The sequence below is a fragment of the Strix aluco genome, chromosome 3, assembly GCF_031877795.1.
Source record: "Strix aluco isolate bStrAlu1 chromosome 3, bStrAlu1.hap1, whole genome shotgun sequence".
NCBI lineage: Eukaryota > Metazoa > Chordata > Aves > Strigiformes > Strigidae > Strix > Strix aluco.
This window is the reverse complement of record NC_133933.1, coordinates 72,966,184-73,254,541: the sequence shown is the minus strand read 5'-3', so window position 1 is coordinate 73,254,541 and position 288,358 is coordinate 72,966,184. Positions and strand designations below refer to the sequence as shown.

At 42.0% G+C, this 288,358-nt stretch overlaps 4 protein-coding genes, 1 long non-coding RNA gene and 1 other non-coding gene across 19 annotated transcripts; 4 read left to right on the top strand and 2 right to left on the bottom strand.

Annotated features, from left to right (window-relative positions):
• The first annotated feature begins 84,337 nt into the window (after window positions 1–84,337).
• HEY2 (hes related family bHLH transcription factor with YRPW motif 2) lies at window positions 84,338–95,884 on the top strand. The gene is made up of 5 exons (XM_074820734.1): window positions 84,338–84,516; window positions 85,659–85,737; window positions 85,845–85,928; window positions 88,602–88,683; window positions 93,662–95,884. Exons 1-5 carry the CDS (start codon window positions 84,434–84,436, stop codon window positions 94,339–94,341), a joined length of 1,008 nt encoding a protein of 335 aa, XP_074676835.1. The 5' UTR covers window positions 84,338–84,433; the 3' UTR covers window positions 94,342–95,884.
• Window positions 95,885–108,612: 12,728 nt separating this feature from the next.
• On the bottom strand, window positions 108,613–108,684 carry TRNAE-CUC (transfer RNA glutamic acid (anticodon CUC)). The gene has a single exon. It is a non-coding gene; the product is annotated as a tRNA-Glu (tRNA).
• Window positions 108,685–111,077: 2,393 nt separating this feature from the next.
• Window positions 111,078–215,400, top strand: NCOA7 (nuclear receptor coactivator 7). Of its 9 annotated transcripts, none has more exons than XM_074819186.1 (16): window positions 111,078–111,225; window positions 139,277–139,408; window positions 160,729–160,982; window positions 186,341–186,420; window positions 187,265–187,372; window positions 188,742–188,843; window positions 189,869–189,994; window positions 192,304–192,488; window positions 193,905–194,971; window positions 196,416–196,584; window positions 205,501–205,648; window positions 210,182–210,307; window positions 210,783–210,935; window positions 211,477–211,572; window positions 212,213–212,286; window positions 213,133–215,400. In XM_074819186.1, exons 2-16 carry the CDS (start codon window positions 139,359–139,361, stop codon window positions 213,266–213,268), a joined length of 2,874 nt encoding a protein of 957 aa, XP_074675287.1. In that variant the 5' UTR covers window positions 111,078–111,225; window positions 139,277–139,358; the 3' UTR covers window positions 213,269–215,400. The 9 variants fall into 9 exon arrangements, with proteins under 9 accessions (XP_074675287.1, XP_074675289.1, XP_074675292.1 ...); XM_074819188.1 differs by lacking the exon at window positions 111,078–111,225 and adding an exon at window positions 115,547–115,695 and having other exon boundaries at window positions 193,938–194,971; XM_074819191.1 differs by lacking the exon at window positions 111,078–111,225 and adding an exon at window positions 115,547–115,695 and having other exon boundaries at window positions 193,905–194,557.
• A 2,020-nt stretch (window positions 215,401–217,420) lies between these two features.
• On the top strand, window positions 217,421–224,944 carry HINT3 (histidine triad nucleotide binding protein 3). 3 transcript variants are annotated; one of them, XR_012622555.1, is made up of 6 exons: window positions 217,421–217,600; window positions 218,374–218,491; window positions 219,790–219,859; window positions 220,695–220,821; window positions 222,791–223,041; window positions 223,474–224,944. XR_012622555.1 is itself a non-coding variant. In XM_074819184.1 (6 exons), exons 1-5 carry the CDS (start codon window positions 217,457–217,459, stop codon window positions 222,836–222,838), a joined length of 507 nt encoding a protein of 168 aa, XP_074675285.1. In that variant the 5' UTR covers window positions 217,421–217,456; the 3' UTR covers window positions 222,839–222,867; window positions 223,474–224,944. The 3 variants fall into 3 exon arrangements, 2 of the variants coding, with proteins under 2 accessions (XP_074675285.1, XP_074675283.1); XM_074819184.1 differs by having other exon boundaries at window positions 222,791–222,867; XM_074819182.1 differs by having other exon boundaries at window positions 222,791–224,944.
• Window positions 224,945–225,578: 634 nt separating this feature from the next.
• Window positions 225,579–233,658, bottom strand: LOC141921118 (uncharacterized). Of its 2 annotated transcripts, none has more exons than XR_012622557.1 (3): window positions 233,563–233,658; window positions 230,545–230,955; window positions 225,579–230,343 (listed from the first exon to the last, which is right to left on the bottom strand). It is a non-coding gene; the product is annotated as an uncharacterized LOC141921118 (long non-coding RNA). The 2 variants fall into 2 exon arrangements; XR_012622556.1 differs by lacking the exon at window positions 233,563–233,658 and adding an exon at window positions 233,066–233,210.
• Window positions 233,659–233,683: 25 nt separating this feature from the next.
• TRMT11 (tRNA methyltransferase 11) lies at window positions 233,684–263,285 on the top strand. 3 transcript variants are annotated; one of them, XM_074819179.1, is made up of 13 exons: window positions 233,684–233,778; window positions 237,259–237,324; window positions 238,057–238,130; window positions 240,878–240,959; window positions 241,054–241,146; window positions 242,343–242,477; window positions 244,151–244,307; window positions 248,396–248,476; window positions 249,158–249,322; window positions 250,710–250,782; window positions 251,493–251,624; window positions 255,017–255,137; window positions 262,691–263,285. In XM_074819179.1, exons 1-13 carry the CDS (start codon window positions 233,704–233,706, stop codon window positions 262,820–262,822), a joined length of 1,386 nt encoding a protein of 461 aa, XP_074675280.1. In that variant the 5' UTR covers window positions 233,684–233,703; the 3' UTR covers window positions 262,823–263,285. The 3 variants fall into 3 exon arrangements, with proteins under 3 accessions (XP_074675280.1, XP_074675281.1, XP_074675282.1); XM_074819180.1 differs by lacking the exons at window positions 233,684–233,778; window positions 237,259–237,324; window positions 238,057–238,130 and adding an exon at window positions 240,074–240,092; XM_074819181.1 differs by lacking the exons at window positions 233,684–233,778; window positions 237,259–237,324; window positions 238,057–238,130; window positions 240,878–240,959 and having other exon boundaries at window positions 242,343–242,481.
• Window positions 263,286–288,358: the final 25,073 nt, after the last annotated feature.

Sequence of the window (288,358 nt, the reverse complement as noted above, 5' to 3'; positions counted from 1 at the left end):
GCATAACTCAACTGCACGCCCTCAATTTATGAATAAAAATTTAGCAGAAAAATGTCCTGGGAGGAGAAACCACAGGGCTGTTATAGCTTTAACAGACCCTGAGCGCTTATCTCAAGCTGAGAGAGTGATTTCATGGCAATAATTTGTTTAAAGTGTTGCTGATTGCTTCCTATTTCTTCCTAGCAAATGACTTTTACACCTTTCTACTGTTGCTTTTATATGAGCTGCTATGGCAATTACTCTGTGGGAGGCTGTGTAAACATCACACAGACCCTTTTATCTGACTACTAAGGGCCATAGAAGACACTCCTGAGACCTGATAAAAAGTATTTTCATACGTTTTTCCCCTTCCTTGAAAAAAATATCGTTACTAAGTTGCTACCAGAGTTTTCTCCATTCATACAGAACGCATTCAAGTGTACTTCCAACAGAAGCTGTCTGATCCCTGTAAGTAGCCTCTTTGAAGGGAACTTCTATAAAGTAATAAATAAAATTACTGAGAGTTCTACGGGGCGAGGAATCATCCCTATCTGCTAGAAGAATAATTTATCTGATAAAATTATTTCAAATCAAGTTGACTCTTTCAGAAGAACCAGGGGTATGCAATGATTAGGGCTAATCAGAGGAATCTCTGGTTCACCCTTTTATTCTCCAGAGCCAGCACTAGGTGTCAGCTATCCATTTCTCCTACCCCTGCCAGGAACAGGTTGATGCAGTGATGTTCAGAATGTGACCAAGATTGGTGTGTTTGACTGGTGCTCCAGCCCAAGGATTTGGTTTGGCCCAGGAAAGTTTTCTGCTTTATCCCAGCTTCAAAGTTTCTGTATTCTCCACTCTGCAACTCTTAGAGATCCGAGCCCTGTCAGATCACCTGCGAAGTCCAACCATCGTCACACAACCACATCTCTGTCAGATTAACCAGAGCACACACTACAGAGTCTATGCCAGTTTTAGGCTTTTTTCTGCCAGTTTTATTCTGACTTTAAGAGGACTTAAAATAGCTGAACCAGCACAAAGTTAGAGCAGCACAGGAAGATAATACAAGATCTGGCATAAATCCTGCTGGTACAAAGTCAGTTGTCAATGTTTTTTAGCATATTTATGCTGATGATGTGAGTTCATTCTTGATCAGTGTTTTGTGTCATGTGTCACAGTGGGGTTTTTTTCTTATCAAGAAAATCATTATATTATTCAATGAAGAGTGAGAAAGACACTCTGATAGCAATTAGTAGAAAGAGAATGACAAAGCATTAAACGTTACAGGATTATTAACTCGATTCACTATTGTAGTTAGGATTGTGATGTAGTTCCATTTTAATCCTTGATTTTCAGTTGTTTGGGGGATTTGATAGTTTAACTCTAACTTATATAAAAAGAATGATTAAACTCCTACATGCTCACCAGCAGATTACCTACCTTTGTATGAGTTAATGCAACATAGTCTAATATAAGTAATATGATATTTCTTTCCCCAGTATTCCATATGAATGAGCTGTTTCAAATGTCTTATGGATGAAAGCACCAAAACGCGAGAGGAAAATTCGTAAGACTTGTACCTGTAGGCATAATGGGGAAAACATTCTTCAGTGATATTATTATAGATTCTTAATCATCATTTTCCATTTTGTATAAAGTTTGTATTATGATCCCATTTCGCAATTTCTGAATTCCTGTTTACTTTGAGACAAGGTAAATTTGAAAGTAAGCACATCGGTTTACTTCCAAATGCTACCATTTCCAGTCAGTCTGTCCCAGGGATAAAAAGCATACATACAATGTTGTGAAGGTAGCACTCTTAGATTCATCCAGTTGTGTTCTTTACCTTTGGTATAATCAAGGAAAATTTTCTGAATTGCAGGTCATATTAGTCTTCCAGAGCATTTACTGCCATGCTGGTCCGTCTGCTGTTCATCCACCCCTGCTGATGCACCATTAATAATACACAATGACAGCTTCTTATATTATCCCCCCCAATAAGTTGCGGGTAGGTTTCTTCAGTGTTTAATATGTGTTATCAATGCTAGCAGAGAACTGGACTCCAGTATAGACTGTATCAAACTCATATTCAGTAAAAGGAATAAAGGACATTATGCGTATCCCTACCTACACATAGGGTTCTCTCCTCATTTCTACTTGCACTTCTGGGCAGTGAAATAACTCCCTAGCTTTAAGAGAAGAGCAGGTACTCATCAATAGGCTCTACAACATCTGTTGAAAGACGTGCTGTGTGCAGCATGATGTCAAACAGAGGGAGCGTGAGCTCGTTAGGATGTTATGAAAGGAGCTTCCTTGTTCCTTGGACTGAAAGCCCATTTCTGGCTCCAGGTGGTAAAAGCATTAAAATAAGACTGATTGTGCATTATTCTCACTGCTTATTTCACACAAGCATGAACTGGTCTGGTACAAGAACTGTCTGTCAAGTGAGTGAAATGAGATAAGCAGGACTAACACAGTATTATGCACTTAGCATAACAGTAACTCCTGTAACATTATCTAGATGGCTACATAAATCGCTCTTAAGTACTCCAAGTGTCCTTACGTGCATTTTCTTTACAAACAGGCTTGGTAACATTGTTCTTCCTGGCTTTGCACACCCACTTACACGCTCCTTCAGCCCTTAGAAAGTGGGAACTGTAGCTATGAAAGAAAAGCTGGAATGATTATTCACAGCAGTACTATCGAAGTAAAAGTCTTCTGAGATCTATTTGCTATGTATGTCCATGGGTATATGAAAAGACAGTGCAATACCACCCTCTATTAAATGAACATTCATTTGCCCAACATAAGCCAGATAGTGGAAAATCCAGATTCAAGTCCCGAGATTTGTGTAAGAATACCACTTAGACCAAACAAAGAGGAAACTGTTGTACAGTATCTGATGTTCATTTGCAACCCAACACGGAGCTAATTCATCACTGTTCCTTAATGATATCAAATTCAATCCTAAAGCCTCGCTTGGTGTGAATGGTGGCACCATTCCACTACAGAAACTTGTTTCAAATTAAAAAAACCCCACACTGTGTCACTGTCTGGTCAAAGCTGCTCCCCAACTACAATCACCTTCAAACCATTTTATACAAATGAGGCTATTTCTGACCTGTTTAAGTGAAAGAGGAGTACTTAGGAAAACTCCCATCTCCCTAGGTAGCTTTAGCAATTTAACCGTCATTTGGTGTGGTTTTACAGCTCCTAGAGAGAGAGGTTCCAGGCCCCTAACTTGCCTTACCCAGCCCAGGTGCCCTTCTGTCTCTCCTTCCTGACAAGGAACCTTGGAAAGACGAAGATCCTCATGAGGGGTTCCCCTTGGTTGCCTGCCCATAGGCATAAAGAGATGCTGGAGCCCCCCAAGACACTGAAGACAGAACAGGAGGCTGGCAGGTGGGACCTGTGCTCTCTAGGCCATCAGCAGGATCACCCTGGGTGGCACTGAACATCAGTGACCATGGAGGTGGTCATCTGTTAGTCCCAGGAGCAGCCTAGGGACAGCACGGGCAAGGACAAGAGGAAATGGCTTCAAGTTGCACCAGGGGAGGTTTAGATTGGATACCAGGAAAATTTTCTTCACCAAAAGGGTTATGGAGCATTGGAACAGGCTGTCCAGGGAAGTGGTTGAGTTGCTATCCCTGGAGGTATTTAAAAGACATGTAGATGTGGTGTTTAGGGACATGGTTTAGTGGTGGACTTGGCAGTGTTAGGTTAACAGTTGGACTCGATAATCTTAAAGGTCTTTTCCAACCTAAATGATTCCATGATTCTACAGCTTTTTCCATGAGTCAATAACGAAGGGTTTGGCTGTACAGACACAAGCTATGCCATGCCACTTACTTTCAAGGGCAGAAAGCAGCCCCTGATCCATTTTATTCACTGGTGTAGGTGTAACCCTCGACTTCAATGGTGACATTTCTTGAAGAACTGCACAGTCTACCCAAATGGAGTGAAATAATAGATACCAAAATGTACCTTACTCTAACAAATTAATATTATCACAGATTACCATGAAATAAATATCCCAATGTAAATTCCCCAGCCTTCTCTAATCATATCAGAGTAATCACAAATCTCTTCGTAAAAAAGGAAAACACAACAACACACACAGAATTAAAATTTGTCTAACATTTCTGTTTATTTCTCTCACTTCTCTAAGATGTTTAGAATTTTATGTTGCTTGCTTGTCCATCTCTAGCTGTCCCTTCAGAAGCTCTGGAAATTCGTGGGACAATAACCCCTGGGAGATTATTGCCCCCAGGGATCTCCCCACCTCCGCACCCAGCCTGCCTCAGCTGCCATCTGCCTCACAGCCTAAACCAGTTCTGGTTTAACAGAGCTGGCTGGGAGCAGCCGAACAGCGGCCACACCATCTGTCCTGCCATGAAAGAAGGGAAGTCACTTCTAACCTAAGAGAGGCCACAGGGAATGCTCATTGGACTTGGGCTCTGAAATCACTGCTGTGGAAACTTGACACCAAATCTGGAGCACGCTGCATAGCCACTTGCTGCAAAGTGAGGAGACTTGGATTTCTGTGTTCATAGTGGTTTGACTTTGGTTCCTTGCTAAACAGACATTTTAACAAGTTTGTCTCTGGAAGCCTTTGAATTTAATATCCTTGTAATGTTTGTTCCTAAAATGGCATGTTACAGGAAACACTTAATATTTCACATTGGTTTTGTATCTGGTAACATATAAACTTGTGCCTATAATTCTGTTCTTTAGAGTAATTGTAAATCATTACATTTTCTTTCACACTTCCAGTTCTCTAGTACTGACCAGATAGCAATGGCTATAACCCATAACTTGCAAGGTATATGATGAAGTGTAGATGACAGACAGTAAAGCAGTCACATTGCTTCTCATGTGTCCTAATTTATGCTCCTCTTCCATCTGAAAATAAGAAGTTATTGTTGCCTTTTTTTGTTTGTTTTTTAATAGATTATTTTGTTAGGTCTGCTCAAATGATGCAATGATTGTGTAGTCTGTAAACACTTTTCACTGGGACTCAAGGAACTATATAGTCTCTAAATTAGCCATTCTAGGAGATATTTGTCTTATTTTCTACTTCTACAGAAAAGCTACAAATCTGAGAATATTAGAGGCAACAACAAATTATTTTCTTGTTTCCTGTTATATTCAGTGTAACAAATTCTCCAATCTAAAAGCAGCTGCTGTAACATTTTACACCACTTGTTACTAGGGTACTTTTCAGTTTACTAACTTCAATGTAAGACTTTGTTTTCAGTTTAATAATAGAAATTTTGCTGCATGTTACATGTAAATTTATTTCCCATCATGTAAGAATTTTTATAAGTAAAGGTTATTGTCTTAGTGTAAGCATCTTCCTCTTGGAGGGATTCATGAGACTACATATTTCTGGTCCTTGTCGGCAAAATTGTTAGCTCTCTGTCATCTTTAGTCATGTGATTTCTCACTCCATGAATGTTCAGTACAGCTGTCAAAATGGGCTCATTTTCCATATTTCTATGTTTAGCTATATTCTCTTGTCCCAGTTTTCTCAGGAATGTAAAACCATCCTGTAAATCTTTATCTCCTGAGTATTTCAAATTCATCACATGCTTTTAAACTGGACCACAGGCAAATGAGAGGTACTTGCTGCACAGAATGAGCAAGTTAGTGGCATTTCTTGGAGGAATGGCACTTCATTTTGATTTAGGAAAGGAAAATATAACAAAGTATTCAATCTGTGTATCAATCAAAATGACAACATGATCCTTACCTTTATGTAAATGAAGAAACTCTTTAATTTTATATTCAGTCTTGTTCCCCTTTGTGTATTGGAAGTGCTTATCAGTTGAGAAGAATGTTTTCTTTCAAAGGCACAAACTGTAGAGGACTCAGACAATTCAGCAGTACGTCTGGTAGCAGACAACATAATACTTATTGTTTTTAAACCTCTTTGAAATATGAATGAAATCCAGCAGAAAATTAGAAACTCAGCTGACTTCACTCATCATCAGTAGTTTCATATAACCAAGCAACAGTCAAAATCTGAATCCCACTCCTGGAAGGAAATACCACTTACCAGTATATTACCTTGAGGCAGTTCCACTCCTAGCAAAATACAAAGCTCCCCCAGTTGCAATCATGCAAGGTCACAGTGAGTGAAGTTACGGAGAACAGACAAAGAAACTAACCCCTAACTAAAAGAAATGAGGTAGGAATAAAGAAACAAAGAGCAAGTGAAGATTTCTCTGTTGTGAATACAAACTACACAGGTACCTTAGTTGCCTTTCTTCATGGGAAAGAAGAGGTGGAAGGTGAGCTGGGAGGGTTGGAAACTGCATGTTAACAGTAAATGAGGTTTTGCCTAGAGTGTAGACAGCTTTGGCCAACACTCAACCAACACAATGACCTTTATGTTATCATTCCAGTCAGCTCAGATTGACTCTTGGCCTGCTCTAAATTATATCAGAACCTGGAGGCTGTAGACTTAGAGAACAGTAAGTTTCTGCAAAGCATTCTGTCTCCATGTTTGCTTTATACCTCTTCAGCAATCCAGCTCAGTTTATAAAAGTTTTTTTGCCTGCTCCTACAATGCCTCTGACATGTTCAAGCAGGAGATGACAGCCATCACAGCAGCATGTGCCATTTTGTGATGGAATCCATGTTCACAGACCTTGGCAATTATATTATAGGCCCTCATCTGATCAGTGTTCAATTTGTGAAACATTGTTCAAATGCAGACATATTACATGACTCATACCACATGACACAGCAACTTTAGCATCCTACAGTAAGAGCTCCTCTGAGATGGTCCACGACATAGTGCCCAGAACATTTACTAAACTATTGTTAATCTGTTTTTCTCCACTACCCTGATTTCTTTTGCAGCTTTTTCCTTCTGTGTCTTATATTTTTGGTAACCTTGGCTAGTAACATATTACTGAACCTTACAGTCAGAGGAGTCTTCAGCATCCTGTCCCTAAATTCAGATAGGAGCAGAACTGAGTGGCAGTACAGTCCCAGTTACCGTGCCTTCCTGTTGTGCAGCTGGGGAAGAAAGTTAACCTCTAGCAGGATAACTCTGAGCCTTCTTTGCTGGAGTTTACCAGAGACATCAGTTTTTGAAGTGTAAGAGTCAGTCTCTCACAAAAATAGATGCTTCCTAATTATTTATATGCTAGTATAGCATTTTCAAATAGGTTAATAATAAGATACTTCTTGCAGGACCTTCACCATAAGCTTTCTCTATGTTTCTGTGCACAGCTCTGTTAATCAATTTTATGCAACTAATGTTCCTGCTCTACTAAGCAAATGTGCCCTAGAGAGTTCATATGATCTGCTGTAAGCCTGATAGTATATTTCTTAAATTAGTTTGCCTTAGAGGGGAAAAGATTAGGGCCCTGTAGACACTTGAGTACCTACTCTTAGGTCTTTGCCCGAAGATATATCTCTTTTATCTCTCTTGCAGAGAAAATTTTTCTCACTTTGTGACACTGGAGGTACTACTTCAAAGCCATCCACTATAAATTGAAGGACAGAAATTTGAATAGTACTAGTTCATGGCAGCCCTGTTATTGGCTCCAGGGAGGAGAACAAATTCTGATACGATCATCGTGCAGCTTTTCTTTGCACTAAATCTGGATCTGCCTCAGAGGATGTACTGATTTAGTTACTTCCACTGTTATTACTTTTGGCATAATGTGCAACAGGTTTTATATCCCAGAATGCCTAGTGTTTTATCTCTGTGTTGAATTTTAAGTTCGCATGGCGATACAAAATATGAACGGTCACAGATATTTTCTATGGTGAATAAGTTAGAGAGAGCTAGCCATATAATGTGGTGCTTTCTGGAACTGATTCTCTCCTGCAGGATACCCCCAGTATTTTAAAGAAACATTTCACTAAAGTTACATTAGCATAAACAGATGCAAACAGAAGTGAGCATTTGACTGTATTTTTGCATAAAGGTCCTCATTGTCTTGTTCACTTGCAGCTTAATGCCTAAATCCTCTACAGAATAGGAAATATTTGTAATGCAATTTATATATTGCTCTGCTTGTTTTTTTCCAGACTTTCTCTAAAAATCTCTGCTGCAGTCCTATTCATGTAAACTTCTATACAGGCATTTTGGAGAAAACAATGTCCCCAAAACAAAACAAAACAAAGCAAAAAACTCAGACTAAAAACTGTTTTCTCTGCCTCCATGAGTTGAAAAGAATTTATCCCAAATATAAAGCAGTCAAAACCACATCTATAGTCTTAATTAAGTAGCTATGCCGTGTTGTTTACAAATTTACCAACTGTAGAAGCAGCAAACATCCACTGTACAAATAAATAAAATGCATTTTAAACCATATTTGTAACTACCACAGAGTAAGCAAACAAATTACTTTGTGAAGTTTGATACCTAGTTCTGTACTATTCATCTTAGCTTCCTGTAGATTTCTCTTTTAAATTATTATTAAGATGGAAATTTACTGTTTGTGATTAACATCAACATTTCATCTCTTTCACCAGGATGTCCCTCACTTCTGGCAACTCTATTGGAAAGCCAACCAATCTTAATTTAAACAACTCAAGTGACAAAGAGTCTATCATGGTAATGGACAGCCTATGAGGTACCCTCATTACATGCCCTCAGATTGTCAAGTAGTGAGATGGCAGCCTTTTTTATTATTTGGAATACAATAGATATTGTCCTGCTATCAACCTGGGACCCTGAGAAACCAAGTCCAAAATTCTGTTTGAAGGTCTGGCATCCCCTTCTTTCTGCAGTTGTCTTTCTTGATATCCTATCATGAAACAATGCTCAACTTGCAAGAATTAATGGTATTAACTATTAACCCAAGCATCTAATGAAGTCTCCCAATAAACAGATGATATAGTCAAGACTTCATCTTATCTTCCTTTGAAATATCTATTATTATGAAGGAATTCTGGATTTCCTCAATATATTTATTTTTCCAAAAGGTATTTATTATTTCCCAGGAAAACACAAATTTTATTGCATAAATTTTACTGCAGAAAACACTGGTAAGTTATTGGAAAGTCTTTAGGAAATTTTTTGCTCAAAACTGTTCTGTGCCAGCCTGGATGTGAAAGCTGAAGTGAGTAGACCTTGTTCTACTACTGGTATACCACCTAAGAGTCCTGCTTCTGGCTTCTCCACAAGGGTAGCTGGGAGGGACTTCAGGAGGACAGTGCAGCCAAAATAATTTTATTCAGTGTTATTGTAGACTGAAAAAAAAAATTGTAAACTAAACCAGAACATTTTAGCTATCAAATGTGTTGTGGTTTAACCCCATCTGAAACTAGGACAATCCGTTTACATTTAAACAGTTTCTGTTCACTAGTAGCTGTGAAAAGTGGTTCTATCATTCTACTTTTGATGCTTAGATTAGATTTTAATTCCAAATTGACTCCAATGCCTATGTTTAGTATCAGGATTAAACAAAAATCAACATGTTTAAGACCACATGAGATTAGATGAGGCAAGAAAATACTCCCAGGCTTAAAACTTGCTATTTATTCTCAAATAGTACCTTGTTTCCTTCACACGTTTGTCTTATATGTATACAAAATGGCTTTACTCTTAAATTTTATACTCTTACACTTCTGTGTTGGCATAGTTTTTTATTCAGCACTATATGAGGGTTCCTGGCATGTCATTGCAAGGTACATATCCTCATATATGCAGTTTTGTCCATCGAGATCACAGACCACATGTGGAAAGTAAAGCAGTTTTAACAAGAGGAAGGTTCTCCTAGTCCTAGTCAATAATGCATCACATACTCTACATAAACTAGCCTTCCTGCATAGGAGCAGGTTTTGTTGTCTGCACCTGTATCTAAATAAATCCTTATGTTGCCAATTTACAGATGTGCTGGGGTTTTTGCCTATTAATCACATATGCTCCTTTACAATGGGTCTTATTAGCCTGATACCTACTACTGTGGTTCCCAATAGGTCAGGGCAAGGGTCAGACATGGGTCACTGGGTGGATCCTTCCCTAATCCCATCCAACACTAGATGATTTGCAGTGCTTCCTAATTTAGCTTCATACCTCTGGCATCATGCACTGCATTTTGGGTAATCCAAAAAAATAGAGGTGTCTAGTACCAAGGTTACTTTGAAGACAACAAGTTCTGGAAACCTTCACTGAAAATCTAGCCACCTGCAAACACGCTGTCTTGTTACTAGCATTCAGGCTTTTCCCTGACGCATTTTATGTACCTTCTTAAAAAAGCTCTTAAGACTTTCCATGCTTCACCCTAATGTTTTCTTGAGGCTCTCTTCAAAATGAAAAACTATAGGAACTTTAGAATTTGAGATGAAAGCCATGTCTGCTCCAGTGTGCCCAAATCTGGTTTATTTGAGAAGGCACTAGTAGGATATCCCATCTAGTGCATTGGGATGGAGAAAAACATAGAAGTGGAGCATGGTGTTTTATTTCTTTGCATGCAGGTTCTTATAGCACACTCATTACTGCAATATCTATAACTTGGAATAGTGCAGTAATGTGGTGAGTGTACATCAGTCATCCTGTGCTGCTTATTTTCTCATCTTCTTCCCAAAGGGACGTGTATATACAAGGAAGTGTCTTTTTCAATTAGCTTTGGGAAGGTGGGAAAAGCTATCTCTTTTCCTTTAACATATGTACTGTGGTGTGTGTAAGAGAGGGCAGAACAGAAATGCATTTGAGGAAAAAAAATGGTGACATTTATGATGGCCTTTAGATTTGGGGGAACTTTAATATAGACTCTCTGATTTGACCCCAAAGAAATGTATTTTTGTCTCACAAGGAATATTTTTTCTCTTTATGCAAACTGTTCTGTTGTGTCAGAGGATTTATAAGATAAAGCATTAAAATTTTCCTGGGTGAAGCTCACTTTAAACCTTAAGAAAAAGCCCCAAACCATCCATTGGCTTTGAAATGCTGTAGAAAATCAGCATAGAGACATGAGGGTGCTCACAGGTGCCGTGGCTGCTGGGGAAATGCACTCAGCACTGGCTAAGGTGCTATGCTGGAGCTTTGGGCCCAGCCAAATGGTATTCACATTGTCAAAGTCAGGCTCCTCAGAGCACAGGAATCATCTGAGTCAATGCGTAGAGCTGAGCAAGCATGACAGAAGGCCATCATGGATGAATATGGTGATCCTGACTGAGCCTGAGCACAAAAAGGAGGCACACAGAGACAGGAGTAGGAACAGGCTAATTGGGAGGATACAGAGGCATTGGCTGTGCATGTAGGGATGGAGTAAGGAAAGCCAAAGCTCAGCTGTAGTTGAAGCTAGCAAGGGGGGTAGAGGACTACAGGAAAGGTTTCCTCCATAAGTGCATTGGCAGCAAGAGGAAGGCTAAGGAGAATGTGGTCCCATTGCTCAGTGGGGTCAGGAACCTAGTGGCAAGGGAAAGGTGCATCTCTATGCCCTTTTGCATCATTTTTCACTTGTCCCCAAGCCTCACAGGTCCCTGAGTCTGCTGGCAGAGTCTGTGGGAGTGAGGCCATATTCAACAGGAGACAAGCAGAGTTAGGCCTCACTTAACCACTTGAACGTGTACAAGACCTTGGGACCAGCTAGTATGCATCTAAGGGTGCCAGAGGAGCTGGCTGAGGTCATTGAGAGGGCAGTCTACATAATTTTCAAAAAGCCATGGCACTTGGGGGAGGCTCCTCAGGACTGGAAAAAGGCAATGTCACACTGAGCCTCAAGAAGGACAAGAAGGAGGATGCAGGGAATTGCAGGCTGGTCAGCCTCACCCCAGCCTCTGGGAAGATGATGGAGAAGATTGTTCTAGAAACCATTTTCAAACATATAAAGGAAGAAGGGGGTTGGGAGCAGCAAACGTGGGTTTGCCAAGGGCAAATTGTGCCTGGTCAGTCTCACAGCTTTCAGTGATGACACCCTGTGAACAAGAGGAGGGCAGTGAATGTCATATACTTTGATTTTAGCTAGGTCTTTGACACAGTCTTCAATAGTTTCCTTATCACTGAACTGGTAAGATATGGGCTGTACAAGTGGACAATAAGGTGGGTGAAAAATTGTCAGGACTGCCAGGCTCGAAGCTGTGATCAGGGGTGCAAAGTCCAGCTGGTGGTCAGCTGGGGTCTACAGCTGAAGATATGGATGATGGGCTGACACGAACCCAACGAAGTTCAACAAAAGTAAGTGTAAAGTCTTACATCTGGGATGGTATAACCCCCTATGCCAGTGCAGGCTTGGGGATGACTGGGACAGAGTTTCACAGAAAAGCCTTTTCAGTGAAAGTTTACATACCAGGTTTTAGGTTCAGCAAAGGACTCCAAAAGCTTTTTGAACGGTAGCCTGTATCAGTGTAGGAAAGCTGGCCTGAGCTTTTGAGATTCACCAGGAGAGTGTTTTGGGGCAGTGTTTGTTATCAGGTACTTATTAGTCAAGATTTAAGCTTTCATTGGCCTACATGAACCTAACAAGTACTTAGATTAACAGGTGTAGTCTTCCTTGTGCTTCTCAAGGAGTAGAAACAACAGCCTATGTCTTCTCATTAATATCTCTATATTGCATATTTAGCAAGATAAAGGAAAGTTTGAAGGTAAATGCCCTGCCTACTTCCAAGCTTTTTTAGCGATCCCTCACAAACTTGTCTCTCTGCTCTCTTCTGCTTAGTGTTGCTAGAACCTGACCAGGACTTTCCCCTATAGAGAAATGCAAAAGCTCTATAATCTGGTCTTAAAGCTATTCAAGTTTACTCAAACCTATTTCAAACGTCAACAATATTTACAGAGCTATCAAGAAAAGGTTGGGGCTGGGGCCAGCACCATGCCATGCATGCATCCCTCCCTCTGTGGGACGAGGGTGCATCCTTTGCCAGCCAACACTAGAGCAGGGAACACTTTACTAAGCCCTTATCTCCAACTAACCTACTCAATTCCCCTTCTCACTATGAAGTAGAGAGGAAGGAGAAAAACTGTTTACTCCTTTTCTCTCTTTGTTACAGTCATGCTTAACAGTTGTTTCTGTGTCATCTAGAGTGATCTACAAGGTTTTGAGGTGTTGATGTTGCAGTAGGACAGCAGACAGACAGACAGCTGAGCGGAGAGAAGCTCTTTCTCATTTGCTGTCCTCTGTGCCTATGAAGGCAGGGGACAGAGCAGTCTATCTCCTTCCTTTCCAAAAGCTGTGCACAGGTGGGAGAAACAGGAGAGGAAGGTAAGGTGAAATGGAAAGAGAGGAAAAGAGAGATAAACGGCAAGGGGAAAAACATGGTAAGGAGAGAAAAGCCTTGCATAACCTTTGGACATGTTGCAGCCAAGTCACATTTTTTACAGTTGCAAGCTTCCACGTCTTGCTGGGCTGTTCAGAAAATGCTCCCACAAGAAAGGGATTTTAACATCTGAAAAAATCCTTCATTATTACTATCTATTGTTACATCCTGATAATTTCCAGGATTTCTGACAGCATTCCATTTTCCAGGGAGCCATAGAAATCCATATAAGAAATTAATAAAACAGTAAGTACTTACAAGAAATTAATAAAACACTTGCTGTTTTGCCTTTTGTTTCCTTTGATAAAAGAGATCTTTATCATCTTTCAGCTAAAGAGCTTTCACCCGATTCCTGCATATGAGAGCACACATCAGCAGCATCTCCGTGTGAGACTGATGTATTCATCAAAACCCCCAAAGCAGGCACAGTGCACCATGGGCTGATACTGCAGACCTCCAAGCCTGCTTAGTGAAAGTCACTTTTTACACCTTGAACAGTAAACACACATTGCAATACTGTCTGTTACATCAGTTAAAGGGAAAATTCCTGATCCTGTTTAAAAAAAAAAGAAAAAAAAAGCTTACCCCTATTTCATTTCGTGAAACAGTATGGAAAGAAAGACAAGAGTCCCAGATTAAAAATGGCACCTTTAAAATAGTTCTTCAGTACTTATGATCTGAGGACCTGTAGCCTCCATAAAGTCACTAACATACAGGAAAAATGTTTATACCTCAACACTTCTGTGACACAGCCTCTCAAAATCAAACTCTTTGCTTCTCTTATCCTTTAGTCCTGTCCTTCCTCTATAGCACCTATTTTTTTTGTATAGAAATAAAAGCAAAGCCATGCTGGGTTTTCTTTCCTCCCCCTCCTTTTTTCTTTTTGATTATGGGCTAAAAGATTGACAAAGTTTGTTTCTTGATCTAGAGCTTTAAGCTTAAGAGAGCGAAGCAGAAGGTAATGGAAAGCCTCAGTGAACACAGATTGCTTTATGTAGTCTATGTGTTCAAAGAAAAAAGCGAAGCTGGAGCGCGAGCACAGTATGGCGTGCTCTCCCTGTTTGCTCTATAATATACCAGATTTACTAACAGCACAAAGACAAAGCAGTACCGTATTATTTATAATGTCATTTCTCAAGAATGCAATGTCCCACCCTCTCCCACTCTCAGCTTTAAACTTGTTTGATGAACACCAGTTTTCCAGTAAAGACAACATGGTATTTGGCCAGAGTGGTGGAATAAGAAACATGATTCTTTTCATGTTGGACACTTGCATAATATTTCTCAACATCCAAAATTGGGTTTATGCAGGATTACAGCAATCCTTATATTATTTATGAAAAATGACAGCATGTCATGTGATAATGTTTAGGTTAGTCATCATGCAACCTATAATAGCTTACGTGGAGGGAAATATGAAATTTTAGTTAGCAAAGTGAAACCTTTAATTAATTTCGTCTGTCCAACAGTTGCTTTTTTTTTTCACCCAAACAGTAAATATCTTCCAACAGATTCACAGAGCAGAGACTTGTCTTACAGTAACAGCTAAGAAAAATGCTTATTGATGCTCTGAGCCTGCCATGTATGTCTGACACAGCCAGGTTTGTCACGCTGTTGATCTCAGATCTGCGTGAGAAAAACAGATTGCACACAACCCTTCGCAGCTTCTCCAGGCCTGCAAAGGCTTGCGTGGTCTGCACTAGAGAATGGCGTCCTTCTCTGGAAGAAGAGAGGAGAAAACTCTCAGCCCATAACCATCATCTCCTCATGTATTGCTGCTACCTTCGGCAGCGTGGGTGAGACATCCTTCCAGGGAGAGATGAGGAAACAGCAGGGAAAACCACACACAAGACCTGTTGAGATTAACATTTCCAAAAAGTCTCCAGCTGACCGTCTGGGTGCTACCAATAATGTTAATCGTAGACAATCCTCTAAAGGCAGCGATATGGGGCATAGATGGTTTTTATTGCAGTACAACCATAAATAATTAAATACAATGTAATAAATGAGCCTGTCAAAAGCAGCTGGCATAGAGTTAGATCTTCTAATCTGATCTGACTGCCAAAATCAGCATGCAAGCAAATCTCCATCTGTGAGCTGACTGCCCAAGGTGCGTAGGGGGCATGCTGTGCTTGCCCGTGTCAACTACTCAGAGCAAAGATGCTGCTGGGAGGTGCCCCATGATGGCAGATGGATGTCCCATAGGACAGAGGAATGTGAAGGTCAGTACTTAATTGCTACCGTGCGCAGGTATTTGCCATAAGTACAGCCTATCACTGGATTTTTTTTTTTTCTAGATAGGAAAAAATACTTCAGGGAAAGCTAACTCTCCAGTAAAAGCTTTTACTTGTATGTACACACACCACTTCTTACCTACATGAACTGTATTAATAAAACATCTCCAGTTGTGTGAAAATTTAATCAGAGCCAGGAAGTTAAAACTACACCCTTAACTCAGAGTCTTGAGCATTTATAAAATGTGACTTTTCCCCTCCTTCCATTGTGCTAAAAAAAAAAAAAAAAAAGGGAAATTAATCTGCAGCTGACCAAAACACACAAAAATGTTTCATAAAAAACCTGGCATTTTTAGAAGATTACTATTAGCCACACATTGGTGATGTTATTTGAGTTTTTCCTTTAAGCCCTGACATTTAATTTAAGTATTATTAACACTTAAATAATTTGCCAATTTTTCCTTACTACGCCTTCTTTTTAAGATGCTTATTGGTTTATTTCCTTTTAAATTGTATTTCAAAGGTGATTTTTTAATGACATTTCAATAAAAATATCTCTTTTAAAAGTCAAATACTTTTTTTGGGAAATGAAAAATGGCTCTGAACAGAGACCTTGCAAACTCAGATCAGCCTCAATGCTTTCTATGCTGTGTTTTCCTATTTTTGACTGACTCTCCATTTCATTAAACATAAAAAAAATAAAGATTATTTTCTGCATATGCACACATATACATGTATAAAAACACACACAAATACACACACACACACAGAGTTTGGAAAAACAAAGAACGTTGTTAATGCCTCAAAATGGGGATCTCTGATGGGAATAACTGTATAGCTAAAGTAGACATCAGTGCTACCAGGAGTTTGCTCTCTCCATCTATTTGTGCTTAATGTACAGGGGAGCTTAGAGGTGTTGTAATCATAACCTGTCAGATCGAGATGATGATTTCTTGATAGTCTCTTTCTGCTGTAAGGAGAAGCATTCACTTTTTTACTGTGCAGTTGGATGGGGTTTTGAGAGGATCCTGCAGCAAGACCAGAGCTAAAACAGCTGGCAAGCATTTCAGTGTTTAAATTTTTGTTGATGTTTACATACCCTTGTCTCCCTGTATCTCTTTTACATGAGGACAATAAAGAGAAGGGGATATTATCCTTGCATGTACTGATACAACATAAATATTTTGCACTTTATCACGTAGATAAGGAAAAGACGATCCTGTTTCCGCCTCCCGTTTTACATCAGATTTTGCCAACAGCAACTTCATTTAGTTATTGTCAAGCACACTGCATAAAAAAACTTCATGTAGTCTGAGCGTGGGTTATGCCTGAGTGATGTTAAATTCAGAGAAAAAGAGAGACAGAATGGATTTGGGCACAGTTAAGGAAGCTGTGAAACTATCTATCATAAAATGCCCTTCAAGGATCTTCACACTTGCGATCTAATCTTGGTTGCAGGACCTGCGGCTCCAGAAGGGCCTCCAGCCTTGACTTTAAAGACATCAGGAGACAGGTCTGAGCACCACAACTCTTGCTTTCCTCCCTCCCCGCTGGTGGTGGGTGCCTGCGGCAGCTGGGCTGTGGTGCGTGCCGTGGGCCAGTGCGCCTCTGCACGCTTGCCAAGCCTGGCCGTGGCCCAGTGCCGATAAATAGGCCAATAAATCTGCTGCAGGCTGGCACCCATCTCCTCCCCACCCGCGTTACGCGCTCCTAATCAGTCTTCCTGCAGAACCAACAATACCAGATCAGATGGCGGCACATTTTTGTGCTGGGTACCTGCCTTAGTGGAGGCCTTTTCTTTTGAATTGCAGCCCGCAGCCAGCTGGACAGAGTGGCAAAGGGGCTGTCGGCGCTCGGTAGGAAAGTCTGGGAGGAAGGCAGCCCCGTGCGGAGAATGGCAGGAAAGCCGCTCCACTTCCCGGTGGCTCTATCTGCCGGGAGGCAGCGCGGCGCCTGGAGCCTGCCTGCCCTTCAGGCGCTTCCCGGGATTTCCGAGTCGCAGCCACGGCTCCCGCTAACAGCCAAATATTTCACTCTGGAGGCATACTACACTTCCTGATATAGGATGCACTTGCATGTCTCCCGGTGACCTTAAACACTAATAAAGGAGTTATAATATGACCTAGACAGGCCTTGAGAGCCAGCCATCGTGCCAGTGATTGAAGGGGAGGTTGAATGGGTGGGTGCGCTTGTCTGCTCTTTGTCTGACAGCTTTCACGCCGTGTTCCTTTCCTTTTGATTATGTGGAGGAAGAGATTTTAAAATACATTCATGTTGCCCTTTTGCCAACAGCAGAAGTTAATCCACTGTGCTGGGAGAGAAAAATCTACGTGTGCTGACAGGCTGACCGGCAGCTCCCGTCACCTTGCTCTTGCTCCCCCCAACTGCATCCTACCAAGGAAAACAGCGACGCAGTGCCAACGCCAATCCTCCTGTGCAGTCACTAATTCCCACTGCCTGCGCAGGCAAGAAACTATTGTGCATGTGTATCACGCACAGTTTAAGGCCACTTTGCAGTTGCAAACTCAAACAGAGATATCCAGCTCCTGTCCAGATCACAGGCTGAAGAAATGGTGGGGTTCTTGATGCTGTTGGACCAGATTTTCATCTGCTGACAACAGACTTATCTTCATTCAAAAAAGCAGAGGACTTAGCCTCTTCATTGTAAGGAAACACAGCGGCTATCATTTGCTGCTTTCTGCCACACGTGGAGTTTTGTACTGCCTTGGCCCTACAGGCTAGGCAAGAATAAGCAGAAAGAGGCTAATTTTGGATCATGCTGGCAATCCAGCTATCAACCATAAAATGTGCTCAGACTTGCTAAGTAATAAGTGAATGATGACTTTGTTACCAGCAAAACGGTCAGTGTTACAGAGATCAAATGCAAGTGGAGGAGAAACAAGAGACCACCAGGCAAAGAGGCAGACTTTCTTGTCAGCAAAGAACTGTTTTAACTGCTTTAATAGCTCTAAAAATACTTAATTTGACAATGAACCTATGTTATTTAGATCTGTTTATTTGTAAAAGGAAGGATACCAGTCTGTCTTCAACTCTATATTACATAAGATCAGCTGACATTTGCTATGATATCATAGACCAAAAAAATTAAATAACTTGCAGAGAAAATATTTACTTTCTTTGTCTGAAATGAAGCCAGCAGACAGAAGAGAGATGAATATGAAATAAGAGAAAATATTAGAGCAGTCATACCCAGACTAAATTTAGATACAAGTGATGCATGACCTAATTCAGGAAAGATCAAGAAAAAAATCTTGGGCATTTTTATCATTAATATAAAAGCTTTAAGTTGCAGAAACCAATCCTTAGCAAATGAACAATGCAGTGAGACAATTCTCACAAGTGATGAAAACTAAAGTGCACCATGATCTCATCGTTCTCCCATACTTTCACATAACTCCCATTGATTTTGACAGGAGCTATGCACACATTTTGGAGGGAGGCCTTTAGTTGCACAGAGAAACAAGAGGCAGAACCTGTACACATGGCAATTCTTAACACTCGCTGTCACTGCACAGCCCAGCAACTCAAAACATTATAGATCTGCTCTCAGCTAAGTCCCTAATTAAATAGCCTCACATCTGACATGCCCTTGGAGTATCAGTCTGCTTTCAAGACTCTTTCCCAGGATCTGACTGACAAGGGCAATTAATCAGGGCTGGGTCCACTGTAGCCAACAATGTGGTGAGAAGTCCACACCAGACCTCTTTTTCTGCACCAACTTTATTCGTGACATAGTGCTGTTGCTCACATACTACCTCATTTTTAAAAACAAACGTACATTTTTGAAACCGTTGGTAGGATATGTTTCTCAGTTTCATTCAACCCAGTAGACTTTAACAGCAATTTCTACAAAATCCTTTCACTCATTCCGCTTCTTTACAAAGAGAACAAAGCAATGATGACTGTCTTTGAATATTTCTGAGAGGTCATGGAGACCTCTCCAAAATTTCCTCTGTACATTCAGAAGAGTCCCCTGCATAACTCTTGTAGGGTCTGATGTGTCCACTTTGTTATTTTAATTCACCATCATGGGTATGGAAAATCCTTCTCCTGACATTTTCCCAAATTCTTTGTTTTGAATCCAATACATCTAAATAACAACTCATGATGTCCTCTCAATCCTAGACTTGGAGGAGATGAAATGCTGTCGCCCATGTGCTCTAGGGTTTTAGGATGGCAGAAGTTTTGAATATTAATCTTTCTTTAATATTTATAGGAATAGATTCATTACACTACACCCTCACTACCAAGGTTACACTTGTGTTCAGAAATCATGCCAGATCAAGAACTGTGTTGAGGACCTGATCCATTCAGTGTCTGACCTGTACGTAGTAAAATCAGATTTAGAAGACTTTGGAGACCTTGCCACTTCTTAGAGAATCCTGCATTTACGTGTTATTTTTGGTTTTTATATCATCTTATTAAGCAATATGGTCTCCTGCTGCCCTTTACCAGACCTATGCAAACAGAATTGTCCAACATACCCCTCCAATTCTCCAGGAGTCTCCACCTCTTTCCTTCTCTCCCTTGGCCTTTTGTCTGATGTTTCTGTCATATATTTCTGCGCAGCATTTCAGTTTCTTTAAGTGCACTATTGGAGTCTCAGCTGATCTCAATTTGTATGTCACACAAGAAAAAAAGAAAAAAAACCAGTCTGAAATACCATTTGCTTTTTACTGTCTAAAATGTACCATAAGTTCACCTCATGTCATGTGCGTGTTTCTATTCTACTCCACATGAATTTTTCCATGGAAACTTGCACCAGCGTCATATAGGATAGTAACGCCCTGCGTCTGGGCTGCCCATGTGTGACAGGAGGAGGGGGTTGCAGGGAAGGTAAGTGTGACAGACAGACAAACGACCCGCAGCTCTTCAGCACATGTGTTTCTCAAGCTCCAGTTGTGAGTTGACATGTTTACATTTCAAACTACTCACAGATTGCAGTGGGTGCAAACAGGCATCTTCAATTATTCATGTGGCCTCTTCTCCATAAATAAAATATTAAGAAAGAAAGAAAACTGCCTTCTAGCCTGTTTACTGCTGGGATTTATCCTGTCTTGTTGTACTTGAGCAGAGTAACTGTGAGGAATTCCTTGGTTGTTACGGAAATAAGAAGTTATGACAAATAAGCCTGGACAACGGTTAGGTAGATACACTCCCTCTGGGGCCAAAAGAAAGACCCCCTGATGAAAGGATGGCTCTGAAGCAAGGGGGAGGTCAGGGCCCTCGCTGACATGCAGGCACACTTCATTACATCATCGCAGACTTGCTGTCACCCCAAACCAGGGAGCTGGTGGCCGCATCAGCCCTGCTTGCCCTCAAGATGGGGTGAGAACCAGTACAACAGCCCTTTCAGCCTCCCGGGCTGCTGCCAGCATTCCCACTGGTTTTGCGTTAGCCCAGGTGACATTTATGTCACATCCAGTTCCTATGTACCCCACTGAAACTCCAAATCAGTGTCAAGGAAGCTTCTTTTGGGTCATAACGCACATTTGTTTGTTCAGTCAGACATTTGTCCATGATGTTATCGTGGTCCAAACAAAACCACGTGCAGAGAGTATGTCCTATATGAATCTTATGTAGATTTAGAAATAGCTTCAATCTAGGTAGATTTCAAGAGGCATTTTTTAAAGCAGCTATTTGAGCTATAATCTAAATACCATTTTTCAAGGTGACTTTAGGGCCTACCTCCCTCCAGCTTTCGGTGAGGCTAATGGCTTGTCCAAGCTGGCAATTGCAGCACTTTGCATGAGGTTGGGCTTCATACTTCTTGATTGATAGATATCACCCCTGCAATGGATGTTCCTGTTCGTCATGTGGCAATGTAGACACAAACATGTGGTCACGGGCCCATGCAGGGCACAACATGACTCCTATATCTTTGCCCAGCGCACAAGTGAAAACAAGCATTTCAGTTCATGCTGGGCATATTAGCAAAGAGTGCAGGGACAGGTTTGGCCAGTTCACTTTAAATCTTGAGCTTTTATAAACTAATAAAAAAGAAATTGATAGGCAAATAAACTAGTCAGAGCAGAGAAAAGCCATACATTCGGGAAGATGAGTTTCCTGCAATAATTTGTGAACAGCATGGTTCAACAATGTTTAATTTTCTTTTTCACTATTCCCTAGGAGTTGTATTCATCCTGCCTTCAAGAACTGGTGCCCCTGCTTAATCAGATTTATAATAAGCCCAATATTTAAGTTCTCAAGAACAATTTGAGATTTCCTTCCAGTGAACATTAGAAAATGATACTGTGATTAGCCATGATATCTCTCTGACTGAGACTGCTAAACAAAACAAGCAGTTGGCACAACTATTTGATTTGGGGAAGAAAGAGAAGCAGAGTAATGACAGCTAGTTTCCAGGTTTTTATTAGAGGAAATGTTTTTGATACAGAAGTCCCATCCCAGCTGTATTTAAGTTCACATACTAAATAGCGCAAGTTGTTTTTAAAACATGGAGAAGTTCAGAGAAGCTGATTAAAACTATTTCTTACAGCCCTCTATTCACCTTTTTCTTTATGCAGCGCCCAAAAGTTAAAAGAATTATGACATAGAAGATAACCAAAGGGTCAATCCTGCACGAAGTCATGGTAGTCAGACAAGCAGAATTTTGCCCAGCTTTGCCTTTCGACCATAAGGACTTTGTTAGCATAAAAAGAGACAACCTTATTTTTCTGAGGAATATGAAGTCAGCAGAGCTCTTGAAGAATAAACAAAATCTTTTCCTGCATTGTGCCATAGAAAAATAGCAAACTGACTTTCTTCTCACATTTTTTTAACAGAAGTGATATACAAGGCAGAAAAAAATTGCTGAATAGATTCTGAAATTTTAAGCTGAATGGGCAAAATTTAGAAAAAACTTGCAGATTTAACCACTGTGACACTGGAACAAGTGACAGAACAGAACTACACAACTTTATATTTTTGTTTTCCATGGTTCAGTTTAATCCCTCTGAAGAACAGAATAGACCTAGCATTGACTAGAGGGCTGTTTCTTTTTCTTCATGTCACAGAAATTCAAATTTCAAAGTGCTTTTTACTCTGGTCTGAAAGTGGTTTAAAAGTAAACATCTGTCTTTCATCTGCTGAATCGCAATTAAAGAAAATCTATCATTAACCCCCAGGTACCTCTGCACATTCTGGGTCCCTGGAAGCAAGCGATGCTTGGGGCTCTTGGGAGTCCTTGCGTGTGGAGGAACCCGGTGCTTCTACACCTCTTTCTGTGAAGATGAGAATATAACATCAGGGATGCCTTTCTGCAGTACAGTTGGGAGATAGGAAAAAAGTCACAAAAAGGTCCTAAACCAAAACATCAACTACAATATATGTCTGTTCCTACACGTGTTCCCAATAGTGTCTTGAAGACAAACATGTATTTGTTTTTAAAAAATGAGAAAGAGTAGCATCTATTACAACCGAACAAAAATTGTACTTCATGGTATTTTTATACGTAAAAACACATTCAGTCCTTCCTATCATTTGCCTTCTTTCATGTTTAGCACTCAGGACTATCTACTGTTCTCTTCTGAAGCAGCCTTGCAAGTTCAACTTCTAGCAGATTCAAGGTGCAGGTACTTGGCATTCCTGCCAAATGACTGCATAGCCACTAGGTCAGTGCTAGTCCATTCTGGCACTTTTCAGCCAGGACAAGAAGATCCCTTTGACCAGGGAGTAAGCTAAAAAGTGATGGTGGTTAGGCCTGGGGAGACCCAGGTGCTGCAACCCGTGTGTGTTGCATCCAGCATTTAACACAACACATAAGCATTCAAGGGACGAATGCCTAAATATCTTTCAGCTTATTCTGTTTTGTTTTATGGGGATTATTGTGCCATGCACATCACCACGGCATCTGAGCGGTGCATTTCCAGTAGTACCAAAAGCAGCCTACATCTAGACATATTTTTTAAAAAAGGATTTCAGTTCACAAGTCAACTAGATGCTTTTGAAAATGTTACTCCCAGTCAGAGTAAGCTCCTCAGGCTTCTCCAGAGAAGCAGCTGGGATGCCTGGGACCTACCAGCACAGAAGCAGTTAATTTCTATGAAGACTCTGAGAAAGAAAAACAGTCTAAGAACAGCCTTGTGTTGGGAGGAGGGCTAGAAAACGAGGCTGTTGCTGTTGTTTTCATTGTGTGCACTCTAATCAGAGAGAGTAAGAACAATAATGCATGTAATGCTGATTTTGGACCGTTTCCATGTAGCTTTTCCCAGGCTAGGCAGCCTTGGGAACCACTGATAGTGTGGCACACCAGGGGCACAGCCTCAATCACCAAGCACAGGGCAGGGCAGCCTTTTCTGCGGATAAAATATGTGAGGGATGACAAGAATCTTCCCAGCATGGGAAGTGGCAATAACAAAAAAAAATATACAAGGGACTGAAGCTGAGTGAAACATCCACTGCAGAGCGTGCCTGCAGGCAACACTCAGATTTGAAAGGTAGACTGCTATTTTTCATTTCCTCCCCCATTTTGTGTTTGTTTGTTTGTTTGTTTGTTTTCCCTTCTTTCATTAGATGGCCCCCTCCCCCTCTCAGCACCACTTTGAAGCCAAGATGAAAGAAGTGCTGTGGCTGCTGGCACTGAGCACACACAGGGAGACCGACTGAAGTGTGCTTTAGTTTAAGATGCCATGGCTTCTTTTTTTCCTAAGTAGGGGAGGGACGGGGGGAGGGGAGAAGAGGAGAAGAAAGTTATTCAGCTAAAAACAATATATTACACTTCATTGAAAAGCATATTGTACAGCTTGGATTGAAACATGGTCCTAATTTTTCAAAGCTTTGCTCTTCAAGGACAGAGGGTTTGGGGTAGCTAAGATGTGGCATCCTCCCAGAGAGCAACTGCCCATATTTTATTCATAAAACCTGTCACATCAGTATATGATGAGAATTGACACAACAAGCTGTAGCTTCGTGACCTGTTTTGAATAAGTCGGTCAAATCAATGATGTTTGTCCCTTAGTAGCAGATATTTATATAGCCACTGCAGGGTGGAAAAAAGTCACTTGCCACCATTTTTGTTCCTGAAACAAAGAGATGCCTTTGAACAGTAACAATAAAAGGATCAACTTGTTTTCTTTTCTTTTCTCTAGGCAATTGATTTCTTTTGACATCCACTTTTAAAAACAAAGAAAAATCTGGCAGGGGAAGGGGTAGAATTCACACACCTCTGCCTTGACACTGTAAATACTGGAAGATGCGATTAACTTTGAGTGGCTGAAGAATTCAGATCTTTGGGGAAATCCTAGTGCCAGTGACATCAGCAAGGGATGTGTCAATGACTTCAGCATATCAGGGAGTTCAAATCCCACCAAGTTCATTATGTGCCATCCAAGTCTGCAAGAACAAGGCCCTTCCACCAACCCAGACTTGCCTCGATGCTGGGAAAGTTGTGCAAAGACTCTGTAAAATCCAGAGGAAAAGGAAGGTCACCATGGATGGTTGTAATATTTTCTCCTGCCTTCAGCTTCCAGTCCTTGCCCCTATAAAAGTGTCATTCACCACTAGAATTTCATGCTTATTTAATATCTGTTAGTCACTGTTAAACTGCCAACAGCTAGCTAAATTCACACTAATGTTCTTTTAAATATGCAGCAGTCCTACCATTTACAATCATTATGGAATTAAACTGTAGAATTAAACTCTCAGGTCAAATACCTTAACGTATATCTAAAACAGCATTAATTAGCATGTCCAAGGATTTTTTGGAAGCCCTTGAAGAGAGCAATTACAGCAATTGGTGAATATCCTTTGAAGGGTGGATTGCATGCAGCTTAGCAAGTTAGAACTTCTGACTATTAATTTATTTTGAACTAATTCTGACCCTGCTTCTGTCTGCTAACTGCAAGCCAATTTTCAAAGGCCAAGTATACTGGTGTATAGAGTAAGCCAAGTTTTCTGGAGAATAGAGAGCAGTAAGCCAGCTCTCAAAGGGATGGGGCTGGTTCAGTATCAGAGATTAATGGAGAAACAAAAGTCACAAAATAGGTGTTATCATGACCTGTTACACAGAAAAATATTTTTATAGCAATATGTTTTGCATACAGAACAATCCAGGGTCCGTGTTAAGCACAGCTATTGTAAGAATTTCTTCTCACACCAGTAACAGAGAGGATTTGTTTCAAACCAAACAGTTTCCAAACAAGTAGTAAGCAGGGGAACAGACCCATTTGCAATTGTGGCATTGCAAGAGAATCATGAGCAGACCTTTAAACAATAGACAGATTATAGGACTTGAAGAGGATTTCTGACTTGACTCCAAGGAAGGACCAGTTATATCTAAACTATTCCATCCATGTTTATGGAATCTCCTCTTTAAGATCCCAAATGGTGGAGATTCCTCAGTTTTCCCAGGTAACACAATTCAGTGCATAGTTGGCTGCACATGAAAAATAATTCCTAAGATCTTCCCCAATCTCCTTTATTACTGTTTGGTATGCATGCATCACATTATTCTGGAAGGCAAAACACATTACACGTTAGCGTTTTCATTTGGGCTGCCTTTATCTTTATCATTAATAGGTCTGGTCAGGCCCATCTTTCTTCCTAACGGTTCTGGGATGGTGCAATTAAAGCTATAATATGCTGCAACTCTTTTATTTGCTGCATTTTGTCTAGCCAAATTCTAATTGTAGAACTCCCTTTTGTGAGTACCGTGATACACTTCCTATCGCCATTGTTTTAAAAACACAGGCCCTTTCAGAAGCGTAAGTGGGAGGGGATCAGAAGAGGAAACGTCCAACATTTAAATCAATTGCAGTAACTGGGTGCCAAGACATTGGGCAATGCACTTTGCATATCAGACGACCACACGGATCTCTCTCAGTCTGAACAGACAGGTGAATAATATTCCAGAACTGAAGTAATTTTAACTGAAAGATAGAAAGAATCAAATAGAACAATTCTGCATATGATGTAATAAATATCTTGCACTACACAAAATCCAGCTACAAATCAATCCACAAAGGGTTATTTTTCAGTGTGTTGAGATTAACAGAGTTCTTCAAAATTCTCTCTTCTTAAATCAGTGGATTTGATGTTTCCTGGGGATAATTGTAAAGTAGTGACACAGGAAAGGCACAGCAAGTTGTAATTCTTACCTAGCATCCAAAAAATATTCCAGTTATTGTAACCACCAGAAAGAAGACTCAAGTACCTTCTGGAGGACCTCAGTAAAAATATCTGTTCGATGTGCCTCTGAGGCAGAAAACTCAAATTGTTAGTGCTTCTGGGAGAGTTTACATTTGAAAAAGAGATTGGACAACTATGTGAAGAATAAAAATATAGGGAATTATAAAAGACAATGCTGAAAAAATCCAAAGGTAATATTAAACCTGTTGCTTCAGGTTTTAGATGGCACTAAATATTGGTGGTAAGGAAGAAACCTGCTGGGGAGGAACACAAATCTTCCTGCCTGTGTAAGGCAGGTTTTTCTCACCAAATGTCTAGTGCTGACTGGCTTTTAAAGTAGCATATTGAACAGCATGAGCCACATACTGGTCTGATATGAGAACTACCATATTCCTAGGAAAAAAGAGATATATTAATAACTCTAGAATCAACCTCAAGGTAGCATCTTTTCCATTTTTGCCTTCATACCTGGCACAAAAATGTTTATGAGCGCTGATAGCTGTTTAACCTCATTCACTAACTTGCTCTTTTTACCAGCTGAACTCTATGTGTCAGCAGCAACACTTCAGCACTATAGTCCTGGCTTTAGCTTTTTAATTACAGCATCCTACTCCCACTACACCTGTGTGCTCACCAACCACGGGAGGCTTTTCCTGGCTGTGTGCCTGACCCCAAGAGGCTCTGTGTGCAAAGCCCCATAGAAAAAAGCAGTACTCCCTGCCTCCAGCACCTTTGATATGATTCCCTGCACTGTCATACAGATGCAGAAACAATAATTTCTATGAACCCTTGAGCTTTGCCTAGCTTATATGGCCTAAACCACCAGATAACTAAATTCTGTTGATTAAACCTATTAGTTCTGTCAGTGAACATTTAGTGTCCAGAAAATGATTTTGGGAAGTCAGCCCTTGTCTCTGCTCCATAACAAAGTCAGGGCCCAGCGGCAGCCCTCACACTTGTTCAGCAGCCCCCTCAAGCTCTGTGAGGGTCACTCACTGACGAATTCATGGTCAAGTGTCTAACAGGAAAGTATTAGTTGAAGAGATTTTTTGCATTAAATGATTAAATATTCTTCATTAAGTAACACTGAGATACTAAAATACTAAGTTGATTTTTCATGCCTTATGAATGCTTTTGACAGGCAGCAAGTCCACACGAGTTACTGACTGCCTGCAGTACAGGGCAGAAGATTTTTAAAAGGTTACAGGAGAATCCTGGTATTGGTTAACAAATTTGTCCTCTCCTATGTGTGACTGGTATAATCAAGGGGAAATATGTAATGAATTACTTGTAAGAAAGAGAGTAGGTATGTTTTAAAGCACAGATAATCTCCACCTTTGCAGTCTCTCAGCAGATCGCAGCAGACAGATAAAAGGTTTGTTTTGCTACTCATGAGCTGTTCATAACCGTCTTGAAAACTTTTCCTCATAACATTAGTCCAAAGCTAAGGCTTACTAGCCAGAGCAAAACCAGCTGTGTTGCCATGACCCACAGCTTTTAAGGGAACAAAACAATTAGTATAGTTATAAATAAGTACTTTTGAAGAGTATAAGTCATACATTTCAGTTTTTCCTTTGTGTTCCTTATAAACAAAGTACCCCTTAAAATAATTGTGTTAAGAGTAAAGACACATGAGGTATATAACTGTGACAAATAACGGCCTCTTGTAAAAATATGGGATATTGGGGTTTTTTTACATTCCTAGTGTAATAAAGAAGATCATGGGCTTTTTTAAGGAGTGTAACAACATCTGAAAGGAGGGCATGGATTGCCATTGACATTTGAATCTTTCAGTCAATTATGTGTAAGCATAATTCATAGTAACGGCTACACTGTCTTCTTCTGACCCTGCCAGGAGCAAAGAGAAGCTCAAAGAGCAGGAAAGCTCAGCCCCCAGCCCCCTGAAGCCAGGGCTTTTTCCTCCGGCACAGCCAGAATGTCAGCAAGCAGGGACAGGGAGCAACATGGCACTGACTGGACAGGAAAAAGGTGGCAATGCCGATTTGGTCAAGAGGTCAGATCCTTGCAGTCTTTCTCAACTGCTCTCACTCACTGAAACTTTTCTCTTCTTGTACTTATGTGGTTTAGTTAGACCTGCTACACTGACTGGAGTGCTTATCTAAGTAAAGGCTACTTCGCCTTCTGTCACGCTGCTCTCCTTTATCTGAAGCTCCCACCAAAATCACCATGTTATTCTGGAACAAATAGGAGGTTTAATAAAGAGAACAAATACCTGAAGGCAATAATATCATATCTGAATGGATGCTTTCAACAAAGGAATGCAGATTAAAAACTTAAATAAACTAGCAAGCAGAACTGTGACTCCCTCTCTTGCTGCCTGAATCACAACAGGGGTGTCACAGAGGTGGAAGGGTGATGCAAGAGATCAGAGCAAGCTCTTTTCCACCAGCAATAAAGGCAAGGATACTGGAAGGATTACTGAAACTGGAACCAGGGAGTTCCTGACATGTGCCACAGTGTTACTGAGAAGGGAAGTGAGTAACACCAGATCTCTGTCTGATTGAAAACTTTCTTTTGGCTCTTTGGGCTTGTTGACTGAGGGAATAAGAGAGTCCTGAGCAGGTACTAGAAGACTGCCAGTACTTTCCAATATGTCCTTGTAACAAAACTCTGAGTCTCACTTTGGCTGTATATGAAACTGCTGCTATGGAAGAGCCCCCAGCCATAATCCAAACAGGTGATCTTGATCATATTTTTATTTCTTCACTGGGCAACAGCTACAGATGCCAGCATGGTTTGAGCCAGGGATGTTTTTGTGGGTCCCAAAAGATGATGAATCCAAAGTGCAAGGCAAAATGTGTAACATTTCTGGTGCTTGGAAGCCACCAGGGCAGAGATGTTCACTTTAAAAATCTGTCACAGATGTTACAGATTGCTAAACTAGGGACTTGGCTACGAAATCCAGTTTTCAGCTCATGGAAATAATTTAACTGCCTAGTCTAGCACTAACCAGCCTACCTCTTCTCTCTTCTGGATAATAGCATACAGGGCATGTAGCCTTGAACATGGGGAGACCGGGCTTTAATTTTCATCTCTGTCAGAGTCTTCTGGTCTGAATTTGAGCATTTGAACATATATTAGAATGACAGGATGGTAACTATCTCTGCCCTCCAACCCAAGGTGGTCATGAGATCAGCATCAAAAACATTTGGGTCCAGTGCACTTTTCTTGAGGGAGGGTCTCCCACCATCAGCACATTCCCATTGCAAGGCAACTGTTAAACCTCTTGCAAATACAGCTGGCAGCCCTGGGAGGACTCAGCCAGGCTGGAGCCCTCTCTGCTAGGCTGGAGATGCATGCTGCTGCTGGAGGGGCTATTGGGACGTCTCCGGGCTGCCGCCAAACCAGTCACCCTCCCACAGCTGTCCATGGCGGGATGATCGGTTTGATGGCAGCATGGGGATGTCCCAGCAGCAGCACGATGGGCTGCTCTGCTCAGACCCTGTCTGCTGTCCCTCCTATGCTCTTCCCTGGCCTCTCACATGGAAGCAGTGATGACAGTGGGGACAGCAGCAGATCCTGCTCACCTCGCTGTCAGTCTGAGAGCAGACAATGCTTGTCTGTTTTTATTACACCCTTTGCCATAGTGGGTCTTGGTCCACAGATGTGGAGTAATTGCTGGAAAGATTCATCCCAAAAGTATAATGGCTAGTGCCTTGCATAAGAGAGCTCTGCTATTGCCTTCACCCTCAGTATAGATAGTCTCAACAGCAGGGGAGCATTCTCCTGTGCTGGCACGCTGGTGTGTTTAACTTCATCTCTCTGACATACTTTCATCTGTGCTGCGAGCAAGAGAGACAGCGTAAAAGAAACTGTGGTTCAAAGGAGAAGAGGTTTTCTGATTCATTGTCTCTGTCTCTGCCTTTGTCTGTTGCTATCACACAGTGGTTGAGTTACAGCAGTGCAAAGGAGGCTGTGGGAACGTCTCTGTCTGCTGGCCACAGAAACAGAGAGGCCCCCCTGGCCAGAGCTACAGCAGTGATATAGGGCAGTGAGGGAGCCCTCCACCTTTACATGCCCAGGTAGGCTCTGTGGTAGCTTTTCTACATGAGATGTCATTACTCCCAGCCTTCTTGCCTTCATGACACTACTGCACAACACCGAAGTTTTGCCTTTTCCTTCTAAATCTGATTTCCAGTATATCACTTTCATAAGTGACATGGCTTAAAGTGGGCCTCAGTTAGCTAGTGCCTATGTTAAAATATATTAAAGCAATGTGATTTTCAAGAAGGTTCTTGAAACTCTCTTGCAATCAGTTCTTCTCCATTTGACCCCATACAACTGAGGCACTGAAGATCCTTAGCTAATACAAGGATCCCACCTCACCCACAGTCCTTCTATGAAGCCTGTAGAGACTGTGTAAAAGCCAGTGATGTTTTGAACTTTAAAAGCATGAGCTATCTTCAACATGGAAAGAAAAGCAATTCTACGAGCTATGCCTTAATTTTTCAGGTATAACTGGCAAGCTACACTTGATGCTAAAAGCTTCTGCAAGTAGGGGCTACCATATGATCTATACAGGGCTTCCTAATAGTAGAGTAATGATCTGGAAAAAATGTCATTACCCATTTTTCAGACACAGCACAGGGAAGTAGCTGAATTCTGTAGTACTTATTTCAATACACTCTGTTTTGCTGTGTTTACTCTCACCTCTAGCCAAAATGAAGTCCTGATTTTCAATAGATCCTTTGAAAACAGCAGTATACATCTCAAATAATAAGAACAGGAAGTTGGCTGCATATAGTTTTTTCCTGGTCATCATCGCTTTAATATTTGAACACTTTACTCTCTCGATGTATTTGTCCTCACAGTTACCCCAGGAGATCTGACATTTATACAGTACCAACTAAAAGAGGAAATAAGTGTTGTATCATGTTAGCTGAACATGGTTCCCTCAAGCCTTACCTGGCACCCTAATCACCAAAACAATCTTTTTCTGTAAACTAAATACATGTGCTCTGAACAGGTGTGTTGTAGAGGTGATTGTTTCAAAGGCCGGGAAGTGATACGTTTCAGAGACACTGCTTTGTGACTCTGTATATATGCATATATGTGTGCATAAAAAACAGAGAAAATCAAGATTCAGTTTTCTAATCTAGTCTAGTCTAGTCTAGTCTAGTCTAATCTAATCTAATCTAATCTAATCTAATCTAATCTATCTCTGAATGATTTTACACTCCTTCCTCCCATCTGCTGGTGGGAACTTCTGACAGTTTCTGAGATCTTGAGCTACAGCTGAGCCAGCAAGATGAGAGGTGCCATAAAGACTTTCAAAGAGCCATCTGATGAGAAGAGATTGGTGAAAAAGTAGTTTTAAACACAAAGATGTGAAATTTGAATAGCAGAAAGATCCCAAAGCTTTTCAGAAATCTTCTACTGAGGATTTTGCAGACTAAATACATTAACTGTTTTGACATTTTTACTTGCTATGTCAGGAGTGAGTAAAAGCAAGAGTGAAGGCTAGCCTGGAAAAAGACCATAGTACAAACTCATGGTATCACTTCAGCAGAGTGTAACCACCCCAAATTCCAATATGGTCACAATACAAGAGGCACATCTTCTGGACCTATAATGGCCATGTAGCCAAAACAGATTATCTGAGTCTAAGGGATATAAATTCAGTAGCACAATGACCACCAATGCTGAATGATGCCACCTTATATCTGATGCAGCCTTGGTGCTGCCTTGTGCTAGGTGAGCAGTGCCAGAGCATGGTCAATTTATATGGGAAGACTGCAAGAATCCAAAAGTTTTGGTATCTGATATTTCTAGGATACAAATACTATTCATTCAATTGTTTTATATGGCAGTCCTATTAAAAAAAAAAAAAAACAAACTGAACAAACTAGAAGAACCAGTACTATAGAAACACAAACAACTCAAGAGACACACTGTGATTTTTTTAGTTTTCCTGTGATGCAAGGTCTGTTGATTTACACTCTAGCTGTCATAATTTGCCTCTTGTCAGCACTTATCCCTCTCCGTTAGTTGCTCTGAATTCCTCCTACTTCTCCAACATACGTGCTCTCCATCAGCTTTCTCATGGATTCTTCACCATCTGTATCGTGTCAGCCTGGCCTAAGACTTTCAGTTGCAGCACTATGGCCTTACAAACTAGAGAAAAGGCCTTTCTCTCAGCCTAAAACTTCCCTCCCCATGCTGGGATTGCTCTCTTTTGAAGATTCTCTTGGGAAAACAGGAAAAAAGAGAGGAGAGGAGAGGAGAGGAGAGGAGAGGAGAGGAGAGGAGAGGAGAGGAGAGGAGAGGAGAGGAGAGGAGAGGAGAGGAGAGGAGAGGAGAGGAGAGGAGAGGAGAGGAGAGGAGAGGAGAGGAGAGGAGAGGAGAGGAGAGGAGAGGAGAGGAGAGGAGAGGAGAGGAGAGGAGAGGAGAGGAGAGGAGAAACAAGTCCTTCAAGCACACCCCACAAAACATATTTTCTGGGATCTGCTTAACACTATCTGTACACATGTTACGAAGGGAAATTTCTCACAATGAACTTTGATGTATTGAAAAGAGGGAAAAAGAAAAGAGGAAAAGAGAAAATAAAAGAAAAAACCCATGGCATAATCCCCATGGGAAGACCATGTCCAAGAGTGACATTCTTGAGGCTAATCTTCCCATATGTCCTCTCTAACAAGCACGGTAAGAAATAATTGCAACCATTCCTGCTCAAGTCGTGTACACTGGCAAAAATTATTTCACCAAAAGAGCATTCTTTTGTGTGAGTCCCCGAGCGCCTGTGCGAGGCTGAAAGGCAGTGCTCACTCGCTCGCTCTCCAACATTCCTGCTCTCAAGAGTGTGGCATTCAAGTACAGAGCGGGTTGAGATTTCTGGTAGAGCAAGTAAAGGTGACTCTCACTGTTACTGTAAATTAACCTGTCAACACTAGCCAGAGAGCCACAGCCAATAAAAATAATGGGCCTGCTAGTGAAGAGCTGTTGACATAGCATTTCAAAAAGACAAGTTCAGCACTTGGGGCTGCAAGGGCACCAAACGTTTTTGTTTTGGTTTTTTTTCCAAGTTTGCTTGGAAAATGCAGAAAAGTGGGGAACGTTCATCATCATTTCCAGCCTGCTAGTGTGTTAAGGAGGGCATGGATAGCCTGAGGATTTTCAGCCTCGGAGGTCACCTGAGATTGCATAGTTAGTCTGCATATCTATATTGTATGAGAAAATCAATAACCAGGGGGTTATATGTGTTGCTAAATCATTTTCAGCCATGATACTCCTTAAAGTGGGTCTTTAGAACTGGTAATTGAAAACTGAGCCCCCAGTGTTCTCAACCACTGCAAAATTATCACATAAATTCATGTTCTCTCCTTTGGTTGCAGGACGTACTCATATATCTCCATATGGAAAGCGGTAACATCTTCCTTTTCTCTTAAAAATCCCCTTTGCTGCAGGATCAGAAGTACAGGTAGACTTGAAAGTGGAAGAGCATAAGCACTTCTTTGTTCAGAGTGGTTTCTGAGTAGCCATTGGTCTTCAAAGCTGTTTGTATCCCAGCAAGTTGTGTGACAACTAGTATGAAGTGATTTTACAAGTATTGTTTCCAGTACTCAGGAACAATTCCTGCTGTGCTCCTCACCATCTTCAATTATGCCAGTACATGCAGAGCTTGTCCCGCCGGCCGGATCAGGGCAGTCCCTTAACCAAAGGGAGCAACTACAAAGGACAAAGGAGCCTGTAAGCAAGCTGTGTGGTGGCATGTGGGAGGGAAAGGAGTAATCCTCTCTGCTCTGGTGGCTGGGACAGAAACTGCCTGTGGAGTGACTGGGACTCAATTCAGTCATTCTTGCTGTTCCGAGGTTCCTCTGATTCTTCGTGACACATGGCCATATGGTTAAAGCACTGATGTTCAGGTGGTTTAGGCTCAGTCCCTGCCTCAGCTAGAGACTGACTGACATGCTGGATGAGCCAAGAAATCTTATATGAATGGGATGACAGCTCTTTTGTTTCCCCACTCAGTATCTGCCTTATCTGTGTGTCATAGTTGTGGGTCCTCAGGCCAGGAGTGTCTCTCTCCCTGTGTTTATGCAGTGCCTGCCACAGGGACACCAATGTCACTGAGAGCCTGTATGGTAGCCCAAAAAATAAGCAGATAGATGGATGTCCACATACGACTTCTCTTTTTCATCCTTTAACAATACCTGGTATGAGGTAGTACTCTCCTTCCTTTTTTTGATGCCTTCTGTTTCCTCCACCAGAGTTTGGCGTATTCTCCACTACAGGCAGAAGTATTGACTGGTCCATAAGCCAGAAACACCTTTCAAAACTCCTTAAGGTTTTACAACTATCTGAGTGTAAAAGGGTTGCCTAATATTCACACAGAGCTCTATACCAGTGAGGTGGTATCTGTCACAGACAGAAATGCAGTAGCATCTCAAAGAACCTGCTGTCTAACTAGCTAATTCTTCATAAAGGGCCAGCCCTTGACTCTGTTAATTTGCAGTACAGCTTCCTAAAAAATTATTTTAAATTCAATTTATTTTAAATTTCACTCAGAACTATTTTAATTTATTTTTTTTTCTGAACCATGATTTGATTTTGGAGAACTTTAGCATTAAGAAATTTCGAAATTAAAGTTTAGATTTTCAAGTGAAAAACCTTGAGAAGCTCTTGTGCCCTGAGCCCACATCCTTAATCAGGAAAGTTCATTTCTTGCAGTATTTACTGAGGAGACACAAATTCAACACTCTTCCTTGTGTCTCTACTGCAGAGAACAACATACTTGAATTTGGGCCCTTTGGTTCTCAGGAGTTTGTCTCAACACTTAGAAAGATGGTCTAGAGTTGACCTCTCCTGATATTTCTAACTGAAGCTTCATTCCAATCTATAGAAAGTAATTGAAGCAATTAATTACCTACTCAGACAAGTGCTGTAGCCACCAACATATAAGAATGGGTTGCAGGGGAGGGACGTGCAACCATCTCTTTCTTCTCTGCATTGTGAAAGCCACTATGTCGCCTCATGAATCAAGCCTTCCAAAATTCAATGTTTCCTTCTGAAAATGTTGAAATGAACCAGTTGGGCATTTCCAGAACTTTATTTGTTTGTTAGTTTTTGCATCAGCCAAAATTAGTTGTCCTGCTTGACCCAGTGTCACAAGCCTGAACTTTTTTGGGCAAACACTTGATTTATTGGGGAAAAGAGAACAATTGTAAAGTCTTGGTCTGTGCCACTTCCTTCTAAGCCAGGTCCAACAGCTGGGGAGCAGAGCCCATGCTCTGTCCCGCCTGGGCATAATGGGCAGCCTCTGACCGGCAGCAGGAGGTTAGCTACTTGTGTGGCAGCATGTGGCATTTCTTCTTAATAAAAAAAGAAATCACCAAAGCAAAAACAGATGATAGAGAGTAGCCGTTGCTGAGATACTACAAATAAGTAAACAATCCTGGGGCTTTGTGCTGTTGTTATTTTTCTTTAATGAGGACTGTGGGTGGGAGGCCCTGGCGCCTCTTCAGTGCACCCAGCCTAGAAGAGCTCTTTCCTACCCTAATCAGCTTGACAAAGCGACAGGAGTGGTACCTCCTGAGCAACTCAGCTCACAGCTGGGGAGTATTCCTCCACTTTGAAGGTTTCTGTTGCTGACATCAGAATAAAATATGAAAACCCTGTCTCTTCTCCTGGACCAAATTCTGCAGTTCTGCTCCCACGAGAAGAAGCTGTTGTCAGGGACTTGGCAGGCTTCCCAAAGCTCAGCAGTTGAGTGACAAGGAGTAGGAAAGGGCACTGTACCAGGGCTAGTAATGATTTTTTAGCCTATTATTAGGTATTAAAAACTATAGAGAAGATGTCCTCACAGGCGCAAATCATCTCAATTGTAAACGGATGGTAGAGTGCATAAAATCTCGTTTTGAGGACAAGCCAAACTGTACCACATCAGTCACAGGCTTTTTGGGCACACTTGCAAAATATTTGCCTGCACTCTTCAAACCTCATATTTGTCCACTGTGAGACATATTCAACAAAGCATAATGATACCAGTGGGAAGGAGGTACAGAATTGTCCTTGGAAACACCTTCAGGCTACAATTTCTATATCCAAGTATCCTCCTACTTCAAGAAGCCTCATTCTAATTTTTTGCCAACTGCAATTGCACTTACACATGGGTTTAACAGTTCTGCTGTCTCTGGACCTCCATGTCTACTTCTTTGCACAAAACTGGCCCCGTTACTGGAAAAGAAAAATAAGATGGTTATTTGAGATTCCAGCTGGACACCGAATGGATTGTTCTCATGATACAAACCCAGCCTCGTGGGAGCCCACAGAAAAGAGGACAGCATTGCTTTTTCACTCCTCCTGTACGCTGGGGCACTGCTATTTCTTGTGTTTCTGCATGTACAGCCCTAATGACTTGGATTTTTTAAAAAAACTATCAATAATGCTTTTTACACTCCTGTGGTGAGGGGATAGAGTATTTTGTGCCTAGTTCAGGAGAGGAACTGCACTGGATAATGGCTGATTTCCTTGCCAAACACCAGTTTGAATGTGAAGTTCTGTAGCTGCTCCTTTGGAGTCCTGCATTGCTTGTGTAGATTGCTTCCTCTTTCTGATAGCTCAGTAAAACCTGTTGCTATTGCTGCCACTTATTCCTTTCCTTACAAATGTACAAAAAGTACTAGCTGTGAACATTAATGAATGTACCTTTATGTTCGAGGGAAAAGCAAGAACAATGTGGGCTAACCAGACCAGCCGGCTGCTCCCAGTCAGCTGCGGCCAAACAAGGTGCAAGGGGGGAAAACTGAAGTGCCCGCCAAATGCGTCACTCTGGGTGCCAGCTCAAAGGGCACGTGGTTTCCCACAGACTTGTGTTTCAAAGCTGGTGTCCAGAGAGGGGTAAAGTTTCATCTTTGGAAAGCTTTGTCTCCAGTGAATTCTCAGGTGTCTACTAGAGTTGCGCTCCCTCAACAGCGTTTCTCTCAGCTGGGGTGATACAATAGGCCTGTGTGATTTCATGAAGCTTGCGGGAATATCATTAATACTTTGGTGATCCCTACCAACTCTAGCCGGCCAATTGCCAGCCAGTTTGAAAGATACTGAGAGATCTGAATATGAGCAAACACATGCATACCACATTGAGTGGTGTGTTGGGAGCCTTATTTCCTAGAAAACCCAGCTACAGGTAAAACAAAACCACAAGTAATGTCATTGGCAGTAGTGTCAGCAGTCCCCTTACCTGTCGTGGTGCTGAGGGCACCCACAGGCCTTCTGTCCCAAACCAGCCTCCCCTGACATTACCTCTACCCTGCCCACAGCCCAGGACCCCATTTCAGCTCAGCCTGGGGCAGTCCCTGCCCCATTGACACCATAGCAATGCTGGTTTCCAGCCCTATCTTCTGAATGGACTGGACCTACGCCACAGAAAGCCTGTATCCTGGATGTACACTGCAGCTTGTCTCCAGTCCTGTCTCTGGCCCTGGATGGACTTTGGACCCATGCTGTAGGCTTGACCCATCTCCTCTTGCTTCTGACAGCAGCACCTGGATGGTCCCTGGCCCTGGTTTGCTACTTGTCATGTTAGGGTCTGTTGATGGATGCCATTACTGTCCCTGGATCTGCCCACCGTGATCAGACACTGTGGGACTGCACCCATTGGTGAGGGCATGAGCTATGCTGGGGTCCCCTTCAGCTCCCAGCTCATCCTCCTTTGGGAGCAGACTCACTGCACCCTGATGTTACCTATCAAACAACAAAGCACATGGTAGAGCTCTGAAAGTTATTGGAAGACTTGCATTGAAATAGGCACTATAAAACACGTCTAAGAGACATATATCAAGAGACTGGGGAGTACAAGACTCTTTTTCAGGTCAAATAAACTATCAAGATCATAAAATTACTGTAAATGTTTTTATTACAGATAAGGAAACCTGATCATCTCTGACCAGGAGAAAGGGCTCCATCCATCCTGTCAAAGGAGACTAAGAGCCAGATGGCACCCTGACATGTCTAATATGGAGTATCTAGCCACTTAAGGCTAGATCTGTAAATATCACCTCTTAGAAGTGTAAAACCATATGAAGCATGTTTATACAACCTTTCAGTAGATAATTTGGGGGTCACAGACTTGGGACTAATTCACAAACTTTTGGGGGAGGAGGAAGAGGGCAGAAATGAGCAATGATATTTCTGCTTGTCAAGGATTTGTCACTTCATGTGTTCAAAAAGTACAAATACTTGAAACACCCTTAGCCAACAAGATGATATTGCTTGGGACATCTTCACTGGTGAGGAACTACTGAAAAAAATTGATTTGTGTGTATGTGTGGAGACTTTAACACCGGGAATTATTTCTTATGAAAAAGGCTAAATAGTTCACATGTAAAGCCACAAATCTGTATTTATAGAAGCCTTATCAAACTAATTAATGAACATTTTTTTTTAGCAGAAAAGCTTTAAATAGTAAGTACAGCTTTGTGGCATGTGTTAGCAAGGAAAATATAATATTAAATAACTCCTACAAGGCTTAAGGCCATGTAATAGTCACTGGAAGCTGAGCAAGCTTCTCTGTAGCCGAGGCATAACAAATATGTTCCTCCTGCTGCAAACAAGATCACAAACACTGGAGTATTCCCAAGAGTTTGTTTATGGTTAGCTATCTACACAATGCTTTAGCCTGGTTGTCTCTAGCCATGGAGAAAAGGAAAAACAGCTGAAGTCCACAGTGGGTAGCAAAGAAAATGAGAGGTTAAAATCATGGAACCGGACTCCAGGGAGTTGAGGATGGAAGGTGAAAGGTGCTAAAGGGTGGCACGAGGAAGTGTCAAGCGCCAGTGAGAGAGTGTTTGGCATCTCAGCCCTGCTGTTATGGGAAAACAAGCAGAGGGACAAGTGGGAGCTCCAGCAGGGGTTTGCCTGGACCTAGAGTAGATACATAAGCTAAGGTTGCTACCACCTCGAGAAACCAACACAAGGGCTTTCACGAAGATAGCGTGGTACTCTTTGAATGATCAGAAGCCAAAAGGCGTTGGGATCCTGCAGTGCACTCATAGTCCAGTACTAAAGGTGACGCACATCATATTCCATTTTGTTGAGTCAAAATCACTGAGTTAGTGTTTGATTTTTTCAATCATTGTGCAAACATTTGGCTGAATGTCCTCTAGTGCTATTATCACTTTTTACAGTCTGTTCTTTGATGCTATATAGGCACATCCTTCAACAGCCCCTAGGTTTTGTCCTCTGTGTCAAAATCCTCTGTCAGGCCTACCAAAGTTACCTGTGGGCCAAGCCTAGAGGACAATGGCTTCCCATGACAGCTTCATTCCTGGGGACAATGGAGCTGTCAAGATCTACAAGTCCAAGCCTTGTGCCCGGCTGGCAGGGGCTCTGCAGCAGCCAGCCTTCAGCTGCAGCACGCGCTCGGCAAAGACAGCAGGAAGACTCAGATATCAACATTCACATCCTTTGAAAAGGAAATGTAGAAACAGAGTGTAGCATTAATCCTCCATCCACTTAGAGCTCAGAATTAAAAACACATGAGAAAATTTCTCTCAAAAAAGGAAGATAGAGAAAGATGCAGAAATCTCCTGTTCTTGTTTTTTTTTACAAGTTGAGGAGCTATTCAAAAAATGACATGACGAGCACAGTAGAAGAAGCCAACAAATGACTGTCAGGTTATTTTCATAAAATCACAACCAGATCCTGTCTTTCGTTTTGAAGAATTGCTGCTGTCATTACCTATAGATGATGAAGTAGATCTGCTCATTTCTGGTTTTACCTGCAAACCTAGGAAGAAAGGTTAAAAAAAGTGTCATGTTCCTTACTTGACATAATACAGAAAATAATAAAAGGCAATTAATTTTCATCATAAAGGCATGCAGCTTGCACTTACAGACATTTGCATCCAACCATCCAGATACTTTGTAGTATATATCTTGATGGATCGAGTCTTTATTCAATTTTTATTTCAGTGATCTCAAGATGTAAAAGTCCAAATACCTCCTTCATGCAAAAGGACTATAATGAAGTCCCAATACTCCAGTGAACAGATAGCTGAAACCAGTGCCTAACTTGTGAGCACACTGCTCTGCTCCTTCCTAGTGTGGTGTTGAATGGTTAGCTTAAAGCACCTAATTTTTATGCTGCAAAAACATGATTACTATTGCTCAGCCCAAATCAGTGCTTTACTGATTTTTTTTCTCCTTTTCCAGCCAGAGCAAACCAGTGATGGCTTGAACCAGGCTCTCTATCTTTGTCCTGGAGAGCCCTAGAACATGGTGTGTCCCTTCAAATCAACGTCAGAAAGATTAAATTAATTTGTGAAACCTTCAACTTCAATGCTTCTTTAGTTATGTTTTTTATGCGTGTGTTTGACTGTTTTCAGTGTAACTTATAAGTACCTTCCAGTACTGCTTTAAGCAACCCATAGCCTTGAGGCTGGGACTCTATAGGTACAACTGCAGTTCCCAGATCAGGCCTGAGACCTAGCACTGAGTGGGGAAGAATATGATGATTCCTTTCAAACGTATGTCCTCAAACAAGCACCCAGAGTAGTCCAAAAAAATGCTTCAGCTTCTGCTCTTTTGCAGGCTTGAAGACTTCTGATCAGGAAAGCATTTATAGATGCGTTTAATTAGAAACACATGCTAAAAATATGGACTTCAATTATATTAATTTCAATGCAACTTAATTGAAAATGTGCTTAAATATTTCCTGTTTCAGGCCTAAAAGAACAACACAATTCTCCAAAATATAAGACGTTTCATTGTGTGAAATCTTAAAGGACTTTATGTGCTGCATATGCTGGCATTATTTATCCCTGAAAAGCGGCTGCTTCTAAGGTGGAACATTTTGTGTGCTATGAGAACAAACAGCTACAGACAATGAGTATATCATGCCCAAATAAAACCACTGTAGGAAAACAGACAACCAGAACATAATTTCTCAGCTTGAAATTTAGAGGCGACACTAACTGTTACAAAAAGCCTTACTGGAGCTCTGACAATGAGCATGGAGGTCTGAAGCCCTTAGCTTCATGCCCGGACACTGATTCATTCCTTACTCCCAGGGAAGAATGACCTCTTCCTTAATGAACTATCAGGAGAGTGTTATTCCTTGTACAGTGTTTAGTCTTCCTGCAAGGTGTCCTATCCCAAAGCCACGTTTAGCTTGCAAGAGTGTCACAGCCTGGCTGTCGTGGCCGTAGGGAAAAGGCTGCCTAGCGGTTTAGAAAATGTCATACAAAGTTTTGTCACTGGTTTTTGCTGCTGTTGTTGCCTTCCATTTAAGACACAATCCTTTGTATTTATCTCTAAAAACCACTCTGTGCCATCACTTCTTCAGTAGTGCTTAAAAACTGATAGCACGTAACGTTTCACGACTATGTGCTTTACCTTGCACATAGCCCGTCTCATCTGCTTTCAGCAGCACATGTAGCAGCTGCACAGAAACACAACCTGATCAACGTGAGAGGTTTACAGGAAAGCAAGGAGCACTGAAAGAGCTAAGGGCATGCACTGTGCTGCCCTGCCTGCGCACACAGGCTGCAATGCTTTACCTGTTGTAAAACCTCCAAATGTAGCTCCATTAGCCAGAGAAGTATTTTTGGCAGTATAGCTCTTTCCTATGTGGCTAGGATATAATGATGTCAACCACCTTTACACTGCTTAACTATATTTACAGTAGATCCTGTACCAGAACATTCATGCTTTTTCTTTAAATTCACTTTGTTAACCACCACCATATTACAGTAAAAAAAAAAATTATGTGTCTTAGATCTTTGGTTCAAAACAACCTGCTTGCATCATTACAACAAAAATTTGTTCTGGAACACATACTCCAAACAGGGTCAGTCTAGAAATATGGGGGGGAAAAAAAAAAAAAAAAAACAACAGTTAACACCATTTAAAGTTAAGAAGAACCTCATTTCCTCTCAGTTTTGTCTCAGTTGTTTTTCTTCTTCTATTGCTAATGCCCTCTTTGAGGAGTGATATAAAAGACTTTTTAAAAGGACATTTGCAGCAGATTAGTCTGTGATGTGAATTAATCCCAGTCTGTGTTCTTACAACATTTGACAAGTCAGAATTTACAAGGCATCTATGCAGTAACCATTCAAAATAGATTACTTCATGGCTGAAATTGTAAATCTACAGCATACACATACCAATAGATATGAAAGGTACAAAGAAACGTACTCCAAATACATTAGTAGCAAGAGGATGGGAAAAGAGATGGACCACCATGTGGTGTCAGTGAAGGCAAAACACTAAACCTCTGCCTTCAATACAAAGATCATGTGCAATCACACAATTACCACAACCTGCATCAGAACTCAGTTCTCAGGCTAAGAGGAAGATAGAGAATATTTAGAAAAGTTAGTTGTTGAGTTGTGTTGTTTCCCAAATCATCTTCCTGATTAATTTTATCTTGGGGTCTTTAAAGAACCAGCTGAAACCACCTTGGAGGTTCACAGAACTCAGATGGGCAAACGCAGAACGGACATTCATGCTACCCAGTACAGATCATCTGAAAGTCAGCCATCATTAATAACCCACATTGCACAGTCGTCGGAGACAAGTGTTTTCTCCAGAAGGTAATTTTCTCATCCTAAAATGGTTCCTAAAATGACTCTCTTGAGGCACCCATCTCTCTCCCATAATTACAGAAGGAACCTTGATAACTATTTCAAACTGGACATCTAATGCTCCAACATCTCACATCATGTAAGCTGCACTGCACTTATATCTTCAGAAAAAGAAGAAGTTATGGGATTGTAAGGCAGTCATGTTATCTTTAATGTAGGAAAAATACTAGAATGAAGAACCAAATAAATTCTTTGTGAGTCACTGCAAGATAACAAGGAAAAGAGTACTGTCAACATGGATTTGTCAAAGCCTCTGTATTTCAAACCTTCCTGGAGAGCACCGTGGCTACTGGGAACAGACTGCTGTGGGGTGGGTTGTCTCAGCTATCCCAGTATTTCATATTGCATCTATAGTAAGAGGCTAAAAACTATATTCCCCATGTGGTCTAACCAAGGAGCAATTTGTGAATGGATAGTAACAGCAGCTGAATGTGCAGGGAGCCCCTTTGGCACCCAGGGACTCCCTGGTGCCTGCCTGGGCAGTGTCCCCTGTCACCGCAGTGCCACACATCAGAGGTTAGGGGCAGAGAGAGCAGTGACCAGCTGGAGGGAGGACAGTGCCAGTGTTCTAATGCCTCCTCTCAAATAGCCACACAGATTAGGCAGCCAGCTCTATTTCACACACACACCCCTCCCTGTGGGCTTTGGCTACAGAAACTTAACTCACTGTTTGGCCATCATGAGAAACAGCTCAGGCAGAGCAGTGGATGGGGCGAGGACACTGAGAGCTGATCAAGGGGTGAGAAAAGAGTGATGCTTCTGCCAGAGAAGGGCATGAGAGTGGTATTGTAGGGAAAACTTTTTTATACAGCAAGCATACTATCTATCTCTTATTCGGACCTTTCCTAAGCAACTGCTTGCAGGGAATGCCCATAATTGTTCTCCTCTTCTTAGTCCTTTGATGTGGTACATACTGAAGCCACCTTTGAGCAACTGCTCCTCTGGTCCTGACCCATCACCACATCTTCTGGCAGGTCGGGTGTGTGAGATGCAGACCACTGTGTATGTCTGCTGCAGGAAGCACCCACCAGGGCAGGCCCTGCAGCGTGTACCAGGCAGCAAGGTCACACACGGCTCTCCACACCTGGGCCATGCAGAATTGCAGGCGCTGGGGGAATTTTGCTGGTAGGAATGCAGTTTCCTTAGGAATTTAGGTACTTTTGGCCTCCAGCAGCCTCTGTATGAGAATCCTATGTAGCTGCCTTACAAGCAAATGTCTTTGCTTAGCTATCCCACACAAAATAAAAAACAGATAATGGTGCAAATGTTTCAAAGGCAATTATAAAATTACTTCTAAAGAGATGTGGTTGAAATAAAATACATATGGACAAATACCTATGTTTTAAACTACCGTCACATTGCTACTGATCTTGTTTAGAATAATGTATTACCAAAATAAATTTAAATATAGAGTCAGATGTTTGGCTGTTTGAGATTAGTTGGTTGCCTGATCCCTGATGTATTTTCAGCATAATTACTGTAATTGACATTTTCTCAGGCTGCTTGACTTTGATTTCTGTTCCTTTGTGTTCCTATGCCACAGCCCTCCCTGTGAGGACTGAGGAGCATCCCTCTGCTATGAAGCAGAGCACAACACACAAAACCCAGAGCAAGGGTGCACCTAGCATGGTGTGCTCTCAGAACAGTATGGCAATCCCATGCAGCCTCCTCTGAATAGATGTGGAAAAAGTAATTTATAGAATTGCATGGAACTGTGAAAATAATTATTTGCAAATATGTCTTACTGGTACTGAATGACCATATGGGCACTGGTTCTGGACCTGTCAATTTTCACAGGTCAAGGTCTCTGCACTCAGGGTCTCTGTAACTAAAATACTTCACACCTGGCCCTGGTTCAGCTGACACAGCTTGGGTGTTTCCATTCCCACAAGGTGGAAGTTCCCTGAGTCTCTGGATTTAGATGTAGTGATGAGTAAAGAATTGAGAGCAGAAGAATATGCTGGCTCATATGCACGCAACATTAGCACAAATAATTCTAGTTAAATAAGGCAACATCTCCTAGACTCAGCTGTTCTGCAGGCTCCCTGCATGGCAGCGATCAAGCACCAGAAGGCAATTCAGAAAACAGCATGTTCTGAAAATCTTTTTGTGCTGTACAGCACCTAGTATGTGGGGTGCTTGTCCATGTCAAGCTCAGAGGCACAAGTGCAGTGAAAACAGTGAATCAGTTATCTCGGATGGGGAGGCAATGCTGCCATTTACTGAAGCAAATGGGTCATCCTTGCTGACTCTGCCTGTCTTCCAGAGAGGCAAAACACAACTGATCAGATGCATTTTAGGTTATGCAGGGGTTTCCAGCTCCACCTCCCATACATCTTTTTCTCCCCTTCTAGCTGTCTCAGTAATAATCATGAAAGCAAAACCAAACGAATAACAGGAATGACAATGATGGCAACATGCAGAACTGTAATTTGTCCTTTAACCAACAGTTAAGCTGCATTGGGCTGAACACAGGGTTTGCCCATAGACAAGGTGTGATGGACCAGGTTACCAGGTCTTACAGTGTACCATCTGCAGAGAACAGAACAAACTTTTATTGCCTTCATAGCACTCAGATGGGGCAGAACACATGAGCGTCTCTCTAACTTTAGGTTAGGGTTTTCCTTAATCATAGTGAGGACGAAATAGAAATGACTAGTTTTACAGAGATACCTAAACACAAATATATACCAAAGTACTGTGCCACGTAGGGTCCTTGGTGCTCTCACAGAGGACACATATAATGATGACTTACACTGTCATGGCTGTGTTAAAATTGCACCGATGATAGATTAAATCAGTGTCTGGCTTTGTTTGATGCTCTTATTTCAGCACTAACTTTGGAACTTAAATTACCTTTCTGTTCCTTTTGCCTGTACTTTCCAGTTTCTCGTATTTTCAGTCATGGGGTTATATTTTGGCCAGTCATGCTGCTGTGCAGTTTGCAAGGTGCCAGATGAAAACACTCCCAAGTACAGCAGAAATGACCTGCTTCCAGGATGCTGGGTGTTTTAATTTCATTTTTTAGATTTTCTGTAAACCACATAATTTTCCCACAAGGTGATACAGATGTAATAAATTTTCAACACTTGCCCTTGTGAAGGGATTTCACTTCCATAAATTCAGTGCAGTGTCAGGTCAAACATTCCCTGGAGAAACCAAGGCATAGATTACAGTTAAAGCCATGAGCAGCACACACCGACCTATGGCTATACCTCCAGCATTCATTTTGAATGTATGACACCTTAGACTTCAAAGATAGATCATTATAATAGATACAAGAATGAACAGGGAAGAGGACAGTGAAATACAACATTCACTTCTGCAGTTCTTAGGTACAGAGCCAGCAGTGCTTTCCCACATGATTATAGAAACAAGGAAGTTTTTGTAAACTTAAAGGTGGTGGGGAAGCATTGTTACATCTCATTATACACTGAAGAATGGGAAGGATAAATTTTTCTATTAGCTGTGAGTTTTTCCTAGCAGAAACCAAGCTTTTCCTTTTTTCTTTCCCAGAAAGTGATCAAGTTGAAAAATAAGTATATGAGCAAATATAGATGTGTGTTTATAATTTTATATGCATCTTATATGTAATTTTAGAGAAGCTCTACTTTAGCACCTTGCCATCATTGGGGATGTACTCTGTACTTTTACATTCCAGACAAACCCTCACAACATCCTTTCCTGTACTTTGATGGAAAAATCAGTGCTTATAGAGATAATGCATGTTTGTATCCCACAAGCTGTGCTTCCTGCCTACTTGAATCTCCGGTGAAAGCTGCAGGTTCTTCTCTAAAATGACTAGATCTTCCCAGTTCACTAGTTTCTCCCATTCCTGAAAGTACTGCAGAAATGCATGGGTTTAAACAGAGATTAATAATAATTTTAAAATGTATTTTCCCAGTTCTGATAGGGCCACAGCAGTGCAACTGGATTGTTGGCAGAGGACTTCAGAAATAAAATGCTGTAAAAATACCCAAAAAGTGGCAAGTAAAACTGACATAATGTGATCGGCACCAGGAATACAGGACATCGCACCAGACAGACAAAAGGGCCTTTAGAAGTGTATTTTAAGCCTCTAGAGTTGATTTAACAAAGTTTACTGTGGCACGGAGAGCACTCTCGCTCCATGGTGGCAGCAGAAAGCAGTCGGTGAGTCCTGCCTGAGCTGCCGCAAGGAAGGAAGGGAGAGAAAAAAACAGAATCAGTGTATTTTCTGAAATGCTGTCTCTTTCCACTCCTGGTCTTTAGATAGTTTGTGATGTTTCACCCCAACAGAAGGCAATGATTTAGAAGGGCAAATAGGCTGCCCTGCAGCTGGTGTCACTGGTACCTGAGATAAGTCCTGGGAAGCTGTCCTGGGAGCACGCTGCACTAAACAGCCTGCAAAAGGAAGAGCTGCCTCAGCGTCCCCCAGCTGCACTGCCACCAGCCTGTGGCTGGCCACCCTCTGGGTCCCATGTCTTTTAGACATTAGCATCTGTGAGGTTGTCTTGTAATACATACCAGGATTGGTTCAAGACTGATACAGAAATATGGGGAAATTCATTGTTCCTTCCCTTGGACTATTCCCCACATTAATTTTCACATTCAAGTACACCGAGGCTGCAGAAACAAAGTGTTTAGAAAAGGATGGAAAATGCAATCATGAACTTTGGTGAAAAAAAACAAAACCAACAACAAACAGAACCAACAAACAAACCACTGAAATACTGTGGATAAGGTAAATAGAGTACTAATGCCCTTGGCAGAGGTCTCTCTCTAACTCCCTTTCCCTAGTGATGAAGACTGTCCCACAGCTCCACCACTTCTCACAGACCACAACAATGCAGAGCAGTAGCCCAGGTTTCTCTTGGCAGGTCTGTCTCTAGTTCTCGGGGGTCCATCTTGTTTAGACTACTGTGGAAGCATCATTCCCTTACTCAGTGTTCTAGCCTCCCTGAGGAGAATAAGAGGTGAGGAAGGTACTGCTGTCCTGTGTGCCACCTCCCACTGTCAGGTCCTCCCTACTACCACCCACACTAGTGTTCAGTCCATTGCAACAGAGACCCCAGAGAAGGGGACTTCCGCAGCAACCTTGAGCAGAAAGTCTTAACAGCATGGAAATAAAGTCTTTGCTACAACTTTGTTAAACTCCCAAAGCGCAAGTGAAACTATGATAAACTGCCTCTTGAATTTCTCTTTTGCAAATGAAGTTCTGCATGACAGCACTTTGTCCTTTTTATCAATAGAGGGAGTAGATAGCTTTTTCCTCCCTAAAGATCTGGCCATGGGGTGACAGGTACTTTACTGCAGTAACATTACAGCAATCCCTAACACCACAATTTAAGGACAGATGTTGAAGTCTCAATCAAACCTGAAATTATTATCTTATATTGTGCATTTTGGCAATCATTTCTTTCCTGGCTTGGTTGTAAGCCATACCATGATCACAAGGATCGCAAATCCAGAACTAAAACTTGTGGAGGGAACCCAATATTCATAAAAGCAGTCAGATTTGCTCAGCCCTTCACAACATAGCTCATGGAGTGTGACCCAATTTCTCCATTATGGCAGCAGTGATATTTAATAGCATGTGGTAGCTATGCTGTCAGCCTGTAAGTAGAAGTACACTTTAACTTCTAGAAATTCCTTATGCTCCCAGAGAAAAGAACTTCATCCTTGCCTTTATCCATTAGAATTGTGTAGCATCCTGCATTCAGTCCTCCTAAGATGGAGCACTGGAAAAGAAGAATGAGAGAAAGAATGAGACAAATGTTGCAGCTGTACAGTTAACGCTTAAGGCATCACTTGGGTGTCTCTCACCAAGAGTGATATGTAAAAATCTATGTCAATCCAATGAGTGGATCCTGAATCCAGGCAGCCACAGATCACTGACAGCCTGAAGACCATCAGGAACCCTTGTCATCAAGTTTATAATTTAAAGCATTATATGAGTGAGATAGTTCCACAGGCCAGCTCCAGACAACAAGGAGTCCACCCGTGGTTTGTAAATCAGAGGAATAAGAAAAATGTTAGCTTCCTCAGTATTCATAGCTTTTGTATTCTTTATTTCTTAATATCAGAATTTTGAAGACAGAATCTCTGTGGGGCTATCCTCATTAAACGAAACTACCAGCAAGTCTCCCCATGCAGCCAAAAGAGTGGAGTTCAGAAGAGATTCCATCCTTAATTACAGCTGAGTGTTCTGCACACACTTATCTGAGACAGAGAAACAGATCTGCATTCCTCAAAAAAAAAGTGTTTCAATGCCTTGCTGCTCACGTACAAATGCAACTATAACCTTATGCTTTTATACTTCTTATCTATCATATCTTTTTTAGATTCCTAAGCACTGAAAATACAATCCTTTGTTCACAATCCTTTGTCTTTATTGCAGCCAAATACTGTTTGAAATATGAGAGATCTGAAGCCCATCCAAACTTCTTCTGACATTGTTTTTCTGAACATGGCCCAAACTTTGCCATGACTCAAGTAAAGTTTAAGGCATAGAGGTGCTGAACAAAAATAAAGCATCATCCAACAGTCTGCATAATGTAACTGCACATGAGATAGAGAAGAAATTAGATACTGCAGGGATTGTTAAGGAAGATACATCCATAGCCAAAGTTTCAAGAAACTGACAAAGACCATCAAGATTTTGCAATAGAGAGGAGCCATGTGTTTTTCAGTGATGTTAAAGATTAAAGAGGTTATTATAATTTTCATCTGTTACTAGTGCAAGTCATTTCACAAACTCATTTCAGCCAAGAAAAGGACCCAAATATGTGCCAAACAATGCCATACAAAGCTTCCCATGTAGCCTGTACATTTATACATGTCTGTCAGAAGCACAACATCAGATTATCAGACAAATAATTGCATTTGACACAGGATATCAGACTCTGTAAATACGCTGTGTGTTTGGCTCAGACAACCAAAGTTAAGGCTTTATTCTGAAGATTTTTCCATCATAGACATTAAGCAAATGTGATGACCTGCAGCTTGGAGATGGGAATGGGAGGGGTAATTTCAAACCAAAAGAAAAGTTTGTATTAAACTTCAAACAGTAAAAAAAAAAGAAGGTTCTTCAACTACAGGAGGGGAAAATACTAAAGTTACAACATGTCAAGTCAACTATTTGCATAATAATATTGCTGATTCTTTTTAATATGTGTTAATGCCTTCTTCATCTTCATCAAATATTTCCTTGTTTTCTCCCATAAGGTCCCAGTAGCACTATTACATATTGGTGGTTGTTATGAAGTTATCTTTGTCTTGATATTCCCAGAATGACTCCATCTCTGTAGCAAGCCTCTCACTCTACATTACCCGCTGTTAATAACAGTCCAAACAACTCCTAGACTTCAAATATTTCTGAAAAATTAGAAGAGCATCCATGGCTCCATTCTGCAGTGGGAAGAACAACGACACAGAGAGATAAAATCATCTGTCCTTGGCAGGAAGCCACTTACAGAATACTTGCTTTTTGTTTGGTTGGTTTTTTTTTCCTCCCGCCTTTATATTCCAGATACTTTTCAGATATTTTTTTCTTTCTCTTTCTTGCTGGTATTCTGTTTGATTTTTTTTTTTTTTTTGTACTCTTTGCGTTGTTTATCAAGGTGCCTGTATTTTTAATTACTTCTCTCTACAGGCTATTTCATAAGAGAAAACCTCCCCATGGTTGCACAAAGTCCCTAGTGAAACATCCAGTGGGACCAAGACTAAGCATACCTTGCTCTGCTTTTGTCCCGCTTTTCTCCGTCCTTTGAATCCATTTATCTCTCGTTCTATCCATTTTGCATTACATTTCTAACCCTCCCCTCATTCCCTGCCGCCGCCTTCCTATTTTCTTTCTGTCTCTCTCTCCTCTTTTCCCACCAGCTGGACATAAAGGGACCAGGATTTGAAATACCAAACAATAGCTTTTCAGATCTTGGTATGTTTCCTAAGGACTTCACAGGACTGGAGTCTATGGGAGGGGGAGTAGCCTTTAAAAAAATAAGTAGATGTTCCTAATCATTGCCAGGAGATGCACTAAGGGGAGCCTGAAAGGACTCAGTCACAAAAAGGGCATGGTATTTTCCTTGCCATGAGCCCAGTATTGCACCAGCCAGCACTCTGAGTCACTGGGGGGAGCTTTGCTGGGAGAAGTCATGCAGGATGTTCAGTCCAAGAAATCAATCTCAGAACAGTCATTGACCTATTTTGGAGAATATCAAGTATCAACACAGAGTTTCAGGAAGGTTGTTCAAGGCTATCTTCTCATTATGGGGAAAAACCATCAGCAATGCCTAAGCAGAACAGTCCTCCTTAACAGTTTCTGCCTGGTATCCCTTATTACTCTGATGTTAACATTGTCACTGTGACCCAGGGTCATCTGCTCAGTACAGACTGGTGGCATATGTTCAAAATATCCCTACATTCCTTTAAATAGTTCAATAAATATTTCCCTGATCTCTGCATTTTGCAGATATCGAACGACAGCTTAAGCCAGTGCCTGTCCACATGCTCCTTTCCCAGCTCCCCACAAGTGTTCTTATTTGCAATATCAGCATTGTTTATCAATTTTCACAAAAATTACCTAACAAAGATCAGTAAAACTGAAACACCTCGAGGTGTCCCTCTGTGTCCTGCAGCCTGCAACACAGTTGGAAGCTCAGAAAAAACCCACCTTGTTCTCCGAATGCTCCCTTCAACAGACATACAAAAGAAGAAGAAAGAGATGATTATAGAAACTGTTGGGAGGGCTTGTAGCAAACCGGCACAAAAAGTAAGAAGTAAACGATGGGCATGCTCTTGTCTCAGATGTCTATGATGGATTTCAAATCAAGCATTAACCGTGGCGTATTTGTATTGGAATAGGTGTCCCACAGACATCTGAGACAAGTCCTTTGTTGCAAGAAAAGCAGAAAATGAGAGGTAGCTTCCCAAAGACCACTTTGATTTCTATTTGTGTATCTTGCATGGAAAACAGAATAATGTGGTACAGAGTTACTGTTTGTCATTTAAAGTGCAAGGTGCAAAGAAAGTCACAGAAGAGTGACATAACAGTGACGTGAACCAGCTTGTCATCTATTGCTTTACACACATACACTTCATCACTTGCACTGATGAAACACCACATTAGCTAATCAGTGTGATGTAACCCAGGGCATCTCTTCATATGCCTTTCTAATCATGGTAAGCCTTTCTGTTTCTGCCATGAGTGGGTTTTCATCTTGTGGTATGCAATGCATATAAATGAAGAGTCTGGAGACTATACGTTTGGGAAAAATATGGAAAAAAAATCGCAATATCACATATGATATTGACGAGTTCATTGCTTATCTGACTTTATTTCTGAGTCTGGGGATAAGGTTTTCTAAAGTCTGTCACCAGACTTGCCACAGCTTTGGGCAAAACAGGTGTTTTCTCCATGCTCCTGATGCTTCTCCCTTAAAAAGAACTTTACAAACCTAAATTACCACAAGATTAATTGATACTACTCACAGGTGAGAGCCTAGATACCACCAGGCTATGCTGTGTGACCAACTCCCCAGTCCAGGTCCACACCTGAGGCAGGATCATACTCCTTTGACTGTGGGGGAAGTCAAAACAAGACCCAGACATACAGCCTTCCTCCCACCCTCCCTCATGCCCTCAGTCCCAAGGGTAGGAAAGCTAGATGCATTGGCTGGAAGCAGCTCCAGCATTTTCTAACAGATCCCAAGTCTGATGAACTAACAGACAAGGACAGCAAGGGGAAGGAGAGGACTCTACTCAGGCTTCCCTCTCTTCAACGGTGATGTAAAAGAAACCACAAAACCAACCCTACAATCACATGCAAAAAAAGGTTCTGTGAGCTCTTGAAATTTAGGCTCACTAGGAGCAATACTTCCCAAGCAATTAATACAGATCTGCCCAGGTGTGTTTTACACTACAGGCATTAGATTAATGCGGCTTCCTCAGACTCTTAATAGGGAGACCAGAAAACAACCAAGTTGATCTGACAAAATGTAGATGTACCAGATAGTATGGCCCTGGACAGAAGAGAGGAAGGCATTTGAAAACCTTCTGTTTAGGGAGTGTTGTGTCCTTTTGAAATATCTCAAAGACAGCCTTGTGCAGGCTTTACAATTAGCAAGGGAAAGAGAGGATTGTGAAAAAAAGAAATGAAGGAAATGGAAGGAGAACATGAAGAGCATTTTAAGAGGTTGGAGGCAAACCCCCCACCATGGAGAGTGGGCAAAAAGGGAGCTAAAAATAGGCAGCATGAGACAGGGCTCTCCGAAATAGTGGGAAGGACACTGTGTTCTGGAAACTGGTGCAACCAACCACAGACGATTGTGCCAAGGCTCTTGTACATTTTGTTGGCAGTTGCTCAAGGCTGGCACGTAATCCGTACCAGGAAAGGTATCACCAAGTAGGCAGTGCCCTTCACTGGGGTATGCATTGCCAGTGCAAACTCCTGAGGGACCAGAGGCAAATGGCTCATCAGTCAGTGACAGAAAATGATAAAATGAAGATCTTCCTGGACTCTCCCTTATCGCCAGAGGAACTGATAGAAGTAAAGTTTTATGTACTTATCTAACTCCATCAAAAATATTTTTTTTCTACCTACTCACAGTCAGTTTATAGCCATTTGTTCTTGTGCTTACGTTGGCATTTACTTTCTTTCTAAATTAGCTTTACTTAGCTTATCTTCTCCCCCCATGTGTTTATAGAGAGTAATAATACCATCCCATGTGTTTATAGAGAGTAATCATACCCCCACACACACTAAGTTAACACACCAACCTCTGCAATTTTCTTTTTGTAAATTAGATCTTTGATTCCATGATCACTCTCCTTTTCCACTTCTGCGTCTACTCTGGTCCAAATTAGTTTCTCTTGAAGTGGGGTAAACAGTGAAAATGAAATTTCAAATACAAGCTTACAAGCACCTTGCAAAATAATACCTCTTTACCTCCATCTAAGATGCCAGACCTGACAAAACATCTGAGGGTAAAAAAGCGTTTTGCTCCCAAATCACACTGATGTTTCTAAATTCCTAGTACCTCTTATAGAGACCCAGTTTATAACAGATGTTCCAATCACCTCCTAAATGCAATGATTTTCTCTTTGTACTATTCAGTTCCATACCATTTCCACTGCAGTCATCTTCAAATTATCTTCAAAGTAATCTTTATGCTATACTCTGATCTTCATCTGTATTGACATGCTTCTCTTTTTATTTATCACTGCTGGTTTCCATCAGCTTATTCCTGTTTTCTATGCCAAGCTCATGAAACAAACATACTAAGTGGCACCAGTGCCAAGACAGGGTCTCAAGGCACCTCCTTGCAGCCTGACAGGTTTCTTTTCAGCACAGCATGTTGTCCCTTCCCTTTTATGTGCCACTTGGGTATCTCATATTAATCTCCATCTTCTTCATCTGACAGTTTCTCAGGTAGTACAATATCAAATACTTCACTAGAGACCAGGAATATTGGACATACTATATTTCCTTTAGCTTGAAAATAACTTATTTTTCTCAAAGAGAAATTTTATATCAATATGGAATGCTTTATGCAACCAAGGCAAGGTTTTGCCCTGTTTTCTATTTACATCCATATCCTTAATTATTCTGTATATCAGCAGTAAGCTGTGCTAAAAATCCTTCTGCTAGAACTACACTTCTCTGACTGGTCTCACAGGTGAAGATTGTCCAGTGCCCTGACTTGAGTACATGGAGAGAGCATGGAGACTCTATATTCTTCACTGTCTCTTCCAATCTAAGAAGCAGGAGACACATTCAAAGCAAACACAGGGAGGTTGTTCTTCAATCAAGCTGCAGCTAACCTCTGGAATTTCCCGTCCTGAAATGTTGTGGATGATTAACATTAAAAATAGATGAGGGGGCACATGAATGAGTCAGTGAAAGAGGAAGGAATCAGAGGATAATAACTACAACACTCCCCACACTTACTCTGGGTATGTAAGTCCCTGGGCCACAAACTACTGGAGGCTCAGAGGCTAATCCTGAATTGGGAAGCATGGCGAGATGGATTTTCAGTCTAACCCAGTGAATTGACTCATATATTTATGTAATCTACCATATCTTATTTAAGTAGCTTATCTGAGTCTTATTTCCACCACACTCATTCTAACATACCTACTCCCATTATTTCTGACTTTTTAACTCGTGGCCAACATCATCATTATTGAAAGCTGCGGCAAAGTGTTTGTTTAGCTTTTACACAATACTTAGATAATCTTTAAACCCTGTAATATCCTTATGGCACAGCAGATGCCCTACTTTTTCTTTATCCCTTTACATTTTTTGCGTTACCTGCTGTTATTTGCTGTCATTCCTTTTTCTAACTTAAGAGCTTGATTTCTGGAAATTCTTTGTCCCTACATTTTCTAAGATCCAGGAAAAGGTTTATTTCTTAATAAGTCCTTTTTCTATTCATTGTAGCCTTCAAGTTTAACTCATAAATTCTTGTTTGATGTAACAGTTCATTAGGCCACAAGTGGACCCCTTTCTGCAAGTTCTTCCTTGCCAAAGATGAAATAGATTTTACACCTTTGAGGTAGATGTTACACCTTTTACACCTAGAGGTAGATTTTACACCTTTTATTTGAGGAATTCCAGTCCTCTGCTACCTCCCAGTTCTTTGTGATCTCTGAGTAATGAAAGTAAGGACAACAGTTCAGGAGAGAATGGAAAGTAGATTTTGTCATCTGAAGCCCCTTCCAAGTGTCTAAGGTACTTACCTACAACAATTGCAGCCATCTAGTGGGCAAATACCAGAAACAGTCACTAGTCAGTAAAAATGTGCTCTCCTGTTACTTGCAATTGTTCACTTTCTGAGTGGACTGATATTTCATGGCTAAAACAGGCAATACGAAAAAACATGTCCCAAAATATCTTTATCAGAGTCTTGTATTACAGAACAGTTGCCCTGGCCAACCCCCTAAGAGCTTAGGAATGAGTACGCCTTGCTACCACTGAATATTATACCACAAGGAGTCACTTGGGCATACAGATTTATTCTCTTGCGTTATGACTTTACTAATACTGCCATGCACTAAAAGTTATAATAAATACATAACCAGAGTGGTTTCTACAGTGGGCCACACAACTGACTCACTTGGATGTTTGACAAGTGAGTGTGGAGTCAGATTTATGTATGTCGAGGCCTTACCCTACAGCTGCGATTCCCAACCTGTGCTACACCTACCTGATTGATGCATCAAGCACTCTATCAAGGGGAACATTAGCAGCTGCTGATTATCCCTGGTGTAAATGATTGCCATTGCAGTAGGTAACTCTACATAGACAATTACTACTTTTGCATGCTCAATTAACTCAGACAGCTAGGTAATGGCAATCCAACAACTGTCTTCTGGGGTATGGGAGCTATGGAAGGAAAATAGGTCAACTGGTATGCATTTGGTGGAGGAGAGGGTGCAAAGCTGTAGGAAAAGGAAGAAAGGAATATACATAACTCTTACCTGTCAAGAGCTAACTATGGAGCCAGCTGTTGCTATTGCTGCTGTCAGTGATAATTATCTCTTTTAGTATCATTTATGGTGGCATCCACACATTCTACGACCACAAACTGCTTTGCTAAAGGTTTTTTTATACAGATATATCAGTCACAATTTGTACATCATATAAGGTAATTCCTTAAGACTGCCCTTCATTATTTTTTCAAATGACCACATTATCATAGAATCCATAACACTTAAAATGCTCTTGTGTCAAAAAAACATGCACTTAGTGACATCATTATGATGATGTCCTTCTTTTCCTGCCAAAAGTCATTTTTTAAAATGTTGCTAGTTGAGTGCAAGGTTTGACTATTCCATTTTGTCAGCTAGGAACTCACCACAATCTTGATGCTGTACCACTGATAAATGCTTCTAAACACACTGAAGGAATGACTTGATGGAAGTATAGTCATTTCAGTTTTAAGTATTACCACAAAACTTAGTTGAACCCTAGTGGTTATTACTAAGATAAAAGACATATGGCCATAAAAAAATTTGCCAAAAAGTGAACCCTGAGAACCTAACTGATATACTAAGCATGTACAGTGCAAAAACTTAGCTTTTCCACATCCTGCACCCATGTTATGGGTGCTTTCAGGTGTCTTATCATTGTCTGTGTATGTCTGCATTATTTCTGGCTATTTGGAATAAAAAAAAAAAAATTAGCAATTTTCTAGTGAGACTCAGTTCTTGTGCTTCCTTTAGATCACTATTATCAATCTGGGTATGAAGACAATAGACATGATAGGAGAGGATCAGATCAACATGGATGAGAAAGAAAGCCAGAAACATCCAGCCACTGAAGTTCCCCTTTCTGTGCCTACAGTGTTTTCCCTCCCTTTCTCTTCATTCAGCTCCCATTTTCCCTTGTCTGAGTGTCTGAACTGATGCACAGAATTTTGTCCATTTTCTTCTTCTCCCTCTCCCAGCAAAGTACCACTTTCAAATACTCATAGCTGCCCCTGTTTTTTCTGGAGCAGCAGGTATTTGTCTCCAGAGCATGAAGCATGACTATTCACAAGGATATCTCCAGTGTTTCATATTTTATGGGCAGGGGAGTTTCTATCAAAAAGCAGAAGCAGCTCAGCACCCCTACCCCGCACAGCAAAGCTGTGACCATGTAGCAGCACCCAACAATGCCCAGAGATGCAGGGAGATAACTGCCAAAGGAGATGCCATTCTCTATGCAGACCTCCATTGCGTTCAGCACAACTTCTGTAGCTCCTGGAGCTGGACACCATTTGGCCACTAGTGTAACTATCTGGCTGATTCAGCACCAGAGCTAAGTAAACTGTTTGTAACCAACAACATAACAGATCCAGCCTTTTTTTCCCATTCATAAACTATTTTTTAAGCTCTGCGTTTTATCAGTTTGGTTTACTTGTAAGAAATTCACTGCAAATCTTTATCGAAGTATATGCTATTCATGTTATACCTAACTCACATGATATTATTTCTCTTGCCAGATCAACTCTCTGAAACCTTTCATCAATAGACAGTGGAACTGAAACAGTCATTTCTAGTTGAATCTTTGAGCAAAGACAGACTTACACACACATATAAAATTCAGCAGCCAATATTTGCTTGTGTGCATGGCCTGGGGCAGCAGTTTTCATTATTGAAACCCAATGGTACACAAGAGATAGGAAAGCAGATGTGACATGAAGTTCCCAGCATCGGTAAAGCATCATCAGCTACATATTCCAGTGATCAGTCCACCCCAGGGGGGCTGACATCAAACTGATGTTGGATTTATTTCACATTCCAGAGTAGCAGCAATAATCCTAAATCATGTAGGTCTACACTGGACTTTAGAGCCTGACAGTCATTTGTCAGCTGCAGTCTTGCTCCACATGTACTCAGTCCCTGCAATATTTTAATATGTTGCCTTTTGGCAGGATTAGTGTACTGGACGTCCCCTGAGAAAGCCATAGGAAATACATACTGGTCTTGTGGTTAATTTAACAAAGCTCTTGATGTCATTATTAGTGGAAATGTAGTCAAACACTTACTGGGCAGCCAAAATTTAAATAAATTCCCATGTTCTTAAGTGGTCATTTTGAATGTTTGACATAAAATGCACATCTCTGTTTAAGACACACGGCATACGCAGATGAGCTTACACACCACTGTGGCTTTTAACATGCTGAAATGATTTGCAACTCTGTTTTAAAGTTGCTGGCTTCTAAAACCAATGGTGATAAGTAAAGTGAGATCTGGAACAAATTAATATATTTCCCAATAACATGTGGGTTTCTTCAGGACTGCTCATAGTACTTAATGGGCGGTCAGAGCTTCCCATAACAATAAGAAAATGTAAAAGAAGAAAAAACCCTATGAACATTGATAAGGTGCAAAGTCAGGCAGTTAACATTTAGGAAGTAAAAAATAAGGTTCCTGGCGTGAGGTAAATTTGAGACCCTCATAGACATTTATTCTGATACAAACCCGATATTCAACCTTTTTCCACAGGATTCTTCTGCAGCCGGGACAGACTGGGAAGCCAGGAAACAGAAGCGAAGTGCTGCTTTCCAAGTAGGATACAGCTGGCTGTCAGCAAATGCCACACCAATGCCAGCTTCTCTGCCACAGAATTAGAGAGGAGCCCAGAGGAGTTATCAGAGGCACGACTGACAGAGGTGGGAGTGTTTGTGCAGAGACACTGGGTGTGCAGAAAACAAGTTAATTAATTCCTCCATTTCCCACCTTTCCCAGGAGGCCCTTAGGAGCCGATGTAACCTGGCTGGGTTGTCCAGGAGGGTTGTCCTGCTGTCTCCTTTCCTTCCCTGTAACCCCACAGCTGAGCTTCTCACCCAAGCTGGGGGGACAGACAGACCCATGCCTGCAGCCAGCAGTCGCTTGGAAAAGGAGGGCAGTCAGGAACAGGCGGCCAGAGTTGTTTCAGGAGTGCATACATTTCCTTGGCCGTCATCTTTCAACCCCAGGGATCTGTGGGGAAGCGCCAGGTTGGCTGGGCTGCTTGTGCCCCCAGCTACAGACCTGTGGTGGGAGAGGAGCTGGTCCTGGCTGGGCACCTCCCAGGAGCAGGCATGCATCCACTGCAAAGACATATACCCCAGGCACAGCACAGGTAACACCCTGCAGAAATCCTCAAACCACTTCTAAATGAGCTATTGCAGGGAGGGGAGATTAATCCTGCCTTAATGCAATACTGCACCCAGCCTAATGAGCTCTGTTTCTTAAGCTGTAAGTCCACCTTACCATTCCTCTCCCCCTCTGTGTTATTCTCTATGTGGCTGTTATATATTGGCCCTTTTTATTACAGCAATTTAAAATGGAGAGAAAAGACTTTACAATTTGCACCCATTTTATTCTGCTTCTCTTTTTCTTCTTTCCAGAGGAAAAAAAAAAAAAAACAAAACAAAAAACAAAGACCAGCTCTGCCATTCAGTTTGTACGGTTTAGTACTTGGGCACTACAATGGTTCACATTAACAGCTGTAATATTTTTTATAGGCAGTAACTGGAAGTTCAGAGACACTGAGTGACCTCTCCACGCAGGAAGAAACAAAAGCCTTTATTTCTAGCTTCCTCTTCTAACAGCAAAGCTGCTCTCCCACCCTCCCTACAGTTTACCGAAAATTGTTCCTTCTCTTTAAAATGTTTACTCCAAAATACCACAATTGTGTCTTGGATTCCCACAAAGCTCAGAGTAGCAATACAACAGACCCCAAATCTGTCAACACAGCTTCACCTCAGTGTTGTTGCCACAGCCAAGGTTTGTATCAACACACCTCAGACCGCTGCACCACCTATACATAGAGCCCAGCCACTTGTAAAAGAGGCAACAGTGAGCTATGGATGACAAACGAGCATATGGATTTGGGGAGATACAGAGACTGAACTTTAAAATTGCAACCTAGAAATTGAAGAGCAAAAAAAACCTTTTAGAATTACTCCATACCTAAAATGTCAGAATATTTCTTTCAAAGTCAGATGAAGAATCTCACTCAAATAATACAGTTGCTTATGACTCAGATTTTCCTCAGCCTCCACATTCCTAAGAACTCAGCTGACTTCAGTATTTTTTAATGTAAAGCCAGCAAAATGCAGTTTTGGAAATGGTGGTAGAATGGGTCCAGGATAGGGAGGACAAAAAGAGAGGGGCTTTGGTATATTGTGAAGGACCAGAACAGCCTTTCTTGCACTATAAGTGTGGTTCAAACAATTTGAGTCTGGTCAGTGCCTGAATCAAGGAAAGCATTTTCTTAAATCTTCCAGTTGCTAAAGAGGAGAGAGAAGATTTCTTCCTTTTGGATAGGAGTGCTTAAAAAGGGACACACAGAGTTGTTCCCCATCTGGAAGAGGCTATTCGTCTGAGAGGGACTGCAGGGCACAATTTTCATTGCGCACTGGGTTGAATTTCCTGGCCTTTTGCTAAGAGTGGCAGCCAAGTAGTTGTGGCACTCACTGTCCCAGCGCAGGGATGGTGCTGCCAGTGCCCAGGCTCCCCAGGCATGACACAGGGGACCCAGTCACCCCAGCTTCTCACAGGGTAGGTGATGAGAGGCTCTGCCTCTTGAGGGAATAGCTCACTGAGGCCAAATCTGCAAGACCAGCAATGCCATAAAGTGCTCCTGAGCACTGCATTTTCATCAGATTTTTGGATTGGGTTTTTTTTTGGTCTTTTACAACCCAAGGAATCTGTTTTGTCCTCTTTCTCGATGCACCTACATGCTGGTTTTGAACACCAGCCTTGTGTATGGTGCTAGATGCTTCCTCCACAGACTGTATAGCCTGCTCCCATCTTCCAATGACCTTCAGAACGACGTGAATGTGGCACTCAGCACTCAGCTGGGACAGCCCTCTGAGACCAAATCAGCCTCCTGATTTCTCATGGGAATGGTTCATAAAAGGGTAATTCATGGCAGTCCGTTTGCAGAGGAGGAGAGATGTAATGGCTGATCTCCTTTACACAGCCCTTTACTGGTTACCACTTACAGCAAGGTGTTCAGCAATAGCCCCAAGCAACCTCAGTGGCTGTGCTGAGGACTGATAATGTCCACGACATCTGTTGAGCACCTACCTGGAGCCCAAGTCCTATTTTCTGAAAGCCATTCATAGATAACTGTGAATGCATGGCATTACAGCTTAGAGGGACTCACACAATGAAGGTGTATGGGGCCTCAAAGATAGGAACAACAGCATTGGGAATGTTTCACCATGTGTGGTCTGAATGCATGTTACATTCATTTCCCTCTCCATCAGAGGCCTTTTAATCTGCTTCTTTGGGGACATGCTGATCAAGATGGTGCCATGTTCATGTGCATTTGGCAAGCCTGAGGAGATAGAGGGAGGCTCAGATATGAACCAGTGTATCTACTTTCACCCACTGAGTGCTTGTACATAGGGACTGTTTATTTCAAAGAGTATTGGTTACTAGTAAGTAATCTGTTGCCTTTTCTCCTTGCTACATTCTGTGTAATGTTCAGATTAAAAATGTTTTAAGAGCTCTGGGTTGGTTTAGCCAGCACTTCCAGTGAATACGCAAACTATTGTTTTAGCATGTCTCAACTTTCTGTTACAATTTAGGATGAAATGGGTTGAATAACTTCATGAAAACTGCAAACTCAACCAACTTTTGCTTGTGTCGTGGTTTGAGCCCAGAGGAAAAATGAGCACCTCGCAGCCATTCACTCACCCCTTCCCCCCAGTGCTGAGAAGGAAAAAAAATAATCAAAAGGCTCAGGAATCAAGATAAGGACAGAGAGGGGTCCTTCACCCATTATGGTCACAGGCAAAAAGACAGACTTGTTAGTGGACGTCACTTTAATTCAAAACACTAACAATAACCACTTAACAGACAGAATGGGACAGTGGGAAGCGTTACCATATCTTAAAAACACCTCCTCCCACCCCTCCCTTCTTCATGGGCTCAGTTTTGTTCCCACTATCTCTATGTCCTCCCCTAGCCAGGTGGGGCAGGGGATGGGGGGGGTGCAGTCAGGCTGCCACTTCTTCCTGCAAGGTGGGGAAAGTATTATTCTGCATCCTTCCCTCTGTTCCACGTGGCCTCCCTCTCACAGGAGACAGTTCTCCACAAACTTTCTCTGTTGTGAGTCTTCCCCACAGGATGCATTCTCCTCGAGATGCTCCAGCATGGGCCACCTCCACATGTTGCAGTCCTCCCAGTGTAGACTTTCAACAGTGGGGGCTTCTTCCCCACAGGCCACAGGCGAATCTCTGCTCCTCCGTGGACTCCATGGGTGGCAGGGGGGGCAGCCCTGCTGTCTCACCACCTCTCACAGGGAGGGTCTCTGCTCCAGCACACCTCCCCCCCTTCCTCCTCCTTCCTTCCACTGACCTCAGTGTTCACATAGGTGTCCTTCTCATAATACCTCCTCACAAGTCCTCAAACCCCCTCTCAGGTTTCCCTTCTTAAATATGTTATCACAGAGGCACAGCCACCATTGCTAATTGGTTCAGCCTTGGCCAGAGGCAGTTCCGATTTGGAGCCAGGGGAGCTTTCAAGAAGCTTCTCACAGGGACCACCACTGTAGCCCCCTCCCCCACTACTAAACCCACACACACACAAACCCAGCACAGCTTGTTGTGGATGTCACTTACCCCAGTGCCCCAATCACTCCTGCACTGCAAACCATCACGTGGGAAAGCAGGAATGAACTTACACTCAAAGGTTGACAGCTAGTCCCTTTCTTGACACCCTGAGGGAGAATGTGATGTCCCCCGGTTGGCAGAAAAAGCAAAGTTAGTCCATTTCCTTTGTCAAATGTGTTAGCACTCCTGCTGCCCCAGGAAACTCAGGCTTCCAAAATCACCAGAAGTTGCTCAATGAATCATCACAGATCCACAGATCTATAGCTGCTTCTGAATAAAGGTGCCCTTCGTGCACCATGTACATGGGGAACTTCTCCTCAAGAGGCTTATGCAAGACTCCAAGTCCTTTGCTCATGTCACAGAGTTTTCATGAGGTTAAAGATTAAGTTTTGCATAGCACTAATACAAGCAAATATTTATCATTCTGAGCTGAACTAACATGTAACTGTGCCTACCCCAGTTCAACAAGGATTTTAATCTGTTGCCTGCTTTAGGCAAGCTATAGGCTTAAGCAGCTTGCTGAATAAAAGCTAAAGGGAAGAGACATTGAAAGAAAAGTTTAGGCAGTCAAAAATGATTGCATAAAGTTTTCAAACAAACTTTACAACTGTTTTCCCTTTAATTCTGATGCCTTACTTTTCCTGAATTGGTATTGCTTTCCCAGTAGAATCTCAGTGCAGCTCTCATTTTTACACCAGAAAAGAAAGAAAACTGAAACAAAATTATAGTTTTCCATTTAACTGAGTACCACTTTTTAATGGGTGGAGTCAGGTCCAAATACAGAATTCCTCAGACAGACTCTGAGTTCTTTATTTGCATCTGCCACAAGCCTCGAGCTGTTCTGCAAATATTTTATCTTATATTAATTAAATTAAAATCAATCATTTCAATATAATTTCAAGTGATACATGGAGCACACGGGGGTCTTGTAAACATAGCAAAACATTACAACATCTGTTATTATTAATGCTCTTTACTTTCTGCCAAGTTTTATCCATGGTCCTGTTGAGTGAGGAAATCCCTCCTTGCTGGTACAGGAATCAGATGATCAGAGCTGAGCTCAACAGGGAAGAGGAGACACAAGGATTCTGACACATTTCAGGACAGTGTAAAGGGCTCGTTGATACTCTTCTTACTGAAGAAGAAGAGGAGTAAAGGAGCTATAGCCTGTGAATATGACTGGAAGGACTGAGTGCATATGAATCTCTTTACCAGTGTGTTGTGATCTCCTGGGCAACCTTAATGTTGGCGGATTTAATGGGGTGCAGTGAAGGTTCATTATTTATTTTCAGTGGCTCGTAAAGAGACACACCATGTCCTGCATCAGCCAGGTTCTGTTTGTTCAACATGCCGGCATTACATACACTGACCCCAGAGATAGCAGTGTTCAAGGACCCCCTCAGTGGAGATGTTTCAGGCAAGAAAAATATTTTTTCTGGGTTGAATATCAAAAAGTGGTAAAAAACAAGTAGGAAATCATAGTAATTGTGCAAAATGCCATGGGCAAGATGAGATTGGTAAGATATTTGCATGTCAATATACACAAAGCTGGGCTGTAGCATGCCATGCTAACACTTGGAGGAATGAACTGCAAGGTTTGAGCCTTATGTTTTTGAAGGCTCAAAAAATGTTTTCTGTGACACTGATAAAGATTAAGAGAAAAAAAAAAAAAACTTTTCACTGAAATCTCCAGGAAAAAATACATTCAACACAAAAGAATTATTTCCCACAATCTAAATCAGTTCAGACTTATCCCAGAGGGAGCTGCTCATCCTTTCTGCCTGTTTCCACCCCATTTGTTTTATGCCATCTCTTTCTAATACAACCGGGGAAACTGATCAAACACATTCTATACATACCACCCAGCCCACAGTCTCAACATCCCAGCTGTATTCCTAACCTCACAAATTCACAGTGAAACCATCTCCAGGGTTTCAAAAGCATAGCAGCTTTCATGAAGGAGGGCAGTGGGAGCTCTCTTAATTAGCTCAGCTTCTTTGTGCATTTCTAGACACGTTTCCCTCTTTGTTCACCTTTAAGAGTTTAATGTCACGGTAGAGAAGATTTCTCCTCCGTAAAGTAGCATCACATTCTTTTGGGTCTTCTTTTTTTCCTAGCAAAGTTTTGGCACTCAGAAAAACAGCTGGGGCCAAGCATCTAAATAGAAAGGGGTGAATTTTAATCAGTCTGCACATTTATTGAACACTAACATAGGAAAATTTGGAAGCCCAGCCAGTTAGGTGAACATTTCATTACCAAGAAGTCCTTCACATGTTGTCCCTAAAACTCTGACAGGAAAAAAACAAACACAAAACCATCATTAATATAATTCAATCCTTTCTGGAAGTAGAACAAAATGAAATTCAGTCTTGATAGCTTAATTCTTTTAATTTTTTCTCTTGAGACATAACTTACTGACCTGACAGTCATTTCTAGAATGCAAGAAAGGCAGCAGGACTATGAATTTTCTCACCAGTGCCTTAAAGTACAGGTCTAGACAGAGAAGAGAGTTGAGGATAAAGTCATGGAAAGATGGGTTCCAACTTTACTGTGTTCCTGATTTCATTAGCAAAGGTTTGCAACCAGGAAATCACATGATCCCCTGGGCTGAGAGGTCTTGAGACAACAAATTACTCAAGGACGTGACTAATCTACAGACAGCAAGTTTTTCTAAGGAGATCCCATGCAGATCAAGTTAGAGAATAATTGAAACTGTTGTTATAATTTCTCTCTGGCTACTAATAATAAGGGTTGAAAACTGAGATTCTCTATTAAAATTCGCATGAATTCCAAAATCTGTAGTGCATGGCTGGACGGATAAGAGGCGTAAGTCAATTTAATTTGTAGCTTCTAAGAATCATTTTGTTTTATATGCTGCAATATTTCTATTACTGGAGAACTGAAATAAAAAGGTTAAATTCTGGGTATTGTCTAGTTTTTATGCATTATCATGATGGCTTAAAAGAAAGATGAAAACATGAAAGAAATGGAGAATTTTAAAGCACCCCAAAAGTGGATCTTCTCCTGAAGGCAAGGCAATCTATCTCTAGATGTTTCCTCATTACTATGAAGAGGCTGTCTTCCCTACTAAGCAAGCTATATTTAAAGAATTTCATACTAAGCCACTGCAATATAAAGGAACATATACTAATTCTGGGCTCTACCTCAGCTCTACCTCCCCTTGAACCCCCCCGGACTGCTGCTGGCAGACTGTTCTGATCCATCTCACCAATGTCCTCACCAGTTTCCCCTTTGAAACCCTTGCAGATCTCTCCTGATGATTTAAAACCCACCTTTCCTGGAAGAAAGGAGGCAATGATCTAATCAAAGGCTACTTACATTTTAAGTGCACGCATATATGTACATTGTATATCTTACTACAGCTGTGTCCTCTGCTTTTCAGTGTATTCTAGCTCCTTTCTCAGAAACAGCAAAGTTTAAGGGGGTGAGTGTTACCTAGAAATACATCAGCATCGCTTTAAAAACCTATAGTAATAAACAACTTCAATGTCTGAAACAAATGTACAACTCTCACTGTAAGGCATTTTGTACTTTATTTTTCCGATGTAAAATAAGGTCTTAATTTTATATAAAAAGTTTGAACGAAAGTTACACGTGTTAAATTTAGCATAATGTACCCAATCCTACTGGTTTATAAGGTAGCATTCCAAAAGTGACATTTTGCTTATTTGGAGCTTTAACGTCAGTGAACCACTATAACAACCACAAATACATATAGTTAATGCACAAAGTGAAGCAGGTATAATATATTCATAATTATGGACCCCAAGGGGTAAGGGGTCTTCTCATCCTCAAGCTATTAATTTTGGCAAATCAGCATCTTAATCCACAGTTTAATTTAATTGTAGTTAATATTTAGCTGTTGGGCTGTGTGCTGCAGGGAACGGGATGAGAAAAGGTCCGCAGGAATATATCCACAGTCAAGTTTAGACAACTAATCACATTTGTTCCCCCTGGATTCTGCCGTTTATGGTAACTTAATATAGTCCCAAGCCTCATCTCTCAACCATTCTGTTGAACAAAGGTCACTGACTTTGCATTCACCATGGAAAAAAGGATAAATTGACTATGTTGGCCAGCTATTCATTCTCATTTCTTTTCAATGTAATACCTAACATGCTGATGCTATTTAACAAAAATTAAATTCATTAACACATTAGTCAATATACAAATACTGTTTGATGAATAACTTCTTGTTCTTTTTCCCAGGCATAAAGTGATCAAACTAAATCTCAGATTTTTTTTCTTGTTGCTTTACTCTCTCAGCTGTTTTTGTAACTATCATTTTCTGTAGATAACCGGGTAAAAGGAAATGCTTCTGTAATTATTGTCTTTTTGGATGGTCTCTTTTATGTATTCTTATTAAAGCATTTCTGCTGTTTGAAGGGACTGTGGCTATCCCTCCTATTGAAGGGCTATGCTTGAAGAAAACAATGGCAAACAATTCTACAACTGCCATGCACAGACTCCTCTTTATTTGTCTGAATAGCGTTTGGGCTGCAGGATCCTGGAGGATAATTTTATGACTTTTTGGACATAGCCTCACTGTCCTGCCTAAGCACAGCAGACTGTGGGGCACAGCTCAGTTACATCTGTGCTAGCAGACAATGGCTCTGCTCCTGCTTCTGATGCAGTCACTGAGAATTTTGCCATGAACTCATACTACTGTAATTCAGATGTGCTACTGAAATAAATGTGATGTATATTTTCCATGATATGATTACTGGATTCAGTTCTGGTCAATTAAAGCAGCCTGCCCAGGGCTATCAACAGCGTAATGATTAATGTCAGTAAGCAGCCCTTCCTGGCATCTGTTGGCTGCCTGTAAAAAAAAAAAAAAAAACAAAAAAGGCAGCCACATCAATTTGCTGCCTTCAGCCACATTTAGGCTAAGAATAGATAACTACATGGAGCTGAAGATGTGTATTGCGCCCAATGAGAAACTGGCAGAGGGAACATGCATTGCTAGGAGTGTGCCCGACCTGCCATGAATGAGGCCCTGGTTCAAGGTGAAGAGTTTGGCTGCAGCACTGTGCACACCACCTGTGAAAGCCCACCCAGCAGCACTTTGCCAGGGCATCACAGTACAGCCAAACTAGACCCGAGCCTCACAGCACAGCAGAAACAGGCACAAAACGTAACAGAGATAAAATTGTGTGTGTGAGCACTTGCATAGACACAATTATAACAAAACAGTCCAAGTGCCAACCATGGCTTTGGTGTGTGGCAGGCAGCCTGAGTGCCAGCCCTGCGGAGCACAGTGTGAGAGCAGCCAAGCTGGGACCCTGTCGCGGAGGGAGAACTTCAGCATAGAGAAGCTCCTGGATGAGCTTCATGGCTCCCCCTACTCTCCTTCCTGCTAGCTCCCAGTACACCCACACTGACCCTCAACATTTCAGCAAGCATGAGACATCTTCTCTTTTTCCATCCTAGCTGGGCCTTCCCAATCATCCAGTGGGTTGCACCTCTGAAACAAAGACACTTTCTTGTGCTCCAGCTCCAATCCTAACTCCTTCTCTGGCAATTTTGATGCCACCCTAGAGATTGTGCTAAACAGATCCCCACACCTCAGGGAGCAAAGATGGGCATCTCTCATTCTCCATTGTTTTGAAGCAGGAAATGGCTGCAGAAAAGCCTCTTCTCAGCGCGCCCGGGCTGATGACATGGGACTGGTGGGATCCCTTCTGGTCAGAACATAACCCTCACTGGAACAATCAGCAATTTGGACATCCGAAAATTATTTTATTAAACAGCAGTTGTTAATCAGTAGGAGGTCTTTTTCCACAGCCATTCTTTAAAGCCCAAACATTTCCATGTTTCCTGTAATACTTGTGCTTAGTCACACATTGACAAATACAAGGGAAAAAACTCAGATCTGTATGACAGATTTTTGGAACAACCAAAATAATCTCTTTGAATTTTGCAGTCACTTGACAGCAGGAGTCCAGGAGGAGAGTGTTGAAAACAAAAACTTGTATTTATTCACTGGAGTTTTTACTGCATTTCTCTCCCAGAAAAGGATACCTATTATATTCTGCTAAAAATACATTATCAAATAAACAGACCACAGACCCCATTGAAGTTTAAATGTTGCCAAGTCCACTTTTTGCTACCCAACCTGTAAGTCTGACAGAGAGAGAAAGGATGGTCCTTTGCAGTTCAGCCAGAATTTAAAACACTCAGGTATGGAGACCAAAGGTTCTGCCAGAGGACATCTGCTGAAGAGCATCCTGCCATCTCTCAGCTCACACACTTACATGAGCAAAAATTCTCCAGCTGACCCTGGCCTCCCCTGCTGTAATACATCACAAGAAAAGAGATCACTAGGTCGAAATGCCAAAAAATCTAAATACTTGAAAAGTATTAAGTACTATAATTAAGAGTTATTAGTATTACTCTCTAAATACTTAGAGAAGAATGGCTGTGCTTGTTGGGCACAAGGCCATGTGTCACTAATCCATGAAACTTTTCTCCTCCACGCCAGGCTGTCAGGAGGCTGGTGGCGGGTCTTGTTCAGAGTACTGTCCGTGCAAAGAGCAGGTCCACTCATTCATCTTTATTTAATGGTCATCCCAAAAGGCCATGACTTCAATGGAAGCGAAGGCAAATATCCCCTTCCACATTCACCAGTTTTGAGGCATGGAAGGAACAAGCACTGCATCTCCAAGTAGATTTTGAAAGAAAGAGATAAGCCTGGCTGTTTTACAAAGAACTGGCTGTAGCACAGAGCTGGGACTGGGTGTAGGCAGCTGAGGAGGGCCATAGCCTGCTGAGGATAGCAGTCCTGTGGTCTGCTCTGCTGGTGGCACAGGCCTGAGAAACTGGGTTTGCTGCTTGACCTTATATGACCAGCTCCTGCTGGTGGGATCCTCCCTCCTTCTTTCACCAGCCATACACCCAGGAGCAGCAGGCTGGGCTCTCCCCCAGCTCTCTGCCTCAGATTTGCCCTTTCCTTCTCCCCTTTCTCTCTCCATGGCAAGTCCAGTCTCTCCATCACTCACCTCAGACCAGGCTGGCTGTGTTGTTGAGAACCTCAAGCATGGGATGCTTTGGAGTCTGCCTCCAGGGCAGAGCTTCAGGCTGTGTCTCACAGCAGCCCTGCATCAGTATCAGAGATCCAGAAAGGCCTGGGGCTTGGACATACCCACAGTGTGTCCTACTAGTTTGTTAAGCAACATGTAAACATAATTTACACCTACTACACATGCCTCTACACATCCCAGAGTGTGACTGCTGTTCAGAGGTACTTCACTCTCCCCATGACATGCCTGTATGTCCTTGGGAGCCCCTCTAAAAAGGCATGGGTTTCGCCAGCCAATGCTGAGAGTCAAAACTTCAGTGTCTGTTGTGAATCTATTCCTTAGCCCATCCCATGCCCATCTACATATTATGAACATTCTGCAGCTTGGAGTAGTACTGCGAGTATAAAACACACTAAACCCCATAAGGTGCTTAATTCTGTGTATCTTTGGGGTCATTTTGCTACGATGGAGTTATACGTGCTATAGGGAAATGAGCACCCCTGCTCATCATCTTCACAGCATAGTCTGAGGTGGCCTTTGTAAACAAAATGTAAAATAAGACTCTCCAGCAAATATGGACTGAGAATTGAGACTTTATACAATGACAAATATTTCCTCACAATGAAGTATTTGTGGTGAAGACTGTGTTTTAAAATAATTTTGGCCAGGTGAACACGGTGCTGGCCGTGATGTGGTAAAGCCATGGGGAGAAGGCTCATGGAGAAGCAAGTAATGGTAGCTGGATGTGCACGACGGGTGCAGCTGGGCACCACCAAGCCTTCGTGGTGACCTCAGCAGGATGAGTAAGTAGACCCAGCATTTTCCATGCAGCAAAGAACCATTTATGTCACCTTGCAGCTTTCTCCTGAGGGTCCCGAGAAAGCAATTCTTTTTTCTAGACTGTTTCCAACTGCCATAGAGCTTCCCCCAAAATCCCTGTAACTCCTGCCTTATCAATACAAGAAAGGAAGGAAACATAAAATGATCAGCGTGACAGGTTCAACTGTTTTTCTTCTTAACTGAAAATGCAGGAAATCGGTGGTGGTAGGAGAAAGAGGTGAAAACACATCAGTGCAGCAAGGTGACGTGTCTTTGCAAGCCTCCTGCCTCCCGCTCCCCTTCCATAGGCACAACCAGCCATGAACACAGATGCAATCCCCTGGTTTGCCCCATTATGTCTTCTAGCAGTTCATCTAGGAGCAGACCCCTTTGATCAGCGATACAGGGAAGATTAGATCTGAGCTGATACAATAGCTCATTGCGGGACAAGGCGTGTTTGTGTCCTGCCTGTCAGTGTGACGTGCCATGTCCATGGGGCTACTGCATCTGCGTAAGAGCAGCCACGCTGAGCTCCCACGATGTACAAAACTCATGTACTGAATTTTCCCTCCTTGCCTCCAGCCATCCCTGTTCTGCTTCTTGCTAACTCAATTAATATCTACCATACTAGCAGTAAAGAGCCCTTGGGAAAAAGGAAACCAGGGAGTAGGCTGGTTGTTCCCCCATCTAGGCTCGCCCTGTGCCAATACAGCATATTTTCTAGAGTGTTTTTTACAATTCAGTTTAAATGACTCAGCTGAGGGGTTTTGTATAACTTTTGACCACAGCCTAACAGTTCTCACAGGAGGTAATATTTCCTAGTGTTTGGCATGAGCTTTCCCCCTTTTCATCTTAGCACTTGTGCTCCTTCAGCAATCCTTACCCACTTCTTTCCTTTCTTCGTGCTTACAGCCTATGACTGTGTAAGTGGTTACTGGATCCCTCAGCTTCCACCGAGCCCTTCACCACGCAGCATAATATATCACATTCATTACTGTTATGCAAGTACCTAGACAGACAGTCTTTATCTAGCTGTTTTAATCTTTCCCATAAACCAGTCCTTGAAGTCCAACAGTGGTTTGAGTTATTCTATGTGAATTGCCTCCAGTTTGTCAACATCAATCTGCAATGTTCTGGACTTTGAATAACTGGATTGTCACAGCGCTGACAAGGTGTGACCATTTTCTTTTTGGTAAGTAACCAACTACTCATTTGTTGCATTTTACTAATGGCTCTTAATTCTACCTCTGTTTTAACCCAGTTCCGTTACACTCTCCATATTACACTTTTTGTGGTAAGCAGCACCAGACACAATCGGATTCCTTACTCTGTCAGCAGCAAAGGTAATCACCGTAGATATTTAAGACACGACAAACTCTGATATATGGAACAATTAAAACCCTTTCAAAACCTGTCTCCTGGTAAACTGAATTTAAGTGGCAGCAAAGCAACCTAATCATCTTTCATTTCTGCCTATGTGAAATATCCCCCCTCTCTGCTCTATGTTCTTTCTCCTCACAGAGTGAGTAGATACTTGATTAGGTACAGATTTAAACACAAAAAGATTTTCCAAGCCTTGGTTCCAAGTTCCAAGCAATTACCCATTTGCTGGGTGTAACTCACTGCAGGGTCGCCCAACTGGAGAGCAGAACAGAGAAGGCTCTTTACAAAGAAAAATAAAAATATTTCAAGTGTTTCACCTCACAAGAAATTCTTGAAGAATGTGCTTCCCCCCAGAGACCTGTAGTTGTTTGTCTCATTCGAGTGAGTATTTTCCTCTCACTAGCAGACTGGCAAAGAGGTGGAGGGCTCATGCTGCAGAGTTAGTGAAGAGCTGTCCTGAGCTGACACTGGATTTGCATAGGAGCTCCTGAGGGCTCCACTTGTGTCCCCTAATAGTGCTATCTGCCAGACACTGGACCATTGCACTTGATCTCAGGTATAGCAAGCAGGATGTACTCACCTTGACTGCTCTCCAGCAGCACTGGCAATAAAATAATTTTGCAATCAGGGCAAAAAGTCTCAGTCACATGCCTAGGTCTGCCCCCAAAGCAGGCTGTCTGAGAGGGAATACAGTTGTTAAGGCTGGTGATCTTCTGGTGACCCTGCAATGCTGTCTCTGAGGAGCTCACCTGGAAAGCGTAAGAGCTAATATTAGTCCCCCAGGTTTTAATCAAGACTAAATGTGATTTTTTTAACACTAAAACCAAGTCTAGAACAAGAAGCTAACTAGCTAACTCCGACTCGATGACACCAAGTGGTCATAGCAAAATTTACATTTATTATTACTGGAACACTTTGCAAAACTTTCACCCTTTGAACTGGAGTTCTGCAGCCTTGCCATTTGAACAATTTTATTTTTTATGTGGGAGCCACTAAGTCTGGGTATTTTGAGTCTAGGAAGAGCACTCAATATGTTAAAAAATACAACATGAATTGCTACCATACTCAAAAGCTGACTTACCATATATTAATAAGATACAGATTTTTAAGCACCAGTTACTAATTTAGTTAATTAATGGTTAATGAAGTGATTAATAACTGGCTATGCAATGGTGCTACTATAGAAGTCAATGAAAAAGTTCCTATTACTAAAACATCAGAGGTCTTTGGATAAGGAAATGTGTGGACTATTCAAACCTACTGAAGTATAAAATAGCAGCAGATCAGTTGCACTATTATTTCAGAACAAGTGTTTATCATTCTCTACGCTCTTAGAGTTATAATATCTCTCACAAGAGATATTTAAACATGTCTTTACTGGACAAGATACTTAATGATCTAGGAAGAGATGTCAGTGGTGTATTTTCTCATCCGTTACAATTTTGGTATGATGGAGAGTTATATGAGCAAATATCAAAACGTATTTTTAAAAGTTAGTCATCTGCTGGAATGTGTTCTGTTAGGATGTTTTCTTTTCTCCCTTAGACGACTCTGTGAAATACTTCCTTAGTCATTTTGCCAGCAACCATGAAACCCCAGCAAAACATCAGAAGTCCAGCCAACCCAAGACTGCAAAACTGGCTACATTGAACATTAACTCAACAGGTTCTTCCATTGTTTTTGAAGGGCTTAAATTCTCCCCCACTAAAGAGTCTGAACCTGGGCAGGCACACGTGAAAAAGGAGAGGGGTGGTGATGTGAAAGCAAATGCTGTCTATGCCCATGGGGAAGGGGAAGGCAAGGAGCAAGTGTGTGGACAAAGATGTGTGGACACGTGCACTTTGTACTACCTCTGTCCCTAGCCACAAAATTCTGTTCTCTTTCTACACAGAGTTACCAGCCTCTCTAAACATTTTCCGTTTTGACACTGATCCCTGTACAAGGCATGTTCTGAATTGAAAAACGGCAATTTGAACAAGGAGGCAAGAACAGCGTGAAACACGCAACAGAAGGCAACCCGTGCCGTCCTCTTTCTTCCTGACCTTTCAGAGCGGGCTAAATGGCCTGCTTCTGTCACTGACGGGACAGCGACTGGCTGTACCGTGAGGATTTACTCCTCTGGCACCTGGGCAGGCTTGCCCCACAAGTGCAGCCATTTGACCAGCTGAGCTGAGTTATGGTGGTCACTTTATAGACTTGCTATGTTATAAATACTCTGTGCCCCTCCATTCACTGGAACGCATCCCCGTTTCTCATGATTCACCTTGTGCCTTGGGCTGTGTTTCCTGAGCTCTCCAGGTTGCTTTCTGTCATGCCCATGTCCTCACTGCTATTACCAGGTCTTCTAAGTCTCTTTAGTATCACTTCAGTAGTCTGCTTACTTCCCATTTAAGATCAATACAGAAGAAATCAATGGACCAAACAAAATTCCCTCAGGCACTTCTCTCTAGACCATAAAGCACTGCTGGCATCTCCTCTTTGCATCTGGTCTGTCAGCTGTCTTCCTCTCTTTATAGCAGTGGTTTTATCTGAGATAATTTTAACTAGCAGAAAGTTAAGATTCCTGGAGAAACTCTGTTTGGAAGAATTGTTCTGAAAATCTAAATACATATTACTTGTGCTATTTTATGTTTTGCTGTATGGAACAAATGAAAAATTGGTTCGTCAATAACAGAAGTAATGGACTTCAGATGAGCCCATGGACTCAAAGAGGACAAGGACTCTGGTCTTCCTGAAACCACAGCAAAAGCCGCACTCCAGATGAAACTGTGCCCTGAGCCCCTGAGCCCTGCAGGGTACCTGGCTTTGGCAGCAGAGCATGAGTGACATGTACCCATTGCGCGGGTACTAACCTATTTCAGATAGGCAGGTACTTGGAAACTGCCTCCAGCGGGGCACTGGCTCTGTGTGACAACCCCCTCTCCTTACTCAATACCAGCAAGAAGTTTTTCCCTTGTTCTCCTTATTGTCAGACTCCCTCTCAGAGCAGGAAGGTTTGCCCAGCACATTTCCTCAACACAGACTCTACCTGAGGAAATGTTCTACTCTCTCAGAGGAAATGTCCTACCTCCCTTTGCCGTCCCCAGCCCCATCTGCCTGCCTGGAATCTCCTCCCCACCAGCAGCAGGGAGCTTTCTGGAGCTTGTCCCTCTCTCCTCCCTCCTCCCTGACAGAGCTAGTGGGCTGCAGCTCCAGATTGGAATTCCCCTATCAGAGAAGCAAATTCCCCCCTGACTGTGGGAACCCACATCTCCCACAGAGGTGAATGAGCGATGGAGTCCAAGTGCCACTGCTCTGACACATCACCCTACAAAAAAAGTCATGCGCGCCGAAGTACCTCGATGTGGGTTTCCCAGACAGCCGGAGCTCCAATGTTGACGGGAACATTTTGGAGGCTTAGGGACATGGACATACCTAATAGTCCTGGGGGCACCTGAGCCTATACTTTGGACCAGAAACAATAAAAAGGTAATACCAGAGATAAACTAGCAGTGCTATTGTAATATTACCTGGAGCTAGTAATAAAATGTAATAAAATACTGGAGCTAGTCTGCACTGAGGAGCATCTGCTGAGCCTGGAAAATCAGTATGGTGAGTCTGAGCAGATGTCACAGACAACCATCAGAGCCCTCATGTTTGGGAGCCGCGCACAACCACTGCTAACTCTGTGTCTGGAAAATCCACCAAAATGTTTCAGAGATTCTGCATGCACAGGAACAGGGAAGGCAGGTAAATCTAACTTGATCAGACTAGTAGAAGAAGGGAGGAGAGAATATGGTAAGAAAAAAAGCAGGGGAGAGGGAGGGCTGGGGAAGGGCCAAGATGGTGAAGGCAGGGTATTTCAGGCAGAGTAGGAACAAGTGAGCCAGAAGGAGCGACAGGAGCGATGTGGCCAGAGCTATTAGCCAGAAGGATGAACTGAACATCTTTTCTAACAGTCCAGAAGCAGAGAGAGGAGATGTGCTTGGGAAGCCAGGCAGAAGCCTGAACAAAGTTTAGTCTATCTAGCAGAAGCCAGATTATTCTCTGCTTCTGTAGGAAGACCTGATAGCTACACTTGGAGACAACCTTCATGTCTAAGCAAACAAGAGGGCAGAGGAGGCACCAGCATTATAAGCCTTTATCACCAAGACTGGAAGAAGTGATGCCCTCAGCCTTGTCTGAGGAGACAGAGGAGAGGAGAGCTTCAGGAAGGAAGAAGAGAGGTTCAACACTGGCTGTGTAAAGACCAAAGATGGGATAGGGATGTAGGAAGAGGGAGAGCCTATCAAAAAAAGACACTATGTGAAAGTCGCTTCTGTGATGGGGAGAAGTCATTGCTAGAAATTTACTTCTGTGAGCTGCGGTCCATAAGACGTCCTCAGGCTGTTCCTAGAGATGGAGTTGGCAAAAAGGAAGAGAGCAAAAGGGGAGACCTGAGCATGTCTCATGAAGATAAATGGACAATCAGAAGTGGGAAAAGAAGCTAAAGAGCAGGTCTTGTGGAAGGCCAGGGAGGGCAGCTTTCCAAGCCGGAGTGATGGCCTGAAAGAAAAGAAAGTTTCACAGACCTGAGATTTGGCTCAGAAAAGGAAGCTAAAATATTCACTTAAAAAAGCATTCCATGGTCAAAAACAATGCAACAGCAACTAAGGTGGGGGATGGAGGGAAGAAACATGAAATAACAGCATCTGTTTTGTCCTTAACACCAGGAGAAAAACACCCGGGGACCTCATGGTGTTTTGGCAGGGGGAGTATCCATTTGCTGCGGCTCCAGAAGGGTCACAGGCCTGAGGAAGTGGTGCCAGCTGCCTCAGGTCCTGCGATGGAGCCCAAAATGGGAACAGCATGGGTCCAAAAATGAAACCTCTGCTCCTTGCAAAGGTAAGCACCAACACCCGCGCAGAACCAGCAAGCACCAAAAGCAAAGTGCTCTCTCACAGCAATTGTAAATGTTCTTTGGTTAACATCTGCCATAAAAAATAAAACACAGGAAAACAACTTACCAAGCAAATGAAAGCATTTAGCATTTTGGAAAGCTTTCAGTCTGCACAGATTTTTTCATCTGTTGCACCACAAAGAACAGTGAACACTTTTTAAGTCACTGACAATTAGCCTGACATGTCCTCAGAGCTGCAGAGCTTTCCTCTCGAAGAGAAAGTCTGATGTCTTTTTCCTGTAATATGACATATTTATTTTCAACTGTGTATAAACAAAAAAGATACACAGAATAAAATTAATCAGAACATGTTAAACTAAAATACTATCAAAGTAATATAATATTTTGAAGGAGAAAAAAAGGTTTATCACCAGAAATAAAAAAAACCTTGACAGTATCCTTTTCTTTGAGAAGTAAGAAGAAAATTGGAATTAGGCCCAGTTCCTACAGAGAGTTCTTCAATTTCTTTATTGAAGCAAAAGTCATATTCAGTCAACACAGGTTTTCCTGATTAAGCTCAGCAGGATCAAATGCGATATTAACTAAAGAATCACAAAAATACTTGTTTAAGCACAGGCAGCCGTAAGACACGAGGCTGAGCACAACCAAGACACGGGCAATTTCTCTCCCTCGGAAAATGAGAGTGGTTGACAAAAGGGAACTTTCTGCAATTTAGAATAACTGTTCTCTGCATGGACACACATTCATGGCAGTATTTAAAACTTTCAGTTTGGGGAAAACTGGTTTCTCTCTTTGGTTTAAGATCTTGATCCAAACTCTTCTGTGGTGGAAGACTCTGGCTCTTGACTGGATTTATGCCTGCTTAATCTGGGTACAAATTTTATCAGTTGAATATTCGTTTTGACCCTACATGTTTTATTGCAGAGATTTAGAAAATGCTTTCATTAATAATTTTCGTTTTCCAGAGATCATAACTTTTTCTACTGACAAGTGGATGTTTAGCATGTCTGTTTACTTACCTAGTTTTATGGGATGTGAGTTTCACAGACTACTGTTACTGAGGAAGTTCATTAAAATATCTAGCCAGAGTATCTGGGGTTGCTTATTTTTATTATATGCATACTCTATATACAGGAGTATTTTTAGAGCGTTAGGTGATGTGCTTTATTATTAACAGCTAGGTTTGAAGCCTGAAGGTGATACACTATTTTCTCTCATGAAGAAAACTTGGCTAACGCTACCACTGTTTCCTTAGCGCTCCCTGAAAATTCGTTTCTTCCTAACTCTCTGGAAAGTGTCTTGGTTTTTATTCTAAAATTTAACCAACAACAAAACTCAAATAGTGACAATTCCCCAGTTTTTGGCCACCAAAAAGCACAAAAGAAGTCCCATTTGGTGTGAAAACACTCAAGAAGGAAAGGAAAATGCTGAAGAACATTGACAGGGAAGAAAGAACTAAAAAAGAATTCCTTTAGTCCAAAACCCACCATATTTTGATAAAAAAAAAAATCCAAGAAGGTCCCTATTTTCAATACAGGATGTGTTTATCTATCCTTGCCACAGTTACTAGCAAGTCAAACCATGTTTCACCACTGTGAAAATTTATTTTAACAGAAATGAGTTTCAATGAGAAAGCTGTGCTTATATGCTCATTTTTACAAGTACTCTACTTCCATTATAATAGGATAATTTTATTCTTGCTACAGCTCTATGGATTTTAATAGAGCTACCTCTAAAATAGATTGAAGTTCATCATTCGTGTTGTGCAGAAAACCATGAGACTAGGTTCTGTATATTTTTGTGAGGTAATTAAGTGGCCTGATTTCCATTAATAAAGAAAGTGCCCTAGTTCCCATTAACACCACTGAAGCCGTTCATTAAGATGACTAAAGTTAGAGAGTTCCTAAATCTTGGCCCATAGTCTTTGAAGAAAACACAGAGCCAAAGCCAAGGAGATGTTCAGTGAAAGTTTAAAATGCACAATGAGGCCCTAATTCTCCACTGCTGCATGTCTCCTGTGGTCATGTACAGCTGGGTACAGTCCTCGTAAAACACTACCAGGCAAGAATTCTGCACATGTGTAGGAAATCAAGACCTGGCTTTTGCAGAACATATACCCCGAGTATCAGGCAAAATGCTGCAGTTACCAAGACCCTTTGACACAATGACTTTAAAACGTTAGCAGGCAATTACTATTTCCATTTTACTGATAGGGGACGAAAATAGAGAGACAAAGCAAGCTAGGCTATATGGAAATGCCCAGGAAAATTAATAGAGTTAATTTTTGGAGTGGATTAGTTAAACCACAAACAATTCTGTGTAGACATCCATTCAAAACTAAAGCTGCTTTTATTCTATTCACTGTTATTTTATTCTGAAAGTGAATTAATTTAAATCAAATTGCAGCCAGTTCTGTTGCGAATAAAAGCATGCAAATTGAGGTTCAATACAGTTCACAGTCACTTTTAATTTACACCTTTTGTTAATTTAATTAATTGTCCTGAGTGCCTGAGCTCTCATAGGAAGCGTGCAAAGAGTTAAGGATGAGGCTCTCCGACTGCAGGGTTTGTCCTCTCCAGCAGCCCTTCCTTGGGGGGCTGCTCAGCCCCCCTCGTTATCACCAGAGGGCACAGCCCTGGGTCCTTTATTATGGGGGAGCCAGAGGAGGTTTCCCTGTCTTGCCCTGACACCTACGACGTACTGACAGCTCTCAGGGAGAGCATTTCATGCATTTAATGGGAGGACCGGACAAACATGCAGCACCTACTGAGTAGGGCCCAGGAGGAAGCACTCGACCCCGAGGGTGCGTTCATTGACCTCTGTAGGCACCAGAAGCAGCGAAGTAGCGTGACACATCACAGGGGACGCGGAGTTACGTTTCTCAGCAGTCAGCCTAAAAACCCGAGAGTCAGCTTCACTGCTTCGCCAAGATCACATTTGCGGAGGTGCAACTCAATGATAAACATTAAAAGATGTCACTGAGAAAGATCTATAAATATCCATTGCATCTTCCTTCCTACTTTTTGTTTTCGTTTTTTAATCATATTCAGCTTGAAATTGTAGTTTCTTACAGTAAGTCTCTGTGCAATTTTTATACTTCCCAAAACTGAAATAAGCTGAAGTGATCTACTGGAGTGATCACATCCACCTCAGGGCAGTGCGATTCTATCAGCATCTACGTGGTTATTGTAGTGCTGAGCAACCACCTATGGATCAGCCCCTACTTTGACCCACTGGCAAGAGTCCTACAGCTCCGCTAACAGGCAAATACTCCTCCACGATGCAAAAATGCGTGGGACGCCGTGCATCCACGCCCACCCGTGTGCACCCACTGTCTAGGCAAAGCCACACGTTTTAAGGTCTCGCCACCTTTTTTGAGCATTATTTCCTTCAGCTTCGTAGCACGTGGTTTCCTCAGTTCTCTGCTCCTTCTTCAGTCTGTCAATCCCGGCTTGGTATGAATTTAGTCAGAAAACATCTTAACCTTTTACTTACAATCACATCAGAGGAAAAAAAAAAAAAAAAAAAAAAAAAAGGCCAGAAGGGCTTTTCGCTCGTTTTTCAGCTTTTCCTGGCAGTTAATGATGAATCCATCACAAAAAAAAATACAGGGTCATTTCCGTAGTGCATGAATGCGGATTGTCTTTCTCTACTGTTCTTAGAGCTTCCTAACAGGAGAAAGTAACTTAAAAGTAACAGAACCGTTCTCCCTAAGAGGCTGCTTACTGGATGAAGGAAACGGGATGCAAACGTTTGTCTAAGAGGAGGGGTAAAGGATAAAAGAGGGGGTAAAGGATAAAAACCAGCTCTAAGACTAAAAATTCTGAGCGCCTTCTCTGCCCAGTAAAGAAACTCGGGACAATCTTAACTCGCCTTGAGGAGAGCTGCTGGGTAAAACTTTAGCTCCTTCAGGGGGTCACGCTCCTTTTTAAGATGCCTCCCGGGGGCTGTCTCCGCCGGGGGAAAAGTTCTTCGGGGGGCTGCGGGGGCCGAGGAGCTCCGCGGGCCGGGGGGCTCCGCCCGGCTCCCTCCCTGCCGGCGGAGGGTGAGGGCGGGGGCTGCCCCGGGCCGGCGGCTTGCCGCGGGAGGCAGGGAGCCTTCGGAGGGAAAAAGCACCGGGGAAGGGAGAGAAACGCCTTGCTCCGGGCTTCAGACGCCTGCCCGCCAACGCTGCTTGCTGCCAAGTAAAGCCTCCGCAGCAAACGCTCCGGGGAGCCACGCTTTACGGGGCCACTGGAGAAAGAGCCACGCGAGTCAAAGGACATATTTCCACCCGGGATCTAAGCACAACAAGGGGCTTCGCCCCTCAACGGCGGCTCCCCGGGCGCGGCGGGCCCGCCGCCGAGCCCTGCCCGGGCCGTGGGTGGCGATGCTGGCCCTGCCCGCGGGCGCCGTGGAGCCCCCACGGAGCCCGCACCTGCCATGGCCGGCGAGCCCGGGAGCTGGCGGGGGTGCACGGGCCTGCCTGCCCAGCTGCCTCCCGGGAAAGCCCGGAATTCCTCCCCCCAGGAGCAGGTAGATCTTAAAAAAACAAAAACAAATCTGGGCAAAATGAAAACAGTAGTTGCCTGCTGACATTAGGAGCTTCCCGAAGGAGGGACTTCAGCAAGGCTGCCAGGAGGATTTAGTAGCCGGATCCGCGACAAACGACGCTGACATAAGCTCTGCTCGGGCATGTAAACATAGGATAGCTCAGGTTTCTGTAGAAGAAAAGCACGGGAGACTTGCGCCCCAGGGAAAAAGAAATACCGTAAGACAGCACAAACTACTTCCAGAGTGAGCAGAAGTTACAAATCCAGAGGCACCGACGCGTGACATTAAAGATTTCTGTGCAAAACCCCGAGACAGTTCGGAAACGCACCAATATCCCCGGGTGATTAAAATATTTTAGCGGGGATTCCAACACCCACCCTGGAGCCTGTTGCTCCGTTTCGGAAGTGTTTGCAGGCGCATCTAGAGCAGCTGCAGCCCAGGCGAGGTAACACGGACTTTAACTAAGACAAATCCCCGCCGCCTCTGAACGACGATTTCTGCGGCCGGGCGTCGCCCCCGCCCGCTCCCGGGGAGGCCCGGCCCGAGGGTCCCGGGAGGCGGCGGGAGCGGGCCCGGCCCTGGCCCTGGCCCTCGCAGCCCCCCCCCGTCTCCCTACAGCACAGACAACGAAGGGAAGATTTGGTAATTTTTTTCTTTTAATCAAGAAAACCCCACGCCGAGCAGTAAAACTGCTGAGTCTGCTCCCAGATTTCTAAAGCGCTTGTACTTCAAATTGCAGCCGGGCGCCGCAGGCTGCTCCTGCTATTCCGCTTCTCCGGAAAGGTCCGGATACTTTGGGGGGGTTTTGGTTTTGGTTTGGTTTTTTTTTTTTCTTTTTTTTGGTCAGATCCCATCAAAGGGACCATTGTGGGGAATGCGTCCCAAGCTCCCGGGAACTGCCTTTGCCTTTCCCGCGGGCGCTCGCTTCTGTTGTGCCTAAGCAGCCGCGAGGCTTTTAGTAACTCTGCAAACACGGGCGTGAAAAGGATGTCCCGGTGGGGCAATGAGGCATGAAATCCCGCTGTTCCTTTACATAGTAGCAACATCCACATGCAAGCGCAAACACCCGACGTGCCACCAAATATCATTGCGTAGATGGAGGGTATTAGCGGGAAAAAGAAAAAAAAAAAAAAAAGCTGGCGCCGGTTTCTCTTTCGCCACGGCCCTTTTCCGCACGAAGAGCCGCAAAGGAACCAAAACCACCTGTACCTTCAGCAGGATTTAACGGCGTGGAACGCGGAGCCATCGCCCCCTCCTCTCGCCGGCAGGTGCTGCCGCCGCGCTCCCCGGAACCCCGGCCGGGCAACAGCAGCCCCGGGCGGCCGCGGGGTCCCCAGTGGGACGGCCCCGCACCCCCTCGCCGCCCCGCCCGGCTCTAAGCCCTCCGGGCTGCTGAGCCACTCGCGGCCCGAGGGACGGGAGAACACGACGGTGCCCCGGCTGGTGCCCGGCGCCGCAGCGCCGACCGCCCCCGGCCCCCCTTGGCCCGCGTCCCGGCGGCAGGGGCGGGAGAAAAATGTCCCCAGGAAGGTGGCAAAGGGGACGGAGCGGGGACAGGCAGAGGGGGACAGTCACCCAGGGTGGAAGATTAAATTTCTGCGGAGAACATACCACTCCGAATGGATTTTGTCAGGAAGCCGGATTTAGCGAACACAAACAAACGGGGGCGGGGGGGGGGTAATCCCAAACAAAAGCAAAATAAAACCCGCCTGCTACAGACCCTCCGGTCACCGAGCCGCTAAACGTCTTCCAAGTCCTTTCCAGCCAGGATTATCGCCGTGCTTGTCTCCCGTCCCTGCAAGTGCCCGCTACCCCTCGGCGCGCCCGTGGGAGCCCTGCGGGACGGGGCGAACGGGGCCACTCGCCCGGCCGGGCCGGGATTTACACCTCTCCCGGGATTTACACCTTTCCCGGAATTTATACCTTCCCCGGGGTTTACACAACCCTCAAACCCGCGCTCGTGTGCCCTCCAAGACACCCCGCGGCACCCCAGGGTTGCTCGCCACCGCCGGCGGCTTTGCAGGATGGGGCGGGGGGGTTGATCCGGCCCGCGGATTACGGGGCAGCAAGGCCCCCCCAGATGCGGGGCGGGATAGCGGAGCCGCCCCCTGCCCCCCCCTTCGGTGACATGGGAGGGCTGGGAGCCAGAAGCCGCTTCTTCCCCGCCAAGGGCGAGCCCCGAGGTTGCCCCGGAGCCCCGCGCCCGCCCCCCCCGCCCCGCTCCGCTCCGCTCCCCGCCTGCCGTGGGCCGAGAGCGGCCGGGCCCCCCGCGGGGCTGCCGCCCGCTCCTCCGCGCCGCTCCGCGGTGGGCGGCCCCCCCGCCCCGTCACCCCCGGCGGGGCGGGCCGTGCCGGGGGCGGGCCGTCGGGCTTGAGGCTGTGCCGCGGCGTGGGAAAGCGCCTCAGAGAGGGTTTGCTCTGCTGACGGTGCGGAGCCGAGCCGAGCCGGAGCCCCCCCGGATTTATTTATCTCTGCCCCCACCCCGGCTAGAAGCGGCGCCGCGTCCTGTGCCCACGATGAAGAGACCTTGCGAGGAAACTACCTCAGACAGCGACATGGACGAGACAATAGACGTGGGGAGTGAGAACAACTACTCGGGGTAAGTGAGGCGCCCCCAGCCCCCTGGGGCCACCGTCTCCGTGGGCAGAGGCGGAGACCGGGATATGCCCCGGGATGGGGCAGAGCGAGGGGGAAACGCGGCCGCCCCGTCGTGGGGGGGGGAGGGAGGCGGAGGGGGCCATACGGTTTTGTCCCCCTCTAGGTCAACTCGCAGCTTGTTGATAGTCCCCCATGAATTTGCCCCGCAGTCTCGCTGCCCGAGCCTCAAAATTATGCGGAGCACTCAAGTAGCTTTGAGCCACCAGGCTGCAGTTCATTAGCTCCGCTTAATTTGCCATTTCCAATCAGATCTTTCCGAAAATAGCTCCTGCGCAGGCCGAACAACCGAAGGGAATCGGTACCGGTGGGAACCGAGCTGTGGGATCCACAGTAGTTGAACTTGAGCAGACCCCGCGTGGGAGCCGAGGGCGGGCCGAGGTGCGCGCTGCGGCAGGGCCGGCCTGCGGCCGCCGCGGGGTCAGCGCTGGTCTTCAGAGCTGGGCTTGCCGGGTTAGAGGCACATGCACTGGAGCCCCGTCTCTTCCACATCAGTGGCTAAATGAGTGTTAAAAGCTACTGGATGTTTTTGCTCGCTCACGACGAAATAAAAGCCTTTTCGAACTCATGGGTAGTATAGTTTTAAAAATGGATTTTGAATTCTGCTCCTGATGCAGGACGCTGCAACAGACCCGGGCTGGGCAGCTGGCTTTGTACTTGAGCATCTATTGACTGGTGTAGCAGTGGGCAGGAATGTCAAAACCTGGCAGGCCAGGCAGACATTGTGGCATCGGACACGTGCTTGCCACCACTGACAGCATATAGAGATGGTTGACATGGTTTTGGACTGGGTTCTCCAGCCGGTATTTGGTAGGCAGGGCTTTATATGTGATGAAAACGAAATCTGCTGTACTGGACAGTGAACTGTCTCCAGAAAGGGGCTTTATTTCCAACAGAGTGTTCTGTCAATTCAAAATGTATGCTGGGGCAATCAAAAATGAAATGTCTCTCTCTCACTTTAAAAATACCGTGCAGCGTTGAAAATGGCATGAGAGGGATTATGCATACTTCATACAGTGACCTAAGGTGTCTTCAAAGAGCAGTGTCAAGTTGTGCAACACCTGACATACTTTTATTGTTTCACAGGCAAAGTAATAGCTCTGTCATTCGATCGAATTCCCCAACAACAACATCTCAGATCATGGCCAGAAAGAAAAGAAGAGGGGTACGTTGCGTTTAATTCTCTTCCCGTGTGACAGTTTGCATGTGTGCTGTGATTTTGCCCTTCAACATTTTTTATAAACTTAATGTGTTCTGTTTTTTTGGGAATAGATTATAGAGAAAAGGCGCCGTGATCGTATAAATAACAGTTTATCAGAGCTGAGGCGGCTTGTGCCAACTGCTTTTGAAAAACAAGTAAGCCCTTTTTTTTTTTAATTTTGTATCTCATCTGGCAATGTTAGTTCTCTTGTAAAACTCATTAAAATAATATTATATGTGTCCTGATCTGGCACAAAGCAGGCATTTCAATAAAATGCTTTCTTGTGGCGAAACTATTAGAAACATAATTCATTATAAGGCTGAAAAACATTTCCATTCTTTGGCTTGTTTTTCCCTTAAGGGTAACTGTGTTCATGTTGCCTCTGTTCTTTCGATGAATTCCAGTAGTGGTTTTGTTAAAAATGTGCTTTACTCCGTATTTAAAAAAAAAAAACCAAACGCAGCACAACTCCCCCAAACCTTTATGTCAATTAGCCTTCTGTCTAAATCTTTAAATATCATCTCCTTTGCCCCTACTTTAAGAAACCTTTATTTTTTTAATCTATAATTTCAGTTGCAAACTAATCAATCCAGTTTCCTGAAAAGGGAACAGACAGTCTGGATTATCCACGTTTTAAAATGACTCTTTAGCACCAGGTCATTAGGAGAGGGAATGGGCCCACGTCATGTGAGCTAGTGAAGTCAGTGATACGTTCAAAGTCTTTCAGTGACAAAGTATTTAGTGGGAAGGCTGGAAGGATCCAGCTAATTTTGGTTCAGCTCCTTGGTCATGAAATTACAGACCAAAAACCTTAGAATACAATCTGTCCTGCAAAAAAGGGCATTTTGCTTATGCTATTCAATTTAAATTTTTATTTACTTTTCCATACCTTGATTTTTAGTTTTTGGGCTTTGATTTAATATTTAGCCTTGTTCCTGTTTTACTGGAGGTATGTGAAGATCTATGGATATGTGCAACTGACATCACGTTTCAATAAAAAGGAACCAACGGAAAATAAAGAGCCTGACTTCCTTGTAATCGTAAAATAAAAAACAGAAGATAAAATTTGAGAGCAGGATTGCAAGTTACCACTGCTGAACGTCAGTGGTAACTGCGTGGCAAGCACCGCACCATATTAGGCCTGTTACATTCCTGGTCTGAACAAAAGCTAGGAAGAAATTTTAAATACTGTAATCGTGGTGAGAGCATCACTTGTGTCACCTGCAATACGCTTTTAATAACAAGTAGTTGTAACTGTGCCCTTCCATGGGTTGTGACAAAATGGAATGACAGAGGTATTTTGAGCTAGATAAACAGGGGCAAGAGACAACAGTTGTTTGTCCCATTTTATTGTTTACTTCTTGAAAACCACAAACATTATAAAACAAGTCCTACAGAGCCTTTGGAAATTACCCAGCGCCATGCAGTTTTTAGCTATTAGTCACTCTCACTGAGACAGCTTGTACTGTGTCTATGGAAAAGATGAAGTCTGAGAAAAATACAGGATGTAATCTCATGTAAAATGGGGAATTCTGACCAAAAATGCACACGTACACCAACCTGTGTACAAGGAAAGTGTCAAAAGCAGTAAGAGCATTGAAAAAAAATGTATTGGTGTAAAAATGAGCGCGCGCTGTATTTTGTTCCGAAAGCCTCACCATTTTTCTGCAATATGCCAAGGACCTTTCTCATGAGTCCCTTTCCAGCTCCTTGACATTCAGCTCACTGAAGTTTCCAAGTTGGAGGTTTAGTTTCGCTTCCGCCTCGCTCCCTCCCTCCCTGCCCAAATCACAGCTCTGCTCTCCAGAGCCCCTCGCAGAGATCAGCGCTGGCAAAGCGGGGCTGTGGAGGAGGGTGTGCAAGCCTTACCTAACTTCCATACTTGCAACCTGGGCGAAGCTGGTTGAGGCTGCAGGATGGCCGTCAGCAGTGAGGTGGCCCAGATGATAACTAGGAGAAAAATTTGGCTTGCAGGATGCGATCCACTGGTGGCTGCAGCTTGCGCAGCCCTGGTTTTAACTGATGCCAAGGGATGACTTCTTGCACTGGAGTAACATTTGCCCGGTAAACTTGGTCTTCTGGGTGTGCTACAGATATTGAAGGGAATGCTACCATGCAAAATAGTTTTATATAGAGATTAATATATTGATACTACCTCTTGAGTTGTATTTTATAGTTTTCCAGCACCTATTGTAGTTCTGTGAGCCACGCTCAGCAACAAAAAAGATTTTTACTGACAGAGGAGCTAAACTCTTTCTTTTAGTTTCATGTCCCTGCAAGCTAGGCCTAACTTAAAATACTGTGGATGGTGCGGTGCTTTTTCAGTCGAGAATGAGAATAGAATATTCAGCAGCCAAATGACATGTCGAAAATTAACAGGCGATTAAGAAAGAGGGTACTTCTGGGTGTGTGCCCACAGGGACACCTACTGGTAAAAGCAGAAAAAAATGTTGCAGCAGGGTCGTCGTCGATAACTGTGCAGACCTGTCCTGCCTGCGCTCCATTTGTGTTTGTCGTTAAAAAGAAAGTCCGCAAAGTTACATATTTCTCTCATTTCATAAAGATGTCATCTCTACACCATCTTCAAGGCCAGAGCTACGCTGAGCTATAGCCTTAATAAAGCAAAATTGTGCTGGTGCTGCTAGAGAGGAGATGGCATTAGTCCTTAGACAAAGTCTGGGAGGCAGATGCTCACAGAAGAATTAAGCTAAGAATGTCCTAATGATAGGGGAAATTGAAACCATAAGGCTGAGCTCAGTGGAAAGTATATCAAATTAAAGTTTCTAGTATTTGTAAGCCTTTATTTATATGAGTCTCTTATCTCAAAGGGATCTGCCAAATTAGAGAAAGCGGAAATACTGCAAATGACAGTGGATCATCTGAAGATGCTGCAGGCAACGGGAGGTAAAGGTAAGGAGCTGATGGTTTCTTTTCTAATATTTGGGGAAATCTCTGCAAAAAAGTGCTTTGAGGAGCTGTGATAGGCGTTTCCAGATTAAAGGAGTGGAAATCAATGCTAATGGCAGGATTGAACTCGTGGGAAAGAACTACTGGGACAAAAGAAGCACTTGACCCTGGGCTTGTGTTTGCTTTCATAACACTGTGGGAGTAAAGGCTTCATTCACAGGCAGCCCAGTCAGAGATTTGTTTGGGGTTTCCAAAGAGCACTGAAATCTGCACAAGGAGACAAAACAAATACACAAACACCAAACATAAACAGGAGGTTTGTGGCAACAATTGTGTGGCACAAAACTGCTGCTAAACCTCTCTATCCAGCAGCTATACCAAAGGAAGTGGATGGAGAGGAACTTTCTTTATTGTTTATGTATTTTCTTTGTTCTGGAAAGACTTTTAGATGCCAGGTTAGACCGTCTCATTCACCAGAACAAAGCCCAGTCCTGCTCTGTGCAGCCCCAGGTATCTGATAAAGCAGACAGGCAGACGGCTATCAGTGCTCTCTGCACTCGTATTTATATGCTGTGTTTGTGTGTCAGAGGTCCGGGAAGCTGCCAGGGTAGTGGGTGCTGGCGTGACACGGGGACTGCACTGGCTGACCCATTAGATCAGCCAGCTGCCGGGAGTCGAGCGTACCTCGCTTGTGCAAGCTGACAGCCCCGAGGCTGGAGGCCAAATGGTTTCAGCCACCCACGAGGTACTCTGTATAGTCATGATTTTGGAACTTATTTGGAGTGAAAAACTTGCTGGCCTCCTGTAAGCACGGTCCCATGTCCTGTGCTATCAACCGTGGTTATGGTTCAAATTGGTGCAATGGAAACCAGCCCATTTTTTGTTGACACATTCTGCCATATACGTAAAGGCTAGAGCAGAGGCGTCTGTTGCTCTCTCTCTTCCTTCTTTGATTAAACTCAAAAGTTTTTAGCCTGTGACTGAAATACTGTTCCTCTCTGTACCTCACAGCGATTCCAGAATTCAGCTTATAATCGGTGCATGCTTAAAAACAAATGGTGATAGCAAAGGCTGGTATTCTGTTATTTGTGAAAATTAACATCAAGCTGACATACATATTTTCTAGGTGTTAAGAGGCTTTTGCTGTGAGTCCATTTAAGCTTAAAATTTATGGGCAACTTGTTCTAGAAGAGGTGAAAGGAATTTTATTGCCCTTCATATAACAGACACACCTTTTGATTCCTCAGAAAATGTACAAAATTTTAAAAAGAAGTTAATTTTTATATCTAAAAATATCCTTTAAGAACCACTGTTTAGTCGGTAAAACTATGCTCTTGAAAGTTGCGAAATGCCAGAATTGATCGTGCTTGTGCAATTTGAAATCAGATCCTCTGTGCGTGTGCGTGATGGTGCTGGCTTTAATTGCGTGGTTGCATGCTGGCTTTCCACAGGCTCCGTCTCGCTTGGTGCACGGGGCGAACAACGCTCAGCTGCTGAGGGAAGCGGTGGCTGTTTCGCTTCACCCTCCCCGCGTGACGTGCAGCTCAACTACCCCAACCTGACCCCTGCTTCACGCTGCACGTTGTTCCTCTGAAAAGCTGCAGCAGCTCCCACCCCTCCGATGTCTGCACCGACAGCGGGAGGGCCAGGAGGTGAAGCTGATCAGAGGCCTAATTTAATAGGAACCCTCCTTCCCCTGCCTCCCCACCCAAAAAAAGTATGTGGGTGATTATTTTATAACTGGGTCAGGCCAGGTGGCCCAGCTAGTGAGGCAGGGGACGAAGTGCCTGGGATTGCAGCTCCTGGGTGGAGAGGGGTTTTGACAGAGTCCCAGCCTCCGGCTGCGGCTGGACAAGATGGATTCTGTCAGCAGTCCCAGGTCCTGGCGTCTCTTCCCTGGTCTGCCACCACCGCCATGCCTCTCCGTGCCACGGCTGCCGGAGGGCGGCAGCGCAGGGAAGGACGAAGTGTCGGGGTGCCGGGAGGCAGTCCTGGCTTATGCCCGCAGCCACCTCCCACACCATGGTCCATAGTGGGTGACACAGCAATATAATACCCGATCGCTTCACAAATACTATGACTTTATCTTCTCCTTCTGACCCAGATATACGAGTAATCTCACTGCATGGATTAACAAACTTGAAAAAGAAGTTTGTGAGTTAGTACCGAGCAAAATTTAAGCTTGCGTCTCCTGCTTGCTTAATGTTTTACTTTGCAACCTAAGTAATAGCTTTAAATATAATTTCTTAGGGCGTTTTTAAGGCAGATTTTTGTGTTTTTTGCAAGTGTAGTTATTCCCAGTTTGTAACTCATCTTCTGAGCCAGAAACTTTTTTGGATCAGCAAAAAAAATTAGTTCCAACTTTTTTCCTACGGACACAAGCTATTATTGCAGCAGGGAGAAATGGGTCCTGATACCCTTATGCTCCCCTGCATCGAGGGCTGGGGAGAGCTCATCCTCTTCCTTCTCATGCAGAAATGGAGGACACCCAAGATGGGGAATGCTTGGGGCTAGGCAAGCCGGGGTGGAATCAGCCACTCCTCAGTGTGCTGAACCCAAGGTGGGCATGACAGGCGTGGCTCCTGTCCCTTCTCTGCTTTTTGGAGCTGCTCAGGGCAGGCAGGCTGCCACTTCTGAGGTCCTGTGTAGACTCCATGTTTCCGCCACCCTGACACAGGTGCGGGCAATGGTCTGCTGTTCACGTTGAGTTATTATTTTGGCCTGGGGCCAGGGCTTTTGGCTGACAGTGCAAGCAAGCACAGGGGAGAAGTTATTTGTCAACAGCGAGTCACTTGCTGGGACCTCGGTGTGGTTTTATTGCAGCTTCACTGCAAATTTAGCTTGAGTGACTGACACCTGGGTCAGCAACATCAGTTAATACAACTCAAATGACTTAGTGTTCTTCATGCGGAGCAGGTGGGTTACCAGGATAGCTGAAGTAAACCTGAGACTTCCCATGCATTACAAAATGCTGGCGTGTACGCATGTGGGTGGTGGTGGAGGATGTTCTTGGGTTTTGGAAAGAAACAAGAAACAACATTTTTAAGTCTCCCTCAGAAGGGGGAAGCCAGCAAAGGGGAAACCTGGGAAAGATAACCATCAAAATCAAAACATAATGGAGCCTGGGAGTCCCAGCTCTGATCTCCCCTCTGTTTTCATGTCTTGGCCACCATAGGAGACTGAGAGGGAGCCAGGATCACCAGGACTTTGGGATAGCTCGTCACAGAGCCAGCAGCTCAGACTCAGGGGAAACTGGTGACAACCACATCCCCCATGTCTCCTCTGGTCCAGAGGGAGGAAGGCTGGGAAGCCCTGGCTTGAGCCACGAGCTCTCAGAATTCCCAGGCTGGCTGACTTGTGGCCAGAGCCGGGAGGTGGTTTTGGCTGCATGTCAGCCCCTCTGAAGCCGCTGGAGGTCCTGGAGCCTCCGGCGTGGAGGCAGTCCCCACGCCAGGCTGGCTGGCACCCGAGCAGGTACCCTGCTAGCCCGCTGCCGCTGGCCTGCCTGGCGTCTGCTTCTCAGGAGTTCACTCAAACCACAGCATTTCCACAGATCGCTTGGTTGCAGTGGACCTGGCAGGGAAAATGCTGGAGGAATCAGTGCTTGCTGACATGAGTCCTTGACCCCTCATGCTCACTGATCTGCTGTCCAAGCCAGTGTTTCTCTTGGGTTTGGTACAGCCTCAGATGAGCGAGGTGGCCTGCAGCAAAAGCACCATCGTAATTTGGCAAGAAGGGGTGTGAGGCGGGCAGGGGATTTGGGGAGACATCTATAAATGTGCTCAGGTTAATTCTATAATGCGGGCGTGCAGTGACGGAAACACTCCTTTCTAGCTTGAAAGTTGATACAAGTGAAAAAAGCTATCTAAGGTGCTAGCATTTTTCAGAAAGACACAGATTATTTCATGCCAGAGAGTACAAGGCCTAATGCAGGTATTGCTGCTGCATTCCTCCATAATAAGGGCACTTGATTTTTATATACTAATACACATCATAGTCATGCATACCTAAAAATTTTCACTGAAAGCAAGAGGAAAAAACACTGTGCCAGCTTGGGAGTGGATAGGACGTTATTTCCCTGAGGAGACTACTTTTAAACTAAAATAGGAAAATTCCAAAAATTGGAATAGGTTTTTGTGGTTAAAGAGCTGCAACTTCAGCACTAGATTTGATGCTACACCCTTTTAGAAAGGGAATATCTTTTCATGTGCATTTAATAAGACAATTTATTTTTCAAATGCTTTTTTGTAATGCCTGTGGAGTTCCAGTTGCTGTTTGTTGAAATACCTCATGGGCCATATGACTGTCAGTCTTCCATCTCCAAATTAGCAATGGCATTACATAAAACGTTTTCTCAGTAAAGCTTTTTATTGTGTGTGTGCAGAGTCATGACAAGATGTTTTTAGTTTGTAGTTAAGTAACACCGTATGTCATATTGTCTTAATGACTCTGTGAAGTAGATGGGACCCCGGCAGCAGTTACAACAACTATCTCACAATGTCAGGAAACAGTTTGAGAGCATTATGATGAATGCCAGTGCAGGGAAGAAAAGGCAGGGTAGTACATGCAGGCTCTCTGATCTCCAGCCTGTTTCGTTGTGTGGATAAATCTCATTCACACACGCGTGCAGGATCAACACTGCACTGCAGCAGCTTGCTGAGGAATATCAGGAGAGGCATTGTGTATCTTTTTAAGTATCACGAGTACTTATGGACTTAATTCTTTTCATTTGTATATTGTCTGTAGAAGCAACTGCAGCCTATTGCATTACAGGGATGGTCACACAAATCATTTATGGATCAGAGAACAAACTTCACATTGCAAATCATAACCCATAAATGGATTAACCCATAATCTTAACCCGTAAATCTTAACCCGCAAATCTTAGCCCGGCTGAGTAAGGACTGGGTTAGCTGTGTCACCTAACATCGGCTGGGAAGCCGACTCGACACTCAACATATCTTTTGCCCTCCCCTTGCAGGCTATTTTGACGCTCACTCCCTGGCCATGGATTTCATGAGCATTGGCTTCCGGGAGTGCTTGACAGAAGTCGCGAGGTACCTGACTTCGGTGGAGGGTCTCGACACATCTGACCCCCTGCGCGTTAGACTCGTGTCTCACCTGAGCACCTGTGCCTCTCAGAGGGAAGCTGCCGCCATGACCTCCTCCATGGCCCACCACCACCACCCCTTGCACCCTCACCACTGGGCAGCTGCCTTTCACCACATCCCGGCTGCTTTGCTGCAGCCGAACGGACTTCACGCCTCTGACGCCGCCCCGTGCAGACTCTCCTCGGAGGTGCCCCCCCACGGCTCTGCCCTGCTCACGGCCACCTTCGCCCACGCCGATGCCGCCCTCAGAGTCCCCTCCGCTGGCAGTGTCGCTCCCTGCGTCCCTCCTCTCTCTACCTCCCTCTTGTCCCTCTCAGCTACCGTTCACGCTGCAGCGGCGGCAGCTACGGCTGCTGCCCAGAGCTTCCCCCTCTCCTTCACCGGCGCCTTCCCCATGCTTCCCCCCAGCGCGGCCGCCGCCGCCGTGGCTGCGGCGACAGCCATCACACCTCCGTTGGCCGTATCTGCCACTGCCAGCCCTCAGCAGGCTGGCAGCGGGGGCAGCACTAAACCATACCGACCCTGGGGGACTGAAGTTGGAGCCTTTTAAGTCTCCCCTCTCCCTTCCCGGTCTGGCTCCCTCCTCTCCCTCAGCACACGCACGCGTGCACGCACACCCCCACGTGCCCACACACACCCGCACCCACACCCGAGCCTCCGGGACTCGGCATGTCCTTCCTGCTCAGCCCGGCCGAGCGGCCGCCTTCACCCAAAGGGCCTGAGAGGCGCCGGCAAGCCTGCCGAGGAGCGGCACAGCTATCCTCTTCGTTTCAGGCGTCGGAGAGGACACCGGGTGATTTCTTCTTCTTCTTCTTCTGAGTTTGTTTTGCTGGAGGTACCTTGAGGGAGCAGCAATGGCTTTCATAACAGTGTGACCATATCGGCACGTAGAGGTTTCCTGAGAAATACGTAGACGTTAGAACTAATAATTCTCCAGCTATGCATCCTTGTTTGTCAGAGAGGTGAGGGATTGCACCTACCAGCTCTCCCCAGGATAGAAAGAGTTCGAGTTTCATAAGTGCCTGACATTGAAAAAATAATAAATAAAATTAAAATTATATATATGTGTGTTCTGCTAAAACAAATAACATTGCACAGGTATGGAAATGGTATGGGAGAGAGGCGAAATCCTGCATTCAACTTCAGAACTGGGATACCTTTCCAGGGAAGAGCGTGCTCTTGAAGGGGAGAGGTTTTTTAGCCAAAAGATTGCCAAGGAAGAATGTTCAATTTGACAGGCCTAGTTCTCACTTCCTTAGTTCACTTTCTTTGTACAGACTTGCCAAATTGTGACATCTAGCATAGCATTGGTAAAAGCAATTATCTTATCAGTGCTGGGATTAATGAACATTTCAGCACTGCCTGTGAGCCTTGAGGCACCCTTTTTCATGGCTTAAATATGGTGCTAGCTCTATCTGCACAAACAGTGAATTTGTCATGCACCCAGAAGTAACCACCTATTTAAAGTGTGCACACTTGGATACAGTCAGTTCATGCCAATACAAGAGACTCAGTGTTGTAAGAGTTCAAATTAACTTATTTAGCTGTATTTGGACATTTACTTTTAGCCGATTCTGTGCAAGATCCCTCTTCTTTTCACTATCAACTTCTGGGAGAACGATCACTCTGGGTATGAATGAAGTTATGGTAGGGACAATTTTTAAATTGGCTATTAACACGCCAACATTGTAATGTGGGTTTGATTTCAAACCAAAATGAATGTATTAAAGGGGATGTGAGTAAATTATTTTGTCAATACCCAGACAACTAGTGCTGCATAAAATGGTTTGCTTTCATTTTTTATTACAGTGACTTAAAATAACCTAAGTATTTTAATACATCCAGTCAAGAACTAGAGATTTTATGTAAAAAAAAAAAAAAAACAAAACACAGCATGTATTATTATGCACTTGATTTCTCTGCTGTGTGGAGAAAGCAATAAGCATTGAGAATGTTAAACATTATGCAAAATGTACTTTAAAATATTTGTTTTAAAAATACTGTACCTAGTCGGTCTTTTATGCATTACTTTGTTAACCTTTTTTCTATGCAAAAGTCTTTACATATCACTAATTAAACGAAGTCCTTTTTGACTGCGTTTTATGGATGATTTGTTGCAGTTTTTGTTTGCTCTTGAGGAATACTCGTGGGCTCAAAGTTAGTTTCTGCCACTGATAACAAGCCTCTCAGCTGCTCCGTCCTCTTCTGCTCCCCTCGCTCAGCCAGAAAGCCCATCTTGTACAGCATGCTCTGAAATAGGCAGAAAAAAACAGTCAGTAAAGCATCATCAGCTTTCAGGCTTGTAAACTGGTTCTGCACTGACGATACGCTTAATGATACAAACCCATCTGTCCATCCGGGAGAGACCCAAAAATCATTGGGGTTTCTAGGTTCAGCTTTCTTTCAGATCCTCACTAAGGGCCTCTGTTTAGAAGGGGGAAATTTTAACCCACTGACATCATTAAATATCTGGATTGTGAGAGGGTAGTTTTACCTTCCAGTGCTGGTCTTCTAATTTACCAGTTCTCTCTAAGGCAAGGGATCGTTATTATTTCATCTTAGATCTGCAAAGGCCATCCACAGAAGTTGTGTAAAGCTCTGTCCATAAGGATAAGCACAAGTTTTCACATGTCCAAAACGCACTGAAAGATTATTATGCCCAAATTACAGCTGATAAGACTGAAGCACAGAAACGGGTGACCACCCTATATCCAGACAGAGAGTTCATCCCTCACCAAAATGCAGCCTCAGCTCAGTGGCTCATTCCCCATCATCCCTTTCTCCCAAATGTTAAACATGTAACCCATCCCCGCCTGCATCAGCCTGTCTCTGGCACCCAGGCAGGGAGGGATTGTGATTTTGCCTGAACAACATGCTGTTCCATGGAGAAAACGGACAAAAGATGGGGAGGAAGACTCTCTAACCCTGAGCTGTAAATCATGCTTCTTTGAAGTTTTGTTGTTTGTTAAACATTTTTTGACTCAGGACACAAATGCTGCACTGCTATACTGGCATGTTCAGCAGCATCTGATTCAGGTGCCATCACTTTTCATATGAGCAGTTTCAAGAATGAAATTACATTAGTTAACTGGCAAGTAGATAAAAAGTGGTATTTATTTACGTGAAAAAGAGTAGGTTGCAACCCTACTTGACTTTAAGCTGTTAACTATTAACCTGCCCTCTGAGAGTCTGGTAGGTGGTCTCCCATGCATCATATCGTGTTAAAAATGGGCAGCCACTGACTTGGTTACATGTAAGGACTTCAAACTAATTGATGTGCCCCAAAACATTATCATTTGTTGCCCCAAATGTGACATTTTGCCTTATTCTAAAAAAAAGGGAGTTTGAAAAAATATTTCCAAGAGACTGTTTAGATGAAAGCATAGTTACTTTAGCATCCTGAAACAATGTGTCACAGGTGGATTTGTGCAGCCTGTGTGTTTGGGCTTATCCCATTTTCATTCTCGCAAAACAGGCCAAATTCATGGACGCTGGCTGAGTTGTTGATGTGTCCTCTCTTTTCTTTTTTGTTGTCTTTTGCTTTGGTTTGTTTTTTTAAGTCTGAATCCTGAAGGGACAGCACATGAGGCAGGAGCTCAGCCTTCATGCCTGTTCAGTCCTGAGCCTCTGTTGGGAATGTTACCTCTGGGAGAGCAGATGAAGGTTTCCCAAGTGAGAAGTTAATGGAGAAGCAGCATATTTCACATGTGCTGTTGGAAAAACATCCGAGGGTAATAGCTTCTGATGGCTTTGGTTGTAGCTGTGGTAACAGGTCAGAGGTGAAGGAGTCTATGCAATTTTTAAAACAGAGCAAGGGAAAGTTGTCTCCTTGGCATAACCAAGATCCAAAAGGTAGGACTAGTGGCTGTAAGCACACAACCTTACTTCAGCCCTTTTCTACCTTTATTCTGCTTTCAATGATGAATGAACCTGGAGGATGAAGAAAGTTTGTAATTCATATAATTTAGGATCATAGCACATAGCACAAGAAAGCAAATCGGTCTGCTTACTCAACAGTGTATCTGGCTTTGACTAACTTTTCAAGGGGTGGGTTTGCAACCTTATATTCAGTTTTCAAGAGGATCAAAGGAAGTTATGCAATTTCCTAGAATGTTTTTCTTAAGAGGAAAAAGCTAAAAAACAATTCTGTCACTCAGCATTAGAAGGCTCGAAACTTTAGCCCTCAGCAGTGCAAATAAAAAGCACTTAGGCTGCTGTAGCTGTGGGACTGTGCCACACAGCACCGAGGGAAGATTATTACCTGAGAGGAGACGGAGAATTGGGAGGAGGTGCTGCCTGTCCTCCCTGTGCTCTGCAAGTGGAGGAAATCCGGCATTAGGTACTGCCCCAGAAGAAAAACCGGCTACTGTGGCCGAGGGCTGAATGCATATATTCAAAGCAGAATAACCGTATCCCGGCTGTGACTACATCTGCCTGAACAACTGCCAGGAGGTGCCAGTTCATGCTGCTGCCTCCTTAGTGTGACCCTTCAAAATGTTTGTTTGCAGCTATTCTGAAAGATGATACTTCAATCAGGATGTCATAAGATAAGGGCATTTGCAGATGCTTAGGACATGGATATTGGCAAATTCTTAGGGCTATTGTAAATGAGAAAGTTCTTCTTCCTAAGGGAAAAAGGACACAAGCATCTTTTAATCAGAAGATACTACATCAGAACATACTACAGACATGTGAAGTGGACTGTTACCAGCTCAACAGTTCATTAGCCATCCGCTTCTATAGGCACAGATAGCCTGAGGTCATATGCCTGAGGACCTTAGTAATTTAATAGTCACAGGTAGTTTTGTCCAACTTCGAGAAAAGATGAAGAAATTGGTATAGCTTTGTTTGCAAGCTTCCTGTGCTCAGACTCATTTGTGTGAAGCTCTTGCCTGAACCTGAGTGTAATTTTACTCAACGCTGAAATTTTTACTTATGCTTTGTTCCTCTGCTTCACCATTTTACACAGCAAAGACTTGTGTCTTGGAAGCTAATGTGTAAAGGTCTCAAAAGGGATGTCTGCAGCAACACATCTGACCGTGACCAGAAATGGTAAGCAGAGGAGCACCAGGCAGGTAATAGAAATGCTGGGATCTTAAACTAAATCTTTCCTAATTTACAAATGAAACAACATTTTGACAGATAATTATCTGAAAATAGGTGTTTTGGCTTTGTTTTGGGTTTTATTTTGTTTTTTCCTCTGGTAATTGCTACTACTGGAAGTTGTAAAGTGCTATTAAAGTGGAAAAACAATCACTTAGCATTCAGTTGCCTAAATATTTGCCATGTCCTAAGATGGGCTCCAACTATCACTCTGGAAGGTGCAGATCTCCCTTCTGTCCTGTGTCACCTCTGCCAGACCTGTGCAGACGCCTGGAAAACCCAAGGTTGTTTAAGTGGCACTAAATGCATATGGCCAGGCAACTGAATTTCTCCTTCTCTATCTTGCATCATCTCTGGAGAGATAAGATTCGAATCTTAATAATATTTTCACATGTGATCTGATTTTAAAATCAGCCTCCTTCTCACCTGAAAAAACAACAGAACAGTATCAAAATGATTTGATGATGATGCGTTGCTATCATCTATCGATCTTGAAAATAAGACCAGTCAACTCTTCATTCGACACTAACTTCAGAATTTCTCTTAATGTGCTGGGTGCAGCAGTGGCGGTGATTATAAGATGATGTCAATATAATTTCTTTTTAAAGGGATATTTTTCTGCATTCATGGTGGTAGTGCAAAGCTGGGACACATGAATTAGTGTTGTGCCCTAGAAATTAAAAAATCAGAAGCAAAAGGAAATTAATACAGGAAATAAAAGGCAATGTGTCTGGTTGAATTACTTTCATGGTCTGGAGAGGCAGACTCCTTTTCTACAGTTACAGCTGTCGATACTGAATTCAAGCAAAGCTAAATGTTTTAGACAATGTTTATCTGAACAGTGCTATTTCTTATTCTACAGGTAAGTCCTTCTGAGGTGTTGACGTAATTTTGCTTTCCACATAGCCCATATTCAGCATTTTTCTCTTCTGCAAAGGAAAGTCTTCAGGGTGAAAAAACCACCTTAATGCAACATTGAAATTGTGATTGCAATCTCCTAACAGCTGGGAAATTTCTAACTCTGCCCATGTCTTCATGTATGTTACACTGCAAGACCTCCTTCTATGAAATCAGCACACTATTCCAGGAAACAGTATATTACTGGAAGATGTAAAGAAAAGTGTTTTACCTGTAAAGAGTACCCATAAAAAGTATTCTATATTACTGTGTGGTAGGTGAAAATCTAATAAATTACTACAATGAAATCCATAAACACAAGGGGACAAAATTACGCTTAAAGGCCTATACTTTTTTTCCCCCTTAGTTTTGATTTAACTCTGAATGCTGTATTTTTTTTCGTATGTCAGGGAGCCAAGTAACTTGATTTTTCTTTAGGAGAAGGGCTCTCCTTTGGGGAGTTTAAAACAAAGTGTTATGCATTTAAGATACACTTCTGCAACTAGATTAACAAGATGAGGTCTGGTGTGTGTGGATAGTTCAAATAGTTTCTAATAACACTTCCCAGCACAACAGTTGGGTTTAATATACAAGCCTTAAAATAACATTGTTTTTCTCCCCACCCCACTCTCCCTCTGTTGCTTTCTAAATGTACATTGGTGGAGGAGAAGGGAGTTTATTTTGTTTGGGTTTTCTTGGAGTTGTTTTTCTGAAGAGGCACCGGGGTGGCAAGGGGGAGCGATGGCGGGGCATGCCGGCTCCTTGGGTGCGAGGAGCATCTCCTTTCCTCTAGGTAGGCAATGCCACTTCCTCGCCTCTTCCCTCTCTTTTTGGGCAGCCATCTCACCGGGCAGCCCCCTCCCTCCTTTCCCGACACAAAGACAAGCCAAATGGGTTGCAACAACTGCAAAAGACTGCAGTTTCACCAGGCTGTCCCGGTCTCTCTTGCTGCGCTCTCTTCCTTTTGTCGATCATAAAGGCTGAAGTGTGTGTTTTTTGATAGTTACCTCAGGTCCTCAGTCGTGACCTGCCATCATCCATGTCTGCTTCCTTCCCTTCCTTCCTATCACAGGTCCGATACCTGCCCAGCTACAGTGACTTTGTCCCTTCAATTTATTATTGCAGTTAGCGGATAAAATGCTACAAACGGGAATCTCAAAACAGAACAAATAAAAACGTTTCTTGATACTGCTGAAAACTGACCTTCATGTGCCACCCTGTCCTCCTTCAAGGCCTGGTAAACCCACAAGAAAGATTCCCATTAGTAAATCACTATTGGATCATTAAACCTTTTTAAGGCAGTATGTGCCTTACCGAGAGAATAAGGATTACGACACAGCAGTGGCTGCTGCCCACTGACAATCATGGGAACCGACCTCAGTAATAAATCCATGAATTATCTGGCTCACTTTGACCGGTTCTCACGCCAGAGCAGCTCCTTTGATGTGACCGTCAAAACCCAAGGATGCCCAATAGCAGTAGCCACCAACAAAACAATAGAGAAGTAATAATTCAATATAAATATGTAAAACCTGCTTGTCCATATGCCCAGCTTTTGCAGTGGGGTATTTCTGTGCCTGTGGTTGAAACTGGAGACAAAAAAAGGTGAAATAAAGACCTTTTTTTCTGTATATAACCTTTTAAGGGAAGAAAAGCTGGGCACATTACAGAGATTTTTTAGCTACCATTGATGTGCACAACTTTTTCAGCTAAGGCGGGGTTTCCCTGTTGCTTTTCAAAATCAGTCTGATAGTTCATCACCAATATGCCCTTAAGGACTGATCCTGCAGAGGGACTAAGAATGTTCCTCTGAGGGGCACAGAGAAACTATTCCTCTTCAGTGGGGCTATTCATATAAATGAAGTTACTCATGCTTTTAAGCCCCTGCAGGACCAAAACTTTAGAGGATGTATTCTCATTTGTCTGATTTGTAAAAATATTTAGGTGTCGAGCTCCTTTTGAGTGTTTAAATACATCAGAAATACAACTGTTTGTTAGTCTGCTTCTTGGCTACCCACCTGTAAAGTTGGAATACTGTTATTTAGTTTCTTGTCCTTGATCTTGTCTAATTAGACCTCAGACTCCAGAGGAAATACTGTCTCCAAACCCATGATCATCTTGTCAGCACCCTTAAGCAGGGTTTCTAGCCCTTCCCATAAGCCTCCAGTTAACAGAAGATAGTAGCTGTCCTGGAGCCCAGATGCTACTGAGGGAGGCAAATTTCTGATGGCATAAGGGATAACATGGAAGAAAAATCCCCTTCAAATTGTATGACCAGAAGAGAAGGAGAATTTATTAAATTACTTTTAACCATACATTTTTTTACTCTTAAAGCAGGATCAGCAAACTGTAACGAATACTAGGTACAAAAGATTTTAAGATACGTGGTTTTCAAAATTGCTGAAGTAACTGTAAGGATACCAACATGATGGGAATGAATAAGCAGAGGACACTACTTCTGGGTATTGCTGTTCTGAGCTGTCACGGGGGGATTGCTGCCATGCGTGGGGTGAGGTAACTCTTGCCCGCCTGTAGGCATCACTGCCTGCAGCGTGTTTATCTCATGCTGCTGTGAGTTACCCACTCCAAGCAGCCAAGCAACGGAGTGTGGTCACCAAGAAAGCAGACAGGTGAGGGGGATGGGTGCCTCTTCTAAATTTCTGTGTTTCTGAAGAAGTGTGGCAGTACAGCGTGTCACAGCAAGCTGCTGCATATTGCCTGCATTCCCAGCCAGAGCCACCAGCAGCTCCCGTCAGTTGTTTCTCACCAAACCCGGACTTGGGGAGGTTGTTGTGGGGACCCCAAAGGTGAGCACTTCAGAACCAGGCCTGGCATGCACACAAGGACTCCCTGTGAGCCTTGCAGCAGGCAGGGGAGTCACAGTGATGGGAGCCCGGGCTCATCGTCTCATGTGCTTCACACTCAATTTCAGCTTGCTTACTTAAGGGGAGATGAGTGCAGTATGGTGGGAGGGATGAAAGTCACACAGCAGGCTACAGCAAGATGCTCCATTTCGATTGACCCAAGGCCACAGTCCAAACAAATCTGAAGCTGAGACTTTCCACCCAACATGGGGTTGAGAACAAACAAATTGAAGAATATATACTGCAAAACTTCATCCTGATAGAATCAGACAGGCAGTCTCTTATCTGAACGGAGGGGAAGGTCATTTCTGTTTCTTTTATTTATTTTGCTGGATCTCTTGCACAGAACTGCAGCTTACACAATACCAATTAAGCCATTTATGGAACACAGAGTTGTCGTTTATGTCAAAAAATCCCTTGCAAAGGATGCAGGGCCAGTTTGGGTGCATAGCTGCTTGGCGGCAGAGCTGCAGAAGGCACCCTGCCGAGGCCACACTCCATCAGCTGTCTTGGCCTTGCCTGGGTCACTGCTTTTCCCTGTTACACGCAGCGGGCAGCACCATCAGCCAGAGCATGTGTTGTAATATCAATTTATAGTCTGTTATTATTTTTCTGCTTTCGGGGGAAGCTGGCACCTCCCAGCTCCATTTTCCTGCCAGCAAGACAAAGATTAGGCACAGCATAATAACGTTGTCAATATAGTTTACTAAAATGTGATTAATCAAAAGAGCACATGGGAAACAAAGCATGAAAAAGCAGAAGGTAATGATTGACTGTAGCCACAGGGCAGTAATAAAAAGGGTCTAGAAAGCAGATTTTCAGCACATAAGTGAAAAAGCTGAGGCTTTTAAAAGGATCAGAGCTTTCATAATTTCATGATCAGAGCACTTCTTAATAGGACATGGCAATTGCTCCTGTAAAAGGACTTTTTTGGAAAATGGTCCTTGGATAGTATTATGTAGATCTGTGTGTGGTAATTAAATCTTCATTGGACTTTCATTACCATCACCTTAAATAAAATGCCTTGGTTTGGATAAAATAATTTCTCTTAAAATATGATTCAGAGTAAATTTTCCAACTGTAGTTCTGGAGGGACAGTCCTAGCAGGATTTGAAATGAGGTAGTTGTGGTTTTTTAGTTTATCTTACTGTCCGGGAGGTGTTGCATAATTAATCTGTACCTAGGAAAGAGATTTACAGTTATGTTTTAAGACAGCAGTATTTTACAGAAAGGATCTTGGGGAGAGCTAATAGGAGGAGTGAAAAAAAGGTCTGGAGAAGGGATTGTGTGCCTGAAAGCATCTTTTTTTTTTTTTTTTTTTTTTTTTTCCCATCTCAAGCAGTTTAGTAAACACTTTGCCTTGTTTGTGTCCTTTGACTGCCATGGTGACAACAGCACTAAAGTCATACTACAGACTGCTCCCATGGTTCACCAGCCTTGTGAATCTGTGCAGGAGGGAACAAAACCAGACTCTTCTTGTCTCCCCAGGCAGCTGATGCCCTGGGATCCTGACCTGTGACACAGAAATTCTGGTTCCTTCCTTTGCCTTGGCACAGACTTGCTGCATGATCTTCAGTTCAAAATCTACAGGTAAAAAGCAGAAATGTCGCTGGCCCCTGAGGGAGCAGCTGTGAGGATGTCCAGGGTCACAGTGTTCTTTGTCACTCTGGTAATGGCATGTATCATCAATGTATAAATGCCACAGGTAGACTAAGGTGTTAAAGAATCTGAGTCACAGTCCTGATAATCCTTTGTAACCTCTCTTTTTTAAATGTCACATTAAGGCTGTTTAAAAGGCAGCTTCTAAAGCTTCCATGCACAGCCTTAGACTCAAGGAAACACCTTGCATATGATTTGGCTTGATTACAGCTTCATCTGTACATAAAGTTGGCTTTATCAGCAAATACAAAGCCTTCATTACTGTACAGCTCATCGGAATTAAACGGGCACAATGTTAACCTATGGAATTAAATCTGAAACCTTCAGAGCAGGGACCATGCCGGGGGGTGCGGACGGCTGGTGGCAGACACGGGACTGGGGTGCCACCTCGTGGCATGTTCAAACGATATTTTTATCAATGAGCAGAAGCTTGTTGCCCTGTAGATAGCACGAAGTTGTACCTGTTTATGTCCACAACAGAAAAAAAAAAAAAAAAAGGGGGGGGGATAAGCGGCCACCAGAATGTCCTGGGAACAGAGTAAATCCAATGACTGCATGACTGTATGTCCTTCAGATAGAAGTGAAATATGAGGGCAAGTGGAAAATATGCCTTTAGAAAAAAACTGAGAGCTTTCATTTTCTAGAGTCTATTGCTTGTAAAAGTCTTGCAAAATTTCATGTTCACTCACAGGCAAAGTATTTCATATGAGATTAGAAAAAACTTTCGAAGCAGAATTAAAGTAGGTCTATAAATGAAAAGTGGTAGCCAGAAAGAAAAGTTAATGCCAGAGATAAAAGATCAAGTTTGGATGCGAAAGCTCCTGTTCCCAAATTTTCCAATAAAGCATAAAAAGTGAGAGTTAACAGTCTTAACCAGAAACTCTGCTGCTGGTTTAAATTGATCTACAGTATTGTCTACCTTCCTTATTTCTACTGCAGTGCATTCCCATCAACCTTTGCTGTGAGATGGAAGGCAATTGGTCAAGCTTTTGAGGAAGAACAGAAGTGAAAGTAAAAATATTTGTGATCCAGTATCTCAGAATATATCACAGTTAGAAGAAAATTCAGCTACACTTCAAATGCTTCAAATTATAATAAAACTAATAAGAAAACCACATTGATCTTATATTTGTTTCAGATACCTCTGTTCTAGCCTGTGCAGCCATGTGCCACATTGCTTTTATAATGTTCTTTTGATTGTACTGCCAGTCCTCTGCAAAATAGCCTACCTTTTCTGGGGCCTCAGCATGCCAGTGTCATGAGTTACTTCTTTAAAAATATCAGCAAAGACTCTAGGAAGGATGTTTCTTCCACCTTTTAAAAACAAGTACCCTGTTCCTTCCCCTCTATCACATTAGTCTAAGGCCCAGGAAACAGCAAGTCAGAAACTGACGTAACTGTTAAACCCACACTGAAAGTGAACAGTGATCCTGGAGCCTTTTCACCCCAAACCTTTAATTACATTGGGACCTGAAGTGGTAGGACACCAGCAAGAAGACTGGTTCCCACTCCTTGCCGAGTGGATATTTATGCTCAGCACGAGGGCAAGTTTCAGGTCTGGCATCAGACTGAAAAAGGATTGGGAAGGCCATTAAGTAGCCTCTTCAGAGGCTATGCTTCCGTTCCTAGCAATGTACTGGAAATGGTACTCTTTCTTTGTGTGCAAGAGCTATTCTGGTGACTTCTGCCACGTTTCTAAAATCTTACATATGATTATCCTTTCTCAGATGACTCTAAAGCTGGACTCAGGGTGCTAAGAGCAGGCAAACATACGGCTATAAAATGAGTTAAAACCAAAGGAAATGCTTCTTTTGTTCCTTTCTGTAAAACCATACCTAGACATTTTATGGTAAACTAGTCAACACCTCAGATTCACTTCAGCTGCTTCTAAAATGACCCATCATTTTCTGAGGTAGAAAACAGCAACTTCTTCCACCAATTTGGTAAGGCATTTCACTGAGACTGAAGAGAGATAGGGAAGTCTGAGGGCCCTACAGAGCTATCTCAGTGCAACGCATGTAAACTGATAATTATAGTGGAAAGTCCAAGACAAAATAATAAAATTAGGACTTCCAGGATCTTAGGAGGCCCACTGAGCTATTCCATTGGCCCAGTCTGAGACCGCTGACGAGATGCTTGCCCAGCCCACTGTTAACAACCTCCATTCATAGGAAAGCAGTAGTTCCTTAGGTTGCATCCTTTGGTCCTTGTGTTTAACTATTATTTGGCAGCTTTTCTTAATATCTAAAGGGTGATGACAGCCCTTTTGATTGTTTGCTTTCTGCCTTAGCAAAGGTGATCCTATCCCTTTGCACCCCCTTGCAGCTTCTTTGTCATAAAAAATATAGTGGAGGACCTTGGGATTTCTTGTGAGACACTTCTATCTGCATTGGAGGACAGCCCAGACTGCAGTACGCCTCTGGCACACCCTGGAAAAGGCAGCCAAAGCCATTATTTCCAGTGGTGTTTTCACATCAGGGCAAAGTATTCCTGCATGAAGTGTGGCCTGCCAGTATTAAGGAGTTATATGGGTGATGCAAGGGCCATAGCTGGATCCTGGCAGCAAGGAGGATCCCTGCTAAAGCATAATCCACCAGGTGTGCTCGCCTCTCTTTTGCAGTCTGTCTAAGCTATTATATTCATTTATTATCGGTATTTCTTGTTTTATCTGCAGCAGTGTAATGGGTCTGGCTGGGATGGAGTTAATTTTCCCCATAGCAGCCCTCATAGTGCTGTGCTTTATATCTGTAACTAGAAGGGTGTTGATGACACACCAGCATTTTGGCTACTGCTGAGCAGTGCTCCCACAGCATCAAGGCTCTCTCTCCAACACTCCCCCCTCCCAAGGTCAGTAGGCTGGGGAGCAGGTGGGGAGAGATTGGGAGGGGACACAGCCTCGACAGCTGACCCAAACTGACCAAAGGGGATATTCCCTACCATAACTGTCATGCTCAGCAATAAAAGCTAAGAGAAGTGTCGGAGGAAGGATTTGTTTTTAAGGCATTTGTCTTCCAAAGCAGCTGCTATGTGTACTGGGGCCTTGTTTCCCAGAAAGTCAGCGGGCATCACTTGCTGATGCAAAGTAGAGAATAAGTCTTTTTTTCTTTTTTTTTGCTTTGCATCCACACATGGCCTTTGCTTTCTTTCATTAAACTGCCCTTATCTCAACCCAGGAGTTTTTAATCTTATTTTCTCCCCATCCTGCTGAGGAGGGGTTGTGAGAGAGCAGCTGGGTGGGCACCTGGTGGCCAACCAAGGTCAGCCCACCACAAGCAGGCACTGATCCAACATCAAAGAAAAGCAGCTCTTGCTGGAGCCCTGGGTGTGGGTTTGGATGTGCAGGTGATGTGATGTGCTACAGGACAGAGCTGGGAGCTCCTAGAGGAGGAGGGGAGGCACCCTGCTGCCACAGGACTGGAAAAGGCTTTACCCCATTCTCATCACCTCTCTCCTCCCCACCTGCCAGGGCACCTACACTGTTTTTAAGGAGCTGAGAAGGTGTGATGATGTTACCTCTTACAGTGAGGGCTTCATTGCAGGAGGCAGTGAATATCTAGGATCTCTCTTGCCCCCCTAACCATATACCCAACAACCCTGATAGTGGGAGCTGTGCAAATACACTGCAAAGAGACAGTCTGTTTGCTCCTCAGGTGAGCAAACACCATGAAGAATGGCAGCCCTCCTCCTGCCAGGACAGACACAGGGGACAAACCCTTCCCACCTTCTCTGAGGGAAAAAACACTCGGTCAGAGAGGCATGCACACACCAGCGACAGCTAAGGGGGTCCCCACTGCCATGGCTCAAAGATTCATGATGGCACCAGGTGATCATTCCATCTGTGGGGGGATAGGTGTGGCAACACCCTTAGCTGTCAGAGCAGCCAAAAAACCCATTGAATATGGTATTTTTAAGTGCTGGCCAACAGGCCTGCCAACGCCCCTCTAGGCACACATTGCTCAGCAGCCCTCTGCTGAGTCCTAGAAATCCTGTGGGTGAACGTGGGGTGTCCACAGGCAGTTTTGTGAAGGGAAGATGTCCAGACAGATGCTACACCTGGGCAGGCTTCCCCTGCCTGCCCGCTCTGCACAGGGCGCTGAGACTTTGCACACTCCCTTCATGCGTGACTCCTCCAAAGCACCAAGTGCGTCTTACAACACGCCACTGGGCAGCAACGCCGACGCCTCGGGCTCGAGCAGCAGCCGGACGAATGCTCCCTGAATTGTAAAAGCAGAAGGAGAGGGTCGGGGAGAACCCTAAAATACAAAAGAGTCAGAAAAAGGAGAAAAGAAAAATTACACTTCCCTGACCGGGAATCGAACCCGGGCCGCGGCGGTGAGAGCGCCGAATCCTAACCACTAGACCACCAGGGATCCATCCACCGCTTTCTGTCTCCTTCCTCAAGAGTGGTTTCTTCCCGAACCTTGCCGCCCCACTCCTTTCTCCTCTTTACGCCCCCCCTTCCGGGCGGTACCAAGCCCCGGAGGCAGCTGTGCGTAGGGAGGGACGTTCCATTCCACCCCACAGAAGGGGGGGTTGGCGGCGGGGTGGGGAGGAGAGGGGGCGCCTCAGGCGGGGCTGGTGAGGGGCCCTCGCCGTGGGCGGGAGGCGGGATGGCGGTGGGCGGCCGGGCGGGACACAGCCCCTGGCCGCGCCGCCAGCCTGGCGGTGCGGGAGCGGCTGCAGGTGGGCCCCGCGCAGCGCGACGGGCGAGAACTACGCGGCCGGGGCAGGGCCGGGTCGTTGGGGGGAAGGCGCCCGGGGCGGGCCGGGTCTCTCTTCGCCCGCCGGGGCCCTCCCGCCGCCCCGCGCCTCTGGGCGGAGGCAGCCCCCGGTGGGAGCGAGGTTGGTTTCGCTCATTTCGTGTTGCCTGTTCACGCTGTTCCTTACAGCGCCTGTCTGTGCGGGGTGTTGCTGTAACGGCTCCGGGCGGGGCCTCCTCAGCCAAGGGCTCTGCGCTGCAAATCCCGGCCGGCCGCTCCCAGGAGGGGAGGGCCGGGCGTGCTGGTGGCTATTTCCTCCGCTCCGTCTTAATCGTTTTTTAGGCAGGCTGTGGAAACAAAGACCACAGCTTCTCCGGTTTTCGGTGTTTGGTCTGCAGGGGAGAGCCGATCAAAAGGCCTACTTCAGGTGGAAGGAAGCCCGGTGCTCCACAGGGGAAGCCAGATTGGCGGTTCGCTTGCCTGGGGCTGTCAGCGCCCCCTTACATGATAGACAGGGATCTGTGACTTTGCTTTGTTCGGTAGGGTTTCTGTGAGAGGAGTGAAAACTCTGCCATCGATGCAGATTACATCTGCATAAGTGCTTTTTCCTCTGGCATGTTGATTTCACGAGCAAAGTAGATCTGTGAGCTGTACTAGCAAAAGTAATTTTCCCTGTTTAAGCAGTGGCTGTAATATAAGAGGGTTTGCTCTACGCAAGAAAATTTCTCTAGTTCTCAAGCCCTCTGCCTCTGAAATGTATTATATAAGGAACCTTTTCCAAGTTAAGATAGATAAGCTTCAGACTTCATGCCTGTGGACTGTGCAAATACTCCTTATCTGTAAAAGCTTTAAAGTCTGAAAGCAAATTTAAGGAGACCTCTTTCCTCAGGGATTTACTCGGGAGGTTTGGGTGTTTGGTTTCCATCTCGCCAGAGTTCTGTCTCGCCCTCTTCAGCCAGTGGTTCATTTCATCCCAAACCATTCAGAGTAGCAGGCCTGAACAATTGCGATGGAGCTTGCTTTTCTCCAATGTGAGCAATTTTACTGTGCAGTGATGTAGGTAACTTATAAAATGTGAGGCTACAATCAGGCCCTATTAGATACAGTCAGATATCTTACATACTGCAAGAACTGTACTGGACGTCTGTATAGCTATAGCAGCTTCTTTAGTAAAACTGGGGCATTTCAGTCCTTGAGGAGACAAAGCTGTGGAGCGCTGGAGGCAGAGGACAGCTCAAACTGAGGCACCACCAGGGCCTGAGGCCACTGCAAAGAGGGGGATGTGGTTAGGTGAGAGAGGTCACCTGGTCCCAGCAGGTAATCTGTGCCCCTCGTTGAAGAGCAAGGCAAAGGGGTACCTGGTTTCCTGTAACTCTGAGCCAAGGGGAAATTTGCCAGTGTAAATATAGTGATGATTTTGGCCCCAGAACCTGCAAGGTACACCAACCAAATATTAAGGTGGTTCTATACCACAGAAGCCAAGCTAGCTTTAAAGGAGTTTGTATGCTTCAGTAGCTCCACGGTCTTATGGTTAAAAGCATAGGCTTCCCCACCCTGGGTGCTTCTCAGGTGGGTTTTGGAGGGGTACTGATTTCTGTGCTTCCATGGCTGGGATGCTGACAGCACTTGAGACAGCCAAGTTAAAACTAGGGTAGGTCCACGTCAGCTGGATTTGCAGGGTTGGAGATGTGTGTTACAGAAGGATCACCGCCACTGTTTCTTCTTAGAGTGCCTCTGTTTTGCGACACCTCAGAGGAAGGCAGGGTTGAGCCCTCTGATCCTTAAGCTGCCTGAATGTATGTACTAGATGTATGTACTAGAAGAGTTTCACTGAAATAAATCTTTTCCTGGATGTGAATCCAGGTTGTGGGGGGCGGGGGGCTGACCACCAGGAAAGTAGCATTGAGAGTCACATGCTGTCTAGTTATTTTTAGAAATAGTTTTCTTTTCATATCATGTTTTCAAGTCATGTGCAGTGACAAAAGATTATGCCTCTTGTCTGGCTTCCTATATCCGATAGAGAAACGCATCAGTGAAACTGTCAGCGATTCAGCCTCCTGCCAGCGCAGAAGCAGCCGGTGCCTGTGCCTGCATCCCTGTGATGCTAGTTGGAGAAGAATGATCTTCCTGAAAGCGCCAGGGAAGGAATGTCAGAGGCCGATGTTTCTTTTCGCTTCACGCAACGGAACAACGGTGTGTCAGTAAAACCAAGTGAGTAACATTCAAAGTGAGAGGTACTGTACACCAGCTTTCCGAGTTTGGTATGCAAAGCTGAATTTTGGCACCTGAAAAATCAGAGCAAATACTTTAAATGTATGCGATTAACTTTTCTGTTCCATATGAATATATTATATATTATTATTACTTTAATTTGCCATGTTAATTGTTGTGTGACAGTGGGCTTACTGTGTAAAAATGAGTATGAATAACATCAGAGTAATGTGCTAATTTACTGAAAGTATATTATTTGGGTATTTGGGTATATTTCTGCTATATAATGGTAAGTACAAATTGTCTTTAGTACCTGGGGTACATGCTTCAGCAGTAGTGAATTTGCACAGAAGCTGTAAATGATTTTTATAACTATGTGTAATGTGTGCATTTATCACTCCTCTCTTTCCTCAGCTGTGTATTTGATCTGGAAAGTCTTGGCATCAGCTTTTCTTCTTTAAGTTAGCCTCGTTTAAAATGTACATCATCCCAGTTTCAGGGAGGTGGAGAGGAGAGGGAAGGAAAAGATGATGCACAGTTTTTTGCTATTTTATGTTTAATTTCCATGTATGGTCAGAATGGTTGCTCAACTGTTAGATTACAATGATTTTCTGGGAGGAAAAATGCTATTGTAGTTTATATTTCTTCTATCTATTTTTACCATAATAGTGCTTTTATGGACATAATCTAAGGAAGATCTCAAAAGGCGTTGTCCAAATGTTAAGCAGTTCTAAATCTCCTTGCTCCAGGATCATCTCCCCAGCTGTGCAGTGACTTGCTCTATCTTCTTGTAGTTTAATTTCAGTGGGGCTAGGGGGCGGTATGTGAGAATTTGCAGTGTCATTTCTTAATACTGTGCAGACTAGCCATTTACTATTTACAGAATATTGCAAAGATCCTGAAGAAAAATGGGGAAGTAACTCACCAGCAATATTTTTATAAATACTTTTAAAAGTTCTTGTATTGTTTTCCTTGATCTTCTGTTCTTCCCCAACACCATAATTGATCCAGGAAAACCTGTGTCAGCTTTTTTTCTCTCAGCCCATGTTAAAATGCACGTGATTCTGGGGTTTGGGATAAGGTATGGCAGTGCGGTGCTTCATCCAGTGTCCACTGAGCTCAATAAAATACTTTAGTTGAAACGAGTATGACTTTTTTATTATCTTCTCATGTGTCTCAGCAAATTCCTTTTCTTTTACAGTCTTTGTTCTGCAGAACATTTTGGAAGCAACTTCTGGTTTGCTCTACTAGATAGCAGAAACGAGTGCATAGAATCAGTTATTAGGGAAGAACTTCTTATAGAAGTTTTAAGCTCTGGTCTCTTTCATTTTTGTGAAACTTGTAGAAATTTTCAGTACCTCTGTCAAATTGAGTTATATCTAGACAATCACTTGAAAGTTACAGGGTTACTTGGGGACATTTAGAAAATTCATCATTACATAAACCAAAGAAACCGGGCTAAAAATAGCAATGTATTATTACAGAAGTCAACCCCAGTGCATGGTAGGATCAAGCAGAGCCTCAATTATGCATAAAAGTCTGAAACCTATAAAAGTGTGAAACCTGTTTTGTGACTACTTCATGGTGAATAATTGTAAGAGTAATTGGGAAAAACAGGATGATTGTTAATGGAAAAAGAAAAGATTGGTGTCACCTTTATACCTTTTCAAAACTGGACTGTCGTATTCAAACTCATCGGTGTAATTCTTTATGGCAGGTTGTCTTCCTTAAATAAATGAGCCATAAGCTAACAGTTGCAGATGTTCATGTAAATATTTTTTTTAACCACATGTGAGCAATACAGTATTTTTTTCTGATATTAGTGTTAGCTGATCTGAGTGCAGGCCATAAACATACTGCACTTGTGACAATTTTTTTCTCTGTAATGTATGCAGCTCTATAAATATACGCTGAAGTGCATATTGTGGGAGGTCAAACCCCATTCAAACATTATACTTATGTATCCTAACTCTATTCTGTCTTCCATGTGTTGTTATGCATGTGAGTTTGTGTGAGAAATCTTCTAGGATAAAAATTGGCAATTTGGGAGTGATTAAAAAAGCAAACTTGCATTTTATCTCCATGAAAATAGTGCAATTCATGATAAAACAAATTTGCCCAATCCTGAAATGAATGAGTGACATGAATTTAAGATTGTCTCAAATATTCTAAGCATTGCTTTCACAAAACCAATGAATTAAATTATGTTAGATCATTTGTATTCAAATCAGTTGCCATGGAACATATTGCCACAGGAAAGAGCAAAACATTCAACCATCTTCTGTCCTCTGTGCTATAGGGACACCAAAACAGAATTTCATTTCAAAGGGTTGGGGGTGTGTGTATGTGTATATATATCACGTTAAGCATTTTAACAGATAGTCAGGCATTACCTCTTGCTTCCAGACTCAGTAAAATAAAACGGTGTATTAGATCCTGCTCACAGAGTTTCTTCCAATGACATGCAGTCTGTGGGTTGAGCTCCAGGCATTAACCCACAACGCTGTAACCAGAACTTGTATGAAGCTTCTGTTCCAGTCCTAGCCTGCTTATTCTGCTGCTCTGGCAGGGGTTTGAGTGATTTCTTCCCCATGCCAGTAGGCTAGAATATATTTGAAATGCTTGGGGCAATGTAAATACTGTGGAAATGTGTAGTTTCTTTGTCTGCTATAAGGAATCTATGCATTGTCCTCATAGAGCTTTCTACACAATACAGTAGAGGTGCTTGGAATGATGATGGACAGTGAACTTGTACATTAGGACAGAGACAACTTTTCCTGGAGCTAAAATAAGGTGTTAGTCACTGTCATTGTTGTGCAGGTTCAGCTAAGAGATAAGTAGGTTTTCCACCACTTTGATGGATAGGGCTGCATATCTTCTACTGCAGTTTGGCAAATCTGAAAGAAGTCAACGAAGTGGTACTATTTTAGGTCTGCAGTTTTCTTCCTTTTTCCCAATTTTGTTACCTAAGCAGTGCCGGAGGAGTAACTGAGAGCAGGACCCCGTTCTTCTGTGCTGTGTTAGAAAACCCTCGTGCCAGTGAGGTCTTTCAGATTTTAACCAATGTAACTTTGGGTTTGCCCATCCTTTACCTGGGTAATAATATAGATACAAGACATACTAACTGCAGCATGCTATCCAAATGTATCCTCTAAGCAGGAGACTATGTTTTAAAGAAGGTCTGTATCTTGTAAAATAAACGGGTTTGGAGAAAAAAATAAATAAAACAGAGGCAAACTTCAATTTTATCTGGAAGTAACAGCAGTGAGTTTAGTGGAGGCGTCGAGACAGTTATTGTCCCAGTACTGACACTGCGTGGTAGAAAGCATTTGCTGCGGGTAGGGTAATGGTAGTGGTGGGAGATGGCTGCGTGTCCACAGTACAGTTGCATTCAGTCCTGAAATCATTGATTTTGAAATGGATCTTTAAGCAGCTGTTACCTTAAAAAATAGGCTGTTGACAGATACCTCTTACTTAAAACTGTTTGGATTTGTAACATTTTAACTAAGAAAAATGATTCTTGAGACACCTGTGCAGCACTTGCTATTTTATTTTTGCACGTTCTTTCAGCATCTGTATGTGTATGCATACACTTTGTGCTAAGTTTTCATTTTTGCAGGTGTCTGCCTATCTTCAGGCTTTTGAACTGCAGAACTGGGGATTTAATGGTGTTACAATACCGCAGGCCTTTTCCTAAGCTTTCCAGTCTTCCAGAGCTGGTTACTGACCGAAGGAGGGAATAGGGAGCTAGATGTTTAGGTTAGCCACAAAGGTCTGGAAGGATTACCTGGAGTCATCTCGGGTCAGGGAACCGAGTTTCTGGTGCCTGTAGCAGGTTTGGGGGCTGGGTGCCGCAGCCTGCGTGCCGGCAGTCTGCAAAGAGCGGATTGGGTTTGCAGGGTTCCCAGTTTCCCAGGGATCTAAAGGCTTTGGCTAACCTCAATTTCCAGAATTGGTTGTTTTGTTTTAGTACTTCCCGTCAGAAAACTGGAGTCTCTAGGGGCAGAGCCCGGCGCTTGGGCTTTATGAAGAAATACGCCCCGCTGGGCTATTTTTTTGGCCTCGAAGCCAGACTCCTTTCCCCAGGACAGGGCTCGCCGGCCCCGCGGCGGGCGGGCGGTGCAGGGGCCTGTGAGGCGGCTCGGCAAACGCGCGCCCTTCTCTCGCCGCTCCGCTACGGGCCCGCTCCCGGCGCGGTGCGCCCCGCCGCAGCCCGCCGGCCCCGGGGCGACCGGGGTCCTCTGGGGCCGGGGCCGGGCCGGGGCGGGCGGGAGAGAGGGAGGCGGGGTCGTCGGGGCGGAGCCGCGGGCCGGGGCCGGGGCCGAGGCCGAGCCGAGCCGAGCCGAGCGGCGGGGCTGGCGCAGCTCCGGCCGAGCGCTGCAGCCGGCGGTCTCGCAGCGAGGTGCTGCCGCCGCCGGGAGCGGGGCCTGGGCGCAGCGCCGCCATGCCGCCCGCCCGCCCGCCCTGCAGGTGCGCCCCGCGGGGGGACGGGGGTGTGGGGGGCGGCGGGTCTGCTCGGCCTCCTGGCCGGGGGGCGGCGGGGCCGGGAACTGAGCCCCGGCGGGGCGGTGGCGGCGGCGGGCAGGGTCCCTCGCGGCCGGGGTGGCGGCGGAGGCGGAGGAGCTGTTTGCCTGCTCGCTGGTTTCAGGAGCCAGCCCGGCATCGCAGCGCGGGACGCGAGAGCCGGCCCCGCGCCTCTGGTGTGTCTCTCCTGGTGCGTGTGTGGCCGGGAGGCCCGGGGCGGCTGCGGCCACCGACCGACCGGGACGGCGCGGGCCCGGCTGCCGGCCCAGGCGGTGCCGCTCCCGCGAGCCCGGCTTTCGCCTCTGCCGCCGCCTTTAACCAGCTGATACAGCTGAATGAATTGCTTTGATGGCGTTCACGGCTTCAAAGCTCATTTATTTTCTCCGTCCCCAGATCTTGGATGATTTACTGGAATGTTCCAGGCTCGCGCTGTAATAATTTGTAGTCTCTCAGGTTGTCATGATTAAGAAGTGCTGCCCGAGTGCCAAAGGTGTCTTAGTAACAGATTTTTGTCTCTTTAGTCCGTGCAACGGACTTTCCTCTCTGTCTCTCATCATGCACTCCTTCAGAGTTGTTTTTTGGCTGGAGGGCCTTACCTGTGTGTTGGTGATCTGTGTGCAATATTATGGTGCCAAAGGATGCGGTAACTGTTTGTTTGCCCTCTAGGTGATGAAATAAGATGATGAACGCTTAGACTCAATAACAGGCTTTTACCATGTGTTTACACGCCACAGTTATCGTTGTCCCATTAAGTAGTCATGTATTTCTTGTATTAATGCGGAATGATGGACTTTTAAGATGAGTAGGTGCCCATTAATCGATTATGTTTTGCCTCAAATGCAGTGACCCAGACTAAAGGCCTGTGCTTGGATGATACTTAAAATGCATATTGATGAACTCTCTCAGCATATTGTAGCAGCAAGTGTTTACATAGTGTGGAAATCATATTTTGCTAATATTGTTCTTTTGGATGTGTATGTATACACATGCAGACTTCAGAAAATGAATGGAGAAGGCAGTAGAAAATGCCAAGAAATGAATGTGTGCATGTATGCTTTCTGAATGAAAATTACTTTATCAGGAATATATGTCTTTAAATGTAAGTCATGGTTAAAAATATTTAAGTCCTAGTGCATTTTAGGCTGCTTTCTCTTTTACCTAGAAAATGTCCACAAATGCATGCAAAATATTTTAAGGATCTAAAGAGGTAAATAATGTTGGTCTTGTAAAGAGTTGTGTTGAAGCTGATGGGACTGCTTGTAGAAAAAATGCTGTCTGATGGCTTTCCCCTTCTTCCTTTTTTTTTTTTTTTAATATAGATCAAAATCTTGGGTTTAGAAGGAAAATCTGTGCTTCAATTAAATTTGGTACCTTTTTTGTTGTGTGTTATGTTATAAAGAGAAAACACTTCTAGAAAACCTAACTTGCCTAAGTCAGTTGTGATGCAGTCTCTGAGTCTCAGTCCTCGCCTCTGGCCAGTGTCCTTTTCTCACCGCACCAGTGGCCGCACTCCAATTTGGATTTGTTACATCTACTGCTGAAATTGTGATTCCCTTTGGACTTGAAGTGCTTTAGAATTGATTGGAACAGTCCTTGTCTTGTTGTATAGGAATACAGCTTTGTTGCTTTGTGTATTCAGGATTTTGAAAGAGAAGAGTAAAATTGGCTAGGGATTGGCTCTAGTAAATATTTGGTTAGCTTATGGTCCTGACTTCAATGGACAGCTTGCAAATCTCGTACAGTGTTAGGGAATAAGTCCCTCTATTTGAATAGAGGTGAATTCATTGGAGAGTGATTTGGGTTGGAGAACAATATTTCTTCAGAAAAGTTATTAAGAAAATTGTGAGAATCCTATAGATGGATACTGCAGCTGGAGTGGCTCCCTCCAGTCACCCATCTGGGTGAGTGTTTCAAAGGTGGGAAATTAGTGTGAGCCTCTGCAGCATGATCTGGCACAAGAAATTGCTGCTCCAGGCAGCCAGAGATGTTTACAAATGATAATTATGATGGAAATGGGGGGCAAAGGGACTAAATTTCCTTTTGCTTTCCAGTCAGCATTGAATGAAAGCTGGAACATAACCAGTGTTGAGAAGGATGATAAAGCTGCCCTGTCTGATACCTGGCTTGTGCACTCTCTGTCTGAGCAGGTGCCCAACACAGCAGCAGGCAGTTGTGGCCCTCAGCTCTGCTGGCGGGATGAATCTAGTGTCATCACCCAAGAAGCAGCAGACTGACAAATCTCTTTCTTCTCATGATCAATAAGCCAAAAAAGCCTAAGGCCTTACAGGCGCAGCCCTTGTTGTAGTGAGGTATCCACTTGCTGGTGTCGTTATTGACAGTGGGGATGACCAACTGCCACAAAGTTGGTGGTTTCTCACTCCCTGCTGCAAGGCAGCTGGGCCTCGGGATCTGTGCCCTCACGGAGGAAAATGAACAAGTCACGCTGCTGCTGCACATTTGTCCTGGGCATTAAGATCCCTTTCCCAAAAAGAGGAAACATAATGCTACAGTTGAGGAGTGAAGTCAGCATTAAGAGTACTCACTTGAGTGGCCTCCTTTGACCAGGATGGGAGAAACAGGTTTTCAGATTTTTTTATTTTATTTTTAATCTGTTTTCCTTATTGCTGTGTTATTTTTCCCTAGCCAGATTCATGAAACAGTGAGGCAGTGACAAAATTCACAGCAAGCTGGAGGGATTACATTCTCCCCGCAAACATAATGTTTCAGATTGGTACATTAAACAATACACGGGAGTATTCTTTTTTTCCCCCTTTTCTTTGCAAACCCTTCTGACTGTAGGCAGAAAGCTATACTTCTTTGTTCTTGATCAAAATGTCAGGCAGGTGTGAGCAGCTGTGCTGCTGATGGAAGGTATCTGTTATGAACTGTTTGTTCAGTTTTGGGGTGGGCAGCGCGGGGCAGGGGGCTCTGGTTGTGTATGTGCTGTCTTTCCTCTGCTTGCCTGCAAGGGCAGGGTGCAGGCAGGCTTCGTGGGGTCTGTAGGTACTTCCTGAGGGGTTGTAATGCAGAAGGTAGTAATAAGTGCCAAGAAGGGTGAGTTACTCCAGGAGCAGTGCTTTGCTCTTGCACCTGTGCTGCTCCCAGTCTCTGACCAAGCTTGGAGAAATAGTACCAGTATTTCAGCTTTGTACTGTGTAACATCCTAGTGACATGGCTGTACTTATGTGAGACTTAGTGACTCGTCATGGAACCACAGTTTGTCCTTTAGGAAGACTTCTGGCTTAGACTTGGAGCTCTCAATGGATAGAATGCTCATCATAATCTTAATAAGCCTTTCTGATTGTTAATCTTAGTTTTAAGATGCGAGCTGTGCTTTCAGTTGCATGCCTCAGATTCCGTGTGCTGTGTGGTCTTATGGCCTTGTCAGCTACAGGAAACTGTTCACTGCTCTCTGGTAGTACTCATACCTTTAACTAAGAGTTGGACCTCCTCTTTGATATTCTACATGTAGGTCCCACTGAAGTGCTGCTTTTTCTTCTTTTGTTGCCTTTATTATGGCTACTATTGTACAAGGGTTTTTTTCAACATCCTTTTTGAAATGCAGGCTCTATGACTAAGCTGAGCAGGGAAGTTATACCTGTTTATACAGGCAAGAAGTACGTTTACCTTTTGGTTACAGTGTCAAATTGGGATTGTTTGTTTCATTCTGTATTCACTTAGCAGGATTTAAAAGCTTTTTATTAATAGCAACCAATTTCTAGGAAGGAAATTTTCCTAACAGTAGTCCCACCCATTAGTGACTGATTTTGGGATCTTCCCATGGTGTTTCTGTACACATCTGAGAGCCATTTCCCCAAAATCTAAGACTCCCCAGGTAGACAAAGAGCTGTCCCAGTGCACCAGTTAGAGGAAATCACAGCTTTGTTTTACAGAAGTTCATGGTGAGAGCTACTACTTCCTTGAACTCAGTCTTATCTTAAGAAAAGGTAATTTATTCCCTGACTCATTTTTCAAATACATTTAACCTTTTCTAACAGTGCTCTCTCTATCTGCCACTACTCCTGTCTGGTTTTTTTCTGCTTTCTGTCCCACATACCATCTGTCTTATTTTCTGGTTTGTTTTCTTTTTAAATACTCTAAGCTAATGCAGCAGATAGAAAAGAAGTATGAATATTTATGAACCATCACTGCCACCTTCCTTCTGAGGGAAAGAGGTGTGGATGGCTTCCTGCCAGGTCAGGTGATGCTGTGATTGCAGAAACTAATTGGGATCTGCCTAGGTTATTACTTGAAGGGGATGCTACAAAGATCCTCAGTGGCTCAGCAGTGCTTGCATGCTGTGTCAGTAGTCACTGTGCACAAATAAAACGTAGTCGGTAGCACTAGTCTGTTGCTGTAGTTAACTGTCTCATGGTCAAGTAATACCCCAGTCTGGTGACAAGGGCTTTATTTTACTGTCAGCTTAAGAAATAGCATTTCTGTAACGTTTTTGGAGTAGCTGTAGTGATGCCAAAGACCTGGGCGCTACTGATAAAGCTGGGTATAATTCTGTGTGCAGCTTCTGGAAGCTGTAACAAGCTCCGCAGAGCTTTGTAGGCTGGCGAGTGGCTTGAGTTTTTCCTTCATACTTTCTCACAAAGGTTCAGATAATTCAGATTTAATATTATTTGCATGGTATTTTGAATATATATTAAAAAGGAATTCTTCACTTGTAATATATAAGCAATGTTTGACTTTTTGTACTCCCTTTTTTATCATCCTGGTTGCCGATCAAACCTTTTGCAGTGAAGCTGCTGAAGACGCATGGCTAAAGGTATCAGCTGTGATAACCCATGACATAAAATCCAAGCAGTTCTATCTGTACCAGCTCAAAGTTTCTGAAATGCAGGTGTTGTCTGGTAGATGTGTGGTGTGAGTGGTGACATCCTGGTGACAATGAGTGGAGAAGCAAGGAGATAAAACTTTGACTCTTACTTTGTTACGGAACAGCATGCTGAAGTGTGTCCAGGTATGTGGTGAAAGATTGACTTCGCCTGCTGTAGCCCAGTCACTTGTGCAGATATCGCCCAAATGACTAGCAGCTATGCCACAGCTGATGAACATGAAAGCCCCCTTGCCACCCAGATGTGCTGGGATCAAGTAGAAAGCAGTCTGAGTAGTCATCAGAGCAGTCAGGAGATGAATTGAGAACCACAAAGGAGTGACAGGGGTGGCTTTCTGCCAGTGTGGCGAGTTGTTCTCCAGTCCTTGTGCTTAGGTATCAGCTGAAGAAATTTAATTTGATTTACAAGTAACTTTTTTTTTTTTTGTTTGGGTGAGGTTGACTTTTATTTTTTTAGTGTATGATGTTGAGCTGTATTGGTTAGGTATGCCTTGTTGTTCGGGCTGAGTAGGTGGTGGGAGGTGGCTGGCACTAGGCTAGGAGGGAACTTGCGGTGGCATCTACATTTGTGTCCTGCTACAGGCATGCTTACAGGATGGAAAGTAAAGTCTCCTGTGTTGGGCTAGTGCTGATGTGGTTGCTCACTGGGGCACGTTTGTTTCCTTGTATACAGGAATTCTGGATTCCTTAAAATTGAGCCCTGCTGCTGACTGATCACTCGATGAATAATTATTTTTGAAAATTGGATTTCCCTTTGTAATGTATAATTTCTGTTAGTACAATTAACACATTAATCTCTTTTCATGACGACAGAGGAGCTGAAGATTAGTTTTCTGTTCTCCTGCTCTGTTGACAGTGTGCACTTGACTCTATTGTGTGAGTAGTAAGTTTCAGTGTTTTGTCAACTAGTTGTGTCCTTTCCTGAGCCCTGCTCTGGTAGTTCCCGGTCCCAGGCTGAGCCTGGCAGGTAACAGTCAGGTTTTACAGAAAGGGGACTAGAGACTGGTCTTGAGACCAAAATGGTATAGCAAGTACAAGAAATTCAGTCTTCTATAGGGGAGAGGGGAAGAGCAAGTAACATGAACCCCAGGAAACAACCAGACCTTACGCAGTGGCGTGAGTTGGAGAGTTCTCCTGGGCTCCAGGAATGGTGAGCTGTGGAAAAAATGCTGCACCCAGGAGAGTGGTTCCTAGCCCTTCTGTTCAACTCTGAGCGTTCTTTGGATTAAACTTGTGAGAAGAGCAAGGGAATTCTTCTTCGTTTTCCTTCTGGGAAGGAAATACAGACCCAGACCCAGCAGAGCAGGGACACGCTGCTCCTCACAGAGTCGGGCTCTGCTCTGCTAGGAATGAGCCACAATTGAAGAGTGCCATAGTGGCCTGCACAAACGCTAGCGGAAAGCTGGGGAGGTTTGCAAAAGGAAAGCTGGCAGAGCTGAAGGGGCCACCTGTAGCGCCAGACCTGATTTTAAGGTGTTTCTGAGGAAATGTGTATTTCTTTGTAAGTGGGAACTGTAATGTGTTTGTTTTGTCACATGGACCAGTGTAGGATTTGGGATGCCAGGGGTTCAAGTTACAAAATGTATTTCTTGGGCAAAATTGTTGTCATCCCTCAGTAAATGGTAACAGGCCTTTAAAAGCCTCTCTTCTGGCTGTATTTTTTTGGGTGTGGTTGTTTTGTTTTTTTTTTTTAGTATCTAGAAACTTTGTAAACAAACTTCCATGGTTGTCACTGAAATCAGGACTTCACTTTTCAGTACTGAGTACAGTTTTCAACTCTTAACTGCTTTGCAGTCAGCATTATATTGCATTTAAAGTAAAAGTTTCACCTGGTACAGTGTTTTGTAACTGTTGTTTAAGTTTTGGTTTCTTCATCTCGCATACTATTTGTTGTGAATTCTGTGATGAAAGAGCTGTGGATGATTATTTTCTCACAGAAAGGCTCTAGGATGACAGCATGCTGTGTTATAAATTGAAATTTACTTTAGCTGGCCTTGAAACATATCTTTATTCCTGCTTCTCTTCACTTTTTTTCATTTTACTTCACCAAGTCCAGCAAGCAAATAGCTCAGAAAAGCAATTTTGACCTGTGGAAGCTACTGCCAGGTATTACTTGTTCATTAGGTTAACCCAGCCATGTGTCTGAGATTGGAAGTGTGCATTTTAATCCTAGGCCTTGTAATAATTATTGATAAGAACATCAATCTAGCTCTGGGGTAATACACTTCCCACAGGTAACACGTCAGTCCTTTTTAACTACAAATCATTAATGTGCCCAGATGGGATAGATGTAAGATGCTTTCTTCTTTTTTTTTTTTTTTTTTGAAAAGCAGCATCATTTTTTTTTCTTTTCCTTTTCCTTTTTTTTTTTTAGGTGTAGGTCTCTTCCCAGATTTTTCAGAGTAACTGTGAAAAGGTCTGAATTGCTCTTCGCCAAATTTTAAGTTTTAGCACCAAAACTGGAAGCACTGTAGCCCCTCAAAAAAAAAGAGGCCTTAACATGGACCAAAAAACCACTCCAAAACTCGTTAATGCATTAACTGTTTTGGCTGGTTTCAACCTGAGGAAGGGCAAGCAATTACTTTGATGTAGCTGTAATAAAGTGAAAATAAGGTTTTGTTTGAAACATGTTGGGCAATCTGAAACTCTCACCATTACTAGCTATGTCAGACATAACTTGTGGCGAATGGAAAGTTAGCAGCTTTCATCTTTGGGCCCCAATTCTGCAAATGTGTGCTTAGCTATTACAAGCATAACTTGTGTGAGTGAGTCGTCCCTCTGAATGCACTTGGTACTTGAGTAGAGAGCTCAGCGAGGTTGCAGTACCTGGTGATGTGGCTGAGATGATGTCCATGAAAATGCAGCACTGGAGGAATTGAAGCTATTCCTGAAATTAGGTAAAATTTTGTGAAGGTGTTTTTTTTTTTTTCCCAGCAAAAAGAAGTATCTAGGTTCAGAAATGCTGAGTTACGTTGTTAATACTGTCAGTGTAAGATGTTTGAATTTTAGTTTCAAAATCAGCCTGTTCTGTTCAACAGGAGCACCTCAGTTCAATAATGATGTTTAAAACACTTGAGTAATCTGAAAGTGAAATATATACTGCTATTGTTTTACCAGAAAATTTCTACACTTCTGGTTTTTATGCAACAGTACTCAACCTTAATTCAAGTGTATTTTAACCTTCTGTTGTTTTTTTTCTAAGCTGTGAACCATCCCACAGACTGAACACATCTAGAGTTGAGCAAATAAAGTGCAGATTAGATATGCTGAAAAAAGGATAGCATATAGGTGTTTTGTATGAACCGTTCTGTCTTTTCTGCATACATAGAAATAGGTTGCTAACTCTATTTACCTGAATAATTTCGAGTAGACACAGCTGTGCACCAGTGGTTAGAACACAGAAAAGTAGAGAACACTTAACCTTTCTGTTTCTGGAAAGAAGCAGGCAGCTATTCAGAGACACTCTCTAATTAGGTCAGTATATGTAACTGTGCTGTGGTACATAGCAAGGGGAATTCAGTTTGAGAGGGGAGTTTTTGCTTTGCATGTAGTGCAGGGTGGTTCGCAGTGCAAGGCCAGAAACTGTGTGTAGTGTTATACAGGAATCTGCAGATGGAGGAAGGAAAAATGGTAAGATGATAAAGGTTTTAAGGCTGTTTCAGAAGAGCAAGAGAACTAATTCATTCTCAGTTACACAATACCTAAACGAATTTTGCAAGGAGGAAGGAAATAATTAGAGACACTGCTGCTTTTAAAACTGGCTTGAGACTACGCAGTGGGTAGAAGGTACGATTTACTGTCGATTGTTGTAATTTTAATGCACGTAATGCTGCCAACATCTGAGCACCTGTGAATCTGCGTGTGCTGGTGTAATACAAGGTCACACTCAACAGACTGTAATGCAATAAATGTTGCAGATTAAGGAATTGAAAAATAAACAATGAAGGTTTCCAGTGTTAATTTTGTACATTACAAATGTACAGGATTTTCTGTTACAACTAAACTGTTCAATATGTTGCTTAATGTACAGTGTATGCAATGTGACACAGTTAAGGTTGCTATGGAAACCTGGCATTTTGGTTCTGTTAACGGTGTTTCAGGCAGGAAAACATTTGCATTGCATTACTGTGAGACTCCTTTCTACCCCCACTCCTCAGCTCCTTTGCTTCTTGTTTGAGAGGAGGGTGACAGAGAAAAAGCCATGGCCTGGAATTTGCATGAGTCAGGGTCCGTTGAAAAAAGGGATGTTGAGCTGAAACTTAAAAATTCTAATTTTACCTTCAAGTAGCTCTTGTATCTTGAGTTGCTTTCTGAAGTGAGGAAGTACTTAAATGTTAATCTTTCACAGTGTAGTGTTAGTGGGCTGTTAACTTGAGGGTCTTTTTCTAAAAACTTGAAAATGATGGGTACTTTCTACGGAAAAGTTTCCAGAAATTTTCACAGCATGATTATGAATATTGTTGGAAATGTACTTGATCTAAAAACCAGTGACCAGTTCTAATACTTCCTGTTAGATTGATGGATTTATTCATATTTTAACACTTTCTTGTTGCCTGGCCTTATTCTGTAAAGCACTGAGAACATGTTAACCAAGTCTCATTGAGTACAGTGGGAATATTTACAAATATAGACCTAACTTTATACTTAAGCATTTTGGGATCTAAACTAATTGTAAGTAAAAGATGATTTATGGTACCTGTGATTTATGGTACAGGTATTTTTGCCAAGCATCAAGCCACATAATTGTGGTTTAAGTGACTCTTCAAACACCTGTCTCTGCTCTACCTCTACTTTATTTACTGTTGGTATAATGCCTTTATTGGGTTGGTGAGGAAAGAGCTGAGAAGCGAGAGACCAAGTTTGCTGTGTAGCTGAGAACATGCATTTGTCTGCCATAGTCTGTTCCTCATCTCATGAATGCCAGCCGTAGGTCTCAGCAGCACTCATCTTTCAAAATGTGCCATTGCTGAGGCCCACTGAATGAAGTCACTGCTCAAGGAGTTACATCGATGGTTATCTGCTCAAGTTTTCTGCTGCAGGTCTGCCTTTTGTGGCAGAAGTAAGGGTGTGCTTGCAGTTCATCTGTGTGCTGCAAAACCCACTGGAAGTGGGTGTGAGCTGGCATGGAGGGATATAAACTGAACTGCAGATACAGAGCCGCTTCTGCTGGCTCTGCTGCAGGTAATTTGTGTGGTAATTTTGGTGGGGGAGTGGTAGCAAACAGCTGATGTAGGTGAAAGGGAGGAAGGCAAAGGGCAGTATAACTTCAAACTGGTAGCTGCTTGCTGCATGGATGTATTTTAACAGCCTGAGAGACGTGAGTGAAATTCCAGTTTCTTTGGCTTGGCACTTTGCCTGGCCAAGGTTTCCTTGATCACCAAAGGACCTGTGCTGTCCATTCATTTGCAGTGGTGCTGCTGTTTTGCCAGTGCAAATCCTGCTTGAGCCCTGCGTAAGATAATTAATAGAAGCAACTCTGGGGTATGGCCAGGCCTGGGTTATGTGACGCTGTGGATCCAGTGGCCCATAACAGCATTCATGTCTATGTATGGAACGTAGGACAGTTGTTCTGGCAGCTCACCTGGCATGCAGGTGGCACCAGGCAGTCGCCTGATTTTGTTTGCTACCCGACTTGCTCTTGTAACATGCTGCCATGTAAGAGTGCTGAGGATAGAATGACTTTCTGTTCACTGCTTCTGTCCCTTTGCTTGGTTCAGAGAGGGGCATCTAAGGAGGACTTGGTCATGTCCCTCAAACCTGATAGAGAACCTGTAACTCATTGGCTCTGGGACTGAATCTGTATGTGTATGTTTTGACCTTGTCAAAACACATGTGCAGGCTTTCTTTGAAATGTTTTTAAAGCAAACTGTTACAAATTGTAGCAATTGTTACCAGCAAGGAACATGGCTGGTGTGAACTGCCAAATCAGCAAGGTAGTGCTAAGGGGATTCTCTAAATGCTAGTTGATGTGTTGAACATTTCTCAATTTTTATTTTTTAGAAAACTGCAAATACTTGGTGTTTTAGTTGAATGCTGCTAAGGACATACATAAAAGTCCTTTGTGTGTGTGTGCCTGCGTACTCCTGGGAGAGGTAAGAGAACAGTGACATCTGTTTCATCCTCTCCAGATATGGTAAACTACATCCTCCTCTTGTTCTGTGGTGGTGGAACTATGATGCTGTGCATCAGTTTAGGGTCTGGCTCAGAAATGCAATATAAACTGCGATAGAAATGCCTTAGTATGTGGTGTAAGCACAGACTTGATTTCATTCAGCAGGTGTCCCAAGGAAAGAAAGGCACAGAGGGTAAGCCATTTGCCTTGCAGTTACAAGATGTGTGGTTTTGTAATAATTTTGTAGAATGAGCACAAGGTCCTTCTGGATCTCAGTCTCTCACCTGTAAAATGAAAGCAATGTTCTTGATGAAGAATGTTTGAAAGGCTTAGCTTTTTAACCAACAGTAGCTAAAATTTACTGGAACTAGCACCCTGCAAATTCTTGGGTGTTTCTGTTGTTTACACGTATGCGGTTTTCTGTATTTCAGTGGCTATAGAATTCGTTCTGTTTATCCAAATGCTAATGTTTTTCTGCTGCCTTTTATTACAGTATTTGGTAGGCAGAGACCAGTGTTTTCTGCCAACAGTCTGTGAAGATGCAGGATTTGGCATTTAAACTCTGCATACTGCGTATACCTGTACAATGTCAGCATGAAAGGCAGCAGGGTTCAGAAGGCTTGGGCTTGACACTTAATTGAATGGGGGTGGATTGAAACAGGGGATATAAGAAAATTAAAGTGTTGATTATTTTAAAACTTCTGCAGCAGTGTTCTTGTTAACTTAAAAATGAAATTCTTCCCAAGTGGCCTGATTTCAAACAGCACTGCACTTTTACATTTGGTATGGCATAATGCTCTACCTGTTAATAGTTTGCATTGTGTTTTGTAACCCGTTTCTGTCTAGCAACTGCAGCTGAGTTACACAGTAAAAGACATTGTTCCTTATGGAAAAATGCATCTGGTGATGTTCAGCTGCCAATGAGGGAAGATTAAATCTGGATGTTTTTCTCTTGACAACCCTCACAGGTGATACGGAATTTCTGGTAGCTCTTTTACTTCCCCTTAATTCTCTGTGAAACATGGCAGCCCGAGTTAGTGAGTAAAAGTCTCCTCCCAGTAGGAGAATAGGTAGGAATAATTCGTCTGGGGAGTCCACTGGAGCTCAATCAAGTTTTGTTACTGTTGTTCTGTTTCTGAAACAGAAATGTTTCTGTTACATTGATTCTCATTTATTTTATTTGAACTTTGTTCATGTGGACAGGTTGTTGCAGGTCCAGCTGGTGAGTTGAAGGTGATCTCTGCTTAGCCTGTTGTTACTGCATTAGTAGAGAATAAAAAATGCTTGGTCTGTTAGCTTACCACACCTCTGTAGTGGGGATAATAACCTTCTAAAAGTTGCACCCAGTTCCTCAAGAGCAAGAGTGTTTGTTTCCTTTACCTATCTTATCTTCAGATCTTATCTTTGCTGTCCTTGAGAGTCCACAGGGTGCAATAGCCACACTGAATCTCTATTTCTCTCCAGTTGGAGGTAGAGAAATGGTGATACTGTTGGATTCAGTCTGATCAAGAAGTCCAGAAATCGCTTCTGCATACAAATTTATTTTCAGTCTCTTAATTTTTGCATTTTAATTAGTTGGGGATTTTAAGATTGCACCCTTGTTACGAGAAACATGACAGGCTTAATACTTTAAAGATCAGTGGAGTTGTGTGCCTAAATAAGGGTTATTCACCTAAGCAAGGGTTGAGTCATGAGCCTCAACTTCACTGAGGTGGAGAAGCTCTCCTAGGTTAGTTTAGCACCCTTCAGTTACGTATAATGGACTGGAACCTCTTTATAGAGCTTATTAATGTTTTGGAAATAACATTACACTTTACATGGTAAGTATAATGTAACTGTATAATTGTATTAAAATAATTCCATATTCATCTTAAGATAGCTTTAGAATAAACAATATTTTGTCCATTCTACTGACTCTAACTTAATGTAATTACTCTGTGCTGAGTTTTACTGGCTTGTGCTAGTGCTTTCCTGAAAGCTTCCAATCTCACTTTTAGTTAGGTCATTCTGCCTGAAAAAAAGTAAGTTGTAGCTTACTCTTCTCTTTGCTGGCTCTGAATTTCTGTTACCTTTCATCATGAGATGCTGCAGTGTTTATTCTGAAACTTTTATCTTTATGCTGAATGAAATACACTAGCAGAATATAAAAGCAGTAGAACTCAACCTGGTTAGTCCAGTCGGTAGGCATTAATGAAATACTGCAAACATTAGCATTAATCATAAGGTGCTAATGTGCTTTCACTGTCCTGTTTTTAAAAATATGGGATGTCTGTTGAAATGAATGCTGGAGTTGGTATGGGTGCTTTGGCTTGTGAAGTTTAATCATGTGCATTTATATGACCCAGTAGCAAATTATAGCATGTCTCCCCTTCTGTGTTAACCTGTTTCTGTTGTCTTTTGCTTGAAGGTGTTGTGTGTGACCCTATACTGCAACCTTGTTGGTGTGTGTTTGTCTCTGTTTGCAGCTACACAGTGCCCTGGAAACTGCTTTGGTCTCACCAGAGGTGCAGATAGCAGTCCCTAAGGGTTCAGTTTCAGATCTAATACACTGAAAATGCTTCACCTCTATCTGTGATTTGTTCTACAATTTCTTATTCTGCCAGCTTGATAGACATTTTGAATATTGCTCTTGAAGTACTACATACATATCTTTCCTTTTTTTGGTCTTAATATTGACTTGTTGATGTAATCCTTGTCATCCCTCTTGGTGCTTTTTTTTTAGGGGTCAGAATTAGCACATGTACCCAGAAGACTTATTATTTGTAAGAAGACACTCTGCTGCAGAGTTGCAGACTTAAGCAGAATCGTTAGTTAATGTTTCATGTCCGAAAATGACACTTTCATGTCATTTGGCACGTGGCAACATTTGAATGTTCATATTACAGCAGATGATAGTACAGAAGTGTGCGGTGGTATGAGCAGATGCCTGTAGTTTCAGGGACAGAGGTAAAATAGAGAAGCAAAACTAAAAAACTAATGTTGTGTGTGATGCTGCACCAGACAGCAGGTGAGAGCTATGTGGTGTGTCTGGGCAGCATCCTGTTCCCTCAGCGCAGCGGGGTCTCCCTGTTACATCCTTGGTGTGACCATGTCCACTTGGCTGTCTCACTGGGAGTCTTCTGCCTTAATCTGCTCCGTCTTCCTAAGAGTGAAAAATTTGTGCTTGGGCCTCTCACCTTCTGTGTAAGTTTCTCACAGTGTGATTGCTGCCACCATTGATTGCCTTCTGGGGCACTTGCTAAGCTCCGGGTTACTACCCTTGACTTATTTTCCCTAAAGTCAGCTCATTGCTTATTTGCATATTTTCTGAAGGAACTGAAAGCACCATTTAAACCTAGATCCTCAGAGGAGCTAGGCTTTTTATTTCCTTTTGTGGATCTGAGCTTTAATTTCAATGCATATTACCGTAGAGCCAGATAAAAGTGAGGCTGTGCTATCGGCCTCCAAAGTTTGTCAATTTAAATTTTACACAGAAAATAATAACTGGCTCCTTGTCAAAGTAGTCCACTCCCTTGTACTCACTGCTGCTGGTTATTGAGGCTGGCTGGGTTAAAGCTAATAGGAGGTTACATGCACACATTGTTCCGCTCTCATTTGGGAATGTGGAGGTATTTCATGTAGTTCGGTTCCGTATTTGCAAAGTAGGGAATTACAGCATTTTCCTACCTCATGAAAGGTTGAGAGATAATGACTCTACAGGGTCGTGAAAATATATCTAGAGAACTGCATGATCTTGAACTTTTTTCTCTGTATGTCTTTCTCGGACTTGCAGTGGGCACAGATGGCCAGAGACAAGCTATCAAGTCTGTTGAATGTTCTAAAAATAATCAGATAATTCATTGGCTTCTGCATTGCTAGTGCTGTTCGATGTGCTCTTGTTCATGTGCACAGCTTTGGGAAGTAAAGCTCACAATTGGACAATTGATCATTGATGCTGTAGAGACAGCAGACAGGTGCTTACCCCTGAGTGCAGCAAGCAACTGGAAGTAGCAAGGTATATTATTCTTCATGTCTGAGAAGGGAGGGGAAAAGAAGAAGAATAGTTTTTAAAAACTGATAAAGTCTTTAGAGGACTTAGGATGCTCTTTTCACATACTTACTTATTTTTAGTGTTCCCCTCAAAATACAGTTCCCTTCCTTTTTGTTTATCCTCATACTTAGAGCATCTTCCTCTTCTGCTGCTTTGAATGTACCATAGCAGGATGCTGCTGTCCTGCAGTGCCAGGTGTCAGAGCAGGCAGCAGGAGCTGGAAACAGAATTTCTTGAGGTCTTGGGAGTGTGGTGACAGTTGCAGTGGTGTGGGTACCCATGGTCAGGAGTTCAGTCTGTTCCTGTGATTTTAATTATTTTTTTTTTTTGGTGACCTTGTTGGAGCATTCCCAGTCTCATTACAAACTCCCAGTAGCATCCCCAAAACTTCCTGGCAGCAAGCCTAAACAGACAAAGCAAGTATCCAGAAAAATGCTAATATAAATGAAAAAAAACAGAATAATAGGATTAGCAGCAAAAAATACAGTATATTTTTATGAATTTTGTTCTTCATATAATTACCAGGCGTTGACATTAGCTAAATTTGGAGAGTGGCAAATTTTTAACAGAATCCTTACTTAAATGCATTGTTGTCCATCAGGAATATCTTTCATCTTGAAATTACCTAATAAAAGAATTAGCATTGCTGTAGACATGTAATACAAGCTTTTCACTATCTTCATTTCAGTGTAGAAAGGGTTAAACTGAGCCTGAAATTTCTGTAAAAGCAGCTTTGTCATCATTTGAGTTTGAACTGTACTCATGATATATGAGTAAGATGTCTGTCTCCCAGAGTATAAATATCCCCCAAATATGTACATTTTTAATAGTCTGCCTGATTCAGTCTTTGTCTCTACCAGAAAGGAGCTACTAGGAAACGAAGATTCATTTTAATCATATATCCTTAGTGTTTTAAGCAGTTAATAAAGAATACCTGGGATTTCTTTCTTGGGAGATATCAAAGGACAGGTAGGGGAGAAGTGTAGAGTAGGTTTGGTTTTTTTGATGTAACTTTAAAACATTGGTGACAACCTATAAAATAAACGTGGTTTTTGTACTGTTACTGCTGAAAGAATTAAAATTGAAAAGGACCTTTCAGAAATACTAGTTTTCAGTGGCAATTACTACAGGTTATGCTGTGATCCTCCTAGCTTTCAGGCTTTTTTTCTTCCTTAAAGCCAACTAGTACATGAAAAGTTCCCAACAACAGAAATTGATTCAGATTATGAAGTCAGCACTCCTAATCAGTTTGCTTTTCCTAGTAGTATATTTTCAAAGTATAGTTTTCAGACTTAAATATGTCTTCCTAGAACACCACCTTTGTTTATTCTAGGAAGGTGAGCTAAAGTTTTAAGTCAACAGAGTGGGACCTGTTGTAAAATTAATTTATTTGGAAAAATCTTCATTAATTGTGACTGGATACAAGATCCCTGTGTATTTTTATTAGGAAAAAAAAAATCACCTGAATGCCTTTGTTACTTCTGGTCTATGGATAACATTCCAATTTTCTGTTCTGAATGTTGTGGGGTTTTTTTAAGTGCTTGATTTATGTCCCCTCACTGTGTGAAAGGACTTGGGAGTTGCATTTAGTTGATATGGGTAGAACAAGCTCCATACCCATGTTGTCATTGCTAGTTTTGTTTAGCATTGATGAAAGCAAACAGCAAACCTTACATTTGGTGAGCTGAGCAGCGCTACGCTGGTTTCGTGCTGGCACCTCCTGCAGCATCTGTGGTTAGGTCTGCGCTTAAGCCCTACCTTCTCTTTCTTCGTGCCCCTCTTTGCTGAAGCAGGGAGTGGCGGCTCCGGCACTGAGCAAGACAGGGCTGTGGGCAGGCAAGGTTTTTTCCTCCAGCTCCCTGGGCAGTGGCACTTTGTTCATCTCAGCACTGTGCCGGACCAGGGCTGGTATTCCCCTGGATGGGGTCGGTAGATCATGGGAGAGGAAGAGAATAAGTGGAAGGAGCATACTGCTGACTTTTGCACAGGGTGAGGCCCTGAGGCCAGATCTAACTTCCCTCCATTCATCCCATCTGATCATGTTTCAGTGAGGTGAGAGGGGCTCTTCCCACTTCCCTCTTCTCATTCCCATGGATTTTGCTGTCCTCGTGGTCATGGGTTTGATGTTATCTGAGTGCTCCATGGTTATTTGATAGTTCCTGGTGTCAACATGAGACTCAACTCTGGCCCATCAGTGCCCTTGAGCACACACTGCAGAGTGTAGTGAAGGCAAAGGGGAAAGAGTGGTTCCTCTTTCTTCAAACTCTTTGTAGTTTGCTGTAGAGGTTGTAGTTGTACGCTTTGAAAGATTTATTGTAACTCTAAATGCAGTGCTAACAAAGCCACTGTTTTTGATCCTCTGAAAATGTAAAGACCTGCCCCAACAGGGAAGATAAGGATGCATCAGAATTCTCAGGAATTATGTGATGTCATCATACAGACTGGACATCTGAGCAGGACAATTTGTTTTGATGCTATTCTTATGCTACTATCATGTAGGTTTCTGTGTCTGGCTGAAGACTGGGACATGCATTAACTTGCAGGGATGATATTCTCTTTATAAAAAGCCAAAGCTGTCATAGGCAAATTTGCCATTTAAAGAGTGAGCATTACTGTAAGACTCTACCTGATACATAAAGATCAGAGAGACTAGATTCTTTCTGATGCACTGGATGTATTCAAAATTAATGAGTAAGAAAAAGTGCATTTTGAAGCAATGGACTTTAATTGCTGTGGACTGATGCTTCATAAATATGGAGAGAAAATTATGGCAAGTATTTCTGAGAGAATCTAGCATGATATGTTCTTGGGCTTTTCAAGTAGATTAGTCTATTTTTACTACATTATCTCTTTTGTTGACATCTGGCAGTTTGTTGCTGTTGCAGTTTAACCCCAGCTGGCAACTAAGCACCATGCAGCTGCTCTGGCTCTCCTTCCCCTCTGCCAGCTGGTGGGATGGGGAGGAGAATCAGAAAAAGAAAGTAAAACCAGTGCTTTGAGATAAGAACACTTTAACTGAAATAAAATATAATAATTTGTAATGAAAATGAAGATAACAAAAAGAGACTGAGAAATAAAACCCAAGAAAGACAAGTGATACACAGTGCAACTGCTCACCACCTGCTGACCGATGCCCCAGCAGTGATCCGCCCTTCCCATCCAACTCCCCCTAGTTTATATACTGAGCATGACATCCTATGGAATAGCCCTTTGGCTAGTTTGGGTCAGCTGTCCTGGCCATGCTTCCTTACAGCTTCTTGTGCACCTCCTTGCTGGCAGAGCATGGGAAACTGAAAAGTCCTTGACTTAGGATAAGCACTACTTAGCAACAGCTAAAACATCAGTGTGATACCAACATTATTCTCATACTAAATCCAGAACACAGCACTGTACCAGCTACTAGGAAGAAAATTAACTCTATCCCAGCTGAAACCAGGACAGTAGCTTATGATCTTTTGATGCAGGGGAAAATAATGGGAACTGATCAGGTCCCAGAGGAATTTTTCTTCTTTTGCTACTAATTGTAATTTATGTGGCTTCCATTTCTTTGTTATACAGCCCATTAGAGTAAAATGTTTAGTAGTAACTTCTAGTTTGAACTTTAATCTGGAATACTGATAAAGAACTCTTATTTTGTTTGTTAACTAAACAAAGCTTGTTAACTTATTTTGTGCATGTGCACAAGCCATTGGTAGGTTGAATGAGTGTTGAAGAGGGGAAGAGGGTAAAACATTTTGGCAGGAATCTTGGACAGCAATTGATGTGGCATATTGTTGGTTGCAGTAATTACCAAGCAGTTCTGAAATTCCCAACTTCTGTTTGCCAGGTGCCTCAGTACCACATTTACGAAGAGGTGGTGTTTTCCATGTCAAAGCCAGTGTTACTGTCTCCTTTTCGAGATCCATCTGTTTCTCCCTGTATATTCTCATTTGAACTTGTGTATTGTTCACAACAGTCAAACCTGCGTAAAGAACGTAGGTCGCTCTTATTTTCTTTACATTGTTTTAAAACTTTCTTATTTCTCATTATTTTACAGAATTTTTATAAAGAGGGTGTGGCACAGCGGTGGCAAACATGTTGTGGCGCGGCAGTTCGCACAGGCAGGGCGTGCGGACAGGGCACAGTCCCTCTCCTGGCTCTAGAGCTTATCTTAGTAGTCATCTCATTGTCCTCCACAAGTAGACTGAGCTATGGTCTCCACTCGAGTCAAACCCAACACCAAAAAGAATGTGGCAACCCAGATGGAGCTGCCACGCAGATATGCAGTGGTCCAGGTCCCAGGCTGCCGGGAGTGCCTGAACCTGTCAGTCCTGTCGGAGGGCAGCAGTGACAGCACCTGTCTGCGCTGTGATCAGCTGGATGACCTGCTCAGCCTGGTGGCAGAGCTCAAAGGAGAGGTTGAAAGATTAAGAAATATTAGGGAATGTGAAAGTGAAGTTAATTGGTGGAGTAACATCTTAGCACCCCTGAAGCAAAAGGAGCAAATGGAGACTCCAAAAGAGGCAGGTGACCCTCACCCTCCTGCTACCAGGCAGAAGGAGGGGACCTAAGAGATGAGGGAGATTGGAAACAGGTCCCTGCTCAGGGAAGTAGGAAAATCCCCTCCCGACGTCTCTCACCTTCCATGGAGCCCCTTCACAACAGATACGGGGCCCTGGAACTTGTGAATGAAGCAGAGAAGGATGAAGAAAACGAGTCAAATAAGGAGGAAGATGAAGGTCCACCAAGGCTGGGTCACCCTAAACCATGTATTAAAACCAGTTCTAAAAAGAACCCCAGAAGGGTCATTGTAGTGGGTGACTCCATTCTGAGGGGTGTCGAAGGCCCAATATGCAGACCAGACCCGGTTCATAGGAAAGTCTGCTGCCTCCCTGGGGCCCAGGTGAAGGACCCCACAGCAAAACTCCCCACTCTAGTGAGACCCAAGGACTACTACCCTCTCTTGGTTTTTCAGGTGGGTAGTGACGATATTACCAGAAGTAGTCCAAAATCAATGAAGAGAGATTTCAGAGCCTTGGGGAAACTGGTTAAGGGGTCGGTGGCACAAATAGTGCTCTCCTCCATCCCTTCAGTTGCAGGGATGGATGAGGAAGATTACAGAAGAAGTCAACAGATGAACTTGTGGCTCCGAGACTGGTGTTACAGGCAGGGCTTTGGATTTTTCAATCACGGCTTAGTATACAGGATGCCAGACCTCTTGGTAACAGATGGGACGCACCTGTCCCAGAAGGGGAAAAGGATCTTGGGGCAGGAGTTAGCTGGGCTCATTGAGAGAGCTTTAAACTAGATTTGAGGGGGGAAGGGGAAAAAACTGGAATTCCCAGATATAAGCCTGAGAGAAGATTACCAGTTTGTGAACTGGTGTGCCAGCGATGACCCTCAACCTGCCATCTCAGTGGAGGGAAGGAATGGAGACATGCAGCACAACAAAGATGCAAGGGATATTGATGGATCAGTAACTGTGGTAACACCTGTGAAAAGTCAGGCTGGAATTAGGACCTCTAAATGCAGAAAGGTGCTGGGGACATCGGCCCATCTGAAGTGCATCTATACCAATACACACAGCATGGGTAACAAACAAGAGGAGCTTAAAGCCATGACGCAACAGGAAAATTATGATGTAGTGGCTATCACAGAAACATGGTGGGATGTCTGCCATGACTGGAGTGCACCAATTCATGACTACAAGTTCTTTAGGAGGGATAGGCAAGGAAGGAGAGGCGGTGGGGTGGCACTGTGTGTTATGGACTGTTATGATTGCTTTGAGCACAAGTGTAGTGAAGACAGGGTGGAGTGTCTTTGCATTAGAATCAGGGGGAAGGCCAACAGGGCAGATGTTGTAGTAGGAGTCTACTATAGGCCACCCAGCCAGGACAGAGAGGTAGATAAAATATTCTGTAGGCACTTAGTAGAAATCTCATGATTGCTTGCCCTTGTTCTTGTGGGAGACTTTAACTTCCCAGACATCTGCTGGAAATACAACACAGCAGAGCGGGACCAGTCCCGGAGACTCCTGGAATGTGTGGGAGACAACTTCCTGACACAGCTGGTGAGTGAACCGACCAGAGAAGGTGCCCTGCTGGACCTCCTCTTTGTGAACAGAGAAGGACTGGTGGATGATGTGGCAGTTGGAGGCCGACTAGGGCACAGCGATCATGAAATAAGAGCTCTCTATTCTTAAGAGAGGCCAGGAGAGGGGGCAGCAGAACTGACATCCTGGACTTCCAAAGGGCTGACTTTGACTTGTTTAGGCACCTGCTTGACAGGATCCCTTGGGAGACGATCCTGAAGGGTATAGGGGTCCAGGAAGGCTGGACACTCTTTAAGAAGAAAGTCTTAATGACACAGGAGCAGGCGGTCCCCAGGTGCTGTAAGAGAAGCTGGCACCAGAGAAGGCCACCCTGGCTGAACAGGGAGCTTTGGCTGCAACTCAGGGAGAAAAGGAGAGTTTATGGCCTTTGGAAGAAGGGGCTAGCAACTCACAAGGATTACAAAGACACTGTGAGGCTATGCAGGGTGGAAATTGGGAGGTCTAAAGCCCAGCTAGAAATGAATCTGGCTTCAGCAGTCAAAGGTAACAAGAAATGTTTATCAGTACTTCAGCAGCAAAAGAAAGACCAGGGACAGCCTCCATCCCCTGCTGTACGCAAGAGGAAACATGGCGATGAGTGGTGAGGAAAAGCTGAGGTGCTTAATGCCTTCTTTGCCTCAGTCTTTAATAACAAGACTGGTTGTACTGAGGGAATCCAGCCTCCTCACCCAGAAGACAGAGACTGGGAGAACGACCCCCCCACAATCCAGGAGGAGATAGTCAGTGACCTGCTGCATCACGTAGACACACACAAGTCTATGGGACCAGATGGGATACACCCGAGGGTGCTGAAGGAGCTGGCTGGGGTGCTCGCCAAGCTGCTTTCCATCATTTACCAGCAGTCCTGGCTGACCGGGGAGGTCCCGACAGATTGGAAATTGGCCAATGTGACGCCCATCTATAAGAAGTGTCAGAAGGATGATCCGGGAAATTTCAGGCCTGTCAGCTTGACTTCGGTGCCCGGAAAGCTGATGGGCTCATCCAGAGTACCATCACACAGCACATGTGGGACAACCAGATGATCAGGCCCAGTCAGCATGGGTTTATGAAAGGCAGGTCCTGCTTGACAAACCTGATCTTCTACGACAGGGTGAGCTGCTTATTGGATGAGGGAAAGGCTGTGGATGTTGTTTACCTTGACTTTAGAAAGGCCTTTGACACCGTTTCCTACAGCATTCTCCTGGTGAAACTGGCTGCTCGTGGCTTGGATGGGTACACACTTCACTGGGTAAAAAACTGGCTGGATGGCCGGGCCCAAAGAGTTGTGGTGAATGGAGTTAAATCCAGTTGATGGCCGGTCACGAGTGGTGTCCCCCAGGGCTCGGTTTTGGGGCCACTCCTGTTTAACATCTTTATTGATGATCTGGACGAGGGGATTGAGTGCACCCTCAGTAAGTTTGCAGATGACACCAAGTTGGGTGGGAGTGTTGATCTGCTCGAGGGTAGGGAGGCTCTGCAGAGAGACCTGGACAGGCTGGAGCGATGGGCTAAGGCCAACTGTAGGAGTTTCAATAAGGCCAAATGCCGGGTGCTGCACTTGGGCCACAACAACCCCCAGCAGCGCTACAGGCTTGGGGAGGAGTGGCTGGAGAGCTGCCAGTCAGAGAGGGACCTGGGGGTGTTGATTGACAGGCGGCTGAACATGAGCCAGCAGTGTGCCCAGGTGGCTAAGAAGGCCAATGGCATCCTGGCTTGCATCAGAAATAGCGTGGCCAGCAGGGACAGGGAAGTGATCTTACCCCTGTACTCGGCACTGGTGGGGTCTCGCCTTGATTACTGTGTTCAGTTTTGGGCCCCTCACTACAAAAAGGACATTGAATTACTGTGGATTACACATTGGAGCGTGTCCAGAGAAGGGCAACGAAGCTGGTGAAGGGTCTGGAGCGGCTGAGGGAACTGGGGTTGTTTAGTCTGGAGAAGAGGAGGCTGAGGGGAGACCTCATCGCCCTCTATAACTCCCTGAAAGGAGGTTGCAGAGAGCTGGGGATGAGTCTCTTTAACCAAGTAATAAGCGATAGGAAAAGAGGTAATGGCCTCAAGTTGCGCCAGGGAAGGTTCAGACTGGTTATTAGGAAGTATTTCTTTACAGAATGGGTTGTTAGGCATTGGGATGGGTTGCCCAGGGAGGTGGTGGAGTCCCCATCCCTGGAGGTGTTTAAGAGTTGGGTTGACATAGCGCTGAGGGATATGGTGTAGTTGGGAACTGTCGGTGTGAGGTTAATGGTTGGACCAGATGATCTGGTTTTTCCAACCTAGGTGATTCTGTGATTCTGTGTTTATTGGTTTTGTCTCATTGTATGCTAAATGGATATCACATGGCAAGCATTGACTGGTTAAAGTTTTACTTAGCTTTGTCACTGAGTCAGTTGCGCTTCCACAAGCCTGTTGGTTTTTGTAGGTGTTGTTGACATGTTGATTTATGAACTTCCTGTTTTTAAATTTTATATACAGGGGACTCTGTCTGGATATGAGATACTGAAGGGAAAAAGAGCATCTCGCTTGGTTGTTCACCTTGCGCATTGGACTGTACATAATGGAGACCAAGGACGAGAAGAAGGAACGAAGACAAGGCTATTTTGCTCGGTAAGATTACAGGGTTTATTTCAGTGTTGATTAAAACACGGAACTCCTCATTCTGCCTTTTTCAGAAGGCATTATGATTTTTCAAGTAGGTATAAAAATGAAACCCATGCTGCATTATGTATCCAGAAGGTGCTTTCCTTGCTGTGTCCCTAATATTTTTTCGTTTTGGGTAGTGGAGATAGACTTGAATTGTAATTGTTATTTGTAACAGAAAACTGTTCTTGGGTACTCAGTTGCAAATTGCATTGCATTTGAGCTTCCAGCATCCAGCTTCTGAAGAGTGTTTATAAAAACAAGCACATCTAAAACATAAACATGTCTAAACCTAAAGTTTGTCTGATTTCAAATAAAGCACACTAAGTAGTATTATCTCATAGGGTACGATCAGCTAAGAAAGGGTAAGATGCCTAGACTGTATCATCTTTATAAATAAAAGCAGTGTTTTTTTCAGTCAATCATTTTTATCATTTGGAATTCATGATTAGTAATTTTTAAGAAATAAGTGACGCTGATTTCCTAATAACTTGTCTTTGTTAATTTAGCAAGTCTGTAATCACCTCTGAGCTTCAATGTACAAGAAGAAACAAAGCTCGCTTACTCTTGGGGAGGTAGGAGGGGGAAGAAATCACTATAAAAACCATCTTTGACTCAAAGATACTTTCTGCACTGTTTGATCTCTATTCAGTACTAAATAACTGTTATTGAAACTGCAGTAAAACAGTAGTCTTAGTGCATTACAGACATCTAGAGACATGCCTGTTGCACCACTTAGAAGTAGTAGCTGGGGAAAAAGTTGCCACACTTCTTTATTGCTGTTCAGGTGGTATGTAGCAGTGGCTAAAGACTTAAAAGTTTTGTTGTGAAGCACATCTGTTCATGCCAGGTAAATTGCTTTCCATTTGGAGAAATGCAATTATGTTGATGTTGACAGAAAGGAATAGTGCAATTTTGGGTTTTGAGAAGGGGGAATAAACAATGGCAGAGAAGGTATCAAGAGGGATAAAGCTGAAGCAGCTAAAGAGATTGTATGAAGGAACAAGTAATTTCTTGTTAAGTCTCAGGCTTTGAGAGGGATGTCTGAGCAAGATGCTTTAGTATTGAAGAGACAGTTTTGAGTCTTTTCTAAATGTTGTCTAATGAATGAAATTGAAAGCCCGAAGAGGCTTTGAGCAAAGTCCTTGACATTTTGATTTAATCTGTTTTGCAGCTTTCCTGTGTCATCTGTGGCTATTCTCTTTTAAAAATTCACAGGGTCATTGTGTCTTGTATGGGCATAGGACATTAGACAAGGGTCAAAAAGACCTGAAATCAATTCTTAGTTCTACCCCTTACCTGCTATGTAACTTTGGGGAGGTCATCTGTCTCTTTCCCTCCTGACTTGCGTCTTTTTTCTTTATGTGGGTTGCAGGCCCTTAAATGAATTTCCCACTCTAAGCAAACCCATGTATGATTTCTACAAGAATGTTCTTGCAGACCCACAAATCATGTTTTAATAGAAGCTAAAGTGGGTCAGAAGGTGGTATGCCCAACTTACCTTCACGTACATTGTCTGCATGTGCAGTCAGGGACAGAAGCAGAACTGAATTTACATGTCCTTGCTTTTAGTCGAGCACATTAAGTCTAGCATGTTTCCTCTACTAGACAGGTGTCCCAGCATCTTGCAGATGAATGATTTGAATGCTTTACATGATGACCCATGTAAATGTCATATAAGTACCTGAAAATAATAAACAGCTTATATTTCCTTAAGTACAAAGGCAGTTCTAACAATGTCCCTACCTGTTTTTTTATACTTTTTAACTTGATGTAGACAGAAGTTCCCAGCTTAGCTGCCTCATATTGGGACACAGATGATTTAATTGGGTGTGTGCTTTGATGTTGCTGTCAGTTTTGGTTGATTTGTATTATAGAATCTGTAGACACCTGTTCTGTCTTTAAATTTAAACACCCAAGTTTAATAAGTTTTGGCCCTTGTACTGTTTCGTGTGCTACTTCAAATGTCCTGCTTTTCCTGCCAGCTTGTGCTCATATTCATTAAGCGAAGATCAACCTCAGCTGGTTCCCCAACACACGCATGCCTCTACTTCCATTACTGTTCCTCCCCCGCCCCCAGCCTGAGATGATAATAGTATTTACAAAATCTAAATTTATGTATAGTAAACATTCCTATGAGACAAGGACTTTCCCTCTCACCTTTACCTGAATCTTGTTATTTTTGCCTATGATCGGATGCTCATGGGAGAAGACTCTGCTGCTTACCAAGGAAGAGAATAGGAAACGGGTTAGACTTTTTGCCAGCAGGAGGGAAAACTGTGCTGTGTTAGGAGGGTGGGGAAAAGGGCTCTGCTCCACCCAGGGCTGAGAAGAAGGGTTCTGCTTATATCCTGGTTAGAAAGAGAAAATGTGTATATTCAATGTGGATGAAATAAAATGTTTTATAGCTACCTTGTGGACTATATTAATGAAAACATACAAATTTTAATAGAAAACTTCACTCTTTAATGTGAGGGGAAAGGTTATTGTGGTATTAACAAGGACAAAGGCATTAACTGAAAATGGGAGATGATAGTTCTTTCTCTGAAGCTTCTGCTAACAGAAATCCAAGTTCTCTGTTGGCAGAGTAAGGGACGTGACAGATGAACATGAACAGCGGGAGGCAGCAGCCTTGCTGCCCTGCCAGCATCCCAAAGTGTCTGACTTCTCATCAGAAGGTGGCTTTTGGCCTTCAGGCTAGTGTAATCTTGGCCCCTCCTGGACAGCTTTTGGTAGAGGTGTTGCTCAGTGTCTCAGTGGTTATGCTTACAATCGTTGGAAAGGTTAGCTTGAGAACCCCAAAATACTTGAAGTGGTTAGCATGGTGGTAGTTATGTGCTGACAAACCAGCTCTTGAACTGCTAGAGAGGAAGCAAGATTAGCATGAAATAACTGTCTGCATCTCTGTCTCCCAAATTTAGTGTTGTAAATAAGCTAGTTTAAACACTTATCCTTAAATATTTAAAATTTCTCTAGAGAAGATCTCCACCCAGTCGTTGTATCTTTCCACTACAGGTCTTTATGACCTGAGTGCCTCATTTTTTCCAGGTTTCTTCCCCTCCCTGTGGCAAGTAAAGCTGAAATAAACCCCTCACCATCCATTTTTCTTCTTACCAAATGCTGCTTTGCCCACTGTGTTTTGTGGCAAAGGGCTTATTTTTTGCCTTGCTTGGCAAGAAATGAAACAAGTAACTTTTCAAACAAAATAGAAATCTCTACAAAACTTTTTAAAGACTGATTTAGATTCCTTATGCAGATAAGATGTTACAGCTCGTGGGAGTTTAACAGTCAAGAAGTAAAAGTATAAGAGTAACATGCAAGCATAAATTTCTCTTATGCAATAGGTCCTTATTTAAGACTGCTACTCCTACTTAAAGACCGTGTAGTTAAGTTTTCTTACCTAGTTCTTCAGACCTTGTTTTTAGGCTTTTCTGTGTCATTAGCTCCCAAATGGACCAGTATTACTCCAGCTTTTGCAAAGAAATGTCTCCTCTTGCTGTGAAGTCTGTCCTGGTATCTAGCAAGTCCAAAAATAAATGGTACAGTGTAATATAGATGCACAGTGGCACATCTATGTGTATTGGGTCCCTGACTCTACTGTGACATTTGGTACTTTTTATTGTGGTTATGTGCCCTTGAATCCTGGTACAACTTGCCATTTCCCTCTGCCCGTGCTTCCTTTATCTTCCCTCTCTCCTTACAGAATGGAGAACCTCTCAGTTTTCCCCTGCCCATTTCATAGGATCAAGTTAGATGTACTTCACCCTGTGAAATGAATAGCTGTTAAAATCTTAATTTAAAAAGAAATTACCAAAATGAGTGACGTGTGTCACGTGGAAAGAATTGCCTTGGATATAAATTGGTAGTCTGGAACACTGAATGTACAGCTTGAAACTGGAATTGCTTTGCATGTGCTATTGTGTGATACTGGATATATTTGTACAAGTTCTAGGAGATGAGAAAACATAAGGGAAGTGTTTGAGTTTTCTGAAAGAATGACAAAAGGGGGTCTTTTAGTTTCAAGGTTTTTTGTGTCTCTTAACCTTCCTTGCTGTAAGTTATTCAGCATTTTCCATGCTTTATGATCTATCTGATCTATGTCAAGTAGCTCTCTACTACTTTCTTAGCAGAGAACAAATAAGTAGTGCTTTATTTGAAAAAATGTTACTTTTCAACAAGGTGACCAAGAGCTCACATAATTTTATTAATAGTTATGTTTCCAACTTGTGGTGACCTTAATCTGAAAAATGTTGTATAGAGATGAACTGTAAAACTGATACTTGAGTGATTTTTTTTTTTTTTTTTTTTTTTAAAGTTTCCAGGGGAATTATGAATTTTAGTTCTAAGTCTCTTTTTTTGGTCACCACTGAGAGCCAGATTTCTTAAGTCAAAGATGAAGTGCTTGTATTAGGGAAAATATTCTCACTGGGATTTGGCTGCTTTTGTGTTTCTTGAATTTACATTGGTCTTGTTACCATCATTCTTCTCAAAAAACTACATAAATGTCTGGGACATGCTCCAAAGCCCATTTGAGTAGGCAGAGACTCCCTTTAGCTCCAGATTGCTAATACTCTGTCAGAACCTGAATCCAGTTGTACAACCTGATGTTCACCTCGTGTTGCCTTATGATGTGAATATTTAAGGGAAATAAAAAAATTCACAGCATGTTTTAATTTAATTTAGATTCTTTGCTTAGATACCTAAATTTACAATCATACCAATTAAGATTTGTACGTTAAAACCAAGATTTGCAAAGATACATATGAATGTTTAGTACAGTTATTTACTTGTTACCAGGCTCTAATTTACAGCTTCTTTTCTTCTCCTGATTTTTCTTTAATACCTAAAAATAAGTAAAACAAACCATACAGAGCATTCCAATCACACTAGTTGTTTATGACCTAACCTTAGCTTTCCTTTTAAACAGTCATAAGCCATGACAGTAGGAATCATTAATGCATAGTTGCTGAGCTAGAGTCTGGAAAGCTTAGCTGGAGAAGGAGTCATGTATACTCCTAATATTGTTATGGCCTTTCCCTGGTCCTTGCTCTTGGCTGCTGTTGGAGGTAGGATGTTGGCTTGCACAGACTCTTGGTCTGACGCACTATGGTCGCTCCTTTGGTCAGTCTTTTGCATTATACAAACTAACAGGTTTATAAGCATCACATTTGGAATTTTTATAGCTTTGTTCTGGTTTATTTCCATATTGAGTATGCTTCATATTTTTTATTCCTGTGGCTATTAAGACATAGGATGATGATGAAATGAGAAAAATGCAGTGAACATAGAGGGAATGTGTGGAAAGAGAGGGTATCAGTGGTGACTAGGAAGGAGGGAAACCCAGATAAGGAATATATGCACAAACATACTTTCTTGAGGGCATCTCCTGTATGTGGGGCTTTGTCATAGGTTTTTGTTAGGTGCTTTTCTTGTTGGCCAGACTCTATATCCACAACAGGCTTCAAATGTTGGGTGCTCCTCAGATCACTGTTTCTCCAGCAGTCATCTCTCTGCAGTTGTCTTGCTCTGCTGAGCCAAAGTGTTGATGTTTATTCAGGTTTCCTGTAGCACCCATAATTTATTTTTTGCTTTTAGAAGGAAAAGTTTCCACACATTGTTTTTAAAACAAACCATTGTGGAGGTTTATCTTGGGTGTGAAGACTAGTCAAGCCAAGATCCTGGAGATGCTTACGTTTTTTTAAATGACTCTAGGAAATAATACATCATTTCAGCTCATCTGTATAATGGAAATTTCTTAGCTCGGCTTCCAGACATATAAACATTACTTCATAATCCTGTTATTGAAACTAAAAAACAGTATTGCATTTTACTTACATTGTTTCGATCAGTAACATGTATGCCTGAGGCATTTTATTTTCTAAGAAAGAAGATGAAGATATCACTACTTCAGATATGGGGTGCAATGGATATTATTTACTGTTATTTAGGGGTGTATGTGTGGGATAGTTGGTTTGCTATGTTGGATGCTGAGAGAAGCCATAAAACAATTTCTGAAACATACAGTATGGTGATTTGCCTTCCAGTTACTTAAAATGGAGGTTTTCAATGTTTTTAGCAGGCTTTCTGCCTGCTGCTATGTAGGTTAGTATTTCAGCTGTCCTTTGCAACCATTGTAGTTCTCAGACATTAAAGAATGTCTAGAATTTCACAGACAGCAGTGTGAGGAGCTTTTGAGTAAACCTTTGGGAGGTTGGTCAGGTCCTTCAGATGCTTGAGACACTTGCTGTTCATTGCTCATCAACTTGCTGTTGTGTATATATAAAAAAATAAGAAGTTTTCTTTTAATCATAGGTATAAACCTGGAGAGTGAGAGTTGGATGGAAAATTGAACCTCCTTTTTCTGACAAGTGTTGCCAGTGCAGGAGAAAAGTATGTGGAACAGCTGCTTATCTCGGGGACTGTTTCCTCATCATTTCCTCATCCAACATTGCTGTTGCTTTCTGGACTCTGAGGTTTTTATATTAGTGGTCTTGTAATTCTGTGGTGCAGGATGAGAGTCAGCAGAAGAGCATGAATTACTGTCCTCTACTTAGCCTGTGAATCAGAGTTATTCCCAATGTGAGTCCTTCCTCTGGGAAGCATAAACAAGGCAGTGGTTTCTGCAACTTTGGTTCTTTCCAGTGCTTTCATCCTCAAGAGTAGTGGAGTCATTTAGGATTTAAGAAGAATTTTGTTATTGGATAACAGTTAGTGGAAGTATCTGATGGGGCTCTGAGGCTTTCTTCAGAGTTTTTAAAATTTTCCAGTACCAGAAGTGCTATTTATGGAGATACAAAGCTTGCATAAGACAGGAAGCATGGTTAATCTCCTCACCCGTTCACTTCCCTCTGCATGTGAAGTGAGACTGGGTAACAGTGTGGGCTCTGTATAAAGAGGCTTTTTTTAGGAAAGAGAAGAAAGGCAGTTTCATGACGTTCTTGATTTCTTTGAGGGCTGGCTATATCACAGAATATACAGAGAAAAGACTTTCTGTTTGTTTAATCTTCAAACATGCTGTCTCACACCAGCAATTTCAGAATTTTCACTAATCACCTTGCAAGAAAGGTGTAAGGCTGGCTTGTTAGGCAGCAAGCATACAATGACCTTATATTTGCTTTTCCCAAAGGGACCTTTGGGTGTCTCTTATCAGCCTTTAAAAAGAAACTGCAAGAAAAGATTTATTTAGCCTCCTTTTTAGAACATAAATAGTTACATGATAGGTCTTTTGATGTAAGAGTCTGTACAGTTTTGATAAGAGTTGCTATTAACATAGTTGTAATGTATTTTGTCGTCTCTTCCCTGTGGCCTGTAGCTGTGTATGCCGGGCAGGAGGGGTGTGCTGGAGGCTTCTAGTGGGCTGTGCTATTTACCTTTTCACTCTTGGAGGGATTTAAAGATGTTGTATCTTAAAGTCTGTAAAATTTGGGGGCTTCAAAAGACGGCTTTCTGAATAGGTGAGACACAGACTTTTTACTATTGTCTGTAAGAAACTGATATAATTACCTTTTTAAATTACATGGTGCTTCTGTAGCGTCTGCAGGTATGGTCTTGTCCCTTCAGCCTCCCAGACATGTCTTCTCTTTCGCTCTTAGGACCTGCTGCATAAAATTCTGCTTAATCCCCATGAACTGTTTTAAAATTAAGCCCAGTTTAAATGCTGGTGGAAACTTAGCATTAATACTTGGCAGATGTGTGGTTCCATGGTCAATTTTAAAGCAAAGCCATGTAAGATGCTACCAAAAGAGGTGGTCCCACTCAGCCTTCTGGTTTTGCCATGTCTCTTATGGATGGCAGAGCTGCCATCAAGGAGCAGCTGTGGCCTGAAGGCCTCTTATAGAAGCAGCCACAGTTTTGTTTAAGTGACATGGAGGCACACACCTGAAGAGATGCCTAATGGTACTGACTTCTTGGTGGTGCTGTTAAACATCTCTTGCTCGTGCTCTGAGAAATCCCAGCTGCCTTACCACCCTGTGGCAGCAGTCCTGGTCAGCTCTCCTGTGCTTTGTACCACATGGTAGTAGGGAGTGGGGTGTACAGTATTTTGAGAAGGAGAAGAGTCAGTATCGTGAGATATGTTAGAGTTTGTTGGACTTAAGAAAACCCGGGTTGATAAGAAGCTAGACGTGCCCTTTCAGGGAAAGTTGCTGGTGTTTCTGGCCCACAGATGAAGTTGTCTGCCTTGTGTCTGCTGCCGTGATTCAAGACTTTTGCCTGTTTTTCTGGCATGTGCCATGCTACATTGGATTGCTGATTTGGCTGGTGGGATGGTCTATTTCTGGTAATGGTGCTGCATTTTTAAAGGTAAAGATATGAATAATACCTGCAGGAATGTGCTTTTGGAGAGAGGTGGTTTTTTCCCCTCTGTCCAACAGATTGGAAAGCATTACATAGCGAACTAAGGGAATTCTGTCGGTTAGCGAAGAAATGCTGTGGATCCTGCATGGGGACACTGGACGACCGTCTGCTTGCACTGTATTTGAACTATTGGTTGCATATTCTGCTGTTTCTGCTGTGTGCCTGTGGGCGCTGAGCTCCCCACTCCTGCCTCCCCCAGGAAATGAAGCTTTTTCCCCTCTTCCCTGGAGCTCTGGACAGGGGTAGGAGGCAGTGTGGATATTCTTGATGGCATTAGACAGCCTGTGGTGCCAGGCTGGTAGTTCTCATGGCCTCAGCATTAATCCAGCTTCCAGCCTGAATTTTAGACGGCATTTCTCCCCACCCCATTCCTGCCAGTCTGATTATGGGGAGGTGGATTGTAAGTGTAGGTTTGTGGTGAGTTTTTTTTCTGTCTACTCTGTAGTCTGAGCAGGGAGTGTTTCCTAGGATCATCTGAAATTTAATGTTAGCTATGCTCTAAGTCTCATGCTATTCCATTGAGGTCTGTGGGATTCGTCGTCTTGATTTGTGTGAGAGAAAATCCCAAGGAGAGCAGCGGAACTGTTTAGGAATTTGGGAAGGAGGGAGAGAATTGTCCTTATACTGGAAAACCTTTGTAATGTATATGAGTCATAAATCAGCTCTCTGGATGTCTTAATGCACTGAATATTTTTCTGTCAGACAGCAGTCTCTGGCACAGAGAACTTGTCTTGTATAGCACTTAATATACTGATAATAACTCCAGCTTTCTACCACTATTTTACTAGAGTGGCTGTTTTTATTTCAGTGGGCATAAACTTAACTAACACCTAGCCAGTCACAGGTAAACTTACTTTATATTTTATGTTTTTGACATAACAGTGCATTTCTCTCAGCTGCTGGCTTTTTGCTTTCAGTAATGCTTCTATATGGCTTCAAGATGTTAATCACATGTTTCAATCAGACAATCTAAAAATCAGATCTCCTTAAGCAGAAGATTTATGTGTGTTCAATATTTGTGTTAAAAAGATGATGCTCCTCTTTCCATGCGGACCACAGCAGGTGCTGCGTGTAGCAGTTCTCCTTGCCTGAGGCTGGGATGGTTGGGGTTTTTTTTGTTATTATAGAAGTGGTTTGTGTTACAAATGCTGCCAAACACCCCACCCCCCAGCCTTTTTTTTTTTTTTTTTTGGCAATCCTACACAGGCTTAAAACTACAGCATATGACTCTAGTCCCGTGAATGGACTCATTTGAGCAATTTTATGCATATGAAGAATCATACTGTTAAGTTTAACAGAACAGTGAAACAGAGCTGTAGCAAGGGTGGCAGGAGCTGGTCCAAGGCACTGCTGCTGCAGGGTGAAATGCCAGGGCAAGGGAGAGGGAGGGAGGCCAGCTGCTCCCCACCGGCCTGTGGTAACTGAGGTAGGACCCAGCATTCGAGGAAGCTTTCCTTCCCAGCCCAGAAGGGAATGGGCAAGGGGGGACAGTGGTAAGCGGTAGGACAGGGTGTTGCAGAGCACCAGCCTCATCTGGCTCCAGCTAGACAGCTGAGTTGGCTGGGAAGCCGTTGTCCTTGAACGCAGCACAGGATTGATGATAGCTGGCCTGCTTCTCCCTGCCACTCTCCTGCTCCGCTTCTGTGGGGAGGAGGCAGCGCTTAACTTCCCAGCCATACTGCAGCCTGGGTGCATGTGGTTGCTGCTGGCAGCAAGGCCACTCAGGGTTAAGCAGAAGGGCTGCCTTATAAGATTAAATTCAAGAGCACTGTAAGTTTCTGGTTTCCTTAGCTTATTATTCTAGTTCAGTGTCTGCCTGAAGTGCAGTGGGACCTTTTGGACTCACAAAGTCCTGAGAACATGGAGATGAAGCAGAACCTCTTGTGTCCTTCTGTCGCCTCTTCTTGCAGCGTGCTGACAGAGGGCAAGATTTACTTTCTGCGTTTTTTTTCCCATGTGGTAATTGCTTCTTCCCCTTCATAAACATTTTGATTGTATGTTTAAAGTGAAAAGTAACTGAGAAAATCCAAACTATCTTTCAGTCAAAAATAAGAGCATAAATAATATTTTTATATTAAAACCACTGAGAAACTCTAAGACCTAGTAATTAACACACATTTTGTCTCTTATAGTAAATATAATGAAGGACCTGCTACACTAGTATAATGGTATGGCTACTGAAAAATATCAGACCATGCCAAATATTCATTTTCTCATATGTGTATACCTTATGCTAAGTTGCACTAGTACATGCATGCCATGTGACTGTCCCATGTAGACAAGCCCTACCCTGTCGTGTCATTTTTATACTTATGGTTAATGATCTTTTGACCATAGTATTGAAAAGGTGGTGCCATATTATTTTGTATAGAAGCTTTGATGGAAACACCTCCTCTGGGTGGAGGGGGATTATCATTCTCACTTATGAAGTGTCTATTGTATGAGACAACATCACTCATTATTCCAAACCTAAAGCTACAGGTTCCTTTTTTTCCCCACCCATTATCAACATTTCTGGGTGTTTCTTTGAACTTTAATCAATGTAAGAGGATCTTCAGTACACTTGGGCATTTCCTCTTCTGTACTGAGTGAGTGTCAGTTAATGAGAACTCTATTCAGGAAGCTAATTAAACTGCTCAACATGCAAAATAGGTTACAAGTTGTTTGGGAACAATGAATGCAAACATAGAACTGAGACATGAGGTGGGTTGGTTGAGATTTGTTTTTAACAATTACTCTGAAATACTCTAAACACAATCTTTCTCCACTTGTGTCATGGTGCATCTTGCTGTAAATTTGTTCCTGAACAGATGAGTTTGCCACCTGTTCATAAGCATGTGCACAGCATCTCTTATAAGATGCAGAATCCCTGAGAAATACATGGTGGCGTTTGGATAATTCTTGGGTCATCATGAAAGTTAGCATTTAAAACCATTAGTTTGACTTCCTTTTTAGTGCCTTTTTTTCTCATTCTGGTCTTCTCTATTAATAATAAGAAAAGAAGTTGTTGTATGGTTTTTCTTTTTTAAACTACATTTTTTTTTAACTACATTTTTTTTTAACATGGTTAAATGTGTAGTTTCACGCCATACAGAATGGTGCAGTGATGCAGAGAGCCTTGACATTTAAACGTTAAATTTCAAAGTAACTTTGTAAATAAAAGTAAAAGCTGATGGAGGCAGGTGCTTTAAGTCCCCTCCCTCTCTAAGATACCCCTTTTAGTGGTCATTTAAGTAAAGAAATAATTGAATTTTTGACTTGACTTTGTCACTGCCTTCTTGACCATGGTTACTTTTGGATCCCCCCGCCCTTGCCAGTCAGCCAAGTCTGCCAGGTGAATTCACTTATCGAGTTGAGTCAACTTATTCAACATTAAGATCCTCTTTATGAAAAAAACAATGAATTCTTCTCTTCCTGCTGCTGTTGGAGAAGCAGTCACTGTTTTCTTGCTTTTTGCAGCAGGGGAAGCTGCCTGTCTCCCAGCCCTTGCAGAGCAAACCTTCATGAAAATTTCCCATCATCAAAGCACCTTTTCTGGATAAGTGGGAAGAAGCTGCCACAACCGCCTCAGTGCTCCTGTCCAGAGGTCTGTTGGGCATGGTGTGGCCTGTGTCTGGTTTGGCTTTCTGGCTCACTCTTTTTGCTGATCTCAGCCTAATGTTACAGAGAACAAACAAGGCTGTAGCTTGACAAGCCTTTTGGTCTAGGCAAAGTGTCTTTGAACTGGCACTGCTGCTTGGAGGAGCAGTCTTGTCTCCTCTTTTGGCCTTCTCCTTTATGTTGATACAAATGGTAGCACAGCCAAGTGGGATCTAGTTGGGGGAGTGATCTGATTTTGAAAAATTAATTTATGTATTGGCACTTGAACTTCCCAGATCTGGTCCCTATGGAGCTGCAATAAACGCTTGTGTGCAAGAATGGGGACAACTCCTGGGGACAGGATCAATGGTGAGCAGAGAGAGGGAGCTTCTTTTGTTGACGAAAGTGGCTTAAAACACTTCTTTGAGCTACAAACTTTGAGGTACAAGCTTTGAGCTGAGTAGTCTTTTCCTCTCTTTTCCTCCAGTAGTACTGTGCTCCTCCTTTGCTGTGCTTTTTGCCCCATTAGCACTGCACTCACTGTGCTTTATCTCTGATGGACCAGTTGGGGATGCTAAGAATGGAGAGAGGAAGAAAAAAAGTAAATGAATGCAGGGATCCTTCATGAGTATGCCCACAGGTGTACAGGCTTCTAGCAGTTTGCAGTGTAGGTACCTGATGAGGAGAGAGAAAAAAAAAAAAAACCTGTATCTCTGTGACTGTCTTCTCCGTAGTCCTTCATAGGCCCTGCCATGATGAACTTTCATAGTTGCTTTTTGTACCTGTTTAGATTTTTGGCAAACACAGTATGCCTAAACTATTTATTTTTAGCTGTTTTCCACCTCATCTGAAAGTATTTCTTGAAAGAATTTATCATGGTGCCCTTGGTACTTCTCATATAAGAAATACTAGAATACCATTCCCTGAGATTTTTTTTTTTCCTGGAGGTGGGTTCCAGCTACATTACTGTTGGATGATGTATCACACATTTCCTGTGAATTTTGCTTTAAACGACCGTTGATTTTCATCTACTGTTTCATCAATTCGTTGTAAATGTTTATTGCCATTTGAGTCACTGAGCATTAAATTTCCTTCTGACTGTTTGCCGTCAGTTTAATCAGTACTGAAACTGGCTCTGTATTATCAGGAAAAGTTTGGCACTTACCTGATCTGAGAAAGGGGGTGTGCAGCGATGACTGTATGGAGTGATACACATCCCCCACAGCTCTCCATGTACCCTGTCATTGTCTGTCTTCTTCTGGGTAATTCTCAATTCTTGCACTTTGTCTCCCTGTGTTAATCAATTACTAATTTAAAAAGGCCTTCCTCTTTGTTTCATGGAAGTTGAGTTTCTTGAAGAGTGTTCAACTGAGACAGGGAAGGAGGAGTTTATCAAAGTTTCAGGGAGAACTGGAGATGTGTTTCAGCCAGCCACATCACCATGTGTTTATTGTCCTCGTCAGGTAATCTTAATAGTTTTAATATGGTGTGACTCTCCTGTGCAGAATCCGTGCAGCTTCTCTGTAACATCCTCCTTTGCTGTGTAACTGCAGTTCCCTTCTTACAGTTTCAGCCAGCTGATGTCCGGGGGAGCGGTGGCTCCCGGAGCTGGCACTGAGGGTGGAAGAGCAGCTGGAGCCCAGCACTGGGTGGAGGTGACGGGACAAGGCCGGTCCTCCCTGGCCAGGGCTTTGGTGCAGGGAGTCATGCTGAGCCACTTGGGGAAGAATTCGTTGCATGTGTAGGAGCGGTTTGGGGTGATTAATGAACACCACAGTAGGAGAAAGTATCTGGCATTGTTAGCAGAGGAGGAGGAGCAGGATGGGAGTGTGGTAAGAGTCAAGTTGGTATTTGTGACAAGATAGATCTGTGGTGCCTGTTCAATTGAACAAGCCTGTTAAGTGAACTTCAGGCAAAGTTAGAGGAGTCATCCGAAGCGAAGGATTTCTTCATTTTGCTTTCTGCCTAAAGCTGTTCTTTGAGAGCCTGCAGTAATTGAGGTTATAAGAGAAGGAATTAAATAGATGTCTAAATCATACAAAACAGCTTTCCAAAATCCTTTCCCTATGGAAAAGATTTTATTAAATTGTTGTCATGGTAATGGAGTGATGAATACATCATAACCTCTCTTGCTAAGTAAACAGAAAAGATGGGGATACTTTTTGCCTTTGAAAATAGAAAGATTATTAAGATGCATGGGAACATTGTATTCTTAAAAGTAAGAAAATAAAAATTTTGGCAGCTCAAAATTATTGAGTTTTACCCTGGGAAATTGTGTTTATTTCCCCCTCCCCCAGCCTGGTATCAGTCAGAAGACTGGAGGAAAAATTAACATTTTAATTTAATCTGAGAACTTTTTTGTATCAAAGGTACAATGTCTTTAGAATTCCAGAACAGCTTTACTACAAATACTTCCCTCCTCATTACAGATGATGAAGCAGAGGTAGAGTGACTTGTTTTTGTAAGCTAATGGCAGTATCAGGAAGAAAATGGACATACCCTGATTGTCAGTACAGCACTTTACTCTTTGGAACATGCCAACTTCTTTCTTGAGCATTGCTGATGACTGACCATGTGTGAAACCTGGTGCTGGTATTTGTTGTAAATTAGTAACAGGAGTTCCAATAAAAGTGAAATTTCCAGCTTTGACCTGTGCTACTAATATCAGAGCTTTCTGCAGTTGCTGTGTGTCATTTGGACAGAAGATCCAGAAGATGGATGCTTCTCAGTGTCCGCAACCACCATACTGCAACCACGCTGTTGTCCCTGATAACTGTTTCAGTTACTTTTTTGTAGTTTTTCTTCCCCTGCAGTTAATTTTTTTAATCTCTGATTAAAAAAGAGTGTGCTATCCCTTATTTTTGCCTTAATAGGCAATCCTGTTTTAATAGTAAACCTACAGCCTTGTGGCTTGCTCATTTCCAAAACAGGATGCATACCAGCATGTTCAGTGTTTCATGGAGCGTGCTTTCTTGTGGGGTGGATGCTGTTTAGGTTTAGGAAGATTTCTCTCTAAGGATGAAGGGTTTTGTATTCCGTTCTGTTGTGAAGTGAAAGCTGCACCAAGGAGGTCAGGAGCAAAGTGTTAAGGTCTGGCAAGCAGTCTTACTTCCTTTGGCTTTGCAAACAGTAATGATTTATTTTGTCTGAAATTGCTTGTTTGTCAGTTTACATCAGATGGGATGAGAGCACAGCCGTGCCCAGAGCTGGCCAAGTCGTGCTGGCGCTGAACTGGGTGAAGGGGAGATGGATGTTCTGTGTGGGCTGGAATAGAATAGCTGAGTAGGATCAGACCAGTGGGTGCTTAATGGGGATTTTTACTGTAAGGTTTCTGTATGTAGTTTGTTTTATATGTCATAAATTTGACTTATTTAGCTGTTTTGGATGGGTGGAGAAAGGCACGTAGGGTACAAAGAAATTAGTACATGTTATATTGAGTGCAGAGATTTAAATTAAGATGAAAATGGTTAATTCTGAATGAAATAACTGGGGTGTATATAGTTTTGTATACAAAGTAAATTAACAGGAATCTTGATGAGAACAAAAGAGATTAAGATGTTTGAAGTGTTTTAAAGTTCTTTTTTACAAGATCTGTTAATCTTCTTGCATATATGCATAAATGGATTAAAAAAAGTCAGCATTTGTAGAACATGATCTGTTTGTGCTGTGCAGGATGTTAAGCTGATTGTATGCCAGATATCAAGGCACATTTTAGAGGATGCACATTGTGGAAAATTTCCCAAAAGGAAAACCGTGTCAGCTTCAAGATAAAATGAAGATTTCTTCTCCCTTCCCCCTTCTTTTTTTACATTTTTTTGGAGGACCACTTTGTTAGATGCTTTTTTTTCTAAAGCAAGAGTTGTCCATGCTGTATGATTTTTATTAATGTAAATACATCATAAAAATCATGCCTTACTATCCTAGGAGTTTTTTAGAACATCCTACAATGTGCATCTAGTGCTCTTTGTCTGTGATTGATTATTATATATCAAATGAGGTCCTATTCAATTGTTTTGTTAGGCAACTCTGTTGAATAAGTGTTAACCAAAGCAAATGGAATTTCTGGAAAAAATTGTCAGTTTTACATTTCTCTATTGTCTCAGTGTCAGAGTTGCATAGCTTTACTAGTTGCTTGGTAGCCTTCTAGTGAAAGTTAGATAACATCACCCCTTCTTTCTCTGATCAGTTTTCTTTTTACTCTAACCACCTACCTTGTTAGTGTAATGGGAAGTTCAGGCAGTTCTATTCTGAAAATGCAGATTTATTTGCCTTCTGTAGGCAGTCAAATAGACTTGGATCTGGAAGATGAAGTAGGCCATTTCTTGAAATCTTTCCTGGCTCTTTTCCTGTAAGTCAGTGCCCAAGCTATTAAGCAGTCAGTTGCAAATTAATTTAAGTGAGCACTGCTAACCTTGTGTTTACCTGCCTACTCTGAGATTATGTCCATTTCAGATCATTAGTCTTTATTAAATGATATGAGAATGGTCTTTGTGTGGCAGAACGTTTCTGCTCCCTGTTCCTTCTGTAGGGTAGATGCCCAAAAGGTCCCTGCAGTCAGCTCACAGTGCCCATTAAGAACAAGTTCCACTGATTCTCACTGGAAAAGTCCCCATGCCATCTGCTGTGCACAGTAACAGACTGAAAACTTTTACTGGGAAACTCTGTATTTGGATGGGCTTAGAAAATGGCTTATCAGTTGGTGCTCAGAAAACACTTTGAGGAGCTGTAGAAGGATGCCTCTATATAAATTCAAAATAAATGTTTTGCCTGTCAGAACCAATTAGCCTGAAAAACGTTATCTGGAGTCCAAATGAACTTACAGATGTGTAGGACTCTTCAGACACCAGAGTGTTTTTGCAGATAAGCTGTTTGTTTCTCCTGCCCTCCCTTTTTCTCTCTCCCTCTTCCTTCTCCCAGCAACTCTCCTAGTGAGACACAACATATCTATTGACTCTGATACTGAAAAACAAACATCATCTGCAGTAACACCTTCTCCATTTACTGGAAAAGATGCATATTGTTTTGTCTGAAAAGCTGATTTAATTGCAAAATCTGACACTGGTCAAACTGAGGGTGTTTATTTATTTATTTGGCCTTCAGCTCCCTTTTGCTCTCATAACCAACATTGTCTTGTCCTAATGGTTTTATTCAGAGAAATCTCCTTTAAAACTGAACAAAACCACTTAAAATCTTCCGAAGTAGTTGAAAAAGGAAATAATTTGACAAATGGTATTCTTAAATCCATCTTCCATGGCAGCTCTTGCCATTAAGGGTGGGAAATACCTGAGACCTGGGAAAAGAGCTGATGAGACCTTCAGCCTCCAGCTTCTTCAGGAGGTGATGGGTTTGAAATCTGAGCACAAGAGGGGCTGGCAGCTTGTGTGGGTGCCCAGTCTGCCTTGCTGGGATGTGCAGGTCAGTGTGAGAGATGGGTGAGTGGAGGCTGAAGGGAGTGCCTCAATGGAATGGAGTTTTGTTTAACATGCAGTAAACCCTCCAGCTGTGTTCTTTGCAGCCCAATCTCTGCTGCACACTACCTGAGTGTGTTAATAATGAGTTGCCTTGTATGTATACAGGACTCTGTATTTGCTTTACTAAGAGCAGGCACATAATGTCAAAAAACTTAGTAAATTTGAGGCTGCTTTATGGTTTTAAATGCTGTTGAAGGCTTGTTTTGGTTCCCTGGGATATTATAGTTGAGGTTTTTCGAGAGTGAATGAAGTGGAGGATTTTGGGGTAATTTTGGCCAGGCCGTAGAGACCTCTAAAAGCAACATCTTTCCAGCAGAGATCATAACCCTATGTTACGACCTGGACTGGGAGCCCAGAGAGTCGTAAAGGTTCTGTGATCCCCTTGGGTTAAATTAAGGTGAAATGATACCAAATGACTGGTTAAAATGTTTTACTTACAGTAGAAACAACTTAAACTTGGAAATGGATAATAAGCAATGTGGTCTCCTATAAATCTGTGAGAAAGAAAAGAAAGGAAAGAAAAGAAAAAGAAAGGAGAGAGAGTCAAAGAAATCTGGATCACCACCCCTAGGTCCCAGCATTGTCTCAGGCCCAGTAATCTTGGGTGGTGGGTGCACACCCGGCAAAGTTTTTCTGAGGCCTTTTAAGTTCATCTTATCAGCTGATTAGCATACTAGACCAAGAGAGGCAGGTATTCCATGAACATATTTCCATGAGAAAAAAGGTGGACCATGAGTTCGGTTGCTGTGCTCACCTCACACGCCTTTATTTTTTTTTTTCTCAGTTTTTGCTTCGGTCCATCTGGTGCTGGTTATTTATCTCTTACCAGTCTTCTAGCTCTTCTTCAAGGCTATAGTCATAAATTAAGGTGTAGGCATTAACCTGAACATACGGTTTTACTCAGTCTCCCCACTTTGAGGCTTATCTAAGGAATTTGCCTATACAACTGCAAGGGAGCAGAGCCATGTACCCTTCAATACACTCTGCACTTCCCTAGGCAGACAATTAATTCCTTAGACTAACCACAAAGGCCACAATTTGTCCTTGAGGCTTTCTGTGTCAATGAATGTTTGAAGCATTAATTCCTTCAGTTCCTTGCACCCTAGGCAGAGTTGCAGTAACTGAGTCCTGTGGTGAATGTTGTGGATACTTGGTCCTCATGTGGTATTTTTTGTAGTGCCAAGGTTGCTGCTTTCAGAGTTGGATAGTCATTGCCTTGAAACAGAGCAGTGGGCAAGAGGAGTAGGCTTGGCGCTATCTGAAAATCTGATGCCTGCCATGAGGACAGAATAGAAATTATGGAGTTGCCCAGATTCTTGGTGCCTGTGGCACTGTCCATTCGCAGCAACAGCTGCATGCTGGGGATGTTGTAGGTTGTGTGATGAGCTCTTGGTGGGCTGCAGTATGTGGGAATCAGGCAAGATTAAATACTGCAGGGAGAAGCATCAGTCAGTTAAGTTGCAGTCAGTCAGTTCAGATTGTCCTTTATGCTTTCCTTCTTTCTATCACTAATGGACCAGTTCTGGTTTAGCTCTTTATTCTTAAGGTTGCCTGGGGCAACTTTGAAAACTCTAGTTCAAATAAGTATGTTTTAAGGAAAGTGCTGTTAGTATCGTCTTGAGGACTGTTGACCTCTAGAGAGGTCTCTTTTATTCTTTTTTTTTTCCCCTCCAAAAAAGGGTTCTGTGTTTCCATTAGCAGCTTTTCTTGTTGTTTTGAGATACTACATTTATACTACAGAAAGCTTACTTAACAGAGTTTGTGATCAAAACAAATAGACTAGGAATCTAAGGACAGAAGTCTCTCACGCGGTGTGAGTAGAAATGGGGCTGCCAGTGGGTGCTTGCCAGTTCTTGTCTACTGAAGCACATGATTTGGGTACCCTGTGATATGCACACATACAGGAAGGTCGTTGAGTCACTAGAGTAAAAAGTCAGGGATGTGTCTCATTTACAAGTCTGGAATCAAGTACAACCATGGTAGGGATATGCCATTTCAGTGTAGAGGGCTGCTTTGCAAAGATTTCTACCGGGGCTAAATATAGACATTGTGTATGCAACGTGTCTCTAATGTTTTGTGGTTGCTACAGCAGCCTTTGATCAGGACTGTGGCTTATTAGTCAAAAATAAGCTTCCTTTGCATACACGAATTTTCATTAGTCTAAACAAAACACTTCATTTGTTATATAGGTATATTCACTTTTACCTTTTAAAAATCCATCGGTTGTTCTTATGTGTAGTCAGGACCTGATCTCTAAAGTTTCTAAACTCGACACACTAAATCTCTTTTGCCTGTGCAGAGTATGAGCTACTACTACTCACTGTCTTACAAATCAGTGGGTTTGAATGAATGGGGAACAACAACATCACACTAAGTTGGCTGCAGAATGTGAATCTGCTATCATATTTTGGGAAGCATTTGAGAAATATGTATACATACGTATGTGATAGACACAGCTTTTGCAAGACAATCTTTTGAAATGTTTCACTGGAAGGTGTTGGTCACATGTGGTCTGAGAAACTGACTCCTTTCAGAGATCGCAAGCTGGGTATTCTAAACTTGGGAACTGTTTTTGATGTTTTATTAAAAAAAGTGTAGCCTGAAATGTCTTAGTATAATTCTCAATGCTCTGTGTATTTATTTTTATGTTGTAGCCTGAAAAGATATATTGATAGCATATAAATATAAAAGAAGGAAGAATCTCTGAAATTCCTGCCTTATATTAGTAACTTAATGCATTACCTTTTCCCTTAAATAAACTACTGCTGTGAGATCATGTAACCTTTTCCCATTTGTGGTGAGTCATTGATTGCCTGTATTTTCTATGCATAATTCTTCCTGTGCACATAACAGAGTTGTTAGCATCCAGAAGATTAATATACTACTCCCTCCCTTAGGTACCTTGTAACTAAGAAGTTAATGTACTGAAGAGGAGGACCATTAGATAGATTAGTTTTTCATTTTATGTGGTATGTCTCAGTGATTCTTAATTGAGGACTATTTTAGTGACACTGACCCTCAGCCCGTAAAGTCAGCCTTTGCTCTCACTAAGCAAAGGCAGTGCTAAAGATGGTGATTTAGCAGAAAATTCCGTGTTAGGATTCCTGAAGTGTCTTTCTCACTTGCGCTGTGCTTTAAGGAGTCTTCTACAAGAAAATACTCTTGTTGCTATAGTGATAAGTTGAAAGATTTATAGGCAGCTCGTTAAGATTTCTCTCAGAAGAGCTATAGCAGCTGGAAAATGTTCCTGCACAAGCAGTTTGTGGCCACATCCGTTGTGTTGTGGAAGGAGCTGCTGGGTGGTACATGGAGTACCAGCTGGTGTGGGTTGTGCAAGAACAGATGTGGAGTAGTGTGGGTGGCCACTGGGAGATAACCTTGGACAAAATGGAAAGAAATAACAAGTTTATATCAAAACAAGTAGCTTTATAAAGCAGGAGCAGTTGACTGTGAAATTATGTTAGTTGTTGCATTATAATACATTATGATCTGAGGTTTTATTTCATCCTAAGCCTCATCTTGAAAACATGATTCAGTATCTTGTTTCTACATTTAGATGTATGGTGGTTTAGAACAAAACAGCTTTTTGATTTTTTTTTGTTTCTTTTTCCCTGTTCCTCCTCCTCAGTAAACAACAGTAAAAACTTTATTATCTTCTTTGATATTCTTGAGAAGATATCCTTGAGATGATGATATGATTGAAGAGTATGCTGTAGGATAATCTTAGTTACCAAGTCACTAATGCAAAGTGTATGGTTTTTACCGAGTTGTAAGGAATTCTGATATTAAATTCATTTTTTAAAAATCAAGTTAGCAAGTGAGTTAACTTGTCTGTAAAAGTTGGCTACATCTTAATGTTGTGGGTTTTTTCTTTATGCATAGTTTGAAAAAGAAAAGGCAAGCCAAACAAAACACCGAGACTGTCTCTGCCAATTCCCCTGGATCTCCTGTTTCCAAAACACCTTCTGAGAAAGATGATGAAAGTAAAGTTATTTTGGAGCAAATCAGTTCCTCTGAAGATAACTGTAAATTTGCTGGGGAAAAGGAAACTGCTCCAGACAAAGAAAAGAAAAAGAAAAAATACAATCAACTGAAAGACATCAGACGCACAGAACTTAAAAGATACTATAGTACTGGTGAGTTATGTTAATGCTACAAAATTTTGAAATATGTTTGTTTTGATACCTTGTTAATGAACTTTTCTCATATTCTGTAGGTCTTCCTTAAAAGGATAATTGACTTTGGATATCCTTCCTGTTAAAAACAAACAAAATTACGTAGTTCTGAATATCATCTGCTTCTAACTTTAATCTTGCAGTTCTCAAAAAAAATGGATTTCTTGTTTCTCAGTTCTAAAATTCAGCGTTGTTATAGGCAACAATTAAGTTTATTGCATTTTATTTTAATTATTTTTGTTTTCTTTTTGGTTTTTGGCATTGAGGTTCAGGTTTTTTTGGTGGGGTTATTTGTTTCATAAATTCATGTGTACTGTTTAAGACTTCAGTCTCAATTCATATTCATTTTGTCTGTTGAAGCATGAACAAGTAAGTAAATTAACTACATGTTTTTAAGCAAGATGTCAAAGGGCTTGTGTGCTGGAAAGCTTCTTTCCCCCTCACTCCCCCAACTGTATCTGTACCTCAGTTAATCATAAATACCTTTTTCAAATTTATTCTTGCAAGTAATTCAGAAAAAATTCAGTTTGTGCATAAATGAGATGAGTCATATACACATCTGTTTGCAGTTCTGGATTGTAATTTGTTAGATACTCTAAGTAATTTTAGATATGATTTATGAAATACTCCTCCTTCTAAATTTTCTCTTGGTATTTTGTAGGAATGAACTCTTAGATTAAGAGAACTCTGGTTTCATCTTGTAAGGAATCCTCCTTTGTAAGGAATCTCTTTAAAGAGAAGGAAGGGGATAGAAAATTCTAGCTATCCTCAAAGCAGACCGTTCCTGCTCACAGAGTGTGTGCATGAATGGCTGACCCCTAAGGAGGAGTCCTCTTTAGGAGAAAGAAATGAATCTGCAGTAAAAACGTTGTTATGCATTGACTGACACATGCAGACTAGTCCACACCTGAAGACTGTCTTTTATAAGACAGCACAGGCCTTGCCAAAAAGAAGATAAATCTTGGAGAAGTGTTTCCTAGCAAACTCAAGAGTTTACAGTGATTTATTGATCAGTCTATAGCTTTTGGTAGGTTTGAATCTGATGAGATCAATAATTTGGAGACTGAAAGAAAACATGCTTCTCTTCATCTGAAGTTCTGACCACACTGTTCTTGAAATAAAATCTGTAGAAGGGAAACTGGAGAATTGTTAATGAATGAACCTGTGAACTCTTCTGGTTTTGCTAGTATGCTAATTTAAAAAAACACAAACACAACAAAATATAAACTTCTGTGGCATTCCTAGTAAAGTGCTTCTGCTAAAAGCAGTGACATTGTTGGTTTGTACCCAGAGGAATTTGGGGTTTTGTGAGGTAGCTGAATTTTGTTTCTGTAGTGTTTCAGTAGTTTTGTGAAAAACACTGCGGCAGTTGGCACTTGTGGTGGCAAGATGGGGGAGAAGGGGGATGATGGCATCTCTCTCTCTCTCACTGAAGAGTGCAGCAGGGCTGGCAAGGGAGAATATAAAGCTGTCCAGGTCTTTTTTTGACTTGTGATCCAACAATCAATACAAACTCAGGTTTTACTAATGTTTGTATTTTAAGTGTTCCCATGTTTCGTGTGGACTAGCATCATTGCAGGGATGACTTGAAATGCTACTGGTCGTCATGCGTGTGTGCAAAGGCTCTGGGCTCTGTAGAAATACAGAATTTCTGTTGTGGAATACAATAATTTAATGCTGCGGGTGAGCTGAGCTCAGCCCCAACTGACAAAATCCAGAGAGAGAGAAACCTCTTTGTTGTTCAAATGCCTGCTTTTGGTTATTCCTAAATAAAGACTTTTACCCAACTGGAGCATCAAAATTGTGGAAGTGAAACTTTAAAGAAGATGGAAAACAGTTGATTGTGAAACAAGTGCAATAGCTCCACGTTCCCTATGCAACTCTCTAAAGGAAGTCATTTCTGTGGAATCACCGTAGTATTGGTCTGCATGTCTTACACCTGCCTTCCTCCACTGCACCTGTAGTTGGCAGTGGTTACCTGCGTAGCCGTTTTTACTGCTGCTCTCCTGAAAGCAGTAACATCCTTCACTAACATCCTGAGCAGTTTCCGAGAGCTCTCCCTATACCCATAGCAGCCCGTAAAAACTGGACTTGTTTAAATAGTTAGCCTTTACCTGCATGTGGCAGAGGACAAAACCATCAGTCACTGCGTTGAGTTCTGCCAGAAGGTGTGTGTTCAGCACTTCCCTGCTGGAAGCCGTGTTAGCTGCAGTGGTGGGAAGGTACTGCCAAACTCGTAAAGACTTTATTTTTTAATTGTTGATATGCTTTCATATGAAACTGGCTGAGAGGGATTATCCATGCATACACATCTGTCTTCATTATATAACATGGATGCATATATTTCAATTTTTTTTCTTTCATGTGATTTTTTTCCGCTCTAAGTTGTCCCTTTGTTGATGTTTCTGAGGTGCTCTGAATAAAATAGTCTCTCTGTTACTCATGGTTAACCATTTTTTTAGGTGAGTTGGCACAAGGGCCTGGAGGTTTTGTTTGATGGTTGTTTCTTCCCAATTACCCAGCTTTGACTTAATATCTGGAACTTTAAGAAAATCTGATACAGGAATTACTAATTCTTTTTCTGAATGTTTTCTGCACCTTGCCAAAATGCTTAGGTTTTTTTCTAGTCAAAAGAAAAATGCATTAGATGTAGCAACAGTCTTGCATAATCTCATCTGTGTTGGTATGATAATGCATATATACTTTGTGCCTTAATGGAGGTCTTGTCATAAGATGCTTTGAGCCTAGAAGGGTCGTGTCTGTCAGTCTAACAGAATGAAGACCCCTGTCCTGTGAATAATCTCCTTTTCATGTTTTACAGGACCATAAATCCTTCTTTATTTATTGTTCTAAGGGATTAGGGAAGGAACATCACATCTCACTGTAATTTGTTCCTTGCAGACAATGTCCTGTCATTAGAAGTTTGTCAATGTGTTTGCCTTTATGAATTTGTAAATGCTGACAGTGACATCCTTACTCTTTTGCTTTGAATGTCATCTCTTTTAATAGATTTATGCAAGGGCTGATACTCTGTCAGAAGGATTTTGTTGACTCAGTAAATCCCTCTTCTCCGGTGGAAAGACCATAACGGAGTTTCTGAAGGCTGCAGAGATCTGGAGGTGGTGGTGCTCCCTGCCCCACTTTGTAGGAGAGAGTGGTTAAAAGACTTTTCTTGAAGAAAATGGAAGCACAGAGATGGAGTGAGGAGCTCCTGGCCTGGTATCCGAGTGCCGTGTTGCGTTAATGCCTGCGGCCGGCGGGTGGCATCGCTGAGCCAAGGAGGAGGAGGACTTGCGACTGGGGGCATCCTCTCGAAAGGGATCCTCCAGTATCCCTCTCCCCAGCCAAGATTGTTCTGTACAGCATATCTGCTAGCACTGTGGTGGCACTGTTAGAAATAACCTAATGGTATGAGGTATTTATCATTTCTCTTGAGGCACTGCTAAATGGCTGGACAGGTCCCACTGCCAGAAGGTTTCCCCAGTGTAGGCTCATATTCCCCTTTTCTCTTAGCACTTGTATTGTTCTTCAGTGGCTCTATAATTCTGGAATAATTTGTACCATTCAGTCTCCAAATCTCACCCTGTAAGACATTGCTTTGCAGATATAGTCCTCATTTTCTTGCCTTAAAGAAACAGAAGCGCCAATACTGCTAGTTCTTTCCTGAGGAACAATGGAAATAACACTCCTTTCACCTTATTTTTGCCTCATTTCTTGGCTTATGTGGTAATCGGCTTCTTAACTTTCTTACGCTTTCTGTTGTTGCTGCAGTAATCTGCTTTCAGACCTCCAAGGACGTGTCTGTCTGGCGCGGCGCAATGGTTGCGTGGGCACCCTGGCCACTATACCCAGTGCCCAGGATGCTCTCCCCTTCTTCCTGGGATAACCTAGTTGACCTACTTCTGCAGCTTGGCTGCTTGGTTCGATGCACTTTCTGTGGGAAGCCTGTTTTTGTGGAAGATGTGGACTTGCTAAGCTATGATATTTATTTTTCTTCTCTCTCTTATTGTTTTGCTTTTTTCCCCCCGCTTGTCATGGGCTCTAAAACACTTTCACAAACACTAGGTGAGTTTAGTAAGGCCTTTGACACTGTTTCCCACAGCATTCTCCTGGTGAAACTGGCTGCTTGTGGCTTGGATGGGCACACGCTTCACTGGGTAAAAAACTGGCTGGATGGCTGGGCCCAAAGAGTTGTGGTGAACGGAGTTAAATCCAGTTGGCGGCCGGTCACGAGTGGTGTCCCCCAGGGCTTGGTTTTGGGGCCACTCCTGTTTAACATCTTTATTGATGATCTAGACGAGGGGATCGAGTGCACCCTCAGTAAGTTTGCAGATGACACCGAGTTGGGTGGGAGCGTTGACCTGCTCGAGGGTAGGGAGGCTCTGCAGAGAGATCTGGACAGGCTGGAGCGATGGGCTAAGGCCAACTGCATGAGTTTCAGTAAGGTCAAATGCCGGGTGCTGCACTTGGGCCACAACAACCCCCAGCAGCACTACAGGCTTGGGGAGGAGTGGCTGGAGAGCTGTCAGTCAGAGAGGGACCTGGGGGTGTTGATTGACAGGCGGCTGAACATGAGCCAGCAGTGTGCCCAGGTGGCTAAGAAGGCCAATGGTATCCTGGCTTGTATCAGAAATAGCGTGGCCAGCAGGGACAGGGAAGTGATCTTACCCCTGTACTCGGCACTGGTGAGGCCGCACCTCAACTACTGTGTTCAGTTTTGGGCCCCTCACTACAAAAAGGACATTGAATTACTTGAGCATGTCCAGAGAATGGCAATGAAGCTGGTGAAGGGTCTGGAGCACAGGTCTTATGAGGAGCGGCTGAGGGAACTGGGGTTGTTTAGTCTGGAGGAGGGGAGGCTGAGGGGAGACCTCATTGCCCTCTACAACTCCCTGAAAGGAGGTTGCAGAGAATTGGGGATGAGTCTCTTTAACGAAGTAATAAGCGATAGGACAAGAGGTAATGGCCTCAAGTTGCACCAGGGAAGGTTTAGACTGGATATTAGGAAGCATTTCTTTACAGAACAGGTTGTTAGGTGTTGGAATGGGCTGCCCAGGGAGGTGGTGGAGTCCCCATCCCTGGAGGTGTTTAAGAGTCGGGTTGACATAGCGCTGAGGGATATGGTGTAGTTGAGAACAGTCAGTGTGAGGTTAATGGTTGGACTGGATGATGTTCAAGGTCTTTTCCAACCTTGATGATTCTGTGAGTTGCAGGAACCCAGCAGTGGAACTGTAACAGCCTGGAAGCAGTGGTTTATTGGCTGTAGGGCAGGATGCACATCTTTGAGATAGACCTGTTAGGTGGACTCCTGTGAGATTAGGAAACCAGGATTTCTGTCAAGAGTTGCTAAACTGGATGAAAATGATCGTTTGTGTTTTGCCACTGAAGACACCAAAACAGGAAAAAATGTGACCTTCTGAAAGCAGGCAGTGTAACAGTGGTGTAAATTAGGGTCAAGCACCACACTCTGAATTTCATCCATATATTTATTCCAGCACAATATAATGTGTCTTTCTACCAGATGTGCAGAATATTCCTAGATTCCACTGATTATACTTGAAAACATAAGTGGTCGGCATATGTGAGGAATTGGTCTCCATTAAAGAATGCATCATAAAGAAAACTTTGGTCTAGGTGATTTGTCCCACATCACACAGTTACTTTTATCTTACCAGCCCAATAAAATCCAGTTGATACAGCTTATTGTTCTTCTCTCTAATCATAAAGCCATTCTTTCTTGTTCACTGTATGATGTTCAATTTCACCAACAAACAAGTGGGAGCTGAGACTAAGAAAACCTCCTCTTACTGTAGCTCTGATTTCTGTCCAAAACAAGCAGGAGTCCTAAATGCCATGAGGGGTAAATGGTATGTGCCTATTTAATGAGATAGTATATTGTATGTTGAATAGGAGGTGCCAGAGTATCTCCCCAGAGTCCAGAGGAAGAAAATGGATGCCTTTTTGACTTGTCCTCCCTACCATCACTAGGGCAGGGAGCAATATGGGAGCAACACAGCAAGCGTGCAGTTACCAAGCCTCTCAGTGTTCTGGGTAGCTGGCCAAGAACAAATGTTAATAAAAAAACCAGAGAGACCATAGCAATTTTCATCACTCATAATGTTCGCCCTGACTGGCACAGAACCAGCAGAGACAGCTCCCATGATACCAGCAGTACTTACTCTGTTTCAAAGTTGAAAGTTGCTTGCAATGCAGTGAAAACTTATAGAGAATTTAAATTTAATAAAAAGTTGGAGGACTTACTGAACTCGCTTTGCATAATAATTTCTAATAGTTAGGACATTTGCTAAATAAGCTTAATCTGAAATGGACTTTTCAGTATATATCGAGTTGAAAATTGAAACTTCTGCTGATGAGACCTGGTTTTTGTCTTTTATACTACCTGGTACAGTTATTCAACAGTAGGATGCAGTTGAGGACTTAATTAAGGTGCTAATCATAAAAAGGTAGAGTGCATTTAAAAAAATAAGAAAATCCATATGAATTTTTGCTGGTAATCAGCTAACTGTAATCAGCCCTAATCTCTGGGGACTTGATTTGGTCAGCCCTATTCGTGTAGTAAAGTACTTTGTATTCCATGTAATCCGAGTGATTTACAAACTGGGCTACTCAGTGTTTTGTTAAGTTGCTTAATACAACAGTAAGACGAACAGCATCTGAACTTTCCCAAGTTCTGAGACCTTGCTTTAGCCTTTGTGTTTCAGGTTGGCTTCAGACAGCAAAAATGAGAGTAGATATGGGGTGAAAAGGGAAATAATTTGTTTCTTCCAGAATCACGATCTCAAAATTAAAGCAGCATAGGAAGAAGTTTATTTCGTTGTAATTGTCTGCGTAGAATAACAAGGGGTTTGGAATAATTTACACATGACTGTAAACTGAATGTAGTGGGCAGTGGCTGGTTGGGAAGCTTCAGACAGTTGGTGTAGCATCGGCTGCTGAAACCGTGTGGAAAGAATGAGGTAGACAAATGACTGAATGGCAGTCAGTTTCAAATAAGTTATTTTGGAATAAGAACAAATTATCTCGAATCCCCGTGGATCAGTGTTAAGGCCACCAGGTTATATTCAAGCTGGGTTGTTAATTGGTGTTTACTAGAAACTGTCGCACACAGAAGGGATGCCTTGTCCTCCGGCAGGAGAATGTGATCTGTGCAGTAAGTACTAGAAATAATGCTGTTAGCACTTATGAAAATGTACCTGGAAACACTTTAACGCTGCTTTAGCTCCCCATGTGTGGAATCCTCTTCTAATTCTCATCTTGATGGATAAGCTCCTGTTTGTTGTAAAACTAAGTAAAAGACACAAATAAGTGAAAGTTGGTGTTTTGTATGTAATCTGTAGGTATTGCCTATCAACACATGACAAGTTGCCTCAAAACCTATAGTAAGTAAATACAGAAGACTGAGCTGTTTTTAAGTCTGCTGTTTAGGTCTGCTGTTTTAAGTCTGGAAGTGAAGCTATATGGATATATAAAACCAAATTGTAAACTTGGCTGTTGATAGTAAACTGATGTATGTTTCAGGTGGGAAGTGATGGAATTGAAATGGAAAGGTAAAGGACAGAACATGAAAACTGTGTCCAGTAACATAAAAATAAAGAGATTTCTTAATTGTGTGAAGAACGACAGAGAAACTAACAATAATTTTAGCCCATTATGTGATGCTACTGGTTGAATTTTTCAGTAATTTTCTGGTGTGCTGGGCAGCAGGGAGGAGGAAAGGACATAGGAGAATTGATGTATTTGTATTCTGTGGTGTGATTCCCGCCCCCCCCCCCCCCAACAGAAATGAAGGTAAACATTAGTGTAATAGATATAATATCTTTTTTTAATTGGCAGAGCTGCTTTTCATGTAGGAGTCATAAGAGTTTATTGATGGACCTTCTTGATCACTGATGTGGCTTTCCTTCAGTACGCTGTTAAAAAAGGGTTGATAACAAGATTTTTGTATTCTTTCCTTTAATTTTCAAATAGTCACACAAGGCCAATTGCATTTGTAAGAATTATGTTGCTGATGTTATGTACAAGTATTTTGTTAGGCCCTTGAGTTTATATTCTAGAACATCATGAGTTTTAAATTTGGACAGTTATCTCCCTCCAGTAGGATGACTGACCATGTGTGTTTACCTCTGAAGGGATTAGTTGCTTGCTGTGTGTGATTTAATGCTTTTGTAGTGGGGAAAAAAGTACCCATCACATTTGTACAAAGTTGTAAAAATTGTAAGCAGTGAACGTTACCAGTGCTAAATTATGTGAATTTATTGGTGATTTGAGCACGGGCAAATGACATGTTTTAAAAGTAGGTTGCAAAACAAAGATTTCCAGGATGAGGGGCCTTGTTAACTCTGAAAAATTACTAGGGGTACTTGATGTGCATATTTACTTGAGCATAAACTTTCAGAACATCACTTTGGAGAAAAAAAAATAGTATAGATACTTGGAAGTTTTATGCAAGGGAGTAATGGGAATTACGGTATGACTGCTGTTGAACCACTGTGTCCAAGCCTGGTGTTCATAATTCTAGGGAGAAGAAGTGCTAGAGGGACCGTAGGAATGGCCATGCTGTTTCAGACCAGGGCCTGTTTAGTGCAGCAGTTGTTCTCCTACAAAGGCCACACTTGGGTGTCTGGGGAAGATTAAGAACACAGTGAATCTTGTAAAATTATATGCACTAATGTTCGCCCATCCTCTGATGATTTTTCAGCTGTTGGGGATCTTCTGAGATGCTTCTAGCTTGTGCATTTAGAGAGTGTTCTTCCATATGCTTACCTTGTCTCTCCCTGGGTCTGTGCAGATTTCTATGGTATCTTTTGGTAAAGAGTGCACAGGTTTGCTACCATTTGCATGAAGAACAGTCTTTCTCCTGCTGGCTTTGTTTGGTGGCCACAGGTTCTTGTAGAAGAAACTGAACAGTCAAACCCTACTCACTGTATTCAAGCCTCCTATGATTTTTTTTTTTTTTTTTTGTATTCCTTTCTCTACAAAATATCTCTCTTCCATCATTTCCTTTTCAGGCTGAAGAACTTCTGCATTTCTTACATGGACGCTGTTTCATGGCTTTACTTGTCCTTGTAATCTTCCTCTGAACCTCCAGGACCCAGCACCAGGGGGTATTTTTGCCCTTAACTCAGGTTCTCTGAACTGATATACTGTGAGCTGTGTTTAGCACAACCCAGGGAGGAAGCAAATTTTTGGGGACTAGAAGGAGTTGTGAGAGACTCTTTTAGTTATAGCTGTTCTTGAGGGGAAAAAAACCCAGAGCCTTATCCTAAATTACTTGTGTAAATAATTGAAATATCGTAGCAAAGAGTTTTGGCAGGCTGAACGGGTTAGGAGATGGAGAGAAACAAGTGGAGATTAGATATCAGGGATACCTTTATAACAGTGGCAGTAGTTACTGAGTCAAAAAATTTAAAAGGGTTACAGTAGAATTTCCATCACTGGGGAAAAAATATCAGGATTTGATATTTTCTAAAAATTATATTCTACTATAGCAGTTACTCAAAGTAAGATTCAAAATAGTGATGTCTTGTGGTTTGTTCCACAAAAGTCAGATCAGGGAATGACATGACTGGTGTTCAATCAGCTAAAACTGATCTCACTGCTGAAAGAAGCAGATGTGTTTCCAAGGGCTGTTTTCCCAGGGCCTGAATTTTCAGGAAAGAGTGAGCACTTACATTCTTAATTATATTTAAATGCAGATGCACTTAACATCTCTAAAAAGTGTCCCCTGGAGGAAGGGAGGAAAGCTGTGGAGCAATTGGTCACAAAGCACACTGCGAGGCTGTGGCAGGTATACGTGTGCAGGAGGGGAAAGGGAAGCATGTTGGGAGAATTAATGAAGACGGTTGTCATATTTCTGCTGGGGATAATGAAGGGAAATATGTCTGTGTGGTTAGCAAGTCCTTCACTTCCAGGATCTACTGGCTCATCCTGTTTGGGGCAGTCTGAACTATCCCCAGGTCGTGCCAGCTGCCTGTTGGGTCTTGCGCTTGCTGAGTGCTGGTGACCTGTGAAGTTACTCTGCGTGCCTGCAGGGGAGGTGCAGCTCGTTGGAGGTGATTTTGGTAGTGTGTCTTGTTCTGGGGGAAAGGGTTGGACTCTTAAGAGGTTTTTCCCTTCGATGTTTCCTGGGAGGGCTGTTGACCAAGCAGACTGGATCCTTTGCCTCTTCTCCCACCCAGGTTTCCAGGACCTGTGCCTGGAGTGCCTGCAAAGCGCTCCTCTGCACCATGCAGGTACATCTGTGCCGTAGTCTGTCTCCCCTGCCCACTGACTCCCTGTAGCTCTCTGGGGATCTGTGCGCACAGGGAAGAGGCAAAATAGTCTCTTTGTAGTTTCAGACATGTCACCAAAACGGGATAAAAGAACTTATCAACACCAATTTGATGTAGATAAGCAGACACTCCTTTATTAACGGCTGGGTGTGCAGGGGAGTTGTCTCACCAACAATGCACACCTAACTCGTGTAGCATGCTGATTATATTGGATATAGTAATACATATTAATCAAGTTTGCATACATAAACATGCTAATTCCTGTAAATCATTTTCATATTCCCACCTCTTTCCAGTCATGTGCACTTGAGTCCTGAAATGAGTCGAGGGGGCTGCTTTTGCGACCACCACAGACTACTGACCTAAAAGAAAGACCCTCAAATGCCCTTGACTCAGGGACTTTGGCTCACATTGCAATTTTAACATGCTTTGAGGCCCTTTCACAATACAGCTTTTAAAACACCTAGTCTCCAGGACTATAAATAATCCTTACTAAACTAACAATGGTACCTCGTCTAGCAGCGTAACTGGTTGAATGGTTACTTTAAACTAAACACATCTCTATGGCTACTTAAAACATTACACCACTATCTTCTACAAAAACCGATATTTCTGTGAGATTCCATTTAATTGATTAGTCCTAATCATTCCTTATCAAAATCTCCAAAAATAATCAACTCAAATTAATAACAAATTAGTAACAATAAGGTTTACATCTGTAAGATTTTTATCTCTTTAAGGCAGGAATATTCATAAACCAAGTACATGAGAAGCATGAGATAGTGTATTTGAAATCATATTGCAAATCTTTTGGCCTCCAAGCAGAGACTCGAGGGAGTCATTATCAGGGAGTCTGCATATCCTGCCTGGTATCCTCAGGGCAGGCTTTTCATTTCTCTTCTTCAACAAGTTCCCATAGTGTGCTTGAAGTACACTGTTGGAAGTTAACCTAAATGCTCTGAAAAACAGAACTCCTTCCACCTGCATTTAAATAATAATACAAAGTTAAGGGAGATCTCTTATTTTGTAACACCCTTGCTTCCAGCTTTCCACACTGATGCTTCATCATGTCTCCTCAGTCTGTCATGGTGTCTGTGATACGGCTCTTCACATCGTGCTTGGGATCAGTAGCATGTATAAACTGAGCTGCTCTTTTTTTATGGCTCCTGAGGAGCTGTGTGATGAAGTGCTGGCAGTCAGCAACACATCAGATGTTGATGTCATCTCCATAGATGAAAATAGGGCATGTGTCCCATATCTTTAGAGTCTTTGTGATTTTTGTCTACGTTTTTAACTTATGACCTTGTAATCACCAACCAGTAGATAAGGCAGTACAGCATGTGATTGGAAGAGATGTCCTGGTCAACTTACATGGCATAGCCTTCCCAGGCAAGCTGCTGTGTGTTCAAGCAGCAAAATGAATGAAGGAAAACAGCATGTGTTAACAGTTTTCTAAAACACACATGTCTTCTTTTGTGATGCCTAAGCATTCCTTCCTTCAGCCCTGCTCTGTTAACAGGCTGATTTTCCTCACTTTGTATTGTCTTTGAGTTCCTGATGTAATGGACAGTCAGAAATTTTATGGTGGTGCTTTTGTGAAAGGTGCATTCAGGTACTGACAGTTACCTGAACGGGATTCACAGGTAGTGCTGTCTGTCAGACCACAGAAAGACCTGTGGGCAGCTTCTTGTCCACCCATATCCAAAATGCTCCTGATCTTTCTTACACCCAAAGTGAGTAAAAATTCACTGAACCTTCTTTTTCTGCATGCCCCTATCTCTTGAAATACACTGACTCTTTTTACCTCCACCTTTGTTTAAGAAACCTGGAACTAGCTCTGATTGTCACCATGTCCATCCTAGGGTGCACTTTCATAAGCAGTTTAAGCCAGTCTAAGGTGTCCACACTGCTGCTAAAAGAGGACATGCTGCCCATCCTCCTCCTGAGCCCAGCTGGGTGGTTCAAGTCCTGGCCTTCAGCCATCACCAGCCAAGAGAGTCAGGAGCTGCTTTCCCTACGCTGGCATCTATTGACCTCGGTCAGGGTGAGGCTGGTGGCAGGAACATGTGGAAGAAGGTGGTCAGTGGAGTTGCCCCTCTTGGCAACAGCTTCATCGTAGGTTTCTTTAAGCTGCTTCTGGAGCTGTGCCCATATCCAGTAATGCTCCAGAGGGACTAATGTTGGGTCTGTTTTCAGGGGGAGCTGTACAGAGTCACGTGCATTAAGCCTTTGTCGCTGTCAAGGTAAATTCGTTGAAGAAATTAGTTAGATGTGTGAAAGGGTTGATTTTTTTTTTTTTTTTAAGCATTGCTTAGTCTGAAAAGTGTATCTGGTATTTTTTCTATTTAAAAACAAAACAAAAAACCCCATCCAAACAAAAAAAGCTCCAAACAATGTGCAGTTTAAAGAATATGTTGGGGATTTTTAGTGTTTCCTAATGGAAGTCTTTGCTTTTTCTCATTCCCACCATTTTGTTTCTTAATTTAACCTGAATGAACTCCATCCAGCAGAGGCCTGAGAAAGGCAGTGTGAAAGCTTTCCTTCCTGTACCTGGATTTTCTTCAGTAACTGAAAACAGGATGTAGAATTTGAGTAAGAATGGGGTTCCTGACCGCACAGTTAGATACCAAGTATCTGAACAGCTCAGCTGGGCAAGTGACAGACTATAAGAATGACCTATCTGATCTAAGGATACATGTGGCTTTCTTCTTGTGGTTCCCAGTAATGCAGAGTATTTCTGTAGTGCGTTCAAAGATTGACATACTGCAGCTATGCTGTGCAGTTTGAATCAGTTTATACGCTGGTAGCACAAACACTGGCATGGAATATACATCTGCAGGTGACCAACTTAGCCAGAAAAGCTCTTTCCCATGCAGTGAATAATGGGGGGAAATGCTATCCAAGGGAGCACTTAGCAGATACTTTATATACTGTCTCTATCAAACTGAAAATGTAAAGGTTTTCCCCCCTGCTTTTAAAGAAAACAAGGGAAAGTAATTTGTTCTATTTTTTTCATGCAATTCACCTTTCTGTTTTTTGGGGTGTAGATGCCCATGGTCACTGTTGCAATGTGGTAAGACAGCTAAGACCCCACTGGCTGATAAATCTGGCAAAGCACAAAATTAGTTTTGTCCTGCAGCTTCACTTGGCTTTATCAGAGCACCTAAGAGGGCCTTTCTTGTTACACAAACACACAAGGAGAGCAGGATATTTTAGAGGTAGACTGTCAAACGTAGGGACCTTGGGGTAGATTGAATGGTTTGAACTAGAAACTGGAAGAAGTGACAATGGATGGTATGAACAGCTTCTAATCTTGAGTCTGTGCCTTTATTTTATGAGTAAAGCTGAACTCTGGATGGGGAGGAGATTTCTGCATGCTGAGTCTGACTTATCTTACAGAAGTCAGTATTTCTGTGGAAGCATTTGTATAATGCTAACCATGCTAGTGGCAAACTAAACCACGCTGTTGCCAAACAGTCTGGAGGATGTAATAATACAGTTCTGGGGTTCTTGCTGTGTACCTAGCAGGGTGGTAGCAGCCCTATTGCTGCATGTTGGCTTTGGCTGTTATTCACACTTCTTAGGTTGAAGATAGCATGTGTACCTGCACATTGTGTAATTACTTCCCTGATAGCTGTAGACCTCATGGATGGTAGCTATTTAATCAGCCCTTAGGTGGTAAATATCCATTGTTTTCAGGCTGTCTTTTGTGTGGCTGATAAATGTGGCTCATAAACTTTTGCTCTGAAGCAAAAGCACTTAACTGAAGATGTGGTATTTGACTGCTGACTACGGTTAATCTGATGTGGTGTTGATGTGAAGTAGGACTTTGATCTGTCTTGTGGATAGCTCAGGTGAACCAACGTGCTCCCAAGTTCATTTTAAGTAGGCTGTCGAAGGTTGGTGAAATAGCAGTGGGGAGAGACAGTTATTAGTGGTAAATGCAAAGTAGGTCAGGAAGAGTCCACAGTTTTGATGACACCATGAAGTAGTTATCCAGAGCGCATGGAAACAAGCTTCTGTCACAGAAATGATGGTGATAACTTCCCATTGTTACAGGCCTGTCAGTATTTCACTGCAGCTATCCAGGGCTAGAATAAATATGTGGTTACAAGTACTTCCACAGTAAGTATAGTTAGATCGTGTATACAAAACGCAGGACAGCATCTGGAGTTTTCTGTGGATTTCCTTTTGAATGACATACTTAAAGCTTTGTGTAACAAGATCTCCTTTTGTTTCACCACTGCTTTGTCCATATGCAGGAGTGTGCAGGAGGACACCTGGCTGTGTAAAGGAAGGCAAAAATTATCATGTGTCCTTGTACCCAGACAGCATCAGTGGGAACCAAAGACAACCTTCAGAAAAAGAATTGTGATAACATATATTAGATATAAGACCAATAATGAAGAGAGAAAACAATTAATTGTCCTTTTCTAAAGGAAAGAATAGAGTTAGGACCTAGATCTACCGCCCAGCTGCTTCAGCTCTGATGGGGCTGTATTTTTTCTGACACTCCTACCCTTCTCCATTCCCATCCCCTCATTCTCTCCCTGCCCCATCCCTCCCTTCCCTTTCTCATCCTCAGTGCTGACACCAAGCTTGGTTAAACGCCACCTTGTCCTGGGAAGATTTGGCAGGTTGTGATGGAGTGAGAGTTTAACAGATTGGTGTAGGATGAGCAGAAACTAAAGCTAGGAAACTACTGTGTTAAAGCATAATCCCAAAAATTAAGGTCCCCAGAAGTAAGGAACTGAAAACTTGTTTTTATACGATAGTATGGATAGATTCAAATTGTTCACTGTTACATTTTGAAATAGTGTTGCTCAGGCTAAAACCTCACATGTTAATATGATTCATGTTGAAGAGCACTCGATAAAATGTGTGAAAAGGTAGTAGGAACAAGATTAACTCTGCTGTTAGGATGTAGAACTTGTAATTCCATGATGCTTATATTACTGGTTTATTCATGGTACTAGAGGAGCTGCTTGTACCTTGGATCTTATTCTCTGCTATAGTAACAGTCCTTAGAGATAGTAATTGTTTAATTCCTTATAGAGACTAAACTGGTCAAACTCCATTTTAAAACTAATGAGGGCTTCCTTACCTCTTAGATCTGTTACTCCTCCTTACTGCTCTCTTGTCAGCCAACTTGTTGCTAGAACTTACTGATTTTATGCCATCTGAATCTTTCTGGTTGTCTCTCGCAATCTTTAAGAGTAATAAATAGGTTTCATATGTCTAAAATGGTTTCCTTTTTAAAATTTATTCCTTAAAGTGGCCCAGGCTAGATTTAGACTACGTCCATATGTCTGATGACTATAGTTTCCTTTAGGCAGTAGTTTCAAAGTACAGCTTAGTGCTATGAAGAGCTTGATGTTCCACAGTGTGAATTAACGCTGCCACTGAACAGGGAGACCTTGTGCTTCCTTCTCCTGCTCGGAACTATAGTTTTTTCCCTCCCTCTGAACTGGCACTGGCATTCACCTCACCACAAGGTAAGATGAGTCAATTCGCTAGACCAACAAAGAAAAAAATTGAGATAATTGATTACTTTAATCAGTCTCGCTGTGGAATCAGATGAGAGCTAGAGTCCAAGGTAGAAAGAGAACAGCTCTTCTCCTCTTAGGAGCTATTAATTTGGCTAATGAAACAGCTTGAGCTCTAAATATGCCCTAACTTAAGAGCCATTCACATTTTTGTCCCTGTTCTCTGAAGTATTCTCCTTTTGTATAAGGAAAATTACCCAGTCTAGGTTTTTAATTCCTGTACCACTTTCATTTCTGCCTTTCATTTGTATAGCTGTCTTGAACAAATATAAATTTGGGAATGCTATATCTCCTACAAATTTAAAAATACTAACCTGATTTGTAATAGGAAGTAAGACTACCTCTGCAGTGAAGTTCTTTGCTCAGCTGCCATTGTACAGTCTTGGACAAGTCACAGAGGTCTACAGATGTACAGCCTGTGTTGAACTTTAAGTGTCTGAGCAGCCCCTTTTGGTTCTGACCATACTCTTTAGCTGTGTTTGGTGTTTTGACAAATACTTTCTACTATTATAAAGTGTCAGTATGAACTGTCAATTCCAATAAATTAAGGAATAAAGCCTCAGAATGCTCTAGTGTGAAATCTTCAAGAGGGATGCAGTTACTTCACAGCCCTAAATTGTTCTTGGAAAACCTGACCCAGGCACTTATGCAAATCCTACCCAAAATGAAATAGTGCCTGGTATCCAACATCAGTTACAGCTCCTCCAAGAGCAAAGCCACGTGTGGTTTAATAATGCAGTTAACAGCTGTTAGGTTTTTTGCTCAGTCTCGATATGTATTTCACTCTTGTGTAGGGAGGTGTTCAGTTGTGTCTGCAAGAACTTTGCTTACAGAAGCATTCCATTTGCATCCTGGGGACTTAGTTTAAAACTTGTATGAACTGTTCCCCAAAATGTGAGTAGCAGAAATGAGATTGTTTTCGCTTACCCATTTTCTTTTTGCATCTTGAAACATGAACCACTCTCTCATTTGGAGAGATGCTCAGGATTACATTTCTGTGCATTACATTTCCTAGGGACATACAAAATTATTTCTTGAAATCTAACCAGCTGTTTAAAAACAGTCTCAGCGTGTTACTGTTCTGCCTTAAACCCAAAAGGGAATGTGATCTTTGTTTTGATCCACAGACAGCTGAAGATGATGTTTGCTCATGCACCCAGTCTATCTCAGAGAGGCTTAGGACACAAACCATTTGTACCACATAGGACATCTTACCCAGCACAAAAGAAAAGCATGTGTAACCAGTTTACTTAAGGGTAAAGAAAGACAGATATGATCACTGCAGCTGGGAGCTATTCTCCTGTCCAGCTGATATATATATTATCTTGTTCCTAATGTGTATTTAGCAGCAAAGCCTGGTCTTTGTCAGACCTGGAAAGCATGTTCGTAGTCCCAAAGACTTCTCTGACTTTTCCACCTATACTTACTGCTCTATCAGAAACCTCTTAGCTCTCACAATACCCTTGTCTTGTATGTTTTTGGCTACAAGGACTTCTCCACTCCCTATCTTCATGTTCTCTTCTTCCTTCTTCCTCATGACTCCAAATATTCAGATTGCAGATAGGCTGCTTTGCACCTGGAAAAAGGTGGGAGAGAACTCCCTGGGAGTCACCAGGTTAAGTTCCACAGGAGCAGGAGGCAGAGGCTGTCCTGTCCATCAGCATCCCTGTTAGCAGAGGATTGGTTGTGTAGTCTCCATCAACAAGGCATGTGCCTCTAGAATGGCTTTCTCTACAGGCTTGCTGCACTTTGGCAAACATCACCATGTCCTATTTCTTAAGTACCGGTCTCTACCGCAGAAGTATGTCTGTTTTCTGTCTGATATGAGGTTATCGGTTGATTTGAATACTTCCTGTGTCTTCAGACAGCACCTAGAGCGAATGCCAGGAACCCTCCGCTTCTGCCTTTACTGGCCATCCTCTGCACATCTTCCCTGCTCACAGCACTGCACATCCTCTCCTTTAAACTTCCCTTCTGACTGTAGCATTCAATATAAAGTGTCCTCTAGTCACCCCTCTTTAGTGCTTCTTTCTGGGTGCCCAGCGACATGCCACTTCAGCAATACTCTAGTTTCAGTACATATCAACTGCTGCCGTATTTTTTTCCAGCTGAGATTTAGAGCTAAAGCACTGGGCTGTTGGGTGCATCTCACTGTTTCTTTACAACAACGTGTCAGATTTTCCTGTTGACAGCTGGAGTGCATGAACTGCCTTCCTCTGAAATTGAGTAGTGGGGTGGTTTTGGTTTGGGGTTTTTTTTTTCCCTTCTCTTAAATCTCAGTGACCTTTTAAATTAGACCTTTCCTCCTCTCGCTTTTCAAGCAGATCCTCACAAAGGAAACTTTGAATGCAGTGACATGCGTCTCGGCATCTTAAACGTGAGAGCTGCTTAGCTGCCTGGAGCTTGGCACTCTTGGTGAGTGCTCATCTCGCTTGCACTGTCCCTGCAGGGCTTGTCTCCTGCTCCGTGTCCACCTTGTTCAAGTGCCAGCAAAAAAGTGGCAGTGATGCTGCTCTGGACAATGTCTCCTTTCAAGGCTCTTGGTGAGAGGAACCCTGTTGCAGGAAGCCCTTTGTCCTCACTTAGCTGAAGGGCTCTCTGGGTGTGCATGTCCCATTGCCCAAAAATACCCCCATTGCCCAAGGACGAGTGCTGTCTTTCCTCCAGCCCTGGGCACAGCTGCAGGGGAAGGATGGCAGTGGGTCCTCTGATGCTTTGACTGTGGTGGGAAGGGTTGCTTCATGTTTTAGTGCAGCATATTCAGGTGGTAATAAACAGTTAAACATGTAATGTGTAGCATCACTTCATGCCTCTGCAAAGGAGCTAAAGCGACATTTTGGGGAAGGAGGAGTAAATAAAGAGGGAATTTAAGTTTCTTGGAAATATTTGCAGTTTTTCATATAGAAGCTGCAATATATGAATATTGCATGAATATCAGTAGACAAATTCTTATTTAAATGTGCCTTAAAATACCTTCTCCATTTATAGCAGATGGCGTTACTACCTTTTTTACATCAGTTCTTTGAACTGCTTGTCATTTTTGTTGGGGCCCTGTGTTTTCTGGTGATCTCTTTATTCCTTTGAAAGACTTGCTTGGAAAACAACTAGTGGAGAATCACAATCAATTTTTATTGAGAACAGATAGGAGTTGTTCAAGGTATAGATATTTCAGTATCATGTGCCTGGATTTGTATTGATCAGGGAATTGCTATTCTCCTATGACAGGAGAAGCTTCACTAATGAAGGAGCACAAATGTGGTCGTGATGGGTGACAGCTGCCTTTTTGCTTCAAGTGACTTCAGCAGTAGAGGAGGAGGAAGCCAAATGATAATATGATTCAGTAGAGGTAAAATATGCAGAAGGAAAGGTGAGGGTTTGGCAGGAGGCTGTGAGAAGAGTGGGAAGCAGAACAGAAAAACAGATACCTGAGATGGTGGGATGTGGGGTTTTTTTGTTTGGTTTTGGGGTTTTTTTTCTTTTCCTCTTTTATTGTGGTAGCAGACCACTACCCAAATCTGAGCAGGAAATGTTTTTAACTTGGTGCCTTTTCCTCGGGGAGATGGGTCTGATCAGATGGCAAAAAAACCTTTTTGTGGGTGTGCACCCCAGCTGCTGCAGCTGGCTAAAGGAGGGAATGGGGCTGGGATAACGTCTCTTTCTAGAAGGCTGCTGTGGCCTCTGGGAAGTACTGTAATGTTAGAGCGAGTGGAGGGTGTCCCAAAACAGGGATGCAGCCCCTGTGGAAGTGGGGTTCACCTGCGCCTGACAGGAGGTGAAAGAAAGACTTTTTATTTAAAAGTAGTAATTTTAATGTGAATGCTGTTCAGTTCACTTTGAGAGCCATTAAAAGAGCCGTAAAGGTGCTTGTGGAGACACGATTAAATCATCCTATACACAAGTCTGCACATAACAGCATTGCTGGAAGTTATTAAAATGTCAGTCTAGAAAGCAGAAATCCAAAAAATTGTTCAGATAAACTGATTTGTCTTCCTCCTTCCCCCTCTAGCAGCCCAAGCAGGACTTTCATATTCTTGAGGTCTTTGTGTGTCTCTAGAATGACTTAAGTGATACTTATTGTACTCCATCTCTGTCAAGATAGTAGCTATCAGGCCTCATTCACTGATAAAGGAACTACCTCAGGAAGCCTTGTTTGCTTAATATCTAATCAGTACTCTGCTTAGAAGTGATATCTGTTCTCCCCTGAATTTATTGCTACCTTCAGGTTTTCACTCCTTGGTCCTGGTACTTGGCTAATCTGTAGTGATATAGTTTTATTTCTTCTAACAAATCTGTCATAGAGATGTAGGACTGGAATATCCTAAACCAGCAGTGATGTACTCAGCAATGTGGAAAAATATGACTAGTATCTTATAGTTTTAAGGAATCCCTCATTATGTCATTGCACAAATTAATGTTTTCTTCACATCTTAAAATTTGCATTTGGTTTTCCTTCCTCCATCTCAAAAAGGATGCAGTAGGTGAAGAAAAACTAATGAGAAGGACAGCCTGTGTGATCAGAGAAATACACAGAGAGAAATCAGAAAGAAATCCAGAGAAAGTCTAAAGCATGATAGTATGTCAATGTGAAAAAGTGAAATAACTGAGGGAAGGTGTTGGAAATCTGTGACATCATGAATGGTATGCAGAAGGTGAATAAGGACTATTTATTTTTTCGTCCTTAACATTAATTAGGATGCTCAGTGAAATTAATCAAGTATAAAGTGTTAGAAAGGAGGCACTGCTTTATGTAACACATCATGGTGCTGTGGGGTTCACTGGCATAGGACTGGTGTGGAGGTCTTCAGGGGACTGGGCAGTTGTGGATGCTGCTTCTCTACCCTGGGAAATCCATGATTTCTAGAAGCCAAGGGGGCTAGTAAGGGGAAAAATTTCTTTATTTACATGCTGCCTAAGTGTTTGGTAAGACAGAGATTAATGAGTAAAATGGACTTTTGGTCCAAATATGCCATTGCCTCTATTCTTGCAGGCTACTGAGTTTGTTTACCCGGTGTGGGAAGTGGTCAGTCCTTTGACCCCTTGTTTACTTCAGCATTCCTGCTAGCATTACCAGATGTCAGCCTAACTGATGGCTCAGGAACTGTCTGGCAGGTTCAGCTGTCACAGCCAGCACTGCAAAACCTCGCACTGATTTCAGCCGGCAGCAGGTTAGTCTGTAACATTGGTGGTGATGGTATCGTCTTTTAGTGGCACATTGTATGTCAGTGTGAGCAGCCCAGGATTCTCTTGATGCTTCTTGACCTATTCTATCTACTTATACAGCTGTTTACATAGCTGCAGAGGTATAATTCTCCTATCGTGTCAAGGTCTTTTGGATGATAAACTGATTGACCTCTTTGTCATACTCCTTCGTAATTGTTTTCCAGATTATTCCCAGGTAACTCTTTTTTGTAAGGTTTCCTATAGCTCTGCAAAATGAAATATGAACAGTCTGCTAGGAAACTGAGTTAGGTATAAATATATCAATAAGGGCAGAAAAATTTCCATTCTAGACCTATCCATTTTCAGTAGGCCTACATTTTTTTTTTTGCCTGTTCTCACTTGGCATTCTTCTTCACATTGCTCATTAATTTTACTATTTTTACATAATTCTTATTTTACATGTTTCCTGAAATCAGAGAGGTTCAGTCCACCCACTCTGCCCTTTTCCTAAAAATGCAGTGTGATCAAATTTGCATTAACACCTAGTCAGCTCTCGTGGTTGTACGATCCCATCTTCAGTGTACGTGCAGTGCAGAAAAACTTGGGAGGCAGAACTGTGAATCACTTCACCACTAAGCAAATGTCCAAGTTCAAAAGTAGCATTTATTTTAAAGCCTGTGGAGAGGTGCAGCTCTTCCATCTAGTTCTGTCTGAAAGAAATGTGGTTACTGAGGACTCCATCACGCCTGTGTGTGCTCTGCATGCCTTTGGGACTACTACTAGAGCTAGCTGCCTTCACATCATGTCAGAAAGCATTCGGCTTTCTGAAGGAGAAATGAGAGAGGATAAGGGAACTGGAGAAATATATATTGTGTTTTGCCTACTTTGCCAGGCTTTCCACCCCCTTCACTAACCATTCATGTGAGCATAATTTGTGACCTTGGCCTTGCTATGTGTACAGTAAGTGGGGCTAGCAGTGCCTGACAGATTTAATGGATTTGTTGGAACTTTCTCCTCTGAAGGTCTGATTTTTTTAATTTATGATTTTAAACCTTTATATGCACAATTTAAAAACATAGACTAGTTAAGACTTTCCACTACTCAAATTGGTATGACATAATTTGGAATCACCGAAGCCTGGCAAGTAGTTATGCTACTACAAGACAGTGTTCAGAACCCCTTTGTGGGATTTAAAAAAAAAAAAAAAAAGGGGGGGGGCAGGGAGGAAGAAAAAACTGAAAAAGTATCCAAACAAGAAATGTCAGATTTTGGCTTCAGAAGACAGGTGGGTTCACAGACTGTGACTACTTCTTCTAGCTGTAGCTAAACAGGCAATACAACATACATCCTTCACATAGGTGTGAAAAAAAAAAAGGCAAGAAAAAGCAAGCCATCTAATTGTTGGGCTTATTTAGGATTTATTAACCTTTATTGGCAAAAGGAGGACTGTATTGTGTTTAGTTTAAACTCTGCTTGCCTTTTGACCTTTTTCTGTTTTACTTGTCTGTACAGTTTTGGGTTTTCAACTATGAGTGAATATCTAGCTCACTCCTTTGTATTGCACCATGGTTATGTTGGGGACCCTACTAAACTAACAGACCAACAGTCCTGTCAGCGAACAACTAGAGGGTATTGTACGTCTCCTTGCAACACAGTACTTCAGGTTATAACTTTTCACTGGATAATAACTTTTAATCTCCAAACTTTGCAGGCAATGCAATTAGGAGGACCTGAAAAAGTCTGTTTTACAGAGGGAGGGAGAGAGAGGAACATCCCTTTCCAGATAGAAAGCTGTAGAGGAGAAAGTTGTCTGTATTGCCAGAGTATTTTGTGGCGGTCTTGTGACGCAGTGGCATAGTGGTTGCTGTCATGGTCATCTCACAGTCGCCATCCCACCTTCCAAAGACAAAGCTTTGGAATGAAAATGTTTAGCTAATACCAAGCATCATAAGCTCTGCAGAGAAACTGCTTTTACTGCATATTGTTATTCCTCCCATCCACACACAGACTTAAACTCTTTCACATTCAGCAGGTACAAAATCTCTCCCTTTCTCTCTCTCTACATCTCTCTGGGCTACTTTATTTTTATTCCCACCCCCACCCCAAGGTCTTACTGAATCATGTCTAGTTAGTGTGAAATAATTGTTCTCAACTGTTTCCTACTTTGTGTGCTGTTTCAGAGCTAAGTGAGAGTTGGTATATCTGAAAACTTGTCTGCTTTTTCCAGATAGACCAAATGATTTACTGGAAGATGAAGTCTACCTATAAACCTTTCTTGTCTTTCTCCAGTAATAGGTTGCAGGCAGCTTAGGTCATTTGCCTGCATGGGTGTCATATATAGTTCTAGTGATTCTGGAGTAATTGAAATGGTATCTCCTGAGTAGCACAAAATAGTGTGAACTCATTGTTAGTTGGGGGAGTTTCTTCAGGCATGATTGTGTCTATATCAGCAGTTGTACATAAATAATGGATTAAGGAAGCATCCACTATTTGCCATGGCTCTGTCATATTGGTGTTGTGTTTCTGATAGTTTAATATTGTGCCCTGATAATGTCATTACCCATCCTTCGCTATAGACTGCTTTGACTTTGATCAGAGGAAGGTGGTGTGCCAATGGTGGAAATGCAGATGGTCAGAAAAAGGCAGCAAGAATGCTAATTTAAACAGTTTTACTGTGGGTCTTCAGTCTCGGGGATGAAATGTCTGAGGTCATTGAGTGATGCTCTGTTCCAAAATGCTATCAGGGAAAAGCCAGCATTGTTCTGATCTTCCTCTTCCTACCTCTGTCCTTCATGCTATGCGTACTATCTGCATGTACTTAAATTGTGTGTGTTTAGTCCCTGCATGCTTTTCACCTCTATTAGGTTGTGGAAAAAGTGGCTTTGCTATCTGTTGTATTGCTAACCATGGCGCTTCTCTTGAGTGCATCCCTGGCAGGTAGTGGGTGGGGGATGCCTGCAGTAACGCGTGGATGTACGTTCAGGGCTCTTATGAGCCTCTGTTCACTGAAGGAGATGGTCTCTGACCATGCAGCTTCTGGAAGACGCTGAGGCAGCCCCCAGCATTAATCTCGCTGTGGAAATGGGCCAACAGAAGGGTCAGGTGCAGCACGCTTCTGGGCCCCTCCTCTCTTGTGTACATTACAGTGCGGCAGGAGAGTCCTTGCCCTTCTTTCTACTATCTGCCTCTTGCTGTCTGGAAATAGCAAAGGTTGCAGCAGAGCCTGAATGCAAGCCAGACGCCCTGCACTGCCATTCCCCGTCCTTTCCTCCCTGATCTCCCTCCAGAGCTGCCAGCTTGGACTGCGGGAACGGTCCCCCCAGGAGGGCAGCATCTCTCCACTCCTGGCCCCGGCTCCTGGTTTTGCGGGGCCCAGCCCTGCCTTGCCTTCTCGCCTCTCTCTGTCTCGGCTGGGCTGTGGCACCGTGCCGGAGGCAGCAGGACCTTTCCGAGGAGCCAGGGGCGAGCAGGCTGGACGAGCTGGGCAGCCATGCACAGCCTCTCTGCGCCCAGGCCCCGCTCCTGGAGCTGGGGCTGCGCACTGGCCTCGCCACCCCCAGGTACGCGGGCCCGGGCTCCGGGTGTGGAGGGTGAGCCCTGTGGGGCCGGGGCTGGCTGGGCAGCCGGCAGCCTCCCTGATCCTTGGCTTCACTCACCCTCTGCCATGGTAAGCATTGGAAATAGCTACCCTGCTCACGCTGCTGAGAGCTCACGTGTGCCTTTCGGGTCCTGCAAGGGTTTCTGCAAGTGCAATGAGTTTTGGGTACTGCAGCTGATGGCAGATGTCTTCTGAACAACCTTTGTGCTTTCTGATGCTTGACTATATACTGCATGTATGCATGTTTTGCAGGACTCTTGGCATACTTTTACCTTCAGAGTTTAAAATAGTATTTAAATCCAACATACTGGTGGTGAAGTGGTGATTAACCAGCATTTGTTGTGATCATACTGATGTATCAGTGCGTGCATTCATCTGCTGGTTTCTACCTCAGCCTTGAGAGCAGCTTATCACACAAAATGCTTGTATCCAACAGCTGAATTGTGTAGGAATCACAGAGGAAAACATGGGAGCAGTTCTGTATTGATATGGTATCATGTATACATTACTCCGGCAGTGTTCCTGAATGATTACTAAACCGGCTGTACTTGATGAAGTTTTGCTTGCCTTGTAATGAAATTGTAAGGCCTAATAGATATTTTTGATGTGGCCTCTTGTTCCTGTTCACAGCTGCAATTTGCACATCCTGTAGATCTCTTTCAAAATGTGTTGATAGGCAAACATCTGGAAAGTCAATTACTTGATTTTTTTTTTTCTCTTTAGATGACAATCAAAACAAAACCAATGAAAAGAAAGAGAAAAAAATGGTTTCTCAGAAACCCCATGGTACCATAGAATATACTGTAAGTATTGATACATGATTTGTTCATGACTGCTTTTTAAAAGTGGAGCTGTCGAGGTTGAAAGGGAGCCAGTGACACAAAACTGAAAGCACTAAGTGGATACTGGCTGCAGTTTGTACTTATCTCAATAGGAATTGCTCCAAATATTGTTGGGTGGGGAGAGCTAGGCTCATGTCCTGAACCACTGCTCAACCCACGTCCTCTGCCTCTTCTCACAGCTGCCACTCCTATTTTTACTTCTGTACCATGGCTCTTTAATGGAGCAATTGGTTTCGTTATTCTGAAAAATACTTCCACAGTGTTGCTTAGATCATCAAGTGGTTGGCCTATGCTTGATCCTGAGATGATGTGAGACCTCTTTCTCTAAGCTGGAACAGGGTAGCAGTGTACTGCTGAGGTGGCTCAGAGGGCTAGTTCTGCCCAGCAAGTCTGTGTGTGAGCCGGCCAGGTCCCTGAATGGGGGTTGCACCCCACGCCCACAGTCACGCTGCATGATGGAAAGGCAAGTGCCCTAGTGCTGTGACTGCTGAAGCTGTAATGAACTTTCCAGTGTGTGTCCTTTCCCCACTTGCCAGATCAGTTCTAAATATGGTAGTGCTGCTTTAAAGCTTTATGAGAAAAGGACAGGCACATCTGTAACACCTCTCTGTTTTATCTTCTGTATACTATGAGAGAACATATTTTTTCTTTTTATTGGTACTGGCCTATCACATAAGCTATTAAACAGAGGGTGTGTTGAGATCATCAAATCTATTTCCTGCAAACAGTCTGTTAGATGGTTTTAGTTCAGCTGGTGTGCTGAATGTGTTCACTATGGTATCTTAAGCTTCAACTCTTTCTTCAGGCTGGAAATCAGGACACCATAAACAGCATAGCATTGAAGTTTAACATCACACCAAACAAGCTTGTGGAGCTCAATAAGCTTTTCACGCAGACGATTGTGCCAGGCCAGGTAAATATTTTACATTTTTTTTATACCTTAAACCTGATTATTTACTACATATTTAAAAGCTTTTTACTACTTTCACATATCTTTTAGGTACTTGGATACAAGGATAATGGACAGTAATTTAAATCCCTCAAAGGGGAACTCACTAGATACTTATGTGGAGTTGGGGGCAGAGCTTTGAAATTGCCGTATCTGACTTCTGTTATTTATTTGCTGTCACTAAAGCTTAAAGATGACTCTGAAGCTCAAGAGGCTAATGTAGCTGTTGTGAGAGAGTTGAATTCTTGGGAAGCCTAGATAAATGCTGTATATAATACTTTCAGTAATTGAAATGGCTCTTTGCCATTATGTTGGGGATGAGTCAGTCTCCTGTAAAATGAGAAATAATTGGAGATTAACTGGTTTTGGGAGAGTCAAATAATGGAAATGCAAATGTGAAGACTAACATCTAGTTCATGAAGAGCAGATCTCTACTCCTGCTTCACAGACATGAAGAGATCCAAGTGTCCTGATTGGAAATGGGGAAACTGAGGCACAAGGAGATGGCGTGACTTGCCTAAGAATACCCAGCAGACAAAAGCTGGGATAATGAAAATGGTTTCATTTTTCTGAACATTTTTAGTTTAAAACTAAACTGTGAACATTTTTTTAACTTTAGAAGTATCTTTCTTTGCTCAACAAATTACTCTGTTTTTATTTGGGGTGGAGCACTGTACTGCAATTTTAGTACTGTACTAAAACTCTGGGATGTTCATTTTGAGAGGACGAAAATTCAAACAAAGCATTATGTCTTTATATACGCTTGTATTAGTGTAAGGTGTTTTTTCTTTTAAATGTAGTACATGATGCTAAAATGACGGTTCATATAAAGAATATTTTCTTAAATTTGGAGATGCAAGTATGTTTTTAGAAACAGACAACCTATAGTGAAGTGTTGTTATAAACTTCTAGCCCTGAAAATCCCCCATCTTCGGCAGTGGCTTTCTCTTTGGACCAGAGTTTGATGTTAGAAGTTAATGACTACTAATAGTTATTTTACAGTTACTTGTTTTGTATTTGCGGCAGTTGCAAGACACCTAGGATTGTAAATTTGGGGAGAAAAAGGAGTTTCTCATTCTGTGGAAGATGTTTCATTTTCTTGCCTGTGGTGCAAAATGAAATGTAGAGCTAGATCCTATAATTAATCAGATCTGCATGTGCCCTGACATCACCACATATGAAGAAGGACTCTAGAATAAGTAGTTGTTAAGGAGTGCATTGCAATCACGAGTGATCAATATTGGGTTGTCTTTCTAGCAGAACGTAGTATTTATAGTGACTAACTTTTCTAAGCCTGTGTCTTACTTCTTTTGACATACACGTTTGTATTTAGATTCTCTTTGTGCCAGAAACAAGCGCTGTGAGGCTGTCGTCTTTCAGTCCTGGTGCTCCCGTATCTCCTTCGTCATCAGATGCTGAATATGATAAACTCCCTGTAAGTCAAACATTGGTTCACTGGCCTTAAACTCACAAAGTCATTTCTGATTCTGAAGCTGAGATTCAAGGCTGTGTAAATGGCAGTTTTTTGAATTTACAGTTCAGACCTTGTGTGTAGTGTATTGAGTAACATTAATTTTGTTGTACTACAAAATTTACCATCTCTTTAAAATATTCCAAATTAAGGCAATTCTGTCTGAGCAGAGAAACCCAGTGCAGGTTCAGTTGGGCCCAGAGTCTATCAAAACAATTGAAAATGGTGTGGTGTATAGTTTTTAAAGAATAGAAAGTTAAATATGAAAAATTATTTAGTGTTTCACCCTGGAGATTTCTATGCTGCTCTGCAGTCCAGAGCCTTGATCCTGCATTGGGATCCTTCAGCCAGAGGCTGTTAGTTTAGTCTGAGCTGTCAGTTTCTTTCTAATTAAGTGTATTATGGCGGTACCCATATATAGACTTGTCTTACATAGACAAGACTGCTGGATTTAATCTTTGTGAAAGGCCTTGGCATAGCTGATCTTTCATTTTCCTTAGAAGGGTGATGGGCCATGATGATTTTAGATAGTAGTTTTGGGGAGTTTAGCTGTCCACCTGCTGATGTTAAAGCAATTAGACATTTCAAATCCATAACTAATGAAAAGGAAGGTGGAGAGAACCCTGGAGTGAGTAACTGTGTTTAACCTTAGTCTTACGCCTCTGTGCCACCTATATGGGGCACACCAGTGTACTGTGTGCAGAGGTCTTCAGGGCAGTGAGGGGGCAGGACTGGCCTGCTCACAATGAGAGTACCTCATTGAAATTTCTTGCCTGTTACTTGTTTGGAGGTTTTTTGTAATGTTACAAGGTTTTTCTTCCATACAGGATACTGCGGGAAGCGTACATACATACGTACATACATACATACATGACCACCACTTCTCTTCCTTAAGCAAAAAGAAAATAGTTGGTTGAACCTGGCCTTTTAGTTGCCCAAAATCTAAAAGTACATGATTCTGCTCTGCACTGAACTTCTTCTTTTTTAAGGATGCTGATTTGGCAAGAAAGGCCTTCAAACCAGTTGAGAGAGTTCTGTCCTCTACTTCAGAAGAGGATGAGCCTGTGGTTGTCAAATTTTTAAAAATGAATTGTCGTTACTTCACAGATGGTAAGGTAGGTGGAACCTGGCTTTTGGGCATTGTCTGAGATTCTTTAAAAGCAAAATCTGTTTGGATAAGTGAGATGAATACTGGGAGAGTCAGATGTGCTTCACACTTGTAAAGAATGTAAATGTTCTGGTGGCTTTAACTATCACTGCTGTGTTTGTTGATGCTGTGGTAATATGCTGTATCATTTTGTTCTTTCAGTTGTTTAATCTGTTATGATAATTGCTTTATGAAAGAATAGCTTTTCTAGCCATCTTCATTCCCTTACCATGTCTTACCAGAATTACTTGTTTAAGAGTGTATTGCTAGATACACAGAGAAAACTGCACTTTAGAGTTAGAACGTGTCAGGATTAGTTGTCAAGTTCCACCAAATTGTGAAACAGCTTTATAAAATGAGCACATACCTATCTATTTCATTTATGACTAAGCTAAATTTTAACTGTTTCCAGAGCAGTGTTTCCAAATATGCCTGTGTCACTTCTGCACTTGCTAATGAATGTCATGCAAACCCTAATAAAAGGATAAATATTGCATGATACAACCTTTTCTTTCTTTTTCTTGCAAGCGTTCTTGTAACATACATGCTCCCACTGAGACTGCACCCTAAATTTTACAGCAGCTGTTCTAGAAGAGAAGGCACAAAGATTGGAATGTATTTTAACCCTCTCTTCTTCTCAAGGTTGCAAGACACTGTCTTCCTGAACTGTCTAGTTTGATATATCTACTCGTGTTGACTCTGGTTTCAGTTAGATGTCTGCATGTTTGGGTTTTCAAGTTCTTTGGAATTTATAACACTGGAGATGTTAACCATTGTAATTTAAACATATGTTTTCCCTTAGTGTTGACTTTTGTAAGATGGATGTGTTTACACCTAGAGTTTTTGGCTTCTTTTCACATCGAGTGAATGTAGACTGTATTTAACCACTCTGCATTTTTTCAGTCTGCTATTTTGTAGAAAGTACTAGAGGGCTACTTGATGGCTCGCATCTAAATTAGGGCAATACTGTTGCTTTGTTATGTGATGCTTGCTAGATGCAGTGGATACAGATTGCCAATTTTATGGCCGCAGGTCTGAAAAAGTAATTTGCAGTCACAATTAAAAGTGGCATGGCTTCTTTGCCAGTGTAGCTATAATCTCTTGTTGCCTTGCTTCCTGCAATGGCTGGGTAGGAAGTACAGCCTACTTATGTATTGCTCTTCTGGCTAACTAGAGTTACTTACCTGTGGGAGAAGCCTCTGCACTTGATTTTGATTCTTTCATCCAGACACACACCAGGCATGTGTATGTGAGTCATACAGGAGAAACAAATGGGAAATAAATGCAGACTTTGCTTTACAAGGGAACAGGCACACATGTACTCACTTGCCAGTGCCAAGCCATCAGCTTAGCATCTCTTTGATTTTAAAAAAAAAAAACCAAACCAAGCTTGTGGTCCTTTACCAGCCTATTTGTTAGCCTTCCTTGGCTTGCCTTACAGATGACCTTGGATAATTTAATAGTATCTACAGTGTAGGTAATTTCTGTTGATTTGTGGCTCCTGTTTGTCAGATGTCATGATTTACGCACAGCTTCTGAGCTGGTCTGGTGAATTTTGTAGCTCATGTGGAAGAGAGGATGCAGGACCAAGACACTGGAAATCTCCTTTATAAACCTTGTAAAATGGTCAGTTGCCATGGGTTGGATGCTGAATAATGGCTCGTGCAGCCTCTTGTTGAATCTATGGCTAGAGCACATTTTGAAGAGTTAATTAAATGTCTTCTACAGCTGTGCAAAATATGCTTGGATCAGTGGTAGAAGCTGCTTCTAGGTCAGGGAGAAGCGTTTTGCGTGTACCTCTGGGAGAGTAGATCAAGGGGACCTATATGTGGCTTAGCATAGTAACCTTGACATTTCCTCAAGAAAGACTGCCTTTCAGTGTGCTGGTTGCATACAAATTCATGTATCAAATGAAGGTGGCTGCATCTAGAATAAAATGGTACTTTTTTTTCTTAAATCTACTAATCTATTTTGGCTGAGATTGATTTAACAATCTGCAGTTTTAGCTTGCGTCAGCCAGCGCTGAAAGTTGAATAGTCAGATGTTCTTCCTTATCAGCCAAGAACTTATGTGTTACTAAGCAATTTTTTTCCTTTGCTCTCCTTATAATGTCTGACTTGATGCAATTGGAAACCAAAATGTTTTGTTAGCAAACATTGCATGACGGGGTATAAAGAGGCAGGAGATGGGTTTTTCTTTTTTAGGATGGTAGCCTAAAATCCAGTACCAAATGATAAGTGAATGACATGTGATGTGCTAACTCTTCTCCTATTTTAGGGCGTAGTTGGAGGAGTCATGATAGTAACTCCAAACAATATCATGTTTGACCCACATAAGTCTGATCCTCTGGTAATTGAGAATGGCTGTGAAGAATATGGGCTCATCTGCCCCATGGAGGAGGTTGTCTCAATAGCCCTCTACAATGACATCTCTCACATGAAGATTAAAGACGCATTGCCATCGTAAGGAGTGTTCTTCCCTGAACTTATGTTTACAGATTTTTCGTAAGGGTCATGGAAAAGAAGGGGAAGGAATGGAGGGGAAGAGTTTTGATGAAGTAGAATAAAACAAATCAGGGGAGGAAAGTGCCAGCAAAGGAATGATTCACTTGTGTTGTTCTTCCACTTTCTTTTTAGAGTACTTCAGTGGCAGTAAAGAGAAATGGGTCGTGAATATGAGAACCAAAGTGCAAATGTGACCAGTAAAAACCAGTAATTAAAAGCATTGGTAGCATGCCATAGTTGGGCTCTTGCACTGACCCATCTCCAGGGTTATTTCAGTGGCATTGAAGAGGGTTAAATTTGGACCATTTGTTGAGTTATCAGGACTGTTCTGAGTATTTAAAACTTTTGAAGATAACAACACCTTAATTGCCATTTTCAGGACTTACAGAAATACCAGTCTGTGGAATACTTCTACTTCAGAACCAGAAATGCATTGATAGTTATCGTTTATAATACATAATAGACTTTCTGGGGTGGGCTACTTCCATCTATGCATAATCCAGTCATTGCTTATGTATTTGTTCTCAGCAAGGTTTTGTCCTTATAGGCAACACCTGTTTGATCAGTGAAATTCATCTCCTTCCCTCCATTTTCTCATTTCAAGAAAAATTTTCCAGATATTTGTTATTCTCATTACTAGAGTGTTTAGTAACTTCTTAGTAACTTTTAAGTGATGAAAATCCTGTATTCCCATTCACTGCAGACTTTTTAGAAGCAGTGAAGAACTCAAGTTGTTAAGTTTTCAAGAATTTTCTATTCTGAAACATTTTATGATTGTCCTGCTTTAAAAAGAAATCTTTGGGGAAGTCTGCGTTCAAACAGTATATTTGAGTAATAGAGAAAAATAAAAGGAAGGAAACCCAACTCTGTTGCCTGTTACTGTTTTGCAGTAAACACGTTCAAACAGGGTACAGCTTATCTCTGATTTGCTTTCTTCTCAAATATGTTTGTACTGACTAGGGAAGCATGGATGGTTGTAGAGGTTGACTCGTTGTCAGGTGTGGGAAATAACAATATTAATATGGTATGAATTAAATTCCAGCAGCTAAATACATGTCCTGTGGTTTTTTTGGTTACTGAACTTCTGATGACTTGCACATTGTTATTACATGCGTACCATTTCTTCACCCATGTGGCATATTCTGCCAAGTGGTTTACTCATTTTATTTTGGTATTATCCATTCCACATTTTTCTCCATTTTCTTTAAAGTCACTTACTTCCACTGATGTATGTTTATTTTGGAGAAAGTAATTTTTTGTTGAGTTTCAGAGCTTAAGTTAAGTTGGTATGTTATTTAGTTTTTCTTTTCCTTTTTTTTTCTGTTTCCATTTTGCTTTTAACATCCTATGTACATCCATCATTTTCCCTGACAGTGACATACCAAAGGATCTTTGTCCTCTGTACAGGCCAGGAGAATGGGAAGACCTGTCCTCTGAGAAAGATATCAATCCTTTCAGCAAATTCAAATCCCTTAGCAAGGAAAAGAGGCAGCAGAATGGGGATCCATCTATTGCTCTGGGTGCCAAACAGATAAAGCCTTCAGATAAGGAAAAGTCTGCTGATTTTGAAGTTCTTCAGTCATCTGAGAGTACAGGCTCAATTAAATCAAAGTCACTGGAGTTTCACAACAACATCACTGCCACTGAACATTTGGAAAAGTTTGCTGCAGATCCATGTGCCAAGGAGCCTTCTGGGGAAAAAAACGCTTCAGATATCAAAACCAAAGAAAAATCCCTTTTGGAAGAAGGAGAGGATGACTTCATTGAGCTGGAAAAGACGTCATCTCGTATGGATAGAGGGTTGGACAGGAAAATCTCAGTAATGGAAGGCTTGCTGGCTGACCCCAGGGAGTTGGGGAGAACTAAGCAGCAGGTAACCAAACCCACTACAGAAGTCCAGGAGCACTTGACAGTTGATTCCTTGGAAAAAAAGGACAGTGTTGAACCTAAAGCTGACTTAGACTTAGAGCTGTGTGAAAAGCAAGATGTTATTCCAGAAGTAAACAAATGTGTCAGTTCCCCAACAGGTAAGGTGGAGACTGCACTGGACACTAAGAAAGAGCTAGAGAAAGATAAACTTATTGAATTTTACCTCAATAAAGATGGGAATGGGTCTCAGTCATCTGAAGACTTACACAAGGCTGAAATCCAGAAAGGTGAAAACAATAAAGCAATTGGCATAGACCTCACACTTAGCTGTTCAAAGTCCCGAGCTAATGAAGTCCATACAGTTAAAAGTATGGAGCTTGATTCCTGCTGTGTTGAAAGGAAAGCACCTTCATTAGAAATCAGCTCAGCAGCAGCAGAGGAAAAGGATCTGAAAGAGTCTGTGGACTCTTCATTAGTACCAGCTATAGACAAGACCTGTCAAGAAACACAGTTAGACAATCAATCAGAAATCAGACTGTGGCTGCTGCAGAAAATTCAAGTGCCAATTGAAGGTAGGTCTCTGGTTATCCTTGTTTCCTCTGAGACTTGGACAGCATTATGACGGTAACCTTTGAATCAGTTAGCCTTCTGCTCTAAAATTCCTCCTTCTATAATACCTGTTCTTTTTTTTTGTTTCTCGTGTATATTATATTTTTATTTTATCTGCTATTTAGAAGAAAAAAAATACCTTCAAATTCCCTAAGCTTCCAGTTTGCTAAGTAGCTTGTGTGCTTTTTCCATATTCAGTGATTACTGTTTATATAATCCTCACCTCTGTTTGGCTTGAGGACAGTGAAATGTCTTCCAGGTGCAGAATTGACAGGGACATTGCATGGCATAGGAATTGTCACTCCGTATTGGTAACTTTTGTTGCTTCGGTGAAGTCTGCCAGTGCAGTGTCCAAAGCAGTAGTGCATTGCTGTGAAAGGGGGAGGTACAAAAGTATTCTTGATGCTATTTGCATCTGTCTTGTGTCTTTCATGCTATGGAAGCCCTTAAAGAAGTGATAAATAAGAATACATGTAGAGTCTTACTGACTGATCATTTTGTCCTGATTGCTCATTGGGTTATCATAAATGAAATTCAGGCTTTTACTGGAAAGCATATAACAAAATGAAATCTCAGTTTAGGTAGCATGTACACATATTACTATTTCTACTACAGCCCAGTGCCTCTAAGCACGAGTCCATCTTGGAGCGCTGATGCTCCTCTCTTGATAGTTTAATGACCCAGTGGACATACCCTTGATTCATATCAGGCCAGGGGGGATGATTAGAGTGGAAGTCTTTATTGTAAAAAATGTTGTTCTTAAAACGGTTTTTTCCTTCTTTTGGAAGGGTTGGTATCTTACCAGTTGTATTTGGTGCTTGTTCTCATTAGGAGAGGAAAAAAAAAAAAAGACTGTATGTGTACTCCTAAAATGAATGAGGCAACTTCAGTTTGATTTAGGCTATTTTTGTCACACTAGCAATTTAAGGAAATCAAATTGCTTGTATGCGTGACCCTGTCTTGTGCAGACAAAAGGTGTTTGTATGGCTGTCTGACCATCAGAGTTGAGGAACTGATTGGGCTTTGTGTGTGTGTGCGCAGGGTTACCCTTTGACTGGATGGGTTTTCTGGACCCGGTCAAACACTGTCGCCTTTACTTGCCTGCTTTGTGTTGCAGTTTGCACCCAGCCTGATCATCTTACTGATTTGCTTTACAGGGCTGTTCTGTGCATAGCTATACAGCTGAGGGGGATACAGCCTGTGATGAAATGGGAATGAATGGCCACAGTTTAGGATGAACGAAGATTTATTAAACCACTTTTGCTATTGAATGACATATCAGGTGTAATTGTGTACAGTGCCTCTGAGTATTCCTTTGCACAAGATTATTAATCTTTGACAATGTTTGATCAGCTGCAGTATTTGTACTTGCCTGTAAGCAGCCCATTTCTTTTGTCTCTCATTCAGATATGCTTCCTTCAAAAGAGGAGAAGAGCAAAACTCCTCCAATGTTTCTGTGCATTAAAGTAGGCAAGCCCATGAGAAAGTCCTTTGCGTCTCAGAGCACCACCATATCTCAACAGTACAGTAAAAAGATAAAGCAACCGGAGTACTGGTTTGCTGTTCCTAGGGAAAGGTAAGCTGCAGTGCATAGCACAAAAACATGTTTGTCTCATTTTTTTTAAATGTGTAGTGCTTTCTAGATTTGAATCTGACTTTTCCTATGTGGTCTAAGGTGTGAAATGCAGTGAGGATGCTGAGATGAGCAGATGGGTGCCCTCGTTTCATTGCATGCCAGAGAGATAAAGCACTGTTTGTTTGCTCGTCTAATATGGCTCCCAGTAGGAAGGAAGATGGGATCAGGTGCCACCTGGAAAATAAAAAGAAGGATCTACATTCACCTAACATGATAAAAGCGCTGGGGGATGATATGGGTTTTGGCTGTAGTCTAGAAAGTGAGGGAAGGGGGAAAAGTGGCAAGAAAGGCAAGGAGTCCACTAAGGGGCCAGTGCTAAAAAAATAGGTATTTCACATGAGCAAAGGGCAGCATGTGGAAAAGGGAGACGAGACACTCCTATCTCTATGGGTGCAGCTATTTCTGCCTTCAGGCCCACAAAAAAAGTCCCTTTCTTCATCCCTTCATCCCTTTAAATTTTTAGTGCCTGTAGGTGTGTATGTATGCATAAAGAGTACTATAGCAAAAAAAACCCAAAAGAGCAAGGGCCTGTGATTTGCCACATAAATCACCCAGGAATTTTTACTGGCTGTGAGGAATCAAATCCCTGGTCTTTTTCTTGATAGAAGGCAGCTAGACCAATTCTCTGGTCTGTTGATGAACCAAAATAGGGAAATTGGTGATCACACTTCTGGTGAATTAGATACCAGGAAGGAAGAATCTGAACTTGTGATCCATCTCAGAGCTGTCTCTTTAAGATATAGTCAATTTTTTTCCTTTTTTTTAATAATTTTTCAGAATATTTAATTTTCTTTTCAAATTTGTAACATGTAGATTTAAGTATTTATTTCTTGTAGTTTAGAAATGAGTGTTTCGAGCAGACCAGAGTGTGGAAGTTACTGACGCAGGGGAGGAGGGGGAGAGGTTTAATCCAGCTGGAATGTGGCCGTCGGGAGTGTAGCTGAAGATAGCTTTTGATTTGCTTGCTATCAGCTGAACCCAGTCGTTGGCTCCTCAAGGATTGCAAAAGGGAGGGTTCAGAAAATTCTAGGTTGAAGTGTGAGTAAATACTTCAAGGAGTTGGAATGATGCTGTAATATAACACAAGGTCAGTTATTGCTTTGGGGATAGTGTATCTTAATGTTGAATAAAGCTGCTGAGCTGAACTGAGGTTGTCTCTAATTGTTCCTCTGTGCAACAGATAAATCTATTAAGCTTCTTGCCACAGACTTGGAAAACAACTTCTCTGCTTGTGTCTTTACGAGCAGAAATTTTCTGAATAGTGAGGGGAACTAACCCATATATAAACCAAAGTGTTGACAGCTGGTTTATACTTCAGTTTTTAGAATGAGGAAAAAGTAACTTCTGCAGTGTGCTGTTGCAGGAGCACTCAGCTGTTCCGGCTGACAGATCTTTGCTGTCAGGGCTGCTGTTCAGATCTTGATCAAAATTAGCGGTGAATGTAGTGTAAGATTGGGTCATTTTGGTGCTATTCATGCATGCCTGTTTTAACACCACAGAGGTGCATGAAAGATCATGTAGAACTTGGGGCAAAAATTAAACACGACCCACTCCATCATATTAATGCAAGACATGTCTTTGCCTAACAAGTCAGTGTTTTCTTTAAACTCTGGGATGCCTTCCCAAAGCAAAATGCAACGTTTCCTAATGGCTGGTGATAATCTTGAACCAGTATTACATAGTATGTAATTATCTGTGTTGTATCTTGAGTGCCATGAACAGTAGGTCATTTGGGATAGCTTTGCAGTATATTTTTGATACAATGTATCAGAATAATTTACCAAGTTCAAAAACATTTGGAATGCAGTTTATATTCATGTATGACAAAACAAAGAATACCACTCTCATCTCCTTGGCCATAAAGCAGCATAAATAAAACACTGTGTCCGGTGCAGTCACAGTAGCTTGTGCAGTATCTTAATGTTTCATAGTAGTTAAGGAAAAAAAAAAAAAAAAACCACAAACCAAACCTGGATTGAGACTGTGAAGAAATTCATGTGCGTGTCAATAATCACTGCGTAAGTTAAATCTTCCTCTGATTTGCAGTTAATTACATTTTTCCATGGTCTCTGAATGTTTGCTGTTAAAACAGCTTCTGTCATCGGTTGTGAAAATGGCTCTATTTTCAGCCAGGGCCCTGTAGCCCGCTGTTCCCAGCAGAGCTGCTCTTCCATCTGCAGACTGCTGCTGCTTTCCTGGTTTTGGCAGGCTGCGGGAAAGCTACACTGAGGGGGAGGCATACTTACCTTTTAAAATTCTTCATTTTTTTTCTTTTTTAATTTTTTTTTTTTAGTTGGAAGCCTCTGGAAACATTATTAATACACAGAGAAGACTGTTAGGCTGATATTTTTTATAAAGGCTGTCAATAAGTCTTAAGTCTCATTTGCTTTTTGAGGCTGTTTTAAGTCTTCTTTCTTCCTACGTGGCTTCCTGGGTGCTGAGAGTGTCCCGGCGTGCGTCACCCTGTGGCCTGCACAGCGTGGCTGAGTTAATCAGTGACTGTAGAGCTGGTTTGCACTGCCTGCTTGATCACAGCAGCTGTTGCCTTAGCACGTAACAGGGGAGGTGGGCTTCTTGAGTTGCCTTATATACAGATTATTCAGTCTAGGGCAGCTTCTTGCCAGGTTCAGCTGAGCAGAGGCGCACCCATACTTTTGGACACTAATAGATTGATTGATTCTTTTGCTGAGAAGTCTTGCAATGGGCATAGCTTACAGTATTAGAGGGTAAGTCTGTGCGTGCTCTTACTACATGGATTTATGTTTAAACAGTATGTAGGTTTTCCACCCTAGTGGATTTTGAGTAGCAGTTAGGTCAGTGATTATGTCACAGATGTCATCAAGGTGTCGCAGAGGAAAATGCTGTGCGCTGGGACAGATAGAGTAATGCAGAATTTCTTTGTTTATAAACGTGTGTCCTAACAAATAATTTACTCATTTTAGCATTGACTAGTCAGTTCCTCAGTCCAGGAGTAAATCTCATTGATTATCTATAATATAAATTTGGCAGACAGGTTTGGCTTATGAATGTATAATTTGCATTGTTGTTGATGTAAAAGACATCGGACTGAGATCATGTTGCTGAGAGGGCATCTGCTTTTTTCAAGGTTTCTTTTTTTGAGAGCAGGCAGATTTTCAAGAAGGAAAAGTAACAGGGGTTGAGCCTTGCTTCTTTTTTTCAGTCTTGGCTTCCTACCCCATTGGTCTTTTTGGTTTAGTTTGGGGAGTTGGGTGAGGTTTGGTTTGGGTTTTATTACTGTTTCTTTGGGGTTTCCTTTTGTAGAGCAAGATGTTTCTTGTCCTGTTAGTATCTAGTGCGTAACACCCTGTAGTTAATATGGTTGAAGGTGAGATCTGGAAGAACCTGCAGCATGACTAGCTGGAGTCAATACCTACATGATGCTTCTGTGCACTTACACAGGGCTTTGCATAAAGGGACGATGATTAAGATGGTCCTGATGCTGAGGATCACTCTTCCATGTTCCTGTTAATGGAGTGGAATAGGCAGGGTAAAGCTTAGATTTAGGCTCCTTTTGAATTAGCCTTCTATAAATAGAGTACTCCTAGACTCCTGATAAATTAAGATCTCAAACTATACAGATGAAATTTATGCGAACTTGTTTGTATCTATAGTTTAATATCTTGTAATGAGGGCTCATATAAGATTATATAAGCTCATATAAGCATATGAGGGTTTACAATACCTTAGTCCTCGTAAGATTCGTGAAGGATCATCATCTAGTCAGGCATGTTTATAACAAAGTCATAGGACTCCTCTGAATTAATTCCTGTTTCTAGGCCAGGAGCTGTGGTTGGACTTAGAGCCTTTGTACATGTATTCCAGGATGCATAAATTCTCCCCCACTGCCCAAACACACAAATTTGGAATTAGCCCCCCCTTCCACCTGTGACTGACCTGAAGACATTCATTTATGGAAAACTGGTTTGCCTCCGCCCTCAAAGAAGTCAGATCTTGTTGCCATATCAACAGAAATGGTGGTGGTGATGATGTCAGTTTGAGACCTCCTAAATTAAAGTATGTCCTTTAGAAGAAAAATAATTTACAGTTCCCCCCTGAGAATCAACTGGAACTTGACAAGCTGTCTGGTGTGTGTTATTGCTAATTGCCCTTGCTCTTTTCAGTGTATTATATACCTACTTCATTTTTTCTGGCTTAAGGTCCCTGGTTGTAGTTGTATCTGTATTAGCAGGATTCCGTTCCTCTTAATGTAGGCTATCACAGAGTATCGCTCCTGTAAGCTAAATAACTCTTTTTACCTCTTGGTGTATGGCAGTTGGTTTTGCGTGTCTGAGCTGCAACACTTGAGCATGACTTGGGAATGGTGCACCAGAGGTGGGCAGAGTATTCCAGCAGTGGTCACCACAGTGTCAAAACACCAAACTAAACACAATCTCGTTCCTTCTGCTGAGTGTTACTTTCTTAGTCCATTTAAGGGTTCCACCAAGTATTGTCATCAGAGTGCTGGTGCGGAGCTCTTGCTCCAAAATTCAAAGCCATTATGCCAGGTCTCTAAGGTCCTTCTGCCAAGGGTAAAGTACCATCCTGGAAGCACACCCTCCACTCACCCTCCGCTCACTGTGCTCCTCTGTTCGGATGCATTCACACACACAGCTGACTGTGCCCAGTTTACTAAGCAATGCAGTGGCATAATACTCCACCAAGCTTTTTCCTTACACTAATTTTATTGCTTTGCTGTCATGATCTTTAAGTCATGTTTTGTACTTTCCAAAATTAGTTTTCTACTTAATTTATATCCTTCACTATAAACTTTTCTTTTTACATTTGTTATGTGCCTTCTGTGTGTGTGTGTTACTATGAACACATTTGTAAGCATATTCACTTTGCTTTTAATCTGGCTACAGCTGGGGGCGGTTCCCTCTTTAATCAGTGTTCCATCTTTCATTTTTGATTTGTGACTCCTAGGTTAGTTTTTGGGGTTTTTGGGGGGTTTGTTGTTTTTTAAAAAAAGTTCCCTGTTATCATCTTTTCCTTTTGAATAATTTCTTTCTTGAGTGATTAACTTCAGGTTTCTGAAGTTGTTCCTTTCCAAGTACTTTATGTTTTATTGATATTTCACTGTTAGTTCATGACACATTCATAAGCATGTGATCACCAAAACAGCTATTGAGTTCTTGGATAAATTTCCTTGCAGCTGTCAAGTTGGCTATAAGAGAGTTCCTCAAGCAGTGGTTTTTCAATTTAAAAATTGTCTCAATTTCTTTTCAATTTGGTAGCTTGGAAATACCACCATAGCATGATGTTATAATTTTATTAACAGAGAAGGGATGCTCTGCATCTCCTTTCAGAATTACTTCTACAATCACCTATTTCTCATTTTATGCTGCTGCTGCTTAAATCTGGAGCATCTGGATTTATTTAGCATCTGTCCACAGTAGAGGAAAACTTAGTTACGGACTACTTAGATAAACTGAGAATGCACAGGTCCGTGGGGCCTGACAGGAAATATTCTGAGTGTACTAAGGAAGTCGGTTGACGTTATTGCAAGGCTGCTTTCTGTCATCCTTTGAAAGGTTATAGTCATTGGGAGAGGTCCTTAATAATTGGAAAGAAAAACGCTGTGACTATCTTCAGAAAAACTGAGGAGGATCTGTGGGCACACAGGGCAGTCAGCTTCACCTCAGTCCCCAGGAAGATTATGAAGCAAGTTCTTGTGGATGCTGTTTTCAGGCACATGGAGGACAAGAAGTGATCTGGAACAGCAACTGTAGATTTACCAAGGGCAAACTGTTTTTCTACCAACCAGATAACTTTTGTGTTTGAGATGGCTAGCTCTGTCAACAAGGAGAGAGCAAGGGATGTTGTTTTACCATGACCTTAGTAAGGCTTTCAACAGAATCTTCCACAGTATCCTTAGAGCTAAATTGAAGAGATGTGATCTGGACAGGTAGACTACAGGGTGGGTGAAAAACTGGCTGGACCATCAGGCTCAAAGGGTCTGAGTGGCAGCCAGGTGCAAGTGGTATTCCTTGGGGACTGATACTGTTTAATGTCTTTATCAAGGATGTGGACACGGGACAGAATGTACCTTTGTTATCTTGGGAGATGACACTAAATTGGGGGAGTTTTCATACATTGGAGGGCAGGGCTGCATTCAGAGGGACCTCAACACAGAGGAATGGCTGACAGAAATGTCAGGAAATTCAGAAAAGGCAAATGCAAAGTTGTGCACCTGGGGTGGAGCCGCCCCTGCAGTGCTGTGCTCTGGGGATGGGTGGCCTGCAGAGCAGCTTTGCAGAAAAGGAGCTGGGGAAGTTGAGAGCAAACTGAACATAAGTCAGTGGTGTGTCTTTACAGTACTGAAGGCCTCACTTCTTGCTGGCCCACGTAAGGAAGAGCATAGCCAACAGTTTGCAGAAAGTGGTTACTCCCCTCTTCCTTTTGGATACGTGGTTAATAAAAGACAGGGGGAAGGAGGAGGAAGAAGTAGGATGGTGCCAGACCCTTCTCAGATCATATGCTGCATGCATCAGAGGAAAGTGTGATTAGATGGAAGAGGGAAAAAAAACATGAGTCTGGTTATGCATGGAACAGGTTGCATGGAGAGATAGATGGTGGAGTCTGTGTTAGAGATTTTCACAGCTGCAAATGGACAAGACTATGCAACCTCTCTAACATGGAATTTAGCTTTGCTATAAACAGAAGTTGGCCTAGATGATCTCCAGAGGTGCCTTACAATCTAAATATGTTCTGTAATCCTGAGATGAGAGCATGATTTTCTCCTCCACCCACCTGCACGAACGTGCTTTCAAACTGATCTTAGCCAGGCAGCAGCAACCACTGGTTTTATTGTTCTTCCATAGGGATTTGTAGTAATTAAGTACTTAAATTTCCAGACTAGGACTGCTGCACATAAAATACACAGTACTCAAGTTAAATGTCTCTTTCAGTTAAAACTCACATTAGTTAGAAAAGAGACGATCATACTGCTCTTTCTGAAGCCTCTGTGAGCAAGTGAAGAGGAACAGGGCATGCTGAGTGGCACCTATTGATGTGGGAAAACTTCTGCAGTTAGAAAAAAGGTCCTGACTAAAATGAGATGATACAGCTTTCAGAAGTGCCTTCCATAGTTTGCTGGTTTTAGATCTGTGCAGACTTGTAAGCAGTCACATGGCTTCTCACAAAGAAGGGGGGAACCCTTAGCAATGGGAGTATGACCCCCTTTTAGCCTTTACCAGGCAATTATTGGTGAGAACTATCCAAAGACTGATTGTTTGCACAGCACTACCTTGATCTCGTCTGTGTGTGTGTGTGTCTGTGTCTGAAGAGGAATGAACAGCAGCTAAAATTTTGACTTTGATACCAACATTAGCTACCTTACTTGTTCTTGATGAAGGGAGGCTGCTGGTGCCTCAGGAGCTAGCACTGGATGTTCACAAATTTAGGACAATTGTACTAGAACTGTATTTGGCGGTATATATTGAAAATGTTTCACAGGTACAGGTCTTATTTGATTACAAAAATTTAAACTGCTAGACCATCTGTTAGTCATGCACCACAGAAGCATTTGTGAATATGCAAAGGAGAAGAGGAAAAACTGATGGCAATGCTAATTTGTTCCTTTTTCATGATTGAGAGGACATTTCCATGATGAAGCAAAGTCTATCCATTATTCTTTCTGGGGGTAGTGGAAATTGGATTAAAATTTCTTGAGGCTAAAGTGAGTCAAGCCCCTCCAAATATCTCACTTTGAACTAGTGTAGCTGTCATGAACAGGCAACAATTTCAGGGCTGTCAGTTTATGCAGTTAGAACTGACATCAGACTCTAGCCCTTGTTGGTAGGAGTGTAGAACAAAAAAAAGTAGAGTCAATTGGAAAACTCTCTGGAATTATACTAGTCAACCTGAACAGAATTCAACAGTGCTGAAATGGTATTTTAAGATTATTTGTACATACATATAAATCCAAGTAATTTGAAATATTGGGGGGAAATGTCTGAATTTCTCTAATATTTTTCTTGGTTTACATTAATCAAGGAATTGCTGGACAAAACTTTCTGGTGAATAACTGGAGAAAGATCCAGTGTCATAGGTACTATCTTTCTATCTGCCCTCTTTAATTAGGGTTTGATTTTTTTTTTTTTTTTTTTTTTTGCTGGCAATTCAACTTCTTGTATAGTGGAACCACTGTACTATTCCTGTTTGAAATGTCATGTGTTCATTTTAATTTTAATATACTACATAAATTCCTTCTTCAGGAATTGGTTATGGATGTTGTCAAAGAACATCTCTTTAAAGACAGTGATTGAGAACTGAGTATGTTTATGCTGCGTATACGCTGCTGGTACTGTATGTATCATTAGCAAAGCTGTCGGTAACTGCTTATTTTCATTATGCTAACAGAATGAAGAATTGTTTTGTGGTTGTGTCTAACTTTTTGAGGGCAGTTAGAAACGTGGTGTAGACTTTACTGGTGATCTCTTATGGCTTTTGTTTTAGGCAGAAGGTCAAACTAAAGTGAATTTTTTATGGACTTAACTTTTGTGAGTATGACCTAATACCAGTCAATTGGCTTCTTAATATGAATTGTGTGCAACTGGACAAGCCATTTAATTTTACAATGATGCGTTAGCTGTGTGTATAGCAAAGGGAGGAGAAAAATACATTGTGGGGGGTGAAAGCAGGGAAACCTTGCAGTGCTTCAGGATGCCGGGGGCGGGGGAGCTCTTGCCTTGTATGGTATGTGAGTCTGGAAGTACACAGGTATCCTATTTGTGTGGTTGTCCCTTCTTTGTCATTGGGCAAAACCTCTGTACTACATGAAAGTGCTGTGTTCATGGAGCACTGAACAGTTGTCTCCTCCTCTCCTGTTTACAGGGTGGATCACTTGTACACATTTTTCGTTCAGTGGTCACCGGAAATATATGGGAAAGATGCCAAAGAGCAAGGTTTTGTTGTGGTAGAAAAGGAGGAGCTTGACATGATAGACAACTTCTTCAGTGAGCCCACTACTAAAAGCTGGGAGGTGAGTGCTTTCTGCGTTTACATGAAGCTTGTATGTATCAAATGTGCATCCTCGGTTAAGAGTCTCAACACTTGCTCTTTTAATTGTTTTTATGGTGTTTCTTTATAACGCCTGCTGCTTCATATAGAAGTCTCCTCAGGGCTTGTATCTGCCTCACAAATAATCCTTCAGCCTCCCTTCTTCTCTCCCTAGAAAGAGCAGACAAACAACTGGGAGCTCTCTGGTGTGCAACCAGCAGAAGTTATGTAAATATTTTGGTTACGTGATGTTAGCGTTTTGCAAAACTATATAGGTGTATGTCATCAGCGTTGCTAAATTTGTATTGTATTTATATGCTACAAATAAAATCTCCAAAATGTGTATGTACATGTAAGCTCCAACACAGACTCCTGTATGCTGGTTGAAACGGATTGGTATGTGGTGATGTGCCAGACTCTTGCTTCTCAGGTGTATGCAGCAATACTGTTCAAATATTGGTTGTAAGGTGGATGAGTTTTATCCTTGGGCTTTGTCTTTTTCATATGGGGACTTTTGCAATCTATATTAACTACTTGACATGGCTGTGTTTGTTACCTGTCTGCCTCTTGTGCATACAAAGCCTAGTTTCTAAGGGAAATAAGCTCATTTTTAATGATATTTCTGAACGCTGAAGCATTTGCTGTGCTAAGGATACAGGATAAATTAAAAAGCAGATAAATCCCTAAATGGGAAATATCTTGATGGTGATTTAAAAAGTGATCTGATTATTTGTCTTGAACATAAATTTATTTTTAAAATTCTACTGCCCTCTTTTTTTTTTTTTTCTTTTTTTAAGCATTTCCATCTTCAAAGTGTGTTGTCCTGTTCAAAAGCGAAGCTTGGGAGTGGGGCTTGTCATTTGAAATGTAGCATCACCTCTAATCCCAAACAGCTTTTATTTTTACAGTTTTGTAGTTTCTTAACATGGGTGCTTTGTGAGCTGCAAGATAGAAAAAAGAGTATTCATTCCTAGTTTTGCTCAGAGCTGAGTACAGTCATATATTGCACTAGATTTCACTGTTCAGTTGGTATTTGCATGTCATTTTCATGAAATGAAAATGAAGGAGGAGGGCCACTGATCGGAAGAATAGAGGTGGGAGAAATCTGGCCACACTGGGAGCTTGTATCTCACTGGTTTATTTAAATAGGTATTGGGAAAAGAATTAGCTGGAAACTGCTTCTAAAGGTGTGTCTCTTTTATTTGTAATATATTCAGGCTCTACAAATTTAAAGTAGGTCTGCCAGGAAGTCTCTATTGAAAGTCCAAATTTGGGCATGATTACTGTGAAAGTTTCACTCTCCCTTGTGGGGAAACAGAAAGTGTGATTGTAGAGAAGCATATAAACAGTTTTATCACATCTCGCCACAGGGAGTAGCCGTATGTCATGCTTGTGGGCAGGAGCTCTTGCCACTAGAGCAGGGAAGTGTAGTGGATACTGCAAAATAAACTGGTAGATGATGAAAGGGAAACAAATGCCTTTGAATATTCGAATTCTTTACTGTGCCAGACCGGACCAGGAGGAACCTTTTGTGGAGGTATGTTGAACTGTGTCCCTGTTTGAACAGCATGGATCTGATACAGCACTTCTGTCCTAGTAAAAAAAATGTGCTCCCTAGTCAGATGAATTTTAACGGAGTATTTCCACCCCAGGTAGCTTGCTTTCTCAGTCCCATAAAATCTTTAAAAGATTTTGTAGATCTAGTTTCTGTAGTGGTTGATACTTTTCATCTGTTTCTACTTTTGCACAGTCTGTAAATATCTGATCCTGCAGATCCCTTTTCTTGCAGTTGTTGGCTCTGAACTTCATTCAGATGTGCGCTTCAGTTATAGACTGAACAGGTATCTATGCAGTGAAGAGGGAGGCCTGTCTGTCTTTGGAGTCGGTTTGCAATGTACAGCTGCATTAACATTTTCTGTGGTTGTCTATGTCTGTGATTTTGGTCGCATTTTGCTACGGATATCTATTGCTGATTGATTTACTGTGATACTTTAGCCCCCCTCCTGGGGGGAGGCTATTCCTAGAAAACAGTCTTCAAAAGAGGAGTTAGGTACTTCTGATTTAGGATGAAAAAGGTGTTCATTTGAAAAAAAAAAAAAAAAAAAAAAAAAGTAAAATAATGGCCTGGGAGATGAGGAGAGAAGGAAAACCATTCAGGAGGTAGAAAAAGAACAAGGATAAAAGCAGAAAGACCATTTTCCTTTAACAGTTTGTTAGTTTTTTAAAAATTGATCTTAATTTGCAGTGCAAACCTTCCCTGAAATTGGCCATATGAAAAACTTTTCCAGCACAGGATTCTCTCCAGTCTCAGAAGACCCAGGACTAGATCCCACTGAACCTTGGCTGGAGGGGCAGGATGCAGCTGTACAGCTTTTCCAGTATCACTGACAGGAATGCCTGTACTGCCTGGGTGTGCAGGGGCATGTACAACATCAGTTCTGCAGGCTTCATTTTGCCCTGTGGTCCTGCCCTCTTTTCCTAACCCTGTTGTGTGTGTTGGAGTGCCAGTGCCCAGGTGCCCTGCTTGGGGCGGCTGCTCTGGGCTCAGCTCTGGGTGGCCGCAGGTCAATGCGGGCTGGACATGAGCGTGGGCAGCGGACACGTTGCTCGCATCCCACTGGAGATGCTAGGTGTGACTGACGGTATTAGGGCTTTGTCCTACCCACAGTGAACTCCTGGTCTTCATGAAAAGCTGCTCCTGTGCTTTGTGGGGTGGTTAAATCTGCACTTGGAGTCAGTCCAGTCCATTCGCTTTCTCGCCTGTGGGCCAGGTGTGTGTAGGACCTCCAGGCACTTCTTGGCAATTGTGTCGACTGTTGACAGCTTCTGCAAGTTCAAGCAGTGATCATGAAGGAGTTATGCACGGAGGAGTTATGCAAAACTTTATCCATGTGTAATGTGAAAGTCGTTTGGAAGCCATATTTGCAGGGAGGTGTGTGGCAGCAGCACAGCGTGGTCTGCAGCCACATCTGGAGGTTCCTGATCCAAGATAAGACCTCTGTGGTGATACGCTTATGGAAGGAAGGCGGTTTAAGGTTTCCCATTTATTTTGTAGTTAGGCCCCCTTGCTTCCCTTTTGTTCCTCATCAGGCCCATCTCTGAGCTCTAGCTGTTGCTTCCTGTTTGCCATGGTGGCACCAAACCCCAGCTAAAGCCCTGCTGCAAACACAGTGTGCCTCATCTCACCTCCCACTGCTGTGTGGAGCTGAGGCTCCTGTCACTTGCTGAGCACCCAGAGCAGCACTGAAGGGTTAGCAGCTTTCCAGCTGTGCCAGATGATGCTCTCTGCCAGCCAGGAGGTTGAGAACCCCAGCAGGAGCTTGTCAGGAGCCAGGACGCCCGGACTGCTGCTGCCGAGGGTTGAGGCAGTGTCCTCCCCTCTGCGGTGAGCTCCAGGCACCATGGGTGCTGCCAGCCTTGGGAGCTCCTGCCCTGTGCCACATTTGGGCTCCTGTTTGCTGCATGTGCCCTGTGGAGTTCAGAGTTTGTGCCCTGTCTCTCTCAGCACCTTGTAGGCTGTTGAGTCCTTTTATAGACAAGCGTTAAGTGTAAGGACTCTCATTCTCATTTTGTTTCCAGCTTTTTGGGAAAAGGTAGTATGACTTACCTGTAGTTGCTGGAGAGAGGTCTGTGCTTCATTTTATAATTCAAACCTGATGTCAGAAATATGGACTCACCTTTTAAAATACTACAGTGTGCTCTCTATAAAGTCTTAAGCAAAGGAATAAATAGAAGTCTCCAAAGAGCTGTTTGATCATTTTCAAGAATAATCAAAGAATGTATTTTATAAAGACCTTGACTCTCGGAATGAGTATTTTCAAGAATTTATGTAATCTGGATGCTCAAAATCTTACTTAGTGCATTTCCTACAAGACAGAACTTCAAAATACCTGTTCAAGTTGACTAACATTTTTACTTCTTTGCTATATTAATTCTGTTTCAGTTTGTATACACAAACCCATGTCTGAGTCAGTAAAGAAAACCAGGAAAAAGCTGTTGTTTTAATAAAAAGTGAATTTTTAAACTTTTTCATATTCTCATGCATTAGCACCTGAGAAAACAATTAATGTACTCAACTAGCTGCATGAGAGAAAACAAAGAAGCTTCTGTGTCCTCCTCTAAATTTAGATTCCCACAAGACATCTAGTTCAGAGGCATGTAGTGTGCCTCAGAAGAAGTAGGTGCACTTTAGCCTTCTGACTTGGGACCAAGTATGTCTCACTGACCACATGATTTCACCTGGTTACCTCAATGTTTGTTAATCACAAAGAACTCTACAGCCATGGGAGGTCACCAGGGCATGAAGAAATTCTGGCTGTGCTGTCTCAAAGACACTTTGCCAGTTCAGATTGTCCCCATTTGGATAAGGCTGCCTGTGCTATAACCATCCCATACAGTGGTTTTGCTCCATGCAGTGTGACAGCTGAGGGGAGTAGTTTTAAATTAATTTGCTTCAGCAGATGATTGACTGTATAAGAGCTGTGCTTTAGGTTGAACACTTGTTCTCTTGCCTCAGATCATTACTGTAGAAGAAGCAAAACGTCGAAAGAGCGTTTGCAGTTACTATGAAGATGATGATGATGATGCTTTGCCTGTCTTAAAGCATCACAGCGCTCTCCTGGAGAATATGCACATAGAGCAGGTATGGTTAGACAAACCTCAAGCTTCCTTGTTAGCTGTGGTGCTGTCTCTGCCGAGTGTGGGACATTCTGCCTTCTGGAGGCAATGTCAATGCTTTTTAAGAGTTTGGAGTTAGTGTGTTGGAGTGTCCTTGTGCAAGGTCCTGTTTGCTGCAGCACTGGCTCACCTAGAAAGCTTATTTTTATGTTTTGCAACTCTGGTGTTTGAGTTGTGATATTGAGGACTGGCAAGTCTTTCAGTGCTCAGAGAGGGGGTGCCAGTTTTGAAATCCTTTCACAGGCGATGTGAATGCAGACAGTTGGATTCTAAGTACAAGGCCACATGCACGTGTGGAGATGTCAAGCTGCTGGCATCAGCTGCTCCCTTGACAGCCATTTTTTGGCTCAGAATTCCCTGCAGAAAGGGAATAGTCTGGGGCACCATCTGTGACCCAACCTGTTGAATATGTAACTGTTTTCCCCCTGTTCTTTACCCAGCTTGCCCGGCGCTTGCCCGCACGAGTGCAGGGATATCCCTGGCGGCTTGCATACAGTACACTGGAGCACGGGACTAGCCTGAAGACTCTGTACCGTAAATCGGCATCTCTTGACAGTCCTGTTCTCCTTGTCATCAAGGATATGGACAACCAGGTAAGGAGTCCTTGTTCTGCAGGGGTTGGACTGAAAGGGCAACGTTATAAAAAGTGATCATTATGAAGTGCTGGTCCTACCATGAAGTGACATCATACCAAAATAAGACATAGGTGTTTTCTTTCATATTTTCTACTGCTTAAGCTAAACTTACAGGCAGGAAAGTACATCAGCACTAATAGAAATACTCCCCCCCCCCCCCCCGCCCCCAGCTTCATAATCGCTATAGTGCCCATGGAAGTATCTTCCTTAAGTTTCTCAGTTAATGAGCTGTCACAAATCATGCCTCTGTGGAAGGCTGGTACTTCAGTAGCTCCTGGAGTCGGCATTCCTGTTGCCATTGTTGCCATCTGGCTTTTAACTTGCAGGATACAAAAGATTTGCGGGAGTACTTGCTCATCTGATGTACTTTACTAGTTGGTTCTTCTAACATGAAACACCAACTCAGTTGTTCTTTAGAAAGTGTTTTGAAATGTCTGGGGTTTTTTCTCTTGAATTTTGCACTGTCCTCAAAAGTAGTTTAATCATTTTATTCTGACAGATATTTGGAGCATATGCTACACATCCCTTCAGGTTTAGTGACCATTACTATGGCACTGGTGAAACATTCCTCTACACATTCAGTCCAAATTTCAAGGTAAGTGGGTGTTCACTTTCTCAAATAAGATTTTTGGGTTCCACTTCTGAAACATTTATGAGATTTTTATGAAGACAGCGTATTTGAGTTTAGAAGATGTGCTGGCTGTTGATGAGTGCGGTTCATTCATTGCTTCAATGCAATACTTCAAGCAAAATTGGCTGTAATTATCTGAAGTGCCAAGAGGACAGTCTGTGAGGGTGAGGGGAGGGTTTTAAGTGGATTGAAGGGGGAAACGAGGAGTAAGGTGTGGACTGTCAAAGACTCACCTTGGAAGGCAGTGATATCAAGAATAGGGTATAATTTCACACATGCTTAGGATCACAGTGACAACAAACCAGAGATGAGTTCTGTTGAAATACCCCTTAATGTTCATGGCTTATACATTTTTCAGTATTGAACACATTGTTCCTTTTTAACTGAATGTCTGTTGATATAGAGATGCAAGCAGGATTTTAAAAGGGTGCCTTGTTCATAGTTTTAAATATGCATTGTTCCTTTACTTTCTACCCATTACCTCTTCCCCCTTCAAAAAAAAATAAAACCACACCAAAAATACCTGTTGAGTCAGTCCCCAGCAGTTTTAGAGTACAAGAATCCTCACAGTCCAATATATTTGGGTTTTTTTTCTGCTCCTCAGGTATTCAAATGGAGCGGAGAGAACACCTACTTCATCAATGGAGACACCAGCTCTCTGGAGCTCGGAGGTGGAGGGTGAGTGAGTGTCTGGTTTTCAAATCATGTAGCTAACTTTTTTTTTAAATGAGAATATGAACAATGCTAGTTGCAAGAATAACTTATCAGTAAAATGGCTGAACTTACTTTTAGTAAACTGTTTAGGGCAGATACCTCAGCAATTTGATTTCTGTTGTAGACCCAGAGCAATTTCTATCCCTTAAAGAGAGTGACCGATGTTAGGCAAGTCAGGTTTGTTGGGTTTTTTTAACTAGGGAAAACCCAGATGTTTTGGGTAGATACATGTCTCATTGCTGAAGAGGTTTGCCACTGGAAGATAATCTCTAATGGCAGTTTTGCCATCAGCTTTTAAGGGTTCTCAGATGGTCCTTATTAAACTGTCATCGCTCTGTTGATACACAGAGCAAGGATACAAACAGTGCTTAATCAGGTCCTAAGTTTCAAAGGTCAGTGGGTATCAAATCAAGGGCTAAGGCTGTACAACTAACTAAAGCTGACCGCAGACTGCACCACAGGACACCTGGGCATGGTTTGCATCACGAGTGTATAAACACCCCTCCTCCTCCTGACGTCTGTGTTGGCGCCAGCCACAGCTGGTGGTGTGAACAGCCGAGCGGCACGGGGGCCGCGGGGGCACACTCAGTCCTGCACGCTGCCCCACTCGCTGGTGCAAACAAAAGCGAGGGGACTGCTCCACGAGCTTCTTGGCAAGTGCTTTGTCAGGATTGAGCTCTTCACATGTCATCTAAGAGGTCCTCAGAATTACCTAGATTCCTCCATATCACTGCTCCTGGCTGTTTCTACAGCTTCCAGTATTTTTACTATTATGTGTAACCTGAAATATGTTGTGTATTTCCTTTTTAGTGGCCGGTTTGGCTTATGGTTAGATGCAGATTTGTATCACGGGCGAAGCAACTCCTGCAGCACCTTCAATAATGACATCTTATCTAAGAAAGAAGATTTCATAATACAAGATGTAGAAGTATGGACATTTGAATGAAATACTGACTGCCTTAAGGACTGGATCCATTAGGCACTTAAAGGCTAACTAGAAGGTGCAGGCTGCCTCACAACGTTACACGCTTTTTCCTCAAGTTTGTACCAGAGCATGACTACGCAAAAAAATCCCAACCAACCAACCCAAGAAAAAAACAGAGCTGGTTTTGAGAGGCAGTAAGAGACAGAACAGTAAGAAATCAGTCTGAAGTGTTTTTTACTTGCTCCTCCAACACTTCTCCACTGAAGATACAATGCATATGAAAACATTCATGGTGTATAAATTGAAAATTTTTTCTGTAACTGTGAAAAAGATCCTGTGGGAAAGCTATAACTATCTAGTACATTCCATGTGTATTTATGTTCAACGTACAAATGCGAACCAAAAATAAAAGGTTACTTTACCAAAATCCACAGCATACTGTTTGCCATGGAAAAGAATCGGAAATAGGTGTACACAGCACTTAAGGGAACATGTTTTTAAAATCGTTTTATTTATTGTTATTGTATAGCAGATTTTTTTTGTAAATGTATTAGCTATGAGTTTTTTTTCTTTTTAATGTTTCAAATCTCAATTTGATAAATAATAACTGTTCGGGTAGGTTTCTTATGCATTGGTGTTTATTCTGGATCAATTTATTTGATTTCTGAAGTTAATTTTTATATTTTTATTTTGTAAATGAGATTTGGTTTTCATTTTACCCTAATTAGAGGGTTTGTTTTCTGCCAGAAACACTTGAGTGCATAATTCTGTTTTGGTTTTCTCTGAGATGAGGGAGAAGGTGGATAGGGCTTCTTATTAACTCTGCTGCCACATTCCTGTTAATAGATTATTATTTTGGCAGTGCATGGAGACTCTGGGCAAACTGCCACCTGGTATAGACTTTTATCAGCTCTGTTGCAGTCAACAGAATTGGGACAGCATGCTCTGAGCATCTGCCCTAGTATTATTTGACTGTTTACGAAGGACATTTCTAAGAGAGGATTGTTTTTCTGTATCACCACCAACTGATTCAAAATAAGCCACCCACTGTGCTTTTATGAGCATTTCTCTACAAATTGAAGAATTTGTTAAGGGGAAAATGCAATTGAGATTTAGAGAAGAATGCTATTTCCCTAACAGGCCAGGTCATGTTAGTGTAATACTTGTTTCTTAGTAATTATATATATGATTTCCTTCCCAAAAAAGACTTGAAGCAACAGGCTGGTTTCGGACTTGACAGGCAACTAAATATTCTTCTTTGTTTTTCGTGAAATAATCAGATACTTCCCCTCCTTCCCCCACAATGCCGAAGAGAAAAGAGTGTATGTTACAAAATGGAAGTTTCAGTAAATAAGGAGAGTGTGACACAGGACTGGCAATCGTCACTGTTTGCTGAGGAATTCTGCTTTCCCATTAAGCTGTGGTTTTGTTTACACAATCCAGGCCTGACCCAACATTAGGATGCTGTCCTGCCCTTAGACTTGAACGTGTCATTGTCCTGAGAAAGGCAGGTTTTAGAAACGGTACTGTTCTTCCATGCATTAAAACAGTACAGTCTAATTTTGGAACATGAGAAACTGAGTAACACAATTCAATTTAGTTACTGCTCTTCCCTTTTTTTTTTTTAAGCTCTTGAAAAAGCCAAGTGTTTTCCTTTCAAAAGCATTACTAAATCTTAATCCCGCACAAAAATTTCACTGTCTAAAACCAGTGCTATATACAGTAAGCCTGTAACACGCTGCACGTGAGCTTTTCACACTTCCCTTCTATGTGGTCTACTACAGCCATAAATAATGTTCTTATTGGTAATGCTGTAAAATATTTTGGAAGTCGCTAACAGCATAATGCTTTGAAGATACCAGGAATATCTAATACCGTTTGCTCTTTTAAATGGTGGCAGACCACTTAATAGTTTAAAAAAAAAAAAAAAACCAAAACCAGCCAAGTTCAACATTTTACATACATTTCACTATTGCTGCCTTCAACTTACTCCATTATATTATCCTTGTCAGAGCATATCTAAACGCTGTGGTCTATATTCAAAACAGTGTTGTTCAATCAAAATTCTGTGACCCTTGAAACTATGAATATTGAATATATGTAATGCAGTGCTATCACAATATTTTCAATAAAGGAATTTATGCATTCAGAAACTTGTTACAGATGTGTTCTATTCACAAACTGTAGTACATTTTAAAGATTAAAAGATGCAGCTTAAGTTACAGGTTATGCTGACAAATACCTATGTCTCCCCTCAAAATGATAATTCTAGCAATATTGTATTTTAGAAACATGGCTAAGGAGATGGGAGTTTTGGGGGTTGATTTTTTTTTTTTTTTTTTTTTGGTGTGGTATTCTATCTCCTAAAATAGAGCTGTATTTTGAGTTTTCTCAAAGACAGGCTGTGAAAAAGGGCTAAGAAATGCCAGTAAACAGTTAAAACAGTTGACCTAGTAGTTCTCATTGCTTCTCTCAGCTGTAGTGAATGACATCGTATTCCCTCATCTTTTTTGACCAACCTGTTCCCAGAAGTCAAAAGTCCATGTATATCATTTTTGTATACACCCTTTTTATATTGCTAGTGTTCATGTGTTTTTCTTTCTGTCCAAGCAAGACAAAGGCATGCAATGCCTTAAAAGTGTGTAGTTCTTGGCTTCTGTTGGGTTTATGGTATACAGAGGTGGCATTAAGGAAAAAAAAAACCTACATGTGAAATGGAACAAGTATGCTATTGGTGAACCTTGCTTTGAGTGAAATGGCGGTAAGGATTTTCTTAATGTAAAGTAAGAGGAAAAATTACAGTCGCTAGTAATTTTTCTCTCAGAGGGAGAACAAAAGTTTGTTGTTGCAACATGAAGCATAGGTACTTTAGTGGTGCTTGGATAAAGATTTTTGATTCAAGACAGTGTTGAAATGCTTATTCACAGTAAGGCTTGTAAGTACCCAGCTAGCGCGGATGTTTGATCTGGTGCCGGTTTCAGTGCAGTTTTGCACTGGATGTTTTGTACAAAGTTGGCTTTAGGGCAAAGTAAAACCCAGTTACTTTCAGAATAATCCTCATGTGTAAACTTTCAAGATTTCACTTGCCTGTTTGTAGCAGAGCAAAGGAGCAGGTTAGCTCATTGCAAAGGGTTTGCCTCGCGCTCTGCAAGTCAGCAGATGTGGGCAAATGAGCTGCTTCAGGCGGAATGGCTGTGTCCTATTTGTACAAGCACAGCTTGCTTTGAAAGACATACTTTTTTGAAAAATCTCATTCTAAATTTTGCAGCTCATTACCTCTTTAAGCACTGTGGCCTGTCGTCTGTGGGACGAGTACTTGGTGCCATTTGGGCCGCAGGAAGAACATAAACATTGCGATTCTGTGGCCAGGGATGCTGCAGCTCTGCAACTCCAGTCTAATGAACAGTGTGATTTAAAATACAAATTACTAAGAGAACATCTTTAGAAATTGAAGGTTAGGTACCACTTTAACATAAGGTATGTTAGCTTTGGAAGGAGTTGATACAATAAAGGTGGTGAAACACTGGAACAGGTTGCCCAGAGAGGTGGTAGCTGCCCTGTCCCTGGAAACAATTCAAGGCCAACTCTGAGCAACCTGATCTAGTTGAAGATGTCCCTGCTTGCTGCAGGGGCGTTGGACTGGCTGACCTGTAAAGGTCCCTTCTGACCCAAACTGTCCTGTGATTCTGTGATTTGAATGAGCTCAGAATGCATTCACTTAATTTTATTCCCAGTTTGTACCTTTTTTTATGGATGGCTCCGAGCTGTAGCTCGGGGTGCGGCTACACCTTTGCTTCAACACCCCCAGGAAATTTCACCTGCTGAGAAGAGCCGGGCCCTGTCAGGGGCCTGACGTTCCAGCAGGAGCCGTGTGAGACTTCATTAACAAAAGGGGGTTTGTGTCGGAGTTCGTCCCTTGCCCCGCAGAGGAGCTGGAGGCCAGCCCACCGCCTGCAAGACCCGCGCCCGCGCTGCTTTACGCGCCCGGCCCCGCCCCGCCGGGCTGTGTGGGGGCGGCACTCCGGCGGCCCGCGTGCGCCCCCTGGCGGCGCAGGGGCGGGGCGTGACGCGGGGGCGCGTGGCCCGTCCCCTCCCTGCCAATTGGTGATGGCGGCGGGCGCGTGAGGGCGCCGCCCCGCCCCCGCTGCCAGGCGCCGGCAGGGGGCGCGCACGGGTCGGGCGGCGGCCGGAGGGGAGGCGGCGGCGGCCATGGCGGGGGAGGAGGCGGCGGCTGCTGCGGCCGCCGCTGCCGAGGGGAGAGAAGCCGGGAACGGCGGCGGCTACGACGGCAAGTGCGTGTTCTGCAGGATCGCCCGCCGGGAGGAGCCGGGCACGGCGCTGCTCCCCTGCGAGGTGGGTGAGGGGCGGCGGTGGCCTCCCCCGGTGTCCCGGCGCGGTGTCCCGCCGGCGGAGCTCCCGCCCTTCGCCGCCGGCTCCCCCGCAGGTGCGGGTCCGGCCAGCTCCACGCTGGCAACGGAGGCGCTTCTCCTGGCCCGGGCGGCTGGTGGTGGTTCGCTGCCGGTGTTTAAGGAAGAGGCGAATTGTATCTGTCGCTGTGCCGGCGTGGGAGCTGCTGGGCGGGCCCCGGTGCCCGAGCGGCTCGGCCTCGCGGGCTGCCGAGAGGGCAGGGCTCGGGGGAGCAGGGAAGAGCGGCGGGGGCGTTAATCTGAGAATGAAAGGTCAAACCCTGGAGCCGGGCGTGTGTCGGCCGCCTGGTGCCAGCCCTCCGTCCCGGTAAGGCGGTGCCTGGGCTGCCGGGTCGCCGGGGGGGTCGGTCTGAGAGGCTTGGCGAGCTTGGGTAGTCTTGAGGGCCCTCAGCTCTTTCACGGAGGTAGGAGCGAAACACCGATCAGAAGGGAAATACCTTGCCGGCCTTAAATGTTGACACAACGGCTAGAAACTTTAATGCTGACGCCGAGGAATCCTGACTGCAGAAGGGCAGCTGAGGACACAAATCGTGCTTTCAAGTCCTTCTGTAGGCTGGCTCCAAAAATCTTGAGATTTTTGCTAGTTACTTCAAATGTGACATTAAGTATCATGTTGATATGGAGAAGATGGACTTTGTCTCCTACTCTTTGCCAGTATCCTCATCCTAATCAATTTAATTCATTTGCATCCTTTTTTAGTATGAAGACCTAGTTTGCTTTAGAGATATCAGACCTAACGCTCCCCACCACTATCTGGTGGTGCCGGTGGAACACATGGGAAACTGCAAAACGCTGAAGACAGAACACATACCTGTAGGTAAGGCTCTAAGTGTGCGTTTAACCGTCAAGTAAATCACACCTCTGAGCACCATTTGGTTGAGGATGTAAACATGGAAATAGATGGTATGAGTGAGTGTAGGCAGGGACTTACCCTTCCTGGGAACTTCCACATGCTGTTCTAGAATAGCACACTTTTTTGTGCAGTTCTAGAAAAGCATCGCACCAGTGCATGAAATCTGTTTTGTTTGCATGGAGTATAGCTGCCTTTGCACTTTGTTGGAACTGCAGCTTTACTTTTAAAGAGTATGTGCTGCTTCCTTGTGTTTTCTTAGATGAATATGCAGTTTTAAATTATATGAAAAGTTATAGAAGAATTTTATTAAATGTATATTTTAAAATAAGTGTTACATTATTTTTCAGGAAAAAAGCGAGTGAGAAGAAAGAGGGAAATGGTGTTCCAATAAACGTCAATAATTCTTGAAAAAAAAAATTCTAAAATATTGAATTTATTGTTGATAGGCTTTTTTTTTTTCCCCTCAAGAAACCATTGTCCTGGAATTTGTTTCAGAAGAAATGCCTAGCTAAGTGTGTTGAGTAACAGAAGAAGCTACAGCCATGCATGCATGAATAGATTCCACCTTTGGGAAATTTACAGGTGATGCAAGAAAAGAGTTGTAGTTGTGTGTTATACATCTTGCATCACTGTGTTTCTCTTCTAAACATAGGGTAGTTTTTTCCAGAAACAACTTCTATATGTGTTTGGCTTCAAGACAATTCCTTAGCCTTGAGTTTTTATATTAGGGTTGCTTCTTTTCTCAGTGATACAGTAATGAAACTTGTCCTAGTAATAAGTAGGACTCACAATTTTAGTTTATTTTGATTTAAATTTGTGTACCATCTCTGAAGCTTCCTAACTTATGCCAGGCTGCACAGGACCTGGAGATGAAAGTCCTGTAGCTGTGTAGAGATATAACACTGAAATTAGTGTAAACGTCATCATTCTGACCAATCAGTATTTGTTGGGTTTTTTTTAAGGATGTGGTGATACCACAGCTTTGGCCAGAGTTCTTGGAATAATACCACACTTCAAAGCATCATTAGTGTGGAAATTGGTAGCAGTGGTAATTTCCATATCAATCGTTGCACAACATTTTCTTGACAATCTGATTATGAGTAGTTAACAGTATTTATATTTTGAAAAACCCGTGTTTGTGATCTCAGTGTAATTACTTTATTGAAGTTAATATTCTGAAGAATATCTTTTAAATTACTTGATGACATATGATGTGTAAAATATTCCTTAAATGTTAAATGAAATCTATTTGTTTTTAATAGTGAAGAGAATGATGGAAGTTGGAAAAGCTGTTCTCCAGAAAAATAATTTTAGTGACTTGAGTAATATAAGGTATGTAATGGAAACCTTCTGTGTTACTGAGTATGTTTTTTACTTTTCAGAATGCTATTTTAGAGATGGTGGCAACAACTGCAGTATGATTTTTTTGAAGAAAATGGGTCTGCATTTGCTTATCCCATGACTTTTGAAGTAGAATGTGCTGGCATTGAATATAAATTCTTTTTTTCTGATTAATTTCCAGCACAGATTGTGTTCCAACTCTGAGTTTCTTTCTTGGCCACATATTGGGGTAGGGAGGGCACTTCAAACAACTTCTCTAAAAGGCTTTTCTTTAATTATGTGATGAAAATATGCTCTAAATCCTAGATTCCAGAAGAGAGGTAAACTTTGTCCTATTTAAGCAGGGCACTGCATTGTGTTTCAGTCATAGCTGCATTCAGCTGATTTCAGTGCTGCACCCTTCAGTTTAAGCCAGTGCCATTGATAGCTGAAGTAAATTGTAACATCATTTAAATAGTGTAGAGTACAGGGAGCTGGGCCTTCATGATTAAAATACATAGAAACTACATTCATCTAGTGTCAGTTGGCTTTCCAGCTGAAAACTAGATGTGCTACATTTAAGATACATTTTATTTTTTAAACCCTCCTTTTTAACAAAATGTGTCTTAAATACAGAGATGTGAAGGAGGTTCGCTGAACCTCTGATGTTGAAAACGTTCCCTGAGAGCATAATGAAGGGGCGTATTTTTGTTCCTGCCTTTATGTACAAGGAAAATGCAATGAGTTAAGTTGTTAATTCAGTTGATCACGTTAAATAACTTGTGATGTTCCACTTCCTCCTGAATTAACATCACCAGTAATTTTCACTTGTTTTCCTTTTCTGAAGAATGGGTTTTCACTGGCCTCCGTTCTGCTCAATATCCCACTTGCATCTTCACGTCCTGGCCCCAGCCAGTCAGCTAGGATTCTTATCCAGACTCGTTTACAGAATCAATTCCTACTGGTTTATCACGGTAAGTGTAATGCAGATGAGTTTTTTGGTAGGTTTTCAATTGCAAGCTGAAAGTGTGATGTCTTTCTAATGTTTTAACTATGTCCAAAAATTCTTTAAGCGATTATTTTTGTCATTACTGTCATTATTAATTATGTATATTTTGCATTAACTGAGAAAATATAATGGTAAAAGCCTTAATGTTTATGCTTATTAAAGGGAATGGAGTGCCATTAACATTAGCAGCAAAGAATACAGTAGTTCTGGATCTAATTGTAGCTTAGGTTAATGTGATGTGTTTCTGAGGACACTTTGTAAGGATTTGTCCTTTAATTTAAAAGGATATATTCAAATGTGATGGACTGTATTGTACATACCCTGGTTCATCCAATTTGGGTGGAAAACATGTCCACCTGATGATTGCTTGTATCATTTCACATGTTTTTTTCCATCCTGTCATTTTTAGACTAAAACAAATGTCTGCTTTACAAAAACGTTGTTTGTACTGATTTATGTCAGTAGAGATAAGCAATCAGACTGAACTGGCACTGACTAAATCACTCTTTGAAAATCCCTCGAGGACTAAAGCTTACTCTCGCTGCTTTGACGCAGCAAAGAGCCTATCCTTGCAATGTAGCCACAGCATCCTGGTGTCCTTGTGCAGCCCCAAAACAAAGATGCTGAAAAAGGTCTGTCTCATCTAAAGAATATAGACAGCCTCTTACTCAAACAGAAAAAAACTCGTCTCCTTCACAGTGGTGCCTTGCTGGAGATCTCACGTAGCTTGAAAAAAGCAGATGTGTCTCTGCTGTATTGCAGAGCTTCACACAGATACTTGGCCCTCATATAAGTATAGCCATGTAGTTTTACTGCTTGCTATCTTGGATTAGCTCAGGGAGATCTGTACCAAGTTTGGTTATCCAATAGGAATGCACTTCAAAAGATAGTTTGCCCTGTTGTCAAGTTGGAAATTGTTCTTGAGTTGCTTTTGGGTTTGTTTGGCTTTTAAATTAGAATGGATCGAATGTGATACTTGTTTAAGAATGCAAAACAAGATTCAGGTAATTTCGTTTTCAGCTGCTCCATGCCTCGTCTAGCTTTATTTGCAAAGAAACTGCAAGAGATATTTAACTCCTGTTAAGTTGTTCTGACCCTAAGTAGCTGATTGCATTTTCACTGTGTGTATTTAAAACGTGCCAAACTTAAGCTTTTCACCTTTTAACGTGGTTCTTTTGGAGATCTTAATAAAACTTCAAGCACTAGTTCAAACTAAAAGATTGTTGTGGGACTGGCAAAAAAAAAGCTGAGAGTAAACAGATTTGTTTCAGACGTGCCCATGTTAGTCTCCATGTGCCCAGTTTGGCCTGCTAGAACAGCACTGGCAGGCTGCCTTCTGCCCCGAGTGAGCCCTCCTGAGGGCTCTGTGGGCTGGTGCTGTTACACATATGAAGCACAGCTGTCCCAGTTACGTGCTAGATGCATAAGTAGCCATATGATGAGAAAAGTATGTATGAGCATAGTGACGTAGCCAAAGAAGGGATATGTATCTCGTGATGAGAACCAGACGTGTGAATGCGCTCTGTCCCTCAGCAACCTACGTGGCTGCTGTGCAGCTGGTTGGGTGATGAGAGGCCACTACACACCATTCTGGAGGAACTCCCAAAGAGTTCCAGGTCTCGACAGCTTGGTTGTTCTGAGCACTGCTGCCTTCTGAGGTCTGTAAAACCACACTGCTTTATCTGCTATTTATTTGCTCAGACATCCTCTGACTTTTGTAGGTTCTGTTTCCTTTTCTGATCACCTAATGGGAATTTGATGGAAATGGTGGAAAGGAGTCTGCTGGTTAAAGCAGTCATTGTATTCTGCTTCTGTTGTATGCTTTGTAAAAATGAAAAGCAAATGCTCTGTCAGTGTCACTATCTTTAAAATGGAATTTTCAGTAAACTGAAGGTCCACAGTGTACTTAGTGCGTTGCTTTTTCTCTTTCATAGGCTGAACAACTGATTGAGCGACTGCAAACTGAAAATGCTGCCAGCTGAAAGCACTCTTAGCCTTGTGTCACTAGCCGGTTTGTTCTTTGTCTTTGAACTCTGATTTAAGGTTGTACAGTTCAATGTTGCCAATAATACACCAGGATAAAAAAAGCTTTAGTTCCTTATGAGGAAATACACACAGAATCTGTAGCTGCCAACCTAATTCTCCCATTTGGATACTTGAGTCTATATGCTTCTCTGACAATAAGGTGAGGTGTTTTAATTATAATTTAGTTAATTTAATATTTGTGTGTATATATATAGATAACACACATGTACACGTGCAGAGAACTTTTCCTAGTAAAAGGCAGGGTAGAGCAGCAGAATGTATTGCAACTAAGGCAACAAGTTAATACTAACAACATATATATGGTACCATACCATACCAAGGGAGTATTTACTGCAGAATCAAGCTTTTATTTCAAAGATGTATTGTTCTGGCATTGCAATTAACATTTAAAACATTTAAATTTCCATCTGTATTTGTATGGTATGTTACTTAAGCCTAGTTATTATTAGGTACATTGCTGAAAGTACACTACTAACTGTCTGGTGTTAAGCTACTTTAATATACTGCTTGTCTTATTTGCATGACTGTGACATAGTAAACGTTAATACAGTAGGTGCCTCTCGTGGTTTAGGCCCTGCTGGGACTCGAGACCACGCTGCTGCTGCCGCTCCCCCACCCTCCAACCGGAGCGGGGCAGGGAGTGAAATACAAACCCCGGGGTTGAGATAAGGAAAGTTTTAATACAACCGTGTAACAACAACAAACCGAACAATAACAACAATGAACAGAACAAGAGGTATACCGCACGGATACAGCAGTGAGGGGACCGAACCGCACAAAGGCCATCTCTGGTCTTTCCCTGCTCCTTCCTGCGCTTGGGCGTCTGGACCTGTCAGCATGGTATTGAATAACCGGGCTAGAGCTCCCTCCCCACTGCTGGGGAAACTTAACCCTATCCTAGCTGAACCAGGACAGTGCCCAAGATGTGATAATGCTGTATAACATAGAATATAGTTTAAATGTGTAAGTGGCTGTATGTTGGACTTAAAGATTGTTTCCCTCTTATGTGCACAATATCTTAAATTATTGTATGTTTACAAAAAATATGAAGAGTTCTGAGGAATTGATTTAATATACTGTGCTTCTGCATGATGGTAGAAAAAAAATCTAAATTTTTAGATGGTTCTGATATTGTTCTCAGTGCAAGGCTTTTGAAGATCACTAATGCCTTGGCTAAATTTGATTTCTAAATGAAGTCATAAGCGAAACAGGTCTTTGGTGCAGTGAGTATGTGGCAGGCTTGTGTAATAGCAATCTGATTTGAATTTGGGATAGCAGGGACTTGGCCCAAAATTGGAACGTTGTGTTGCTTAAGGAACCTACTGAATGTTTGCCTTTGCTGTACGACTCTAATCAGTAATGCTAGTGCTCTCTTTCTCAATACCATATTAAGGCAGTTTGAATGTTTGGAAAGTTAAAACTCCAGAAAAGACAGAGTGGATTTTCTTTGTTCACAGAGTGTATCCCTTGGTGCCTAACTAAACAAGTGTCCTTGGCTGATGCATTTAGATGCAGCTGAGGTGACGATGGTCTGTTGCACCTGCAAGCTTCCCTAAATGTAATCTTTTTGGTGTTTCCCACTGATCCAGCACTTGTTGCCTTAGTGGTACAGTGTATTCTAATATCCTTACAGTAAACTATATGTAATACTTCAGAAGGTTCACACCCTTCTGAAGAACATCTTCTGCCCAGAAGAGTTTACACCTCTCTCTTCTTTAAGACCTTGTTTCTAATATCTTGTTATTCTTATTAGTGGGCACTCACGTATCATTTGCAGCCCTTTAGGGTAATTTGTAACACTAGGTAGGAGGAGTGTGAATTAAAGCCACTGAACTTTAACTACTTCTGTGCAATAGATCTGTCTCCTAACTTTGTGAAATACCTGAACATTAAGATATTTCAAGAGCTAATACTGTGTATGTGTTCTGATTTGTAGTTAATTTATGTAACTGTACTTAACTGTGACATGTAATTTTAAAGTACCAACATGAACTGTTGCTAAAAAGGATTAATAAACAGAATAAATGCTAATTTTGCAATGATCTTCCAGTGCAATGGAATAGTTGCGGGGGGGGAGGGGGGGTGTTGACCCTGGATAGCCCTTTGCTTGCTCTTCACCCCTGACCTCAGAGGGATGGGAGAGCAAATAGGAATAGGAGAAATGAGAAATCTCATGGGTCGAGATAAAGACAGTTTAATAAATGAAGGAAAGAGGAAGAAAAAAAACAAGGTGCAAAGGTAATCACTCATGACTTCTCCCCAGCAGGCCAGTAGCAATGGCTGCCCCCCTTCACCAAACCAAACAAAACCCTCTCCTCAGCTTTTATTGCTGAGTGTGACATTCTGTGGCATGGAATATCCCCGCTAGTCACTTGGTGCCAGGTGTGCAGGTTGTGCCTCCTCCCAGCTTTTTGCCCACTGGAGGGGCAGAGCAGGAAAAAGAGGTGGCCTTGACGCTGTGCAAGCACTGCTCAGCAGTGGCCAGAACACTGGTGTGTTATCAATGCTGTTTCAGTCACAAATGCAAAACGTGGCACCTTAGGGGCTGCTCTGAAGGAATTTTATCTCTGTCCCAGCCAGACTCAGTAAGTTGTCAAATGTACACAGAAGCACAAAGGTCAGCTTTGTATCTTACATTTGAGAAGGGTCCCATGAATGACAGTGAGACTGGAAAGGTAAAAATCAGAATATAATCTAGCTCCCAAACTTTTGCTGATGAGCACAATGGGGAATTCAACTTGACAGCAGCAGACAGGCCTCAAACCGGCTCAAACCACAAAGCATTAAACAGAACCATATTAATTACTGAGATGAATGCTCAGTACCTCATTAGTGTTTTTCAGCATAGAACTGTGTTCCATTTTCCTTTTGTATTGACAAGCATTCTTGGACTCTTCAGATAATTTTTTTAATTAGGCTAAGAAATATTTTCTGAAAAGCCTATCCTAATGCTTTGAATACATTGCAGAATTACTGGCTAGCCCCTGAAGAGGCAGTGGGCAGACCCCATTAACTATGTCACCCTCTTCTACAGCAGCATTACAGCATCATTTTAAAACTTCCTGAATCACCTGTAGAGATTTCCACTGAGCAAAGATCAATAAAATACTCTTGGAGGGTGAACTCAGGAGCTCTTTTTCTACAAGAGCCTGAGAAGCAAAGGAAAGTTGCTTAGCCACTGCCCCTGGCTCTGTGGTTCTTTGATCCAGTATTAGCAGTCCTGAGAAAAGCTGCTTTTGTGACTACATGTTTAGGAATGACAAAGCTTTATTTGTACTCTTTTGCTCAGTTGTTTTACATAAACTCCCAACCTAATGTGAACCCGGAACATAATGCTTTTATGCTGAAGTACTAACTGCCCCCTCTGGAGGGATGGAACAGATACAGATACACATACAATGCTGTTAAATAGACAATGAGAAAAAGTTTAGTGTTTTGACTAAGGACAGCATTTTCAATGTAATTAAACTGGTAATAGCACCCCAAGCTATTCTGAAGTCTTCTTAATTGTGAGTTGCAAATAAAAGCACAAAAATGGGAGCAAACCAGTGAAAACTCTATTTGAAATTTGACAAACTTGGAAACAATAAAATGCTGTGTAAAACCTCGCTTGCTGTCATTTCAAACTGATGTGCAACATTTATTGAAGTGCTGAAAGTACTTTCAGGGTTTGACAAGACAAAACACAGATAATCCCTGTACAGTGTACAGTCCAAAAGAGATGCAGAATTCACAGGCTTCAAGTGGAAGAAGAGGAAAGACCACTGAGGGAGCTTGCCTCAAAGAAGTGAAGTTTAGGAACGATTTGAAGAGATGAAAGTAACTTAGTCGGGCAACAACACCTTTTAGAAGGTCAGAGTTTACTTACTACTCCAAATAATCTGTAATACTAAAAAACCTCACATGCTAAAATTTTTGCAAAAGTAATTTAATAAATTCTGTTCTGTTCACCCTAATGGGAGCCTGTTGAAAAAAAGTTGCCTGTTGGAAAGTTTAAATTCCTGTTTCATCTGTAGATGCTAATCTACTCTCCACATCGCAAATGAGGAAGAAGAATTTTGTAAAACTTGTAAACTAGTAGCTAAATTGAATCATGTGTGTTAGATATGACGCATTCGTGACTATTCAGGCTTCAGAAGTCATCTTTTATTCTGGAGTGTACCAGTGGACAAGCTGACCAGTTGTATTATCTATCTTTTAGACTACTTTTGAAATACTGGCTATCGCTGCAAGCAGGAGATCAGATTTGTCAATCTGTGTGCTGATCCAGTTTGGCAGCTTGGTGTTTATAATCATTGTATGGGCCCGTAGATTTCAGTCACTCTTTAGGAGGATGCTCATCTAAAGCTGGCAGGTAGGAAACTTGGCCCTATAATTGTTTAAAAAAAATCTATAAATAATATTTTTTATAATAATCCTTGTTTTTATTCAAAATATGATGATAGGGCAAGCTTTTTTAGTTGCTTACCTAATGGGTAAGACTGTTTCATTAGGGCTTACTCTGCTTCTGTCTGTTTTGATCAGAGGTGTGCATAAAGCTCTTGTAGAAGCGCTCAAGTGATATTTAAACCAGCCAGCAGCAGGAGGGAGTGCAGCAGAGGCCATGTAACATCTAACACTAAATACTTACGTGGCAGCGGAAGCCTGGATCCTTGACATTTAATTATTTGAGCCAGCCTTAATTAAGAACTAGTAAATTTACATGAGCTGGACTTGGAACTTGGCATGCTCAGGCTACACACTGCCTCAACTGTGTGTCTTTATTATTTGTACAATGTCTAGTAACGTATTATTTTTCCTGATACTACCATCCTGTTAACCAGCTGGCGACACTTGAACAGCCTGATACCGCTTCCTGCAAGCTATGAACTAATGCTACAGCAGAATTGACTGGATTTCAAAATTATTAGAATTAAACAAACTGCATTCCACAGCTGTATTATAAAAAGCTTGATTCTCTTCAAAATCAAAATGTATGTACAGGCTTTATCTAATGGGAGCTGAAATCCACTGAGGTGTGTGTGTTCATATCATTTTGGCAAGGAATGCTTTTCCAAAAAACAAAGCATTTTAAACGTGTTAAGATCACAAATTATATATATTTTTCCAGCTGCAAGACAGATTTGTTTAGGAAGGAGGAGTGGTTCTGAAAACTAAGGGAACACACAGAAGCAGTGCCTGGTGCAGCACATACTCCCCAGTTTCCAACGTGGTAAAATTATGTGGTGATTAAAACTCACCCTTTATTTCCCTGTCCATGCTCTACCTGCATCTGACTCCCCTGTCTCCCAGATACACTTATTTCAGCACATTAATTTCTTCCCTTTTTTTCTATTATTTCTACTGTCTTTTCACTAGGAAAAGTAGGCAGAGGGGTAATTAAATCCATATTTTTATTTGCCCAGTAAAAAGACTTCTTTTGATGCAAATCCCCATTGGATGAAAATGTCAAAACAAAAAAACCACATTATTTTAGGCTTTTTGCAAAAAAAACATTCTTTCCTATAAATAGCATAAAATAATCTATCAGTTTTATCAAGTTCATAATCTATATTAAATTTCAATATCCTTTTGAGGCAAGAGAATATTTTACTTTAAAGACTCATCAAGTAGTGTAATTAACAGTGCATAAAAGCTTTTATTTACACTGGTAAAAAATAGAATTTTGTATTTCTAATTATACAGTTTTCTTGGTGGGGACTATTTTAAATACAGCTCCTGATTATTTTTAATAGCATTATTACAGCTATTGTATATAACCTATCCTTTTTTTCTTTTTTACATAGAAAAAGTTCCCCCAGAAGAACCATGAAGGAAATTGTTAGCAGTCACCTTTCAGTCTCAATTTTAACTAGGTGATCATTTTTCTCCCAGTTTGGAGAACTCACAAGTGTGCTCTGAAAGCACAGTTCTGCCTCAGATAAGTTAAGGGACTGCAACACTACACTTTTATTTATGCATTTGGCACTACAGGATCTCTATTCTCCTCCTGCTGTAAACAACATTGCTGCATTTTGGTGAAAGAAGAGAGCAAGCCTTGTTTTTTGCTTCCTCACGAATGCACAGTGCCCCAATATACAGTTCCAGTTGCCTTTCACATCTTTACCTTGTGGCACCCTACTTTCTTAAAGGGATATTAGCTGAATTCACCAAGAAGGCTGCAGAGCTTTGTGATCTTCTAGGGTATGACACAGCATTAGAAGAACAGAACAGGTAAAAATAGTGTGAGATACAGAGGAAAAGAGCAGGAGACACACGAGGTCTGGAGAAGGTATGATGGTAAGAACAGACTATTAAATACCAGCACTAGTGCAGCTCTCCAAAATACATGCAAGATGCAACTAATTTAGCAACCGTCCTTGCTGTGGTATTTCTGTAAATTTGGGAATTTTCATATATTTCATGAAAGTAACTTCCATATGTCAAAATAACCTAAACTTTTGTTATATACCAGGCTCTTTCTTTGAACAAGTATATGAATTCCCATAAAAGTTTTCAATTCCATGTTTTACAAATCAAAATCCCACACACAGTATTTCACAACCTGCAAGAATAAGTGTTGTATGGTAGCAAGTTAGTAATTTATACTTTCAGTAACCTAAAGCAGTAAGCTAGCAGAGATATTTTAAGAACTGTGGTATACTTGGTAGTGGATGATAACAATGAAAGGACAATCCAATGACAGCACAATGGATTAGTTCATTATTTGCGATTTCTGTCCAAACCTCTTACATTTTTACAAAAATATCTTTTATCCTTCCAACCCATTTTCTCTCTTGTTCATGTCCCAGTAAGAAACCGAGTTGCAATTCTGTAATAAAAACCTCTTTCAAGATGGTATCTAGATACGTTTTTTTCAAATGGAGCCATGCAGCAGAATTCACTAGATGACAAAGCCTTATTCTAGTAAAGTGATGATCACATCATCATCCTTTCCCTGCCAAAGCATTTCACCTTCAAAATGAACCAGACCATGTTTTCTGGCTCTTAGCAAGATTCCCACCACTTTATTGGAAATAGTCACGTATGTTTCAAACAGCTGCCCAAATGTCACACTCACATGTCCATCTTCTCCCACCTCTCCAGTGCTTTTAATGATCAAGCACAGCTCTTCTACTTCCTTACCCACATGTGAGTGAGCATCCTTCCCTCTCTGCTCTGTCTGAGACCCTTCGGGGGGTCTCCCGTAGGTGGGATCTCCTCTGTGAGTATGCACAGGTTTAGATGCAAGCCTGTCATTGTTGCTGAACGGGTTCTTTCTCTGATACTCAATGTGATCCTCTGCCCAGGTCTGCCAACTTTTCCTCAAGTCATCCACCGCACTGGTAGCTTTAGCACTCTGCCCTTTATCTTCTTCCATTTCTTGAGAATGTTTTACAGCATTCAAGCAGGAAACAAATCAATGACTGGTTGTAACTGTGGTTCCTGGGTGCGCTGTCAGCTGTGAAGGAAAAACAATAAATCAGCCTGATATAATTTTTGGAAGAGTTTTGCCTGAGTGAGAGGCAAGGCTGCTGAAAAAGCCGTTAAATATCTGAAGATTTTAAGTCTGCCCATAATTCTACAGCAATGAGGAAAGTAAAAGTGATTCAGCTGAAATTTGGAAGTAATTTTGTAAGACAGGGCAGTAAGTTATGCTTACCAGGTTACATGGCGAACCACCAGTCCTGCAGTTACTGTACATAGCCTGCAGCCTCTGTGCAACACACCCGTAGTGCAGTACTTACTCTTCATGCAGTGATGCCTTTTAAACAACTTTATCCTTACAGCCAGCAGCCAGGCAGACTTCCCCAAAAATCTGATGCAGTGCTGGCTGACCTGTTCAGCACAGGCTTACTGACAGGCCAGAGAGCAAACCATTCCCCAAGAGGCAACAATCCATACAAAGGGGTGGGCAGCCTTTCTCCTGCCTGCACACTGATTAAAGGTGGAAAAACCCACGCTGTGCCGACCAGGTTCCCACAGACTGTGGAAGTTACTATGCACAGAAAACGTTATCTGGAGCTGAAATGCCGATATGTGGTGGGAGCAGGGGGATCTTCCTCATCAGGCACTGAAAAGAGAAGTAGAAATCCAGTTAGCAAGCGTGACACTGTCTGCAATGCCCTATTTAGCGACGAAGACAAAACCAGAGTAAATAGTTCACCCTTAAAAGGCTGTGCTGCACAGCCATGTCTGCCTGCTAAAACCTAAGGGCAGGCTGCAGGCAAGGGAGCTTGCACTCCAAGGGTGAAACTGGCCAGCCCCTCTAGGCACAAAGGCTGCCTGCCAGCTATGAAATGACATGTACTGAGATTATGTATGGACTATCTGTGCAGTGTGTAATTATTTTGATGAATTAGGGACAGACTTTTATACACCTATAGAGATCCGGCTGTATTATAACCATGTCTTTGCTGGATCATATCCTTCACCTGTTGAAATACATGAACTAGAGTTCCCATATAGCACATTTACTAATGAGCTGATACTTTTCTTACAGACATTTGGAGATAAAACAGAGGATTAGTGCTGCCTTTTCTATAGGAAAATGGGCAGAAATGCAAATTCTGAACAATTTAATCACTGAATTATAGATTAGGTATTTCTATATTTTAAAAGCAGTTGGGTTTTTTTTAAAGTAAGATTTCATGAGTGTTTGCCCATATCACACGTTGATGCTGTTGCATGTGAAGCCCATGAGCAGTGACAGAGCTCCCTCAATACCCCAGCAGAACGTGCAGGTCACAGTCAAAAGTCACTTGTGTTGCCTTTGGGTCTAGAAGAGTATATGGGGTGAGCAGAATATGGCAACGCAATGCCTATGAAAGAGAACTGAGAGAGGTAAGCAGCAGCACACATTAAATAATGGCTTCTCATTCATAGTCTCTCACTTTTAAATTGAAACTCATGATTGTCATATGATCCTGTTGTATTTTTCGTGAGAGGAGGGTGGTTAATTGTGGCTTCCTAGATAAATTTCAATTTGAGTAATTACATTTTGTGTATTTAAAATTCCCCTGAAGGCTAAAAAGGATAATTGTTCTTCCTTTCCCTCCCTAAAATAGTTACATAATGTTGTCAGTGTAGGATGACTCCCCAAATCCACGTTAACAAACCGCTTGATTCTCCTCAGTGGCAGTACAGGAACGTATTTACAAACACAGCATCTGAGAAGCACTTTGTTTTGATGTCAGGATCAAATACTCTCTAAGTCTTACTTATTAATATACATACACTTTCAAACTATGCTGAGCAGCATATAGAGACTGCCAGTGATTTTGCATGGATCCTCAAGTCAAAAGCAGGAAAAAACAGGGCTTTAGTTAAATTCTTGTGTAGAAAACAGTATCACTGGGAAATTGAGGTATTCGCCTTCTGAGAACAGACAGCAATGCTCTGCAGATAAAGTAGTGCAGATAAAGTAAGCAAAAGCCAGTCTCAAAGAGATTAAGCTTAAACAATAATACCAATAACCCCTCCCAAGGAGTTTCTAAAATGGAAGCTACACAGCTAAGAAATTTAAAGTGAGACAGATTGGAAAAATAAAAGCAGACTTCTTCCACTAAATCTCTTTCAGCAATTCCAAGATTTTGTAAGTAATCTCAGGCTCGTGGGGTTTGTCAGCAGTTCAGCAGTGTGTTTATTAGCTGGGTCTCAGCACTCAACTGCTGAGGTGAACAAACCTGATCCACATCCACCTCTTTTCTTTCACTTCTAGGAAAATTCACATTTAGCTGCCAGTTACATTTAATTGTTTTCTTGTGAGGGCTAAAGCTCCATAGCAAACCTCAGTTTTGATTAGCACAGGAAGAGATAACTGGAGAAGCTGCAGGATGAGATTATGGAGATGTATAAAGAATGTGGCCTGTGCAGTGCTCACAGGTCACGAGCAAAATCTTAGTCATCTAGAAAAGAAGCTGCCCAAAAATCAGCACAGAAAATACAAAACATGAGTTCAGTGCTGAGCTGGTCTGGTCCCAACAAAAGGCTTACCGAAATCTGGATAAGCCGAACCTTTCAGCTCAACGTAACAAGGAGACCAGTCAGAACGGAATTATAGTTATCAAGTCTAGATGTTAAAGTTAAGACAAAATATAAGCTGCAATACAAAAAACCTTTTTTCCCCCCCGTCAGATAGTCACATCTCTCCCCTTTCCTGAAAATCGGTTTTTCATCTCTACCTGCTCCCACACCCGCGTCGCCAGCGCTGACCTCCTTCCCGCGGAAAAACAAACATGACTCCTCTGGCGTCTGTTAATTCTTAATGTTATTTAAGGAGCTGCTTCACCGATGCCAGGAGGGCAGGTTATTGCTGGGGAAGGAGAGCTCGCAGCTGCGCAGCCAGAAGGCCAAGGCCCGGACCAGCCGCCTGCCCCCGCCCAGCGCCCCCTTCAACTTTCCCTCGCGCACCCCTCCCAGCAACACGCTGTTGGGCGCGTGTGCCCACTATACGTATATTTACTTATTTATACATTATATACAGGTACTACTATGCTGACACATGGCACGCATTATCACGCGGATAAAGTAGAAAAAGGATGAGATGAAATAAACGCTCATTAACGAAGGGTGCGAGCAGCACTTTGCCGCCGCGCCCCGCAGCCCTCAGCCAGCAAAGCCGCAGGGAGAGGGGGCACCGCGCTCGGGGCGCGGGCGGGGTCTGTCACACACCCCTTACCGGTGGCCGCGCTCGGGCCGGTAACGGCGCCTCCCCGCCGGGGCCGAGGAGGGCGGGGGGGAAGTGAGCGGGCTCCTCCCGCCGCGGCGCTGGGCCCGCCCGGCGGCGCATGCGGCCCGGGGAGGCGGGGGATGGCCGGACATGGCGCTGGCGGCACCGGCGCCCCGGCGGTACCTGCTGCTGCTGGCGCAGGAGCACCTCGAGTTCCGGCTGCCGGTGAGCGCCCCGCGGGCCCGCGGCCTGGGTCCCGGCGGGGTGGGCCCGCTGAGGCGGGGGTGGGCGAGGCGCTGCCCTCGGGGAGCGCCCCCGGGCAGCGCGGCCCCGGGTGTGCCCGGGAGGCGGCTTGGCCCCGGCGGGGCCTCGCCCGTTGCCCGCCCGGTCCGCTCGGGGAGGGCCCGCGGCTTTCGGAGAGGGGGGCGCCCGGCGTCCCTTCACTCGCCGCTCTCCGCGACCTCCCTGCGGGGCGCTGCCTCTTTCCCCCTCAGCCTCGCAGCGGGCGTGGGCTTCCTCCTCCTTCCACCAGCTCCGTGGAGACCCTCTTCATGGTGGCTTTAAGGCTTCCCTTGCCGCCTGTGGAGCTAGGAGAGGTGGCCAGCAAAGCACCTGGGGCTCCAGATAAGAAATGGAAACGGGGAGGAAAAAACGGGTTTACAAAAATGTTTTTGAAGTCTTGTTTTGATGACTTTTAGTCAGGACTTTAGCTAAACTACGTAGCTGCTCCCGCCAACATGGTGTGGGTACATAAGGTGTTGGTGCTGCCCCAGTGACGTGCGAGGTCCTCTTTGTCCCTGGGGTTTATGGAGCTGCATAAGGCAGGAGGGTGTGGATTTCTTCATTTTCTGGAGGAAGGCTTGGGGAGCAGCAAGGATGAGGCCCCTCTGAAGTCCTAGAACCGGGGGCCATGATGGAATGAGGTCTCCAAGGCCTTGGCTGGCATCCTCTGTGTCGCACCGGTGGCTCTGAGGACTGCTCGCCTTTGGCTGTTGGTTCTGAGCGTTTGTTTCCATGCGGTCAGAAGGGTTTGTGCCGTGCTGGCCCGGCTGCAGGATCAGAGAGTAGACCCGCTTCAGCGGTGGGATGGCAGGATGTAGGGTGTGGGAGCCAGCACGTCCTGCCCAGAGTACTGCAGTCTGCTTGTCATTGACACATTTATGCTAGTTGGGTGCAAAATTTAGGGTGCAATGTGTGTTCTCTGTCACTAAATTGGTTTTCTGAAGTGGTATTCACAGAACTTGTTAACAAAATATATAATTGTAACTTACCTTAAGCTCCCTGGTATTTCTTATGGGTCCTTGGTGAATGCCTAGCTTAGCATACGCTCAATTTCAGTGTTTATAAGAAAACCTTTTTGTTTGTAAATTTTACTTGTGATTATTTTTTCCCTGGTGATGATTTACAGAGTTACTGCACACTGTAACAAATTTTGATAACACTGTAAAAAGTTCTGACCTGCTCTTGTGGGCACCATCTTGAAGAGCTGGTAATATGATACCCAGGGTAATATGTTAGTGTTTAAAAATCGTGCTGAAATGCAGAGTTATTTCCTAGAATTGGTAGGTCATCAATACATATGTTGTAAAATATTTCATGAGTATCGCATCATCTTATTTATTTTCCTTGTTTTCTTTAAGGCTTTCTCTTGTACCTTATTGTTTACTATCTGCTTTGTGGGACTGGAACATGAATTTATTCTATATTTATAATCAACACAATTTTTCTTCAGGCAAGGGCATTGGATTAATTAAAAAAAGATATATACGTAACATAGAAGGCTTTGCTTTTTTTTCCCCAAGGTTGTAGTTACTCTTGGTTGATATAGCTGCTGAAGAAAGCAGTTCCATTTCCCTTTTCTTGTACTCTGGTGTCTGCTCAGCCATGTGTTTGGCTTTGCGATGAGCTGCTTTAGGGACATGATTTGTCTGAAAACTTAATGAACACGCACAGAATTTTCAGCCAGATCAGTTTCCTGATCTCCATCTCTACCATGCCTTCACATAGGGCGAGCACTGCTTTTCTTCTGGTGGTGGTAGAGCACAATAGCTGAAGGTGTTTCTTGAAGTCCACATTTGTTCTCAAGTGTCTGTAGAATAATATTCTGTATTTCATATTGCTTAGTCGATAAAAAGCGTGCTCTGTAGTCAGGCATCTCTCTTTGGTTAGGTCAGATACTGAGAGGTAACACCAGGCATCCTCTTTTCCAGCACAGGGTGTCTCTAATGGCAGATAGATGCATGCCAGCCTCGTGCAGATTTGTTCCAGTGCTTTGGCCTTTACTTTTGGAAGGATCTTTCCAACCTCTTATCCAGAACACTGCTGTGGTCTGAACCTGGAGCTGTCATCTCCCCTGTAGTAAACTTTGAAAACTGATTATCACCTTCCTTTATCACAGCAACCTTTAGCATGTGTAGAGGTCATGGTTGCATTTCTCTCCAAGCCTTTCCTCATAGGCCATGTTTTCTGTGCTTCTCATTCTTGTCACTTTCCTGTGGATAATATTACAGGTAGTGTGTGGAGATGCTACTAAAAATGTGTAAAATCTCAGGTGCTTTTGCTGTCCCAGGACCATACAGTGAAACAGTTACACATAAACTTCTATTCTGGAGCAAAATCCCTGTTTTTTTCCAGCATTTCTTATGTCCTTTCTATGCAAATGGAAAGATGGAAATAGATGGGATAATGTCCCACTAAAGCCATGTGTTAGTGTTATGTAGGGGTTTTCTTTTCCTCTTTTTTTTGGGATACTTCGTGGTAATCTTTTCATTTACCCCCTTGGCTCAAATCTAAGCCAATATAAAAATTTGCTTCCATGTTTTGCCAGCAGTAATGTTCAGAGGCTGCAGTGTGTCATTTCTAGCAAAGGCGCTGCATGAGAAACATCCCCAATGTTCACCTCTCATTTCAGTTCAAAAACCTTTTCAGTGGGTGCATTTTTCTAATTATTACTTACTAGCTTGTTTCTTGGAGATTTGCTGTTTTGCATCTTCAGTTTACATATGGTCTTTGATTTAGTTTACTCTGGAAGAGACACCTATGGAACAAAACCATTGAGATGCCTGTAAAGCAGAGAGGTAACAGAAAAGGAAATGATGCTCAGTGCTGGGCCCAGCCCTGGGTCAGAGTGTTACCAATGAGACATCTCTTTTATATGAATTAGAAAAATATTTTAAGAATACATAGAATAATATTATAAGAGGAATATTGTTGTGAGAGTGTAGAATTGAACAGTGAAGATTTTGATGAAAAAGAAAGTGCAAAATGGTAGGATTTGATTACTGAAATTTGCCTAACTTGATCTTACTATATTGTATGCTGTACAACTTTTCATAACCTAACCATAGCTTGTTCCTTTGCAACTGAACTCTGAGAAAGGTAATCAGCTGCTTTTACAGCAGGAGAGTCTAATTTTTTTCAGTTCATGAACAGTACGTACAGGCTGAATTTGATTGTGAACCTCTGCCCTATCCACACAACCCTTAAGTGTTTCACTGTCAGTTCCCACAGTAAGTTGGTAATAAACACCATTCTTTCTTCTGTTGCAATATCTAACATTTTGTTCATAATCCCTATGGAGGTCACCGTCTGCATTAGAATTTATGGTATGCTGTGCCTTTTTTGGCTTTTTTTTTCTTTCTTTCTTTCTTTCTTTTGAACATTAGTTAATGCTCCTAAAGCCTAACCTTTATATTTTCACTTTAGGAGATAACATCTTTGCTCTCGCTTTACGGTGGACAATTCAGCAGTGAGCAGGAAATTCATGTAAATGTAAGTGGTGACCAAATATTTTACTTGAGTGCGTGTATGGTATACAAATATGTTCTTTATAGTATTTTTATTGTATGTGGGTAGCTGAATACATTTTGAAGTTTCTTAGAAAAATAAGGAATCTTTTAAAAATGAGCAATTCTCAATTTTAGTAAAGATTCAGAACTGAGTAATGCACAGAATGCACCTTGGGATGTCTTCATTTAAGGGTGCGACAAGAAGCAGTGCCATCTGCTGGGAGGCTCTCCTTTCTTTTCAGAATAGCTGAACGTGAAAACATTCAGCAGGAGTTTGAATTTCGTGTTTGCCTCTAAATCGATGAGACGGCGTATCTGGAAGAGTGAAACTAGGAAGGTGTACGATTCTGGTCTCAATGCTTAGTCAGGGAATGTTACTGGGTTTTAGTTATTACTTGTGTTGTAATAAGGTGTTTTGAGTCTTTAGAGGATGAAAATCTAGAGAAGCATAAACAAGTAATAATAATTTACCAGGTCAAAGATGTGGTGGGAAAACGAAATACCTATTAAAATTTCTCAGACATTCAAGCTGAGTATACAGATTTACCTCAGATTGAATGTTTTATCCTCATGTTCTCTGTACAGTTAACAGATTTCTTTTTTTTAATCTTTAACATGCATGTTCTGTTTTTATAGAACAGAATTGTGTATTTGTATAATTCATGTGACTTCCTCCAGCTAGGTATTTGCATCACTTATCTTCTCTTTATTTCAGTCTCCATTTTGGATTCTCAGTATTCCTTCAGAAGAGATGGCAAGGGGACTAATGAAACGGACAGTATGTGCAAAGTAAGAGGTGAAAAATGTAAATAATAACATGGTGGAAAATTGTTCTGCTATATTGTGGCAAATACTAATTTTGTATGGAGTCTTAAAATAAACAGTCTCTGATTACTTTAGAACTGGGGAGGTGTTACTGGAGCCTGTAGGACTGATTATGTAGCATGCCCATCCTCTTTACTTAGTGTGCGATCAACGCAGGGTCTTGAGACTGCATTCTTCACTGCAGAGCCAGTACTTGTCTTGGAGTGTCACTGATTTTTTTAGTCATCTTGCATAATGTTTATTTAGTTGCTTGTTTTAAAATGTGTATGGAATTAAAAGATAAAAAGATAATACATAAAAACTGAAAATCAAGTTTGGAAGGGAAGGGTAGTCATTTCTTGTGTCACCCTCCTAGTGCTGGTATCTGAGTCCTCAGCTCAGACCACTGCAGCAGAGGTCCTTCTACAAAATTCGGGAGCACAGGAATATGCCAGAGAGTGATTGTTCCAATGGTGTGTGTCCAAAGAAGGGCAACGAAGCTGGTGAAGGGTCTGGAGCACATGTCGTACGAGGAGCGGCTGAGGGAACTGCGGTTGCTTAGTTTGGAGAAGAGGAGGCTGAGGGGAGACCTCATCACCCTCTACAACTACCTGAAAGGAGGTTGCAGAGAGCTGGGGATGAGTCTCTTTAACCAAGTAATAAGCGATAGGACAAGAGGTAATGGCCTCAAGTTGCACCAGGGAAGGTTTAGACTGGATATTATGAAGCATTTCTTTACAGAACGGGTTGTTAGGCGTTGGAATGGGCTGCCCAGGGAGGTGGTGGAGTCCCCATCCCTGGAGGTGTTTAAGAGTAGGGTTGACATAGCGCTGAGGGATATGGTGTAGTTGGAAACTGTTAATGTTGGGTGGATGGTTGGACTGGATGATCTTCAAGGTCTTTTCCAATCTAGACAATTCTATGATTCTGTTTTTGGTCCTATTTAGACGTGCCTGAACAACATAGTTTCCAGTGACGCTTGAGAGATACCCCAGAGGTATGGTTCAGGATGAGAAGCAGCTTAGCTCTGGTATGGCTCTCTGATGATGGCTCTTGTCTGTGCTGTCCTGTTCAGGGTTAGTTTGGGCACCTCTGCAGAGCATTGCATGGTCCCTGTTGAGTGCTTCTTGTGTCAGGTATTCAGTTTTACCTACAGTGACTTGGGTTGTATGCTCTTGCCTAAAGAAACCCCAAGTATACAAAATTGTCCTTATGATAATATGTTTCCAATGGGGATAAACTGTACTGCGCTTCAAGCAGCTGTAGACAACTAAGGAAATAAAACATGACAAAACAGCTTGCTGATGTTCCATACACCATATTCTTTCAACTAATGTATGCTTATTTTATGTAGAAAGCATACCTGGCCCACTGTTTTTCCTGGTCTGCTACTGGTTGTGGGGAGATACGTTAGTTTTAGAGTAAGATTGCTGGAGCATCTCCATTGCAATGATAATGAATATTAAAAGCTCTGAAGCATAATTTATCTAAATAAAATCTCCCCAGCGTTTTGTGGGGTTTTTTCAATACCTATGTAAGTGTAAAAGTAAGAAGTGGGCCTGAAGGTGTTATTGCTGGAGCTTCTTCAACAATTGAATAAAATTCAAAGATGAATATTTGGTTCTCTCTAGTACAGCCTATACTGTCAGCATTTTCATTGCTCCATCTAGAAATACAGTTTAAATTCACACAGTGGATAGAAGCAGCTGCTTTTAGAAAAAAATTAGACACTGTGAAAAATGCCTTTTTTTTTTCCGGGTAAATGCAGGTTAGAAATGAAGCCTTAAAAAATTTATTCAAGAAAGGAATACTTTAACAAAATGACTTACCACTGGGCATTGGTATCTGCTATTGTCACTTAATAAAATGTAGTTCTCTTCTATTTTTGCTTTAGTGAGCTAAACCTTTGAACATTTTGAAGATTTTTCAGGAGTCATCTTTGAAGAGGTAGTACATGGCACTACTAATCCCTAAAGGCTGTGTTTATGGTGTGTTATGAAAGCAATATATGCAGTGACAGACACTATATGCAGTGACACTAGGATTCCTGTACTAAAAAGATTTCTTTCTTGTGTACAGAAAGTCCACTCGGTTTGGATATTTGAATGTTGAGGGAAAGGTCTATGATGTGGTGTTGTGCCTTCATTACAGCAGGATCAGTTAACTCATCTTCCAAGGCAATGCTTTTCTTACAGCCAGCAATATGGAAACAAAACAAAAAAAGTGTAAAGTAGCATAGTGTTTAAACATCTGAAAAGAACAGATATCATAACCACATCTTATGATATCAACATACATAAGATGTTACAGTTTCATGATTTGTTTTACTCCAGGGTAGCATAACACTTCAAAAGTCTGTTCTTGACCTTTTTTTAGCCTTTGTCTACCCCATCAAATTGATAGGTGCAAGTAAATTTTGTCTCATTCGCTAGTATCACTGTGTGTCAGAAAAAGGTCTGGTGATATTCAGGGGTACTAAGACTGAAATTTACCATTTTGTATATGTTACCAAACAAAAAAGCTTCGCTGAAATACACTTATTTTTAATTCCTAAACTGGTGTCCCTTTACAACAAAACTTAAGCATGTGCTAAGAGTTAAATAATGCACTTCAGTACTTCATAAAACAAAGCCTAAATGCATCGGTCAAGAAGGTTAAAAGGAGTAAGTATCTGCAAGGTATTTCCTCCCCCCCCCCATATGACTGCACTCTAAAAAACTTTGTACTTTCAGGTCTGTATTTGAACTGTGGGGTCATGGAAGGTCTGCAGGGGAACTCTATGCATCTTTGAAGAACTATCCAATGGACAAGATGGTATGCATATAAAGAATCTGGATCATATGGTTTCTTAATACCAATGAATAGCACTGCAGCTGTACTAATGAAAGTGTCTTTGCCTTTTTTTCAGCTTCCATATCTACAGACAGACTCTACTTACAAAGTACATATTCATACATTTAATAAAACACTGACCCAAGCACAGAAAATAAAAAAGATAGATGTAAGTAGCTGTTTAAGAAAACTTTGACATTTAATCTATTCACTTTGTTCTTATTCCATGCTATCAGTGTTGTCTAGAGTGTATTTAAGTTTGGGTTTCCTGAAGATCTTAAAGCAGTTTACAGCTTATGTCTTATCATCTCTAAATGAGATCTTTGTGTCTCTCTCCTCAGAATTCATGACTACTTTTTTTTTTTTTTTTTTTTCTAAACAGACCATGTAAAGTATATACAAAGACAAAACAAGTATCAGTGCCGATTTCAGCCCAGTGTGCTGGGGAAACTGAAGCTTATTGCTCAAAACTCTAAGATTCATATGGCTAGAGTTAGGTGCTAGATTTTTAGGAAATTTGTTGCTCGATCTCCGTATTAGGCATTGTTGCAGAATGTGGAACAAGCCAGTCCAGTGACTTCAGCTGCAAGCTGTGGATTGTGTGCTGATTTCCTGTTCTGTCCTTATGTTCTTGTCTGCACTTGTGCTCTCCTCTTAACTGTATCAATATTTTAATTAGGAAATTTTTCTATCTTACTGTTAATTTTTGCTTTTCCACATTCTGTTTTTAGCAGCTATTTATCCTGTTTACTTCATTTACAGAGACTGAAATTATCTGTATTAATAGCAGCTGTCCTTTCCTCTTTGTTAAGTTTTTGTGTACATGAAGTAATGCTGAGTATGTAAATTGGTGTAGCTGCTCATCACTGAAATTTTAAATCCCATTGTTCATCATAAGTGTTGTTTTTATAACTTGAAAATCACATAATTAATGTGCACACTTCATTTCCTCTGAAGTCTGCCCAGAGAAGTTGTGGATTTCCCTGCCCGGAAGTGTTCAGGGCCAGGTTGGATGGGGCTTTGAGCAACCTGGTCTAGTGGAAGGTGTCCCTGCCCCTGGCAGGGGGTTGGAACTAGATGATCTTTAAGGTCCCTTCCAACCCAAACTGTTCTATGATTCTGTGGGTTCTGTTCAGTTAATAAAAAATGTTATGGTTCCTGATTTCTAATCCTAAATCATTTGAGCTATCTTTATTCACAAGAAGGGCATTTCAAAAATCCAGTGAAAATTGAGAATGTATTTTTAGTGATAATCTATAATTTCTCACAAGTGGAATTGTAGGTTGTTTTTTTATTTTTATTTTTTTGTGGGGTGTGTATTTAAAAAATTTGACCCTGTTATTTTTTGCTCTGTTTATTGTATAGGCCCTTGAATTTCTGCCATTCAAAGGAAAAGTAAATTTAAAGAATCCAGAACACATATTCTGGATTTTGGAAGATTATGGAATGGATCCTAATAATGTTCCAGAAGACCCCTTCCATCTGTATTTTGGTAGATGGGTGCGTAAGTACGCTTACTTCAGTTGTTACGAGCTTGTATTTTCAGGAAAGTGTTTGTCAATTTAAATGTAACAAATTGTGTTGGGTTTTAATGGAAGCAGACAATATAATTATGGCTGAATCTGTCAATGCATAGTACACTGATGCAAGTCTTGAACGTCCTTATTGTGACTAGGAAAAGGCAGATTAATTGAGCAATTTAGAGGTGGAAAATACCAAAGCTGTACCTGGGATCACACCTTATGTTGCTTTCTGCTGAGGGAACTCAAGACAGCAGTGAGACTGCACAGCTGTGGTGGTGTATTATATTACTGTGGGCCCAGATGGAGCTAGAAGCACCAGCAGCTTGTTTCAAACATGAAGAAAGATTTACAGGAGCTGTGGATGGCTTGTGGCCCTGCTGAGTTGCACCAGCCCCACTGGAGCATTGTGCAAGTGCTTCAAGTGGTCCCGACAGGCACCTCTACAGAAAGGCGCAGACTGATCCCTGAGGCGCTGGACATCAGCAGGTCCAGCCCACCAGCAGATGCCCGCCTGAGGGGACACTGGCAGTGCAGTGCTGTGCAGTATGAACCACGTTCAAAAACTGTGTGGAGCTTCTCATCTGAGGTCTTTACTACAAACATTCTTTCCTGTTGGGTATATGCACTCCAAACCTGCTGCGTTAGGATATCCTGAGGAAATCTGATCTGGTCTTTTATTTTTTGTGAGGAAAAAGTGACTCCCCAAAGGACATTTTCCAGAATGACACCGGCCTCTGATGGGAATATGTGCCTGCAGTGTCCTGGGTCAAGGGCAGCTGGAAGGAGGGAGAACCCCTGCTGAGGTTGTACAGCTATGGTCAGGAACTTGTGTACAGAGAGGTTGGAGATCCAAGTGTTCTGTTAGCACCTGTGAATATTCTCCATGCCTGTGATTAATGTGAAAGTGCCCTGGGTTGTGGCAATACTGAAAAACACTGCAGCTGTTGTCCCATCTGTGCTGGATTCCTGAAGCGTTTAAAAACGAGTAAACCAACCTGAAAAGTAGGCAGGTGTATTTTGTTTACCCAGTAAGACTGATGTTGATTGGAGCTGGGGAATAGTGTTGGAAGAGCTTTTGAGCATGTTTTCTTCCAGACTGCTTTGGTCCTCTTCAACATGTTTTGGAAGTCTGATGTAAAAATGGTAGCATTTGGGTTTTGTTACCCAGTAAATTCTGATCTGTCATTGCTATCCTAAATTTAGATTTTGAGTGTGACAGAAATGCCAGTGAAGGTGGAAGTTCTGTGTGACCTTAAGCATGTGTGTTTGTATGTGCACGCACATGTTAACATGTATTTCTACTATTCATAATTTTGAAATACTTTTAACTCTGAATTGCCAGGAAGTGTTTTTCTGATACCTAGAATAATAGCAAAGTTGTTCTAATTGTTATTTCTTCAGAAGAATTTTCCCTCTAAATAGTTTGTATATTTTTGACCTCTGTGTTGAAGAATTTATTTAGGTGTTGAACCAAGTTATCTGTTGCTTGCAAAGTTGTCTGTCATATTTTCAGATGGCAGAAAGCAAGGTGATGTGTTATGAAATGAAGAGTTACCTGTTTGTTGGATGGTGTCACTTAAACAAGTCTGTTAGCCTGTCTGCTTATATCTTGTATCTAAGACCTGACAGTGGTTATAAATGTTTCAACAGATTGCAGATGGCCAAAGAGAACTGATAGAGTCCTACAGTGTAAAAAGGAGACACTTTATTGGAAATACGAGCATGGATGCCTGCCTGTCTTTCATTATGGCAAACCATGGGAGAGTAAAACCCAATGATGTTGTATACGATCCATTTGTTGGAACAGGTATATTTTTTTTTTTTTTTTTCCTACTGGCAGGAAAAACTGAGAGATTGTGTTACTGCTTGCACCACACTTTTACCTTGCACAATGACTTCTGGTGCTCGGCTTATATTTGAGAAGATACAAAAAGCAAAATGGTGATTATAAAATGAATGTTTTGTTAACTTGAAAGGGATTTTGGGGGAAGGAGACCAGCTTCAGAAGATGTCAGAAGTGTAAAATAAACTGTTTACAAGTCTTACCTTCACTGTATTATTTTATGTAACATGGCTTAAACACCAGTTCATGTGTGTCATGGACTGCTTAAGATCCAAAGTGACTAAGAACTGAAATTTGGCTAGAGCACTCCCTGCAGCTGCTTTCAGAATGATACAAGGAGCAGCATTTTTGGAGGTGGCTATTTAGAGGCATGCTGAGGGCACGTATGGCTATATAACATGACATAGCAATACTTTAAGTCATAGCATCCAATAGTGATCAGTTCCTTGTACCGTCATGTCTTGTCTTTAGAATAATACTATTCACACCGTGTATTCACCCCCAGTTGAACTTTTCTTAGTTAAGCCAGGAGGGGGAGCTTTTGTTCCACGTATTACTGTGTGTGGCATAGAAGTACTTCTTACCTAAGGGAAACTCAGCTGTTTTGTAGGTGAGATAGAAGACCTATTGTGTCAGCTTGTACCATTTAATCATACAAAAGTATATTTTGTTAAGCTACCTATAGTAGTTTCTTCAAAAGTATAACAAAGGCTGTTTCTGACCTGGATTTTGCTAGACTTTGATCAAGAAGACCATGAGTGAGATGCATACAATTAAAAATAATTACATTATGGGAGAATGAAGAGAATTCACTGCAGAGAAGTTAGGGTGAGAGAAGATAACACTACAGGGTTGCTCGTAGGACAGATTCTTATCAGCATGTGCTTCTCTGTACAATAGAAAACAGACCAGGGATATAATATTTTCAGAAACAAGGCTTCAGTGAACTGTACGTTTTTGTCTTAAAGTTTTTTTTGTATATGACCTGATTTTTTGTGTGCATAATAATGTCTTATGATATTTCCTCCTCCTCCTTGTGCTTGTGTTCCTTGCAGATGGATAGTACTCTTTGAAAGGTTGAGGAAATTCCTCTACGTCATCTCTAAGCAGTTTGTTTCATTTCGGTGTTTATGGTTTTGTGTCCTTTTACAAAAATCTGCTAAACCTAAATCACAAAAAATTCTCTGAGAGCATTCATTCTCTTGGGAGTGAAATTTGGAGAAAAGAAAAAAAAGGAAGGGTAAAGTTAGAGGAAGAAAAATCACATAGAAGTGGCGAAGCTATGGAAATTCAAGATAAATGTTAAGTCTTATTTCAGTTCAAAAGTGCAACATATACAAAATTCTCCCCAAATCGCCTAATAATTTGAATTGCAATTTTTGTGGTTTTATTGCACTAGACAGCTGTAATATACAGGCTGAAAATTAAAGGTACATAAGGACACTGGAGATGCTGGGTGGCACACTGTTTGTCAGTAAAGTGTATTTATGACTAAACAACTAAACAGTGGCTTTTGCACCTACTTTTGGTGAGTAAACCCCAGGAATTTCAACAGTGTCTTGAGGTCCTTTAGAGGATTTTCAAGATTGTCAGTGTAACAGTGCTTTGCCGCTGGAATTTTGGGAGGTGGCTCAGAGTTGAGAGTGATGCACTGGGTTTGAGCTGATGGATTTGGAAAGAATGTACATTCAGGATTTGAGGAGCACTTTGAAGGAACTGCGGTTCAGATTTCTTTATTGGTACAGTTTTAATACCTGGCTTGTTTTTCTCCTGAAAAGGTGACTAGTACCAAATTAGAACGGCCTTGCAAAATGGTGCTTGCTTCTTGGAAACAAATTGGTTTTGCTGGATTAGCCAAATCATAAGTCTTCCACATGACTGCAAGAGTGGACAATTGGAATTTGTCCTTGGAATGAAAAGTGCATTAGACCAGGCTGCTTTAGGAGACTTGATTCCCCTTTTCTGTAAAGCAGAATTGGAATGGCCAGGATTGTTTTTGAGTCGTAAGATTTAACTTTCATAAACTGTTTAGATATTCTTTCCTCAGTGTTGGGCAGAAGGAAGCCTGGAGGTTTCTGAAAAAATAAGTCTTTTACCTGAATACTTCCTCATAGACCATCTGTTCTGGTTATCTCAGTAAGCTTATTGTGTGTACCATTGGAAGATGTTTGTCCCTACTTTCCCTTCGCCAATTTGTGATACTGCATAATTGCAGGTGACAGGAATTTTTTCTTTGACATCCTGGAGGATAGTGGTATGCAGACCTTCATCTGTGCTGAAGAGATGGGGGAAATAGTATACGATAGAAAAGCATGAAGTTCTGTGCCATCATCATTCTGCTAATAGCTGTCAGGGGACACAGTAATTCTCTGATTAACTCTTTGTATACATCTGTTTGATACAGTAGGTCAAAGGGCTGGCCATATTAGAGTATTTAAGTATTCATGCAGCTTCTGTGTGAACACAATTGAACTAGTACCAGCTGAGATTTATTAAAAGCTGTAAGTTCATGTTTTCCTAACTTCTTTTTCCCTGTGATTAAAAACTTTCTTAGATGGGCAAAGTACTTTCTTCTTACTTTTTTTATAGGACTGGGTGGTATGCCATACTTGGGGTCAGGGCTAGCTAAATTTGTCTTGACCCTCTGGAGGTACTGCCCATCTGTTCTGAGGGATTGCAGCCGAGAAGGGAAATGGGTGACTCCTCTGGGGTGAGTAACCTTGTTTTTCCCTGATCCATTTCACAAGAAAAAGCAGAGGAATTTTTTTTTCTTTTTCTTTCTCCCTCACCTTCAGTTTTGGTAGAGTTCATTAGCATATGATGTAGGAGTTTTCTAGTGCCCTGAGATGGGATCTTTAACCTGTGCACACAGGGCATGTTAGGAATTTGTTGGTGCTGAGTGGGTGGCACGGGGTAGTGCAGCCACCTGAGATGCTCCTCTCCATGCTGCCAGTGAATGGGAGAGCTGGTGTCACCCACACAGCCAACTTGCACATTGTTCCCTGTGCTGGTCAACTCTTCATCCTGCAGCAATTGTCCCCTTTATTTTAGCAGGACTGTTTGTATCCGTAAGCAGTTGACATCAGTAGTGTGGGGTTCACAGCCTTGTCCTCAGTCACTGTTCTGTTTTAAACCATTCTGTTAGCTACATACCTCCTTATTAACAACTCAATAACACAGCCTTTGGTAATCTTCTGCTGTCAGTCGTCTTTTTCATTTGAAAGATGTTAAAGAGATAATGTCATTTGCTCTTTTCTGTGGGCTGTTTGACCATTGCCCAGTTTCAAGGGGAAATCACACATGCCTTTTTGGTAGAGTTGTGGGGTTTTTTTAATGAGGAAAGCAGATCACAATAGTAGTGATTAAAAAAGTTAGTTTTATTGCAGGATTAGCACGCTAATAAAAGTACTGACAAAATAGGCAGCATACTCACAGAAAAAATGCATCTGTATATAGGTTTCACACTACAAAACAATTACAGAAACTTTTTTTATATTGCTGTTTACACGGGAGATACTTATATTTACAAGGTTCTTGACCATTGCTTCTTATTCAGAGAATGGCCACATTATACAAGATTGATTTTAGACACAGTTAAGGAGACTGAGAACAGACATAGTAGAATTGCCATTTGTTTGGTGATGATGTTTTCAAATTGTTTGCCAACAATTTGAAATTCTGCTGCTTGCAAAGTAGAATTAAAAGTTTTGGTTCATACAATGATTAAAGGATCTTATTGCCTTGAAACACAGAAAACCATAAACAAACTCCTAAGAACAGTCTCCAGAAACAAGGAGTGACATAGTGCATAGCAAGATAGGGAAGATAGGTATAGCAGCAAGGGATTTAATGTTATCTCTGATTATAGTTGCATAGTAATTCTAACTGATTGGTAGTTTTAATTTTTTTTTTCTTTCTTTTTTCTTCTTGGGTCTAGCTTTGAGTCTAATGTGCTACTGGTGTAAACTCCTGAAGTTCCTGAGCAAAAAATCCTAACACAGATAACATTTATGACAGCAGTTTATACTTTTTTCCTTTTCTTCCCTTTATAGGTGGCCTTCTAATCTCCTCGGCACACTTCGGAGCATATGTGTGTGGTACTGATATAGATTACAACACAATCCATGGATTAGGTATGTTATGTATTTCTAAGCCACTGAAATCTAACTCTCTGGAATTTAAGACTACCGATGGTAATGGGGGATACTTGGTGGATTTTAAAGTAACATTAATCTTCGCAAGATTTGGTCATGCTTGTTTTTATTGACCAATTTTCACGTATCCTAGCTAAGATATTCTCTTATTTTTTTAAGCAGGAAATATTTAATAAAAGGAATAATGAAAACCAAAACAAAGTTCCAAATAATAATTACAACAGCTGTGTGCTTTCTTAACCTTTGATGTGTGAAGCTTCTTGTAACCTAACCCAGGAAGCCTAATCCCATTCTTTCTTCTCTGAAAAACTGCAGTGCAAATTATATCTGACTTAGTGAACAGAATTATGACTGAGGGATAGTGAGAACATCTTACAAATTGACATTTTTATAAATGTGTTCTGTGATGCCCTGTGCAGGTGGTGCAGCAGAACTTTTCTCATGTATTTTCATATTCCTTGCTACTTGTGAAGTTTATTGCAAATACTTGTGACAGTGAGCAGAATAAGGCAGGATATAAACTCTGGTTTTGTATATGACATTTAATTCTTTTCCTTTAAAATAAGTGATAGAGTATATGAAAGCTTTTCCTATAAATTAGTTTGTTGTTGAGTGTGCTTTTTTTTTTTTTCCGTCCCGTGCCCCCAACTCCCAACCCAGGCAAGGCAAGCAGAAAAAACCAGAAATGGAGAGGGCCAGATGAAAACATCAGAGCTAATCTCCGACAGTATGGTTTAGAGAAATACTACCTTGATGCACTAGTTTCTGATTCTTCAAGACCAATATGGCGAAAAGGGATGCTGTTTGATGCAATCATTACAGATCGTAAGTTAATGCTTTTTGTTGCCTAATAACAATGACTAAAAGATTATTGCCTATGTCTATGTACATTGATTTAATGTCTTGATGAATTCTCAGATCAGCCGTTTCCATATTACAAAAGATGACTGTTGAGAGCAGCACTGTGGAAATTGGATCTGTATTTGACATCTCTGCATTTCTTTTAAGGATAGTTATAAACGTGTAACAAAGCTGATGATAATCCTTTCTTCCATGGAGAGGCTATTATGTTCACCAGTAGAAATCAATATAGCTGAAAATCATCCTTTGAAGAAGTCTCATTCACTAAAGGCATGACTTTATTGATGCACGGAGACTTCTCATCAGAATGGTTCGTGCTGCTGTTAGGACTTCATCTGCAACACACTGGAGTCTGCCATGCAGCTCTGATGGACTTCTGGAGACTTCTATTAAGTGCTTCCTGGAATGCTTCCAAAGAGAAATTTTAAATGCGTTTCTGATACACTTAACTACTAGAAGTACTAGTGGTTTAAAAGGATCTTCCGCTTTTTTAGAAACCTATGTGCTTAACACCATTTGTCATGCCTGAGAGGGAGTAGAGGCTAAGGGAATAAATAAAAGACCTTGATACAGCAATTTCTGATCTATAGTGCTGGCTCTTATGATGACACATTCATATTAATTAGGAACAGGGAGTGTGACTTTCCTTTGTGGGTTGCCTGCTAACTTTTATTTGTCCTGTTTGTCAGTAAGACAATGTATACTAATAATATGACTTAGAACTGAGTTTGAAAATTGTGTCACAACTTACGCGTTTTCAAAATGGTGATATTGGTGCTTCCATAATGCTGAAACAAGTCTCCAAAAACAAATATATTGAATGTGAAATAAGTAATTATGCTATTAGAAATGTGCAAAAATGTATGAGAAAAGCCATCTCTGGCTCTTCGTATCTGTCTGTGAGAATTACCATTTGTGTAATGTGTTGGCAAGAAATTCCAATATATACAATTCAGTTTTGAAAAAGGTTTGCTAAGTGCTATAGGGGAGATGTTTGTGTCTGTCAAACAAAAGAGGGTGGGATTATTTGTCACATGTTGGAAATGTAAGGAATATCTTTTAATGAACAAACCAGAAAAGCATTGTCCTTTGTAGTGTAGACCGCTAGAAGCCTCTTACAGCTGAAGGGCTTTCTTTGCAACAGTTTTAAAGTAACCTTTTGAAGCAAGAAGTTTTTAATAGATCTTGAAGAAATTACCCTTACCAACTTTTACTCTGTAAAAGCTTTTATTTTTTTTTAACTTTGTGTAAGCCACTGTTTGTGCACTGTTGTGTATGCATAATATAATTGTATGTTATTTGGCCAAAGGATGAGGTTCTCATCTCTGCATTATGCATTTGCTTTGTATAGCACCATATGGTATCAGAGAAGCTACTCGCAGAACAGGTTCACAGAAGGAAACAGTTAAGTCAGCTGAAAGAAGGTGGGTAAGCTGTTTCGCCTGTTGTAGAATATAAATGTCTTAATGGAAACCCAGTCACAGTTTTAGAATCTTTTATTATTTATTGGTTGGCTATCAGCAGTTTAAAAGAATGATAGTAATAATAACTAAAGAAGAAAAGCTTTTTTTGTTCTGTTTGCAAAACACTTCCTGAAATCCTCTTGGTTTTGTTCTCCCTGCTTATCATTTGTATGTGTTCAGATTTCAAATCCTATTTCTTGTCTCTGTGAGCCACCATTACCTTGTGTTTCCTGTTCTCAGACAGTTCTCTTCAGTTCCTGCAAGCTGCAAAATCAGTCTAGAATGGAATACCTCTGTTTTACCTTAACCACCTCTCTTGGATTTCCACTGCTCCTTTCTCTTCAGAGATAACACATGGCTTTTCCACTGCCCAGCCTTCCTTGTCTTCTGCCTTTTACTCTAAATTGCCCTTAAGAAAGATGCTGTGCAAAATAACTATTCTCAACATGCTTGTGATTCTTTGACTTCCACAAGTACTAAAGATGATAGTCTGAAGAGCCAGTGGGGGAATTTGGGAAGTCATATACCTGGATTGTCCTAGGCAGTTTTGCAAATCTAAGATAGTGCTATTTTGTGGTTTGGGGGGGGTGGGTTTTTTAATTTTTTTTTTTTATTAAAAATGCAGGTTTTACATATGCTTTTACGTTTACACTTGTAAATTTTTTGTTTAGCACAGAAAATCACATCTTCGTTTCATCCAGTTATCATCTCAGTGACATCTTTTTTGACCTGTTGAAGTTCGCAGCAGAGTATCTGGTGATGGGAGGAAGATTAGTTTACTGGCTGCCGATATACAGGCCTGAGTATGTATTGTTGATTTCTGGTATGTAGTATGTCAGAACGGATGCTACGTTCTCACCGTGCTTTCTTTTGGGGCATAGTACAGCTGGAACTTCCGTAGTACTAGCACTTAGGAGTAATGCTCAGACTTCATATTTTGAAACTTCATATGAGGGAAGGCAGATTTTGAAATAAGGGTTTTGGATGGAGATAATTCCTGACTGTTACCAAAAAGAAAAAAGCCTTCACATCTCCTTGCAAATGCATGTCCAGTGGGTTGAGGTTTAGTCTTAGAAGATTACACTTTCAAGGCACAGATGGAGTTCTAAGATAGTAGTAGCAAGGGTCTTATTGATATGTGTTTCTACTAGAGTATTTGATAGAGGTACATGACAGGGTCCTGTAAGAGAACATTCTTGGCTCTTTGGGATTTGGCACTGTTAATTTAGCTTTCTTCTGAGAAATCAAAAGTCAAGTGACCAAGAGATGGCAGTGAGAGGCAGGAAGTGTAGGGGAGCAGCCCTGTTAAGGATGAGAGAGGCCAGCAGAGACTGCAGGATGCTGTCTGCTTAGTAGTGCTACCTGGGTTTAAAAGGAAAGACATCTGTTTGCTTACCTTATTTCAGCATCTCTTAGATAAAGTTTTGAGGGTTTTTTGGTTGTCTGTTTTTCTAAACTGTTTCCCAGTCAAGTGGGGAGTTGATGTACAGTAGCTGTTTCTAAGTATCTTCCAGATGTAGATATGCTCTGAAGGTAGCTTCTACAATGTCACGTGTTTCAATGTACAGGCAAACTATACTGATACATAAAGTGGTGATTGTCCCTGATTTCACCATGAAAATGGCTTGTAGCAGTCCTACATATAATTACCAAGTGCTGTTTTGAAAATTTGGAAGTCAAAAGGAGCCATTTCTGTTACATGCTTCCGTAACAGAAGAGTGCACTTAGTAGCTTGCTTTTTTTGTTAATGCTAGTGTGGTTTTTTTTCTTAGGCTTTTTTTCTTGTAAGACTATTCACAAACAAAACAATGAATGCCATTAACAGTATTATAGCTAATTGTTCAAAATGTCTGTCTATACATACTGAACCCTGACAGACTTGGGTGGTTATGAATTCTTAGATTTCCATGTCAATAGACTCTGTTTGGAATTACTGAGTTTATTCTGCTTGTCAAGATACCAGAGCTTTTTGTCTGCTCATTGAACATTGGTAAGAGCACGCTTCCTCAGTACAGCAGTATAAAGTGTTTGACTTTAGATAACTGAGCTGCACAGTCTGGTTCTACTTCAGTTGCTGTTTTGGGGAGGTCAGCGCTCTCCAGCTCTAGTTGGGTTGCCTCTTAAAAAGTGAATTTGTACATACTACTATGAATTGAAATAGAGTCACTATATTAGCACAGAATATTCGTATAGTCACTTTATTTTCAACTTCCTGATGAACAGAGGAACAAACATTAAAGCAAGTTTGTGGAAGGCAGATAAGAGACTGTCTACTAATACATTGTGTTACCAAATATCCCTTGGCAACACCTGCCATTAGGGTCATGTGTTATTTGAGATCCCTGTATATTACCTTAAATTAAAACTAAAACTGGATTAAAATGGATGTTTGTTAAAACCACTGCTACTATATTTCTTACTTGATAATGTTCTGAGTTTTACCTGAAAGAATGTGGAAATATATGCATTAATGCTAACAGACAAGGCTTTTTAACAAAGTGATAATGATCTCTCCCTCTGCAAGATAGCATCTCGCTCCAAAGTTTACTCTTTCAATCTGACATTGAAATCATTGTTGAGTCTGAATTCTTTTAATTCCTTTGCAGTCAGACTTTCATATGGTTATGAAGAGAAACTTTTAAGATGTTGTGGCAAAGTGCCTACCTTTGTAAGAGAAAGAGGCAGTTTGGTGGTACTAGATGCATCAGAAATCTTGTGTAATAGAAAAAACAGTTGAGAATTAATTTGATTCTCCTTTATCAAAAGCATGTTCTGACTTCACCTAGCAGAAGCAGTGACTTGATTCCACACATGAGAAGTGACTGAAAGATGGTTTTGTGATCTGGAAGTTTTGGAACAATGCAAAGAGGCAGTACTGTTCGGGGGTTTTTTCCAATTTAGAAGTCTGTATTTGATGTTGTCTTGCTTGTTTAACAGTTCACTATTATCTTTAAGAAATGTCAAGATTTCCATCAACACCTAGATGGATCCTATTCTGAGTTGTGTTACATTTGACTTCTCATTCTCCCAGAACAATACATTTACTTTGTAAAGTGCATTCAGAAATTCCACTTTTTACAGGAAAAATACCAAGCTTCTCCTTTGTATCTTTTAAGTTCAAGTGATAAGTGTGAAAGTTGTTTAGTTATGTTTTTAATGTCTGACTTCTGTTGACCCCCAAGCATTGGGGAATCATGAGAGCAAGCATTTTATGTGAAATCTGACAATACCATATACCATTTTCTGAATTATGTTGTAGTAACTATTACAGGAAAGGTTATTACAAAAACTAAGACTAAATGGCTGAGCTATATTTCAGTAGTCAGGAAGAATGTCTGATCTCATATTTATCTTTTTAGCTAGGTCAATACTTCTTGCTCCTGTAGTCCCATGCAAAGCTCTTAAATCTTTAGATCCTTCTTTTAGCATTTGGAGAAATAGAAGGATTGAATGCAATCTAGAGAAAGCTGTTTCTATAGAAAATAGCATGCTTATGAGATGGGGGCATTTAAAACACTAATTGCTTGCTTCTATAGAGAGGATTTAATTGCAAGTCACTGTTGCTACCATCTGATGTTAAAAGATAATGGATTTTTTTTCTTCCCTTTAGAAAGCGTAACTGCAGTGTGATAAATTTGTAACACAAAATTCTGAAGTCCAGGAATGTCACTGTCTGATAAGAGCTGGTTTAATACAATCTGAAATTGGAGTGTAGTGGTCTCCTTTTAGGAAGCTGGACTTAAGTCTTTTGTTCCTGCAACTTTTATATATGTTGACTGTGGAATACATTTTTAAAATCACAGCTCTGATTGGATAAACTATTACTCCTGATTGGCTGAGATACTTTGTACTTGAAATTATACAGGCAGGCATATATAAATACATTAACATCATGTAAATATATGTAGAAAAAGTCTGTGTGTGGGTCTCTTTACTTTTACAATTTACTTTTACAATTTACAACTCTTTACAATTAAATGTTTTAATTTATTCTACACATTTTATGTCACAAGATGATCGGAATATATGATGTAAAAACTCCGGAGCACCAACACCTGAATTTCTTTAATTGGATTAAAGTGCATAGCAACTTTCTAGTGTAAGCCATTTTGTGAAGAATCTGTCTGAATTTTGTTTCAGATGCACGTCTTCCAATTCATGAGCTTACAGCTCTATGAATGTTTATTTCTTCCAGATATACAGAAGAGATCATTCCCCGCCACCCGTGCCTGAAACTTATTAGCAACTGTGAACAGATGCTTTCCAGCCACACATCAAGGCGCCTGATAACCATGGAAAAGGTGAAAGAATTCAAGGTAAGCTTGAATTCTTGATTATATTGTGTAAAATAGTAGCTATTGCATTCATGAAAAGTTTGTGCTATTCTGCATTTGATCCTTATTTCTATCACACTTGAGTTTTTTTATGATGAGAATTAGAGCTTTTGTAAAATTGCTACGTTTCTTTAAAATATATCGGGTAGTGATTTAAGGGATCACTCTGGTTTTGGTCTTTTCCTTTTTCAACTCAGTTTTTTATAAACTTTTCATCCTGGGCAAACCCCTTAATAGTCTGAAAGAGGTCTTTGAACTTAAGGTTACTTGTGAAAGTTGCATATGCATTTCTTGGAAAACCGAACTGTGTGAATCCCATCTGCAGAGATGCCTAGATGCCTAACCTCCAAGTGATTCCAAAGTGCAATTTGATGCCCAAGTAAATACTGAATGTCTTTGTGGGTCTTGCACTACAGGAAAACTGTATTCAGTTCTGCTACTTCATTTTTAGAGTGATACTTTTATAGCTTTAGAAATAATATTGTAGCTGTGACCTAAGTACAGTGAAGCACATTGGCTGTTTTTTTGTTTTGGGACATGCCGAGTACCTCTCCTGAGGCATTTAGACCAGAGAATATTGCATTGAGGTCTCCTTTCCGTTCTTGCTGCTTCTGTTAATGCTGTTAATATTAACTAGTATTCTGCTAATACTGTTAGAAGAGATGCTAAACAATGCTGAAACAAATTCTTAATGAAAACACACGCAAAGGGTGAGCAAGTGTTTTTAGTATATTCCCTGTCAGTTGGAAGAGCTATTTTAAATGATAGGTACAGTCAGACTTCAGTGTCTGCATGGTGCTTGCACTAATAACACAGCAGGGTTTTGGTACTGCATTCATAATGCTAATGATGGCTGAGATTCTCAAGCAACACCAGAATTTTTTTAAAACACCGTATGTGGAGTTCAGAGCCAGAGCTGCCAGCTTCACCAGCAGCAAACGAGGAGGGTAAATCATGAAAGTTTTTGACGTGTATGTCTCAGGGTGTTCATGGAGATTTTCTGCAGGAGTTTTATTACTGCCAGTGCTGTAGGATAACATGTTCTAATTTAAACAATATATCTACCCTTCTGCAAATAGACTTTCATAATTTGTTATTCTTGTTTTGTGCATCACCTGTTCTTTAGCACATGCTTTGACAGGTTCATGTCTGGAAATGCTTAGCTCTGAGCACCTGAGTCTAGTTGGCAGGCTTGCTGCTTAGATAAAACTGTGCAGGTGCTTACACTCAGGACTCCAGATGTCTTTTAGATAGTTTAAAGATACCAGAACCCATGTAATATTTCTGATCATGCAAAACTTGTCCAAATAACGAAATACATATTGACTCCTTAGCTAGCGCCTGCTTGGTTTAGGGTCTTCTTGTTTGGTGTCTAACTATGGAAGATTTCCCCACCCCAGTGTTGCTTCCCTGGGACATGTTTTTTTCTGTCTTAATACCCTGAAAAACCTTTGAATTGAATACTTCTGACTCACCAGATATGATCATAAAATTCAATAGTTGGAGCTTTGGCCGTTTTTCTTTTCCCAAATGAAAGAGTGAATGTTTATGAATATACAAGCATTCATGTTTCCAGATAGTTCCTGTCTGCTTTACTAAACTGGTTTGTAGCAGGCACTCACAAATGCCTTTTAATTCAGCTCAGTGTAGTACTTGCAAGTGGCTAAGAAGTTCTACAAATCAGGTAGCATCATTATGCAGTCCTTCAGTTTCCCCAGTGTTTGCCACCAGTAATGAATTGCAGATTTCACAGCAAATTCAATTTCACTATTAATACTCTAAACACTTAACTGGAGATGAATTCAATCAGTTGCTGAATGTGAAACTGGTGATGCAATTTGATTGTGCTTGTAATATAAAGGAGACCAAAGGGAACGTAAAAAGTGAATAGGTCTAGTTGAAGTATTGATCTATTATAATTAATCATAAGCATGAAGATCATAAATGTTGGATTAAAAACCTCACAAAAGGTGGTATATAACTCGCTGTCTTGTAAGCATTCATTCTGTTCTATTTAAGTTTACGATGAAATCATGCCAACTGGAAAAGATTTCTTACTGAACACAGCATTGATATGAATAGACTGTTCCAGCATGTTCACAATATGAGCAGAAGAGTTGTTTGGTTTTTAACATTTAAGGCTTTTTTAGGACAGCCATGGTGGTTGTTAGTAACTCTCCTCCTCCCCAGTCTTAAATTATAATGGTAATAATAAAAGTGAATGAAGGCAGTCGTAGAGGGCAGCTAGCAGTAGCCAGCTGGCGACTTCTAGTCTTCTGAAACTCTGAATGCAGAAGAATTAGAGAAGTGAAGAACTGGAGTGTGGAACAGGAGAGGAACAAAACAGAAGTGATACGAGGTGAGAGCTTACTAGCCTGATGTATTACTTTTTTCTACGGACATTAGTGTCCCTTCTGTTATTAAATGGATATGGATCTCCCCAGTATCTCACTAAATCTGAAATAAACTTTCTAATTGATATTCTAGCAGTCAGGACTGTGTGTGAGTCTACCCTCATTGAACTGTGAAGGAAGGGGTGTTTTTAAGCAGTAAAAACACCAGTTCAGCTTCTCCATAGACTGTAGGCATTCGTATGTAAGAACTGAAATACAACGGTAGTGAAAGAATGAGAAGCTGTTGGCCGAGTAGATTCATGTTGATTCTGTCGACTGTGATCTAGTAGGAGCCCAGTCTTCTGCTTTACGTCATAGGTTTGAACTAATTCTTCCAGCCCGAATCAAGTGAAATGAAAATGTACCTTCCATTGTGCCTGTTTATTTTTCAAAAGCCTTAAAAAATATAGTTATGTAAGGCTGAAAGGTCTCAATCTGTGCCACCTAGATCTGAATTGTCATCATTTTTTATTTAAATGTCAAATAACTGGTAAATGGTTCAGTAAGAAATAAATCATTAGGAAAATCGGAGTATAAAAACTTACAGCATTATTACCATAAGGGTTCTTGGGAATCTCTATCTGGTGATCAACCGTTTTCAGAGGGGTGGACTTAATAACAGTGTTTAACTGTAGGGTTGTTTGTTCCCTTTCTTTACAACAGTACATCTAGCTTTCTATTTTCTGAGGCTTGTTGATTTCCCCAGGCCGAATTATTTCAGCTATTGCTGAATTACCTGTTTCATTCCTCTGCTGGCTGTCTTATAGAAATATATGGTATCTATTTGACTGGTAAATGCTACCTAGTTTTGAAGTTTCTAATCGGGACTTCTTAAAAAAAATATTGGAGGGGAGATCTGTATTTGACAAGCGTTAAGAGAGACACCTAGAAATTATGTAGCAAGATGAAACAGAAAACTGAAGGATGAACTCTGAACATATGACTGCCCATGAGAGGACTCTGGAGCATCGGGCATACAAATCCACTACACTGAATGGGTCCACCATTTCCATGTGTCACAGTTCCTCCAGAGTTGTTACTGGTGTAGAATTTTTCCTACTGAATTTAGCGGTGTCTGTTACTGGATATGACCCTGTTGTCCCTGATTTGGAAACTGCTCTGTGTTGTTTATAGCTCTATAACATTAGTACAAGTGGTTTCTATGGCTACTGTCCAGCACCAGATGTAGAGTGGTAGGAAGCTGTGATAAGGCTAGGAAGACTTTTTTTTTTTTTTTTAAACAAAAACTGGATGTGGTTAATTACCCTGGGGCTGAACTGAGGCATGTTAGATTCATAAAAACTTTTAGAATATCACCTAATATTCGCCAAGTTTTAAAGAAAAACAAAGCTTTCTTGTTATCTTTAACCTTCTTCCTCTTTCTTCTACCTCTTTATTTATTGGAGATCTGTAACACCTTTTTTAGTGTTGTCTTTAGAACAAATAAGTATTGAGTTGAAAACTCAAATTAGCTAAAAGCAATTTGGTAGCATACACTTTGACAAGAGCTTTGCTGGTTTTCAGTTGTCACAGGAAGTCATTGTAGAATGTTTCAGAGCAAAAGTTTTATGTGATGACTGTTGTTTGCAGTTAGTCTGCTGTTTTGAGAACTTAAATTATTCAATGAGAGAACCAAGGATGATGATAAAGAATGACTAGGGACTAATGAACATCTTCAGTTCTGACTTTTACAAATAAAGGAGGAAGTCTTTGTCTCGGTGGTGCTGGCAGACCGGGAAAACAGCTGACTTAGTGACAAGTAGGCTGATCCTTGCTGATCAGTCTTGGAAATTATTTCTTGGGAAGTCTCACTGTTTTGTGTTGAATAAGCAATTACAAACTTTATGCCTTGAAATCTATGTAGAGTTGTTTCAAAGAAAATAAGTGAAAAAAGCTAGTCATCCCTAGATGCAGCTGTATATCACAAGCAGTGCTCCTTATTCCTCTTCCAGTGTGTCATGTTAGGAGGAGGAAAGAGACTCTCTCCCATAAAACACTGTGCTTCAGCTCCATTCCCTGAATGTAAACCTTTTTTTTTTTTTTTTTTTTTAAAAAAAAAAAGGCAAAACCATCCATATTAACTGCACTGGACAGTTAATGCACTTCAGAGAGAGTTGACACTGCCTCCCTCCATAAGAAACCTTCTCTTACCGCAAAACATTTCTGTCAGATATTTAGAGTACATATTCTACCAATTTATGCTACTCAAGATAGTGCTTAACTGAGGATGCTTGACTGGCTTCCTTACTGAAATGAGCTGGTGCCTGATGCCCAGGCAAATTCTAGTGTAAATAGTCACAGCAAATTGTTTCATGAAGATTATTTGTGACAGGTTCTTATCTCTGTAGAGTTAAATGCAGCCTATCCCTAGTGTTCAGTTTGTACCCATTCAGCTCCCCGTGTAAATATAAAGTACTGTAAGTTAGAATTTGTTCGGAAATCATTAGTCTTTGAAATCCGAGAATTCCTTTTACTTTGTTCAGTTCTCATGCTGCCTATAAAACTGTTTTGACTAGTAAATGTCAACAGTGAGTGGCATCTCCAGGTAGTTCAGGATTTCTTATTTTTCTCTTCCTTTTTTTAAGCAGCAATTACCAATCTGTTATTTTTCTTTAAAGCAATTGCCATCTTTATTGGGCAGTCATGTCTGTACAGGGGAGAGGTAGGGAATGGAAGCTCTTAAACTGGAATTACTGTGACATGGGCCAGGAGTTTCCTTTGTAGGCTCTCCCAGACTGCAGATCTCCTCTCATCTAGCGAGCAGTGATTTTCATAGCTTCTGATGAGGCCTGGATTTACAAAAAAAATTCTGCTGTGGAGTGACACATCAAACCTGTTTCCATTTGATGAATGCAGATGCTTCTTTTACAGCTGAGTTTAACTTGAAGTTTGTTCTCTTACATATCATATCCTCTCTTTGCCCTAACCACCTTGGGAGTAGAAGGGGGTAGTTCCTTTCTTCCTTCCTCCCTTCACTCTGAATCAGCATTTTGTTACTTAAGGAGTCAAGATGAATGGTGTACAGATGTGTGACCTCTTTGAGGTTGTGGGGATTAATTTTTATGTTAAAATAGTGTTGACCCATATATCATTATCCTTCAGGGTCAAATAGCCCATTCATTTATCAAAACAGGCAAATTATGTAGAGTTGTCATTAAAACACATCCCCAAGGTATAAAAATATATGATATGGATAGGTCAAAGAAGTATATCTGACTTGCAAATTCAGAATAAGCACTTTTCCTCAGAGTAGTCTGTGTAAGAGACCTGGAGAAATGAGTATAGGCTGGCTGTGAGAACAGCATCTCTTAAATCCTCCTTGTTTCCTGTCTGCCTATGGCATTTTTGGTTTTTACATCGATGTGTTAAAAACCCGTTGATTGTCAGCCTGAGAATGGTCTTGGAGATGGCAGTCTCTCACAGGTGACCAAAAGACAATAAATAGTACCACGTCTGCAGTGGCTTTACTGAGGTCATTTTCTCCCGCCATTTTGTAACAGTGCAGTATTTAAATAGAACTAATTTGCTGCTACTGGTGTACATGCTTTACATGTTAGATATCCACATGGCACTTAACTTTTAACAAGTTAATTTAAGCCAGTGGCATGCTACTGGTAACTGCTAGGATAGTGGATGAGAACTACTTCATAGGAGTATCTCATTGTGTCCAGAAGAGGGCACTTGTATATGCACGCAAACATCTTGCTGTGTTGAAAAACCTTTTGTTTCACTCCTTTAGAATGCCTATTAGGATATCCAGAGCAAGACGAGGTGTTGAAGTTGCTAGGTGAAAGCCTGGAAAGGCTACAAAATAGCTGAAGGAGGAGATTGTTCACTAGGATTCAGTTCATCCTTGCATTGTAATACTTCTGTAGTATGAAAGTATTGATTTAAATCTACTTCCATGTTCCTGCTATCCTACTTATGCTAAAGCATTCCACAGTAACCTTAATTTCAAATATGAACAAATAACTCTGAACTGTAAACTTAAGTAATGAACCAATCTGTATGTTGCCACATTGCTTAAAATAAATAACAATGAGGATGCATTAAGAAGAAACATTTAGTGGAATAGAGGTTTAGTTCTGTTGTATGCTTGTTTTTATTTTCTCTTTGCACTGTTCAGTTGTTCTACATGAGTCTGCTTATCTCAGTTCCATCTTGCTACTGAGCATAATAAACTGACATCAACCATAAGTGTAAAACTGCTTTTTAAAAGTTGCCATCAGTTTTCTTTAGCACTCAGATTAGTTTGATGTATTGTTTATCTTACAGTATTGATAACACTAGTTGACAAGTATCTTAATTGTATAAAGCCACAGTGTACACAATGAACTAAACCTTTGTGTATATAATGGGCCAACTTTCTAAACTATGTTCTTCGCTGATCTCAAATAGGTATTATGTGTAGGGATTTACTGTGTCAACTTTAACTTTCAGAAGTACGTGAATACTGCATAAGAAAAATCCTCTGCGCTTCAGTAACTGTAGGAACTCATTTTAGTCATTTGTGTTCCCCTTCTGTTTGTATCTGCTTTCCACAAACCTCCGAGTAATTGAATTCTCCAGATGGTATTTTTTCTGGAAACTAACCTTTATATTTTCCTTTATAAAAGTCTGTGTGGCATAGTACCTGTGCTCTCATTCATTCATGCAAGGGTTGGATTCTGGTGATGTTAGCTGAGATATTCCAGTAATGCAGCGCTGTTAAAACTTCAGATGTCTGGTACTGTCAACTTGCATCATTTTGCTGTACAGAGTAGAATAATGAAAATTTGAATGAGTACATAAAAAGAAAAACCCTAAACAACAAAACCACCAACAAAAAATCCTTGTCTGCTTACATTTTGTATTTGATCAATGTCAAATGACAATCCATTGCATGTGGATTTTCATTTCTGTTAAATGTTAAGACTTTGCAGTAGGATGTATACGTTCGTGTTAATTCTAATGGAAACCTTAGCATTCTATTTTTGAAATTCTTTAATCTAGTGACTTAAATGTTTGCAATTAAATTGTAAAAAAAACCCAACAACTTTACTCTTGCTTGTATTGTTTGAAAAAGTCTGGAGGAAAACCAATGGCAATACATGCTGAACATACCACTGTAAAATCTAATGCTTGCATTTTGATACCATGCAGGATCAAGATCAGAATTCTCACTTGTTGGATGGTCAGTACATGCCATACAGGGGACACAATTCTTTTCGTGAGAAGTATTTCAGTGGTGTGACAAAGAGGATTGCCAAGGAAGAAAAAGACAATCAGAAGTAAAATATAATATAAACAGATTAAAAAATGAGGAAAGAATGAAGATCGTGTTTCTTTGTAAGGACATCTGGATATGAACATTCATTTGGATGCTTCAGAAAAATAAATACTGCTTTTAATTTTAAAACAAGATGAAACCCACAACACAGGTTGAGAGCAGTTCTTTTTAATTAACTTTGTTTATAGCAGATTTTATTGTACAAGTTTTTTGAGTCTTATTTAATTTATATTTGTACTTTCAAGTACTAATGATGATTGACTAAAACCATTATTATTATTCTTTCACCATTAATGTTTACAAAAAAAGTAGTAGTATTATTTGGCTTCTTAAACTGTGAACATCTGGCTGTTTTAGAAACACATTGGTGGTGATCAAGGATTGCTTATTAAGAAGATGATTTTCATTTGTTTTGGTTTTTTGTAAATGATATACAATAAAACAAAAGATTGTTGTGAGTTTTTTTAATTGTTGCATGCAGTAACTGCTTGTATGAATTCCAGTTGCTCTGTCTGAGACCAGAAGTGTTTAAAACAAACAAAAAACACAAAGCAACAAATGCACGTGTGCGCGCTCTCCCCCCCCCCCCCCCCCAAAAAAAAAAAGAAGCCGCTGCGACACGACAAACTCTGGAGAGCCTATTAAACCCTGTGAAACCTGTCCACATCTGAAGCTCATCTGTACCTTGGATTTGCTTTTGCATTCCTAAATCTTGACTCTTGGTCAAGCCAACTGTCTGCAATTTTTTGTTCAGAAACTGATAGTTAAAGCAGTAATAACAACAGCATCAAATCAGTAATGGTTCCCCAATGGTATGAAGCCTAATCGAATCTTTGAAATTGAAGCTGTATTTGTTAAAGGGCAAACTTTGCTGAATCCACACCATGTCCGTCGTGAAAATATCTCATTTGAAAACCACTGAGCCCATTAATTCAGGATGTTAATGGCTCTTCTCATTTTGGTGGTCAGGTATGTTCAAGTACTTCTCAGCAGGGCATTGGTGAATGTATGTACTTGCTCCAGCCAGAGGGAGGAAGCCGTGCTTCTCAACTTGCTGCAAGTCACTGACTGTGGTCATGTTACAGTCTTTGTAGATTATAATCCAAAAAAATCAGTGATACCTGGGAAGGCACAAGTCATTGTGTATATCTGATGAAGTTCATTAACTGAATTTGCTCTTCTGCGTGTTGTGGTCCTCAGCTGCAGCAGGGAGAGCTCGCATACTGAATGACAACTTTGTCTGACCTTCTGGATCTAATCTATGGTGTGTTAGGAAGTTCTGAAATAGTGATTTATTTTCTGTGTTTCTATTATAAATCACTTTGTTTTGAGACTTTTAATGTCAGCCATATAATAGTTGTTCTGGGCTAAACTTGGAGCAAGATCAAAGCTCAGAAAATTTTTCAAAAGTGGAATTTGAATTGATCACTTTCAAATATTACATCAAAAAATTACTGCTCCTGAAAACCTGTCTTCTTATAACTTCTGACTTCAATTTTAGCATTACAATTTGGCATTCAGCTTTTACTACTTTACAAATTAAAATTACTTTCTGTTCTTCATAGGCAAGGAATTCTTCTAGATGGATTTATTATGGATTTATAACTTAATTTTCATGAAAGTTACCCTACATAGACATGATCTAAATGGTTATACGAGATGTAAGGTAGTGGGAAATCTGGCTCTGTCTATTCAAAGAGAGTGATGTAGTTTATTTCTCCTCTGCCTGGTCCAACTTTTAGTCCATTCAGCAGCAGTGGTGTGGCCTCTGTTTAGCAGTTCATGCATAACAGCTTTATTGTTACTGAAGAATACCATTTTGAACAGAAACTCTTAAGTGTATTTGGGGTACTGCATCAACATCCACTATTCAAAAATAGTTTAAAATTAAAATCAGATGTTCAAGCTGTGCTGATCCCCAACTGTAAAGCCATCATTTGGAAATATTTCTGATCTTCAAATTTTACCTCACTTCATGTGCATGCTCCAGCCTATTGTACGTGCAGACTTGCAAAGCAGAGGCATTTATAGCTGTAGAGCCGTGTCACAGTCCTTGTGCTTGCTCTAGCAAAGGACTGACAGGCGGGTGAGTTATCCTTTCGGCAGGATTTGGCCATCGATGGATGCGGTTTCTGGCACTTTCATTCGATCTGGTTCCATTCAGGCTCTTTTCGTGAGGTTCCAGTTTCCTGTCCCTGGCAGGGAAGGTCAGTTCACGAGCCTGCGCTGAACTCATGCCGTTGTCATTCTCTCCTTCGGGGTGGTTTGTGCCATTTTCCAGTTTTGAAAAATAAACGTTATTTTTGGAGTGCTTTGTTGCACTGCAGCAAATTGCATGGAGGGAGGAGCTGCGAGGTCATACAGGCAGAGGCTGTGTCTTGCTGTAGGGAGCAATTTGTTGAGGCAACAGAGGGAAAGAGCCCCTCCTTTTCACAGAATCCCTTTACCTGGTGGTGGTGGTCCTGGCTGCCAAGCCTCCCACGTATCTATGGGAAGAGGAAGTGGAAAAGTAGTGGAAATAGATTTTCTCTGCATTGTGTGCCCTACTTGCTATCTCTCTCTAATACTTTTTTAAATTTGTGGCCAATTTGAACAGTTTTGACACAAGGTCAAGGTTTGATGAGGTCTCACAGATAACAGGGAGCTATAAATTTTGTTGAAATAGGCAGAGGTGTTGAAGAAAAAGACCTAGTTAGTCTCTTCCAAGGAAGAGGTTGTAATATGAATTCAACTCTCATTAAACATCACAGAATTCACATGGAAGCAAGACCTGGAGACAGAAACTCTAACCAATGTTTTTTGTTGCTGTGGCAACCAGTGCTGGTCCTGCTGCTGCTTGATCTTCTCTTTAAAACAAAAAGACCCAAATAAAAGCATAAAAAGAGCTTTTTTAGAAGGAACATAAAGGTCTTGGCTGAACTTTCCACTTCTACTCAAGCTATGAGACTAACTCACAAAAACTCACACTCAGTAGTTTCTCCTTATCACTCTGATGAGAAGAGTCAAGCAGATGTGTCAGCTTGTTGAACACCTCAAGGAGAGTGCAGTCCTTCCTTTAAACCAACCTAAGAAACTGGCGTCTGTTGTTGGGACAACATCTAACTCTGGGTCTCCTCTAGTAGAGTAGGCTTTTTGTTTCCACAACACGTGTTGCTGGACTTTGTGCTGGTACCATGCACTGCAGCAATGTCCACTCACAGGATATGGGCACTTCAACAGCAACTCTTGAAGTTTGGTTTTGGTGGATCCTTCCTTTCTCTCTACCTGTTCAATGGAGCTGGAAGACTGTGGTAGAAGTCCTTGACTGGTGTCTCTTCTTTTTCCATTAGACTAGTATGTTAGCTCAGAGTTGTGACTTAAAAGAGGCTCATAGGTATCCATACACATGGCAGTTGGCAGAAAGCAGTCAAATTTTTGTGAGTTCTCAGTATTGAAAAATGCTGCTAAGAAGATAAAGTATGGGCTATCTCTCAGGCTGTTTTCATATTAGTTAACTGTAGAGATGTTATAGGGAGGAAGCCCCTTAATCATTCTGAATCTTTCTTCTATTACCGCTTTTTAAGATTTCTTCTTAATGGTTATTTCCACTGTCCCCAGGACAACTCCACAGCCTCAGGGCCACCAGCCAGAGAAAGATGTTACAGAGATGGTGACCCTGTGACTTTGCAATGTCCTCTGGCCACAGGTTTTCCAGAGACAAAAATGTCCAGTTGGAGTGAGCAAGACAGAAGCAGATGATAGACAATGGTTATGGGTTTGCCTGTCAGACAACAGGCAGCTCTGGGGTTAGCTGACAGGCGGCTGATGAAGTCTCCAAAAGGCAAAGGTTGTTCTCTGTTGGCTCAGCTCCTGTTACCACCACGTTTCTCTTTTCTGACTCTCTTTTCTGCCCCTTCACAGAAGCTGCGAAGAAAAATTTAAGGCATTCTTTCTTTGCTGTTTAGCCTGGTCTGCAGTGTAAACTGATGTCCAGAGTTGAACAAGGCTGTCTTTTCAGTCTGGAAACTTTTTCCCTGCTCCTCAAAAAATGAGAGTTGTGGGTACCCAGGAGAATGAAGAGGCCGGTATCCCTCTCTGCTTTTCTCTTCTGTTTGCTATTTGGAAAAAATGTGGGGTTTTAGGTCATTGATTTTGGTGATCACATAACTTGAAACAGCAAAATATATCTTGCCTGCCTCCATGCTACTCTTTTTAATATATTTCTCTGATGTTCTCTTATTGGCTTATTGGACTGTAAAAATCTCTTTGTGTGTGTCTCCTCACAACTGTTTTCATTATAGTTTTCTATCATGGCTCCTGTTAGTTTTTACAGTGCCTCTAATCAGTTACAGCTTTCCTGAGCCTATGGATGGGGAGGACACCACTCAAAAGAGATGTCATCTCTCTGTTAGCTAAAAGGCCTCATCAGACACAGGGTCGCAGAGAAAGAACAATCTATCTGGCTACACTAAGGGTATTGGACCTCAAAACAGGTTTGTCAAATAAGATCTTTTTTATTCTTGTAGGCTGCTTAAAATGAGGTGGGCAGCTGAAAGGTAAAATCCATTGATGGGAGGGAGATCCTACTGTCTTTACTGCCACTGTTGCGATCTTAGGTATCTGTACACTCAGTGAGGTGCCCAGGAGATGCATTACAGATTGCTGACAACCCACGGCAGACCTAGGCACAGGAGGCTTTGACCCTGCACGTCAGGGTTGACAAGAAGTATTTTGAGTGCAACTGGGTAGGAATGGGACATTTTGCTTCATTTAAAATTTCCCAAAAGTTATTTTCTTTTAAATTCAATTTTTGGGTGCTGGAAAGAGACTATTTTGTACAAAGATATGATGATTGCCAATGATTATCTGAGATTCTAATCCAAAATTTCTGTTGCTTTACGTAAAAATGGGTAAAAAGAAAGAAAATCTTACCTTCTAAAGATGTCAAAACACCATAGTATTATCACTGTTTTAATTCTCTCCAAAACTAAATTTCATTTTAAAATTACTTTTCAATTTTTTTTTCAATGAAAATGTCACTTGCTGTATAAAATTCTGATTTAAAACTTGTTCTTCACAGATTCATTCTAAAAAGTTTTTTCTAATAAAGTGCAAATTAACAGGTTATGTTGCTCTATGTGCTGGGATAAGTAGTTAATCAAATACATAACTTGTAACTAATCTCATCTCCATAGGGAGATACCATTGGCAAAATAGTCATAGAGCAATTAATCATAATACTTTCTTCTATAGGAGTCTGTCCCAAAAGATGGGATGTCTCTGAGTGATAACTAAGGATGGATGTTCAGTGCCAGGACTGGACAGCCCAGAGTGTCTTTGCTTTATTCTAAGACTGATACGAGAGATATTCACTGAACGCTGGGAATTATGATGATGGTTGCATTTTGGGGGCAAGACTAATCCTTGATCTATTTTTTTTTTTCTATTGAATGCAGCACTAGGAGAAACACAAGTGGGTAATTTCAGTACAGGATAAATTTAGCTATGAAAGTTCTTAACAGGCAATAAGGAAGGTTCCTAAAATATTGTGATTTTTGGCTAGTGATGAAACAGAGCTATGCGGAGAAAATCCTGTGAGTAGTTGGATCTATTCAGTTGGAAGGATAGGTCCTTACCCACAGGCAGTCTTCTCCGCTGAGTTGTGGTCCTGTTCATGTGAATGTATGTGATGGGTGGAATGATGCCTCTCTGGCCACAGTTCATGTCTTTATAAATTATTCTGCTCTACAGGTTTGTTTTGAGGCTGTTTACATAAAGTGGTGAGATCCTGAGATTAGGAGTACTAGGCAGGTGTAGTGTGTTTATTGCACTAACAGTTGTGGCAGAGACTAGGATAACCAGAATCGGTGAGCAGCACCGTAGGACACAGGCTCCTGTCTTGGAGAGAACCTTGTGTCTTGTTAATAAACAAACCCCTAGCAATTTAGGAAAGTCTTGAGAAGTTTCTACTCTCTCTACAAAATGTGTATGTGGCTGAGAATAATTGCATGCCTTCGCTTGAACCTCATTCCTTAACACAACATTTCCTGGGAAAAGATAATGAAATTACATGAGAAAAGGGGCTGGTTCACAAATCGGTAAATATTTGTCAAAGTTGACTTTTGCAAAATGTCATGTTTTAGTCTCCCTGGCTTGCAACAGGAGCTGTCACAGAGGTGCATGTGTCCCTATGGGTGGTTCTTCAATAGTGGTTACTGGAAAGCAGCTTCTTCAGTAGTGGGATGCCTCTGCTCAGTCCTGTAGTTGCAAAGCAGCTGGTATGGATGGTGGTGAATGTGCTTGTGCATACTGGGCAAATAGGCACGAGTGGCCAAGCACCGCCTGCGTTTGTTCTGCTTCCCCATTCTGGTGTTCCCCGGAGTGATGTGACAAGCTGCAGGCTGAACTCGATAAATTGCTGCTGTTTGCTGCAGGAATGACCTGCCAAAAAACTGCACAGGGCCTGTGCCGCTGGGGCCAGGGAAGCGGGACCTCCTCTCTCACCCCCAGCTGCCTTGCCTCTTCATAAAGCAAAGAAAATTTCTACCTCAGTAGGAGATTACTTTTATAATAACCGTAGAATAGCATTTTTAGCCTTATGTAAAGATGTCAAAGACAACAAAGATATGGACTATTTCTTAATTAAATATAGATTTTCTTTTGGTTTTTGTTTTTACTCTGAAAGCAAACCAAAACATGTTTGTGCCAAGAACTGTTACATCCCACCCTCCTTTTTCTTTTTTTTTTAAATTGTATTTTTATATGCTCGGCAGAATTAATGATGGAAATCTTTCCAGCTGTGACTTTGCCAGAATCCCTTTCTGAAGCTCCTACTAATTTGGATTAAAACTGATGGATGAAAGCCTCAGACAGCAAATCCTGGCAGTAGATTTGCTGAGGCCCCACAGCATATACTTCTCCAACTGTTCTTATCTTCTGAGGCAAAAAAAAAAAAAAAAAAAAAAAAAGCAAACAATTTTGTAACTACAGAGTTGTTAGGGCTCTCCTTGCCTTTCCCCTCCCTGGGCTGGGACAGCGGGTGTCTGTGTGCAGGGCATGGAGCATGCAGCTGGCAGCTCCCACCTGCCCAAGCAGCCTGCTGGGGCTCCCCTTTGCGGGACAGACCTCTGGCTTTTGGAGGGTGAGGTTTCGATTGCAGGGTGATGGGGTTTTTAAAGCACTATCTCATACCAGCCACTCTGCATGTTAACAGCCAGCATGGATTTTAGAGAGACTTGCCATGCTGGGAAGTAACTGTTCAAAATGGCAAAGGTGGGTGTGCGAGCCTGTCACTGCAGGGACATGAAGCCACCGAGCCTGACGAGTCTTGGCTGCTGGGTGCTCACCTCGCTTGCTTAATTCTAGCAGCATTGGCGCCGTGTTTTCTTACTGTCCAGGCTTCCTGGAGCCAGCAGCTGCAAGCTCTGCTCCTGCCACAAACAATTAAATTAATTTCTTTAAATTGGACAGATCAATCTCTGGCAGGTGGCCTGTGTTCCTTCCTCTCCTCCCTCTCGCCAGGAGAGTCTTCTGGAAGCTTCTGAGCTTACTAAGACCTTGCCTGGTGTTTCTCTCTTCATGCTGAGACAGACAAAAGGCAGTGCTCTGAACGCGGGCAGTGCCTTTGGACACTGACAGCCTCTTGCTGTGGCCTTGCCAGAGGGTGCCCTCTCCACCAGGTGTGAGGTTGCAGCTCATGAGAGCATCCAACAGCTACTTGGGAGCATGTTGGCTTAGATGCCAGCACTTGCTGGAGGGAATGGCAGGAGCTCCTCACTGCAAATGCTCTGAGCACCTTGCTGACCTGCCTGGAATACCTCCTGCACAGAGAAGGAGCATGAATACTACCAGTTATATTTATGGCATATTCTGTTAATCTTATGAAAAACAGCAACAGCAGCTTTCCCAGATGGACCACTTACAATTTCTGGCAAATCTGAAGATTGTGAAGGAGGTGGCCACTGCATTACGGGGGACAGTGTAGGCAGCAGCATCTCCTGTCTTCAGGCTGTGCCTGCTGGCATGGAAAGCCATGCAGCCCCTCTGATCTGTGGGAGACCTACCCCTTCTACTTATTTCCAGTGAGCTGAGGGTTTTGTTTTTAAAGGGAGTGCTACTTGTCACTATTAGCTGCTGGTTTTCTCCATCAGCTGTTCAGCAGGTGTGAGCAGATGCTTGACAGGCTGCTTCAACTTCCCAGCTGCTTTGACAGAACATGGGAAATGCACAGTGACCGAGCTCTTCTTTCCTTCTCAGGATATCTTGAGGTAGGGATGAGTGTAGACTCAAGGACACAGAAGGAGGAAAGTGAAATGTTTCAGATGAAGTCCAGCCTGTCTTTCAGTCAGGAGAGGCAGCACTGGAGTGTATTTTCAGCCATCATCTTGCATATTTCCATACCAAATGTGCACAGCCCATGAGCAAGACGTGCTTCTTTCCTCACTGCCACCTTTACAAATGCATTTTGAGTTCTGTAACAGCAAGTGGATTTTTTTTTACTCATCCTATTATGAGCAGAAAGAGTTATTCAGGATAATGTATTCTCATTTATAAAGCTATTGCCTTCACATTATGCCCTTGAAAACATCTGCCACAATCCACATGTTTATAGTATTAGTGCAAAAACAAGGCATGAATTTGGACACACTTCTTTTTAAAGATAATATTGTTTAATCATCTTATTATGAACAATCAGCAGGTCTTGAATCCGGCTTTTGAAATAATAAAGAAATATTTTAATGGGTTCCTTTGATTTTCCATCAACTTGTACCTCTTAAGCTGGAATATCAGAATCTAGAAGTCTGTAACATAAGCCACAAGGAGCATTCATTTTTGCATGAGCAATTCCCACTGTATTCAGTGCTAATAATGTGTGCCATTCGGAGAACAGAGTTTAGGTAAAAGATTACATAGAAAGTTCTTTGTTGACAGTAAGGCCTATGTGATCCTTACAGCGATAATGGATTGAAATGAACTCCCTGAAAAAACTAAAGCTTTTAACAAAGTAACCTAGTAAATTATGAATGTTATACAATTTTAGTTTAATATGATAAAAGTTTTTAATTCATTCAACTCCACAAGAACAACAAGATAGGGAAGATTTTTGAATCTTTCTTCTGATTTTCCATCTCACTAAGAATGATTTGTACTTTAGAAATGTATACCTAATTAACAAGAGCTATCCATTTATCTCACTATCAATGAATGGGACAAAATAGTTTATTGTTTCCCATGATACTTCATTCTCTCTTGATTTATGGAAATCAGGCATAGTTTGGAATAACACTTCCAAAATTTGGGTTGTTTAAACCATACAATACTCTGATTTTTTAGAATTTCAAATAGCAGGCTTTCAGGAATTGCTACAAGTTTGAGAAAGCCTGCTTTCCAGCTATCCTTTTTGAGTGGTATTGGTTGTTTTCATCTCCTTTAATTTTTTTTATTAACTGGGTCTCGTATCAAGATTGGTACCGCTGGTCACACTGGCAGGCCAGTACTTTGTCTTTTACCAAATTGGCACAACATTTGCTTTATTCCAGTTATCTTAAGTTTTTGCAGCACACTGACAATCAATATTTAGGCAGAGGTTTGACTCGCCTAGTCTTTCATGTCAGCATCTATATTGAAAGCAGTCATGTTAGTCTACTTCTAGTCAATGGAGAGGAATAAGTCCAGAGCACTTGTCAGTCTGCTCTTCTATAGCTATTGGATGTGCATGACTCAGACTTGCTCATTTAAGAATTACTCTAGTTGGTAATGTCTGTTTTTTTACTGAAACTCTTTGTTTACAGTGAGGCCAGTTAATTCACCTTCATTTCATATATGCATATCAGCTACCACTTCTCTAATGCTGGATAAGAGTATTTATGAAATAGTTCTGCCTCTTCATTTTCATCTACTTTGTCCATCCAAAAAATGAACCAATCTGCTTTTGATATCCAGTAAAAAAAAAAAAAGAATTCAACAAACACACAGAAGAGTAAACACCCAAACGTCAAAATCTCTCCTTTCTTAAGGTCCTTTGGTGATCAAAGAATTTATTTCCCTTTGTCTTTTTTGCCACCTTATCAGTTTTCTGGCTTATGATTTCTATGAGTTGCTGCCTACTTTTCCTTTTTTCATGATTTATCTAAATATTTGTATGGCTAATTTTGCTTCCCCTTTCACTAGATCTTTACTTTATATGTATGATGCTTTGGGGAGCTCATGGGTGAGATATGAATCTGGCTTGGGAGTACCAGATTACACTTCATGAAAGGTTCTGCAGATGAGTTATTGCTCCACAGCAAGTCCTCAGCCTGCGGTTTCACAAGCAGGGAAGCTAATGTGACAGTGCAGTGCTGCTGAAAGGAGAGGGGGTTTGCGCCTTTTCCCTATTCCCTGGTCCTGGCTTTTCTCACGCTCTTCTCAGCAGAGTTGCCCACTCTTGCACTGGCTCTGGTTCTTACTGGAGCCCTTCTTGTGCCAGTTCAACTTGACATCAGAAATCTATTATTTTTGCTGAAAAATATTACTGCAAAGGAGTGAATTCTCTTCCGTCGGAGGTGAGTTGTTGGATCAGTTCGCTGTGGTCATGAAACTGTGGTCTCTGTCACATTGCTCCTAGACCTCAGGCTGACTGTGGAGACTGTGCAGCTCCCTGCTGAATTGCCCAAGAACCTCCTCCAGGAGAAGGAAAGCAGCTGATGGTCTTTTGTGTCATGGTGGGCTTTGTTAAATGGACAGTTGTGGAAGGCTGAAGAAGAAAAGTCATTAGCTGTCTTTGTCAACACAGGCTGACCATGTCTTTGAGAAAAGAAAAGATAAAGTCAGAAGATTGCCTTTGGGGGTTATTTACTCACTTGTGACATGCTTTATTGAGTTTTTCTTTTAAATGAAGAGCTATGTTGTGGCTGCTGAAAACTTCTTTTTGTTGTTGTGATCCAGGGACAGGGCATGCCAAAGTCAACCCAGAGGAACCATGAAGATCATTGGTGGAGCCACAAATGGCCTTTTGGTCCATGGGATTTAGCACCTCAGAGGGGTGTGAAGAGATTTGCAGCCTCTCTTCAGGTTCTGGAGGGTTTTAAGGTGTAGAAAAGTCCATCCAGAGTGTGTGTCACAGCAGCAAAATTTTCCCTTTCTTGTGTGTGAATGTGGATCTTTACATGTTCAGTGCTCTCTTTTTTAATACTTCTTAATTATTACTTCTGTTTTTCTTTCAAAAATTTTTCTCCAAGCTGATTTGGCTTATAATAGTTTCCAACCCTGTGAAACTGGCCTTTTTGGAGCATAACGTGTTTCTGATTTGGTCTTTGTCCTATTTGGATTTGCATCTCAGTGGCTACTGATTTTTACTGAGAAATCAGTTCTTTCCTCTCAGTCTGTCAACTGACAGGTGGCCTGGGATTCCTTTTACTTGGATGCTGCAAGTTTTTGACTCAGGCATTTCAAAGAGCATGCCTGGGTAGCTGGTGTGAGGATGCGCTGGGTTTTTTTTTCCCTCCGAGTGTGGTTTGGTGAGACAGTCCTTGTCTGTGGATCTAAGGTCTGAGTAGCAAGGACATAAACCAGACTCAATGTGTGAAATCACTGACTAGTTAATCCCACCCTGAATAGTATGGGGGAGCAGCAGTGTTGTGCAGCAGGTTAAGTCAGTTACCCAGCAAACAGCAACACGCAGAGGAGTTTTGGGAGGTGCTTGGAAGGGGATGCTATGTGTGTACTCGTGGGGGTATTTGTACCCTATATGCTGAGATGATGAAGTGGTACAAGAGTGATAGAGCAGCAGCTGTGACTGCAGTGGGTACCCCAGATTTTATATCATGCCTGAAGCCTAGAAGGGGTTTTCTGCATGTGAAATGCAAGTAGACATTCATCTCAGGCTGAGAACATCTTCCCATGTGGAACATATGCCTTCAGGAATGCAGGGTGAAGACTCCTTTTATTTAGTGCTGTGGCCATTTTCTACAAATTATATGGGAACCTAGGACTCTTTATCCTGCAAAGCTTCCAGCCACAGAGCCTGCATAATTATTTTATGTGTTTATGTAAACCATCAGCTCTGGGGCCCCCAGGATAAGAAAGACATGGGCCTGCTCAAGCAGGTCCAGAGGAGGCCATGAAGATGATCAGGGGGCTGGAGCACCTCCGTTATGAGGACAGGCTGAGAGAGTTGGGGTTGTTCATCCTGGAGAAGAGAAGGCTTCAGGGAAACCTTATAGTGGCCTTCCAGTACTTAAAGGGGGCCTACAGGAAAGATGGAGAGGGACTCTATCAGGGAGTGTAGGGATAGGACGAGAGGTAACAGTTTTAAACAGAAAGAGGGTAGATTTAGATTAGATGTAAGGAAGAAATTCTTTCCTGTGAGGGTGGTGAGACACTGGAACAGGTTGCCCAAAGAAGTTGTGGCTGCCCCCTCCCTGGAAGTGTTCAAGGCCAGGTTGGATGGGGCTTTGAGCAGCCCGGTCTGGTGGAAGGTGTCCCTGCCCCTGGCAGGGGGCTTGGAACTAGGTGATCTTTAAGGTTCCTTCCAATACAAACCATTCTATGATTCTATGATTTGAGTGTCTTGCATTTTTGAATGCATTTGTCCTCACAAGATTCTTATGAAATAGTGTGGCAGGTGCATCCGCCCAGTGAAAGCAGAGCTTCTTGGCTGCTGAAGTGTAGCAGCTCCTGGCTGTCTTTGTTCTCAAGGCCTCGTGGTAGTTGGGACCTTTGGCCAATGGGAGCCACTATTGACTACAGGTCAGATTCAGCCTGGGTATAAATGGAGTCCCCTGGGGGACCCATTTGGAGCTCGTCCCCTGGAGCAGCGCGCTGGGGTCAAGGACTCTCCCCTTGGGTCAGGACACTGCCCAAGGAAACTCCTTGAGGTGCCTTGGGTCGGGACACTGCCCTGAGCAGGTCCTTGAGGTTAAGAGCCCTCACTTATCAGGTGAGTGATAAAGCGTTTTGGGTTGCTGTTAAACCCTATAGAGTTCTTTGTTATGCGTTTTGGGTTGCTGTTAAACCCTAGAAAGTTGTTCTGTTCTCCTCTCACAGACATTTGAACCTGTAATTTACGGACAGCTAGTTAACTGTGTTAATAATTAATTTTTTATTTTTGGTGGTTGGTTGTTTATTTGAGAGCAGCCGTAACAAATAGGTATTATTCCCATCTTAGAAATGTGATTTGCCCAAGGTCATACATGACATCGTAGTGGAGCAGGAAAATTAACATCTCCCAAGTCTCAGGCTAGCTCCCAAATCACTCCACCATCTTTTCTTCTAGGGTTGATCACAACCAGCTCACAATGCCCTGTATGTTCACTGGGAGTATTTTCTGTGCTAGGAGATCAGGCAAGCAAAATATTCTGGATCTGTAAATCTGAATCTGTAGGGTTATCTGGACCTATCTATTTTGTAGGGTTCTCTTGTAGCATTTAATATTTTAGTACGTGTGAGCACCATTTACATTCATTTGCTTTCTAACTGGAAAGAACCAATGATCCATAGGAGTGTGCTGAAAATACATAAAAGAAAGACTGATTTTAAAGCTAGTGGGAAAATTCATCATGAACTATGAAGTAATTGTCCACAATATATTGCACATTCTCTTGAACAAAATACGGGTTATGTAAACTTCTTGGTACCATGAGCAATAACGCAAGTGGATTTGTCAATGATTGTTAATTTTTTTCTGGACAGTTGGTATGATCTTCCAAGTAAAACTTCAAAGGTTCTAATCTGCACACTCGTTTTCATTCACTCTGACTTGTCACTTGTAAGGAAGGTACTTTTTATTCTATACTGAACTACAGCAAACAGATCAAGACCTAGGAAACTAAGAGAATTAATCCTTTATTGTAGCGATTATCTTCAAAGCTTGTCTGAAAGATATTTTTCCACAAGAGACACAACTGTGTTAGGGTTTCCAAAGAAAAAACTGAATGTTTGTGATTGCTAATGTCAAGAAAGACTAATTTATCTATGGAGCATTGCTAGTCTGGGAGCACCTTAGTGCTGGCACTAAAAGGTACTCATATAATTTCATTAAAACTGGTAAGTAATTGGTGCTTATCACTCCACATCTAAAATAAGTACCTGCCTTATTTAACTCAGTGTTGTGCTGAGATACTCAGTATGAGAGACACAAGAATAATATCTAATTTTTAAGAAAGCTTTATCTTATTAATGACAGACCTTCACAGGAGTCATATGAGAACGGAGATGTCATTTAAGACTTACTGTTCTTCCATGTCACCTTCAGGCACGTTTTGCCAGATCTGAAATCTAGAGCAGTGTTGACACTATTCTCTCACTCCAGGGAGAATGGACCATTCAGATCCTCCTCCATCACTCAGCAGAGCCGTGACAAGGTGAAGAGAAAAACATCACAACATTTCAGAGAGTCTGTCTTAACCTTCTTCACAGGATGCAACACATCAGCACAAAGAGAGAGGACAGGGTGGTGAGGTACCTCCAGCACATGCCTAGAAGATTATTTTCAAAGTTTTCTGTTTGTTCTTCTAGAAATTAATTCCCACTCCATGATGATAGATATTTTCAGTCTTAAAGGTAAGAAGCTAGACTATCAAATTACTGGCTACCAGATATGGACAACTGATCATGTTGGCTGTTCCAGCAGCCTGTGTTTTTATGTCTGTGCTTAACTCTACCTTTCTAGCCTTCACTGCTACAGATGGGTACTGGACTGCTATTCCTAGATGAAATTAGAATAATAGATACTAGAGATGGAAAAATACCTAATGGTCCATTCCCCTATAGCTGCCAAATAGACTTTATTAAAAAAATGTGCAGACAAATACCTTCCATGGCAATCTTTTACTATGAAATATTACATCCTCTTTATAGTCTGGGCAGACAGCAGGAAATCTAACCGCTTCTTGGCCTAAGGTTTTGCCAGTCTGTAAGCTTGGTACCCAAAAACTCTATTTTGGTACCAGCTGCCTTTTGCTTTGTAGATTTCGAGCATCTGAAAAGTTGGATAGGGCAGTTTTTAAAGTGTTCAACTAGTCTGTTGTGTTAATATATAAGTTCTGAAAAAAGGGGGTAAAGAATATCTGTTGAATTGCAAACGTTTAGCACCCAGTCCCACAGGTTGGTTTACTTATAACTCAAAGCACAAGTGCTGTAACTTCGCTGTAGTTCCTGCCACAACTGTAGGATGCCTTTGTGGCTGCAATGGCTGAATGTACTTCACTTTGACTCACTGTGAAAAATACAGCTGTTTTGAGTGTGACAAAAGGGGTGCCTTTCTTCTTCTGGCTGTCCTATCAGATACACAACTACACTCTTTCTTCTGAGTTTCCTCAGAACTGATCTCAATATTTGATTTTATAAACCAGGGTTTTCAGCATTCAGAGGCGGGGAGGGGGCGGGAGGGGGGGGACGGGACAGACACATGGGGACGGACACACATGGACACAGGACATGTTTTGTAAATCTGGACTCTGTAGAAGTAACTGAAGTACCTCATTTAGGTTATTGAACCTAATGTAAAAAGAGCCCTGCAGACACTGTAATGGTTTAACTGGTATTCAATTGCTCGTACTTTTTCAGGCTTTTAGAGAAGAATATCAACAAATGAACTGTAAAACCAGATGTCTATCTCCAGAGACATAAATTGTAATTTCCAGTGACATGCTTTAGTTCTCCTTCCACTTAGTAATTTTATACTGGCACAAGTCCTTTGGATAAGAAAGGGCAACTGACCCCTTCAAAATTATTGTTCTTTCCATTGAGCTGGAAATGGTGGGACCTCATGAAATCTGTAATCTCATTAATTATAGTTGTATCTGCCTATTTTTAAATTCTGAATGCTCTAATCAATGTCTTGGAGGTGATCCAGAGGAAGACTTCAGTCTATGCAGTTTTGCACATGCTTAGGTGCTTAGCCAGCTTTAGAAATTATTATAGGTAAGGAATTACTGATGACCAAGCTTTTACACTCCTTTCCCCATTCCTCCCCCTCTCCCTTCCCCACATCCTTACTTAGATTTCAGTTAGTTCAGGTGCTCCCTGTTACTTAAATTTCTTCCTGAAAAAAAAACCCAACAACCCAACAATAAAACCCAGCCCCACCCCCACCCCCGCAAAGCCTGGGTTTGTGTTCTGAAGGTCCCAAGTCTTTGTTTCAGCTGTTCCTTGTGAGAAAGGGGGATCTGCTGCAGCTGGCTTAGAGGTGACATGCCAGCAGCCAGTGATGGTGTGGTGGTTTGACCTTGGCTAAATGCCAGGTACCCACCAAGTCGCTCTATCACTTCCCCCCCCTTCCCCTTTTTTTCTCAACAGGGCAAAGAGGGGAAAGAATATAAGATAGCCAACCCTTGTGGGTAAAACAACAGCAGTTTTAATATAAGCAAAGCGAAGCAAAGATCCGTGTGCGGAAGCAAAAAAAAAGAAAACAGATTTATTCTCTGCTTCCCATGAACAGGCGATGTCGGGCCTTCTCAGGAAGCAGGGCTACAATACGCGTAGTGGTTGCCTCAGAGGACCAAGGGTGACCCCACCCCCTTCCTCCTTTCTCCCAGCTTTATACTGAGCAGACGTCATATGGTATGGAATATCCCTTTGGTCAGTTCGGGTCAGCTGTCCTGGTTGTGTCCCCTCCCAAGATCTTGCCCACCCCGTCCCACTGTGGGGGGGAAAATGTCGGAAAGAGCCTTGGTGCTGTGTAAGCACTACTCAGCAGTAGCCACACCACCAGTGTGCTATCAACACCCTGCCAGCTCCCAACACAAAACACAGCACCATGAGGGCTGCTACAGGGGAAAACCAATTCCGGCTCAGCCAGACCCAGTACAGATGGGTCCCCTCTTAGCACCTGGCTAGATGGGTGGTTAGAGGAGAAAGGGACCTGTGCCCAGGTGTCACAGGCCAAGAAAGACACCCATTCTCCCTTCTCCCCATGGTGGTGGGAAGCCAGCATTAGTGTGTTGAGCTGCTTTATTTTGTGCTGTCGATACCTTTTCTGTTGAAGCAGGACATTGTGGCCTGAGGTGCAGGGCTTGGAAGGACCAAAATATGCCATGTGCTTGGCTCCAAACATGCCTGCTTCATGCTAGTAAAACCGCCCACCCCTTTGCAGGTGGTAGAGCAGCCAATATCTTGGGCTGGGCGCTGACGACCTGAGTTGTCCTGGTGACAGCAGTTCTTATGGGAACATACTGTGATAATTCAGTCAGGTAAATGGTTGGGACCTCTACTTACAATGTGCAACAGATCAGTAAGGTGGGGTAAGGATTTAAATCCAAAAGAAATAGCCTCTGTTTATGTGAATTGGAAGAGAGTTTGAAATCCCAAGGTCTCATCTTGTTCTTGTTGCTTTATGGGTTCATCTTCCTCTTTCCTACTCATTACTTATGACAGAACGAAGTTTTCCAAGACCTTTCATTTTCCTGACTCCTGTCCCAGAAGCAGAAACTCAGGATGAGGTAGGATCTATGGCAGCCTTGTTTTTTTTTTTTTTTCTATTCTCCATTGGTTGTCATCTGAATATTAGCTACATCAATATGCATACAATAACATATATATTGGAGAAGGAGATACAAAGTATGGTTTCTACTAGAAATGATCACTTTATTTACTATGGAAACCATGATCTTGCCTGTTATCATTGGTTTAAAACATGACTAATTGTTTGGACAGACCAGCAGTTTGGTTGGATGGTTGGCTAGTGTAAGTTGTTTAAGAGTGAAGTAGTTGATTTTGATGATAAAATATGCTCAAATATTATTACAGTTGTGTGTTTGCCTGAAAATTGAGGGGGAAGATGTTTTTTTTTTTCCTTTTTCGGCTGAATTCTTGGTTTTCCTGGCCAAGGAAATTGTTCTGTGTCAATCTGATTTGCTAAGAAATTGTTCAGTGGGAACCCGTAACTGTTTATTAGAGCTGCTGGGTTAATGCTGAAATTTGGGACCTTTTGTTAAAGACCAAGGAAAGAAATTACTTTTGCTAAAGAATCTAAGAAATAGAATGCACCTAAACTTATTATTCATTCTACTTATAAGAGAAGAAATTGGAAAACTGCAAAATAAAGGGTAACTCATATACTTCCAGCTCCATTTCTATTGCAGCTAAGATCTTGGGAGAGGTTGATCTGTCTGCTTTAAGGTTATATTTTTCCCTTCTTAATCTAGGTTTGAAAGTCATATGACAGAGAGCAGGGGGATTTGTAATGTCTTTGAATATTTTGAATAAGGATAGTATTTCTGAACCTTTCTTAATTGAAGAATGATGTAGTCTTATAAAAGTCTATGAACCTTTCTGTATCCTACTCTTTTTTGGATAGAAGGGTCAGTAATAAGTAAGAAAACCTTTGGCAACTCAGCTAATCACTTTGCAAAATCCTAGTTTAATCCTGTAATCAAAAAAATTTGATTAGAAGTGTTGATAACAAAAATGTCTTTATGTCTGCCAATAGGTCCTGCCAACCCATAAAAATTGATGGCTGAGTGACTGGCTCCCACTGTTTTCTCCAGTAGGCAGTGACACTTTCCAGCAAACCCCCTTGGAAACTGTGGGTATGTTTGAAGCAAGGTGTAGTTATTTTATGAGCCACCTCCTGATGTTGTAGAAACCCCAGTGCTCTGTGGACTTTGAGCTGAGTAGCAGAGATGGGAGAGAACAGAGCTGTGGCTCCTCACAAGCACTTTTCCTTCTTTTCCCTATTTTATAAAAATTGTGGTTTTAAGCTTCAGCTGGACAAAGTGAGGATGCATTAGAGATGTTTCTTTACCAGAAATTAGGAAACAAATCCAGTGTTTCCCAAAAGAAGAAAGGAGAGCAGTTCTAGAGCAGAACACTCTCTTTTCCTGTATTTTGCCTGGTGGGGTGATGAGCCTGAGCATGGGGAAAATGATGGAGAATCCTTCTGTGGTTACATCTTGAAAGGGGTGAGAGTGTTGAGAAGCACTTAGCATGCTGTTGTTCTTAGGCCATGGCTAGCCTAATGAGGCTAACTGCAGGATGTACACAAAGTGGTAACAAATCAGCAGTAATGGAAGCAATGCAGATTAACTTGTTCTACAAACCAAAGATTTTTAGGCTGATTGCAGCTAGAAATCCAAGGTGTTTTTTCAGCTGATTGCAGCACTACCATTGGCATAGCCTCTAGTATAAAATCTGGGAAATCAGAGTTTATAGAGCTGTATTCAGAGGTGATGTGTCAGTTATACCATCTTCCACAGACACAGGTTTTATCCAGCCTTCAGCTGCCTCGGATGAGATGAACTACTTTCTGTGACTCTTCCAGTTGTAAAATGAAGTCTAGGTTGTTGTCTCTAATGTGCTGTAGACCTAGAAGTAAAATCAGAACTTTGAATATGCATTTCTACCTACGTCCTAGACATGAGGAGATCCAAGTCCTGCAAAGGAAGTCTACTGCTGGCTAAGTGAGTGAGTGGGGTTAAAAAGGAGGCATTACAGTAACCTACTATTTAGAGTCTGGCACTCTGAGTATACTCATCATTTCTTAATCTGTCCCTGGGTCTGGTTATAATTTGCATCTTGAGCAATCGTCTTGCATTCTGCATTTGCATTTGTGTTTTCTTTTTCTATTGTAAAACCTGTTTTCATCTTACACATTTTTCATTCTTCAGCAGCCCGTAGCCAGTGATAGATGACAAGGTTCAAATGCAGAAGGTCAATTAGATCATCCAGTGTCCATCTCTGCCAGCACAGGGTTATTGCTTTCATGGTCTATTTGCTATTGTCTCGTCCAGCCGATTGCTTAAATATGTCCTGTTTATTCGACAAAGTTTTGCCACCAATAATACCCCCACATAACTTTAATTATAACAAGGGAGTAGTCTGGAGTATTGTGAGAGGTGGGAGATGGTCTCATATGGTCAGGAAAATTATCTGGTTTTTGACTCTTCTTACTTAGATCAGCTTCGGTATGTTTTTCTGAAGTGCATTTCATTAACTGGTCAAATCAAACATCTACATCAACAGCACTGTTTAAGTCCTGCTTATCTCAATCCTTTCAGTCTAGACTATTCTCTTAGCAGAAATTGGCATGCGTTGTCATTCACTCAAAGGTTCCTTTCTTTATTGAGAGTGTGTTTGCTTGGATGTTTACAGTCATTCTGGGCAAAGAGGTTTACAGTTTTCTTTCCCTTGGTTTCAAATTGCAGCATTTTATCTAGTAGGGAAGCCTGTATTAAGGAGCTAGATAAGACACGACTGAAAATTACTTGCCTACAGAAGGAAATAGAGTTTCACTGGCAGCCACAGAGACAGAAATCCACTGAAACTGGGACTGGGATTGATGCTGCATTGCAAACATCGTTATGAAAATGACTTAGTGTACATTTATCTTAAATTAAAAAAAATCCATAATACAAGTTTAAAGCATATATAATTCATGCTAATTTCAAAATTATTTTCTAAGGTTAGACTTTCAAGATTATTCTAAATTTGACAGTGAGAAGCATACTTTCAATTATTTTAAAGCAGGTTTCTTCAGTGCCTTAAGGTCTGCATACCAACCAAAATCAGTGGAGAGGTTGCTCACAAGCAATATACAGCTGTCCATATTATAATATTACATATATAGATTCTGCTCATGCAGAAGCATTTTTTTAGTTGGATAAAATCACATAAATGTTCTTTGGGATAGTTTTTTGGATGTAGCTCTCAGTTGATTTCACATATAACTCTTGTACACTTAATAAGGGAGTATAAGGAGAAGGTAAATTTCTGGCAGAGTTCAACAGATATTGCATCAAATATAAAAGAAAAACACAGCTGCACTTCCCTTCCTCAGGGAGAGCAGAACCTTCTTTCACAAGGTAGCAAGCATGAGGGAAGATAACGAGAGTCTGTCTATCAGTTTTCCATAAAAAAAGCAGGGGTGAGAAAATGCTGACAAAGAGCTGGCTGTGAAAGTCTCCCACATTAAGCTTTTACAAAGTTCATCTTCATCTTCATGTTACTGTGAGTAACACAGGCAGCTATGGGATTGTTGTGTTAGTATCAGATGGGTAGATTTCTCAGGGCACCTAAATCCTGATTTCTAGGCACAGTTGAAAGGCTGTGCTGTCCACTTAAACCTCTGTCTGTTATCATGCTTACTGCTGCTTCAGTCTTGGTGTGACTGGTCTTTTCAGAGCCCCACTTACCTCTTAAGATCTTGCAGAGCAACTTCTCAAATGGAGCATGTCCCCCATCACAGCTGTAGGTCAGCCTTCACACTTATCCTCAGACTGGGTCTTCCTTTTGCAAGCAGCCATAAATTATGCTTTTCAGGATGTATTGGACAGTTCATAGAATCATAGAATGATTTGGGTTGGAAAGGGCCTTAAAGATCATCTAGGTCCAACCCCCCTGCCAGGGGCAGGGACACCTTCCACTAGACCAGGTTGCTCAAAGCCCCGTCCAGCCTGGCCTTGAACACTTCCAGGGAGGGGGCAACCACAACTTCTTTGGGCAACCTGTTCCAGTGTCTCACCACCCTCACAGGAAAGAATTTCTTCCTTACATTTAATCTAAATCTACCCTCTTTCCGTTTAAAACCATTACCCCTCATCCTATCACTTCACTCCCTGATAAAGAGTCCCTCCCCATCTTTCCTGTAGACCCCCTTTAAGTACTGGAAGGCTGCTATATGGTCTCCCTGGAGATGTTTCCCAGTAGACAGAAGGCTGACCTGGGAAGTGTGAACTCACACTCTCTAGCTGATTTGGAACAAAAATTTGAATGCCATACTCTGACATCCTCTGTCAGCATTCAGCTCATTGCTCCGCCTGGTGTTTTAAGGTGAGCCTTAGTTTCTCCTGTTGAAGCCACTTCACTTTGCATAGTCACTGAGGGAGGGAGATGGTGCAGGTGAACCTGATTTGATGTGGGTGCTCGCATGTGATGTGCAGCAGTCAGGACGAAATCCTTGCCACAGATCAGGCAGCATGGAGGTTTAAAGCAAGTTTCCCTTCTTTGTGGAGAGTGATCTAGCTGCTGAGATACTGAATGAAATGGGAGTCAAAGAAAAGAGCAAAATACTTTTTTGTGACAAAGGGTTAACTGGGCTTGAACACCTACCTTCAGAGGGAGATTCAAGACTGAGCAGAGAGAGATATTTTTGCTGTCTCTGACTGTGGTCCTGTTCTGTTCTTCTGTGGTTTCTCCAGGCCAGTGTAAATAACTTCATGCTCAGTGTGCTGGTTTCTAGGAATACTATTCTAAGGCACCTAATTCTCCCCGGGAATTGTATCCTGACTGTCTAATTCCTAACTGAGGAGTCTGCTAGGCAACAGGAAATCTGCAAATTAAAACATTGCAACATCTAAGTCCCTGGCTGTACCCCAGTATTGCTGGAGGACCAGTTTTCATCTGTTTGCCTGTGAAAAATATACTCAGATGTATATCATTTCTCTTGCATCATTTAAATGATTCCTCATGTTTCCCACTGGCTATTATTTTTATTACCCACATGCAGTCACTTTGCTGCTCATTTTGTTCATTGTAATGCAGCCAGTAGCACTCTTGTTTCTTGATCCCCCAAAATGTGTGGTTTAAGGTCCCACATTAGTAAAAGTTGGTTAAAGTTAAGTGGGCTTAGCCCTCCAGCTCCTGCTATTTTGTGGTAGGAGCTGGATCAGCTCATTTACCCATTGCAGAGATGGACCGTCCATCCTGATTCACTGAGCTGGATGGCTTCGTCTCTTCCCCAGCCCTAGCCTTTTGTCCTTCCTTATTAAGAGGTTGGAAGGGACTGTGCTCTGAGTGTCTTGCTGACAGCAATCAGTACGACATTAGTCATCTTCACTTCTCCCATTTACTGACCGCTCCAGGGTCCTCTCTTCATGAATCCAAGAAGTATTTTCTCTTCCTTCCCCCACAGCATGAGCCCACAGCTCACTAACACCAACACTAACCTGGTGTCAGGAGGGAGCTTTGCTGCTAGCAGCATCCTCTTTGAGAAGACAGAGTAATCTGTGGTCCTGTGTCTGAAACAGAAGTATGTAGGTGGAAGCGTCAAGTATTCCAGTGCACGCATGGGTGCTCAGGGAGCCCATAAATTATTTTTGGAAATCAAGGGTAAATCTAGTCAACATTTTTTCTCCACTGAAGAACAAGTCTGAATGTTCAAGCAAATTTGTGGGCATTGAGGCTTGGAAGATCCTGAAGCTCCTGGAGACTCCCAAATTTAGTTGCCAGGTAGACTGTGTCTGCTCCCCTTCAGGCCTTTTTTGAGTGAGAGGTTTTTCTTTTTTTGACCAGAAGGAGAGGAAGGTGTCTTGCCTGTGAGTGACACTCAAAGTTAACCTTTGGAAAAAGGCATAAACCAACAAAAATACATTGCAGTATTTATTCCTAAGGATATTTTTTAGTGTGGCCAGAAGTGTGTGTGCCCTCTCCTATTATTTTATTTCTCTGTCCTTCTGTAATAGTATGATGCTCAGCACTAAACAAGCTTTTCTTTCAGATGACATCCCTGCAGAAATATGAGAGTGAATCACTGATATTCTCTCTAGATTTCTGATGATGACACAATAACACGCATTGCTCTGGGGACCTTTCATCAGCCTTCTACACCTGCATTTTAAAAAACAATAAAAATCTTACCGGAAAATCAATGTTAATATTCAGGATTTCTTGGTAATAGACTATTGAAATCCTGGAGTGGGGAGCAGAGCACCTCTGCCTGACGGTGTTCAAGTCATCCGCTGCACAGAGGCTTGGTATTCAAAGACTGGCTGGCTCACTGCTCATCTCTGATGGTAAAGTAAGGCAGACCCTGAAGGACTGATAAGGGATTTAGGCTCTTCCAGCTCTACCTGTTTACTCAGTTTGTGGAACACCCAGTTTGAAACCCTGCCTTGGTCAGGGGGGAACCAGGGCTGTTTAACCACCTTCTAGGACAAAAGACTTAGAAAGCTTTGTGCTGGGGGACTTCAGTCTTCCCATTGAAGCTGTCATCTTTGGGTTCAAGTATTTAATTCCCAAATTCAGAGGAAGCACTGGAAAAGGCAAGGCTGTATTGCCAGGCCACAAGACCTCTCTGGAGACTGTGGAGATCTGGATCCCACTCTCCCACTGCAGCAAATCTTTCTGATGCAGGAACCCACTTCTCACTCTCCCAGGTGCCTGTCACAGATACTTTAGTTCACATAAAGCAAAAGCACTTGTATGCTAGGGAATGCCCTGTAGAATGGAGGGAAGACCCTGTTTCAGAGAGGTAGGATGTGGGAAAGGAAGGAGAAATTGAACTGAGAGGCTCAACATCTTGCGAGAGGACGGTGAATCATCCCTATTTATACTAAAAAATGTATGCAACTAGTGCAGTGCTCAGTGTTGCAGTGTTTAAGTTCTGCCTGTGAAGCTGGACTGCTGATCTGTGTGGGAGACAGATAAATTCTGTATTTGGAAGGACTTGTCCTGAGCCACAGGAATAAAAACTTGTTTACGGTGCACAAGGCAAGATTTACTAAGCGCTGTCACTATTAATAGTATGAACCTATGTAATGACTTACTCCTTTCTAGCTGACAGTTCCGTGGCCCAAGATGAGAATCCTGGACTGTCATCAAGGACATTGTTATGCATAACATATTAACAGCATTGCTTCAGATGATTTCTGATTATAGCTCTCTCTTTGTTCCTTCCCAGTTTCTTTTTCCCAGGTTTGCTCATTCCCACTCTGCTTCTTCTCCATCTTTTCTGGCTGCTCAGCTGCCAAATTTCTAGTCTGTTTATGTGCTGCCCCCTAATCACTGCACCCAGGGCCAGCCACGACATCCCAAAGAAAGGAGAGAGTAGGGTCTCCACTTGGGTGGCATCATGAGCATCCCCAAGAGGAAGGGGAGCTGCTGGCTCTCCAGTCCAAGAGATGAGAGTCTGGCCCCGTGTTCATATGCCAGAGCTCCAGGCTCTCAGCTACTGTAAGTTAGCATTGAAACAACCAGGGGAGCTTCGTAATATACATCAGCTGAGCATCTGCTTCAGAAAATGCATCAGATTTAAGGGTATGGAAAGTCCTTCATTAGTGGAATTCCCCAAACTGTAGCAGTTAGCAGATTTCTTATACTAATAATATTTGTGACAACAGGAAACCTATGTGGGGATTAAAATAAGGCTTGAGGGTAGAATTGTCCCAAATTCCTGGCTTTTGCCAGTTACAAATAGTGCTGCACTACTGACATTTTCACCTTACATATTTTAAGAATCACTGCACTATAGCCAAAGGTGATGGAAGCAGTCTTGCATTGCCCTATAAATTCAGCTGCATAAACCAAGAGGTCTAGCTGCCTAATTAGATTTGGTCTAACCTATTATTCACAGAGTGGTGTGTAAAGTACATTAGGAGAAATGGATTTATGTAAGATGCCATCTAAAGCAATTGACTTTAATAATTGGACAAATGCTGAGCCAAAGGCCTAGATTTTCTGTTTATCAGCAACTTTTGCTGCTTCACACGCAAATTTAAAATATAATGAGTGTTGGGGCCTAGTTTGTCCTTGACTATATGTGCAGAGCTGGCTGACCACAAGGACAGGAGCAGGATGCATTCCTCCAAAGGTGTAAGAGGGCCTCTTCATTTGCTCGACATAAATCTCAGTCTTTAATGACTTGAGGG

Excerpts from the sequence above, each read along its gene's own strand:
- HEY2 (XM_074820734.1), top strand. The coding sequence starts at position 84,434 with ATGAAGAGACCTTGCGAGGAAACTACCTCAGACAGCGACATGGACGAG. Across the intron at positions 84,517-85,658 it reads AGTGAGAACAACTACTCGGG|GCAAAGTAATAGCTCTGTCA; the intron begins GTAAGTGAGGCG and ends ATTGTTTCACAG. Across the intron at positions 88,684-93,661 it reads GCAGGCAACGGGAGGTAAAG|GCTATTTTGACGCTCACTCC; the intron begins GTAAGGAGCTGA and ends CTCCCCTTGCAG.
- NCOA7 (XM_074819186.1), top strand. The coding sequence starts at position 139,359 with ATGGAGACCAAGGACGAGAAGAAGGAACGAAGACAAGGCTATTTTGCT. Across the intron at positions 192,489-193,904 it reads ATTAAAGACGCATTGCCATC|TGACATACCAAAGGATCTTT; the intron begins GTAAGGAGTGTT and ends TTTCCCTGACAG. Across the intron at positions 196,585-205,500 it reads TTTGCTGTTCCTAGGGAAAG|GGTGGATCACTTGTACACAT; the intron begins GTAAGCTGCAGT and ends TCCTGTTTACAG.
- HINT3 (XM_074819184.1), top strand. The coding sequence starts at position 217,457 with ATGGCGGGGGAGGAGGCGGCGGCTGCTGCGGCCGCCGCTGCCGAGGGG. Across the intron at positions 217,601-218,373 it reads CGGCGCTGCTCCCCTGCGAG|TATGAAGACCTAGTTTGCTT; the intron begins GTGGGTGAGGGG and ends ATCCTTTTTTAG. Across the intron at positions 219,860-220,694 it reads AGTGACTTGAGTAATATAAG|AATGGGTTTTCACTGGCCTC; the intron begins GTATGTAATGGA and ends CCTTTTCTGAAG.
- TRMT11 (XM_074819179.1), top strand. The coding sequence starts at position 233,704 with ATGGCGCTGGCGGCACCGGCGCCCCGGCGGTACCTGCTGCTGCTGGCG. Across the intron at positions 244,308-248,395 it reads CGATCCATTTGTTGGAACAG|GTGGCCTTCTAATCTCCTCG; the intron begins GTATATTTTTTT and ends TTCCCTTTATAG. Across the intron at positions 249,323-250,709 it reads TGATGCAATCATTACAGATC|CACCATATGGTATCAGAGAA; the intron begins GTAAGTTAATGC and ends TGCTTTGTATAG.